Source organism: Mauremys reevesii, linkage group 7 (assembly GCF_016161935.1).
Source record: "Mauremys reevesii isolate NIE-2019 linkage group 7, ASM1616193v1, whole genome shotgun sequence".
In the NCBI taxonomy this organism is placed as follows: Eukaryota; Metazoa; Chordata; order Testudines; family Geoemydidae; genus Mauremys; species Mauremys reevesii.
The window spans coordinates 86,947,516-87,235,873 of NC_052629.1; the positions used below are offsets into that span (position 1 = coordinate 86,947,516).

Here is a 288,358-nt window from a genome sequence, read left to right on the forward strand (position 1 = left end):
TGTTCTATAAGCCATGTGATTTGGCATTAATTATATCACTTTCTTTAATTCCTTTTTAACAGAGTCTGGTATCAGCCATTTCATTATTTTCCCTGGATCCAGTGGCATAGCCAGGTTTTTAGTGTAGGGGGAGCAAACAGATGGACAGCAAGTGAGGTGCTCTGAGTGAGGGGAACCACAGGTTTTCAAATGCTCTCTGGCCACACACCCCTTGGCTCCTCCTCTGGCCACACCCCCCGACCGGACACCCCCGCTCACTTTCCAGGGAGCGCTTGGCCCCTGAGCCGAGGAGCCAGCCCCCTCACTCCTCTGGCCGCATCTGCCGCCCCCGCATGGCTCCTCCGGCTGTGTGGCTTCCGCGCCTGCCACCCTGAGGGGAAGCAGCTGCTTCCTCTGAACCCCGCTAGCTACGCTACTGCCCGGATCAGCGCCAAACTGACAGGTCCATGATAACCCAGGTCATTTTATTTACCCTTTTTAAATATTGGCACAATATTGGCTTTCCTCCAGCCCTCTAGAAAATTCCAGTCTTCCAAGACTTATTGGGAATCAGCATTAATGGTCCAGAGAGTTCCTTAGCTGGCTCTTTTAAAACTTGTGGATGCTTATTTAAAAAAAATGTCTTAGAGTAGCTCTCATTTAACAACCTCCTGAGGGACTGTTGGAATTGAAACTTTTTCATCATCTGGCTTTTCCCTAAATACAAGACAGAAATATTTATTGAACACATCTGCCTTATCTGCATTTTATTGACATTTCTACCATTTCCATTTAGTAGTGGGCCAATACCCTTTATAGGAATCCTTTTGTTCCTAACAAGAGAAACCGAGCATGGGGAACCCAGCACTTGGGCTTTCCCCTTAGTTCAGACTGCTTAAGCAAATGCTGTGCCTGAGCACCATCATTGGTGTTGGTTTCCTGGAGCAGCCTCCAACCAAATGCAATGGAGTCCCACATACACAACCTGGCTTAGGGGGAGCAGCTAGTGGCAGCAGTGTTCCCCAGCGGCTGATGCCCTCCAGGAGTGAGGCCCTGGGACAGGGAGCCCTTTGGAGGAGAAGGCTGGAAAAGGCAGGGAAATGGACCCTTGGCTGGGGCATGGATAGGTTGACTTCCAAATGTGCCTTCCTTTTCCTGACCAGCTGGGGGGACAGTGCTGGCCCTGCTGCCTCTAGGCCTGTCCCTTCAACATCTGCTTTAGGAGTTCACACTTGTTACTGGGTTGGGGAAATCTAATTCTAGAACACACCACTAGTTTGGGGTCTCTGCCCTGCTTCTTGACAGTCTGCCCTGGGGCTGGCACTCACAGTCATGAACTACTCCAGACAGCATGTCATGAGGTGAATATATTGTATGACCTAGAGAACCCCACATAGGCAGAGGTATCAATTCTATGAGAATGATGATGCAAGGGTGCCTGCCCAGGGAAATGACCTGACACTAGCTGTGTGATGGGTGGAATCAAAAGCTGCAAGTCAGCATATTTCTTGGCTTGGGAATGGATCCCCTACTGCAAGGCTGTGGGGAGGAAATGTCATCAAGCAACATTCAGAGGCAAAATACAAAGTAAATACAAGGACTATTGAGCAGTGCTGGCAGCAGATGTTGGCTGAGCAGGATGCAAATTGTAATCATCCTCTCCCTGAAAATAACAGGGGACGTGAGCCATGCAGAGTTCATCTTCTCTGTGGTGCACTAGCCTTCTATGTTTGCCTCTTCTTTTCCTCCTGGGAAGTGGCATGTTTTATACCTTTCATGAAAGTGTTTGTATTTCAAAGCATTCCAAAGCCTAGGAGTCATATGCTGATCCAGAGGCTAATCTTTCATCTGTCCTAGGTATTCTTGCTCTCATTGTCTGTAAGTCTCAGAGGGATGAAACTAGTGGGGAAGTTAATGGGCCCGATGTAGATCTCACACTGGTTTTATACCAGTGTATCTCTATGAACTTCAATGGAGTGATTCCTCATTTATATCACTGTAAGGGAGATCACAATCAGGCCCATTCCCTCAAGCGAAGTACAAAGAAATTAGATAGAAAATAAATCAGAGTTCGAAACCAAAGAAACCCCAAACCCTTGTGCATAATTAAATCCCCATTTCTATAATTAGTTCCATGCAAGGGAACATGAAATGTGTTTTAAGCAATCAGAGAAAAAACTTAGGGGAGAATGTGAACCTTATTTATTATAATAAATGGGAAATTCCTGATTTTCTATATTTTGGGGCCATGTTTTTTTATACAATTAAAATACTGTCTTGCATCCTTCCCAATTGCTCATAGCAACTTAAAGGATCTTTTCTTTCCTGTCAAAGCATTAATTAGGGGATTATCAAGTAGTTTTGGCCAGAACAAGAGAAACTGATCTCCTATAAAAAGGTATCAGTCTCGTGTACAAATGTCTTCCAGGGTGACTTCTTATTGTTTTATATAGTCATTGATGATACACCTTTTAGCAGGCCTCAAGACTTTTTTTTACGTTTACAGAGGGATTATGCATACCTTAGGCACTATAAATAATGATATGAAAAGGGAATACTTTACTCACGACCGACCGGGATGGAACACAGCAGCTATTTAATAATGCCTGTCAATGTCATGCCACTGTTTTAAGAGCAGGAGGGAAAAACTTCTGATGCAGTTGAAAACACAGCAGAAGTTTGGGAACGCAGAATGCAATTCCCTAAAGCCATGGTATACAAAAGCCATCAGATTGTCTCTGAGGAAAATTGTACGCAGAGTTGTTGTAGCTGTGTTGGTGTCAGAGTTGGTGTCAGGGTATTAGCAAGACAAGGAGGGTGAGTTAAGAGCCATTGATAAGCTCGAAAGCTTGTCTCTCAACAGATGTTGGTCCAGTGAAAGATATTACTTCTCCCACCTGGTCTCTTCCATGAGGAAAATTGTGAGATATGGACTATTAGGACTGCAAGGGCAGGCCACCCCACAGCAGGAGGGGAACACTGCTGAGTTCACTAAATGACATAGTACACTGGAAAAGCTTGGTTAAATTTTGTGTCATAAGAAACGTAAGAAATGGACAAAATTAATAAAAATATATAGAGAGATATTTCACTTTAAAGAGACTCTGGCCCTGCTCCTGCAAACACTGATGCACGTGCATGGATGCAGTTAGTTCTGTTGAAGTCAAGGGCACAGCTCCTGTCTGTAAAGAGAAGCACAGGCACAAAGGGTTTGTAGGACCAGGGCCTAAGAGTTTTCCACAAGTAACACCATTGTTTAAATAAATGGGAGGAAAAAGGCACCAACAGCCAAAAAATTTAATAAGACTGACTAGCACTTGCCAATGACTCTGAAAGATTGTGGCTTGTGAGTGTTTCCATCATCACCTTAGGGACTATTGATGCAGACAATGCTTTAACTGACCTATTCTATTTGCCCTGGTATCTGAAGGCCACATGCATAGCATAAATAAGGGCCTATCATGCACCCAACATGGGTGAAACTCCCATCGACTCTAGTAACTGGGTCCTAAGTGGAATAATGTATGTTTTTTAAATGCTAGCAGCAGTCTCTGCAAAAGATCAAAACCATCATCCCCCTCCACCAACATTGCTCTGCTGGAGTACTGCATTCATGGGCCCAGTTCTCCATTCAGCTGCATTTCATGCAATTGTTTACACCAGTGCAAATGCTGCTCGCTCAGAATGCTAGCACTGTGCCCTCCCTGTGCAGCGCTGTGAATGCAGGCTAAAGGGAATTAGGCTTCAGTTATCTGTACATGGTATGCAGTGCAATGTAATACTCCTCCTCTGGGATTCACAAATAACATTCCTGGAGCCTTGTACTTAGTATTTTTGAAAGGAATTTGAATACCCAGTGGAATTCATCCTGTAGGGGAGCATTTCCAAACTCCATCTGCTGCATGTAGTTATCTGAATTTCATGGAGAGCAGATGTACGATACTCCCAACATAAGCATGATATGGTGGATTACCAGGCAAATGTATCTTTCATATTAAGGTGCTCATTACCATGTCCCACATCCTGCACTGCAGGTATATCTGAGGCAATCACTAAATGGTGGATTGTCCTAACAACTTGGTTTCTTGAGTCCTTGTCTGTAAATTACAGTAGTATGTATCTATCTCATCCCCAGGAGAAGGATATGACAGGAAGGATTCCAGCTGCTGATCAGGGAGTGCTGTAAGCTTCTCTCTAGGATGGTTTCACAGCAGCCAAGTTTCATGTATCCTGCCTGACTCTCATTCATCTGGCAACACATCTTGCCTCCCCACAGCCTAGCTGAATCCTCCTGCATCAGACTGGGCTGCAAGGATGGCCCTGTGGCTGCTTCTCCCCACTGCAGTGCCTGCTCTACAGGCAGCCAGAGGAGGAGGAGACAGCAGCAGAGCAGAGGAAGCAGACGCAGCTAATGGAAGCGGAGCAGAGCAGGGCACAGTACTGGCCTCAAGCTCCTCTACCTGTCCCATGCCCAGCTGATTGCCATCTTCTTTCTCACCCTCCTAGGCTCCACCCAACAGTACCCTCAGATATCCTGGCACCCACCCACCTGCCCATCCATCCCAACCACCTAGCACCCACCCATGTAACCCAGTATCCCCAGACATCCCAGCACACACCTACATCAGCCATAGGTGCCCAGTTTTGTGAAGCCCGATGGCCTTCGCTCAGCTGCTGTCAGTGCCACTCTTTCATCCGTGAGAAACATTGCACACAAAACATTGCCACTTAGATGGCTTTCAAACCAGCAATTGCTCATTGGCAATTACCTTTAAGGAAAAGCTCATTTTCTTTTCTGTTAAATTAAAAACACTGTTTAATTACATGGGAATTTATGAGAAACCTGCTTTTTGGTGTCACGGGAACTGAGCACTAGTACATAAGAAAGGCCGTACCGGGTCAGACCAAAGGTCCATCTAGCCCAGTATCTGTCTACCGACAGTGGCCAATGCCAGGTGCCCCTGAGGGAGTGAACCTAACAGGCAATGATCAAGTGATCTCTCTCCTGCCATCCATCTCCATCCTCTAACGAACAGAGGCTAGGGACACCATTCTTACCCATCCTGGATAATAGCCATTTATGGACTTAGCCACCATGAATTTATCCAGTCCCCTTTTAAACATTGTTATAGTCCTAGCCTTCACAACCTCCTCAGGTAAGGAGTTCCACAAGTTGACTGTGCGCTGCGTGAAGAAGAACTTCCTTTTATTTGTTTTAAACCTGCTGCCTATTAATTTCATTTGGTGACCCCTAGTTCTTATATTATGGGAATAAGTAAATAACTTTTCCTTATCCACTTTCTCAACATCACTCATGATTTTATATACCTCTATCATGTCCCCCCTTAGTCTTCTCTTTTCCAAACTGAAGAGTCCTAGCCTCTTTAATCTTTCCTCATATGGGACCCTCTCTAAACCCCTAATCATTTTAGTTGCTCTTTTCTGAACCTTTTCTAGTGCTAGAATATCTTTTTTGAGGTGAGGAGACCACATCTGTACACAGTATTCGAGATGTGGGCGTACCATGGATTTATATAAGGGCAATAATATATTCTCAGTCTTATTCTCTATCCCCTTTTTAATGATTCCTAACATCCTGTTTGCTTTTTTGACCGCCCCTGCACACTGCGTGGACATCTTCAGAGAACTATCCACGATAACTCCAAGATCTTTTTCCTGACTCGTTGTAGCTAAATTAGCCCCCATCATGTTGTATGTATAGTTGGGGTTATTTTTTCCAATGTGCATTACTTTACATTTATCCACATTAAATATCATTTGCCATTTTGTTGCCCAATCACTTAGTTTTGTGAGATCTTTTTGAAGTTCTTCACAATCTGCTTTGGTCTTAACTATCTTGAGTAGTTTAGTATCATCTGCAAACTTTGCCACCTCACTGTTTACCCCTTTCTCCAGATCATTTATGAATAAATTGAATAGGATTGGTCCTAGGACTGACCCTTGGGGAACACCACTAGTTGCCCCTCTCCATTCTGAGAATTTACCATTAATTCCTACCCTTTGTTCCCTGTCCTTTAACCAGTTCTCAATCCATGAAAGGACCTTCCCTTTTATCCCATGACAGCTTAATCATTTAAAAAGCGGCATTTGTTGTGAGACAGTAATAGGAATAGTAGCATCTTGTAGGGTTCTAGTCACTAGGGCACTGATTCAGCAAAGCACTTAGGCACATGCTTCAATCCATCCCCATTCAGGAACGAACTTAAGCACCTCCATGGGATTTAAGCATGTACTTCAAGACAAACACATGGTTACGTGCTTTTCTGGATAGGGATGGTTTGCTGAATTGGGACTTAGCAGCTAGGGCCATCACCCACTCTGGTAAAGGCTTCCCAGGCCTAGGATAGTAGGCATCTTCACAATACCAAATAATAACATGGGACTGTAAAAAGGTTCTTCAATGGGAATCCAGCATTGGGGATGTACAGCGATCAATGTTTATATAAAAGAATAGGATTTCCAATGATAAAATCATTCTGTAAATCAAGGCACTCATTGGAGAAAAGAGGTGCCTAATCTGACATTTTAAAATTAAAAAGCATCACTGGGAGCTTTAAAAGACATCCCGGTGAAATGAAATAGTGGCTATTCAGTAGAAATGCTAGCTTGCTCATTCCCCGTTCGCACCCTGCTACCCTCCCTTTTGTTAGCCACACCTGTTTGATTAATTTGTATTGTATAGCAAAGAGACAGGGTCAGTTTTTCAAAACCCATCAGACCTATTTTCAAAAATTACTTATGTACTTGACGTTCAATGAGATTTAGGCTCCTAAATCACTTAGGCACTTTTGACAGTTTGACTTCAACTTAAAAAAGGAGACACAAATTACAGAGCTGGCCTTATTAGCTAGCTATTAATTTCACAGAAACTACCAACATGTGTCTGAGTTTCCTCCAGGAGTGTGGAGCAAAAGCACATTTAATAATCAGATGTTTTGTTCCTCAAACATCAGTTCTGTTCACAGGAACACAAGTTTAAACTGGTGTATGCTGCCAATTACTGGACAATCTATAGAAAAATGTAATTGACAATTATGTAATCGAAGCAAAAAAGGAATGAGTTAAAAGTAACCATTCATTTTCTTATATGGTTACTGCTGTACAACAGAGGTTCTCAGTGTAAAATGGAATGTACACAATATATTTTTCTATCAAACAAGCTCTTTGAATGCACAACCTGTCAGACACACATTCGTAATGAGGTAATAAAGGAATCCTCTTGCATTTATATTGCATGTATATGACACCTGTCTTGTTGGAAGATGATGCATTTTTCCAGATTAATCTGTATGTAAATTAGCATTGACAAATAGTAGGTTAGTCTTGAGGGAAAGTGGGGCATTAGCATGAAAAGCAACCAAAGGAGACTAGAAGATAAAGCAGCCCTCTTCCCTGTTCCCCATTTCATTTTATGTCTGGCAACTTCTTATTCCCTCCTCCTGGTTACTTTTCCTATAATAGATCTTATTTTTGCCCTCTTGATATGTAACTAATACCCGCTTACATTGAATTACACTGCTGTGAGCTGCCTTTCTGATGTTTACTGCCATTTATAGGGAAACTTTCAAAAGTGTCTAAGGAGTTTAGAGCAAAAGTCCCATTTACACTTTCAAGGACACATGTGCTCCTAAATCCCTTAGGCACCTGCCACATTGCCTCTGAATTTGGCCCTATGACTTAAACAGGAATCATGCCAACTACCAATGAGATGTACAGTTACCTCTGACATGATAGCTTCTTAATGCATTGCATTATAATACCAATAATAGCTAATAACATACTGACATCTATATAAAATGTTCCATCTGATCTCACTGTGTTTCACACTGTCTCAGCCTCTCAACTAGAATTGAGTGAATTTTTTGGCTGAAGTTATTTTGGCAAAAGTGCAAATTCAGTAACATTGAAATATTTAATGAATTCATGTCAGTGTCACTGAATTGTTTGGTATAGAAAACAAACAAGCAAAAACCAATGCTTACAAAAATCAAAATGTTTTGATTTTTTTAGTTTGAAACAACTTTTCATTTCAAAATTTCTTTTTCATTTTATTTTTAAAAAACCCAAACATGTCTGAACATGGTCAGCAGGGATTTATTCAAAACTAAAGGCTTTAATTGCCCTGAAATGATATTTTTTTCTTTACTTTTCTACATTGTCAACAAACCAAAAAAGCCATTATTTTTCCAGCTCTACCCTTACCATCTCTGTTAGGTAGCTATGTAAAATATTATCCCCAGGTGATATAGGGGAGAAAGTGAAGCACAGAGAAGCTCAGAGACTCACCCAAGAAGTCTTTATCCCAGAATGCAGATCTCCTGACTCCTGGGCCAGATCCTGCAGCCTTTGTTTATGTGCGTAATCCTTGCTGGCTCGGGACCCTAATCCTGTGCCTTAAACTCAAAACCAGCCTTTCTCTGTACAAGAACAACAAACCATAGGACAGGAAGAGAAAGAAAATGCAAGTAGTGGCTAACAAATGCTCTTTACTCACAGCACTCCAAGTATGTCAGGATCTGCAGTTTTACGTCTTATCTGGACAGCACCTGCAGCAGCATGAGGCCCCTTGCCACCGTTCTGGGCCATTTGGTTCCATATTTACTCAGAGGAAGGAGTGTGTGTACCTTTTATTTCAGTGGGCTGAATAGAGCTGTCTGGCATTTTGTTTTGGCTGTATTCGGGCAGACTTCATTCACAAATGGAGTAAGGTTCACAGCATGAAATTAAAAGGCAGAATATTCGGCGTGTAGGACAGAATGGTAATTGCTGACAAGAAGAGGTCTGAAAACCCTGTAAGGCATATCAGACTGGAGAAATGGTTTCCATGACAACAAAGCCGCAAAAATTGTTGCCTTCATATTGATTCTGGTGATGGAGGAACCAGTTTGGGGGAGGGTGGGTGGGGAAGAAGTTTTCATATTGAAGGATTGGGTTTTTTTTATTTAAATAATTCCAGAAATAGCTAGACCCAATGCAAGCAATTGCCTTGTCTGAATCAGGTTGGGGTGCATTCTGTTAATTGTGCATACTGGGATAAATCCTGCACTGCAACCTGGAAGGTATGTGCAGCGGTCTTTCCCTTGCACAAGTTGTGAATGTGATTTGCCTAAACAGTGTTGAGGGTGCACACCCCAGTGCAGCACAGAGCTCGGTTCAGTAAGGGTTCACTGAGCAGTAAATTAATCATAAGGCATATTTGAAGAGGGGCAAGAATGAGTTAGGTCTGCACTAGTCAGTGGGATAGAGAAGCCTCAGCATAGTAGCTCCTCTGCATATGAGTAGTCCATTAAAAATAAGCATGTACTTAAGTCCCTTGCTAAACTGAGGCCTGAAGTCAGATCCTGGAGCCACGTAGCAGGCCCAAAAGCACAGCCTCCAAATAAACCCAACAATGGTGAAATTGAAAGAGGCGAGATGTTACCAACAGCTGTATGTGTTAATAAATACTGCACACATGTTCAATGATATAGTGACCCCATTGCAGCTGCCTTTGGGATCTTGTCTGTTGTTTGATCTGTAATCGGACTTCTTTATTACATTACATTTTTCCCTCCTTTCCCTGCACTTTTATTTAAAAATAGTAGTTCCATTCTGAAACAATTGGGGAAATGTTTTATGTGAGTGGTGCTGTATTACCAAACTCTACAAGCATTGTTCCTCTGTGGGACAAAAACACACATCCAGAGTAAGCAGTAAATTAAATACGTAACTACGTTTCTAAAAGAATCCTTTAATTATGTTCATCTACCATCCAGTCATGGGTTCTCTGCAAGTGGCAAAATCCATTTTTCTGAGTCCTCTTGATGATGATCTGTCTCTTTTATTCTTCTTTGTGTACAATATGCTGGATGGGCATCTGCTTACAAATAAGCAAGTTATATGAGTTCCATGGCACTTTTTCCCACTTATAAATTTATAACCAAGATAACAATGACACCCATAAATTCTAAGGCCAGAAGTCTGATCTGCTGCATTACGCAGGCTATAGAACTTCCCCAACATAATTCCTAGAGAATATCTTTTAGAAAAACATCCAATTTTGATTTAAACAGAGAGAACGATTGTCTCTCTCCTTAAAAAAAAAAAAAGAAAATTGTCCTGAAATTTTCAGCTAATCAAGTAAGGTATCAGGCTGCAAGTCATTGGGCAAAAGTGTTAGAATTCTATGAAAGTGTTAATATTCTGTTTTCACTTACATTTAGTAGGTCAGCTTGAATTCCACAGTCCTGTCACCTAAACAGCAAATGGAAGGCCATGTATATCTATTAAAAAATCAGTGCTCACAACAATTAAATCTCTGCTTATTGTCAATTGACATAGTTATTTTCCTTGTTGAACTTGTGTGGTAAAATAGGGATTTAAATGGAAATGTGGCTTGTTTCATTTTAATGGAACTTCTGAAAGCCACTGAAGGAGCAAACAGAAGGCACAAGCCCATAAACAGTTACAAAGTGGCAATTTGCTTTTTTCACCACAGTGAGGCACCAGCCAATCAACTCTTTGGTTCCCAATGGAGCATATGCTGCTAATTATAATACAAATAACCCCACTTTCATTTGGGGAATCTCACCATGCTCTATAAAGTATTAACTGATTAACCCTCTCGACCCCTCTGTGAAATAGTCACCATACTACTCCCATTTTAAAGGGGGTGGGTGGGAAGAAACGGACAAGCAAAGTGACTTGCTGGAGGACACATAGGTGAAAGCAGTGCCCTGCTACTGACTCACTTCTTTAGAGCAGTCAGAAATTAGATGGAGGACAATAGGCTTTTAATGCATAATGGGTGGAATTAAGCGCCTTAGTTGTGCATAGACCATTCACTGGCTTTCTGCACGGGAGGAATTTCTCCTGAAAGAAACAACATTTGAATAAAGTTTTGTGTTTTAGGCTCTGAGATCCAGGGCCAGCTCCTTGGCTGCTGTGAACTGGCCTAGGGCTCTTGGAGTCATTGGATCCATGCCAATTGACACCCAAAGTATTTAATAGTGATTAGACAGTTACACACAGCACAAATCACCAAATGTCCCCACTGAGAATAAACAGGAATCAATGGGGCTTATTTGATGCATTAGCAAAGCAGGCCATATTCACCACAGCAAGGAACTGTGTGTGACCCTTTCCTGAGACTCAGCAGCAGAAGCTGGTGCAGCAGCAGGTGTATATTGGAGTTAATTAGGATAGGACACTTGGCTGGATGTTTTGTGGGAGCTTATTAATCTTATGTTACACTAGCTAGTGGAGCTGACTGAGGAAATCAAGCAGCCCATTAATAACCATTCATCCCCATTTATAATAATAAGACTTAACACTTAGGAAGCACTTTTTGCTGCTTTGAAGCACTCTACAGACATTTAACTAATGAAGGCCCATACTCCTCAGTCACCCCACCCCTGGCAGGAGAGAGAAAAGTATTATAATCCTTATTTTACAGTTATAAAGCTGAATATCCAACACTTGTTTGTGTGGCTAGATGCAATTAGTTGAGCCTGGATAAGAACTGAATAGCTCCTGACTTCCAGTCTAGTGTTCAATACACTGGACACTGCCTCTCTACGGGTATGTGCATGGACTAGCCAACCCCAGCTAGCTTGAATCCAGCTGGCTCAGGAAACCGGAGCAGTGAAGATAGGGTGACCAGACAGCAAGTGTGAAAAATTGGGACAGGGGCTGGGGGGGAGGGAATAGGAGCCTATATAAGAAAAAGACCCAAAAGTTGGGACTGTCTCTATAAAATTGGGACATTGTGGTCACCCTAAGTGAAGACAGCACAGCACAGGCATCTGAGCACATTAGCAAGCTGTGCTGGGCTTGTACACCACACAGCGAAGCCTGTGCTGAGATCTCTTCCCTGCTATTGTTACCTGTGCCAGCTGGATTCAGGGTGGCTAGGTAGGCCAGCCCATGCACAGCTTTTGCTGTGCAGACATTACCTAACGGTGCAGAACTGTATTTGTCAATAATTTGAACTCCATGATGTGAAGGATTCTGCTGTGTTCACTCAACAGAGCAGCTTTATTATCCTAAAATTATTTGTAAAATATATTTATTTGAGGAAAAGAAACGTTAGATTTCACTTTACTACTGCTGACAAAGTAGGTATCTCCAAGCAAATAGAGGGCCAAGTTCTGCCCCCAGGAGTCAGCACAGAATGCCATTGGCACAAGGGAATTCTCAGCCAACAAAGACGGTAGAGCTGTCTCCTGGACCAGTGGCCTCTACATCCTGGCCGAGTGTATTGTCGGGTGGGGGAGTGTTCAGGGGAAAAGAGTGTGAGTAGAAGGCATGGGGTGTGTTAGATCAGCTTCTAGGCTGTTTGCTCTTATGCTGAGGCTACTGCAAACTAGCCACCCAAATCAGGGAGCTGGCAGTTTGGCACCCCCTCCCTGCATATGCACTGAGCAGAGGAGAACCTATGAATTATTGACCTTAGGAAACATCTGACAGGGTGTGCTCTTACAAGTGGTTTTTAATCAGGCTGGTAGATCCAATGACTGGGAGTATTCACCTGAGTAAGAACTAATCACAAGGAATAATTTGCAGAACCAGGCCTTTGGATGCTCTTTCTGCTGGTAGTGACACTTCTGGGCATGCTGTGGCAAATACAGATATTCCAGTGTGATTGTACTTGGAGGACATGTGTTCTGGTTTTGAGGGTTACCTGAGATACAAGCAGGTAATGAAGTGAATGGCCATTAGCCCTTCAGTGGAATCCTCTGCTGGGTGATCACACAATAGCCGGCTTAAGTGTGCTGTAGAGTTTCATTTTCATGATCACAGTATTGTGTATAAAATTACTGTGTAAGAGGAGGTGCCGGGTTATCTTGTCGGAGCTGCTCAACACTTGTCAGCCCCTCAATATTATTAACAACAATTGAGATAATTCTACATCTTGTCAAGAGTTTCTAGATAAGGTGCATGTGTCTATGCTAATGTATCTAACTGTATACAAGGCCACATTGGAAACACATGGTTCAGTGGTGCAAGACAGGAGATCCTATTTAAGATAATGCACTCATCTGTAATGACTGATCATGTAACATTTTGGATATGAAATATGAGCTAATATTAAGCCAATTATATTTAGAAAATAAATTATTTCTAAAGCATTTTCTTGACTTATAATAGGATCCTACAATACCTTTCCTAACAGTTGTATTTGAGCTGATGTTTAACAAAAATGTTGATTCTTCTGAACCAATTATGTCAATATAAAAAGCAACCATTTCTGAGCACTATGTAAATTTACACCCTGGAAAATAAACACAATTTATGGTGTGATGGAAGTAATATAATTCAGTTATTAAAACACACTTTTCTTCATTGGATTTCAGTCTATAGTATGTATTGTTTGCTTTTTCAACCTTTTAGTTGCAAGGACAGCTGGCTAAGCTAAGCATTAGTAAGACACCAGGTGTGTTAAATAAAACATACCAAGATCATACTCTAAATGGTGTGGCCCTATAACAAGTAAAGTGCTTGTGGAAAAGCTGGTGTCATTGGTTAATGAAAATATTCGGGGATCTAAACACAATGGCTACATAACATTCCCATCAGAAGAGCCATACCAGTTTATAAGAATGTGAAGGAGCTGAGCAATCAAATGTTGACATAAACAATATTTAGAACTTTGAAATTCTCTAAAACAAATCATCCTTCCCCTCAACAGTAGCAACAGTAATTAGCAATTGCAGGGTAATACCGTAAATATAAGAATATTTTGTACTTGCTTTAAAAGCACAGGGAGTGTTTCTCTTCTTGCCTGCACACGCATACTTGTTTAACTCCACTGATTTCAATGGACTTACTCCTAATGCACACTGTGTGAGTTAGAGGCCTCATGAGCTCAGTCTTCACAAAGCCCTGCTGATGTATATTAGATTATGTTACCCTCGTGCAAATGAGGAAAGTGAGGCACAGATGGGGGACCATGTAAGTGCTGGATTTAGAAACTCAGGAGTTCCTGGCTCCTAGTCCTGTGCTCAAACTGTGTTCATCCCATAGACCCTCACCCTGCAAACACTTATGCACATGCTTAACTTTGCTACCATGAGTAGTCCCGTGGTTTCATTTGATTGATAGATCAGGGCCCTATTGTCTGATCTATAAAAGTCTATTGACTTTACTGGTCTTTGAGCCAGTCTATAAGCCTGATCCAGTTTTCCAGCACCAGCACTGTTGGCTGTTCCTTTCACGTTGAATGCAAAGAAACCAGACTGGGGCCCGAGCCATTGACTGGAGTATTGAGTGACCCCTCTGATCCTGGCTATTGGGTATATTCAGTCCATGTTGCTAACATGGGAATTTTGTAAGAAGATTTTCAGGTCACCTTAATCATGGCTGATTTGTGTATATCTTGTTCTATTATTACTATATTTACTAGATATGGCAGAGCAGCCTGAAAAATAAAACTAGCTTGAATCTCCGTTCATCCCTTGATACAAATCCTAACCGCTCCCAAGACTTGGGTACATTCAGCTATGTGCTCCAACTCCCGCCCTTCTCCTGCCAAACTTTTTGTGTGTCAGTAGCTCCTTCGACTCTCCACCAGGCTTCAACAGAAGTTTTGCCTGCAGCACTGGACCATAAGAAAAGGAGCACAGTCAACCACACAAACCTCTTTAAAGTGGTTCTGAATTAATGCCCCTACATGCTTTGTACTCTTTCCCACCACTGCACAGACTACAAAAATGAATGCTCCTAGAAGGCCTGGGCCAAAATAATGTTGCATCTTAAGTGGCAAGAATCTTTAACTGGTGGGTTGAAGCAGCACACATATTAGGATGTGGATATAGATGAAGAAGTCTATAGAGGCTTTCTAATATATGATGATACTGGCAAAGTCCAAACCCATTAATGAATAGCAATATGTTGCTTTAAGGTACAAACTTTTAAACCAGGATTCCAGTTTAGGAGCGCCCTACAATGTTTGACTTTTGCTATATCACTCCATTTACCTTGGCTGCCATTTCACTGCTTCCTGACAGACTCTGCTTTTTCTGACAGCTGAGTGCTTGCTGCATGGCTGCACAAGGAAGCTGGCCAATGTTGTTTGGTTTAGGAAACGACGTATGTTATTTGTTTTGGCCAGAATACGTGCAATGGTTATAGTCTTGCATATACATGATGCTTTACAAAACTGGGTTTTATAAATGCCATTTTAGAGGTGGGGAATGGAGGCACAGAGAGGTCAAGTGACATGTCTGCAGTCATAGAGTTACTCTGTGGCAGAGTCAGGAAAGGAATCTAACTAGGAATCCAGTTACCTGCCCTAACAATTAGAGCAGTGGTTCCCAAACTGGGGTTTGAGAACTCCTGGGGGTTCACAAAATGTTACAGGGGATTCTTGGGGGGGGAATTCCCTAATGGTGGACAGAGCTGTCCCTAGGGACCCCGGGCAGCACGGGGCTAGCGGCCTGGAGCCCCTGGACTTACAAGAGCTAAGCAGATCAAAGCAAGCAGATCTATTACAGTGAGGAGATTTAAACTTCAAGACTCTTTATAAGAAATGGAAAGGGAAGTGGATATTGTTTGCTGTTTTTAAAATTAAATAGGCAGCTAGTATTTTTAAAATTATTATGACGAACAAGTTTAAGCTTTGTTGCAATGTGCGTCGTTTGTCTGGACTGCTCAAGACCTGAATGCTTGTGTAGGAGGAACTCTTTGAGTTGGCCTCTTAAATACCATCATGCTGTTTCACATCTGATGCTCCTTGATGAAACATAGGAGCCTTGTCTTATAACAGGCTTATTCAAAGTGATACAAACTATGAAAGTGAGATCTTGGAAGAGTGTTGCCATTTTCATAATGTAATAGAAATATACTTTAATGATAAGTAAGAACATAAGAATGGCCCTACTGGGTCAGACCAAGGGGCCATCTAGCCCAGTATCCTGTCTTCCGACAGTGGCCAGTGCCAGGTTACCCAGAGGGAATGAACAGAACAGGTAATCATCAAGTGATCCATCCCCTGTCGCTCATTCCCAGCTTCTGGCAAACAGAGGCCAGGGACACTTAATAAATAGTATGTAATAAGCATGTCATAAAAACAAATTTTATATTTCTAAGATCACTGCTTTTATAATTTATACTCAGGCAAACGAGAAAATCCCTGGAAATATTCATTTTTAGGCGGGGGTTCGTGAGACTTGACATTTTAGTGAAAGGGGTTCACAGGTTAAGTCTGGGAACCACTGCACTAGAGAATGCTGCTTCTCCTTGAAATAAACAGCACTCGATGTTGACCTTCTTATAAGCTATAAAACACAGTGCATATGTCAATCTTTGTGTCTGTTAGGTTTATTAGCATTCATATGTTGTACTACAGATTTATGAGAAAACAAACTAGAACTTGTGCAGTTTTAAGATGGTCATAAAATAGATTTAAATCACCTACAGAAAATGAAAATGTAATCAAGATGTGAAACTCCATGAAATGCTGGAATCAGGGTGGAAGAATAATATTAGTATTGATATTCTTCAGGAGACATCTCTTAGGCAGCATGGCTGTTCAGCTTCCTGCAATAATAGTGCCTAAAACCCAACAGCAATGAGCACCCTGTGAGGATATGTAATTGCTACCTTATGTGGTCCCTGAGGTTCTAATATCAGGCGAGCAGTCATGTGTGTCTTAGTCCATTGCCAAGTGCTTGAAATCACATTACAGACTCCGAAATGTGCAGCACGTTGTGTAAAGTCAGACCCAACTCCCCGAAGACTAGCTAAGTGTAAAGGCATTCCAGATGGGAATTTAATCGCTAAATTTCATGTCATATTATTTAGCAGGTTAGTTTATCCCTCATTTACTTGCCATCTGTCACTATTTCAGTATTCTGGCAAAAATGCTTGTCATTCATAAGCCGATGAAACCAGAAAGGACTTGTTACCCCAAACCCAAGGCATTCATTATAAGATGCAATTTAAAAAACAGTTACGAATGATAAAGACCCAGTTTGGTGAAATTCTGTATGAAGACTTGCTTGATAAAGTTATGGCCACAGTTGCAGCCCTGGTTTGTGTTTCTGTAAACAAAACTGCTTGTGGACGCACATCTATTTTGCACAAATGTGTGACCATGTTTTGTGAACAGATTGATGCCAAAATGAGTGCACAAAAATGGTGACATAAACAAACCATGTTTGAAAATTTGCCCTTTTGGCCCTGGTGCATTTTCCATTTTTTTGTTTGTTTGTTTTGGAGGGAAAGGGGTTAATTTCTGTGTCTGCCATTTTTTGAGTAGCATGTATGTGAATCATTGACTAGACCTGATGCAATTGGAGCTGTTTAGCTATCATAATGCAATGGGGAACTTTTCACTCACCTGAATCTCATTTTGAAGGGTGGGGGAATGGAGAGATCATATTTCACTAGCGCTTTGCAAAACCAATAGTTTTTGCTTTGCAAACTTTTGTTAGCATTTATTAACTTCATCCAGGATGACAGCGAAACCATGGACAAAATAGTGAACTCCTCTGAATTTGCCTCAAGGTGGATTGTCATTATCAAAACACAGCAGCTTTTTCATGGCAACATGGCAGTTTTTCACTTTAAAAAAAAACTTTAATTTTTGAGGAATCCAGTATATAGTTTGTGATGAATATGCCAAATATTCCATGTTTTCACAAAGCTGTAGAAACGTGGTGGTGTTTTTTTTTCCCTACAATTCACTTTGCAAGCATTTCTGCCAGTAAATTGTGCTAGGCAAAATTTTACGACCAAACGTTTTATTTTTAATGAAAAATGCAGATTTGGATCCCTCAAAACATTTTGCAAATTTGTGTCATTTTTGGGAAATTGTTCCAGTTATGAGGAGGTCGGGGTTTGGGGGAAGTCAAAATATTTCATTTCAACATTTCAAAAAAAAATTCAGCTTTTTGATTCAAAATGGCCTTTGTTTTGAAATTACCTCTAACTTTATTTTTTTAGAAAACGTAAAAAGAAACAACATTTTGCTGAACAATTTTTTTTTTTATTTTTTGACTCACTAAAATTTTTGAAAATTTAGGTTGTGAGTTGACCTGAAATGAATTCTATTTATTTCTTATTTGCAATTGCTAGTGAAGTGAAAAATCCATTATTCGCACAGCTCTAATTCTATCACTGAGAATGACAGGTGACGAGTGGAATAGCTGATCCAGAATTATAGGTGAAATGTAAATGGGAGGGAAATGGAGTAAGAAGCAGCAGAGTCCTGTGGCCTAATCTCTTTGATGAACAGTTTGGGGTTTGGAAACATCTGTAGTGGATGGTGCCTTTAGGAGATCACACCTGTAAATGCAACTGATGGGATCTAGGTGTGGTGCTGCCTGATCTCTCAGTAAACTGGGAAATGTTCCATTGGTTGGAGCCGCCTGGATTAGCTGTCTCTGTGACCAGTACTAAACTGGGGACAGTAGTAGCTAAGCTCCACCTTTGTCTCATATTTAGAACTGATTCAATTTACTATGCACTGTAAATACTGCACATACACCCCAATCCCTCAAGCTGAAATTAATACCTGCTATTAAAATGAAGAAAAAGCAAAGTGCTGGATTTCCTTATTAAAACCCAGCTCTAACTGCTAAAGGCAGAAAGTTTGTCAGTGTGAAAGGTCTGATGAGTTCTTCTTTCCAGAGGAATTAATGAGCAGAACTAATACCTTCCCTTCATACTAAGGGCCAAATCCTTCTCTCCATTGCACCAGGTCAGCTACAAGGAGAATTTAGCCCAAAGGGCCTGTATTTTACATATTCTCAGTGAAATTAAAAATCATTATTGTGCTCTGTTTTGAATCAGCCCCAGTGCTTTGACACTCTTTGGGACTAGGTACAATAGGTGTCAGGAGAAGGATAAATTCACTTTCTGGTGGTTTTTGGCCTGGGTCTCAGGTCTGTTTTGTCTGCAATGGGCAGGTCTATTGGCACAAAGAATACTTGAGCCCAGAAGGTCTGGCCAGTGGAGGATGCTACCTGTTAAGGGGAGTCTCCAGTGGCACATGGTCACCAAAGAAGCTCCTACACCGCCTCCTCCTTACCCCCAGCATGGATGGGAGAAAGGGGGAATAGCCAGGGCAATCTCTGACTACCAGAACAGCCACTGTGGGCCTTATCAGCCAGCATAATTTACAGCGCCACTAAGGCCAGGTATCAGAAGGGTTTACAGATCCGTGTTAGTCTGGATCTGTAAAAGCAGCAAAGAGTCCTGTGGCACCTTATAGACTAATGTATTGGAGCATGAGCTTTCACTTCATCGGATGCATGACTAAGGCCGTGCTATACTTTGCCAAGACCAGTTTTGCATAAAAAGGGTTCTGGGAGTGGGGAGACAAAGAGGTTTCCTTGTTCTCCCTTCCCAGCTGTGCCCAGCACTTAGTGTTTGCAGCCAACTCTCTGGCTCTAAACAATGTAAATGTAATAAATAGTTTTCTGTCTTTTTAAATCTAATTCCATGATACTAAAAATGTTAATTACATTCTGAAAATACACATGCATCTCTCTATCCGACCGGAGGAGCTCATTATTTTAAAATGAATTATATGGGCAGTTTTGCTGTGTGAAGGTTTTGAGCCAGATAGATGAGAAAATAAAGAGGATGAGTACATAGCTAGGTGTTAGTGGGCTCATATTACTAAGTGATGATTCTGCCTTGAATGTCATAGTGGATCAAGTAAAAGAACTCATTGTGAGCTGATGCTAGTGGGGACAGATGGATGGTCTTGTGAGTAAGACACTGAACTGGGACTCGGGAAACTTATATTCAATTCCTACCTCTGCCACAGATTTTCTGACTGACCTTGGGCATGTCTCTTAATCACTCTTTTCCTCAGTTTCCCCCCATCTGTTCAATATGGATAATATTTTCATAGCTCACAGAGGTTACTGTACTGATGAGTACCTAGAAAAGGCCATCATATGTTTTGATATAGTGAATAGTACAGAATGGCTCAAGCTTGGTGAGTGCTATGTGGAATATAATGACTCAACATGGGCAAAGTGGATGTCTTCCTTCTGTGCTTTTGAACTCTCCGGTCATGTACTTTTGAAAACAAAACTGAAACAAAGCCTCTGAAGTAATAGAACCCTAGTAGAATAACTGCTCTCTATATCACACATATGGCAACATAAATTAAAGAAGCAGAGGACTGGCTAGGACATAAAGGAATCACAGTTTATGAGTGGAAGACACAGCATTTAGGGATGGAGAAGCTGGATCTTGTATTATTGTGCAAAAAGAAAGAGGAGCACTGATGGAAATATCACTCCTGGGACAAGGACTGCTGTGACTCCAGATGCCAGCAATTTGTTAAACATAAAACAAAACAACATGAAATGCAAGGTATGTCACCAGAACAAAAGGTTAGGACTTCTCCCTCCGTGCCGCACTGCAAAGAATCAGAACAACTACAAAACCTCTTGGCAGCTGGGATGTCTCAGCTGGTGCCAACTCTCAGCACGCGCCTGTTACCAAGAGTGTCACACCGCTACAAAGGCAGCATCCCGCTACTATAAAAACAGCACCCCCACCATCCTGCCATGGTATAAACAGCATCCTGCTACAGTGTAAACATCCCCTCACTTACCAGTACCATTTCAAACACAGCATCCACTACTGCAGGACAGCTCAGCATTACAACAACCCTCTTCTCTCTCTTTCTTTGAGTGGTAAGTTCAAATAAGTGTTACTGAACTAAACAAGAAACAAACAGGCCTGTTAGGCATCCTTTCCTTTCATCTACTTATGACTTCTTTTATCTTCCTGCTGTCTATCAATATCTTCAAAGCACAAAGAGGCCAGATGGATACTTGGTGGGTCTCCATTGACTTTCGTGGAGTTAAAGCAGAGATTAATCGGGTTCATCGTGTCAAAAATTGTTAACAGAGATGTTGGTAATGTCAGAATTCAAGGCTTAATGTTTCTTTTTCATCTGTAGAGTGTGTCTCTCCGAGGTCATTCTGATCTCCCTGCATGGGTCCTGCCATGCAGACTGGTGAGGATTATTGCTCCCAAAGTGCCACTTTGGTCACTGCCTCCTCCTCCCATTAGTAGAACCAGTGTTATTCACCTTCAGCTTGGCCCTGGCTTGTGTATTCCATCACAGTGTTCAGCAGAGGGGTATGTTTAAAGGCGTTTAAGTCTAAGGCTACATCTACATTACAGCCGGAATGGATGCTGTGAGATTGATCCACCGGCAGTCGATTTAGTGGGTCTAGTGAAGACCCGCCAAATCAACAGCAGATTTCTCTCCAGTTTACCTCTCTACTCTACCCCCAACGAAAAGAGTAAGGTAAGTCGACGGGAGAGTTTCTCCCATCGACCCCCCATGGTGTAGACCCCACAGTAACTCGACCTAAGGTACATCGACTCCAGCTACGTTAGTCACATAGTTGGAGTTGCATAGCGCAGGTCGACTTACCACAGGAGTGTACTTGCAGAATTTTTGCGCTGTCGTTTCAATGGTGATAGTGAACCAGTGAAAGAAAAGCTCTGGTGTGTGTACTCACTTACTTCCACAGGCATCAGAGTATGTTTACATTTGCAGCACTTCCATGTTACTGAGGGCACCTATCCTACAGTGCAGTTCTCTCCATTTTGACGGTAGGTCTTGTGGAAAGGGAGATGATTGTGGAGCATCCTGGGTTCCTGCACAGCCTCCTCTCCCCAAACACTGATCAGCTCCAGTAGCTCAGCATTGATCCAGGGGAGCAGGCATTGTCACCTGGCCAGATGATAAGTGAGCACTTGCCAAGAAAACAGGAAGGGGAGTTTCAAAGTTCCCGGGGCTTTACAGGGGAAGGGGTGGAGGTCTGTCTACCTGGCATCAGAGCTGCTGGCCAGAGTGGTCACCTAGGCACTGTGGGATATCCTGCGGATGCTAAAAGCTCTGTAAACAGAAAGAACGTGTGTTTGCTTGCACATTACTGCAAAAGCATCACTGGTAAGAGCTATACACCTCTCATGGAGGTGATTTTCTTTTTGCAGTGAAACTACTGAGTTTCACTGCAAAAAGTCATTGGCAAGTATAGACACTCACATCGTCTGCGCAAAAAAGGGACTTTTTCTGCTTTAAATTGCAAGTGCAGACATGCCCTAAGAGACAGTGACAGGAGACTCTCCCATTGAGAGAGAAGGGAATGATTAGAGCTGTGCAGAGGATGGAAGTTCTGTTCCACAAAGGCTCACGTGACTACTGATGTTTGGCTTTATTCTCAGTCTGAGCAAAAACCAAAAAATTCAAAATTCTCCACAAAGGAATATATATATATATATTGATGGATCAATCAAACTATATATATATAGTTTCAGGTTGATTGAAATGTTTTCTTTCAGTTCTGACTTCTTGTATTTTGCATTAGAAAACATAACAAAAATTTAAAAATTCAAAATGAAAAGTCATTTAAAAATGGAAATGTTTTGTTCTGAATGTGGCAAATGGGACACTTCAGCATTGACTGAATGTTTTCCCTCACTCTTCTTCCAAAACAAAATTTAAAAATTACATCTCAAAGCATTTTGATTTCAACTGAACTGCATATTCCAGCAGAAAATTGTTCTGTTGATGTGTCTCCAACCAACTCTAGTAATGATGGTGATTTTGGATTAATGGAAAGGCTTTGGATCAAGTTCTTAACACACATACCACAATAATCTCGTTAAAGGAGATGCATGAGGAAAATGGAACCTTCAGCAAATGCTTTCCTTTTGTCAGTCATTTTCCTGAACCAAATACTGGCTAATCTAACTTGTGCGCCAAAGGGTCATTCTTAAACAGGAGGAGCATGATGAATGCACACTAGGGTAAGGGCAGTCTGAATTTGCTGTCAACTCTGGAAAAAGTTGTTGTGGATAACTCAGTGAAGATGTTTACGAAACGTGCAGTAGTGGTCAAAGAAACACAGTAGATGGTAGGCAATATTAAGAAGGGGATGGAAAATATTTAATTTTGTTATATAAATCAACCCATGTATTTGGAGTACTGCATTGTATTTAGGCCACTTCATTAGCAAAAATTGGGGAGGTCCAGAATAAAAGTACCCAAATGATTAGAGAGACATGTTAGCTCCCATACAGGGAGAGATTAAACAGACTAGGACTTTTCTGTTTGGAAGGAAGAAAAAAAGTAGATATGGCAGAGGCCTTAGTGTGGGAAATCCTTACAGCCACTGGATATTATGGAGACAAATGCTTTCAAATAAGGATTTATAATTAGTGAACACAGAAAACAGGATACAAATTAAAAGGGCCATCAATGAAGTTTAAAAGTTAGACTAATCATCAGCTGGGGTCAGATACATTACTGCACTATTGGTTTCATTTATGGGGCTTTTGCCCTTTCCTCCAAAGTACCCAGCATTGGTTATTGTAAGGACACTAGACCATTTGGTTCTATTGTTGCACGTTGCTATGCATGAAAGAAATGCAACCCAAATTTCTTTAATAGATAAAACTTAGAATGGGAATGAGGCTTTGTGTCTCATCATCTCATCTGTCAGCTGCAGGCTTCCACTGGCAAAGTGGAGGCTGTTACAGGCCTTTTTTTCAGCTCAGTCCATTTGTATGTTTGATTATGATTTTGTGACTAAAGATTATAGAAAATTCATCGGTCGTTTTATTTTTTTCCTGGGGTCTGACAGCTCAAGCCTTCAAAGAGACCGAAATACCGACTTATTCAGCATCTAATTGTGCACTGGAAGGGACCCAAACTGATACCTTTGTTGGTTTTCACTTTGTTACTGTGCTGCTGCCCAAGGCCTGATGGCTCACCTCAACTAGGGTGACCAGATGCCCCGATTTTATAGGGATAGTCCTGATTTTGGGGTCTTTTTCTTATATAGGCTCCTATTACCCCTCACCCCATCCCGATTTTTCACCTTTGCTGTCTGGTCACCCTAACTTCAGCACATAACTTTTCTATACTCTGATTGGTCGGGTTTTTTTTTCCAATTCCATTGTGTTTACAGTTTTTTCCAATGTTACTAGACTGCCAAGAGGGTGGGCATTCAGTTTGTCTTCCTGGGTGCTAAAGCTGTGAGACTGTCACCTGACTTTCCCTTGTTGTTCACCCAACATTGCATAGGACCATATATATTACACTGCTGTTAGGAATTGCTCTTTTCTTGGAAGGTGTAAGGGGCCCTGGCATGCTTCATTATTCCGTGGCTGGTATGGCTCCTGCAACAGGGTTGTCATTTTGGGCACTGCTGCTGATTCCTGCTGTAGCTGCGATTACCTGCCATGCTAACAGCTCAGTCCTGAAAGGTGCTGGGCACCCTCAAATCCTGTTGATTTCAATGGGATTTGTGAGTACTCAGCGTCTCTCAGGATCAGGCGCTAAAGAGATAATAAAGGTGCTGCTCTGACTGTTGTGCTACTTCGCTTCTTTGTGTGATAACGATATGGCCAAGGCGCTCTGATTCTAGCTTGGCCGGAGGCTATGCTTTACCCTCTTATGTTGGTACTGACTTGAGTGCTGCCTCTCTTGTTGGCCTTCCTGGGCTTCTTTCCTTGTTTCTCCCAGCCATACTGCATGGTGCTCAGTTATACATGTTCTTTGTGCTCACATGTTCTCCCACCCTAAAGGGGGTGGTTTCTTTTGGATTAAGTGGGGGGTGGGTTTCAGAAACATCATCCAGTTGAACTGTGATGAAACGTTTCATTAGATTCAGTGAAAGTTAAATTTTGTCCCAGTCTAATTAAAGCTCAAAGTGCTACGTTAGTCACTAATACGATTAGGTACAGTCTGTTGTGAAGAATGGCGTAGAGCAACTTTTATCAAATGTGGCCACCATTGCTTCTGGGATGGGGGGAGCAAAGCAGCGGCCCCTCCCCTCCCTGTTGCTCCTGGATGCGCTGCCTTGGTGTTTTTTGCTGGGGCTGCCAGCAAGGGTTGGGCTCTGCCCCTCTCTGGAGACACCTGGGGCACAACTGGAGGAGCAGGCAGCCGGGGAGTACCCCACCTTCCCCAGGGCGGTGGGGCTCAGGCTTTGGGCTTCATCCCTGGGGTGGCAGGCTCTGGCCGTGGGGTTTTTGGCTCCAGCACCGGGCTCCTTCCGCGTGACTTCAGGGCCCATCCCCCGTCCATGGGGCTTCAGGCTCCAGCCCTCCACTCCCTCCCCTGACCACCCATCCAGGGCTTAATTTGTCCCCAGGCTTGCTGGAGCTGAGTAAGTCTGCTGTGAAAAGTGATACTTGTATGTTTGTTAATATTACTTTTCTCAACAGACTTACTAGTTAGCAATAAATTAATATGATTTGGATATGTCTATGTGCATATTTATTTGTTTTTCCTAAAGCTAATTAAGTATTTTAGGAAAAAATGTAAAAGCAGCTACCAGCAAGAGTTGGTGGCTGCACTCTGAGGCCACCAAATAATTTGTCCTGAAAACCCTTGAGGCAGACCACTCCAGAGGCAGCATCAGGAGCCGTGTGGGCTTTGCTGGATGGATGTCTCCATTGTGTTGAGGGGGAGAATAACTTACTACACCCATTTAAAAGGTAGAGTATACTCTCCTCTCTTCCTCCTGTGTGACTGGCCAGCTCTGGGAGCCTGCTCCTAGGGAATGGTTTGGAGATAGGGTCTGAGAAGTTACTTCTAAGGATGTGTGTGAGGAAGGGTGGGGAGGGCAGCCCTACTTACTAACAGCGGTAGTTTGTTTCCCAAATGCAGAGGCTGAGATTCTGGGCAATCCTTACATGGGCCATGCAGAGAGGCCTCAAATGGCCATGCAAAGGCAAGCATGCTCTACCCCTGCACTGTAAGTGAAGGTATATGTAAGAGCTGACATGTCCAATTATTCCCTTACATAGGCAATGAATTACAGCATTATAAACCCAAAAGAAGAGATAACAGACAGGGGCGGCTCCAGACCCCAGCACGCCAAGTGCGTGCTTGGGGCGGCATGCCGCGGAGGGCGCTCTGCCGGTCGCTGGGAGGGCGGCAGGCGGCTCCGGTGGACCTCCCGCAGACGTGCCTTCGGAGGGTCCGCTGGTCCCGCGGCTTCGGTGGAGCATCCGCAGGCACGCCTGCAGGAGGTCCACCAGAGCCGCGGGACCGGCGACCAGCAGAGCGCCCCCTGTGGCATGCCGCCGTGCTTGGGGCGTCGAAATGGCTAGAGCCGCCCCGATAACAGAGATGAAGCAATAGAACATAGTAGCTACAGTAAGCACTTCCTCCTGCTTCCTCCACCTTTCCTTAAATAGTTCAATTGTTAAGCTAATAAAGGCAGCAAGTCTTTCATTATCTCTGAATATTGACTGTATAAGGAAATTAAAAGATAATCAGATCTCTCTCTGAGGGAAAAAAAAAACCTGGTACGCTGTATGCACATTTTTCTGAAGAACTGCAGGGCAATGCTGACAACATCAGACCAGGTTTAGAAAAGGAAACGAACCAATAAAACTCTCTAGAGCACTATTGAAAGAACATCCTGATAACTGCTCCTAGTAGCACAGTAAAAATGAATATCAGCCCAAAATTAAGATTAGGTGTTTTCATGCGATACTACACATTAGATATGATTTGTATTACAAGACAGAAATTTCACAAGAAAATCATCTTCTAGCAACGTCCCAAGTTGGTCAGATGTAGGAAAACTGAAAGAAGTTCTGGTGTGGATGCGCTAAAGCCTCCCCATTATGTTATTAAGGAAAAACCCGGTACACAAACATGAAACACAGATACATACTGATTTCAAATCCTTCTGTCTGCAGATACATGAATTCCATCTCTAAGAGCCAAATTCTGCTGTCCTCTTAAGCAGAGCTCCCATTGCCAGACAAACTTGGCCCAATGATTGCAGACATAAATACTGATTATATGAAGTAGTTCACAAGAATAACATGAAAGTTCATTTTTTTAGTTTTACCTATAACCAGTGCGTATATGGTGCCCATCACTCCCGTCTCTGGGGGGAAGACTCTACATTCTCTTTCTTGTCAGAACTTTTTAAAATGCTTGTTAAAACTAAAAATGAGTTTTGCAGCTCCCACATATCCATTCTCCCTCCCCAAAGGGCAAATTTGTCCCTGGTGGTTTCAGTGGTCTGAGAGGAGCTACTGCTGTTCATGATTTGTTGGCTGCTTCCTGGGAGCTCTGCATGTCTAATGATAGGTCAGACATGGCATTCTGAGGAGCCAGTTCCCCTCTGTGTAGTATTCCATGTTCATTCCCAGTACTGCATAGGCAATCAGGTCTGGTCATGTAAATCTAATGCCAAGGGCTGACCCACTCTTAACTTGTAAGGAAGAAGCTACACTTTTTCATAAGAATAGCCCATAGGGAGAGAAACATCTTAAGGAAAATGTTTCCTAAGTTATCCCAAAAGACGGCTCAACACGAGCCATTGGAAAAGTGATGACTGTCAGGTCCCTGCTGGTCTAGCTTTCTGTAGTCCAGCTTGTTGTAGTTTAGTTACTAACTGAGCGGCTTATAATTATGCCTGATCCTGCCATAGAGTTGCTCTCAGCACTCTTCGCAACTTTAATGGAACTGCTTTGGAAACCTGTCAGCACTGGGTTAGGTACTGAATGGTAAACACCTTCAAGAGTTTTGGCCCCTTCCTGGTTTGTACTGCTTCGCTTTCTATTATCAGAAGTCCTAGGACCCTGAGAACTGAGAGTTTCATTCAGATCTACACCTCCATAGCACTGAGCCTGAGGAATGCTGTCCTTGAGACATGAGAAGGGCCCCAGACCTGCCCTGTTTGAAACAGAGCTTTAAACGCCTCCTATTTCAGAAATACTTCCGCCCTGCTCATTGAGGTGATTTTAGTATTTTAATAGCCTGGTTTTAAATATGATCTATTAATGGGGATCTGAATTCTTTTCAAACTCCTGGAATGCCAGTGGCATAGAGGCACCTAAACAAATATTAACAGGGACGAATCAAGGAGTAAACAAGAAAACAGAGAAAATTAAGAGATATTGCTAACTTCATTACTTTATTATGAGATCGACTTTGGCTGAGATTTTCAAAACTGTCAAGGAGATTTGGATAATAGTTTCCATTAATTTTAGTAGAAACTGGGCATCGGGACCTCTCAGGGGCTTTGAAAAATCCCAACTTTGTCTTCAGCAAATTAACTTATTAGCGCTTGCTCCATTAGGGATTATCACCCTTGTAAACTGTTTTCACCTAGCATGTAGGTATATATTCTTCAACTGTATTCTTGTAAATTTTCCAGGGGGTGCTAATAAAGAGGAGGTCCCTCAAAGGAAGCAATGCAATGCTGTTATATGAAGCATCTGGAACATGAATTATCGCTATATAATATTCATTACAATCAGAAGTAGTCTATTCTTAGGATCAGGTAAGTGCAGGCATTGGACAAGCTTGTGCGTTCATCCTTACTTTGATAATACTGCCAAAACACCATTGTTAGGAAGTTTTCCAAGACCCGTTGGCCAGTGTAGTACAGAATGTACCTCTAATGTAAGCATGACCTTTGCATTATTAAAACATCTCTGCAGCAATGCTTCTGATTGCTATTGTTTCCTATGACAGTGCCTGTCAGTTCTGTATAATCACTCTTTATTATGATGTCTTGTGATTCTGCCTCCACTCCTCCAAATGATATTTCCTTACTATGATAATTTTAAGTATTTTAATATTCCCCGGTTTTGTTTGCTGCTTTGCCTCATGGCATGTTAACACCACATCCCATAACCCTTTTCTTTCTGCTGCTGTCCTTGTGACTTGGTGTTCTGACATTTTGCTTTGCTTTAAACATTCCTTATCTGCCAACTAATTTACATCCTTGTTTCTAAGCTCTAAGTTACCTGGACATGTAATCACAGGCATCTCACAAGCAGAGCAGGCTCTATCAACCATGACCACATTTTTTCAAAAAGCATTTGCTGTTTTTTTTCCTCACGCACATTTCTGTCCAAATGAGGAAAAAACAACAATAATAAACAGCTCAAGACAAACCCCTCCAGCACCAGCTTCATTTCCCAAAGACAGTAATGCATATGGAGGCAAGTGGAAGGTAGCTAATGTGGATAATGATAAAATAGCAGGTGCATTGCTTTGGTGCTTTGTGGTTGTGGAATTAATATCTAGGCCATTCTTAGCAGGCTTTACTCGCTGAGCCTGCGGGGAAAAACTCTCCCACATGGGCTAGTCCACAGGAAATCTTGGGTGGCACTAGGGGTGATATACAGTGGTATGTGATCTTCAGCCCTATTCATGCAGTCGAGGAGTATTTCACAGCCTTTGGTGACACCAGATGCCTCATGGTCCCGCCTCCACAGTTTATCTCCAGCAGTAACAGCCACGTGACATGGGTCCATGCCCAACACAACTCTGAGAATGGCTGCATGTTTCATTATGATGGAAAATAGCTTTTCATGCTTCTTACTATTAAACCTAAAAATCCTATTTTAACACTTCACATTGCCATGACCCACAATCTAAACAGTACACGCTTAGGCACCTTCCTTATTCAAGTGTCTTAAGTGTTTCCAAAGATCATCCTCTACTTTTGGTGGTGTGGAAAATTAATGTGTTCCTCATCGAATAAAATTTGGTCAGGTGCTGGCTATAGCTCAGAATGGAGACGTACATAGTGAAGACATGGCTGGGTCTGAAATGAATTTCACATGTTGCAAACATTTTTGATATATTTTTTTTTCTCATCCTGAATTTGGATAAAAAGTTGAAATTTCAAAAATGTTGCTAATGGAAAATCAAAAATAATTTCAATTCAGTTCAAACAAAATTTTTCATTTTAATAATTTTGAAATGCTCTCTTTTGATTTTGACCTTCCTTCCCCCTTCTTAACATGATTTTAGCCTAAATTCCAGTTTGAAAATGTTGGAAGGGGATGTTTCAACCACTGTTTGAACCTATTTTCCAATTATTATTTTTTTGAGTTGGATGTTTCGTCGCTTGTTTCATTTTTGACGAATAGGCATTTTTGGTGAATAAATGGTTTGGAGAAAAATTCCCAACCAGCTCTACTGAGGACCATGAGTTCTGGATGTGCACAGGGAAGGAGTTCTCACACTGAGCTACTAGGGAGAAATACCAAACCCAAGGATAGTTTTCAAAAGCACTCTTTGGCCTAATGCTGCTCCCATTGAAGATAATCATAGACTCATAGAATCATAGAATCTCAGGGTTGGAAGGGACCTCAGGAGGTCATCTAGTCCAACCCCCTGCTCAAAGCAGGACCAAACCCAACTAATTCATCCCAGCCAGGGCTTTGTCAAGCCTGACCTTAAAAACCTCTAAGAAGGAGATTCCACCACCTCCCTAGGTAACCCATTCCAGTGCTTCACCACCCTACTAGTGAAAAAGTTTTTCCTAATGTCCAACCTAAACCTCCCCCTCTGCAACTTGAGACCATTACTCCTTGTTCTGTCATCTTCTACCACGGAGAACAGTCTAGATCCATCCTCTTTGGAACCCCCTTCCAGGTAGTTGAAAGCAGCTATCAAATCCCCCCTCATTCTTCTCTTCTGCAGGCTAAACAATCTCAGTTCCCTCAGCCTCTCCTCGTAAGTCATGTGCTCCAGCCCCTTAATCATTTTTGTTGCCCTCTGCTGGACTCTCTCCAATTTATCCACATCCTTCTTGTAGTGTGGGGCCCAAAACTGGACACAGTACTACAAATGAGGCCTCACCAGTGCTGAATAGAGGGGAATGATCACATCCCTCGATCTGCTGGAAATGCCCCTACTTATACAACCCAAAATGCCATTAGCCTTGTTGGCAACAAGGGCACACTGTTGACTCATATTCAGCTTTTCGTCCACTGTAACCCCTAGGTCCCTTTCTGCAGAACTGCTGCGTAGCCATTCGGTCCCTAGTCTATAGCAATGCATGGGATTCTTCCATCCTAAATGTAGGACTCTGCACTTGTCCTTGTTGAACCTCATTATATTTCTTTTGGCCCAAACCTCTAATTTGTCTAGGTCCCTCTGTATCCTATCCCTACCCTCCAGCGTATCAACCACTCCTTCCAGTTTAGTGTCATCTGCCAGATCGTTAATGAAGATATTGAATAAAATCAGGATACTGGCTGCCAACTAGACATGGAACCATTGATCACTACCTGTTGAGCCCGACCATCTAGCCAGTTTTCTATCCACCTTACCGTCCATTCATCCAGCCCAGACTTCTTTAACTTGCTGGCAAGAATACTGTGGGAGACTGTATCAAAAGCTTTGCTAAAGTCCAGAAATAGCACATCCACTGCTTTCCCCTCATCCACAGAGCAGGTTATCTCATCATAGAAGGCAATTAGGTTAGTCAGGCATGACTTGCCCTTTGTGAATCCATGCTGACTGTTCCTGATCACTTTCCCCTCCTTTAAGTGGTTCAGAATTGATTCCTTGAGGACCTGTTCCATGATTTTTCCAGGGACTGAGGTGAGACTGACTGGCCTGTAGTTTCCTGGATCTCCCTTCTTCCCTTTTTTAAAGATGGGCACTACATTAGCTTTTTTCCAGTCATCCGGGACCTCCCCCGATTGCCATGATTTTTCAAAGATAATGGCCAATGGCTCTGCAATCTCATTGGCCAACTCCTTTAGCACCCTCGGATGCAGCGCATCCGGCCCCATGGACTTGTGCTCATCCAGCTTTTCTAAATAGTCCCAAACTACTTCTTTCTCCACAGAGAGCTGGTCACCTCCTCCCCATACCGTGCTGCAGAGTGCAGCTGTCTGGGAGCTGACCTTGTCTGTGAAGACAGAGGCAAAAAAAGCATTGAGTACACTAGCTTTCTCCACATCCTCTGTCACTAGGTTCCCTCCCTCATTCAGCAAGGGGCCCACACTTTCCTTGACTTTCTTCTTGTTGCTAACATACCTGAAGAAACCCTTCTTGTTACTCCTAACATCTCCGGCTAGCTGCAACTCCAGGTGTGATTTGGCCTTCCTAATTTCACTCCTGCATGCCTGAGCAATACTTTTATACTCCTCCCTGGTTATTTGTCCATTCTTCCATTTCTTGTAAGCTGTTTTTTTGTGTTTAAGACGAGCAAGGATTTCACTGTTAAGCCAAGCTGGTTGCCTGCCATATTTACTTTTCTTCCTACACATCGGGATGGTTTGTTCCTGCAACCTCAATAAGGATTCTTTAAAATACAGCCAGCTTTCCTCGACTCCTTTCCCCGTCATGTTATTCTCCCAGGGGACCTTGTCCATCAGTTCCCTGAGGGAGTCGAAGTCTGCTTTTCTGAAGTCCAGGGTCTCTGTTCTACTGCTCTCCTTTCTTCCTTGTATCAGGATCCTGAACTCGACCATCTCATGGTCACTGCCTCCCAGGTTCCCATCCACTATTGCTTCCTCTACTATTTCTTCCCTGTTTGTGAGCAGCAGGTCAAGAAGAGCTTTTCCCCTAGTTGGTTCCTCCAGCACTTGCACCAGGAAATTGTCCCCTACACTTTCCAAAAACTTCCTGGATTGTCTGTGCACTGCTGTATTGCTCTCCCTGCAGATATCAGGGTGATTAAAGTCACCCATGAGAACCAGGGCCTGCGATCTAGCAACTTCTGTTAGTTGCTGGAAGAAAGCCTCGTCCACCTCATCCCCCTGGTCTGGTGGTCTGTAGCAGACTCCCACCACAACATCACCCTTGTTGTTCATACTTCTAAATTTAATCCAGAGACTCTCAGGTTTTTCTGCAGTTTCATACTGGAGCTCTGAGCAGTCATACTGCTTTCTTATATACAACCAGGGCCGGCTCTAGGTTTTTTGCCGCCCCAAGCAAAACATTTTTTGGCTGCCCCCCCTCGCCCCCAGACATGAGCCCCCCCGCCCACCAGTGCCCCCCACTCACACCCCCTGTTGCCCCAGCACTGGGCTCCCCCCCAAATGTGGGATCCGCTACCAGCACACTGCAGCCGAGCCCTGGCCCAGCTGCGACTCTGTCCCCATGCGGGTGGAGCTGCTGGGCGGCGCGGAGCGGGAGTACTTCCAGGTGGTGGCGTGGCTATGGGGTGGCGCAAAGAACACGGCCCCCTCCCTGGGCTTCGCAGCACTGCTGGTGGCCAAGGTGGATCAGTTCGCGCTCACCGCCCTCACCCCCGACATGCTGGCGGCCGAGGACCTGGAGAGCCCCCTGGACCTGCTGCTCTTCAGCCTCACGGTGCCCTGGCCCAGCCCCGGCAGGAGGGAAGGCAAGGATCTCCGGCTGTGGGGCTACCTGCTCAGCACCGACGAACCCAGCCGGCCGCTCACCTCCTCACACACTCCAGGAGCCCCTCGCCGCCATCGCAGCCCGGGCTCGGCTCCAGGAGACCCCGTTTCCCTCCCTCCCCGGCTCCTCACACACACTGGGTAGGGCCGCCCAGAGGACTCAGGGGGCCTGGGGCAAAGCAATTTTGGGGGCCCCTTCCATAAAAAAAAGTTGCAATACTATAGTAACATGTATTTGGAAATGTAAAAAATAACTAGTGAAAATTAATTTGTAATAATTTGAAAATACACCAAATACATTATTTAAAAACATTAAATGCTTTACTGGTCTGTATACATTTGCAATTACATAATGGGCTGTTGCTGGGTGATGGTGATGGTTGGTGCCAATGGGCTGTCACTGCCTGGAGGTGGTGCTGCTGTTGCCCAGGGCTGGGTGGGGAGCTGGGCTCTGGGGGGTGCCCGGCTCACAGGGGCTGGGCTCAGGACTGTGGGGAGATGGGGTTGGAGGTTGTCTGGCTCAGAGGGGCTCGCCTCAGAGCTGGGGGTCTGGGGTGGGAGGATGGGGTCAGGCGTGCCCAGCTCAAAGGGGCTGGGCTTGGAGATGTGGGTCAGGGTTGTGGGGGTTGGGGTCTGGGGGTGCCCGGCTCAACGGGGGCTGGGCTCGGAGCTGCGGGTCTGGGGTGAGGGAGATGGTGTCGGGGGGTGCCCGGCTCAGAGCTGGGGGTCAGGGCTGTGGGGGATAGGGTCGGGGGTGCCCAGCTCAGAGGGGCTGGGCTCAGAGCTGGGGTCAGGGCTGTGGGAATGGGGTCAGGGGTGTCCAGCTCAGAGGGGCTTGGCTCAGAGCTGGAGGTCAGGGCTGTGAGGGGAATGGGTACAGGGGTGTCCGGATCAGAGGGCTGGGCTGGAGCTGGGGTCAGGGCTGTGGGGAATGGGGTCAGGGGTATCCAGCTCAGAGGGGCTGGTCTCAGAGCTGGGGTCAGGGCTGTGAGGGGATGGGGCTGGGGTGCCCAGGTCCGAGGGGCTGGGCTTGGAGCTGGGGTCAGGGCTGTGGGGAATGGGGTCAGGGGTGTCTGGCTCAGAGGGGCTGGTCTCAGAGCTGGGGGTCGGGGCTGTGAGGGGGATGGGGCCGGGGGGGTGCCCAGGTCCGAGGGGATGGGCTTGGAGCTGGGGGTCAGGGCTGTGGGGGGAATGGGGTCAGGGGTGCCCGGCTCAGAGGGGCTGGGCTCAGAGCTGGGGGTCAGGGCTGTGGGGAATGGGGTCAGGGGTGTCCAGCTCAGAGGGCTCGGCTCAGAGCTGGAGGTCAGGGCTGTGGGGAATGGATACAGGGGGTGTCCGGATCAGAGGGGCTGGGCTCAGGCTGGGGTCAGGGCTGTGAGGGGATGGGGCCGGGGTGCCCTGGTCCGAGGGACTGGGCTTGGAGCTGGGGATCAGGGCTGGGTGGGGAGGATGGGTTTGGGGGGGTGCCCATCTCAGAGGGGCTGGGCTTGGAGCTGGGGGTCAGGGCTGGGTGGGGAGGATGGGTTTGTGGGGGTGCCCACCTAAGAGGGGCTGGGTTTGGAGCTGGGGGTCAGGGCTGGGCCTGGGGGGTAATGGGGTCAGGGGGTGCCTGACAACCACCTCCCTGAGACCCCCCCAATCCAACCCCCCTTCTCTGGCCCCTGACTGCCCCCCCCCCACAGAACCTGTGCCCCCTGCGTGTCCCCGGGACTCCCTGCCCCTTAGCCAACCCCCAGGCCCCGGCTGCTTACCCCCGGCTCACTGCGCGCCTCGAGAAGCGGCCCTGCCCAGCGAGGCAGCTGCATGGCTCCGAAGGGGGCTGAGCTCTTCCCCGCTCAGAGCCGCATGGTGAGGGGGCGGGGCGGGGAGCTCAGCTGCCTCCGCTTGGCCCGGAGCTCACAGCCCCGCCCCCTCACCACACGGCTCGGAGCGGGGCGGAGCTCAGCCCCGCCCCCCCCTCCAGCCAAGCTGCTGCTGCGCTGTTTAGGACCCGGGCGCGAACAAGCGGAGGAGGAGCGGCCCGTCTTCTGCAGCCAGGCGGGGCCGCGCTACCGGTAAGGGGCCATCCCTCTCCCCCAAGCGGAGCCGGTAGCGCGGCCCTGCCCCGGCTGCAGGGGACGGGCCGCTCCTCGGCTCGCAGCGGCAGGATGAGCTGGGGCCCCAGCCTTTTGCCGTCCTCTATATTTTGCCGCCCTAGGCACCAGCTTGTTTTGCTGGTGCCTAGAGCCGCCCCTGCATACAACGCAACTCCCCCACCTTTTCTGCCCTGCCTATCCTTCCTGAACAGTTTATATCCATCCATGACAGTACTCCAATCATGTGAGTTATTCCACCAAGTCTCTGTTATACCAATTACATCATAATTCCTTGACTGTGCCAGGACTTCTAGTTCTCCCTGCTTGTTCCCCAGGCTTCTTGCATTTGTGTATAGGCATGTAAGATAACTTACTGATCGTCCTGGTGTCCCAGTATGGGGCTGGAGCCCTCCCCTCTTGCACTCACCTACTTGTGCTTTCTCCCGATATCCCACTTCCCCACTTACCTCGGGGCTTTGGTCTCCTTCCCCCGGTGAACCTAGTTTAAAGCCCTCCTCACTATGTTAGCCAGCCTGCTTGCAAAGATGCTCTTTCCTCTCTTCGTGAGGTGGAGCCCGTCTCTGCCTAGGAATCCTTCTTCTTGGAAGACCATCCCATGGTCAAAGAATCCAAACCCTTCTCTCCAACACCATCTGCGTAGCCATTCGTTGATTTCCACGATTCGATGGTCTTTACCCTGGCCTTTTCCTGCCACGGGGAGGATAGACGAGAACACCACTTGCGCCTCAAACTCCTTTATCCTTCTTCCCAGAGCCACGTAGTCTGCAGTGATACGTTCAAGGTCATTCTTGGCAGTATCATTGCTGCCCACGTGGAGAAGCAGGAAGGGGTAGTGATCTGAGGGCTTGATGAGTCTCGGCAGTCTCTCCGTCACATCGTGAATCCTAGCCCCTGGCAAGCAGCACACCTCTCGGTTTTCCCGGTCAGGGCAGCAGATAGATGACTCAGTCCCCCTGAGGAGAGAGTCCCCGACCACCACCACCACCTAAATACTAAAACTCCCTTCGACATCGACATGAGAAGTGTGTGGTGAGTACTGAGTGCTTTTGAAAATCACCCCCCAAAAGAGAGAGGAAAAAATACCATTAATTCCTATAACCTGTGACATAAACTCACCCCTCTCTGAATTAGTTTCTGTTAATATGCAAAAATGAGACAAAGATGGCTGGTTTGGGTATTTTTTAAATAGGATATTAAATATGATCCTTCATTTTTATCTTATTGGACTAGGAATCTGAGCGGTGTGTGGTAGACATCATCCATTAATCATGCAATAGGGATCCTGAGTCTGCTCATGAAGTGGTAATAAACTCCTGCAGACAGTAAAGAAGAGGAGCAGGTGTTTAGCATTATTTAATCTTGTCAGAGAGCAGTAAAATTTGCCAACTGTAGCTTTTGAGACTGATGAAGAGCAGAGTAACTGAGGGGAAGCTACTGGAAAAATGAATATAGCAAGAGAAAGAAGAGATTTAGGAACCGCACCTAAAATTCTTCTACCTGCAAAACTCCCAAAAGCTAGAACATTACCTATAGATTGTAAAGTGCCTTGAGATCTATTGATGATATGCACTGTAGAAAAGCTAGATATCAATAAATTATTATATACTTTACAACCCACTTTGAGATCCCTTTGCATTCCTGGAGTAAAGGGCCCTTCGCATCAATGAAAATCAGGCCTCCAGTCCCACCCACTCATTTTTTCAAAGAAGCGAGTGTAGTTGCAAGGTCTGTGTGATAATGGATATGTACCATTGGCTTCTGTGCATTCCTGTTTCTCCTTTTTAAAAAAAATACAATTAATTATTGTTTGAGATACACATGTGCATATCTGAGGACAGGCTTAGTCCTCAAATATTTGGCTTCCAGGACGAGGATTATAGACTAGGATCACACTGTTCACTTTTAGTTTTGTTTTCATTGTTGTTCAAACAAAGTGTTACTGTTTGAGAAATGTAGTTCCAAATCCATAAAGGGTGAAAGCACTTTGGAATCCAAAGCAAATTTCTATGCTAATTTTTTGTTTTATTTTCATTCATGTAAACAGCTAGTTAATATTATCAGCCCTTTGTTTCAAGCTAGCTCATAACTGTAGGACATTAAGGGCATTAAAAAATATATTTCTCTTATGACCGCAAACGAGATATTATCTTCATATGTGCAGATGTCTTAATGAGCACTATTTTCAAATTATTGATAGATAGAATTTCTTTTGGATTTACCAAACACACACCATTTCTAACAAGCGGCTCTTTTGACTTCTCCAAATAATTTTCAAGACCAGTTTTGAATCTAAACTTTTATAAAGCCATCAGACCACTAATAGGGAATTTTAGAAACATTCTTTCAAAGCCATATGCTACATAGATCAACTATCTTTTTGCCGCCTTTTCTAAAATACCATGGCCAAGAATTTCACAAGTGAATAGTGACTTTGGGTGTCCAACCTGAGATGCTTTAAAGAAGCCTGAATTTCAGAAAGTTGGTGCTCAGCACTTTCTGAAAATTAGGCTCCTTTAAGTTTTCTAAAGTTGGGCACCAAAAATCTTAAGTCACTTACAAAAGTCTTGGCCTACTGTTATGCATCATACTAAGACAATTTGCATCATAACTAGTACACTATTAATACTGTTCAAATAAGAAGAATGGATGGAGATTAAGTTGCTGGGTCTGTTATTGGTTAATTAAGAATTATAATAGTGTTTAAAACTTGAATTTACTATATATTCAGTACAGCAAAATAATTGGCATATGTTAACATATCTGCCCACTGCCACATTTTTCTTAGTATTGTGTAGTACATGAGTAGTTTAGATGAGGGCAAAATACTCACTGGTGATGAAAGAATGATCCTTTTTATTCACCCAGGTAGAGAACACAACAATACAGGGAGACATGGCCAGCTGCAGGGACCAATCCAGTAAAAAGCACAGCCATGATCAAGACCAGTTTAGACAAACATGGGGATGTCTGTGAAAACAAATGTTTGTGGCTCCTAGATTCAGTTAGTGACCTCTCCTCTCCATCTGTCACAAACTCCTGTGCCATGTAAATTTCTGGGGACTGAGCCCTGCAGTGGATGAGGGAGAGACTACGCAATGCATTCTGAACTGGTGCATGTGTTTGTGGAGACAATTAAGGAAATAGTGTCTGGAGGACGGGGGAAGAGCTGACTCCTCTTAAACTGATCCTGATGGCAGGAGATAAATTAGGATGCAGCTTTTAAACCCAAGCTGATTAGCTGTATGGCTGGTATTATCCCTTAAGCCAATCAAAAAGTCAGACACTACAACGTACTGCATGTTTTCTTTAGACCTGACTGCTGCCATGTGTTGTTGCTCACATGAGACTTGGACACTACCTTGGAGGTGCTTGCATGGGACATGAACTTTAATAGTGGTGGTGCTGATAAAGTTGCTTAGATAGTACTTGCATATTCCATTGCATAGGACACAACCAAGGTGTTTAGTGATGTGTTTAGATATATTTTAGGTTCATACAGGGCAAAAAAGTTGGTAGACCTGGAAGGTGCATTTCTACAGATGGCTAAGCAGAGTGAAGTCATGAGAGCAAGGAAAAGGCAGGTGCTACCACCCCCTGGAGATGTCTACTGTGCACTTGTGCTGATTTCTTAGTGAATTCAATTGTGCTCCATGCACAGAAAAGGAAGTTAGACTGAGATATTGCAGCTGCTTTGTGTCTTGCTTTTCTGAGATTTCATACCAATTCTCTGTATACTTGACTTCTTGCTTTGTTTGTATACATTTTCTGTACCACCAACTTGCTCTTGAGTCAGGATGTCAAAGCAGGTGGTTCTTTCTTTTCCAAAATGCTGCAGTATTCTGGTGTGCAGCCATTAGTAAATTACAGGGTAAGGATCTCCCATTGTTTTCCCCCATTCCTTGTATTAGCAAGTGCATGGGAAATACCATTGGAAGCCAGTACAATTTAACATCTACTGTACTTATTTTTTTCTTTTAACATTTGAAATGTTTTTGAATAATTTTTTCTCTGCCTAACTGAATGATAAAGACAGGTCTTTTTTTAACACAGAGCAGCATACTGCAGCAATATCTAGTAGTCTACTGTTAACACTCCTCCTTCACCTAGTATCAGCTGAGCTTACAAAATACATACCCTAGGCTGAAGTCCATGTCCACATTAGGTCTTAAATGAAAATGGGCTTACTCTCATCCCAGTGCCCCTTTTGTACATAAGATGAAACCTCCCTATTCCTAAAATGGAATGAGAAGTGGAATAACAGGAGTGTGACATGTATGACAAAGCTATGGGGAGGAGGCTTACATGATATCTACCAACAGTACACCTGCCTAAGGCTCTGATCCTGCAGTGAGCTCCTCCTGGGCATGCCAACTGTCCATGAAAAATCTTACTGCTCTCAGGATCAAACATTAAGATTGTGCTATTTGTCCTTTCCTTTAGTGAGCACTAGGGACCTTGCACCTCAGTTAATTAGCTAGATCTGTGGAAAGTCAATGCGAAATGCTGCAAAATGTTTTCCATTCACTCATTCAAACCAATGGTCACGTTTTACTCCAACTCTTGCATTCACTTTGCACAAGTGTAAATAATTACACAATGGGCAGTACAATAGAGAATCAGGCCCTGTATCTTTAAAAAAGGCACAGTGCCTGATCTTCAATTATGCAAAGGCCTCTTTACATGGATCTGGCAGTGTGAAGAGGTCTGAGAAAAATGAAGAATTGAGGCCAAAGAAGACCTATTTACACAGGTGTAAATGAGAATGCAAGACAGTGGAGAATCAGGCCCAAAAATCAACTTAATATAGAAACATACCTTCAACATTAGAATTCAAGTAATAAATGAAATACATAATATTTGCTAGTTCTCAGAGTAAAATCAATGTTCTCTTAATTACGTCATTGTTTTTCCCCTGTCCCTCCTGCTCTGCCAGACAGAACTAGTTTCAGAACTGCATTTTCAAGTGGTCTTGTATTTATCGGATGCTCATGATGAATTAAAAAGCACATCAGTAGAACACCCAGGTTGCTCATAAAATGAATGCTGCTATGGTGGGATTGCACTACATCCATGACCCATTTGTGGTTAGCTTTAATTTGCAAAAGAAATTGAGATCGCAAATTCATTACCAGAAAACCTTTAGAACATTTAAAAAAATATATCTTTTTTTGAAAAATGATTTTTTTCCCTGGAAAATTAATCCGAGTGCAGTGAAAATATATTTCCAGATGACTTCATCCTTTGTGGAATATTTTCCTTTTTAATAAATTAAATCTCAAATTCAAAGTCATGTTAATAGGACAGATCACCAAATGCTGTAGGCATTAGCCATGCACTGCAGCGTTTGACAGTGTTTTCTCTTAACCCTACTCTTCTTTATACTGCTGTATCCACATCTCTGCCATTGAAGTCAGTGAGACTGCTTGTACAATGATCACACATGTGAATAGGAAGGACTGAAGAATTGGGTTGTAAGTACTTACTGAAAACCATATAGGAACTTTGTTGAAGATAGAGGAATATATCTCAGTCTTCTCACTCATTGCATGCTCATGTAATTTGTTGTGGAAACCCCCTTTACCCTTATTGGTTAATCGCACTCTAGAATCTCAGCTTTCATTAAAACATTATTTTGAAGATAACCTTGAAAATGTAACCAGAGTGTAAGCCAATGCAGTGTTGTTTTCTTGAATCTGCAGACAGCCTGAATTGCTAGCTCTGAGAGATGGGAACAACCATCTTCATCCCAATGTGATGTTATCTATTTCATTGATGGTAAATCATTTTAGCAAAAACATCCAGTTGATGCGCCCAAAGCCCAATACTTCCCTACACATCTTCCCCTCTGACAACTTTTATGATGCATTTACTAAATGCAATACAAAAATTCATGTGTGATGGGGCACCTGCCCCACACTGGGCTCTAAGGGGTTAATAGAGCCCTAGGGAGGCTGCGCAGAAGGTATCCAATCAGAGAAGGGCTGAGGGGAGCAGCCACTCAGGGCCTGGTAGGCCCCTATAAGAACAGCTGCATGGCAGAGCAGCTTCACTAACTCCCTGGAGCTCCAAGAGGAAGGAGAACTAGCTTGCCTTGCAGGCTGAAGGCAGCTAGCACCCTGGACAGAGCTAAAGGCACCAGGAATCTGCAAGCTGAGGCCCTGAGGCAAGGTCAAAGAGGGTGCTGGGTCCAAGGGGAAGTATCCCAGGGAAATCTACTGAGGAGTTAGAGGGGGTGCAGTAAGCAGCGGCCTTCTACAGGGTCCCTGGAGACCTGAAGTAGAGGGTGGGCCCAGGTCCCCTCAGCTTGCCACTGGCTAGACAGTAGATTGCAGTCGCCTTTGAGAGAAGTAGCTGGACAGGGATTGCAGAGGTGTTCCTTGGAAGTGGAGGAACACAGAGTGTGGCACGGTCAAAGGGTTGGGTCACTGAAGAAGACAAACGTGGTCCTTGGAGGGACATGTGTGCAGGAGCAGAAGAGGTGATGGGCAGAGCACCACCGGAGGGGGCATGCTGGCTAACAAGGCTAATTCACATATTGGCTACAAGAAGGTGCCAAAGTGGTGAGTGAACCCAGTTAGAACATTATGTTAAACAATGAAAATGTGGAGGCAGTCTGAAAACCATTAGCTTGCTTTTCAAAATAACACTGGGACTATTGTACTGATTGTATTATTAATTTTTCCTATCTAGTTAATTATAAAGCTTAATCCACAGTCTTTGCTTCAGGATTTTGGTCCAGCTTCATAGAGTCCACATGGAATTGCTAATGCTACTGTTTCTAACCACAAGATAATCCTTCCTCCTGCACTGGTTTATTATGTTTGTTTAGGGAGATGTTGACAAAAAAAGGTATTTAAAAATAAATATTGACTGAATTCACAGTAGCTCAGCAAAGCTTGGCTGTACAATTAAAGTAACAGTTAGTGTTGTGAATTAAGCTGTAGAGAAGGCATTTTCTTCTCAGTTCTAGCCTTCTTCCTTTGACTAGCTGGGAATGATAACTTGGTGAAATTATTGTTTTTGTATAATCCCTTGTGATCCGCAGTATCTTGCCACCAGCAAATGTCATGAAGATTGGTGGATGAGATAAGGATGACAGGCAGTGAGTCCTGCCCTTAACTGGAAGTGTTCAAAGAAAGTCCCATTTTAACAGGAAGGCCCACCCCCCTCAATGCCATCAGAAGTCCCACCTTAACTGGCAGTGATGATGTCACAGGAAACGGTGTTATGCTCTAAAATTTTGCCTTCTGGGGGGTGGCTTATCTCCTTTTGACCCCGATCGCCAATAGGAAGGCATGCCTTACCCAAGGAGGGAGTCAATAGGATTTAGTATATGGCCCAGATCTTCAGTATCTAATAGGTAGGGTCATTTCCAGTGACTTCATCATTTCCAGTTAAGGTGAGGTGGGGGGTAGAAGGGGGGAGATTTCCAATGGCACTGACAGGGCAAGACTTCCTCTCATGTCAACTTTATCTCATCGATCAATCTTTGTGATATTTTCTAGGGGCAAGATACTATTTTAGTCTCATTCACATTGTAACTTAATCACATTAATACAATAATCTTAATTGGTGGGCGTATTTGTTCAGATTTTTACTTTCTATTGCCTGTTTCCTAGGATCAGTTTATAATACAGATCAGCTTGGTGAGTCATTTCTAAAGACTTGCATTGAGGGATTTCTAAAGACTTGCATTGAGGGATTCTGTCTAATATGTCATTGATTTACTAAAACTACAGGCATAGTTTTTTCATAGTGTGCTGTATTCGAATGTAGTTTCTCATCGTATTGACAATCTTAGATTGAAATAGAGCTAAAAGGCTAAAGGCATGCGCTGCTCTGATAAATCTCAAAATTCATATGTGCAGGTGTGACTGATCTATTCATTTGTTTCATGTTCCTCTGATGAAAGTCCCGGGACATTTGAATATGAGCTCCTATATTGGATTAAGAATATTTACCAACTTAACTCACATATTAGTAACTAACTGTCCATTGTTTGGCACCCAGGCATATAAATTGTGTGCATGGAATATACAGATCTGAGATATTCCAGATTTACTCTCTTGCAGCCTTCTCTTGTGGGATTTTACTCAGAAGGGAGCAATCCAGCCCTGAGTAATGAATATCTTACTTATCGGCAGAACTTCTCATCTTGAAGGATCCCAAAGTGGTTTACAACCTACTTCCAATATATATAGGAATCACTTTATCCACTGCAGCAAGGCAGCCAAACCTGGGGGTGAAATGAAACAACTATTCAACATTATAAGACAACCCTACGCGGAGGCCACTCAAGGCAATCTGCTGCCCCTGGCAAAACTTCACTGTGCTACCTCCTCCTCACACTTCCATCAGTTCCACAGACTGTCTACAGGGCTCTGAACTGCAGAGCACTCTAATGTGTAGCATTCTCAATGCTCCATGTAGATCTTGCTGGTGCAAACTCAAGGGTTCCTACTGTGCATTAACACAGTCCTGTGGACAACATCATAGTGAACTAGGTACTTCTTTGTTCACGCCAGCAGGGACTACATGGAGCAATTAGCATGACCTGCAGTTCATACCCACATTGTCCCATCTGCAGAGCCATGTAGACAATAATACATTTTGTTGGTTGAGCATTTTTAAAAAATCGCTTCTCCCAGAAGTCTGCCACCTTAGGCAGCTGCTGCTCTGACAGCTGCCTCATGTGCCTATAGCTAGAGAAGCTCCTGACCACACAAGATTTTAGGGCAAGAACTGAAAAACTGTCACAGCTTCAGGGAATATATAGGTAGACAGCATGTAATTACTGAAACTGGAATTTGGCCAGAATGCTGGAGCTTAACGTTCTTCCTCTGGTGAAAAGAGCAATGGAAAGGAAAACACACTGACCATAATTGGTCAGGTTCTTAGTCTTTGCTGTATGTGAATGACACCTCCCACTGCAGAGTTCCCAAAACACAATGCTGGGTATTGGCTCAGTACTGGCTCAGAAGGAAGCATTCCACACCGCCTTTAGACATTTACCATGTTATGGTGCTAAGGTTGAGAAACAAGCAAGACCTGCTCAGCCATGAAATGTAAGGCTTCTGGGTGATTTAAAGAGGGACAATGTCAGAGAGTATGGATGAGATTTGCAAAGCTCAGCCCCCATTGAAATTAATGGGAATTGGGATTTCAAATCCCTCAGGAGGTTTTGAAAATAGCCTATCAGTCCAAAATGTATGTTACACAGGACATGGGTCTAGCTGGGACCCCCTAGATGGGATCTCTAGTCCATGGGACTACATGGGGTCACCCAACAAGTCCCCTGCTATCAGCATTTGTAAATTTAGCAAGTTACATCTTAAAACTAGTTAAGTTTGCCCTCGTTACTTCAACTGAGAAATTATTGCACAACCTCACTCCTCGGATAGTTAGAAACCTTCTTCTAATTTCCAACCTAAATTTATTCATGACCAGTTTACCAACTTATCCTTTAGCTTCCATAGCTCTTCTCCCTCCCTGGCATTTACCCTCTGATGTAATTTACAATTTTTTCAGATAAAAGATATCAGAAGAGCAAATATTAAAAGGGTGTCCGCGTATTTAAAAAAAAACAATGAAAACCATATTATTTGTCTGTGTGTGCTCCCTGGCAGCATTTGCAGCCTCAACTTTGCAGCACTGCAGTAGTGCAGGAGAACCTGACAAGGAAGCACAAAATGCTAACAAAGAGCAAAAATGGTGCTAACTACACCAAGAGGTTTTGTTTTAATAAGAGAAGGAGTTAAGGAAATTTGACAACACACTTGTTTTTTTACCCAACATTTGTCTTGAAACTAGAACATGGGAATTTCCAGTCTGGATCAGATCCACAGTTCATCTAGTCTAATATCTCATCTCTGAAAGTGGCCAGTACGAGATGCTTCAGAGAAAGGTGCAAGAACCTTGTAATAGGCAGATGCGAGTGTGACACTATTCATGCTGTGCGCACTATTGTAATAATCTTTGTACAAGTTATGCCTTGTAAAGTATCATTTGAAAACTCAGAATTTGCTGGTCAGTAATCAAGCATGTGTGGCAACATTGCATGTGAAGTCATAAGATTCCCCTGTATGGTGGTATTAACACATGTTCCAAATCCCACAGTGCTGCCCCAATAAAAATCGGCATATATAGAATATAAGAATGGCCATACTGCGTCAGACCAATAGTCTATCTAAGCCAGTATCTTGTCTTCTGACAGCGGCCAATGCCAGATGCTTCAGAGGTAGTGAACAGAACAGATAAGCATCAAGTAATCCATCCCCTGTCGTCCATTCCCAGCTTCTGGCAAACAGGTCTGTCCTAAACAAAGGAATGTGTGCTTGCCTTAATTTTCACTTAAGCAGTAATCAGAGACATTAAGCAGGAAGGGAAGACAAAGGAAGTTCAAACAGGTGAAAAAAAACCTCAGGGAATATCCTTCCACATAGAATCTTTGGCTTCTGGTTCTCATCTGGAAATGTTTTTCAAGAAAGGGACTGATAGTATAAAAATGAGGGACAAACACCCCAAAGCACCCCTCTCTATCTCTGCCCATCACATTCACTGAGCCCGAAGAGACAAAGGAAGCAGACAATGAACTCTGGGGGAGGGGCCCTGATCTAAAGAGTTTGCTCAGTAAGACTGCTGAAAGCATGTGGTGAGAGAACTTTGCTGTGAATCTAATATCATTTGTTACATTGGACACCAGTAAACATTTACTTTTTATTTTTCTTGTAACCATTTCTGACTTTTATGTCTCATTACTTGTAGTGACTTCAAATCTCTCTTTAGATAAAACAAGTTTATTAACTATAATCAATGTGTTCAAGTTGAAGTGTCTGGGTAACTCAATTTGGGGTAACAAGTTGTGTGCATATTATTCCATTCAAGGAATAACAGACTTAGTATATTTGTACTGTCTGTGAAAGGGCTGAGCAGTGCAGGACATATGTTTCTAGGGGAAAATCTAGGATTGGGAGTAAGTTGGGGTCACACTGCGGTAATTTTAAGGCTGGTAAGAGCCATGGTGTGGCTGGCTGCAGCACAGACACAGACATGCTGGAGGCTGTCTCTGAACAGAAAGGCATTGTAAAGGGCACCCCAGGTCACAGGGCAGGAGTGACACAGCTACTCATTAGTCTGGATTGTACCCTGGTGTCACAGTGGGATAATCTGCCTCCCAAAAAGGACTCATTTTATTGCCTAATATTAAAGGTTGGTGTAAACCCTGAATTCTGACGGGTTTTTTATATACCTTCCAAAACTTGTTTTCATATTAACTGTTACAGTTCTGTATATTCTTATCATACATAAAAATGTCCAATCCCTCTTTGAATCTTACTAAATTCCTGTGGCAATGAGCTCCATAGTCTAGTTATGCACTGAGTGAAAAAATCTTTCCTTTATCAGTTTTTAATACTCCTTTCAGTTTTGTTGAATGTCCCCTTCTTGTTGACCGAAGGGATTAACCAAAATTCAGGGTCCTGTGGATTGTTTCCATTTGAAGGAGAAAATGATGATGGAGTCAAGACCCTGATGCAGTATTGTTCATTTACAAAAAATGTACATGAAGTCGTGTTTTCCTGAACACAATGGGAATCAAACAATAGAAACTAGTTTCTTTGTTCACAATTCCAAGCCTTTTTTCAGCCAGAACTCTATCCAAAAAGTTCTTTTTTCCCCCAGGGCCACACCCCCTAGTACTTGTTCTGGCAGTCACCTAGACTTTCTTGTCCTTCCAAGTCTCTTTCTGAGAGGTTTTTTTCACTGCACAAACAGCTCCACCACTAAATGCCCTAGCTGCCGTGTCCAGGGAAACCGTCTGGACCACATGGGTCAGCTTCTACTCAAACCTTGCCATGTGCCTATTGTTTGGGTGGCGTTCCTATTGTTTCAACTATGTAGTTCCACTCAATTGCTTTTTACACCTACCCTGAGTCAAAGGCAACAGTTACACCTACAAGCTATAATGTGCTTCAAGCCAACCCAGAGCATTGTGTTTTTCTTGTGGAAAAAAGACAATGCATTGAAGGAAGATTCCCCTCCCTTCCCCCACAGCAGTGACGTTTGTGTTCTTGATGTCTGAAATCCAGAGGCAGAAGACCTGGCATGGAACATGGTCACACATCAGGCACATACTGATTATTTGTATGGAAAGCTACAAAATATTTAGGGCTCAATTGCATAGGGCAGATTGCACTCATATTCAGAGATGTACTTTTCTCAGACTGAGTGAAATTCATTCCTTCTCCGAAGGGCAGAACAAAGCTTATATGTCACTTACATCCCATTTAAACCCGTTTGAGAGCTTACATGAGATTTAAGTGCGCTAGCAATCTGCGCAAGGGTAAATGTCACACTGTGGGAATGTGGGACTCTTTCGGATGCTAATGCATGTTCACTACGTTCATATAGACTCAAATCTACTCATATAGATTCAAAATAACAAGACATAAATGGATTTTCTTCAATTAAACAGTATAAGAAACTTGGTCAATTGAGGAAGTGGGTTTTTCAGCAGATCTGCCATTAGCGTGATCCAATAACACCCAAGAGCACAATGATCAATGAACCAAAAACACCTTCTCCCAGGATTTTTTTCAAGCTATCAGAAACTGAAATAATCAGTTACAAAGCTGACGTTTTGAAAAAGGGAAATAGGAGAGTTTGCAATACAGTTGAATGAAGTACAGTACATGGGTTGAAAGTGTGCTACCCCTTTAATGGACTGACAGGTGCTTACAATCTAGACAGCCTGACATAATCAAGAGTAATCAACCCCTGCCCTGCGGCTATTTAAATAGGAACAAGCAGTTGCGCAAGAGAGGGGACTAGTAGTCATGCAGGCTGCAAGGGGGCGATGAGCTCTCAGGTGCTAGGAGACTAGTTTGAGAAAGACAGTGTTGCTAACTCTCATGATAATTACTGTTTTCCTTAAAGCCCCAGCTCCTGGGGTCAAGTGGATATGTGATGATTTCAGCCTTCATTCCTGATGAAAAGGTAAGTTTTAGCCCTTGTGGTTGTGGAGAAAGCTTCAAAATGTGACCCCATTGCACCCTACAGGCTCAAAATGGAGAAGGGAAATAAAAAGAACACCAAATCTGTTATTTGTAGATAATCTCATCACTTTGAAGCCAGTCTCATGATTTTTGAACACTTGGGGTTGGCAATGCTGAGGAAATCGGAATCTTTTGTTTCAGGTCTCTCTATGTTTGGAAGCTCTGAACCAGGATCCTGAGGTAAGGACCTTATGAACTGTGTGACAAATGAACCTTCTCTGAGACCTTGTTAAAGGGACCTGCTATTCAGTTTGTTTTGATTTCTCTTCACTGAGATCCTTCAAAGTGAACTTATTGATACCCCAGTTGGAGGGGGTGGAAGCCATGGTGGGACACACCTATAGTGCCACTACTGGGCTCAAGGAGTGGGGGTGGGAATGGAACATGCCTTTCACAATGGATCAAATGAAATCCCGGGGTAAGTTCACTTCAGTCAATAGAGGTACACTCTGTGAAGCAGATTGCAGCCCATCCTGTGTGTCTAGGAAGCGGAATAAAGCATAAGGTGCTCCCTCCCTCTCTTTTGCTCCTTTTGTACTGACTATCCATAATGTGAATAGCAGTATGGAGGAGGAATGGCTTTGGGGGAGCTGCCACACCCATCCCTGTACATGTAGACAGGGACTGCAGGTGAAGGAGTGAGGAATGGGTGGACCCTTGTCTCTGTGCCAGCCAGTACATCTATCTGGGGGCTTTATACTGCTGCCTGTCACTGTAGCATCTGAGGGCCTTCCCTGTGACATCTGTGTAGTTATGCTGGGGGATGTATGTCCCACTATGTATATGGCTGGCAGAGGGTACGTCCCCTTTGGAATGGGGGAACCTTTGAGTCACATTCTGTTACTGATCTTCTGGAAGAGTGCACTAAACTGTTCCACAAAGACACAGTTGACCCCCCGGATGAATTTGGAACTGGATTTACATAATGATTATAAAAGGTAATATTTGCTTTTGACTATAATCTCTTTATCCAATTCTTATGGACTGATTTTTCCCTATCCGCAAAGGTCTGTTTTTGTGGTAAGCACATCTGGATGGTTTGCATCAGAGTGCAGTTGGGAAAGGGAAAGGGATTGTCTGCTTTGAGAACTTATTTTGAAGACAAACAGGAAATAGACAGACTGCTAATTTTGGCTTTGCCATCACCTTTGTAGCTAGTGGGCTTGACAGAATGGTCTCTTGCTGCTTCCTCTTAATAGTCCCTGGATACTCTCTAGTCACCATTGTTTTAAATTCTGATCTCATGATGATGATATTCTTGGATCTCCTCTTGTCTCTGCTATAGTTAGAGTTGCTTGTATATTTTTGTATGCAGTAATTTCTCTTTCCCTTCCACATGTTATTAAAGTCAAATATGGGAGAGCCAAGACTGTTGTGAGTTATTTTTTAAAATGTGACTCTAGCCAACTCTCTTCTTCTGGGATGTGAAAATGTAATGAAACATTATGAATTCATTTTATGCTATAGAAATGCAAAAAGAGCTATTGTGGTGATCATTAGATTATTTGTTATAGTCTATTAAGGCCAAATGCTGGTTCCAGTAGCATCCATCATTGTTGGGCTCCAATGCAATTATCATTAGGGACCTGATGCAAAGCCCACTGAAGTTGGTGGGTGGCTTTCTATTGACTTCAATGGGATTTGATCAGGCCCCAAATTATTTGTTAATCTTTTAAAACCAAACCTGGGTTCCAGTAGTGTCCACCAAGGCTAGGTTTCACAGCCACAGGTGCCCCTAATGAGGATCTTGCCAGGGTAACTTAGGGCTGCAGTAATCCTCAAAACCTGGTTCAAAGGGAGGGGAGGTTCATGCAGCTGTCCTCAGAATTAGCTCTCTTCCTTCCCTGTTCCCATACTTGTATGCACTGTCTCTCTTAGGCCTGGTCTACACTAAGAGGGGTGGGGGGTCGAACTAGGGTACGCAAGTTCAGCGACAAGTACCCTAGTTCGACTGATTTACCCATCCAGACGCGGCGGGGTCGAACTCCGTGGCTCCAAGGTCAACTCCGCCAACGCCGTTCGCGGTGGTGGAGTTCCAGAGTCAACCGGAGCGCGCGGGGAGTTCGAACTATCGCGTCTTGATTAGACACGATAGTTCGAACTCCGAGAAGTCGAACTCACCGCGTTGACCCGGACGGTGAGTATAGACCTACCCTTAGAAATTCAGCCTATGGTGTAGAGTGGGGGAAAAGAGGTAAAATAATATGAAGTTCTGCTGAGATGAAGCTGGTCAGTCACCACATCATGATTTTTGCTTTAAGAATCCTCTGACCAAAGTCTAATTTCAGTTCAATCTCTATTCAGTTACTGAGCCAGTAATGTACTGCAATCACCTTTGGCACCAATTGAATGAGTAATGTGGATAGTGGCCACTGGGTATTTTTCCAGCTTTCCCATTTTGTGCTTGAATAAAATAAGGCCTAAGACACACCACATTAAATTATAACTTCTCAATATTTCCAAGTCAAAAACCAAGTTTATCTGATGTAAAGATTTCTTTACAATGTGACCCTGTGTTACTGTGCTTCAGAGGGGGAAAGACAATAGCTACAAGGGTGACCAATATTCTTGCTGTTTTTAATCACAAGATAATTAAAACAAATTACTTATAAAAGTGCCTTTCATCCCAAGGGTTCCAAAAGCTCTTTACAAAAAGTTGGCCAAATGTTACTCTTAATTATATCCAGGCAATCATGTTCAAATCTGTGTCCTTTCTTCAGTCACTGAAATGCAGCCACCTCTGGGGAGGAACACAGCAGCTGCTTATCAGAACAGAATACACTATGCAACAAAGTAGGGCAGCAGGTGATGAAAATTGCCAAATCCAGTAGAAATGACTGGGGATATTTAGAGAGGTAGAATACTATCACCCATATTGGGCAGAAGGACATGAGATAGCACCCCCATGCTTGGGGGAAAGAATTGCCATGGGATTTTGAATGAATGCAGGTGGTCAGGATCTTATGACTCAGCTAGTGCACCTCCCCTCAGCCTGGGGTGGGGTTCAGGACCATCTGTTGAATTATTAGCACCACATAGTGTAGCACCTGTGTTTTCATAGCTTCTGTCCTAGTAATGACCAGGTTTAACACTTCTGAGATCTGTTGAGGTATAGTTCTAATTGTTGTGGCTTCAAGCCTTCACACTCAACTATGTTATTGGAAACCATGGCTAGTTGCCAGAAATATGGTGACAGAGGCCTGATCCAAATATTCAGTTGTTTATGGAAGCATGATTCCCATCTGATTATCAAATGAGTTTAATATGAAATATGAAACTAGGAGATAGTTCTCAGTTTCCAGAAGGCTATTTTGTGTCAAAAACTGCATGCTGGCACTAATTGCACAGTTCACAATTAGAGTGATCAAAGCAATAATCTGTTTCCTCTATCATGTTGTCTAGAGCACTGTTGAAAATGTAATCCTGTATCTTGTAGTATAGTGCTTAACAGTATTAAAAGTAGTGTGAATACAATGACCTCAAGAGTTTTGATAGCTGCCAACACAAGTACCAGTTTGCTTTGTATTTAACAAAACAACTTTTTCCTTTAGGCCTACAGCTAACAGCTTCCAGTTTAAACCAATTTTCAGCTTCTTCAATGGAACTGTCACAGATCTTGAGAATATCAATAGTGTTGGTGCAAAGAGCATTCTAACACATTTCCCTCTTTGTATTGCTTAGTGCCCAGGAACATTTTACATTAAATGCACATTACTGCATACTCAGTTTAGATGAACAGAGAGTGAAAATAAATACCTGGGGAGTGATAACTGAGTCTCATCCATATCCAAATTGCCCTTGTCCCACAGGGAAAAGGAGGTTAGTCACCACCTCAGCATCATCCAGGGACAGGAGTGAGTGAGATCTGAGCTGCTTCTTCTCTGGGGACACTGCAGAAAATTTCATGCAACGTCCTGTCATATTAGCTTTTCCATGCCTCCAAACCCACCCTGGGCAATCCATCCTAACTCTCCTGCTTATATGGAGATTCCGGAAGCAGAAACCAGATGGAGAGTTTCTGGCAATGCAGTTCCAATAGAGTTGCTCTACTAAGGAGCTGGAGTAGGGAACCAGTGCAAAGGTCCTGTGAGAGCTATGGTTTCTGGGGCTGAACCATCAGTTCTTCTGCCTGAGGATGAACCCTGCTGCATTCCTGCATCATTCAGGAAAGCTCAGCAAGGAGATAAAAACTCAGTTTTCCTCCCCCATAACTCTTGGGTGTTTCAATGGATGAGGACTATCTTCTCCCTGGATGATTGTTGTGAGCTCTTTTTTGTGGTGTAAAGCAACACTATGCAACAAATATGTATTTCTTGTTTTGCTGCAATATGTCTTTCAAGATCTCTAAGTAAGAGTTTTCATTATCTGCCAGAGGAAGGGAGAGGATTTGAACAGGTGTCTCCCACATTCTTCAGGGCAGTGCTCTCACTACTGAACTATGGAATATTCTGATGTGGGGCTCCCTCAGTCTCTCTTGTTGAATCTGTTCCAGGCAGAGGGGAGACTTGAACCTGTCTCTCCTATATTCCAGGTGAGTGCTGCAATCTGTGGACTAAGTTTTATGAAGTGGTTGCCACTACCATCTCTTCTTCTGCCTCCTCCTCCAGCCATTTTGTGTAATGTGAGGCCAGCACCTGACTCATTCATACAAAGAAACTACCTAGGTGCCTAAGCTGGCTGACTCCATGTGATGGGTTCCTGTTGTGGCTTGCTAAGTAAAACCAGGTGCCTCCCTGCCTACCTCTGTGAGAGGGGAGGGAGTTAAGACACACACTTGTCTGCATCTCCCACTGGCTAGCTTAGATGGCTCCCTGCCTAGTGTGCTGGCTTTGTCGCTCACATTCTAAGGGACCTGTCTCTCTCTATTCATTGTAGAGTGAGCCTTGGTGCCTAACTCGGGCTTTGTGGATCGCAGTGTTGTTTCTGTGATGAGGGTTTTTTTAAGTGTCTAAAAGTTAGGCGCTATGACACTTTCTGTTTCAATGCCTAAGTCCTTTGTGGGTCCAGGCCATAGTCCCTAGGAGGACGTCTGTGAAACCCTGGTATAAAGCAGTGAATTTGTAAGACAAGGAAGTCCAGGACTGAAAGGAGGCAGTCACAGAAGGAGGACTGTGAAACTTTGGTCTAAAGGGGTGAACCTGCCATCAGGGAGGTCAGGACTGGAACTACGTAGTCCCAGGAAGAAGGGCTGTTTAACTTGAATCTACAGTTGAGTAAAAGGGGGCTCACTCTGGGAGCTTAACTGTGTTGGATAAATTCTCTCTCCACTGAGGGACAATATTCGATTAGACTTTTGCTGTGAGTAGATTCTTTCCAGGAACCTCAGAGGGAAATTTAGGGAGGGTGCCTGCAGCACCATCCTGGGCCATGAGAGGTGGTTGTGGAGATAGTTACACTGTTATAGCCACCTTTGTGCTTTGTATATTCTGAAGGTTGCTGGAGGAATCTGTTGAGAACAGCTAGAATTCAGCTATGGGCTGTTAAAACTTTTCAAGGAGTAAAGGACCACTCAGCTTGAGTGAGAATATGCCCCCAAATTAATAAACTAAGTCAAACAGAATAGCTTGAATTTAGCCTAGAACCACACAAGGCAATTGGGCTAGCCATGGACTAAGGTTCTGATCCATGGAAGAATCTGACCCTATATGCCCCTGAAGTAACAAATATATCAACAAACCAGTGTTATTAGTTCCCTGGTACAATTAAAAAGTAAGGGAAATAGACATCAACTAAAATATTAATATCATCTGAGACCACATAGAAAGGAAAAAATCAGCCTATTAGAGGATAACAGGACAATCCAATTATTACTCACAACATAAACACTCATAATTAATGGGCAACAATATTAGTCAGTTAACATAGTTACTAGATCAAAACTCATAAGCAAGTCACTGATGATTCTGAGCAATCTGTCAGCCCAGGCATAACTACTTGTGTATCATAATGATGATTAAGCAATTTTGTGAGTGAGCCCCTCTATCCATGTTCCCTAGTATTGAACATCAATGTTTACATTGCTGTTTGTTGAACATGTTTTAAACATTGATTCTCCAAAAGTCTGGAGTCTACAGAGAGATGAGGGGGAAAAAAAACATTTAGAAGATAGATTATGGCCAGATGGTTCACAAATGCTGGGTGGATTTGTTGCCCAGGGATAGGACAAACAATAGCCTATCAATCCACCCACCTATACCTTCTGCTTGAGGGAATCCATTATGGAACAAGAATATAGGAAAAAGACATCCAGTCTTCCTTTGACAAATTTATGACAAAGCGATGGATATTTGTTTATCTTGAGCTGTTACAGATTTTGTCAGTGATTCATTGATGTTAGAAGGCACTGTGACAGGGGCGGCTCTAGGCACCAGCTAAACAAGCAGGTGCCTACGGCGGCAAAATATATGGGGCGGCATAATGCTGGGGCCTCAGCTCATACCTCAAGCAGTGTCCTGGGCTGGATTCTGACTGCCCTGACTGCCCTGGATGTAACCAGCCTGTTCTGCTGCCAAGTGCGGCGGGGCAGGGAGCCGACTAAGTGGGGAACATGTCCCCGCTGCTCTCCTGCAGGCAGCAGCCACCCCCCACCCCTCAGGTGGGAGCCAGTAGTGTGGCCCTGCCCCAGCTGCAGAGGACGGGCCGCTCCTCCTCAGCTTGTCCCCACTGCTGCAAGCTGAGGAGCGGCCCGTCCTCTGCAGCCAGGGCAGGGCCGTGCTACTGGCTCCACCTGGGAGGGTGGGGGTGGCTGCAGACTGTGGGAGAGCAGCGTGAACAAGCTGAGGAGGAGCGGCCCATCCTCTGCAGCTGGGGCAGGGTTGCACTACCGGCTCCGCCTGCGGGATGGGGCGGGATGGCTGCTGACCATGGAAGAGCGGTGGGAGCCACTAGCGCGGCCCTTCCCCAGCTGCAGAGGATGGGCCGCTCCTCCTCGGCTTGTCCCTGCCGCTTTCCTGTGGTCAGCGGCCACCCCCGCAGGTGGGAGCTGGTAGCGTGGCCCGGCTCCAGCTGCAGAGGACAGGGGGAACATGGCACCCGGGCGGGCCGCTCCTCCTCGGCTTGTCCCCACCTCTGCCGCCTGCCGCCGCCTCCTCCTCCTCCCCTCTGCGCTGTCTCCTGCCAGAGGAGGGGAGCAGAGCAGCAGCCTGGGCTGAGCCCAGCTCATGCTGGGGCCAAGGCGAAGACCAAGGATGAACGGGGCTGGGATCCAGCAGCAGCCCCAACCCCTGGCCCTGGGAGTGGCGGTGATGGGACATGAATCCACCTCAGGCCAGATCCGCAGCAAGGTAAGAGTTGGGCCAGGTGGGAGGGTCCCAGGGACCCCTGGGGAGCTTCTGCCTGCTGGAGCCCCAGAGCCTGCTGCCTCCCTCCCCAGCCCCACACAGCACTCCAGTGCCTGGAGTCTCCTTCTGCCTCCCCTCCTGCAGGGGGCGAGCAACCTGGCAGAGAGGGGCAGCATCTGTCCAGCAAGCCCAGCACCTCTTCCTTGGCTCCTCCAGCCCCAGAGGTCTCTCCATTGCATGCCCCTCGGGCTCTCAGCTGGGCGGCCTCAGCGCTGGGAAAACACCAGCAGGGCTGGTCTAGTGTGTACCCGAGCTCGTAGGGAGCTCTCTCGCCCCAATGACTAGCGCCTTACCTATGGCAAGTACAGTAGTGCAATAGGAGTGTGATGTGAAAAATATCATGTCACGTTGTGACATGGTCACTCAAATCACGATGACGTGTGTGTACTGTGCTGCCCTATTGGCGCCATTTGTGCTAATTTCCGTTTTGCGTCGGTGCCAGTGGTTATGGGGCTAAAATGCCAGGACAAAAATGAAAACTACTTGTTAAAATTAAATGTTAATTACACTAGTAGGGAATTGTTTTATTTCACTAACTACAAATTCTGTTTTCATTTTTTAAAAATTTTAATCAGTCAAAACAAAACTGCAAAGTGCAAATGTGTAAAAGCCAAAAAAAAAAAAAAAGCAGGGGAGCAGACAAATTTTTTTTTTTTTTGCTTGGGGCAGCAAAAAACCTAGAGCCGGCCCTGCACTGTGAACATTGTTTGACCTTGAGGACATGGCAATGATGCCCTGAGCATCACCACATAACATATGACATTTACTCTTCCACTGCAATGGGAATTATTTTAATCCCTCAGTAGGAGAATAGGGCCCTACATGCCATCAAATTCCAGGCCCAAGCAATCCCCTCCTGTGTTGTGGAGAAAGATACACTGATGTAGAGCTCAAACACTAACCCTGTTAAGAGAGCTTCACATAGTCTAGTGGAAAGGAGGACCAGGGATGACTGCTAGAGACTAAGATCTCAATTTTGAATGTTAACAGTATAGACAGAGTAATGTTGAAGGTATTGCTCTTGACATACAAAAGGCTCCTCCAGACAGCAGCCAACCGCTGTTCCACTGGGGCTAGCTGGAGCATGCTATCTTCATATCTTTCTTTTGGATAGGTTGTAATAAAATCAAGGGATATTTCACTTTTAAGACTGAAGGGTGCAGAGTGGTGGTAAGAATTCATGTGGGATGATCTCCCAAGAACTCTTCTAAAAGGAGATATCTGCTCTGGTAAAACTGAATTAAATGTTCTGGACCAAAATCTCTTTTGATGTAAACAGGCATTTCTCCACTGGCTTCAATGCAGTTGCACCAATTTACACCAGCAGATAATTTGGCCTTTGTGTCTCCTTAAAGGGATAGTACCCATACGGGAAAGCAATTGCCTAGCTGATATGCCCAAAGGCATCTAAAGTCTTAATGGTTTAAGACCTGTCTACTTTGTAGGTGTAATCAGCCCTCTGAATTGCTATTGGAATCCAGTAGATATGGACACAAAACATTTTCGAAAGACACCATCTCCAGATCAAATTTCTCTTTCATTTCCCCAATAAATGTATGGAGAAGGCTGTGGAATGTAAACATATAAAAATGGGGACTAGTTCATATTGTTCTAGGGTAAGAAGCAGCCGAATCCACATCAATCAATGGCCAAGATTAGCCATAACAATAATAATCCAATCTTGCGGCCGCATGGTCTTGAAGAGCAGAGCTAATGTATGGATACATTTGCTGTCCGGTCCAGCAAATTTCAAGCAAGTTCATGACTAGAACTGACATGCATGAATGTCTTCCTCTTTAGAAGTCTTTCTAAAGCATATTACCATTATTTTCCCCCCAAGTAGCATCCATAACATGTTAGGCGTATGATGGTTGTGCCAAGAGGACACAATCAGGATCAGGGCTCCAGTGTGTAATCTCAGTAAAAAACGGTCCTGCCCTGGACAGGCTAAGTCAAATACGGTGCCTGCCATACAACCTATTTTTTTTTTAAAAAAAAAAGACTTGCTCAAGAAAACTAAAAATTCATTTTATGTCACCATAGAAATGTGTATGGGGAGGGGGAAGGGATTACTCAGTACTTATTCATGCAAAACTCCCATGGTCTTATCTGAGGACAGAATACTGAATGATAGTTGCAGGTGATCTCTCCTGAAATCAATAGGAATTACTCATACATGCTTCAAGGCAGATTTTGGCCTACTGTAAGAACCTTAGTGTATATGGCCCATGGTTGGTTATATCTCCATCACTTCATTTTGACTAGTTTCCCAAACCTTCATTTCTCTTGTAACAGGTTGCAACACAAGAAATATTCAGCACCAGTGATTAAAGATATTGAAAGAGGCTGCCATGTTAGTAACTTCTTCCAGAACAGCAGCATTAATCTGGTATGCTATTTACCCTATGTTTTGTTAGTGCTGAATTCAGAGAATCAGAAAATATCACCATATAGTAAATGGTGCTGAGTAAACACCTTTATGATGATTAGAAACACATTTCAATTGCTTGCTTCTTTTTGATGGATAAGCAGAATAGAGAAATCATGGTTGAGGTATTCCTAAAATGTGCCTATTTTGGCAGCTTGGTCAAAAGCAAAGCTGACACAGCCGCAGAAAGAAAGCAGCTTTCCCAAAGATTAGCAAAAGTAGGACCTTATCTGAAATAAAACAAACTGACTTATCTTGGAAAAAACCCTGTAAGATGTCCTCAATTTCTCTTGCTGAAATCCTGTTACTAGTTGTCACATCTTCCACTCATTTCAAATGGACCCTTGGGAAGTCGACACCAACATTTTTTTTCCCTAGATGTTGTCACTTCTCTCACATAGCTATAGTCTAACTGTAGTTTATGAAATTCAGTTACATAGGAGAACATTTGGCTTTTAAGTCGGACATTTTTGACAAGGAAGAATGTGTTTTGATACTATCGGGTACTACATTTATAAATGCCTTATAAATAGAGCTAGTTGGGAATTTTCAATAAAATATTTTGTCATTGGGAAATGCTGACTTGTTGTAACTGAAACTTTTCATGAAAACAGTCAGTTTCAATTAATTTTTCAACTCAAAAAAGGTTGGAAAAAAGTTTTTAAATTGCAGAGAGGTATTGTTTTGACATTCTTAAATGAAAAATTTTGGTTGTGGGGTTTGGACCAACTTTTTGTTTAGAAAGTTAAGGTAACTAGAAAAAAAATCTGAACATTGTTTCAATTTCAAAATGTTTCAATTGATCAAAACTACTTAAAAATGTGATTCATTAAATTTTTCAAGATTTCATCTTTGTCCTAATGTGAGATGGGAATTTTCTTAATTAAAAAAAAATGTTCATGGGCTGGAAAAAACATTTCCTGAACATCTGTATGTGTGGAAGCCTTCTGTAGGGGAACTAACTTGAATAGAGGAATGTAGCAGAGCATGAATAACATGAGGGTGCTTTTTATTATTTATTATTACTATTATTTATTAAAGTTTCAGTACAGTAACTCCTCACTTAAAGTTGTCCTGGTTAATGTTTGTTGCTGATCAATTAACGGAACATGGACATTTAAAGTTGTGTAATGTTCCCTTCTAATGTTGTTTGGCAGCCACCTGTTTTGTCTACTGCTTGCAGGAAGAGTAGCCTGTTGCAGCTAGCTGGTGGGGGCTTGGAACCAGGGTGGACTGGCAGCCCCCTAAGTTCCCTATGCAGGAGCTACCTGCAGTTCAGCTGTGTCCCTCCCCCCACTGCCATGTGCTGCTCCTGCCCTCTGCTTTGGAGCTGCTCCCCAAGAATACTGCTTGCTGTGGTGGGGGAGGGAAGAAAGGGGAGGGGCTTATGTCAGGGTGTCTCTTTCCCCTGCTCCTGCACCCCACTTACCCCATCTTCCATAAAGCAGGGCTCAGGATGGAGGGTGCTTGAAGCAGCTGCCATCTCAGCAAGCTGATTTAATTAACAAGGCAATGTAGTTAAGGGAAATACACATATCTCCCGTCATTCCTGCTGCTTTGCAGAGTAAGAGAGTTAACCTTTGAGGGCTCAGCTACTTGCTAGTTCATCACTTATCAGCAAGGGAAATATCCCACCCTCTGACTCCTCCACCTCAACCAAGCTTCACAATCATCATCACTGTGTACCAGTATTAAATTATTTGTTTAAAAACTTATACTGTGCATGGGTGTGTATATAATATAGTCTTTTGTCTGGTGAAAAAAATTTCCCTGAAACCTAACCCCCCTAATTTACATTCATTCTTATGGGGAAATTGGATTCACTTAACATTGTTTCTCTTAAAGTCGCATTTTTTCAGGAACATAACTACAATGTTAAATAAGGAGTTACTGTACAAAGCAAACACTGTTGATTTGGGCTAGTCTGCTGGAGGAATGTTCCCCACCTCCACAGACCTTCCAGCCGGGAAAGCCCTTTTACTGTACTGTCAGGGAAGTTGAATAAGGAAGCATTGAAGATTAATGACCCCGTCATCTGCTCTTTGGGTTGAGGTGCCATGAAAAAGAGGGTTGCTCTGGGCTTGTTGGCACCTAGACAAATGCACTAGGGGGTCAGAGGTAGCTGTGCTCAAGATCCACCCAGGGAGCTAGACCAGGATCCCTCCACCAGCTAGAACCACCCAGTCTACGAGACACCCCTCCAGGGCGGTTCCTGCCTGGGAAAAGTCTGCTGTGTAGACAGCAAATCCCACTACTGCCTGTAGTCTCTCCTGGTGGAAAAGGGGACATCTCTCAAACCACAGCAGACCCCTTTCCCGTGGGCCCAGCCTAGCCTATCGCTATAGCCAGCCGCTTGCTCCTGCCCCATCCCCCTCCGGCCCCTCCATCCTTCCCCACTTGGCCCCTCACCTCCTCTGCCCGTTCCAGTGGGGGGCCACTAAGCCCCCCACTTGCTGCCCTCTGAGCTGCTCCTTTGCCCCATCCCACAGTCACCCCAGCGCCTCCGCCGCCCCCTCCCCCTTTGCAGCTGTCTCTGATCGGCACCTGCTGAGCCGCCTCCTCACCTCGCCAGCAGCACCCCGCCCCCGCTGCCCCATCCCCCCCAGCGCTGCCCCCCATCCTGCCCCGGGGCCGGGGGCACGGGCAGGCGGCCGACACGTGCCCGGCGCAGGGTCTCTGCCAGGCCGGGCTGGGGCTGCCCGAGACCCGCCCCGTTCTCGGACGGGGTCCAAGCTCCGGCCCGGCCGGCGGCGCGGGACGCCCGGGCGAGGTGACGGGGGCCGGCCCCAGGTGCAGGACCCAGGCGGTGGGGGCGGGGCCGCTCGGCCCGGCTCCCCTCCTCCGGGTGGGCTCGCGCGCGCTGCGCGGGGAGGGCGAGCCAGAGCCCGGAGTGTGCAGCCGGCGCCGAGCTTCCCAGGAACAGTCCTGTCGGGCAGGGCGAGCGGCGCGCGCGGGCGGGCTCCGGCACATCTGCCAGCGGCGGCGGCAGCAGCCTCCTCGGGAGCCCGGCAGGTAGGTGCGAGCGGTTCCCCCTCCCGCAGCAGCTGCCCCAGCCAGAGCTGCTGCTGGGCGGTTTCTCCGCGCCCCGCGGTCCCGGGGTGCTTGGCTGGAGCCGGGGGCGGATGGACGGAGAAGTGTCGGGGTTGGCGGTGACGGTTGGGTCCGTTACACTCAGGGGTTCTCTCTGGGAACGACGCCCCCCAGCGAGCCCGTCCCTGGCACTGGGTCCTGCCCTGAGAAGAGCCTCTACCTGTGGCATCACCTGTCCTGCTCGTGCCTCTCGCCTGAGTCTGCTCTGAGGCCAGCTCTGTGCCCGCGAGCTCACTGTGTCTGCGACACTTGCCTGAAGTTCATTTACACCCTCCAGTACGTTGCGGGGAGTATGATGTGTGGGGCATGATTTGTGTTGCTTGTGCAGTTCTGAAATGCAGAATTTTTGAAAACAGTCTAGTGTGTAATGGGTGAGATGTTCCTGAAAGTTTGGTTTACAAGCTATCTTAATGCTTTGTGTGATGTGCATAAAAATTTGCTTTAATCAAAATTTAGGATTTTCTACAGGGCGAACTAAATATCAAGCTCAGTTTCTATTCCCATCTTAAAAATAACACACAATTTTACTGCAGGTAACTACATGGGGGGGGGGCTTATATGCAACAATATCAAATTGTGGACAGTTGCAAAAAGGAAATCTAAGACTCTTGGCAACTATAAAAAGGCAACTAAGGTGGAATTGAAACTGTGATATCCTGGTAGTAGCTATAATCATAGATTTCATTATATCAAATCTTAGAGGACTATTCCTTCATTTAAAAGACCAGGTTATAGATTTAGAGTTAGCTTTGCTGCACATGCGTATATTATTTATTATATGTATGTAAAGCAACCACCAGACACCTGTTAGGAATACTGCATATCAGCCTATCACATAGATTTGTCTTCTTGCTGAGCTATGTGCTGAACATTTCCTATTTTCTCCCTATTTGCACCCTGTCATGTTGCTTTCCTCCACAATGTTATCAACAGTGACACAGAATGCTTGGGATGCTCCTAGATGCCAAGAGCTTTGGTAATGAAGGTCAATGAACAGGAATTTGCCTAATGCCAGTGCAAAGTCATTCCTGTTCCCAGTTTTCTCCTCAGAGGGTAACTGCTTGAAGGTGTTTAACCCCAGCCTAACCTGATTTTTACCTGTACATTTTGGATTGCAGAAGTAGTTAGGTCTCACAGGCACTCTTAAGCCCCTAGCAAGAACTGAATCAGTTCTCTCTGTTCCTCATTTTGTTATTCACTAAGCTAAACACTGACTTCTTGTTAATGTTAAATCTTTGTTCTATTGAAGTAGACAGGGTGAAGAGATCAAAAAGTTGTCAACATGAAACAAAATGGTGTTGTTAACTTGAATGACTAAAATAATATCAGACTCTTACATGAAAGAGCTACTGTTTATGTCACTTTTATTTCATGAACATGATAGTTAACCTGTTTACAAAATAATAGGCGTTGATGGTTCTGATGCTCTTCACCATCTTTTTTATTTTTGTTTGAGTTGTTTTTTTTATTGTTTGAGGAAGGGTGGTGAGGCGTTATTGGAGATCTAGATTGTAGTGGTTGGAATATTTTTCTCTAAACAATGCATTGGAATGTGACAAATGTTCTATGAAGACACAAATTTCAAATGAGATGCTAAGGGAATGGTTGACAGAGCAGTCTGCATCTGGATTTTAAAGAGAAATTGTTCATTCAGCTAAATATGTTCATGAACTTCAGTTGATGGTGTTAATGTTTGAAAAGAGTGAAGTGTGTCTGTTTAACAATATGTACAGTGAAAGTGCTGGAAATTAGATTTTTTTAAAAAAAATTATATCTATATGGATGTTTTCTTGTATGTTAAATGTAACTTGCATATTGTCAGTCCTTTTGTTATGTATGAAACAGTTCTTGAAAAAAAATAGGTGAACTATAATTAATTTTTTTAAATGAACAGAGTCATTGTTTAGATCTGTTTAACAAGCTATAATATTGCCCTGTTTTATAAAGAACAATTCATTGAACAAAAACGAGCAGAGGTTTTTTCAAGAGTAAGTTGAGCATTCTTTGGATACTATCTGAATCATATGTATCGGGAAAACACGCAATGAAACGCTAGATATGATGACATAAAATTTTCCCAGTGTCTTAATAAACATATTTTTTTTTACAGAAGATGAGATAACATTTTAAATCAACATGATTGCGCTTCAGTTTTGGTCTAAAATTAAAAAACATACTGATTTGAAAACATAGAGATAGCTTAGTAACATATTTATAGGTTGTTAATGTGTTTCCAAGAGTTGTAATTTCAATTCACTTATTTCTTTGCTTAGCTGCATTTGAACTTAGATTTAAATCTATGTTCTCAATAGAGCCGAGTGAACTTTAAAGAAAAACAGGTCAGGCATAGATTCCGGGCATCTAACCCTTTTTGGATGCCCAGAAATAGGCGCCAGAAATAGCATGACAAATTTCTTTTTCATGAACAAAGCTTTTTTTCTTTTAAGGGAGAAAGAAGCTTCATAGAATCTTTACAGATATCAGAGCCTTGTGGAATGGATGTTTCTAGCTTATTTTATTAGAATTAATATAGCTAGTGTAATTTCTACTTTTCTGCTGTTAGACTTAGGGCCGCTTGACTTTAGAAGTATGAGATTATTGGGGTTTATTTTAAAATAAAGATTTTTCTTTAAAAAAAATAAGATTAGCTTTGTTTGCAGCACGTGAGCTTTTTCCTTAGAGGCAGACACTGCTCATCTGTAGAAAAAAGGTTTTGGGGCATTACATGTTCGGATATTGCCAAAAAAACCCAAAAGAAAATACCAGGAATGGAACAAATTTGTTACTTGTTTTTTTCTCAAATGGCTACTAAAAAAGCAGTTGGATTGACATAAGGTATAGGAAAAATAGAACTATCTTATTATTTGAAACAACAGGTAGAATTAAACTACAACATGCCTTGTTTTTCAGGACGAAATGATTAGTTTATCCTACAGTAAATGGAACAGATCATAACCTCTTCCAGTGCTTTCTTTGTTCTCTATTAGACTGTTTCAATTGCCAAGAAGCGATGATTTTTAATCCCTAAATAGATGACGTCATAATGACATCATCACATCCTTCATTTGATTGATTCTCATAAAAGAACAGTAATGAGATTTGATATGCATGTCTTAAAATTCTCCCTTCCCTTCAGGGGACTGCCTGACCTGCATGGCAAATTTCAGTGAATAACACTGAGTTCCAGCAAAAAAAGACATTCCTTTTTGGAAGGCGCAGGGGGACATGTAGGAGCAATGGACTGATCCTGATCTCCTTAGAATTTAAGGACTTAGATGATGAAACTTCAACTGTGGAGAACGTATCTAGAAGTGTAGACATTGACCAATATTTTCAAACCTGGTGCTGCTAAATCCATGTGTAGACACCTAAGTAAAGGTGACTTGATTTTCAAAGGTGCTGGGCATATTCAGTTTACACTCACTTCAGTTGGATTTGTGGAAGTTCAGCGCTTCTGAAAATCAGGCCATTTTTATTTATGTACCCAAATATGGGTTTGGATACCTGAGTTTAGGCACCCAGGTTGGCAAATGTTGATCATTAAGCACAAATATATCTGAAAGCTTCCCCCCCAAAAAACCTACCAATCAAACCAAAATATTAGCTATAACTGTAACTGGGTATGATCTGATGATAATTGCAATGTTCGTTTTCTATATTGATAACTATAAACTCTAATTAAAATAGTTGAACCTCTGATATAGTTGTATTAATACAGCAGAATACTCCTATCATGAGCTTAGACTTAATGAAACTCGGTTTATTGAGAAGCAGAGCAACAATCCTAAAATTTTTCAGTGCATTATTGTGTGAACATTGTAATTCTGATTATAGTAAACCCCGTTTATAATGGAATTGTTCCTTCATTTAAATTTCTGTAAGAAAATTTCATTATTTTTCATAAGGTAATCTGGTACATTTTTTAATTTTTAGTACAAATTTTTGGTATCATGTTTATCCCACTAAAGCAAGGGTTTTAAAAGGAAAGACATGTCATTTAAATGATGGCCAGGGTAGGCTGCTGGTTTATAGAGCAGCGTGGGTATTTTTGCACAGATCTATAAATACTTATAGAATTCTATAAGTATATGATAAATCATATGCAGCTGATTTTATACACCCTCTTATCTTACTCAATAATTGAATATAATAAATATGAAATAATTCTGAGATTCAGCTATCAGCTTAAGTGAACTGTTCTTAGTAAACTTGGAAGGTTTTTATTTCATTTGTGTGTGTGCGTGTGTAAATTCTGCTTTATCTCTCTTTATACAAGTATTACGCATGATGAAAGACAGGGGAAAGCGTTGTTTTCATGTTGCTGTTGGTTCTTTATTGGGTGTTAAAGAATGAAGTCCACCTCTTATAAGCACCATCCTGGTGACTGCAGTTACTGCTCTCATCTTTGATTCTCAAAGACAACCACCAAGTTTGGTAAATATCATGGCTTCATAGAACTACATTTCAAAAGAAGCCAATGATTTAATAACCGTGGACAGGCTAATCTCAATGCAAGATCTGGCGTTGAGTTGAATTAATGAGATCAACCTATTTACTTAAGACAGAGAAATGTTACATCAGCAAGCCTGTCAACTTCTGTAGTTCACCAGTGTTGTATTAGGAATGGTTGAGTAGTGATTGGACATAGGCATTGTTAACAAGCAAGGGGGGTGGTTGTTTTATAATTGAATCCATAAATGGTAGGCACCCACAAGTTATTGGTGCCAGATACATTTCTAAATAAATCCCATAAGCCTGTCTGCACCCATCTTGCCTGAAATGACAAATTTTCATGAGCTGTAAACCTGTTCTAAAATGACTCAAGTATGAACGAACAATAGAACCCTGGTGTTAGAGAGAATCCTGATTTGATAATATTCCATGGAAACTTCTTTTCACTCTCCTCTCAGGATTTGCCACATGCTGTGAATCTTCTAGCTTGTGCCTGCATTGCACATTCAAAACAAAAGATGGGTTTGGACTTTGTGAAACATCTATGCCTTCTGACTGAATTTTAGATGATCTCCAATGACATTTACATGGTTGTGCTGTAATGCAGTGACACATTTGGTTATATAAAATATGGAAAGCCAAGCATCTCAGAACCTTTTCTGAATGCTTTCTACTAGAGACTATCAAAGCATGATGACTGTTACTGCAATGATGACCTTCTTGAACATGAGATGACTGCACCAATTTGGCCAAACAGAGAAGGACAATGAACATTTTCATTACTGTGACAGAATTCATTTTGGAAAAACAAGGTCAGTTGTGGCAATTGTTAACGAAAATGAAAATGAGGCAATAATATCTTGTCATTGTACTGATATAATACAAAAACTGCACATCTTGTCTGCTATCATTACATTATGTAAAAATTCAAAAGGATGTAAAGCAGAACTTCATGCAAATCAGCAGTTACTGTATCTATGTTATGTCTAATAGTTAACACAAATTAATACATTTCAAAAGTAAAAACAGTATAGTGACTGAAATATTCTGTTCCATTTGCTCTCTAAAGAATTATCTTAATCTGAAAAGGATATGAGTAGGCAGAAAATGTTATGCTTGTTTCCCATTTTGTTTTGGGCTCTAAATCAGAATAAATGTAGACATTGAATAGGTTATTACTGCTCATAAATCAACTTTTAGTATTTTTCCATGTTTACTCTATAAAGGAATTCATCACGGAACATGAGACTTCTTCACACTGTTTTTACTGGTTCACTTAATAGGAACAAAATGTATAGCCACTCTTTAGAAGTGTGTTTCTTTCAGATAAATCAAAAGTTATGATGTCTCCTTAGGTTAGGGAGCAAATCAACTTGACTAATTGATGCAAAACTTCTGTTAACTTCAGGGGAAGTTTTCTTTCAGGATTTGGTCCTAAACTTACTAGTGCTGAAAATGATTAAAAAGTCATTTTAGGTTTTTTCCTCCACAAATTCAAAAGTATCAAGAAGTTCAAACATTGATTTGTAAATAGTAGTGTTAGCAATGAAATGTGTGAGATTGCAAAGAACCACTAGCATTTTGTAGGGATATTTTGTGGTGATGCAAAACTAATTTGTAATGATTGTAACAATTATTTAAAATGAGGCAAATACACAAGCTTGTGAAAATGAGGATGCTGACAGCATCGGCAATGGTAATTGTGTAATCTGTAAGCCAGGGACTAAATACTGCTCAGTAACACTAGTATAGCTGGAGTAACTTCATTAGCTTTCATGGTAATACTTTGGATTCTGCCCAGGGTAACTGGCCCAACATAGAAATCAGAATTTAAATTGTCTGACTATGTTTCTGTTCCAATTTCTCACACTGCCAGTGTGATCAGCTTTTAACATGAAGAGACTCTGCAGGGTTTAGCTATAATTCTGCTTTCATATTGGTTCACTCATAGTTCTGCAATACAAAACCCATCATATGTATTTTCATTTGGAAACCTGGAATGCACAAAAGATGTAGATTCTGTGGTAAAAGGCAAATGTTGCACACCAGCTGCTAAACCACTTCCAGTATTCACTTCAGCATTTTGTAAATGGAATATTTGTCTTGCTCTTAAGAAACCCAGATGTGCAACTGTTGTTCATGAAAATAGAGTAAATAATCAAAACCATATTTCTATCTGACTTTAAGTAGGCATTATCCACTACATAGATTCAGATGTAGGTCTTGACAATTTAACTTTAAGATTTAAATCTCAATAAGCAGGAGACTCATTTCCATGTTTATTGTTCTGAAATCATTTTGAGGCACTGAATCACTTCTCAAAAAGAATATCTGTTGCTGGACAATGAATTAAAAACACTACAGTATATTTTTAGTCATTTCAAATTGTGAATAAATGTTTAACTTTTACTCTCACAATTTTATTCGCAAGAAATCCAGTTATTTTTTATAACCTTCACACTTTGTTACTTAAGCCTGAGTGTAACCTAAACTATAGAATGATCCTTGTTTAAAAATAGGTCGATAAATATAAATTTGAATGATTCATCAGATGTAAAGAATACCATAAATAAAATCAAGCCCCACCTCTGTACTTTTAAGCTATATTATTTTGATTATCATATTTTATGAAAAATATGTAATTTAAAATATGGAGAAATCTGGTCAAGTTTTTACTTTTTTTTTTTTACACCACTTGTTAAAAACACAGCAGATGTTGTAATAAGGGTACATAAGGAAGGGAGTAAAGATTTTTTTTAAATAGAAAAAGTATTAATTCCATTTGATATTGGCAGACACTGCAAAGGCAAATTATTCCCAGTATGTATATAATAGTTAATTATATAGCTCCGTAAACTAATGTGACAAGAGAAAAACTGTGCACAGTAAAAAGGTAGAAGAGCCTCTTTTGGAATGGTTGAATATTCAATCAGAAGCAAGAGTACATGTCAGAAACCTATTTTCTTGGGAAGTTTCATTTTAAAAAGTAAACATACCTTTTCAGACAGACTGTATGTCTGTTACATTCCATCTCTTTGTGGCTTTTAAGGGAGAAAACAGAAATATAAGATTTTCTATCACAAGGGCTGATCCTGCATTCCTTCCATTGACTTGTACATCTCTCTTGTTTAAATAAAATAACACAACTGACCCCAAGATGTGAACCTTTTTTCAAATATGTGTATTCTGCATTTATGCCATGTAAAAGTGTACTGTTTTTATGTGGTGTGTGTGGAATTGTGACATTTCTATTGCAATTTAAGTGTCTTTAGAACTCAGAATTGATACTTTGTGGATCAGAGAGTGTATTAAGATTTCCTTACAAACCAGAATCTTGGGACTGTTATTAGATTACTAGATTTTTCTGTCTACAATGGGGGTATAGCATCAATCTCATAACTGATATGCTTGCCTACAGGTGGATGGTATCTGTCTGGTATGTCTTTTAAATTTCTCACTACTATAATCCCATTTTTTCCACCAAGTGACTTCATTTTCTTTCTAATGTTTATAGTGAACTGGAAACTCTAATCCTGGATGGTGAAAACATTTTAGGGTTAAAAACATGGCCTCCATCTTTGGTCAACAGCAAGGGGGCACTGTTTAGTATGTTTCTCTTTTCCTGAATTTCTTTTCAGGCCATTGAAAGCCTAAGGAGACATTCAGCAAGGCAAAGATGCACAGATTCCTACTACTGCACTGATGATCAGCACAGACATTACTGAAAACATGCGGAGGCTTTGCAGCCTCATGTACGAGTAAATGTTATAAACGCCAGCGAGGGGTAGATACAATCAGATGAATACTTTTAATTATAATTTAAATAATTCCGAATGACCAGAGGGGGTTACTTTGATGAATATGCAGCTGGGGAAAATATTTATAATCCTGAAACCTCGGGAAACTAAAATAAACATTTTATTATCTAAATTATGTGTTTATATAACTAGAAGGATAGTGGGGGGGATGGACCCTCAAGTAGTAGGTGTGTGTTATTCATTTGATATGTTCCTCCTTTTCAGCAGAGTGCAAAAGGTTAAGATAGTCTGAATCCTAATTTTGTTTAGTATTTATGCTAATAATAATGCTAATTTTATGTATATATCAAGCCACTATTAATTCAACAAAATAAACAACATAATAAATAAGTTACAACTATTAATGTTTTTAAACATTTTAATGTTTTAAATGAATGATAGCAGTATTTACTCGGGCCAGATTCTTTATGAGCTTGACTGTTCAGAGTGCACACATCCCACAGTAAAGGATGACTAATGAGCCATTCTTCTTTGGGGCACTTTCGGATGCACAAAGCCTGTGCAACCATTATTGTCTCTTTGTGGAGTACAGTTTACTAGTTTACTCCCCTTTGGGCAGCCAACAATCTGGCTTAACTGAGGTGCATATGAGGGAGGGAAGGACCAAGGTCTCTCTCACCTCCTCTCCATCCCCTTAGCAATACCTTGCTCCCCCTGCAGCACAGAGAGGGAGCATTCAAAGTATGCCCAGTGGCACAGAGGCTGGAATTTTGCTCAGCTCTTACCTGGCCTGCGTAGGGGTGATTGGGGAGCTCTTTGTGCCCTCTACCCCTCATTGTTCACTTATATAATGGTCAGGCACAATATGGCCCTAAGTTTTTTCTCCAGGCCAAATTTTGCTCTGGACTATATAACTTAAGAGCAAGCTTTGACCTGTTGATTTCACTAGGAGTTTTGTACGAGTAAGGAGTTTTGACCCTAAAATTGAAGGACAGAGTGAGCTTTCAGTTAAAACTTTAAAGATGTTTTAAGTTTATATAGCTCACATGATGGCCTCACTTCTGTTGCAATGCAGAAATTGTGCCTGCAGGTAATTGTTGCCACATATCTAGCACTTGGAAAGCTATGTACGATATTTGTGTCTGAAACTGGGTGCTTAGCAGACTAAGCGGTGGATTGTCTCCTGTTAACTGCAGGCACAAAACATATGGGCAGCAAGGGAGACCAAGCTTAAGTCTGACTGATAATTCGGACAGAAGTGTATGATGTTAATGTTATTGGTGAACATATGAAGTGATTTTTCTGTTGGCTTTCCTGAGTGCTTAACAAACTCGCTGACCAAGGGGGCGTAGGAAAGTTTCACATCAACCTCTGGAGTGTTTGGACTTTCATCTAGGCAATGGAAAGAAATCTTTCCAAATGTGACCCCAGTGTAGTGCTGTCTTCATGTATCCACAGCCAACCAGCCTGAAACAGTAGGCGGTTGTGAACTGCTTAAAGTCCAAATTGTAACTCCAACCTGAGCACACGATAGGCCATATTCCATGAGTGGAGCCACTACCCAGTTGCTACTCAAGGAGTGCACAGGAGCCGGACTCCACAGGGCAAAACGCTTGTACATCTGATGTGTGAGCTTTCAAAGTTCTGTCCCCACCCTCTCTATGCCCTGGAACCATGCTAGCTCTTCTATGGCCCTATAGGAGGGAATGGATCTTAAGAGAGGTGCAGAGTGGTTCTATTCATCTCTATGAGGTGTTAACTCTGCAGACTGACTCTCCGGCTCACAGTAGGCATTTTGCCTCTTGCTGACAATTGGTGCAAGATGTAGCTAGAATAGTCAAGGACAAATTATGTTCAGAACTAGTTCAGTATAACCATGGTTTCTGAAACAGTGCTGAGCACAGTTTAAGGGTAAGTAGGAATCATTCATATTCTGCACAAGCTCAGAAACCCTTTTGTCTGCAATTGGTACACTTTCTAGTGTAGAGCATGTCTGAGTTTTTCATAGCGCCCATGAAACCACTGCTTTCAAAGCATCATCCCTCCTACCCTGCCCAGCATGTAGTTCACATTTTCTAGCTAGCAACTTATCGGATGACTTGGCAAGGATTGTTTTAATAAATTAGGTTACTTATTATCTGCCTGAAATTCCCTGGTTGGTGGCTCAGGGAGACTTTGAATTAAGCTGTACAGAGCATAATGAGGTTGTAGGAATGCTTTGATGTGGAAATGCTTATATACAAAAATGGCCTGGACAATTATTGATATAGAATGTTTTCCCAAAGTGTTCTGGGACAATTTATATTAATCAAATTCAGATTATACTGTAAAGATAATAAATTTGATAGTAGCACATCAAAACGCTCTAAATTCAATAGACAACATGAAAAGGTAAAATCGAAATAATTTTCTTCCTTCATTTTGTTGATACATTTATAGCTTACTTCAATCCTTTTTCATAGGCATGTTTGATATCTGCAGTAATGAGAAATTAATATTGCAATGCTACAGATTTGCAGAAAGATTTTATCTTTCATATAATTCGTACCATAGCCATTCTCCACCATCAGATTTACTGAGACAATGATTCATCTTCAGAATTGAATGTCTGCAATGAACTGTCACTACATTTGTCTGACTTAATAAAGATTGTTATATAAGAGTTGCTTCCCCTTAGCTGATTGAATTTAATTTCCCAGGCCACCTCTGCCTTCTAATACTGTTTATCAGCAAAGCAGAGTTTGCTGTATTTTTTGCTTTTCTGTTTGCATCTATACTTGAGGGTTATTAACACAAAGTAGCCCTGAGTGATGTCTTGGACACCAGAGATTCTAAAAGCCTGTAATAGCCATAATAATAGAGTTGGTTGAAGGATACTGGTTGCCTTGGTAACCAGGCATGTGCCATACAAGATAATGTACCTGCTATAGTGGAGAGATCTGTGCTGCATATTGATTGCAAGAGTTTTGAGTATTCACGTAAATGTATTTTACAATGCACGTTCCATCTACAACGTAATTGTGGCTTACTAAGCAGACTAACTGCATCCAAAACATCTCTGAACTTAGAGTACCTTGAAAACTAACTGTATTTTGTTTAGGTTTGATTTGGGGGGGGGGCATTATTATAAGGGTAGTTTATACCAGATATGATCCTACAATTATTGTGGGCTTTTTCTAATTGAGTTAAATGATATTTCATCATCAATAGTCACACTGTGACTCTTTTTAGTCCTCTAATTTACACTGGAAAAATAGTGTGGGAAAACACTCCTGTGTGCAGAGGGACAGCACAAGGCACTTCTGTCCCATTTAAATCCTCAAAATGGGGGTCAAGTGGGATGTAAGTGGTGCATAGACCTTGTGAGCTAATATAAATTTCACCCACTATTAGCAGGACTGTGCCTGCTTCCCCACATGGCTCTTGATCTGGATTAACCCTACACTTAGAGTCCTGAGCTTCTTTTGAGCAGATCCCTAGAGATACCAAACTCCAGTTCATCTGTGAGCTCCAACAGACCAGAATTTGACCCAGGTGTTCAGTGGTGAAATAAACTAAAATCATTAACCTGTACACCTAGACCAGATCCTCAAAGGTATTTAAATCAGATGGGAGTTAGGTGCCTAAGTACTGTTGTGGAATACGAGCCTGAACCCCCAAGAAACCACTTCAGGTGGCACGGCTAGGCTGATCCTGCACAACTGAAGCCAATGGGAATTCTGCCATTGGCTTCTGTGGGTGTGTGATCAGACCCATGATATTTAGCAAAGCATCTTGTCATCCAGATGTCTTCTACATTGTCCTCATTCCTCAGTGTTCCTCCTCTTTGTATCATTATTGGTGTACACTCGTCTAGGCTTGGCCAGATTAGAATTTGTTTGATATGTTACTATATTCATTCAATATATTTGGTGAACATTTACACACACAATGAAAACATTCACAGCTAACAGGACATGTTCACAAATGATTCAAAAGCTAAAGAGGGAGCCAAAATCAATGGAACTTCTAGTTTAACATGTCCTGCTTGGCCAAATCTAGTTTTGTTTTAGTCAGTTTTTTTATTTTGTTTGTTTAATGCTTCACATTCACATTTATCACAATATCAAAAGGCCTGGCCCAGATGGATCATTCACTCAGGAAAGAATTCATCAGTGGCTCTTTTTCACAATATTGGTTATTTTATCAAAAAGTGTCTGAATTTTATTTTAAAAAATGACTTATTTCACTAAAAGTTCTATGTTCAACGATTTCTGGGTCCTAAATTAAGAAAAGGTAATAATTTGGCAAAAAAAAAAAAAAGACACGTAGGACCAGCTCCTCTGTAGGTGTAAATCAGCAAGGCTCCATTGGAGTCAGTGAAGCTACACTTAGTTACATCAGATGAGAATTGGGCCCATGAGCTCAAAGACATTGTGTTCAATCTGAGGCATTATCTGTTCCCTGCCTAGGTGCACTTTGTTGGTCAGATTAATTCCATGACAGTAACTCAGACTCACGACCCTGGAGGAAGAAAATTTTTTCCATGAGAGTCACAGCACCACAATGTGCCTTTAAGCCTCATTCTACCAGGGGGTTCTCTGCTGCCCAAGATTGGGTGGTGCTTGCCAGGAACTGGTCTTCTTCAGGACATTGACTGATTCAGGCCATCCTAGGGAATCTGAATGCAAATTAATCTGCCCTCCCAGTGTTGAACCCCTGGGAGAGTGTGGTAAACTATACACTTACTTGCCTACACCAGTCATAGGTTTGAATTAAACATTACCTTGTTCTTTATAGCTTGACTTTTTAAGGCAGTATTTGACACTGTTCATCTTATAAATCTTTTGGGTCAGTTGCATGCAGTTTAGGGACTCTTGCATTGTTTGAATGTAATTTTTCATTCTCAGAAGTATAGCTATAATGTTGAAACTGAATTTATGTTGTTTTATGGCATCAACCCTGCACAGATACAAATATCAGGGGCTATTAGTTTTGTTTTTATTACTTATGGAATATTATCAGTTTGAGGTGACTGCTAGAGAGGATAGATTTGAAATGTTAGTTATCTCCAATAATTACTTGCCGGGTTGTGTAACTTAGTTCATTAGTACAAGAAATTTTAGAATGCAGTGCTCAGACACTGTGAATTCAATTCTTCCTTTTGCTATTAACCCTGTTCTTAAATCATTCCATTGCCAACTAGCAAAGTGCCTAGTTAATTTCATTGCTGACTTACGAAACTCCTAATAAAATAGGTTAAACTTGAAGAAAAATAAACAAACAAAAAAAAACCCCCACAACTCTTGGCATGTTTTATAAGTCTATTTGAAGTCGTTGGATTTTGTGCAGCAATACTTTCACACACATAGAATCTGTTTTTGCTTGATATTAACTGTCTGATCAAATTCTTTCTAGTGTTTAATTCAGAACGAAGAGACCATTGTTTGAGGCACTGTTACATTGTTTTTGATCCTGTGAACCATCATAAGATATTCTCATGAAGGATAACCTTTTGTGTTTGTACTCTATTTCAAAGACTTACAAGGATCGGATGCTTTCAGAACCTACTGTGCTTAAGTAGAACCATTAAGATTACTATTCCTTTTGCAGAGTTTACAACCATTGGAACTGATGGTTGTCATGACTATATAGCCCACAAATTCTTATAGTCTCTTCTTATGCAGACCATAATTCTTATAGTATCTTCTTATGCAGAATTTATATTGAAATTAGAACCATTGAAGTCCATGGAAGTTCTGCTTGAGTAAAAACTGAGTTTCTAATGCATTCTCAATTATACACATATTTGGCCAAGTCCTGCATCTCTACTCATTTTGAGGAGTACTTACTTATATGAGCAGTCTCATTAAAGTTAATGAGACCACTTGTGTCAGTGAGTGGAAAATCAGGCCCATGTAAGAAGTCCAGCTCTTAACCACATATCTGTATAATTTTAGTGAACACACAGCACAGTTTGTATCTTTTCTTACCTTTAGATATTTTCCCAATGTTCCGTTTGACCCTGCTTAAACTGGTTGCTTTGATTAGAAAGTTTAGTCATCCATAAAATAAAAGTTGCTAAAAGAGTTGTTGGCTTTCCATTTAGCAGTGGATCCAGATTCTTTGGTTCAAGGCCCAGAAGACAAATGATTCCTTTGCCACGAGGAAAACAAATTAACAGTCCTAAATAAGATGCCACTTGTGACATATAGCTTAACAAAGGCTGTGCGCCCAAATGAAAATAGGGGTCAGTCATAGGAACAACACAGTGCCATGTCTTCTTAGCTTGGCATTGACATGTGGTAATGGCACAGTTAACTGTTGTCACTTCCTTATCACCTCTAGACCATGAGCTGCTATTGTACTGCTTCCTTTCTAACATTTAGCATCTGTATATGAATTAGTGACAGCTCTAAGTTAGCAGTGCGGTTTTCTATTTCCTGATGTTGCTTTCTTGCTTGATCCACCCTTTATAGGCCATTTCTTTCCAAGATTATCAGCTAACATTGCAAATGAAAGCCATATATTCATCTAGGGCAGAGTCATTCCAACTGTATTCTAGCAGCTCACCTAGTACCCAGTCTAATGATGTCAAATGAGAAAAACCTGGATAATTTGAAGACTGAGCTGAAGATTTGAGACTTCAACTGGTATGAAATACGACAACATGCCCTAGGAAGGCCTTTGCTTGTGGTGTGTATGTGTGTGCACATGCACACACTATCTCTCTCTCTTTCTCTCTCTCTCACACACACACACACACACACACACACACACACACACACACACACACAAAACTACAGAAAATCAGCATAGCCAACTAGGGTCAAAAGAGTGAATTCCCCCCAATGCATTTATGGAATACACAGAGGATCTTGATATTGCATACACCAGTATTTTGGCACAGTTGGCAGCCTGCTCCCTGATGTGCTGACACCCAGCTCCATAGCATGATGAGAAGAGATGTGAGGCCATAAGCCTGCTTCCTCCCTGCTACCTTACTGTTAGGGGGGAGTAGTCTCTGCACTACCATGAGAATGGGGACTGCTGTTGTCTTTGATCTTTGTGTCCTCCTCATCCTCCCATGCTCACCAGCACTAGGGCCAGACACAAACTGGTCATTAATCTATTTATTCTGTCATAGGGGATGACATCAATAATATTGAAATATATGAAGCAATAAGTGGTCCTGGTGACTGATTAAATGTTGAAGAAAGGCAGATGCATTTTATAACCACAGAAGCTGTATATTGTGAGTATACTGCAGTGCCCTGCAATTGTAAACTATTGAGGGGGCTTGAATCTAGAAACTTGTGGAAAGTAGGGACGACATCTGATCTTATAGGTCTTTGTAAAGCTATCTGGCCATCTTGTTTTTCAGTCTTCACAGTGATGAATCCACAGTGGCTATTTGTCAGTCTAATGGTAGTGAACATAAAAGTTGCTAATAAACAATGCAAAAAGGGAGATCAGAGTTTAGGGATTCCCATACACCTGTGTATACATTTGCATAACCTACCTAAAGTTGTAAGAATCAAGTGATAGAACTGAACCATTACAAACATGCACTTTCTGAAGTAAAATGTAAACACTGTCAAGAGTTACATAACAAGATAGAAAGGACAGGTGATCCTCTCAAAAGATGCAGAAAATCAGTGTCTTCACATTCTTCAAGATCAAATGTGTCACTGAATGAAATTTTTCTAGTGATGTTCAAGAGAAGAACTTTGAGTTTGATGATCCTGAAAGACATTTTAAGCCATTGTTGTTATTGAAATGTAGCCCCAGTGGTCCTTTAAATGCCTCTTCCAGGTCTGCCAGCCATACTTCAACATCAGCTTCGTTCAGGAGCACACTCCATTTGTCGTCAACACCCCGAAAAAAAAAAAGACAAGGATGGGCAGGTGATTATGCCATGAAAACAAGTGAAAGGCAAAGATTTAAAAAGTTCCAACCTTGTTTTATACTAACACTGCTGTCAATGTAGCACAAAATAATCAATTTAAAGAAATGATTGACACTGTTCCCAGGCAGATTTAAATTTCCAGTTCCACTGCTGGATGCTCCAAATAATAGAGGTGAAGGAAAATTAAAGAAAATTAAGAGAATCAGAAGCAAAGTGGTTGGTTGAACACAAAAAAATGACCTGATAATAGGTACAAGCAACCAAACATGGAAAAATGCATTCACCCATCTGAAGAGAAAACCACAGAACAGTAGGCCAGATTCTTAGCTGCTATAAGGTAGCATTGTTCCACCCAAATCAATGGAGCAACACTGATTTTCACCAGCTGAGAATCTGGGCCACTGTGTCCAAGTTACTGAAGAAGCCATCTAAGAATACAGGGAAAAAGTATGTGGGTTTTTTTGTTGTTGTTGTGGGGGGGAGGGGCTTTTTTTAGGTCAATCATCTAAGGCCCCTGGTGTCTGAGTGTGTTAGGTGTTATTGCTTTCTCCTTGGGATTTAAAAAGTGTGCAGAGCACATAGTGGAACTTCATCTTCATGGTTGGTTGACTGAAAAAGAGAATTATTGCTTCAGCTTTACAGTGACACTCTGTGGAACTCTGAAGGAAGACTTGTCTTTGCATTTGATTACTACAAGTATATTAAAATTTGCACTTACCATGAAGACTGTTTCTATTATTTTACACAACAAGAAATTCTAGAGTGGCATTAAGTTTACAAAACAATCGAAGAGGGATTCAGTGTGGCGTGACAGATGATAGATTATCACAGTCTCAGTGAACATCTGGTTTGACATAAATAAAAAAGATTTGGAGATACACAAGGACAAAATTGAAACACAATTTCAAGAAACCTTCAGACCTTTCAATTATCTGATTTGTTCCCAGAACAGGAAGAGGAGACTGAGACATGGCTAATGGAACATATTATAGAGCTCCTTCTTTCTCTATCTTAGCATTTAAAATTGAGGCTCAGATTTCCATCTTACATCTGTGAAGGAGGTTGTTTATGACAGCAGATATTAATATTGGCAACAATAACTGAACTCCAGTACACAGATGCTTGTGCTGTAGTTGCACACTCAAAGGAGGTTTCAGAGTAGCAGCCGTGTTAGTCTGTATCCGCAAAAAAAACAGGAGTACTTGTGGCACCTTAAAGACTAACAAATTTATTTTAGCATGAGCTTTCGTGAGCTGCAGCTCACGAAAGCTCATGCTAAAATAAATTTGTTAGTCTTTAAGGTGCCACAAGTACTCAAAGGAGGATCTACAAAGAGCCTGTAATTGCTTCTCTGAAGCTTACAAAAGCCTAGGGCTAACTCTGAAAATTGGTAAAACAAAGGTTCTCCACCAGCCAGTCCCCAGTCAATCATCAGACCCAGCAAGGAAGATCTACATCAACAAAGAAGAACTGGAAAATGTAGAATACTTTGCCTGTCTTGGCAGCCATCTTTCACAGAGGGGAGACATAGAGGTTGAAATCCAGCACAGAGTTCGCTGTGCCAGCCTTGCCTTTGGCAGACTGTCTTGCCGGGTGTTCAACAACCACAACATCAGAACACACACTAGACTTTTAGTTTATAAATTGGTGGTAATCCAACTCTTCTCTATGTTTGTGAGACTTGGGTGACCTATAGAAAATACTTGAAAAACTTGGAATGCCAGCACCAGCACTTTCTTCAGAAAATCCTCAACATAAAGTGGGAGGATCATTGCACTAATGTCAGTGTCCTCACAGAGGCCAAAATCTTCAGCGTTGAGGCCCTGATTATCCAGCACCAGCTGAGGTGGAGTGGCACTGTGTGCACATGCCTGACGTACACTTACCAAAACAACTGCTTTATGCCCAACTCACCAAAAGAGAAAGGAATTGGGGAGGCCAAAAGAAATGCTTTAAAGACATCAAGAGATGTGGCAGGATAGGGATAACTGGTGAAGACATGTCAGAGAGGAAACGTCCACTTTTGAGTAAAATCACCTTGCCCTGCTCGCAGAAAAACACCAGAAAAGAAAGTAAAGAAAACTGTCACGCAGCAATTGCGGCCCAACCCTGTCTTCCAACACCACCTGTGATGTCTGCCAATGAGCCTGTGGTTCAAGGATTGAACTGCTCAGTCACCAAAGGACCCATGAAAAATAAAACCTGTGAAAGAGATCATCCTCAACCTTGAGGGGTCACTGCTGCTGCCGATCACAGCAGGTTGCATCAGCTGACTTCAGAATTTGGCCAATTTTTAAAAGACCTGCCCTCTTGTTCAGGCAGGTATCAGTCATGTGTAGCATCGTTGGCATATTCTGGTTATCATGCACAAAACTTTGTATTAGGTGCTGAAAAAAGCAAATACTTTGTAAAAATTCATGGATGTCTGTGGGCCATATGCAAAGAGTATAAGTTCTAACTACTATTGTTAGCAGACTGGGGACCCAGTTACTTTGTCCTTGTGTTCTGCATACAGAACTAGAAGTTTTTCCTTTTGAAAAATCTGAGTGCCATTTTATGTTTGAGGAATAAATATGCTCACAAGTGAATCACACAATATGTGTTTTCGTTTTCTTACAATCCATTGTATTTTTCCAAGTTGCAGAAAATTGCATCAAATCTGTAACACAAAGCCAGGGTTGTTTTCAGAGTAAGTTGTCATAGTGGTAACAGAAAAGAACATCACCAATTACCAGTGTCTGAGATGTCTGAATGGCAGCAGTTAAATGAACACATATATATCTGCCTGCTAGGAAGCTGTGTATTGTTGTGTGCTGGCAGGTTGCAAATGAATTCTTTCCATCAATAGATGCTCTGATGTTCCCATTTATTTTAGATGAGATGAGAGGTCATCTCTTTTCTTTACAGAGTTTTCTACTGCTCTGCAGATGTCTTGAAATGCATTCTATACAGACTCCATAAAAAGCTACCACAGCTTATTTTTGCTACAGCATAGTTTGAGGATTATTGACGTTCCTAAATGATAATCAGGATTGGCTGCTTGCTCGCTCCATGTGTGTAGTGTAAAACTTTCAGTTGTTGAAATCCTGGTGATTATTAACACAAATAAATATGCATAAACGAAAACAGTAGACGATTCAGATTACTGTGCTGATGGTTGTATTATTGTCTTCTACAACAGTGCACAGATCAAGAAAGACTGGGCTATTGACACACTAAATGTATTTAATATGGAAGAAAAAATCAGTTATGTGCAAACAATTTCTGATTTAGAACAGTTTGGAGAAAATATAATAATTTGGAGAAACTATTTAAAACTGAAAAAATCTTTTTGGCCAAGGAGGTTACATTAGTATGGCTATAGTTGCGCTGCTGATCCTACTGAAATCAATGGCTAACCTCCCATTGATTTCAGAGGGAGCAATACTGAGCCATATGTGTGATTAAACTTTTATTTAATTCAGGACATAGGGAAACAGGGAATTTGTTGCCTTGATTTCTCAAGTTTTAACCTGCATCTTTGGTGAAATACTTCCCATATATATATATATATATATATATATATATATATATACACCCAGTTTATTAGTAGCGAGGCCACAGGAATAATTAGTACTGTGAAGTACTGGTCACAGTCAAAAGAATTCAGCCATTGTTTCCATTGTTATCTGTGAGAAGTAGATGAGGACCATAACACGTCATTGAGGCCCAGGCCCCTGGGTCCAGTGTGAGAAGCTAGGATGTATGTTATTGCCAGTGCTGGAAGTAGTGAAAGAAGCAATTCCCTAGGGTGGAGAGCAGCACAGGAACTGCTCTGTGGCCACTACTACAGATGAGGGCTAAAGTAGATGCAACTGCCAATGTGATCCCTTGTGATGGAGAATGGCTAACAGGTACTCATTTTGACAGTCACAGATCCTCTGACCCTCTCCCTACTTTATGCTGTAGAACCATCCTGATTCCACTGGGTTGGGCACCTGTTTGGCTTCAGAGACAGGGAGACAATTTAGTTGTAGTTATTTTAACCTTTCCTTTTCCTAATGCACTTTCTAGTGTAGCACTGTTCCAGTTCAGTAGAATAGATCTGAGAGAAGAATTTGAAGCTGTAGTATTTTGGATTACAGAAGGATGACTTACAAACTGCAAATAAGCTTCAAGTTTCACTTTTCATTTGATTCTGAGTTTGCCCTTGGGGATGATAAATGGGCCAAATATATATATTTATTTGACCTATTTATATGTACATGGGTTGAGAAATCATAGAAATATATGGCTAAAAGGGACCTTGAGAAGTAATCAAGTCCATCCCCCTGCGCTGAGGCAGGACCAAGTAACCTAGACCATCCTTGACAGGTGTTTGTCCAACCTTTTTTTAAAAACCACCAATGACTGGAGATTCCACAACCTCCCTGGGAAGCCTACCCTCATAGTTAGAAAGTTTTTCATAATATCTAACCAAAATGTCTCTTGCTGCAGATCAAGCCCATTGTTTCTTGTCTTCAGTACCCGTAGAGAACTGTTGATCACAGTCCTCTTTATAACAGCCTTTAACTTATCTGAAGACTGCTAACAAGTCTCCCTTCACTCTTCATTTCTCAAGACTAAACATGCCCAGTTTTTTTTAACTGTTTTGTAAGTGTTCTAGACCAGACAGAAAATTAAGAACAATCATTCCTGAAGCTGTCTCAGGTAAGATTAAAGAATGCACAATTATTTATTACATCTCTTTACACTTAAACAAATATCCATATCAGATGCTATCTTGTCTCTGAACGCAAACTGAATTAATATCTGCTGCTCGCACTGTGCATCAGCGTTGGAATTGTTCATTTCAGCACAGAAGAGGATGAGTGGAGAAAGAGGATTTATGTGGACAACATGCACTCTGTGTATAACTTGTTTTGTGAGTGTCTCTGTAGATTCATCTGATTTATTACTGCTGTTTGGGAAAGAATACATGATCAGACAGAATTATTAAAAATATATATTTGTTTGATCTGTTTTCACATACTTTTATTGAGGTAATATTTCTGTTTGTTTATCTTAGTGCAGGTCTTGCAATGAAATTATCTTAAAGCTGTAGTTACAAATCTCTCTTCTTCCAATGGCAGAAATACCACTGGACAACTCTACCCAGAGGGGGGAAAAATTAATCTTCCTTCCAGTTCCAGACACCTTCCTCAGCTGTCAATTTCATATCTGAACAGTTCAGTAACTATAAGGGAAGGGTGCTGGTGGTGTAAACAGGGTAAATGCTCTGGTGGTGTAAATGGGCTAAACTGAATCAAATGGTGCTGCAACCAGGGATTCTAGCAGACAAATTAGCCCAACAAGTTTATGTGCAGATAAGAAGGACCACAGCAGCAGGCCTTAGATGCAGGGCCGGCTCCAGACCCCAGTGTGCCAAATGCGCGCTTGGGGCGGCATTTTGCCGGCAGGGCGGCAGCCGGCTCCGGCGGACCTTCCGCAGTCATGCCTGCGGGAGGTCCACCGGAGCCACGGGACCAGTGGACCTCCCACAGGCATGACTGCGGAGGGTTCGCTGGTACCACGGCTTCGGTGGACCTCCTGCAGGCATGACTGCAGAGGGTTCGCTGGTCCTGCGGCTCGGGTGGACCTCCCGCGGGACCAGCAGAACCTCCGCAGGCATGTCTGCAAGAGGTTCCCCGGAGCTGCGGGACTGGCGACCGCCAGAGCGTGCCCCGCGGCGCGCCACCGTGCTTGGGGCGGCGGGATTCCTAGAGCCGCCCCTGCTTAGATGCTATTATTTTAAAAGTGCCATCAGGGCTGCTGCAATGAAGTTTCTGCTTGTGATTCCATCTGTTACAATACTGGTGCAATACAATAACACTGTGGGGCTTTATGACCCTGGCGCAAAGGGAGTTGATTTTTTATCTGTCTCCAGTGTGCCTATTGCTTAAGAAGCTGTGTCTGCCTATTCTTAATGGTGTGAATGTAGGCCCATCAACTAACAACTTCAAAACAAATTTTATTAGTGACAGCCAAAGGAAAACTGTCTTCAAAATAGAACAAAGCTTTCTATTTCAAATAAATATTTACAACAATTTTCCTAACCAAAAAGAAGCTGTAGCTTATATAATCACAGATTGGAAATCCAGTAGCATAGAATGCACCTGCACAGTAACATTTTGATAAGTGACTATGTTCTGAAACACCTAAGCCTCTTTCAGATAAATGTATCTGTAACAGTATGGTTCATTCCTAAAGAGCTTTGCTCAGTGACAGCATATGTAAGGACAAAACAGCATACATATTGATGTAACAGGCAGGATTCATATTGCATCCTTGAAAGACCAATTACTAAACATTTTTTTCTTTTCCTCCAGCAAACAGAACTACAAAACACTGTCATTTATAGCTGTCTTCATGTGATTAGAGTAAATGCCTTTGAACATATCTTTGTTTACTGAGTCTTAAAACTGGCACATTTATGTTTACATTTTTTTAAGGCTGCAGTTTTGTCATATTGTTTTGGTGATTTGACTTTTTAAAAATAAACAGCCTTAACTGTTTTATGCATTGGAATATCTTTTTTACACTTTGAACGAGCTTGCATACAGTGGGCCAAATCCTACAAGGTGCTGAACATTTCCTGTGATATGCTGTGTGGCCTCACTGAAGTTAATGGGAATTTTGCCTGATACAGGACTATAGGATTTGGTCCAATGGGTCTTAAAATTAGAACATCATTTGTAAGTATGATTGGCAGGTGTAATCCTTATTTTGGCCCTGGGCTCTCCCTTTCCTAGTCTGTGCCAGCCTTACCCCCAAGGCACAATTAAATCTAGTCTTTCAGAGCTGACACCTTAAAGTAATGCAGGCTGGGATTTTTTAAAAGGAGACTGAGAGAGAGAGAGAAGTACCCAATGCACATTGACATGGGCATCTGAGTCCCTTTGGTTCCTTTGAGTGATGCATTGCACCATAGATTTCCGTGGTGGCCTTTCACTGATTTTCTATTCATGACGTACACTAGGGCATCTTTGACATGCTTTTGAAAAGATAGAGATGAATAGGAGATGTCCTAGTACTGTTGTATTTTTAACTATACCACACTAGCATCGCCAATTTTTCCACCATATTTTGTGTTTCGTATGCAACCACATAATTAGTTATTCTGTATATTTTTGATAAATGCCTCTTAAAACTACAGCCTGCATGCATAACACTAAAGAAATGGGCTTTCCTCTGATTTGAGTTTCCCTCCATTTTTCAGAGAAGTGGGTGATGAATTAGTCATGGACTTTACACGTTTTTTTTTAACTGAATATAAGCAGACCTGAAAGCAATTTAAGGAATCTTGCTTAGTAATGAATGCCCTTTTCCAACAACATGATAAAACCGAGATCAAGTTAGAATGGGTGTCCATATCAGCATGTAGGTAAGGCTTTATAGGTTTGTGGTGCAATGAGTGAGGTTTTCTCAACACTTAAGTACTGATGTAAAATGTATTGGGAATTCATCAGAAATTTTGATGGGTGACCTTCCCAAACAAAGAGTTAATCATGAGCAAAAAGAAACATTGTTTGGCATTACATTTATATTTTTCAGCACTGTGACACTTTCAGTAAAATGTATGTTTTTCACTTTTAGGATTTTTTTGAGGGGGCAACTACCTGTTTTCCCCAGCATCTCTATGGAGGAATAGTCAAGTAGTTATACCAAAAGGCTTCACTTAAGCATTCATAAAATTGCAGACACAAATCTGTGTCTGTCGTTATTTGCATCTGTAAAATGGAAGGTGCAAAACTGGAGTTCAAGTTGAGGCCCTGTTCAAACTCAGGATCTGAAAAGTTATCATGTGTCTAAATGAGAGATGTCGCTCTTGAAAATTTCCTCAGACCAAGCAGACAAGAGGGGTGGATTTGTTTTTAAAATCTGAGAAAAGAGAGACTGGGGACTAACTGGTTTACATGATTGGTAATAGAAGGTAGAATCTTTTCATGTGTAGTTACTGATTCCAGTCTGATCCTGATTTGTTACCACATGATGGAAGCTCATTGGCCTTTTTGATATGAGTTACTGCTTGCAGTTATTTTCTTAATGGACCAGTGTCCCCATCATAGCTGAAAATTATTTGTTTGTGTGTGCAAAGAATGCAGCATTGGGCTCTCTATATGTAGTACAATCCTACAGAAGGTCATATTTTTACTTGTTTTGTTTGGTTGCACCAGGGAGGGGTTGGGGGCACCTGTGCAGAAAACAGCCAGAGCCCCTGAGTGAGCTCCCTGAGGCTACGTCTACACTACCCGCGTACGGGCGGTAGCGAGCGATTTTCAGGAGGATATATATATCGCGCTCATCTACGATATATCGATCCTCGACGCCGCGCTTTCTCTATCGATTCTCCACACACCGCCTGGGGGCGCGCGGCGGCGGCGACATGGAGAGAGCCCGGATCGATCCGATCGAGGGGATGAGAATGATATATATTATAGAATACTTATTCATTTCAGCTCCGTCATTCTGATTATCGATCGATCTTATATCGATTTTTTTTTTTTTACCAGCCCTGAGAGAAAGTTGTGGGATTATCAGCACTACTAGGAATGCTGGAGGGAGTATGGCTGGATGACCCCCTCATCCCATCATCTTCTATAGCAGGGGTTCTCAAACTGAGGGTTGGGACCCCTCAGGGGGTCACAAGCCTATTACATGGGAGGTCTTAAGCTGTCAGCCTCCACCCCAAACTCTGTTGGCCTCCAGCATTTATAATGGTGTTAAATATATAAAAAAGTGTTTTTAATTTATTAGGGGGTCACACTCAGAGGTTTGCTATGTGAAAGGGGTCACCAGTACAAAAGTTTGAGAACCATTGTTCTATACTAACCAGTAGTCTCATGCTGATACTGTGGGGAGTCAAGCTAGACCTTGTTAAAGTGTGTAGCAGATTCTGCTCCTGCACATACTCCTGTAACAGGGCATTTGATGGGGGGGGGGGCTGGGGGCTGGGTGTGAAATACACATATGCCAGTGCACCTGTTTAATGGCCCTTGGGTCCTTTAAACTGGGAGATGTCGTTGTAGGTCGGTCACATGTGCCTAATCATGTACACTCCAGGAAACCAGATACAAGGCTTCCTGCTTCTGAGGCAGTGGTAGCAGAGCTCTCTAGTCGGCAATGTCTAATGTGGCTCTCTCCCCTTCCAGCTAGCGGAAGCTGGGAAAACCATGGGTAATTATTTTCTATTTATTTGCTCTTATTTTGGACCTCCCATTGGAAAATAAAGCCAGTGTGGAGGAAAGGGTCTTGAACTAGGGAGCTGGGAGCTTTGTTCTACTTTTCTGGCTGGTGAGTTTGCTCACTGGCTTACAACCCTTTCGGGGACCAGGAAGCATTTGGCCAGAATATCTCCAACCACTTGCACCAGTGGGGTGTTCCACACCTTTCCCCAAGATGGCACTGAAGAAATTCCCAGAGAGAATGTCCAGTTAAAACACGCAGATTTGAACAACAGATTCACTTAGCCATGGCCAGATTATTCCCATGGGGGAGGATTTGGGGGGCTCAAACTCCAAAACACACATCATAGTTTCCTTAAAATCCCCTCAGGTGTGAGGGACTATTGGGACTGCAAAAGAGACAGGGTATATAGCTTCCCCACACATTTATCATTGGAATCCACTGGGAGGAGAAGCCTCATCCCCACTTGCCCTCCTCCGCCACTGCTCTCTCATGACACCTTATACCTGAGCAAAGTCCCCTTCAGAATGGGGACAATGTAAGATAAATACTGAATTACTACTTGTTCAGCCAGTAGTGAGGTAGGCATAGATACAGGAGCGGCGCCAGAGTTTCTGGCGCCCTAGGCAGAATTCAGGGGGTGGCATTTGTGCACTCCCCATGGGGCGCGCGGGAGCTTCTGGTTCCACTCCCATCGCGCCGCTGAAGAAGGACCTTCCGCCGAAATGCCACAGGCGACAGTGACAGTCATTGAGCTGCTCAATTGCCTGCCGCTGTTTTCCGCGGCACGTCGGCAGAAGGTCCTTCTTCGGCGGCGCGACGGGAGCAGAACTGGAAGCTCCTGTGGGGAGCGCACAAAATTCCGCCCCCTGAAACCTGGTGCCCTAGGCGACTGCCTAGGGTCGCCTAATGGAAGCGCCGGCCCTGCATAGATAACTACTGTGCTAGCCATTGCCTGGAGGCACCAGGAGGGAAGGGCACAGAACTGCTGACAATGGCTCCTCCTCTTGTCATTCTAGGACTGTTAAAACTACTTAAGTAAGGATGTAAAGGCTACTGTGAGGTAGAGAGAAGGCGAGAGCATTCAGTGAGCTTGGCCCTTGGCCCTTCTTCTCCGGATAGATCAGCATTGTTTTGCTACACTTCATTCAGAGAAGTAGAGGGCAGTATGAGCCCTTCTCTTACAAGTAATGCCTGAGCTGATTTTATTATTTGCCTGCATTTCAATGGCAGACATGAAAGTTAAGGTGAAGCAAAGCATTTCTTTACATTTTGTGTTTGTCTCGCCTTAGCCATTGAATATACACTAGTGAGTTTCTGACCAATTTCCCATTCAGCTACTCATGCTCTAGCTGTAATATTTGGGCCACATATGCTGCAGTTAGATGCTTATTAAATTAAGTCCAAAGCAGACTACAAAGAGTTACAAAAGGATCTCATGAAATTGGGTGACTGGGCAGCAAAATGGCAGATGATATTCAGTATTGATAAATGCAAAGTAATCCACGTCAGAAAACATAATCCCAAATATACCAAATAATGCGATCTAAATTAGCTGTTACCACTCAAGAAAGAGATATTGGAGTCGTTGTGGATAGTTCTCTGAAAATATCCACTCAGTGTGTAATGCTAGTCAAAAAGGCTAGCAATGTTTAGGAAGCATTAGGTGAGGGATAGATAATAAGACTGAAAAGATCATAGTGCCACTACAAATATTCGTGGTATGACCTCACCTTGAATACTGCATACAGTTCTGATCATCCATAAAAAGATATATTAAAATTGGAAAAACTATAGAGAAGGACAACAAAAATGATTAGGGATATGGAACAGCTTCTGTGTGAGGAGAGATTAAAAAGACTGGGACTTTTCAGCTTGGAAAAGACACTAAGGGGGGATATGATTGAGGTCTATAAAATCATGGCTGGTGTGGAGAAAGTGAGTAAGGAAGTGTTATTTACTCCTCATAACACAAGAACCAGGGGTCACCCAATGAAATTAATAGGCAGCAAGTTTAAAACAAAAGGAAGTATTTCTTCACACAATGCACAATCAACCTGTGGAACTCTCTACCAGGGGATGTTGTGAAGGCCAAAACTATAAAAGGGTTCAAAAAAGAATTAGTTAAGTTCATGGAAGATAGGTCTATCAATAGTTATTAGCCAAAGTGGTCAGGATGCAACCCCATGCTCTGGGTGTCCCTAGTCTCTGGTTGCCAGAAGCTGGGAGTGGATGACAGGGGATGGATCACTTGATGATTGTCTGTTTTGTTCATTCCCTCTGAATCACCTGACATTGGCCACTGTCAGAAGACAGGATACTGGGCTAGATGGACCATTGGTCTGACCCAGTATGGCTGTTTGTATTATTATTCCTTGGGAAATTCTATACCTCTGTGCACATGCAAAATTCATGTCCCCCACCAATTTCTTTGCTTCCTTCAAGAAAAATGACTTCTGACGGAGAAGCAAAGGGAAGCCACAAAAGTGATCAGGTGTCCCTCCCCAGCAATGCAGGCACATCATTTTGGGTGCCCAGAGTAGATGGTGGAGAGAGAAATCACTGTAGGGCTGGGGACACTCCAGTTAGTGTCTCGTAACCTGCATCAAGCTCAGATGCTAGTCCTGGCTGAAATGGGGGCAGGGTCAGATCGGACTTCCTCTTCTCTTGTAAGGAGCATCTGTAGCCAGGTCAGACACCCCCCAGAAACCTTCCTCTTTCTGCAGAAAACTCTGCACCGCATCCCCCAACACCAATTTCTGCACCCGTCATTCCTCAGCTGCGGGGGGGCAGGGGGGAGAGATCAGTGTATGGGGAGCTACTCCCACATCTGCCCAATCCCCAGTGCATCCAGACCTCCCATACCCATACCCCTTGCTGAGCCTCACCTCCTGCCAGCACCCAGAACCACCTCTCCACTGAGCCTACATCTGAACTCTCACCCTGCCAAACCTCACCCCCTGCATCTGGAGTGCCCCTGCACTCAGAACCCCCTCAGAGTGCCTCTCTCATGCATTCAGACCCCCACAAGCCCCTTTCTCTGCATTCGGATCCCCACCCCTGCATCCAGACCACCCTCATGCTTGAATCCCCACCTCTTTGCACCTGGACCACCCCAATGAGCCCTCTGCACTTAGACCCCACCCCACTGAGCCCCAACCAGCTGCACTGAACTTCCACCACCCCACTCCCAGCACCTAGACCCCCGCAGTAAGTCCCTCACACCAAGACGTGCCTCAAAGCTCCAGCCACCTTCACCTAGACCCCCCCTGCAGAGTTCCATTCTACCTGCACCCAGAACCCCACAACGAGCCCCTGTGCATCAAGATCCCCCTGCACCTGGACCCCCCACACTGAGCTGCCCACATCCAGGTAGCCTCACACAGAACCCTTTCATCCCACTGCTGGATCCCCCCACTCTAAGCCCCTCCACACTTGGATCCTGCTGGGCTGAGCCTGCCTGCCCATACCTGGATTGTGGGCCAGGGCTGGGTGGGTGTATGAGACTCTATACCTCTCATTTGCTATCTTGGTGAGTCTGGTGTGGAGGGGCAGGGCCCTGGGGTGTTTCTGGGGCAGGCCTCACCATCGAGTCTATGTCCTGGGAAGGGGGACTGGGGGCTGCAGGGTGATCTCCTACCTCTGTTCAGCCAGTGCTTACCACTGCCGTGTTGGGGCCTCCATGTTTATTTATTGACAAATAAAATATGCAGAATTTTGTAGAATTTTTAAATATCGTATGCAGAATTTTTATTTTTGTGTGTGCAGAACTCCTTCAGGAGTATATTATTTGTTTACATTTTTAATGGATTTAAATAAATAGATCTATCATGGAAGCATTTCTTTTGGTCTTAGGTTTTGTAAAAACTTGTTCTGATCAGTCAATGTCCCTTCCAAGTCAATCTTGCAATGTGCTGAGTGCCCTCAATGGAATTTGTGGATACACCGCCCTTAATAGGATCAGGCCTTTAATTTGCACAATTAATTTTAATGGATGGTAGTGAATCTTGTCTGGCTCTGTTATACTGATTGATAGCTTTAGTCAGATGATAAATTGGGGAAGGAAAGAGCAATCATATAAGATGTGTAACATGCACTGCACACAAAGTAGCTGATTAACCAAGCAAATTTGCTTGTTTTCTTCATTTATATTTTTTACCATGTACAGCCATTTGGGACCACTTTTATATAATGCTTTCTATGCATTAATTCAAGAGTATCTTTATCTCAGCCTTAATGCTTGCTGTCTTGGGAAGGCACTGCCTCGTAAAAGCTAATGTATCTTTCCTACTTGCAATATTTTACAGTGTGATAAGAGCTTCCCTCTGAAGAGAAGACACAGGAAATCAGTCACAACCAAATAGATGTTCAGAAGTAGAATTTTTACTGGGTGTGGGGATGTGGGGAAGCGTATATTTCAGAAAGGAAATCACTGGTGAAAAAGTAAACACAGATAAATGGGTATCAATGTAACATTCTTAATTCTAGAGTACTTGTGGCACCTTAAAGACTAACAAATTTATTTAAGCATGAGCTTTCGTGAGCTACAGCTCACTTCTTCGGATGCATAGAATGGAACACACAGACAGGGGATATTTATACATACAGAGAACATGAAAAGGTGGAAGTATGCATACCAACAGGCAGAGTCTAATCAATTGAGATGAGCTATCGTTAGCAGGAGGAAAAAAACTTTTTGAAGTGATAATTAAGATGGCCCATAGAAGGTGTGAGGAGAACTTAACATAGGGAAATAGATTCAATTGGTGTAATGACCCAACCATTCCCAGTCTTTGTTTAACCCACAGTTAATAGTATCTAGTTTGCATATTAATTCAAGTTCAGCAGTTTCTCTTTGGAGTCTGTTTTTGAAGGTTTTTTGTTGCAAAATTGCCACCTTCAAGTCTGTCACTGAGTGGTTAGAGAGGTTGAAGTGTTCTCCCACTGGTTTTTGAATGTTATGATTCCTGATGTCAGATTTGTGTCCATTTATTCTTTTGCGTAGAGACTGTCCGGTTTGGCCAATGTACATGGCAGAGGGGCATTGCTGGCACATGATGGCATATATCACGTTGGTAGATGTGCAGGTGTATGAGCCCCTGATGGCGTGTCTGATGTGATTAGGTCCTATGATGGTGTCACTTGAATGGATATGTGGACAGAGCTGGCATCGGGCTTTGTTGCAAGGATAGGTTCCTGGGTTAGTGTTTATGTTGTATGGTGTGCGGTTGCTGGTGAGTATTTGCTTCAGGTTGGGAGGCTTTCTATAAGCAAGGACTGGCCTATCTCCCAAGATCTGTGAGAGTGAGGGATCATCTTTAAGGATAGGTTGTAAATCTTTGATGATGCACTGGAGAGGTTTTAGTTGGGGGCTGTAGGTGATGGCTAGTGGTGTTCTGTTATTTTCTTTTTTAGGCCTGTCCTGTAGTAGGTGGCTTCTGGGTACTCTTCTGGCTCTGTCAATCTGTTTTTTTACTTCAGCGGGTGGGTATTGTAGGTTTAAGAATGCTTGATAGAGATCTTGTAGGTGTTTATCTCTGTCTGAGGGATTGGAGCAAATACAGTTGTATCTTAGAGCTTGGCTGTAGACAATGGATCGTGTGGTGTGTCCGGTATGGAAGCTGGAGGCATGTAAGTAAGTATAGCGGTCAGTGGGTTTCCGGTATAGGGTGGTATTTATGTGACCATCGTTTATTAGCACAGTAGTGTCTAGGAAATGGACCGCTTGTGTGGATTGGTCTAGGCTGAGGTTGATGGTGGGATGGAAATTGTTAAAATCTCGGTGGAATTCCTCGAGGGCTTCTTTTCCATGAGTCCAGATGATGAAGATGTCATCAATGTCATCAAGTACTTGCGCTACATTGATGACATCTTCATCATCTGGACACAAATCTGACATCAGGAATCATAACATTCAAAAACCAGTGGGAGAACACTTCAACCTCTCTAACCACTCAGTGACAGACTTGAAGGTGGCAATTTTGCAACAAAAAAACTTCAAAAACAGACTCCAAAGAGAAACTGCTGAACTTGAATTAATATGCAAACTAGATACTATTAACTGTGGGTTAAACAAAGACTGGGAATGGTTGGGTCATTACACCAATTGAATCTATTTCCCTATGTTAAGTTCTCCTCACACCTTCTATGGGCCATCTTAATTATCACTTCAAAAAGTTTTTTTCCTCCTGCTAACGATAGCTCATCTCAATTGATTAGACTCTGCCTGTTGGTATGCATACTTCCACCTTTTCATGTTCTCTGTATGTATAAATATCCCCTGTCTGTGTGTTCCATTCTATGCATCCGAAGAAGTGAGCTGTAGCTCACGAAAGCTCATGCTTAAATAAATTTGTTAGTCTTTAAGGTGCCACAAGTACTCCTGTTTTTTTTGCGGATACAGACTAACACGGCTGCTACTCTGAAACCATTCTTAATTCTGTAGCTTGGCTCAACCTTGAGATTGGAATAAGGAAAAGACCAAAGAAAATGAAAGGAAGAAATGGATTCCTTTTTATGTTTTATGTCCTATATTCACAGGGATGCACAGGTGCAGCAATTGCTTTTAAAATGTTACTTGTTTGGCAGAATTAAGGCCCTGAGTTTGGCAAAGAGCCAAGCTTCCCAGTGGCATAAACAGGTGTAATTCCATTGGTATCTGTGGAGTTGAGTCTGTTCACTGAAATCAAAAGAGTTGCATCTGCTCATGCCACCAATGAACGTGGACCCAGCACTTTAGCGTGGGACATTGTCAGCTTGGGACAAGTATTAGGCTTAACAATCCTTTCCCTTCCAGAATTAATTCCATTTCCAAAGAAGAGATCATATTTCCTTCAGACAGCTTGGGCTGGAGGATTTGCAGGAGCAATGTGATTCAGAATACATCACTTTATAAATTACAGACTCAGTGGACTAATTTTTTCCCTTGGTTAGGCCATGCAAGGCCTCCAGAATCATTGGTTAGGCCATCAGCATTGACTGAGGATGTGGATATATAACTCAGAACAGAATCCGAGCTTCTTGAGTCTAGGTTATTACTCACTCTATTAAGTGGAACATTTCTAGTTTTGCTGTAGGGCAGGAATTCAACCCTTCACTGGAATAATGGATGCAAAATGGCCCTAAAGAGGAATACTCCTGCCTGCTGTCTGGTTCTCTGCCCACATCTCATGCAGGGGGCATGCCAAGTATAGGAGGGAATAGAAGCTGGCATTTATAGGGCATTCCTATATCCTAGCTATTATCCAGCAACTCCAGGATCAGAGTTGCTAGCCACCTCCCCTCTGTTTCTGTGCTGGAGTTGTGCACCAGCACATGAATCTAGGCTCGGTGTATGTAATATGTATGTGGAAAGGGTAAAATCTTGCTGAAAGCCTTATATCATGCTGTCTGTAGTGGCTCATGACCATGAGTGCCAACCTCAGGGTGGATGGTCAAGAAACAGGGCACGAACCCCAAACTGGTTGTGTGTTTAATGCTTAGATTTCACCAATCAAGTAACAAATGTGAACTCCTACAGCACCATAACAGCCTTAATAGGGAACCACAGACATTCCCTTGGGGTACTCTGATCTATCGTGCCACCCAGGCAAGCCTGCATCTCTGATAGATGATCCCTCACACCAAAAATCACAATAATATTCAGGTTACTCCCAGTCCCAACGGACCAGTTACTCACCCCTGGTCAACTGTACTCTAATATGAGACCAAAGACAGCACTTGTAACTAGTCCTGTGACAAACTAACTAAAGGTTTATTAACTAGGAAAAAGAAACGGGAAGTTATTTACATGGTTAAAGCAAGTAAACATACACACAAATGAGTTACAATCTTAAGTTCAAAAGGTAATAGAAGCTTCTATAATAAGCACATTTTATGTCCTTTATGGCTAACCCAAGCCAAGCAGCTTGGGGATCTCTTGCTTATGTTTAGGAAGCTTTGCTCCTCAGAGTGCAGACAGCATAAAGATAACAATTTCCCTTTAACGGACATTTTTTGTTCCCTTCCCTCAGCATTGAAGCTGTGATGGGACATGGACTTGTGCAGATACTCTCTTCAGGAGTGGGGGAAGTAATCACAAAAGTCTTTTGTCCACAATGACTTGTCTGATGTCTGTAGACCTTCTTTTTGTTGGGGAGGAGACAATACCTCTTGTAAACTAGCATTTCACACTTGGTAATGCTTTTCCCCTGACTATCCGGAATTTACAGTCTTAGCAAATATTTTTATAGTTACAGAGCAAACATTTAAACATTACTTTATAACCCAGGATACAGACATTATAAGTAGGATTAATACATGCATCATCCTACAAGCATTCCGTAAAGTCTAAACATTAAATATGTTCTTATAACTCTAATATCTATTTCAGCCATACTAACACATGTGAACTAGAGTGGTTTCCAGCTATGCATTGGTCAGTGTTCAGTAAGGCCCAGGGCCTTGGCATGAGCTGGCACCTGGACTGCCAGCATCACAGCTTAATATTGAATTTCATGGCTTTTGTTGATTTAAAAACCTATTGAATTAAGATTCTTAAGTAGGTCTGGTGGGTTTACCTTAATTGTGGAAACCAGGTAACTTAAGCACTATGATGGTTCTGCCATTGCCTTGCTGTGTGGCTTTGGTCAGAGCACTTAAATCTGTCTCTCATTATTCCAATTGTATAGCATTATTCTGTCTATCTTGCTTTCGTCACTGTGATGTTACAGGGCTTAATTAAATACCCACAATATGTGAGTCAATTATGTTCACTGTATTACAGTTTTGTTCTCATAATTTTTATAAAACAAACAAAATTTACTGACCGATGAAGATATGCATGTGCATATACCGAGTTTCTATGTCATCGTATTTCTGTAATCTTTATCCTTCCTCATCTCATCGCTACACCCCTCTTCTCCTCACTAACATCCTGTCTAATGCTCAGAGTGTAAGTTCTTTGGGGCTGGAACATAAGCTATCCTGTTTCTGTCCTCACCACTCACAAAAATCCAGTCGAGGCATGCCAAGTATGGCCACCTGTCCTAGGTGTATCTTGGGTGCTGGAATTGTGTCAGGAAATGTTATCACTGATCTGCTCATTGTTACCATAATGTGATGGGTGTGGCAATTTCCTGCAGTATCCTTGAAAGATCATATTATGATAAATTTATGTATTATTGTGGGCTGGGATTGTAGGAAACCTTTTGGTGGGGGTGGAGGGCATGTGACCAATGTTAGAACTGGGAGTTCAAAAGACTGTATTGAAAATGTGCCAGACAAGATTAATTTGGGGGACAATAAATGTTAAATGGATTTCCAGGAGATTCCCTAGGGAGTTGTTAATGAAAATTCCTCACCTCTGGTTATGTGAAAACCCAGCCTTTTGAAGCTATGCCTTGGGGAGATGGTCATTGTCTGCTGGTTACCTGCAGAAGGCCAAGATCAAAGGCCCAAGCTGATTAAAGAAACGACTGATCTGCTCAGCCTGTATTCTCATTCTGGATCTAAGACAGATGGACTTGTACCTATCGGGATAAAACAAGTTTTGAAGGACTAAAACCTACCAGAGCCCTAGGTTGGAGTTAGGGTGACCTTTAGTGAGTTTTATAGCATGTGTGTAGGAACTTTTGTTGTTTTAATATGTTTCTCTATAATGCTTAAGAATAAATGTGCTTTCTTTGAAGAAGCTTGTGGTAATATGTAATTGCAGGCAGTGCACTGGTCATAGCCTTCAAAGAGCTAGTAGAGTGCAGGTACTGGCCTGTTTAGGCAGTCTGGCTTATTGGGGATATCAGAGTGTAAATCCAGGGAGCTGAGCAGCCTTAAGACCCCTGGTCAGGAAGGAGTGACATTGATCTCTGTTCAAGAGAGGTGACATCTGGGAGCTGGAATCCTTTAAGTGAGTGCCGTTGGTGGACCACAAAAGGTGAAAATAGGTGCAATTAACATGAAACTGTGACATAAATGTTGTCACTGACCTACTCGTTACTGTAACACCTCAGAACTTTGTGCAACTTACTATGAAGGTAACCAGAACACTGCTTCTTCTGGTCTCTGTCTCTTCCTTTAAATTGATTTCTGGTTTCTGAATATGTATGATTCTGCTAGAGATCTTTTATAATATCACCCTTTAACCCACCCACCCACTCCCCGCATAGAAATTAAGCTATTTCTTGATCTTACCAGGCTCATATCCTAATATAGTTCTCTCCATTAGAGAGAAGGGAGGAATCTGAAGGTTGAGGGTTCTGATTCAGTCTAGGTTGGTTTATTGTACAATATGTGTGCTTTTCCTGTTTTTTGTAGTGCAGCTATGGTTAGAATATGAGCAGAGAAACAATTGATTTAAAAAGGACCCATTCTTATTGACCAGATCAGCTTCCCATGGGAATTCTGAACCATGCCTGCTTGCTTTACCTGAAGAATTGTTCTGTGTAGCTCAAAAGCTTGTCTCTTTCACCAACCAAAGTTGGTCCAATAAAAGATATTACCTCAGTCATCTTGTCCCTCTAATATCCTGGACCAACACAGCTACAACACTACTTGCTTTATTGACTATTTTACTCCTGTTTTCGCTACAGAGCTAATATAAATTTGGGAGAGTGAGCTGGATTATGTTTTGATTGGAACATCATTTGCAGAATCATTAACTAACCCAGCTTCAAACCCATGACTTTCATGGTTTCAGTACCATTATTACACATAAGGCGGTTTGTCATGTCAAAGTATTGGAAGATGCACTGCTGTGTCATAGCAGAAAGTTGGGAAGAATCAGAATCATAGGTGAACAAAACAAATCATAGTACATTAGAAATATATATTATTACAGTATTTGTATCTTATAAATAAGACCAACAAAGGGTGGTGGGAAGCCGTGATTGCCTTTGTGTTTATACAGTGCCTAGCACAGTGAGGTCCTCATCTATGGTTGAGGATTCCAGGGGTAACAGTAACAGAAATAATAAAGATGAATTATTATCCCCATTTTACAAATGGCAACTCAGATACAGAGATGGTGACCTGCCCAGAAAGCAAGTGTCTGCTTGGAGGCCTGTGACAAAGAGAGATCTGTTGAACCAAGATGTTTTGAGAAACAGTCCAGTGCCTTAATCACCAGAGCAGCCATCACTTGTCCGGCCCCATTCTGCAAAGTAAAAGATGAAGCATTTACTTAACTTTAAGAATGTGCTTAAGTCCCATTGGCTTAAATCAAAGCTGACTTTAAGTCAAAGACTAATTGATTTTAATTAACTTAAAGAAGTGCTTAGCCACTTTCCTGGATCAGGGCTAAAGTGTTTTGCTGCATCCAAAACTAAATTGTTTCAGATTTAATAAAAATTAGCAAAACCTTCATTCAAATAGGGAAAATCCATACTTCACATAAACTATAGAATGCTCCACTGAAGCTCTGCAGGCTGGTAGGACTTGGGACACATTGTATCAGTTACACTTGATTCATTTTTGGATGATTGTCTAAATAGCCATATAGGCTGGAAACTTTATTTTTTTTTAAAAGTAAGCTAATGCAGCTCCACACAGGTCTATGGAACATCCATCAATCTGTTTTAAATTGCAAAAATCACAACGTCCATGACAAATGCAGACAGCATAACAGATTCCCAGTCTTGATGAGGATTGTGAGCCAGAACGAACACAGCTTTGTTTTCAGATCACAGGGTGCATTTTTAAGGCTGCTGGTATGAAAACCATTATTTTTTACTGGTAAACTGACCAAAGGCAAATCAGGCACAATAAATATGGAATCCCAGATGCCATTTTTACAGTCACTTTTCAAAGCATAAATGCATCCCTCATTTCCAAGCTGCTTTGAGTTAGTGGGTGTTGAGATTAATGCAGAATAATTTTGTCATCTGCTAAACATTTTCTAGTTGTTTTGTAGTCATTGATCCTTATTTCTCTTGTTTGTTTCTTTGCAAAATAAGCTGCTTTGTAATGAAGCAGAACTAAGCAGCGTGATCTCTGGTGTGGTTCAATATTTTGCTTTTCCTTTGCCCCCAAATGTGGTGACCCACTTCCCAAAAGAACCAGAAAACAAAAGAAAAATTAAATTCTTACCTGGTTTGGAACAATTACCTCTCTTTGGAATTATTTCTTGTAATAAAATACCATGTTTATTTTTGTGGACTTCTGTAGTAACAAAATATTCTACACCCTTGTGAGAGAGGGGGATAAGGATGACTTTATGCAGCACTGAAAGCCAATTGTAATGTACTATTGACATGCTCTGGAGGTTCCTGATCAAGGTTTTGGGGGAAAGGGGTGTCTGTAGAGAATTTATCCCATGATTTCTACTAGATCCAGCCAGCTGATGCCAGAAAAGTGTTTAGTGAGAGCTTTGTGACTACCTATGTAGTGTAGACATGAGTAGGGTGACCAGATAGCAACTGTGAAAAAGCGGGACGGGGTGGGGGGTAATAGGCGCCTATATAAGAAAAAGTCCCCCAAAACTGGATTGTCCCTTTAAAAATGGGACATCTGGTCACCCCCTAGACATGAGCAATAAAGCTCATAATTATGTTACTCAATATTAAGTCTCAGTGCTTTGATTTAGGAGCTTCCAATAACCTGGATACAACTGCAGTCATATCTTGAGATTACAACAGCTGCTTAACAGCACAGGGGAAATTCAAGTAGACAGAACGTAATTACCTTAGTTGGAATTGGCCAGGGGTCTGGGGTTGACTCTAGAAAAATGCCATGGGATCTTTTGTGCCACAGATTATCATGATGTTACTTTTGTATGTCATCCAAAACATGGACTTATTGTTAGGAATATTGTCATAGAAAGAATCCACCCAGCGTATAAAGCAGTATCTGTGTGTAATAATGCACGTGCTGGAATTCCTAGGGAGAAAGTGTATTAGACAGTTTGGCTTTGAAGCAGTTTGGATAAATTATGTCTAAAAATCAAAAGGGGTGATCAACAATGAGGCTAGGTAATTGGTATTTTATGTTGTCCCAGAGGTTCTAATATCAAGCAAGCAGTCTTGTGTGCCACTGCCAAGTAACCGAAATTATACTAAAATCATAAATGAGGCATTGCACATTTTCTACACAAACATACACGTGCCTAACCTCCGGCTCTTGTGAGATTTCTTAGGCCTGCCTCCAAAAAATATCAAGACTTCAGGGCTGCAAATAGAAACAGTGACATTGAACAGAATGGGAGCAATAGAGAGATGAGTCCTGTCCATGCAGGCTACGAAGAAGAGACTCTGCCCGCCCCCGTTGTTCAGAGTGATATAGTAAGGGAGCACATTGTTCTTGATTTTTTTTAATATATATATATATATATATATATATATATATATATATATATATATATATATATATATATATATATAAAATAAAGTGGAACACAAGTGAGAGTTTTGAATGAGGCTCAGAGATCTCAGGGGAGGAGGAACAGTGAGAGAAATGGGGTGAGAGACAGTGATGGGGGATCTAAGAGGAAGAGAGGGAGTGGGTAAGGAAGCAGAGCTAGCTGTGAAGTTGCTGCAGGGGAAACAGGCCATCTCCCCCTGAAGATGTGGAGAAAAAAAGTACTTTGGTTCCCAACAGGCAGTGAATATTCAAATTTATGTAAATAAGTAATTGCCCTTATGTAAATTTGACCTGCAGGCTTTTGAGGGCCAAATGTGAGCAGGTCTGGCCAAATCCCAGAAGACATTTTGACTATAAAATCCATCCAGATGGGATTTTAAATGCTAAATTTCATAATTACCCCCAGGGCCAGCGCTTTCATTTAGGTGACCTAGGCCGTTGCCTAGGGCGCCAGGATTTGGGGGGGCAGCATTTTTCCGCCCTCGGCGGCAATTCGGCAGTGGGGGGTCCTTCTGTGCTCCGGGTCTTCGGCGTCAATTCTGTGGCGGGTCCTTCACTCGCTCCGGGACCTGCCACCGAAGTGCCCCGAAGACTGGGAGCGCGGAAGGACACCCCCCGCCCCCCACTGCAGAATTGACGCCAACGACTGGGAGAGCGGAAGGACCCCCACCTAGGGCGCCAAAAACCCTGGCGCCGCTCCTGAGTACCCCTCCTTTACATCCCATCTGACACTGTTCTAGCATTCTGGCTAGTATTCTAGTCTATTGTCAAATTAAGAAGTATTCATCCTTGGCACACAGCTATTTCACTTCTCCCAGGATAATATTTCAGCACGATGAAAAAATATTGCCATAGCATAATTCTCCTTTGCTGTTTTGTGTTAGCAATAAGCCTGCAAACTCAAAGATGCTCTGCACTTACTAGGGTGGCAGCCAGAATCCAGTTTTATGGCAAATCTACACACACACCCACCCCCCCCACACACCCACCGGCCTTGTAATTCAAAACCAAATATTCCTCATGGTTCCAGGATTTGAAAACGGAATGATTTTCTCTTGGGTGGGTGGGCAGGCGGGCAAGCTGAGGAGTCAGCTATGTGGTCCTGACACTTGAGGACTTCCACTGACCCCTAAAGGCTGATTCCCCTTTGACACCTTCTTGTGGGCATTTGGCTCCTCCCCTAAATCCTCTTATTTTCTGCCGTCTCCTCTATATTCTCTGTCGCTGCTGTCCACAATGCTTCCACTGCCTCCCACGTCAGTCCATCCTGCTGCACAGATGCCAAGGTTTGCAGAGCTCCATGTGTTATACACCTTGTCCTTGAGAGTCCAGTGGGGATGAGGGCAGGCACAATGGGCTGGGAGAGGAAAGCAAATGTGTGAATGTTGAGATATGCACTTGATTCTGCTCTGCTGCCTTCTCCTGCTCCCTCCTTGACACACCCAGATGCCTCATCTCCTTCTCTCTGGAACCTCCCTTCCCAAATAGGGAGTAAGGGCTGACCAGCAGAATTGATCTCAGGAAGGAGTAGGGGCTGCAGGGAGGAGTGGAATGCAAGTAGTGTAAACTGAAAGAGTTGTACTGCAGCTGGACTTCTGGCATAGCCTAGGGGTTCCCTCTTCCTCATAGACCAGGCTGCAGCCCTAAGGACAGCCTGGTTCCTATGCAGGGGGGATCCTGCTGCAGTCTCTAATCCTCTCTGGTGCTCAACACTCCCCTCCAGAAAGACATAGGAAGCCTGGGTGCATTGAAGAAGGCAGGAAAGCCCTCTCCTGGAGTCCTTACTGAGCCTCTGTTGCTTGGCTGTCACCTGGAGCCTGGACAGGATGCTTATTGAATGTGTGGCCAGGGGCTCGGAAGGCAGCCCAGAGCTAAGTTGATGGAGTGCTTAAAAGTTTAAATGCATAAGAACTTCAATGTCCAGAGCTGGCATTCTAGTCCCTAGCTAGCTACAGAAGGATCCTTTCTGCTTGGCTGTCCAAAAATCCTTTAACTCCCCCTACAAAACTATCCTTCACGAGTCCCTCTGCTTCATTCTGCCCCCCAAAGCTCCCACTGCTCCTATAATACCTCTTCCTCTATCAAGTATCAGAGGGGTAGCCGTGTTAGTCTGGATCTGTAAAAGCAGCAAAGAATCCTGTGGCACCTTATAGACTAACAGACGTTTTGGAGCATGAGCTTTCGTGGGTCAATACCCACTTCGTCGGATGCAAGCATTCACCCATGAAAGCTCATGCTCCAAAACGTCTGTTAGTCTATAAGGTGCCACAGGATTCTTTGCTGCTCTTCCTCTGTCATATATCCTGGCACACTCATGTTTGGCCCCAGTATGCTGTGTAATAGACCTCCTGCACTGTGTCCTTATAGTTTCTCCTGTAACTCCCAGAATGTTCCTTCTTCCCCATAACATGCTCATTCCTCTTCCTGCCCCCAACCCCTTGGCTCCCCTGAACCTCCAACATGTCCTCAGAAATAAACATCTCCTTCAACCCCCCCCGCCCCAAAAACTCCACTCCTCCTGTGCCCCCAACACCTCCCCAACAACCCCTCCCAGCAGGATTCACCACAATGTTTCTTATGTATGTGATGTCTTATTATTGCTGGGGGATTCCATGTGAATGCACAATACTAGTCCCACTCTCTTTGTTCCTCCTTCCTCCTCTTCTGAGCAAGATTTACTCTCACCTACTATTGGGGAGAGGAGATTGGGAAACTTGCTCTCTGGTGTCTGAGTTTTAATAGTTCATGTTTCTGAGCTTTTATTTGCAGCCATGATGGGTAGAAACTTACCTTCCTTCCCCGCGCCCCCCCCTCCCCCGGCTGAATGTAATCACAGGAGCTGAAGCTTTCAGAAAAAAATTAAATATCATGAGAGTTGTCAACACTATTCTTGGGGATTCCTTCTGTCATCATTGTTCTGTTTGCACTACCTGGGATTCTGAAAGTCCCAGTCAGATCTGTGGACTCCAAACAAGCTATGTGAATGGAATTATCATGCTTAGCAGCCTTTCTGTAGAGTGATTGAAATCAGGAGGGCTGCTGCCCACATTGCAGCTCTGGCAAAAGGTTTGCTGGCATGTACGTATTATATTCATATAAAATGATGGGGTCTAAATGAGCTGTTACCACTCAAGAAAGAGATCATGGAGTCATTGTGGATAGTTCTCTGAAAACATCCACTCAATGTGCAGCGGCAGTCAAAAAAGCGAACAGAATGTTGGGAATCATTAAGAAAGGGATAGATGATAAGATAGAAATATCATATTGCCGCTATATAAATCCCTGGTATGCCCACATCTTGAATTCTGTGTGCAGATGTGGTTGCCACATCTCAAAAAAGATATATTGGAATTGGAAAAGATTCAGAAAAGGGCAACAAAAATTATTAGGAGTATGGAATGGCTTTTATATGAGGAGAGACTAATAAGACTGGGACTTTTTAGCTTGGAAAAGGATTGAGGTCTGTAAAATCATGACTGATGTGGAGAAAATAAATAAGGAAGTGTTATTTACTCCTTCTGATAACACAAGAACTAGAGGTCACCAAATGAAATTAATAGGCAGCAGGTTTAAAACAAACAAAAGGAAGTATTTCTTCACATAATGCACAGTCAACTTGTGGAACTCTTTGCCAGAGGATGTTATGAAGGCCAAGACTATAACAGGGTTCAAAAAAGAACTAGATACATTCATGGACGATAGGTCCATCAATGGCTATTAGCTAACAGCCAATCTCTGTTTGCCAGAAGCTGGGAATGGGCAACAGAGAATTGATCACTTGATGATTACCTGTTCTGTTCATTCCCTGTGGGGCACCTAGCATTGGACACTGTCAGAAGACAGGATACTGGGCTAGATGGACCTTTGTCTGACCCAGAATGGCTGTTCTTATGCAGGGGCAGCTCTAGCCATTTCGCCGCCCCAAGCACGGCGGGACGCGGATGCTCCACTGAAGCCGCGGGACCAGCAGACCCTCCACAGGCACGTCTGCGGGAGGTCCACCGGAGCCGCCTGCCGCCCTCCCAGCGACCGGCAGAGCGCCCCCCGCGGCATGCCGCCCCAAGCACACGCTTGGAGTGCTGGGGCCTGGAGCCGCTCCTGTTCTCATGTCCAGTGATGAGCTGCCAAAATCTTAGGAACCAGTTCCCTACTGGGTCTTCGGCGGCACGGCTCCGGCGGCTGAAGGACCCACCACCGAAGTCCCGGTAGGGATCCGCCCAGTGAGTACACCCCCCACCCACGTCCTGCCCTGCCTCAGAAACCACAACCCATAACCCCCCCTGTCCTGCTCCCTGTCCCCTGACTGCCCCGACTCCATCCACCACCATCCCAACAGACCCCAGGAACTCCCACGCGGCACATACCCAACCCCCCCTTCCCCATCCCCTGTCTGCCCCCCCAGAACCTCTGCCCGATCCAACCCCTCCTCCCCCGCCCCAGTCCCGGCCCTGGCCCTGGCCTCTTACCCCTGCCGGGGTCGGGGCCAGGGTCAGAGCCGCGCCGTGCGGCCGGAGTTGGGGCTGGGGCCGGGCAGTGGCTGGAGCAGGGCCGGGCGGCGCCTGGAGTCCTCATCGCGCCCCACCCTGCCCCAGCTCACCTACAGGAACCGCGCCGCCTGGCCAGGACCTGCGTTGCCCGGACCCGGCCAGAAACCGTGCCGCCCGGACCCGGCCAGGACCTGGCCAGAAACCGTGCTGCTCCGGCCAGGAACCGGCCAGGACCCGCACCGACCCGGCTGGACCAGGGGGCCGGACCCGGGCAGGAGCCGTGCTGCCCGGCCGAGGTCGCAGCTGGACCCTGGGGGCAGGAGCTGCGCTGCCCGACCCCAGAGTCTCGCTACGACCTCCCCAGCGGCGCGCCGCCTGGAGCCCTCCTCCCGCTGGCACCCCCGCTCACCTGGTGGAAGCGCTGCTTGCTTCTCGCGCGAACAGCTGATTCGCGGGAAGCTGGGGAGGGGGAGGAGAAGCCGGAGGAGCTTCAGCAGAGGAGGCGGAGTGAGGTGAGTTGGGGCTGGGGAAGGGTAGAGAGCTGCTAGAGCTTTAGTTAAATTTAAAAGCCCTTTTGGAACTAGTTGTTCCTCCAGGAACAACCAGTTCTAAAGGGGGCTTCTAAATTTAACAACCGGTTTGCGCGATCCGGTGCGAACCGGCTGCAGCTCACCACTGCTTATGTCACCAGCTGGAATTTGGCATCATGGAACTGAATAGGTTGTGATTTCCTATCCATTGCTTTACTGTTAGTGATTTTTGGTTGAAATTTTGTTCACATTTACAATTTTCACTCATGTGATCATAGATTAATCCGCCTATATTTTTATTTTAAATTAAAATTTGCATCTTAATGCTAAATTAGAAAATAAGAACAGTTAAACTGTATGAAGAAGTATTATCTAGAAAAATGCTGTCACCATATCCATGAGGGTTAGCTATTGGAATGATCTAGTTAATACTAAATTAGGATTAATTTGTATCCCCTTTAAAAGTCATAAAGGCACAAACAAAAACCTTGAAGTGGTGAGTTTGGGTCAGATTTTAAAGGTATTTAAGTGCTAAAAGACGCAGATAGATGCCTAGTGGGATTTTCAAAAGCACCAACTCATTATGAGTTAAATATTCCAGAGAGGTCCCACTGGTGGGAGGTAGGTGCTTACATGCTTTTGGAAAATCACACAAGGCACCTGTTTGCATCTTTAAGTGCCTAAACATTTTAAAAATTTGGTCTTACTCCTTAAGGTTACTGCTACTTTTGCTTAACTTCATCCTTTTAATTCAGAGTTCCTGAGGGCTGCCATAATCCCAGTTGTCCCAATAAAGAGAGAATCTTCTTCTGTCATGATTATTTTAGCAGTACTAAGCAAGCATAGGAAAGAGTGGGAGTATGTTGGGTTTCAGGACTATAGATACTTTGGGGTTCAGTTACTAATTTTTCTATATAGTCACCATTTGAAATTGTGCTGTCTGTGGGAGACCTTTTCAAGTACTGAAGTTCCCTATTAAGGTATAACAGTGATGTTTGTGATCTGTAGTGTATACTGTCTCGCAGAGAGTCAGAGAGACAAAGCTCAGGAATGGAAGTTCTGCGCAAATTTTAAATGAGGCTGGGAGCTGTTCTTCTAACTTCATCATTGTGAATGGTCTTCATTTATCGTGGAAAGAAGAGTATTCAAGGGAAACTGCACTCCATAGTTGAAAGAAGTAATGGTTATGAACTGCCATTTAATCAGGAAGGCTAATTAAGTCTTAGCTCTAAATGTTTCCATGGGAGAGATGCTACATATGGTTTACTGTAGTTGGAACTGCAGTTGCAGGCAATTATGTAGCCCTTCATTGGGCAAAAACTGAAAGCTCATAAAAAGAGGATGTTCAAGTTGTTTGGTTTTCACAGAGATCTTGAATTCTTCAGAATTATCCCTAGTCTAAAGATCAGATCTCTGATCTAGTTCCCTAAAAATGAAATGATCCATTGACAAAACAGATTCATTTGGTGGGAAATGCTGAATAATCTCAAAGATTGTAGCGTGTACATCATAAATGACATTTTTATACCTTTTTAATAACATCAGTCTTAATAGCACATAATAAATACACACGCAACTTGTACACAGATAGAAAACCAGTCCTTTAACAGAATTATTGTTTAACCTTTCAGCAATACAACACATGTGTAGCTTTATAAAGCAATAGGAAGAGGTAAGGTACTTGAACACAATTATACACTAGCTAATCAGATGCAAGCAAAGGGCCCAGTCCTGTAGTCCTTAGGCAAAACTCCCAATAAAATCAATCAAGAAGTTTTACTTGAAGGTAGGCAGACCCACATTGCCTATACTAGACACAATATGAAGTAAGAGGATAAATTCTGCACTAGCAATAGAGTAATCCAGAAAAAAATGTGCTTTCTTAGCTGTGGGAAGTGTGGCCTAGTGAACAGAGTGCTGGCCTGGGACTCAAAAGAACTGGGTACCATTCTTGGCTCTGCCACTAGCCTGCTGGGCAAACTAGGGAAAGTCACTTCAACTCTCATGCTTCAATTTCCCCATCTGTAAAATGGGGATAATGATACTGATGACCTGTGTAAAGTGTTTTGAGATCTACTGATAAAAAGTGCAATAGAAGAACTAAATATTATTATTGTAATTGGGAAACCCTGAGATCACATGTGAGAGCTCTTACTGTCATAGTTTTTTTCTGCTACCCTAGTGTGTGCCTTTCTGACATCAGTTCTCACATCTGGTCCTGTTTTGAGGTTTCATCATTGTGTCGGCTAGTGCTGAGATAGTAGCTGAGCTATTACTAGTAGCATTTTGTCATGAGTCGCCCTTGCAGAAGGATTCAATTAACAATGTCTTTGTCTTCAAATCAAGCTGTGGTTGGACAGGAGGAGGGCAGGAGAAATAGCTGCAACCACAGGTTAAATAACTTTGAGATGCTGGAGGGAGGCTGAGGAATAATATTTCTCATCTAATATCCACGGGCAGCTAAGAATACAAATGTGGTTTCCAGGCTGTGATCTCATTTTCTCAAGTAAATTAAAATGGAATATTGTTGTTTTCATGGTTACCCGAGGATGTTTATTTCTCTGCATTCCATTTGTTCTGTTATGGATTATTGTCCCAGTGTTTCTCACTTGTATTCTCCTCTTTCCAGTGTGTCCATTGCCCATTTAGTATAATATAAATGACAGTGCCACCAGTCAGAGTGTGAGTCAGAACCAAGATTGTCATAACTTATTTCAAATGTAAGCGAAAATTCTAATACCTGAGCAACATTATGGATAATGGCCATCTGCTTTGAAGCCTCAATCTTATCCTACTCAATCAGCACTAGCCCAATCTCCCATTAAGTGCTGCCTGCTGTTGTTGCTGGTTACTAAGTGATTGTGGTCCCAAACTTGTCCTTGGTCCCATTTCAAGGCACTAATTTAGGATGGAAAGCATCTACAGTTGGACCATTCATATACCTCTTCACCAGCTCCTGGGGTGGGCATGGGCTTGTTTGATTAAGATCCACTTGATACTACTGCAGTGCTAAGGATAATGAGAATAGTATTTCCACCATGAGCAATATACCCTGAAAGGCAGATGGGCTGGTGGTTAAGGGTGGGATTTTCAAAAGTGCCTATGTGATTTGGGTGCACAAGTCCCACTGAAAGCCACCTAAGCTCTTCTGAAAATTCCACCCACATGTGTAGTCTCATTTGTTGTGGATTTCATGATACTTAAGAGTAATTTTAGAGGTAATCACTGACACTTATTGATCCTTCTGGAAAAGGGCTAAATAGGTTCTGCTGATTCAGAGGCAGTGTTTTATAGCCCCACCTAGATGTAAGGGAAGTTGGAGTGGCTATCTAAAGAAAGAGCATCTAAGGTGTGGGCTGAGTGGTCCTGAAATAGAAACCCTCAGAGCTGCTGAGCTTGGGGAGATGGTAGGAGATGTATTTTGTTACTGTTGTTGTTGTTTTCATTGTTAATAATGCGACACTCTCGGAAGGGGATCAGCTTTTGACTCTATGCATGTGCAGACTTCATTCAGGGGCGCCCAGAGGCGGGGGCAAATGGGGCAATTTGCCCCAGACCCCGCAGGGGCCCCCACAAGAGTTTTTTTTCTCAGCCCCTGGAGTGGGGTCCTTCACTTGCTCTGGGGGCCTCAGGAAAACTCTCGTGGGGCCCGGGCCCCCGGAGCTTCTTCCGCTCCGGATATTCGACGGCAATTCGGTGGTAAGGGGTCCTTCTGCTCCGGAACCTGCCGCCGAAGTGGCCCGAAGACCCATGGCAGGGGGTCCTTCCACCCCAGGACCCGCCGCCAAAGTGCCGGGTCTTTGGTGGAAGACCCCAGCCCCCTGAATCCTCTGGGCAGCCCTGACTTCATTTGATTCAGGATGATGGATATATTTATTTATTTTTAATCCAGAAAACCCAGCCGGGTGCCCTGTGTTCCAGATATTTTTCAAATATTTTTGAGTAGTTTTCATACACCTGCATTTAAAATAATTAGCTTGCCAATCAAGGACAAATTAGCAAATTAAACTTCCTGACCATTGGCAAATGCAGCTAACCTTGCAATTACAAGGTTGTTAAAAAGTAGCAGAGAAGAGACCATCGCTCTCCCAAAATGAAATCAAACTGTGTTATGCAGCAAGTGAGGATTTGTCTACACAGGAAAGTTTTACCAGTTATACCACTATAGTCATACTGGCATAACTGTTTGCAAGTTAAAGGCTAAAGTCAGTAGGGATGCATGGACATGAGAGGTTATTTTGTGGGTTAGCTTAAAGCAACCAACATTAGCTAAACTAAGGCACTCTTAGGCAAGGTCTGTGCTTGAAAAGGTTTGCTGGCATGGCTATACTGACACACCATCTTTGTGTCAATGAAGCTTGTACTGCCAAAAAAGTGATTTTGCCAGCATAGTTTATACAATAAACTATACCATCAAAAGTGCTTTATGCTATGCGTCTACACTAGAGCTTTTGCCAGTACAGAAGTGGCAAAAATTACACCCCTAATGAATGTTGCTATAGCAGCAAAAGTTTTTCATGTAGGCTTGGCCTTATATTAGAATCAAAGTGCACCAAAAGGGATTATACCAATATAACTATGTTGGTTCAACTTAATACCCTGGATTATACAAAAAAACTTCTCCATGTACACAAGGCCGAACAAAGCCTTCTCCCTCTTGTTTCAAACCATCTGACTTTGGCCTGTAAATTGCAAACATTATTCTGCCTCTTAAAAATCAAAATCAAAATTTTTCCTGCACCATCTGCTTGCCTTACTGGACAGACAGACAGACAGACCCGAGATCAGAGCACAGATGGACAGCGCATTGAAACCAAAGCTCTGTAGTGCGCTTCTCTGTCCCACCATCTTCTCCAAGCCATTATTTATGTAGCTGACCTCAGTCAGAACCAGCCCCTTCCGCTTGTCCTGCCTCTTCCCATCTGAATAGCTTCTCTGTTCCAGTGCCGTGCTCAGGCCTTCCCCTCTTACCACCACTGAGACCGCTCAGGCTGTTATGATAGTCATTCAGTCCACCCTGTTGGCCTGGTCTGGTGAGCAGGAAACCTGACACTTCTCTTGCCCATATAGTATATCTAGTTGTCCTAGGGTTATGAGCCTTTGACTTTGACCCCCACAGACTGCTTATGGGCCTAAATTAACTTCCCCCAAAGTGGGCATTGAGTGTATATGGTACTGAACAGCATCACCAGCTGGGTTTGGGGACTCTGCTCAGCAAGTGTGGGATTAGTTTTGGGGATGCAGGCTCTAGCTGCACTTGTATGGCTGCTGCAGGGGTTGCCAGCACGCGAGCAAGTGTTGCTTATTCAAGTTAAGTTGACAAATTGTGGCTGATTGAGTTGCCGCATTCAAGCCATCAGCTCAGAACTGTTGTGTTCTCATGGATGTGTCAGTGCTCACTGGATGAAGTTCTTATCTTTCTTTCTTTGTTGCTACCAGTTTCATTGATGGTTTAGAAAGAAAAGTGGGAGTTGGAGTTATCTGACTTTATGACCATATCTATTTGCCATGTGTGATATTATTAACTCTTGTATTTGCACCTAGGTATTTTATAAAGGAATGTATAAAATAAATAAAATAAAATAAATATATAAAAGAACTTTTCATTCATACCCTCAGGAGATGAGAAATTTTAACCCCTAGCTACAGCATAGTAAATATTTTTGCAAATATTTTGCAAATATTGTAGATTACTGCTTTTTATTCTAACTAGTATCTTAGCAATTCTTTGTTCCTTTTACTAGAGTCACCTCAATCTCTGCTTAATGAAAATGATGAATTACTGAGGATGAGGGGGTATTTGATGTCTCAACTAATAAAAACTTTGCTGAATCTACTGTACAGCTATGAAACTGATATCGATGGCAGTTTTGCCCAAATAATAACCGAACACCACCTTGAGGAACTGACCTGAGATAGATAATATCCTTTAAAAGATATAATACAGACTGTACTGCCACCCAACAAAATACTCAGTAATGTAATGTCACTTTGGAGTGACAGTGGTGTAACTGAGAGCAGAATTTGGTCCATAATTTGTTTCATAATAAGTATACTGCAGGCTTATAATAACTGAGACAGAAGAAAAACACATACCTTGCTTTGTCAATAGAGTAATGAAATTCAGTCATCACTCAAAGAAAAAGATGACCAGTTTTCACCTATTGACCACTTGCAAAATTTGAAAACTTATCTTGAGCTTCTACTTTTTGAAGCACGGAGAAAGCAAATTGTTCGGTTTATCTCTTACTTTCAGAACAAGCTTACTGATTGTTTGTCCTTATCACTTCAAGCCAGAAAGTTTTATAGATTGCTAGACACTTCAGTAGCATACAGTTTTAAATTCCTGATTTGACAGGGGATGGGGAATTTCTTGCCCCCAGTTAAACTGCTTTCATTTCAAAGTGAAATCCCATTTAAACCTGGAGGTCTGGATTGAAGCCTGAGGATCAAAGAAACTAAAATAGAAAGAAAATTGACTTTAACTTGAAGCTGTAGCTGAAAAGGTAACCATCAAATTTAATTTTGTTTGAGGGCATATCCCTTCTGGTTTCTCCAAAAGAAGCCATATGTGGTAATGTGTGCCTACAACCTGTTTTTTGTATGTAATATAAAACACAGCAACGTGGATGAAGCATGAGTGCATAATGCAAAGGCTTGGTTCAGTGCTATTTAAAATGATGAGCTGGGGACTAAAATTTATACATGCCAGATAACACATTAGAAGCATTTGGAACAAACTACTTTAACAGCAGCTGGTGTCAGCTGATAGACTTGTACATTAGGAAATAGAGATTAGCATCAACCAAGCCTACCCCCACCCCTCCTTTCTAAATGATGTCAGCTTCAGGGAAGTTCAGATCTGTATCCATATGAAATTTAAAATTAGAAAAGGAGTCTCTTTAATCAATGGCATTTCTCCAACTCAAGGCCCAACCTTACTTCAACTCCCACTAAAGCCAATGGAAACCTAGCTTGAGAAAAGGATTGTAGGACCAAGCCCCAAAGCTGTTGGGAACTACCACTTCCTGTCCATGAAAATGCATTCCTCCAGTAGGGGCTGAGCCAGTGCACACTGAATACAGTGGGAGTTGAGGGAACACAGCTTTTTGCAGAACTGGGCCTGTAAACCTCCATTCTAGTGCATCCCCATTTATGCATCACTGCAATTGATTTTTACGTGTAAGTAGAGAGAAAGACATGGCCTTTGTGCCCAAGAGCTCAGAGCCTAAAAAGGTCCAAGGGAGAAGTTTTGAGTAAGAAGTGGAAGGGGCAGAACACCGTGTAGGATGAAAGAGCTGTATGAGATGCATTTGCATTTTGATCTCTCCATTGATTTCATGGTGGAATGTGGGCAGTCTTTAAAAAGAGCTGTACCCATTTGCTTGGTACATAATCGCCATTTCATCTCTTAATATTAAGGAACAAAATTATGTTTCTGGATATTGAATGCACAATTTGCACCCCACTGAATCAGGAAAGCCCTCTTTTAATAAAAACATGCAAAGAACAAAATTAAACCAAAATGCAAGTACAAAACCATTATACCAAACGCACAGTCTGGTTGCTGTAAACCTTGAACTTTCTGCTCCTGTCCAGTCCCTTTGATTTTTGTTTCACTCTTCACGTGCTGTCTCTTTTTATACTATAAAATCCCTCATGGCCCAAATCTGCAGCTGGTGTAATTTGATGTAGCTTAGTTGAAATTCACAGAGCTACTCCAGTTTTACCTGCTGAGCATACGACCCTCTAGTCTTTACAGCAACGCTCCAGCAAAACACTCAAGCACATGCTTAACCTTTGACTTAGTGGGAATACTCCTATACTTACATGCTTTGCTGGATCAGGGCCTTTATCAAATAACCTAATATACACGTGCATAGCTGGTTGCTTTCTGACTGAGTGATGCCATTCATTTTCATGTTCCTTTGCATGTGTATTGTGGGGTAAAAGTTAGATAAGTTTGTGTTAATTTCTTCCACAAACCAGTCATGTTGAATATGGGGCCTCCAGTGTGAGGAAACTACGGTCATCTATGCTTGGGAGTTCAAATGTTAGCCAAGAAAATGTGCCTGAGTATGTTTATCAGAGTAAGTAAATATGTGAATTCCAATGTTAGATTCTGAGAGATACCAGGTGACCTGAAGAAGAGCTCTGTGAAGCTCGAAAGCTTGCCTCTTTGACCGACAGACATTGGTCCAAGAAAAGATATTACCTCACCCCACTTTGTCTCTCTAATATCCTGGGACCAGCATGACTATAACCACACTGCAAACAGTTTTAGATCTTGTCAACTAAGAGACAGTGAATTTACTTGAAGGCAGTTTTATTTTGAATTAGTGCATGTTCAGTAACAGGTAGCAGTGTGTTACTAAGAAAAATGACCTTATTCCATATGCTGCTAAGTATGGACTTCCTGCAATCTATCTTTTGTATTGTATAGACTCCATTACCAGGGTATCTATGCTCAACACAGGAGACTTTAATATATTTATCATAACACCTCCATGAGGTAGCGCAGTGCTGTTATTCCCATTTAACACATGGGAACTGAGGCACAGAGGCCTGGTCTACACTAGGACTTTAATTCGAATTTAGCAGCGTTAATTCGAATTAACCGTGCACCCGTCCACACCAGGAAGCCATTTAATTCGACCTAGAGGGCTCTTTAGTTCGAATTTGGTACTCCACCCCGACGAGGGGAGTAGCGCTAAATTCGACATGGCTATGTCGAATTAGGCTAGGTGTGGATGCAAATCGAACTTACTAGCTCCGGGAGCTATCCCACACTGCACCACTCTGTTGACGCTCTGGACAGCAGTCCAAGCTTGGATTCTCTGACCAGCCACACAGGAAACGACCCGGGAAAATTTGAATTCCTTTTCCTGTCTGGCCAGTTTGAATCTCAATTCCTGGTTGGACATCGGGGCGAGCTCAGCAGCACCTGCAACGATGCAGAGCTCTCCAGCAGAGGAGTCCATGCAATCCCAGAGTAGAAAGAGGTCCCCAGCATGGACAGACCGGGAAGTCCTGGATCTGATCGCTGTGTGGGGCGATGAGTCTGTGCTTTCGGAGCTGCGCTCCAACAAATGGAATGCAAAGACCTACGAGAAGGTCTCCAAAGCCATGGCACTCAGAGGATACAGCCGGGATACAACGCAGTGCCGCGTGAAAATCAAGGACCTGAGACAAGGCTACCAAAAAGTCAGAGCGGCAAACGGACGCTCCGGAGCCCAGCCCCAGACATGCCGCTTCTACGAGGCACTGCATGCCATTCTAGGTGGGTCTGCCACCACTGCCCCACCAGTGACAGTGGACTCTGAGGATGGCATAGTGTCAACGGGCAGTTCCTCGGCGTTGTTCGCCGATGGGGAAGATGAGGAAGGGTTTGTGGAGGACGGCGCAGGCGACAGCGCTTACAATACCGCTTTCCCCGACAGCCAGGATCTCTTCATCACCCTCACAGAGATCCCCTACCAACCCTCCCCGGCCGGTAACACGGACTCAGAATCAGGGGAAGGATCAGTCGGTAAGTGTTATAAACATGGAAACATTTCTTTATTAAACAACAGGAATATATACTATATAAAAACTAGCTAAAAAGTTGTCCATATAAAACTATATAAAAAGAAGGTCCACACATATAGGGATTGAACAGAAATCCTCTTGGGACAGTTCCATGAAGCTATCGTACAGGTACTCGAAAAGCCTCCGCAGGAGGTTCCTGGGGAGAGGTGCCTTATGTGGTGCTCCGTTGAAGCACACTCTTCCGCGCCAGGCCATCCTCAAGTAGAAAGGAATCATTGCCTCGACCAGCATGGCTGCATATGGTCCTGGTCTGTGCAGGGAGTCTCTCAGCATCCTCTCTCTCTCTGCCCGAGTGACCCGCCTCAGGGTAATGTCGTTCGGCGACTGCTGCATCTAAGTAGGGCAATTAGTGTACTGCTACTACTGTGAATGCTTGAGTTTTACTTTGCATAGCAAAGACCTTCGTTTAACAGCCACGTGCTGGAGGCCGCAGAGGAAAAGCATACAGTGATCTTTCCCGGGCACAGCCGTGAGGGGCTGGAACAGGGTCGGACTTTATGCTTTCCAGATTGCCTTCTGCGGGAGGGCATAGCTACCCATTAACTGTTAAGCAGCCTATAGTCTAGGGCTTACCAGGCCTGGCTGATAAACGGATTCAGCTGTACCGCCCCGCTTGTCCGATCTCCGGTGCAAGACCGCAGCCACTGAAAGCGTATTCCGAAATCTCGAACTTGTCCTGAGAGCTCGTGAGACTAGGTTCCCTGTGTGGTCTTGTTCACAGAAACTGAGTAGACTGTGTTCACTGTTCGCAAACATGTATCTTTTCAAGGAAATCACTTCCTTTTTCCCATCACACAGCTGCGGCTCTTTCACGAACTGCCCCGCCATCCCCCTCACAGAGGCTGGCGCAGATTAGGCAGCGAAAGAAAAAGACTAGGGACGACATGTTCTCGGAACTGATGGCCTGCTCCAGAGCCGAGGCGGCCGAGCAGAGACAGTGGAGGGAGACCCTATGTCAGCACCAGCAGTCACACATCGAACGGGAGGACAGGTGGCGGAAGGAAGACCAGCAGGCGACTCAAACGCTGCTTGGGCTAATGAGGGAGCAAACGGACACGCTCCGGCACCTTGCAGATGTTCTGCAGGACCGCAGGCAGGAGGAGAGAGCCCCCCTGCACTGTATCTGCAACCGCAATCCCCCGCCACAAAGTCCTGTCCCCCCCTCACCCAAAATAACAAGAAGGAGGGGTGCTAGAGGCCGTGAAAACTGGCACAGCACCCCAGCATAGCGCTCATGTACCACACCGCTCTGATGCCATAAACTTTGAGAAGTGCTTCCCTTCCTGCATCACCCAGTCCCAAATCCAAGTTTCATCCCCCCACTGTGTAGTTGAGTATTAAAAGTAGTTTGTTGTTATTCACTGTTTCTGTCCCGTTTTTCTTGTCAGAAGACTTTGTGTGAAGCGGGGGGAGGGGTTTTTTAATCGCATAGGACAGCCTCCATTACCAGGGTACAGACTTGGGGGCAGGATCAACAGCAGGACACACACAGACTGCAGTCACTAGGCACCAGGGTCAGTCTGGGAGGTGTATGCTGCCCCGGGTCAGTCTGTGAGGTGTATGCTGCCCCAGGGTCCTAGCGCCTGCCATCCACAAATGGCAAGGCAGGCTGCCCTTACCATGCCCTTCCACCCTAGCCACAAGCCTCTCCGATGCCCTGAGCCCCAGCAAGAGCCCTCATCCACGGACACATACTCACCCTTCCCACACACCCCTCACCCCTTCCTACGCCCCAACCCCCAGCCCAGAGCCTGCATCCAAACTCCGTCACAAAGACGGCACCCCTGACCCCTTCCTGCAAACCCACCCCTTCCTGCACAGCCACCCGCAACCGTCCTCCCCCCAGAGACCGCTGTAGGAGCAGGAGCCTGTCATTCCTCTAGTGTAGAAGCGGTCTGTACATCAGTGCACACCATACCCACCACAGTCTGCGTCCATGTTTCAACCCTAGAACAGGAATTCATAATTAAAGAAAACTTTGTTAATAATCAGTGTTCAATTAACTTTATTTTAAAACGTGTGTTAGAAGGGGGGAAACCTGGAGAACGGGGTATGTAACCGCAGATCGAAGTCAACAGTCACTAAAACAGGCTCAGGTTCAGCTTCTCTGTAAGTCAAGTGGACAGTCATAGGTTACCCTGCTCTCCGAGGAACCTAGCTTTCAAAGCCTCCCGCATGCACAGCGCTTTCCACTGGGATCTTCTATCGGCACGGCTGTCTGGCTGAGCGTAATCAGCAGCCAGGCGATTTGCCTCAACCTCCCATCCCGCCATAAAGGTCTCCCCCTTGCTCTCACAGAGATTGTGGAGCACACAGCAAGCTGCAATAACAACGGGGATATTTTTTTCGCTGAGGTCCGAGCGAGTGAGTAAGCTCCGCCATCTCCCCTTGAGACGTCCGAAAGCACACTCCACCACCATTCTGCACTTGCTCAGCCGGTAGTTGAAGAGTTCCTTCTCACTGTCCAAGGCGCCTGTATAGGGCTTCATGAGCCAGGGCATTAGCGGGTAGGCTGGGTCCCCGAGGATCACTGTAGGCATCTGCACATCCCCAACCGTTATTTTGTGGTCCGGGAAGAAACTACCTGCCTGGAGGCGTCTAAACAGACCAGAGTTCCTGAACACACGCGCGTCATGAACCTTGCCCGGCCACCCGACGTAGATGTTGGTAAAACGTCCCCTATGGTCCACCAGTGCTTGCAGCACCATAGAAAAGTAGCCCTTTCGGTTAATGTAGTGGCTGGCCTGGTGGGCTGGTCCCAGGATAGGAATGTGAGTCCCATCTATAGCCCCACCGCAGTTTGGGAATCCCATCGCGGCGAAGCCATCTCTGACGACCTCGACGTTTCCTAGAGTCACTACCTTTGAGAGCAGTTGCTCAACGATTGCATGGGCTACTTGAATCACAGCAAGCCCTACAGTAGATTTGCCGACGCCAAAGTGGTTCGCTACTGACCGGTAGCTGTCTGGCGTTGCAAGTTTCCAGAGGGCTATGGCCACTCGCTTCTGCACAGTCAGGGCTGCTCGCATCCGGGTGTCCTGGCGCTTCAGGGCAGGGGCCAGCAAGTCACAGAGTTCAAGGAAAGTGCCCTTACGCATCCTGAAGTTTCGCAGCCACTGTGATTCATCCCAGACCTGCAGCACTATGCGGTCCCACCCAGTCCGTGCTTGTTTCCCGGGCCCAGAATCGCCGTTCCACACCATGAACTTGACCCATTGCCACCATGATCTCCACTGCGCGGCGTACCCTGCTTTGTGAGAGGTCTGCGCCACTCTCCTCACCGCGCTGCCGGAGCCTCCTCGCCCGATTTCTCAGCAGCTGACTGTGGAAGAGGTGGACGATAAGGTGCGAGGAGTTGACAACGGCCATAAGTGTAGCGATGATCGCAGCGGGCTCCATGCTCGCAGTGCTGTGGCGTCCGCGCTATAACCGACCAGAGAAGGGCGCGAACAGATTTCCCGCCGGCGCTTTCAGGGAGGGAGGACGTCATTGACGGTTCAATGACGACAGTTACCCAAAACCACCCTCGACACATTTTTTTCCCCAGCAGGCATTGGGGGCTCTACCCAGCATTCCAATGGGCAGCGGGGACTGCGGGAACTGTGGGATAGCTTCCCACAGTGCAACGCTTCCATAGTCGACGCTGGCCCCGTTAGTGTGGACTCACAAAGTCGAATTAGTGTCCTTAGTGTGGATACACAAATTCGACTTCATAAGGTCGATTCCACAAATTCAAATTAAGTTAATTCGAAATAGTCTTGTAGTGTAGACGTACCCAGAGAGACTAAATGGCTTGCTCAAAGTCACATGGGAAGTCTGTGGCAGAGCAGGGAATTAAAAGCTGCTCTCCCAGGCTAGGTCCCTAACCACTAGCCCAGGGGTTATTAAACTGGGGGTCAGGACACCTCAGGGGGTTATGAGTTTATTCTGGGGGGGTCGCAAGCTGTCAGCCTCCAACTGAAACCCCGCTTTGCCTCCAGCATTTATAATGGTGTTAAATATATAAAAAGTGTTTTTAATTTATAAAGGGGGGGGTCACACTCAGAGGCTTGCTATGTGAAAGGGGTTACCAGTACAAAAGTTAGAGAACCACTGCACTAGCCCATCCTTCCCCTCTCAGTGGAACTGCTCATGGGGGAGTAAAAGTTACTCAACTGCATGGTAGCAAGGTTTGGCCCACAGTGTTTCCAGAGCTTTTGAGCAGACACTAGCAATAGGTTGTTAGGTTCTATTTGATACCACCCATGTTATTACGAGGCTGAAAACCTGCATATTTATGAATAATGAATTGATGATGAAGGCAACGTTCTTCCTTAAATGATCTGAGGCTACTCTCTTAGATTAAAATTATAAAACCAAATATCCCCACATTTAAAAGTTGGAGATGGCCAGGGAGGCATGAATGTGTGGCCAGAATCTCAACTTCTAAATAATAATGCCATTCAGCAAGATGGCTGCTCCAGTCAGTTGGCTCAGAAGTGTTTTATTGCCAGTTCTCATGATGTTTGGTATTTTCCTTGAAGCCTGAACTCTTGTGCTGTGATTAGGTGAGAACAAGCTCAGCTTTAGGTTTCTTAGAAAAAGTACGTTTCTAGCCCGCCTGGTTACAGAGAAGCTTGAAAATATAGCCCACGTCGGCCCTAAAGGCTCAACAATGAGGAGGCAAATAAGAACCCAAAATACTATTTTTAAAAATCTCATAATTTTTAAGCCAGTCTCATGATATTTTTGAGTCCTTACTCATTTTTAAACTCTGGACTGGCAATACTGAAAATATAGCACCAAATTTGCATTATATCCACTTGTACCTATCTGAATTTGGCCCATGTAATTTCAATATAATTCATAGATTTTACAGGATGACACACAGGGAGAACCTTGTGAATTTTCCATTGGGTACAATAGTTTGAATCAGATCCTATGGGCTAGATAGGGTTAACAACTTTCTAATCACACAAAACCAAACACCCCTGCCCTCCCCTTCCATAAGAAACCCCCCTTTCTCTGATGTCCCACCCCCCCACTAACCCCATCTCCCCTCCCTCCTTTGCTTGCTCTCTCCCACCCTCACTCACTTTCATTGGGCTGCTGTTGGGGTGCGGAAGGGGGGTGAGGGCTCTGACTGGGGGTGTGGTCTCTGGGATGAGGCTGGGGATGAGGGGTTTGGGGTCTGTGAAAGGGCTCCCGGCTGGGGCAGGGAATTGGGGTGAAGGGGGTATAGGCTCTGGGCTGGGGGTGCAGGCTCTGTGTGGGCCTAGAAATGAGGGGTTCAGGGTGCAGGAGAGGGCTCTGGGCAGGGGGTTGGTGTGTGGGGGGGTGAGAGCTCCAGCTGGGGCTGTAGACTCTGGGGTGGGGCCAGGAATGAAGGGTTTGGGGTGGAGGAGGGGCTCCGGGCTGAAGCAGGGGGTTGGGATGCGGGAGGGTGTTGTGGGGTCCTGGCAGCACTTACCACGGTTCCCAGGAAGTGATTGCCAGGTCCCTGTGAATCCTAGGAGCATCACCGAGACTCTGCATGCTGTGGCTGGCCTTGCACCTAGAGGCGCTGCCCCCACTGGTCATGGTTCCTGACCAATGGGAGCTGCGGAGCTGGCACTTGGGGCACGGGCAGCGCGCGGAGCTGCTCTGGCCACCCATGCGCCTAGGGGCCACAGGGACCTGGTGGTCACTTCCGGGAGCCGCACGGAGCCAGGAAAAGCAGGGAGCATGCCTTAGCCCTGGGCCTCTGCTGTGCCACCAACCACACTTTTAACAGCCCAGTCAGCATTGCCAACCGGAGCCGCCAGGGTCCTTTTTTGACCAGGTGTTCCAGTTGAAAACCGGACGCCTGGCAACCCTAGGGCAAGATTATGGGTTTGAGAGCTAGGGGAGTATGTATAGCAGCTACACCATTAGCAGGATGTGCTGCTCCTTGCAATGATGCACAACATCAAGTTTCAGCACAAAATACATTTTATTCATGAAGCTGTAAGTCACTGAAAAGTGGCAGTTTCTGCAAAGTGCTGCTGACACAACAGAATTGCTTTTAGAAGGATGGAGGTTATTGGATTGGTATGGCACTATATATTTTCATTTTGGCACTACTCTGTGAAAACTTGTCAGCTTTATAGCTCTGCTCATGCTTAAAGACCTGCTAATCATATCCCAAACGCTGCTCTGCAAAGTAGTCTGATAGCTACATTAAAAATAAATAAATTGACTAGATACAAATGAAGGGTTGGGTCAGCAATTAGTATTGTTGTGCTGCTCAGGAAGTCAGAATCTCCCAGTCTCTCAGCTGCTCTGAGGAGGGAGCAAAGTGTGACCTGGTCTATATCCATCTCTGCATATGGTCCCTGATGTGATGGCATAACTTTGCTAGTAGGTGCATTGGGTGCGGTGGGATGGAGGCAGGGCTCCACCCCTTCCTGCCTTCTCCCACTCACCTCTATGATGCAGCAACATAGTGGCTCTGCAGAGCCTAACCCTAACCCTGTTTCTCTGTACATTCCCCATATACCACCTTCACTCCCTTATGCCAAAATGCAGGCCAGGCCATGAGCTGGAAATACCAGAATTAAGGTTGCATGTGCAACCTTAAAATGTCCCCATGCCCCTGCATATGTATTAGTCTTTAATTATGTGATCACATACTATTTTTTCACACACACCCTGTGTCAAGGTTCCTTCCCCACTCTGAATTTTAGGGTACAGATGTGGGGGACCTGCATGAGAAGCTCTAAGCTCAATTACCAGCTTAGATCTGGTATCGTTCCACCATTCACAAGCACTCCCTTCTTTGGGTAGCCTTGAGAAACTTCACCAATTTCCTGGTGAACACAGATCCAACCCCCTTGGATATAAAAACAAGGAAAAAATCAATCAGGTATTAAGAAAAAAGGCTTTTAATTAAAGAAAAGAAAGGTAAAAGGAAACCCTCTGGGAGAGATTAGCATACCAGCTACTCTCATAGACAACAGATTCAAAACACAGAGGATGTTCCCCTGGGCAAAAACTTAGTACACCAATGAAAATACCCCAATACCCAATTTGATTCTACCTCTAATTGCACAAGACAGGTTACAAAGAAATAAACATAAACCTATTTATTCCTTTCTAAAACTTACTACTCTGATAAGAGGCTGGTTCCTTGATCTTTTTCACTCCAGCTGAAACTGAGACTCTAAACAAAGGAAAACTTCCCTCCTTCCTTTTGAAACATCTTGTTCCCCCATTGGTTCCTCTGGTCAGGTGTCAGCTAGGCTAGGTGAACTTCTTAACCCTTTACAGGTAAAAGAGGCATTAACCCTTAACTATCTGTTTATGACACCCTGCTTCATTCAGTACACAGGGTGCATGGTGCTCACTAAATGAGCAGCTATTCAATATTTTGCACTATCCTCATTGTTTGATGTGTGGCCCCAGGCCTTATTTACTGCACAGCATTCACACACTACTATGAAGACAGAATTATTCATTACCTCATGGGCTTTCCTATGGTGCTCATCAGTATAGTCTCCAAGTGCTTCACAAATGTTAATTAATTACCTTATCTTCACAACACCCCTGTGAGTGGAGAGGGTGGTATTATTCCCATTTTACAGGTGCAGAACTCACGTCAGTCAAAAGTTCACGCTAATTTTGGGTGCTCAACTTGAGATGCTTATGACTTATTTTTCAGATAATTTACCATTATAAAGCACTTCACATGTTCAGAGCCCAGCTCCCACTTTCTTCAGGTGCAGTCGAGAATACTGAGCTCATCTGCAAATCACACTTTAGGATAGCAGATTGATCACCCAGGCAATGAGGAGCGTGCAGTTAGTGACCAGCTGTGAAAATGCTGGCTTAAGTAAAGGGGTGCTGAGAGCCATTGAACCAAATTGTAAACCCTGTATGCGATGGAAACCTCTTCAAGCCCAGGGGTGCAGCAGCCCCCCCAGCACTCCTAGTTCCAGCACCTATGCTTAAGTGACTTGCCTAGCATCACATAAGAACTCTGTGGTAGAGGCAGGGGTAGAATCCAGTTCTCCAAGGCAGCATTCAATTGCCTTAACCATCAGAATGTCTTTTTGCTTCTTGCAGTCCCCTGCCTCATTCACCCTACACCTTCCAACTTTTGCACCAAATGAGCCAGGGATCCTATAGACAACAATTTCCTTTATTACACAGCCTGGATTGATTCCCCATAGCAGGTCCATTCCATGCATTGAATGTGTTAGGGGCCCAGTGGAAAAAATAGCATGTGATAATGCAATTAAAGACACTATCACAGTGCATAGGTGCAAGAGGGCTGAATTAAGGTTGCACAGGCAATTTTTTGTGCTTGACTTTGCAACCTTAACAGTGTTCTTTTAACATAGGTTTTGTGTGTGTGATTTCATTGGTTTCTAAACAGCAAACAGAAAAAAAACAAATTTCATCATAATGACACTCATCAGCAGGGTTGGACCTAGAGCTGGGAGGAGAATGGTAATTTGGTTTTGTGGAGAATTTCAATATTTTGGGATGTGGTTTCATTCTGATTTGGAATAAACACTACAAATTTCAAAATTCTTTGTGAAAGGGTATGGAGCCCTGTCTCCGGGACAGTCCACCTGGCGGGCTGCCACAGACCATTTAAGTCCTACAGTCCCTGACTCAGAGGCAGACTGGCAGACGTATTGCCGAGGATCCAGGTGGGTGAGCCAGTAGGTAAACAGGCAGTCTGCTATCTGATAGGCATGTTTTGAAAAATGCCTGGTTTCTGTGAGAACTTTGTCAAAATCCAACCATCTCCATGAAACGCTTTTGATTTTTAACAAATCACCAAAGTTTGATGTAAAAATCTTTAGTTGGAATTTTTCCAACCAACTCTAGCTGGATTCTTTAGATCCACTGCACTGAATTCTGCCACTTGAGCTAACCGAGTAACTGACAGCAGTAGTAGGCTGTCATCTTCCATGTAGACCAGCATCAGAGGGGGATGAGACACACACTTTGCCAGTGAGTGTCACAACTTTGTTGGCACAGAGAAATGCTTCCATTCCAGGTTCTAGAGCGGAGTGTGCTCTAGTGGGCACACATTCTTCTGCCTCTTCCTCACAAGCTTGACATCCCCTCCAACCTGTTCCTGACTCAGTCCTGTCTCTTCCCCACCCCAGACTCCCTGTCCCAGTCCCATGCTCCTTGCCTATCTAGTGCTCAGTCTCCACTTCTTCATGCTTCTCACCCCAGTTCCAGTCTCCTTGCCCAGCCAGTCCTAGTTTCCCACTCTGGGCTTGCTTCCAGAGTCCCAATCTCTCCATCCCCATACCCAGTGCCAGTATCCTCACCTAATTAGCCCCAGTTACCCCCTCTGGGATCATCATGCAAAATATGTCTCTATTCCCCTACACTGGCCTCCAGTCTTAGTCTCCCTCCCTGGGCTCCTTATCTAATCTCAGTCTCCTTCCCCCTTCGCTCCCTTCTCTGCTCCATGTCCCAGTCTCCCCCATCACTGTCTCCTTGTCTCATTCTCTTTGCCCAGTTGTCCCCCTGCACCCAAATTCCTTGTCAAATCCATCTCCTGTTCCGCCCCACACACTGGTTCCTAGTCCCAGTCTCCCTGTCCAGCCAGTCCCAGTCTCCCCCTCCACCTCCTCATCTGATTTCAGTGTTTCCCTCTCCTCAGCCAACTGACTCCTAGTCTCCCCTTGCCCTCCCAGTCCCAGTTCCAGTCTCACCAGACTTCTTGTCCCAATCTACTCCTTTCCCTCCTCCCCATGTCTGGCTTTTGTTCCTTTTATATTCAAATCAGGTAGCTTCCTCCTCCTCCTCCCTGAGTGCCAGCAAGGGAGTCAGTGAGAGCGCAGGGGAGATTTGTTTGTAAAATTTCAGTCAAAATGTTTCTAAGTAGGAGGCTAATAAAAACTATATCCTTTTGCCTATGTTAAATTCTGGTGACCTTTTTATTTATTTATTTATTTATTTGTTTTGAATAGTTTTGTCACGCCCATGCTCAGGAGAAGGGAGCTGAAATTTGGCAGGAGGATGGCCTTTGTATCAGGGATGTGCCTTTTGCTATGCCCATGAAAATCTGACCACATCTGGCTAAGTCAGAAGCCTTTTAAAAATTGCAATTCACATATGCTCAGTAGAGATGTGTTGGAGCTTAGCAGCTAAAATCTCAGAAGATTCTGTTTTTTGCTGAGCATGCTCGAGGCTCTCACGGCCCCTAGTGATGCCTTGACCATCCTCTCACAGCTACTACATGTGGCAAGATTACACATAAACCATCCCCATAGAGCAACTGATCATGCTCCATCCCCTCACAACTCCTTTGTGAGTCCAGACAACACGTGTACCATCCTCACAGAGCAACTGCTTAGGGCTACAGAGACTCAGAAGGACTTCCTTCCCTCTCAGCTGCTCTAAGCCAGGCACTGTCACTGAGAACAGGAGTCAAGCAGGCACCTAGTATGGAGAAAATTTCATCTTAAGGGGTTAAAGTCAACAAAATTATAAGCAAATGAAAACAGTGTCTTATAATGGGAATTGTCAGGAAACCTTAATAGGTGGTACTACGAGCCTGCCTATAAATAATATGTAAGTTCAGAATTTCAACCCTATTGTAATGAAAAATAGTAGTTAATGGTAAAGGAATTCTTGTTTATACAGGTAATTTATGTTCTTCACTAAAATAACTTACATTCCATAAAATATTCATAATAGCTAGCAGTTAATGACTAATAATTTTCCAATGTTAAGCATATCCATCAGTGATATACTGTACATGGTGCATTATATCAAAGAAAGAAGTGATACACAATAGTCAGTCTTTTCTATTTCTTTTTTAATCATTCTGGATATTGTCCAAAGCAATAAACTGATGCAAAAAGAACAATTTTATACTTTGGGAAATGAGGAATGTTCCTAGATCTCAAACAAACCAAAAGCCTGGAGGTCTGATCAGTATGTTGTGAGAAAAGGAGGCAGAGTGTTTTATATCCCATTTTAATTTAAGGCAGTATTTTATGTCATCAGGGATTTAGGAGATTCACACAGAGCAGTAGATGGTGCACAGTTTTTATTAGCATTGTGACTCTATGCTCATTCATTGCTCTAATGTGATTGCTCTATTACAGTACCAGACTGAGCTATAGAGCAAAGACCTGGTGGGCTGGTTTCCCACAGAGGAGGCAGGATGGGTCAGTTCTTTCCCATCTTGCATCTGCCTGTGAAGACTGCAGGCTCCCTGCAGACTCAGCCCTGGTCTACACTACGAGTTTAGGTCGAATTTAGCAGTGTTAGATTGATTTAACTCTGCACCCATCCACACAACGAAGCCATTATTTTTTACTTAAAGTGCTGTTAAAATCAATTTCGGTACTCCTCCCCTGACAAGAGGATTAGTGCTGAAATCGACCTTGCCGGGTCGAATTCAATGGTATTAGCCTCCAGGAGCTATCCCAGAGTGCGCCATTGTGACCGCTCTGGACAGCGCTCTCAACTGCAATGCACTGGCCAAGTAGACAGGAAAAGGCCCACGAACTTTTGAATCTCATTTCCTGTTTGGCCAGCATGGCGATCTGCAAGTGAGTGCAGATCTCATCAGCAGAGGTGACCATGATGAAGTCACAGAATTGCAAAAGAGCTCCAGCATGGACCAAACGGGAGGTACGGGATCTGATCGCTGTATGGGGAGATAAATCCGTGCTATCAGAACTCCATTCCAAAAGACAAAATGCCCAAACATTTGAAAAAATCTCAAAGGGCATGAAGGACAGAGGCTATGACAGGGACCCACAGCAATGCCACTTCAATGATGAGCTGCATGCCATTCTAGGTGGTGCAGCCACCACTACCCACCCCTGTGCTTTGACTCAGTCAATGGAGTAGCACGCAACAGGGATGCAGGTTTTGGGGACGAGGAAGATGAGGAGGAGGAGGTTGAAGATAGCACACGGCAAGGAAGCGGAGAAACTGTTTTCCCCGACAGCCAGGAACTGTTTCTCACCCTGGACTTGGAGTCAGTACCCCCCGAACCCACCCAAGGCTGTCTCCCAGACCCGCCAGGCGGAGAAGGGACCTCTGGTGAGTGTACCTTTGTAAATATTATACATGGTTTAAAAGCAAATGTGTTTAATGATTAATTTGCCCTAGCATTCACAGCCAGTACAGCTACTGGAAAAGTCTGTTAACGTGTCTGGGGATGGAGCCAAAATCTTCCAGGGACATCTCCATAAAGCTCTCCTGGATGTACTCCCAAAGCCTTTGCAAAAGGTTTCTGGGTAGGGCAGCGTTATTCTCTCCTCCATGGTAGGACACTACCACGCCAGGCCAGTAGCACGTAGTCTGGAATCATTGCGTAACAAAGCATGGCAGCATATGGTCTCGGTGTTTTCTGGCATTCAAACAGCATCTGTTCTTTATCTCTCTGTGTTATCCTCAGGAGAGAGATAGCATTCCTGATCACCTGGTTGAAATAGGGTGATTTTATTAAGGGGACATTCAGAGGTGCCTGTTCCTGCTGGGCTGTTTGCCTGTGGCTGAACAGAAATGTTCCCTGCTGTTAGCCATGCGGTGGCAGGAGGGGTGAAGTGATCATCCCAGAGAATTGGATGTGTGTGTGTGAGGGGGTGGGTTGGGTTTGTGCTGCACGTTAACCCAAAAACTGCAGCCCCTCCTCCTTTTAAATGGCCAACCCATCTTAAAAGGCCAATCCAAAGGCTGCTTGGTATGGGAAACGAGGGTGCTGATGTTTGAAACCATTCCCACATGTTATGAAGGTTAAGGAAGCCAAAAGACTGTATCTTACCATGGCTGCCTGCAAGCCAAATTCTGTTGCCCAGCCCTGCGTGAAAGATCTCTCACACCAAACTGGCATACCCTCAATAAGAGGCAAAATGCGACCTTGTACTGAAAGCACATATGCTATGTAATGTTAACAGCAAGGTTTATTGTGAAAGAGTCTACCCATTGTTCTCTAAAATGAATCTTTTTTAACTACCACTCACTCTTTTTTTTCCTCCACCAACTGCAAATGTTTCAACGCTCACACTACCTTCTCCTTCCCAGAGGCTAGCGAAGATTAGAAGGCAAAAAAACCGCACTCGCAATGAAATGTTCTCTGAGCTCATGCAGTCCTCCCACACTGAAAGAGCCCAGCAGAATGCATGGAGGCAGACAATGTCAGAGTCCAGGAAAGCACTATATGAACACAAGGACAGGTGGCGGGCTGAAGATAATAAATGGCGGGCTGAGGATGATAGGTCGCGTCAGCTTGGTGAGAGAAGGCAAGATGCAGTGCTGAGGCTACTGGAGGAACAAACTGATATGCTCCGGCATATGGTTGAGGTTCAGGAAAAGCAGCTTGAGCACAGACCACTGCTACAGCCCGTGTAACCAACCGCCCTCCTCCCCAAGTTCCATAGCCCCCTCACCCCAGATGCCCAAGAACGCGGTGTGGGGGCCTCCGGGCACCCAACCTCTCCACCCCAGAGGACTGCCCAAGCAACAGAAAGCTGGTATTCAATAAGTTTTAAAGTGCAGTGTGGCCTTGTCCTTCCCTCCTCCCCCACCCCTCCTGGGCTACCTTGGCAGTCATCCCCCTATTTGTGTGATGAATTAATAAAGAATGCATGATTGTGAAGCAACAATGACTTTATTGCCTCTGCAAGTGGTGATCGAAGGGGGTTGGGGAGGGTGGTTAGCTTACAGGGAAGTAGAGTGAACCAAGGGAGTGGGGGTCATCAAGGAGAAACAAACAGAACTTTTACACCGTAGCCTGGCCAGTCATGAAACTGGTTTTCAAAGCTTTTCTGATGTTCACCGTGTTCTCCTGTACTCTGCTAACTGCCCTGGTGTCTGGCTGCATGTAATCAGTGGCTAGGTGATTTGCCTCAACCTCCCACCCTGCCATAAATGTCTCCTCCTTACTCTCACAGATATTGTGGAGCGTACAGCAGGCAGTAATAACAGTGGGAATATTGGTTTCGCTGAGGTCTAGCCGAGTCAGTAAACTGTGCCAACACGCTTTTAAATGTCCAAATGCATATTCTACCACCATTCTGCACTTGCTCCCCCTATAGTTGAACAGCTCCTGACTACTGTCCAGGCTGCCTGTGTATGGCTTCATGAGCCATGGCATTAAGGGGTAGGCTGGGTCCCCAAGGATAATTATTGGCATTTCAACATCCCCAATGGTTATTTTCTGGTCTGGGAAGAAAGTCCCTTGCTGCAGCTTTTGAAACAGACCAGAGTTCCTGAAGATGCGAGCATCATGTACCTTTCCCGGCCATCCCACATTGATGTTGGTGAAATGTCCCTTGTGATCCACCAGTGCTTGCAGCACCATTGAAAAGTACCCCTTGCGGTTTATGTACTCCCTGGCTTGGTGCTCCAGTGCCAAGATAGGGATATGGGTTCCATCTAGTGCCCCACCACAGTTAGGGAATCCCATTGTAGCAAAGCCATCCACTCTGACCTGCACATTTCCCAGAGTCACTACCCTTGATATCAGCAGCTCTTTGATTGTGTTGGCTATTTGGATCACAGCAGCCCCCACTTAGATTTGCCCACTCCAAATCTGACCGGTAGCTGTCTGGCATTGCAAGCTTCCACAGGGCTATTGCCACTTGCTTGTGAACTGTCAGGGCTGCTCTCATCTTGGTATTCTTGCGCTTCAGGGCAGGGAAAATCAAGTCACAAAGTTCCATGAAAGTGCCCTTACGCATGCGAAAGTTTCACAGCCACTGGGAATCATCCCAGACACTGCAACGCCAGTCTGTGCTTGTTTCCCAGGCCCAGAATCAGCATTCCATGGCATGAACCTGCCCCATTAACACTATGATGTGCACATTGCCGGGGCCTGTACTTTGAGACAAGTCTGTGTCCATGTCCTCATCACTATCCTCACCGCACTGCCGTCGCCTCCTCGCCTGGTTTTGCTTTTGCAGGTTCAGGTTTTGCATATACTGCAGGAAAATGTGTGTGGTGTTTACAATGCTCATAATTGCAGCAGTGATCTGAGCGAGCTCCATGCTTGCTGTGCTATGGCATCTATGCTGAAAAAAGGCATGAAACGATTGTCTGCTGTTGCTCTGATGGAGGGAGAGGCAACCGATGACATGGCTTACAGGCAGGGCCAGCTCCAGGGGTTTTGCTGCCCCAAGCAGCCAAAAAAAAAAAGGCTGTGACTGTGATAGTTCAGCAGGAGGTCCTTTGCTCCAAGTGGGAGTGAGGGACCCTCTGCTGAATTGCTGCTGAATACTTGAAAGTGCTGCCCTAGAGTGGCTGCCCAAAGCACCTGCTTGATAAGCTGGTACCTGGAGCTGGCTCTGCTTACAGGGTTGTCACACACAATGGCCCCCTCAAGGATTGAACTCACAACCCTCTGTTTAGCAGTCCAATGCTCAAACCACTGAGCTATCCCCCACTCCCACTTTTTATGGAGGGAGGGGGAGCAAATGAATACAAAACAAATCTAGTCTCTATTGTTTTGAGCCACTCCATCTCTCTCATGCATCTTAGTCTGGCAGCAGACAGTGCAGTATGACTGCTAGCCATCGTCGTCTCCTGGCTGCTCACCAGAAGATGCATGGAAGAAGTGAGGTTTTTTACCCACGAAAGCTTATGCCCAAATAAATCTGTTAGTCTTTAAGGTGCCACCGGACTCCTTGTTGTTTCTGCTTAGACTGTAACCCGTCTGGAGCAGGAAATCCTCTCTGTCTATATGGTGCCTGACACAGTGGGTCCCTGATCTTGGTTGAGGCCTCTAGGTGCTAGTGTAATACACACAACTAATACTATACTGATAATATGGATTCAACCATTTGCAATACAATGGTAACTTGTCCAAATAATCAGATGTATTAAACATCAGATCATTTTGGATGTAATTAATAAATGATAGTCCAGATGAGTGCTCTCCATAGCTAGTCCTTTTCTCCAAAGCAAAATCTTCGTGAATTATGGCAATTACTTTATCTCAATCTGAGCATTAAGCACCAAACAGGGAAACAGGGAAGAAAGGGCAGCGGGCCAGATTTACAAAGATATTTAGGTGCCAGGTAGGATTTACAAAAGTATATAAGGGTGTTATGTGCCCAACTCCCAATGAAAGAGTTAAGCACCCAACTCACTTAACATACTTTTATAAATCCCACCTAGCATCTACCTGCATCGTTGGAATTCCAAATCCTTTTATAAATCCAACATAAAGTGTTTTCCAATAATGTTACTAAAGAATTTAGGAGCTGATTCTGATATTGTTTCATGTTGAGTAGCACCTTACTCTGCAAATAGTCCTTTCAGAATTGATAGGGCTGTTTATGAAGTAAGCCACCGCTCAGCGTGAGTAAGAGGAACAGAATCTGGTTCTTAAGAGATTTACTCAGCAAACATCTCAATTTTGGGACAATTCCCCCCCCCCCCCCCACACACACACAGAGAAAAAAGGGTTCCAGGTAGATTAGATCTCCTCTAATGGTCAACCATGCCTATATGTTCATTTTATAGATGCTAAGCAGGGTAGGTTTTAGGCAACATCTGTTACGGGGTAATAAGAGGGGGAAGTACAAATAGGAATCTTGTAAGTATATGCTCAAAGCATGAGATGGTAACCTGCTGTTCCCTTCTACTGGGAGCACTAGAGAGGTGGACTAGTCTGAGATAACTCTCCTGCAGCTTGGGGAGATAGAGGGCAAGGTTTGGGGGGATTGTGAAGCTCCAAACTGCACATATCTTTCTTTTAACATTTTCTTTTATACATTTTAAATTAATTTGATCTAAGCCACCGCTTCACTACCCAAGTCAACTTTGTGTTTTACTCGCTGGCCAAAACAAATATCAGGAAGTCTTGCATAGTCCCAGCTTAGATTTTTCTAATGGAAAGGGAGGTTTTCTATATGTGTAATTATTGTACCTCTGCTTGAGAGAAGATGGTTGAAAAATCTGAACCAAAAACAGGAAAAAGAAATATTCCTTCCTTTGTTTTAGTTCATTTTGTTGCTCAAAGCAGAATGCAGCCCTGTGTGACAGGGTTCTAAGCAGAAAACTGCTTAGCCACCCCTCTGTCACTCCAGCTCCAATTAAAGGAGGAGAATTGGAGCTGGGTAGATCACCTGGCCCTGATTGGGGAAGCTGGAAGAGCTGCTGCCTCATCAGGCTGGGGCTGGATAAAAGCGCCAGGGGAGGAGCTGGAAAGAGGGAAGGTGCACTAGAGGAAAGGCAGTGAGAGGAAGCAAAGAGCGATAGCTTTCCCCCTCTCTCCTGCTGGTGGACTGTAAGAAGAGGACTATATGTATGGTGGAAAGGTGGTGGGAATACAACTTGTAAATAAAAGCATCACGTGAGCACTTGCAGCAAGGTTTCTGTGTGACTTTCTGAGCCCAGTGGGGGCAGGAGCCCAGAGGGCCCTGTTACACCCTGATTTTCTTTCTGGTGTCAGCACACAGAAATCATAATTTTCAGTCCTGCTGCTTACTGTTTTTTCCCCCTATTTTGTTTATTTCATAAAATGGCTTTGTGGAACCCAGCATTACTGTGACATAACCAATCCTTAATGCCATCATCAGATCCTCAGCTGAGAGCTCACAAGAGCTGTGGCAAACCCAATCAAGTAACTGCAAGGAAATTGAAGCTAACTTGTTTTGAACCTCATAATAGAGGTAGCTTGAAAGGTCAGAGAGAGGACAATTGTGGGCAAGAAAAGTGTGGCTGTCCCACAGAATAACCTGCAGGGAGTTTTACATTAAACACAAAACCTGCAAAACTTCATCACCAACATCCATCTTCGGTTTTGGCCCAAAGGATTTCCACGTGGCTGAACCCCCATTGAATTCAGTGGGACTCTGCATAGCTGCAGAGGTCCATGTGTAGGGGAGCTCCTTACAGTGTTGGAGCCTTAGATTTGAAATAGCCCTTAGGTTTTAAATAAGTGAATGGCCTGTCCATACTTTATTATTATTTACCTCTTGAAGAGTGCACATCTGCATTTGCCTAAAATAGGTGATTACATAGGTGGTTAGTGACAGATATGATACACAGAATGCACATTTATGCCTCTCCTCTAAACTGGATGGCAGGTTGCTACCTTAGTACACAATAGGCTTACTTTAGTACACAATAGGCTAATTTAAAAAAAATGTCCATTTAGCAAGACCAGTCTAAGGTTTGAATTTTGTGCCTGTTCAAAAGAATGGCCATTCAGGGACAGAGCATTACAAATCTGAGTACCTGCCTACTGAGACTTGCACATCCAACTGCATTTCCTTCATTACTTGTGGCTGTGACAAGTTCCAAGATCTGTAATAGGAAATATAAATCATGTAGTCCATCAAACAATACAGGAGGCCAAATCTTCTGTTCGTGTAAATAGGCACTATCCAAAGAAGTGACACCTATTTATAATATATATCAAAAACATATGGTACACAACAGTGGATTTTATTTTATTTTGGGTGATTAAATATTGCTCATACACAGACAACATTGACATTTAGTTCAATATGCAGTTACCCAGTTACCTAAGAAGATGTAGTTACAGTGTACTTACATGTGCATTTTTGTTGTTAAAGTGTATACATTACAAAATGTTTAAAATGAATATTATCACACCTGTTACCAGGAGTTCCACAAAGGGCCAGATGTTCAAAGGTATCTAAGTGCTTAACATGCAGATAGGAACCTAGGACGATTTTCAGAAGTGCTATTGATAGGAGTTGAGGACTTCTGAAAATCCCACTATGTCCCTATCTTCATCTTTAAGTATCTTTCAAAATTTGTCCCAAATGAACGTGTGTGGTAAAATAGTACATGCAGTATAGCATCATATTTTGCATATGTGTATTGCATAGTAAAGAGGTCACTTATGCAGGCAGTAAATGACCACTATGATATTTTGGCCCTAAGAGGAGCTTGCTCAAGGATATCATGGTATGGGAGGTGACCATTTCAAATAGATTCAGCAATCCCAGTTTCATGCACCCAGTCTACTTTGGTATGTTGCTTACACATAGTTTGTTTTACAACTAAAAACTTGTGGTGTATGTAGAGTCAATATCCTTTGAACATAGTTCACCAATACAAATAGAATTCTAATAACAGCTTTCACAGTAGGCTTAATTCAGCTACCACTGAAGTCAATGGAAAGAGGCAATGAAAGTTAGATCAGGCCAACAGTGTGTGTGCATGTGTAAGGCAATGGTTTTTAGAATTTCATAGAGCTAAGCTGCTAGAACATAGCCTTGAGCCAGGACCTGGGAGCTGTTACACTCCAGCGAGGGACACAGTGGACAGTATGGGCTGAAGCTAATGGAATCCTTGACATAGGGGGCTCATTCATTAAAAGGAAGCTTTGTTTTTTCATATGCTTGTGTGTGTGTTTCAGTTTCATAGATTCCAAGGTCAAAAGGAATCATTGTGATAATCTAATGTGATTCTTGTATAACACAGGCTACAGATCTTCCCCAAAATAATTCTTAGAGCATATTGGTTCCATATCCTACCTTCTCGATTTTTGGTACCATTTGTAACAGATGTTGCTGATATCACTGTGTGCTTGAGTTGCATGAGGCCAGTTCTTGCACCCTTGAAATACATCTCTTAGCAGCTTCGGAGAAGGGGATTTTATGCCTTTGTTAATTAAGTGGCAATATAGTGCACTCCCTCTTTCCTGTCCCTCCCCTCCCCTGATTTATTTACATTACCTGGGCTGCAGTTTGTGCTAATAGCCGTGCTTCAGGAATGCAGGTCATTCAAATGGCATCCAAAGAACTGTTTGAGGGGGCACGAAGGGGCAAACCATGCCCATCTCAGCCATTGTGAGGACTCTCTGGCATCCGAACCAGTGAGGTTCTGCTATGCAATGAGGATAGTGAGGCAGGAATCCAGGAGTGGGGCACCGAGGAGTGTCCACCCTCAGTGTGGCATGGAACTGTAGCAGTTCAGAGTGGGCCATAGGAAGACTGGAAGAACAGAGGCTTGCTGTTAGATGGTTCTTTCCATTTTCTTCCCCACCCCCCCCCCTTTTTTTTTTTTATAGATCAGGACTGAAGTGCATCAGTCAAACTGGGTTCCCAAGCTTGCTTGGTTTAAGGTTGCTTAGCATCTTCCCACCCTGTGGTTGACTGTAGCTGGAGCTTTGATTCCTTATTAACATAAGCACCACACCCATATTCAGAAAACCATTGTATTGTCCTGAGACAGGCTTTCCAACTCACTTGAGTTCCTTTGAAAATTTAAACCTAAGGGAGATGGGCACAGATTTGGACACCTGTCTCCATAAAGGCTCCTGGGAAAATCTCAACCTTAAACCCAAAATAAAGGAGGAGGGTGAATATTTTACCATTTGTGTGTATTTAACTAGCACCCAACAATTCTTTTTTGCCAGAATCAGGGAATACTGGGCCAAATTAATCACTCCCCTGACTTCAGTTGAGCTCTTGAAGGGGGAATTTGGACCATTGTATCACAGCATTGATATTGCTATTTTAAAGTGAAAGTTTTAAAATAAATGTCCAGGTTGATAAGCCCAAAATGTCTCTTCTGATTTTTTTCTATTGACTGACACAGTCAATTTTATTCTTTCTGTAAGTGGATAATAAAACCCAAAAAAGCAATGTGCATGGAAAACTTTAAGAATGAATCTGAGAAGCCAAGCACTCACAAGCAGTCATCCGGCAATGATAAAGTTCTGTGAATTTGCGATGGAAGAAATGACAGCACCGCACTTAAAGTCGGGGGAACGTTGTCTGGGCTTGCTGAGGGAAGGCAGCAGTGCTTTATGGTGGGGGGGGAGGGAGAGGGAAATGTGATCAGAAACTGCTGCAAAAGGTGAACAGGAATGTAAAAGGTGAGGTCAGAAGGCTCTAAAAGTGCAAGTCCTGGGTATTGGAAGCCCCTTTTTCCACACCGCAGGCAAGGCAGTCCCCCCCACCCCCCCACAGAGGTGGCGAATATCAGATTGGGTTAGGACCTGCTGTGGGCATTGTGCTAGTCACTACTTTTTAGGGGGGCTGGGAAGGAATTTTTCCTGCACCACCAGATTGGCTTTGGTGGAGTGAGTTTTTTTCACCTTCCCCAGAGCTGGTGTCAGGGAGGACCTTTTCTGGTAAGAAGAAAAGGTGGTAGACTATATATCGCAATTTATTTTGTAAGTGTGGGGCGGATGTCCAGTGCAGGTACTCCATAGGGAAGGCATCCAGTGACCAGATAAATAGCCTGGTAAAGGTCTTAAAAGGAGGTGCTGAATAAAGGAACAGAACAGGGGAGGTGGGTTTGGGACACCTATGATTGGTACGGCAGGGAGCCAATCGCACCCCATTCTTATAATTTACCTTAACCATTCTACGAGGAGGGTGGGTGGTAAGGTCCAAGCTATGGGTTGGCTGAGGGGAACCTGGATGGAAAATGAAGGGGGGCTGGTGCGGGTAATGATTTGAATAAACATGTATTTGCCTGCACTGTACACTTATCTGCCGGGTGGACCCAGGCAACTATATAATAAAGTTGTGGCCTGATTAAAATCCATATCAAGTGTCTCCTGTCCTTTTGGCATAGCCAGACAATTATTATGTATACATAGTGCTTTAAAGAGCTTAGTGCTTGTCCCAAGAAAGCTTAGAAAGGCACAAATGGGTACAGTACAATACACAAAGATAGTGCAATGTATTGTAATTCTGACCTGTATGGCCCACCACCGGTAGGGGTGAGAAAATAGTTTAGTCTCTCTCTGCTCTTTGCTCAGACAATCCTTGGCTACCATGATGACATTTCGAACAGGGATGCAAGGTATGGTGGTGAGTCAGTGACATAGATCTCAGCAGGAGTATCTACTCTACTTTGCCTTTTCCTCACCTTTCATTCGATTCAGCTCCCTCTTTCTTGAGCACTTGTCATGTGTTAATGACAAGAAAGCATAGCCTCAGTTAAAGTTCCAATGTAAAATGCCACATATTTCAACATGAAAAAGATCTAAATAGGCAGTAGAGCACTAGATACCAGTTAATTTCCCTGTAATATCCTTTGTTGTTCTGCAAATCAGCAAAGAAACATTTGCAGTTCTGTATTTTCATCAGTAGGTTGGGTTAGCAAATTGTACAGTTGTTACTACATAATAGCAGGAGTTGCCTGTGGTGAGACACCATGAGTTTCATAGTGTGTCCCTGATGGGGAAGGCCAGATTTTCAAAATGACCTCACCCTCATGTATGAATCTGACACTGACACACACACACACACGCGCGCGTACATGTGTCTTTGCATGCACAGAAACCCCACATTTTCCCATGTTTATAGATACAAATCAGCGAGCTAGTTGTTTAGCTATCCAAACTTTGCATATACATTTAGGGAATGGGGGAAATCAAAGTAAATGCATTTATCTTTTAATTTTAATCTAATGGATGATGAACTGGAAACGATGGAAGAAATATCTGATATATGTAAAAAGCTGGAAATACATGTCATCAGTGATCTCTGCAGTCAAAACAACTGTACGTAAGCATGGAATATGATGGAGAGGAGAATCAAACATCTTGAGCAAGACACACATGTCTTGAGGACATGCTTTATGAACCTGGCTGACTTGTATTTAACAAATCCTTATCCATCAAGTATTAAATATGAAATGGGACCTAGTATATTTTAGTGCTTGAAACTAATCCTGCAGAAATATCCAACAGACTTGCACCACAATACAGAATATGGTAATTTAAAATATGACCAGAGATGTGTGATCAGAGGAGATGTGCTCTGAATTGCAGCTCAAAAGGAGGAGGACTTAATAAGAGAGTGATATAAATTGTTGGTATTTCTCAATTTGAGTCCAGCAGCAAAATGGAAGAGAAAAGAACATAATGTTATAAACATGTATTTGAAATTAATGGATTTCATCTTTCCAGCACAACTCCAAGTGATTTATCCAAATGAAATCTTTCTATTCAGGGTTGTGACCTGTGGATCAAAGAGGAATAGAAAGTACAGTGTGATTTGAAAAGCTGCAGAGAAGGACTGTTTCAAATCAGACTGTCAGAATCTTTTAAACTCTCATTTACAATTTCTGTTGATTATAAATACAACCTACAGAGTAAAGCCAATAAACTCTGTCTTGTTTGTTTTTATGTCAGGAAAGTGTGAGTAACTTGTTCTTCCTGGGCTTTGTATCACCCATACTGCTAACACAGTAACAACATGTATGATTTCTATAGGCAGCAGCCAAATAACTTTACAGTGAATCTTGTTGCTTTCATTTCAGAGTTCAGTTTTAATGATTGTTAACTAACTGAATGAATGCTCAGCCCCCTCGTTATTAAAACCGTTTGCCCCTTGCAAATGACGTATGGATGTTCAGTATTCAAGAGCTCATATCCTTAAAGGTGTTGGTTGAATTGAAATTAATCCATTGAAGTCAATAGGAATTGCAGATGGGTAGCACTTTGCAGGAGATGTCACAAGTTATTTATAGTACAGTCATGCCTATTTTCTGCTGCTTCTCCTGTGTGTACTCAGGCCACAAAAGAGTAGCATGGACATGGTAAAGCTGTGCAGAATGATTGATTCAGTATTAGCAAATTATGTTTAAATGTCCCAAGGGTGTAACCCATACCAGAAAATACAGGGCAAGGATGTTGTGATCATTGTAGCCTGTTACCTTAAATTACAAGGTGGAGTGAATCATCTGTGCTCTGTATGCTAGCCGTTAATTGTAAGAATATATAAGTGTGTGACTTACTTTACTTCAGCCTTTAAGGGTTGAGCCTTGTGGTTCAATATAGCCTACTATTTGCAAATTCCTTTGGGAGTGTCCTGGATGAAAGGTGCTGTTATACATGCACTGTCTTAATAATAAGAAGACAGCAATTATCTGCAGAAAATAACACTGTGATAGTCATGATGGCTCCCTGAAAATAAAGAGAACCTGCAATTATCATGGGAATAAATCTTTAACATGTAAATGTAGAATGTCATTGATTTGTTAAAATTTGAACAATGAAAACATTCCTCTTTTAAACTCTTAAAGTAGCAATTTCATTATTGATACATCATGCCTTGGAGCAAAATTATGCACTGGAATGTGGAAACGCTGGGTCCCTGACCAACCTGTAAATTGATTTTAAACTCCTATTTTCTGCAGGCAAAACTGCTCCAAATTCTAGTCAAAAAATATTCCTAATCTTTATTAATGCGTAGGCATTAATTGGGATGTGTGAAGAGCCTTTGTTTAATTTTCATGACTGTTGCCACCACTCTGCTGCTTTTCTTGGAGCATAAAATAAAGTCAATGTAGATCATCACTTTCTGACAAATGTTATGCTGTGCTCTTGGAATTGTTTAATGCATATTTATACCAGCATGAGATCTGAAGCTATGTAGTTTCATGTTTGCTCTCTCACTATTTTATCTCTGATCCTGCTACCACTGAGACAACACCAAACCTCCCATAAGGCTCCTTAGATAAAACATACAGCAAAAGTAGCTTTCCTAAGGAAAGGCCTCAATTCAAAGGCTATTAAATCAATGGACATTGTCTCATTGATATCAACAGGCTTTGGATCAGGCCTCAACAAGAGGTTACAGTAGAAGCACTTCTGAATTCTGTTTTGATCTTATGTCTTACAGATTAATAGAGAAGCTGAATCTGGGATTTTTGATTGGAACACAAACCATTCCAGTCCAGCATTGTTTTATTTTACCAAACTCTTAGCTCCCTAGTTGGGTAATTAAGAGCCGCAAAGCTGCTGTCCACGTGGACTGGTGCTGACATTTCTCGTCCACCTGCCAGAGCCTCTCCAGCTAAACCCAGAGACATGGCAACGAATGGAACAAAAGTTGCAGATGGACAAATCTCCACTGAACTTAGTGATGCTTCAATCACCAATGACAAGCCTAAAACCTTGGTAGTGAAAGTACAGAAGAAGAAAACAGATATTCCAGACCGAGACAACTGGAAAGGAAGATTTGACTTTCTTATGTCCTGTGTGGGTTATGCCATTGGCTTGGGGAATGTGTGGCGATTTCCATATCTTTGTGGCAAAAATGGCGGAGGTACACATTTTATTTTATGTTTGTAGCCTGCAGTATATATTTAGACTAGACCTCCCCACAACATGTTTATTTTAACATTAAAGTGTAAGTTGCTGCTAATCTTTTTCCACCTATAAAAATAAGAAAATTGTTTGTTTGGTGTGGCAGGGAGGGTGCCATCAAGGAATTGGTTATAGCTCCTTGATTCTCAGGGTGGATTTCACTGCTGTGGGGCCTGTGGAGGTCAGAGCAGCCTGGGGGCTGGCAACTTTAATTAGCCATAGCTGGGGCACATTACAGTACCTCCTCCTCACCCACTACACCTAGGATGAATTTGTGGGGAGATGGTGCGAGGGCTGGCTACACCAGCTGTGAGCTTCCCATTGCAGGGTAATTCTCATCTGGCCAGATCCAGCTACTTTCCTTCCCCTTTGTGCCACCTGAACTATTTTAAAAGCAAGCATTCCAAACGATAGTGGGTAAAGTCCCTTTCTCTGTGACTTTCTAAAGGCATTCATGAATGTTAGCTATTTTGAATAATCAAAATAAAAATGATACCATGAAAAAAATCTGCTGTATAATAAGTATGGAAGTATCGGACTCTTCATAAAAATGTAGATTTAAGATAACTTTTCCCTGTAACAGACCACTTGCTGTATTCCTTTTAGGAGCATTCCTGATTCCATATTTCCTTACTTTAATTTTTGCTGGAGTTCCACTGTTTCTTTTGGAATGTTCCCTTGGTCAGTTCACATCTATAGGAGGCCTCGGAGTCTGGAAGCTTGCTCCAATGTTTAAAGGTACAATATGAGATTTGTATTAACATCTACTGTTCTGATACTTCTAGGTCACAGAAGCTGTTCAATGCACTTACAGAGCACATACAATGTTCCTTCATTTTTACTTTGCTCATTTTTTTAAAGAAACATCTGATTTTTTGAAGTGGGGCTGAAACTTTCAAAGTCATCTAAAGGATTTAGACACTCAGATTCCATTAAAATTAATAGAAGTTGGGCATCCGAATTTCTTGAGTAGTTCTGAAAATCTCAGAATAAATGTTTTACTTAGTCTTATAAATTTATATTTCTGATAGAATATAGAATAGTAAAGATTGTTTTGAATAGTTCTATGTGGAGCAGGTATAAAACATAATGGTTTCAGTTCAAAGCAGTGTCAGACAATCTCCTTTTATCCTGGTTCATATGGGTTTTCAGCCCCTATTATTTATTAATATTATTATTTGTATTACAATAATGCCTAGAGGACCCAATAGAATAACTTTAAGTTTGAACTTCAGAGCAAAACTTAGTCCAAACTTCTTAGTTTTTCCTGGTTTGAGATGCCAACAGTGAGAAACCATGAGTTTTGTCTTGGTTGTAAATGAAACCACAGCACCCAGAGCTAGGGCTTTGGGTTAGTAGTGAAACCTGAAATGAAACAAGTTTCAAATATGTATTCAAAAGTTAGTTCTGCTCCGCACTACAGTACACATTTTAGCTTTCCTGCATTGCTATCTGTGTGTGTGACTTTCCCCGTCGAATGCAGACCATGCCATACTTATTCTCACCTTGTCCCACTCTTGTCTGGATTACTGCAATAGGACTACACCTGGAGAGCATTTTGGAAAATTCAGGCGATGCAGGTTACAGCTTACATAATGGTGTTTCCCACAGATAACACATTACATCTGTGCTCTATAGTGTACACCAGATCTTCTCCAGGCACAATTCAAAATACTGACTTTGATCGGCAAAGTCTTTTATGGTTTGGGTCCCATGTACCTCTGAGATCAGCATGAATACCATACAGTCCCTCGAGGGGTTCCCGTGGGAAGCTGAGGGTGGGGTATTCTCAGTGGATAGCCCACAGTTCTGCTCCCTGTCTTTGGTCCAACACAGCCTGAGTTTTCTGGCTGCTGGAGGATAATTATTCTCTATCCACAGGCAGTTTCTGAGGGACCAGGGTTGAGGTGTGGTGACTGACTTGAGGAAGCAGCATGGTAGAGTGTGGGTTTGTGGGTTGGGAGCTTTTCATATGTATTGAAACAAAGTACTGCACATAAAACTAGGCCTCAGTTTTCAAAAGTACCCGCTCATTTTGGGGTGCCAACTAGAGACATCTAGGAGATGTTTGTTTTTGTTATTTTCAGAAGTGCTAAGCACCACAACTCCAGTGGAAGTCAATAGAAGTTGCAAGGGTTTATCATGTCACAAAATCAAGGATCAGGTATCTCAATTTGGGTACCCAAAAACATGAATCACCTAAAATTAGTGTCCACTTGTTATAATGCTACTTCTAGAGTTTCAACCGGGTACATGATCAATAAATCAATACGATGTAATTGTTCTGTATATGTTGTTTCCCCTTCCAACTGCCACCATTTGTATTAGTGCTGATGTTAAAAACATTGCTAAGAATAGTAGAAAAATCTCTAATATTCACTTTGTTTTGTTTTCCTGCAGGTGTGGGGTTAGCAGCTGCCGTCCTGTCCTTTTGGCTAAATATTTACTACATTGTGATTATTTCTTGGGCCATATATTACCTATATAATTCATTTACTACTGTAAGTGTGTGTGTACTTTTGTTTTAATAGAAGAAACAAAAACTTGTTGCTGAAAGCTGCTTAATCCAATCCACCTCCTTGTAAACATCACTGTAGATTGAAAAAATAATTTTTTTGAGAACTAAATTGAACAGAACCTCTTATTTAAGTAGAGAAAGTTTAAAAAATATAAACAAAGCACACAAAATCTCCCTTTTCCCCAACAAAAATTTAAACTGAAAAAAATGTATTCACGTTTTTTCGTTCAGAAAAATTACAAAATGAAACTCAGTGAAAATTTCATTTGGATTCAGTTTTTCTAAAAGCCAAAAATTACCAAAATGTGAGAATTTCAGATTTTTTCTCCCTATTTTCAATCATGATTGCATGGAATGAATGAGGTTTTGGTCCCTTAGACACCCACCACTTTTTTTCTCTTCCTTTTTCTCCTTTTATATTCTGTAACTTCTCAAAACTTCTCTAATTTTGGAAAAGTTAGAGTGGCAATGTTGCAATGTTCTGTTTTTCCTTTTGCCACTCTGTAACTTTTCCAGTGCTAACAAAGTTTTGAAAAGATACAGTGGAAAAAGTGATGGAGGAAAAAAAATGTTGGACATTATTCACTTTGTTGCACTTAGTGGGAAAAAGAAGGAAGACAGAAAAATGGGGGGGAGAAGGAAATTCAAAATGTTTTTGGTTTTCAAAAACTGAAACAAAACAAATTTCAGTTTCAAAGAAGTTTTTATTTCATTTCAGAATTTCCCCTTAAAAGATCAAAAGTGTTGTCAAAAGACCAAAAATGTTGTCTCAAGACATTTTCATGAAAAATAGTGTGTTCAAAGAAACCCTGTTTTTCATCAGAAAAATATTTCAGTTGAAAAATTTAAATGAGCTCTAAAGTTGAGTATTGTTTTTTTCAACAAGCAATATCACTAAAATAAAGGTCTATTATAACTGGAACTACAGTGAGCACATTGAAATTTTGGACTTATTAATTTCATATTTATTATTCATAATGTATTAAGCACCATTGCTGTACAACTGGACCCACTCATGCAGTTTTTATGAAGTTCTTACCCAGTCAAAACTCCTATTAAAATGAATGAGAGTTTTGCCTGAGGACAACACACTTCTTGTAGAGGGCAGTCTAAATCAATCTTCATTCTCTTCCACTATATGCTGAATTGAATTTCATGGAAACTTAAGTGGTATTCCACCCATATGTGTGATCTATACATTGTATGAGATGCCTTCCATTTAGTTCTCATCAGAGCAAGCACAGGTAAAACAGATCTGATCTTGTGTTCCTTATTTACCAAGATGCTCCACCCTTCTCCCCCAAAGAGAAAGAAAGAAACAAACAACAATGTAGCACTTGGTGAGCATAGAACAACAACTCCTCTTTCGAAACATTTTTCTCTATGCTGCCATGTTGTTATAAGATAGAGGCCCAGATTCTCTGGGCTGGCCAAACTCTGTTCGTCAGAAGACCATGGATGGGGGAGGACAAAGATAGCTTTTCTGCATCTTTGGGGTTCCCTAATCCTGAGATTGGTTCAGTTCCCCTCAGTGCATTTTAGAGCAGCCTCAAGCCAATTTGTAACAGCCTCAAGGCAGTTTGTAAATTAAAGAGGTCAGTTAAGGCAGCTGTATGACTAATTTGTGCCAATGAAGTGTCTGAAAGGGGCCATGGTAGAGCCAAGAATCTGGCTCAGTTTGTTGATGATGTTTTGTTGTTCAGTATTGTGCATGCCACAATGGAAATTCAGCTTCCATTAGTCTCTTTCGACTTGGCTTTTCTAAGGAAGCTTCATTTTGCTTCTCATTATTTTCTATAGTTCGTATTTAAGAAACTTTTGTTTTCTATAAATTTAAAAAAATGGGTAGAAAAAACAGTTTGGTAAAGCCACTTTCAAAACACATTAAATTGAAATGAATACATACTCCATCATAACTTGCATCTTGTTTCTGGACAAGCTCTTTAGTTAGGGACTTAAGGTGTTTTTATGATTCATAGATTTAAGGCCAGAAGGGACAATTATCGCCATCTAGTCTGAGCTCCTGTACAATACAGGCCATAGAACTTCACTCAGTAATTTCTGCATCAAACTCATAATGTCTGTTTCAGCTTTAACATATCTTTTAGTCTTGATTGAAAGTGACAGAGAATCCACCATGTTTCTAAGTGAGTTGTTCCAATGGTCAGTTACCGTCACAGCTAAAAAGAATTGGGCCTTATTATTAGTCTGAATTTGTATAGCTTCAGCTTCCAACCACTGGATCTTGTTATGCTTTTCTCTGCTACATCTAATATCAGAAATGTCTTCCCCATGTAGGCACTTGTAGACCATGATCAAGTTACCTCTTAACCTTCTCTTGGATAAACTAAATAAAATGAGGTTCTTGAGTGTCTCACTATGAGGCATATTTTCCAGACCTTGAATAATTCTTGCAGCTCTTTGTTGAACCCTTTCCAGATTTTTCAGTATTATTTTTTAAATGGGAACTTCAGAACTGGACACAATATTTCAGTAATGGCCTCACTAATGTTGTATACATAGGTAATACCATCTCTCTACTCCTACTTGAAATTCCTCCTCTTATCTATCCAGAGATTGTGTCTGCTCTCTTACCTACAGCATTGCACTGGAAGCTATTGTCCAATTGGCTATCTACCATTACTCCCAAATACTTTTCAGTGTCACTCCATTTCAAAATATTGTCTCCCATCTTGTAAGTATGACACAAGTTCTTTGTTGCAAGATATATGACTGCATTTAGCTGTATTAAAGTGCACATTGTTCAAACCAAAGTGTACTTGACCAAACAGTCCAGGTCAGTATGTGTAACTGACCTGCCCTTATCATTTCCTCTCCACCATTTTTTGTGTTATCTGCAAATGTTAAGAAATGATTTTATATTTTTTCCAGATTATTGATAAAGATATTGAATAGCACTGAGTCAAGAGCAGATTCCTGTAGAATCCCACTAGAAACACCCCTTAGGATAATTCCCCATTTATTTATACAGTAATTACTTTGAGATATATCAGCTAACCCAGGGGTTCTCAAACTGGAGGTCGGGACCCCTCAGGGGGTCATGAGATTATTACATGGGGGGTCACAATCTGTCAGCCTCCACCCCAAACCCTGCTTTGCCTCCAGCATTTATAATGATAAATATATAAAAAGTGTTTTTAATGTATGAGGGGGGTCACACTCAGAGGCTTGCTATGTGAAAGGGGTCACTAGTACAAAAGTTTGAGAACCACTGAGCTAACCAGTTACTGAGCCATTTAATTTGCACTATACTGGTTTTGCATAGCACTGATATTTTTTATGGGACTAAGTCAAATGCTTCACAAAAGTCTAAGTCTATTAAGTCAATACAGCAGCCTTGATCAAGCAAAACTGTAATCTCAAAAAGGCATCAAATCTGTTTGTTGACCGTCCTTTATTTCTTTACTGCTTGCATCCCATATCAGTCTTTTCATGATCTTTCCCGGCATTTATATCAGCCAACCAGCCTATAATATCCTAGGTCATCCCATTCACTCTTTTAAAATATTGGTGAAACATGTAGTTTTTTCCAGTCCTCTGGAACTTTCCCAATGTTCCAAGATATATTAACAATCAATTTTAGTGATTCAGAGAGCCCCTCAGCCAATTCTTTTAATACTCATGTGTGTCCTGTTGATTTTAAAAGGTTTGACTTTAATAGTTTCTGTTTAACATCCTTGTGAGTTACTAATGGAATAGAAAGTATTTCCTTATTACTGTAAGACAGTGGTTCTCAAACTTCTGTGCTGGTGACCCCTTTCACATAGCAAGCCTCTGAGTGTGACCCCCTAATAAATTAAAAACACTTTTTTATATATTTAACACCATTATAAATGCTGGAGGCAAAGCGGGGTTTGGGGTGGAGGCTGACAGCTTGCGACCTCTCATGTATTAACCTCGCGACCCCCTAAGGGGTCCCGACCCTCAGTTTGAGAATCCCTGCTGTAAGATGTGAATACATCATCCTGCTTCTTTACAAATACAGAACATAAATATTTATTGAAAACTTCTGCTTTTTTCACTCATGATTGACAATTTTACCATCCTTATCTAATATTGAACAAATATAATATTGACCTCAATACCTGGGAAGCTATTAGGGAAATGTATAAAACATTCCATTTGCAAATACTTGAAGGATGAAGGAGTGATCACTAGCAGCCAGCATGGATTTAATAAGAACAAATCATGCCAAACCAGCTGGATTTCCTTCTTTGACAAGGTAACTGGTTTGGTGATAGGGGGAATGCAGTGGACATAATATACCTGGACTTTAGCAAGGCTTTTGACACAGTCCCAAATGACATTCTCATAAGTAAGCTGAAGAAATGAGGACTCAGCAGAACTACCATTAAGTGGATATATAATTGGTTATACAGCCACAAACAAAGAGTAACTATTAATGGAATGATGTCAGATTGGAGGGAGGTTTCAAGTGGGGTTCCACAGAGATCTGTTCTGGGTCCAGTGTTATTTAACAGCTTTATTAATGACCTGGATGTAGGAATAGAGAGCATACTGATCAAATTTGCAAATGGCACAAAGCTAGAGGAGGTTGAAAACATTTTGGAGTATAGCACTAAAGTTGAAAGGTATCTTGATAAATTGGAGAACTGGGCTCTAAACAACAAAATGAAATTCAACAAAGGCAAATCTAAGGTGCTACACTCAGGGAAGATTAACCAAATGCACAAATACAGAATGTGGGATAACTGGCTTGGCAGCAGCACTGCTGAGAAAGATCTGGAAGTTGTGGTGGATCACAACCTCAACATGAATCAACAATGCAATGCTGTTGTAAAAAAAATCAAATGCAATTTTGGGTTGCAGTAACAGAGGCATAGCATGCAAGTCACAGGTGGTGATAGTACCACTCTACTTGGCGCTGGTTAGGCCTCAGCTGGAGTACTGTGTCCAATTTTGGTCACCGCTGTATAAAAAGGACATAGAGAAACTGGAAAGGATCTAGAGGTGAGCGACAAGTATGATCAAAAGGATGGAATGGAAGCCATATGAGCAAAGGCTGGAGGAACAGGGTATCATTAGTTTGGAAAAGAGGAGATTAAGCGGGGACACAATAGCAATCTTAAAATACTTGAAAGACTGCCATTAGAAAGATGGAGAACATTTGTTCTCTTTTGCCACAGAGGGCAGGACAAGAGGCAATGGGTTCAAATTATAACATAGCGGATTTAGATTAAATCTCAGGAAAAACTTCCTAACTGTAAAACCAATAGGACAATGGAACAGACTGCCTAGGAAAGTCGTGGAAGTTCCTTCACTAGAGATTTTCAAAAAGAGGCTGGATAGCCATCTGTCTTGGATGGTTTAGACACAACAAATCCTTCATCTTGGCCACTACAGGACCCTTAAATTCCCTTCTAACCCTATGGTTCTTTGAGACTATGATTCAATACCAATATTAGGATGTTGTTAGTTGATGATGCATTTAAAGAATTTCTTCCTATTTTCCTTAACCTTACTGGCCATAGATTTGTCATTGATACCTTTCAGCTTTCTTAAACATTTTCTTAAAGCATTCATAAACAATTCCCAAGTATCAGTCACACTTTTATTTTTTCCTCCCACTCAATTCTGCTCAAGATCACTTTCAGCTCTGGGAAATTGGCCCTCTTAAAGAACCAAGTTTGTTTGTTTGTGACTCTATTCTATTTGCACATAACATTTTCTGGATTTTGCATAACATGTTCTTCATGAAACAAAGTTGTTGGTAGTCTGGTATATGCTAGTAGCGTAGGATTGGAATCTAAATTGGAGTATTTTGACTTTCAATTCCCATGAAGTCTCTGATAAACTTACTCTGTGTGCTGTAATATGTGCAGTAGTCTGCAATAATACATAAAATCATTGGCTTCCAAAAGTATGACTATCAACAGGGTATATATTTTATTGACATCAGTGTTGTCCAAAATTACTTGTACAGATATTCAGTCATTGGATTCTGTTTTTTATCAAAACATCAATTCTTAAAGTAAGGAACACTGTTGTATAAAATGCCACTGGAAAATAGCAATTGTAGTTCAAGTTCCTGTAAACATCTCTCCTCCTCAGTCTGAGAGGGAACCTGAAACCTTTGGATGTGGTGTGCTCAACAATAGTCACATTTCATTACCTTTAATTTAACAAGGACTCCTGAGCTCCTCTCCAGAGCAGCCATAGCTTAAAGAACTGTCAATACGCTCTCACATTTTGAGAGGCATAGCTGATTCTGAAACATTTTTGTCTGATATGGTGAAGAAAGGAGGAAACGTTTTCACATTTGATTCATATGATAGAGAAGAAGTTAAATAACTTTTATGGCAGACATTCCCCCCCAGGACATACGTGCAGTGCAGAACTCAACCTACATTAGTTTTCGAGTCAGCTGTCATTCCTAGTTAGAGGATATACCTGAGGTAATGTTTACTTGTAAAACATTGTTAGTAGCTTGTCTCATATTTTTTCTTTTTAAATAGACTCTTCCTTGGAGACACTGTGGAAATGCATGGAACACAGAGCGCTGTTTCTCCAACTACAGTATAGCAAATACCACCAACATGACAAGTGCTGTGCTTGAATTTTGGGAGTAAGCTGAGCAGAATCTTTCTATACATCATTTGTGTGCATATGCATAGTTCAGCTTGTTATAATACATATACATACTCACTTCAGGATAAGCAGTTGTCAAATGTGCCATTCTTTTTGCTGATTCTAGACGCAACATGCACCAAATGACAGATGGACTGGAAAAGCCAGGGCAAATCCGATGGCCATTAGCGATTACACTGGCAATTGCCTGGATTCTAGTGTATTTTTGCATCTGGAAGGGGGTAGGCTGGACAGGAAAGGTAAGATTTAGAACTGTTGTAAGTGCTCTTAAACTAAAACTGTACCTATTTTGCTCAACCAAGTATTCTGAAAATTCATAAGGCAAGATGTACTAGTGACAGCCATCTTTCTGGAAAATGCCTCTGAGATATTGAATGCTGCCTTACTACAAAGTTTAAAATCTTCCATTTTTTTCACCCTGGATTTCTTTGTAAAGCATTTTGTAACAGTGTATGAAGGGTTTTGATAATTACTCCAAAATTACTTGATAATTATTAAAAATGAGAGAGAGCAAGAGAGAGACCAGATGGGTGAGGGAATTTCTTTTGTAGCATCAACCTCTATTGGTGGAAGGGGCAAGCTTTCAAGCTTCAAAGAGCATTTCCTCAGGTCTGGAGAAAGCTATTATAGTCTCCAAGCTAAATACAAGATGGGACAGATAGTTCTGCATAAGGGGTTCACACATATTGTAGAACTCCACTTAAAATGAAGTGGGCAATTGCCTATTCATCTCCTGGAACCAACACAGCTACAACAGCACTGCAATCAATGACTAAAAATGTCCATACAGAAATAATGAAAAGCTTCACGAAAAATGGGTCAATTTAAAACCATGTAAAATGGATGTAGATGTGATGTACACCTCCCTGCACCACAGTTGGTGAATCTGGCCCAATATGTTTAGTAATGTACCTGTACCTGTCACATGTACTTTGCACAAAATCCTGCGTGTAAGAAGAAATTCACAACTTCATACTTTGGATCAACAAGTAAGTCCCTGCTTAATAAAGCAGCTCTATGTATGTGGAGGCGCGGGGGAGAGGTTATAGTTTAAGGACTTAATTCTTAGCTACCCTAAGACTTCTTTGCACCACAATGGCAGTGTAGAGGGGAGCAGGTTGGTTACATCCAGTTTGAGGCCCCTTTACCTTGCATGGGCAGGTTAAAACAGCCTTAGAATAAATGAGAATCAGGCCACAGAAACTGAAACGTGCAACAGTTTGGATATTATCATTCAGGGTCTTCTGTGACCATCAATACTTATAAATCCCATACTAGACAATTAAGTGTTTATGTTAAACCATAAATCTACCACTAGGACATATGCTTTCCAATACTCCTGTATTCTCATTACTATATTACCTATATTGTGAATAGCCGCTGGTGATAGTAATATAATTGCAGTGTATTTACCAAAAACTACATTCACTGTACATTAACTACATGCATTTGAAATGTAGCTACAGTATAATTCTAAGCTCTGACCTTTATGCAACTGCACATTAGGCTGGAAAGGGTACAAAGAGCCTTTCCCCCTTGCACAGCCCTTGCTGGGGCCAGACAAAATTGCTGTCGTGCTGCAGGGAAGATAAGGACTACTCCCTTCCTACTTCCCTGGGGATGGCCTGGGACTGGGAACAGCATTTATCATAGACACTTGGGCTTCACTGTGTTTTTATGTTGTGCCCACTACCCCTTCTGTGATTAAAAAACCACCTCCCCAAATTAGCAAATCCTGGGAAAAAGTGCCATGGAGGTATGTGCTGCTGCGGCTCATTGTCTGTAGCAGCAGCTGCAGTTTACTGCTGGGTTGGGGTGCAGGATTCTACACCATCAGTCCCCACATAGGACATTGGCCTTTGTGCAGGGGACCAGAATTTGGCACTCCAACAAGATATAAAACACTATCATTCAGCAGCAAAATACAGATAATTGAAAGGAGGTAATTTAGTGACTGTTGAGTGCACATCTGCTCCCTTGGATCTTGGAGTCATCATAGATAGTTCTCTGAAGACATCAACACAGTGTGCAGAGGCAGTCAAAAAAGCAAACAGGATGTTAGGAATCTTTAAAGAGGGGATAGAGAATAAGACAGAGAATATATTATTTCCCTTATATAAATCGATGTTACTCCCACATCTTGAATACTGTGTACAGATGTGGTTTCCTCATCTCAAAAAAGATATACTGGCACTAGAAAAGGTTCAGAGAAGGGCAACTAAAATAATTAGGGGTTTGGAACGGATCCCATATGAGGAGACATTAAAGAGGCTAGGACTTTTCAGCTTGGAAAGGAGGAGACTAAGGGGGGATATGATAGAAGTATATAAAATCATGAGTGATGTCGAGAAAGTAGATAAGGAAAAGTTATTTACTTATTCCCATAATACAAGAACTAGGGGCCACCAAATGAAATTAATGGGCAGCAGATTTAAAACAAATCAAAGGAAGTTGTTCTTCACACAGCCCACAGTCAACTTGTGGAACTCCTTGCCTGAGGAGGTTGTGAAGGCTAGGACTATAACAACATTTAAAAGAGAACTGGATACATTCACGGAGGTTAAGTCCATTAATGGCTATTAGCCATGATGGGAGAGGAATGGTGTCCCTCGCCTCTGTTTGTCAGAGGGTGGAGATGGATGGCAGGAGAGAGATCACTTATGTTCCCTTCATATAGATTGAAGATGACATTCAGATGATTTGGCACTTATCTGAAGAGAGAACTAAGGCTATGTCTACACTACTGCAGTAAGTCAACCTAAGTTATGCAACTCCAGCTACGTTTTTCACATAGCTTAGGTCGACTTACTCCAGTGTCTATACAGCGCTGGGTCAACGGGAGACACTCTCCCATTGACTTACCTTACTCTTCTTGTTCAGGGTGGAATACCGGGTTGACCAGAGAGCGCTCTGCCAATTTAGAGGGTCTTCACTAGACCCGCTAAATCAACCCCTGGTGCATCAATCATCAGAGCATCGATCTGGTGGTAGTGTAGACATAGCCATAGTGTAGCTGTCAGATTCAGACTCCACTCTAGTGATGTTACCCTATGGCACTTAAGTGAACTTTGCACATAAATTTTGATGTGGCCAATTGAAGGCCTTCTTCTCACTGGTCAGTAAGAGCCATGCACCACTTTCAGGTTAAGCTGATAGTTGGACTTAGCCTGTTCAAAAGAAATGGCTGCCATCCAGAATTTCCCTTCTCCTCCTCCTTTCATACTTTCCAAGGAGGCAGCCAATCTGTTTTTGTGTCCTGACTTCACAACGGCCTATCCCAGGGCTTTTGGAAGCCAGATGATGTCAAGAACCAATGCAGGACAATTCTGTCACCAACAAATGTCTTCCACCTCTCCCCTCTCCCTGATGTAGGAACAGATCCCTGCTAGCAGGGATAAAGCTCATGGGATGGGAAGAACAGAGCCATATGGTGCTCTCCTCTAGGCTGAGCTCTGCATGGCAGCGCTGGTGCTCACACTGCCAGCAATGAGGACAAGAGAAGTGTGAACCAGGGCCTCGGGGCAGCCCTGACCTCTCCCCAGCCTCTTGTCCTAAGCGCAGGTGGAAGAGCAGTTGGAGGGGGGTGTTATTTACATTTGGTGAGTAGAGGATTCTGGACCTGGTATGTGGGAATAAAGAGCAATATACCATCACTTCCTCATCAAATTTGACCCTTGCCCAGTATTCCAGATTGAAAAACAAATCTGGGTTCCTTTCACTGTACTCTTGTGAAGCAAGTAGCTAAAGCTACTGAAAGTTAATGTAAAGAGCCCATTCTAACTCCATGCTCACAATTCCTTGTTTCTTTCTGTTAGGTGGTATATTTCTCTGCTACTTATCCATACGTCATGCTGGTTATCCTGTTCTTCCGTGGAGTGACACTGCCTGGGGCAAAGGAAGGCATTTTATTCTATATCACTCCTAACTTCAGTAAGCTTTCTGATTCTGAGGTAAACATTTAATTCTTGTAAACCAAAGTTCCATGCTAATTGCTCACCATTAACAGAGTATCTAAGCAGCCATCAAAGTGTACATCTATGCATAGTAAAAAAAAAATTGCTTTCTGCAATTAGGTCTGGCTGGATGCTGCCACACAGATTTTTTTCTCCTATGGTTTGGGTCTTGGTTCACTGATTGCTCTTGGAAGTTACAACCCTTTCCACAACAATGTTTACAGGTAAACATATTGTTATTTGTATTATAGTAGGACTTAGACATCCCTACTGAGATCAGGGCCGCACTGTGCTGGTGGCTGTACAAGTATGTAGCAAGAAACATTTCCGGATCCTAAGATTAAATAATCTAAATAGAAAAGACCAAAGTAGTAGTATCCCCATTTTACTAAAAGGGAATTGAGGCCCAGAGAAATTGTGACTTGTCCAAGGTCACAGAGGAAGTATGTCAAAGAATTGAATCCAGAAGTGCTGAGTCCCCAGTCAAGTGCCTTAAACATAAGACTATCATCCTTCCTCTCAATGAGGATAATAGAAAGTACTGGAAGGTAATCAGTATTACTTTATTTATTAGTCTAATGCACCTCTTTCTTTGTTTCAGGGATTCCATCATAGTGTGCTGCATAAATTCATGCACAAGTATGTTTGCTGGCTTTGTCATCTTCTCCATTGTTGGATTCATGGCTAATGTCACAAAGAGGTCTCTTGCAGATGTTGCAGCATCAGGTAGGCAACCTATTTCTTTAAGCAATTCAGTCGTATCCATTAGTCTGTTTACAGCAATATATATTTTATCCAATAATTCCATTTAATTATTTGTTCACACTTAAGATAGTCCAAGAAAGGTTTTAGGGCTTGCTGGAGCACAAGACTCTCATGCTGCTTTGCAGTTAAGATAAAGATGTGTAATGAAGAATGGAATTTCATTCTGTAGTAACCCTTAACCTATTTTGAAATGTATTTTTACAACGCACTAACTCCAAGATGTGTAAAGGTTTACATTATCCAGTAAAGGGCATATGAAAGGATTAACTAGCAGGTGTTGAGACAGGTGGAAAGTTGCAATGAAACAGGGAACTTTGGAAACACCTGTTGAGTTTTTGCTTAGTTTGATTTCAGTGAACTAAAACTAAAAGTGATGGTCAGTTGAAATGTCCATGTTTCCACCTGGTTTGGAGCTAAACCATGAATCATCCCAGGTTCACTCAGAAAACTTCTGATATTGAGAAAGTTTCCACAAACCTACTCTGAGTTCTGAGCTTCCAACAAAATCAGGCTGGTTTCACCATTTTTGTTCCAAACGGTTGCACAACCTGTGTCTACCAAAAGAGGCAATAGCCAGGGGCCAGAATCAGGGCTGTCCTTAGGATTTATGGGGCCCTATGCAGTATTATTAAACTGGTGCCCCTATCCCCGATGGCAGCCCGGGCTTGCATGTGTATTTTAGATCAGGGTGGTCTTTTGAAGGATTTATTTAAAAAACTATATGTCTGAAGATCCAAGCATTTATGACTAAAGATTAATACTCAGATTGTGCATCTAAAAATCTATGCAAGGATTTTTTAGATATGTGATTTTATAATCTTCAGCAACACACTAATTAAATATTTTTAAAGCAAATTTTAAACTAAGGTCCTGTAGACTAACATTTTCTGAGTAAAGTAAATATTACAGTGATGCACAACAGTTTTTGTCAGTAAATTCAGAAACTGACAGTATATACCTGGGGATTGGCAAATGCTTGTTAAATGGCTTCATTACCACTTGAATGGCTCTTTAACAGTTTCAATGTTGTGCTAATAGGTCTGGCAGGCTGGAAGGCTATTTCACTTTTAAGTACTAGATCCCCTCTGGAGGAAAACTCACCAGGCTGCAGCAGGCAGCTGTGTTGGGAACTTGCAGGAAGGGTCAGAACAGAGATAGGAACTGGTGTGAGGGTGGACACGAAGACTGATTATTGACAAATTATTGATCACAATTGATTATCAACATATTTAATATTTCCCCTATTAGGCCCTTCAGCTCCTTGTTAACTCAGTTGCACCTTATACACACATACACATACAAAGAGAGAGATTAATATGAATTGTCTCTCAAGGCAGTCCAGAATAGGAAGGGCCAGCTCGACCATTTTTGCCGCCCCAAGCAAAAAAAAAAGCCACTACCAAAGCAAAAAAAAAAAGGCCGCCCAGACTGTGCCACCCCAAGAATGGACGGAATGCCACCCCTTAGCATGTGTTGCTTCCTCCGCTGGTTCCTGAAGCCGGCCCTGAGTATAGGGCCCTACAGCAGTGAACACTGAACAGGATGACTGCCTAACTGAGTTACTTACTAGCAAACCCAGCTCTTAGGGCACCTACTAGGGATCCAGCTTGTGCTAAGGAAAATGGATGACAGGGACTGCTACTTACAGGAGACAATATTAACAAATGGGGACACGTTCTGCCAGTCTGGTGCTTAACTGGGTGTTAAACAGGTGTGAAAATCTGAGCACCAGACCTTTGCTGTGGTGGGTCCCAAAGTAGAATAAATACAGATGAAATGCAGTGACCATCAGTTCTGTTTGTCTGTTTTTACTCATTCATCCATTATTTGATTGTCTGACTTTCCAATATGGTCATTACTTTTTCCTTACTGACTTATTTTCTAGGTACATAACCCTGTGACCCTCCAAGTCAATGGCAAAACTTCTGTTAGCAATGGGAGCAGGATTTGGCCCCTTATCAGGACAATAAGCTGGGTCTCCTGGTTAGCAGGAATCTGCTGTATTTTGCTTGAAATTCACTGACTTGACCTCAAGTGAAAAAGCTTAGCTTACTAGAGCTGATGCTTGCCACGACTCAGTTGCCATGCCAGGTATCCATACAGATACACAGCAACTGTAACCTCATGTTTCCGAGTAGCAGCCGTGTTAGTCTGTATCCGCAAAAAAAACAGGAGTACTTGTGGCACCTTAAAGACTAACAAATTTATTTAAGCATGAGCTTTCGTGAGCTACAGCTACAGCTCACTTCTTCGGATGTAACCTCATGGAGGAACATGCTGATAACTGTAAGTCACTGGCTGAGGGACACCAGAGTAGTGTGTCTTACCATGTTATTATGAATAACCCAATTATAAAATACCGTCTGGTCTTCTAATGAATAGAACTTGAATCCCAAGAACATTAACAGTCTTAAGTAGAACATAGGTGCAGAGGAGTTAGCCAGAAACCTAAGGACATGTAAAGTTCCCATTCGATGGCTGTGAAAGTCAATGGTGTGAGAAATAACTTTCTTGAGTTGTGCACTTGATTTCTATGTGACAGCATAAAGATTTCCAGTGGCACCTGTGAACAGTTGCCAACAATTCCAAACCTGGGTGCCAAACATTAGGCTCCTAAATGCATTCTAAGGCACCTGAGGCTCAGATCCACAAAGGTCCTTAAGTCCCCATTTTAGGCTCTACTGTGGTCCACAAAAGTCCTGTTAGGCTGCCACTGAACACTGTAGGTACCTAAACTCACTTGGTGCCTGTGTGTTTGCAGTAAAACTTCCCTCCTGCCTTTAGGAAACTGCACTGCTGCCTCACTCTAGACATCCAGTCACCTGTCTCATGTCTAAGTGCCAGAGCAATCCACAGAGCAGGGGAAGACAGGCATTTGTCTGCCTAGCTCATGTGCAGGGCCTGATCCGATACTCACACTCAGTCACCGCCTACTGGATCGGGTTCCATTCAAATTCAGGCCAGAGGTGGTGGTGGCCATACCCTGCTTATAACTGTTGCCCAGTGGTTAGAGCACTGTCTTAGGATGTGGGAGACTCAGGTTTAATTCCCCCCGCTGTCTGAGGACGTGAGAGGATTTGAACAGGAGTGTTTTTCTCAGGTGAGTGCTCTGCCCATTGTGCTAAGAGGGGCTCCCTCAGTCTCTCCTGTTGAAGCTGTTCCACTGTGGATAAATACTTAAATTGTCCTTGGGCCAGAGAGAGAGTGAGCATCCCTCTTAAGCCTGGTGGTTGGGGCACCCACCTTGGAAGACCCAGGATCCAGTCCCCGCCACTCCAATGTCTTTTTCCATCAGAAGATCCCTCGGCTCAGTGGTTAAAGCATTCTGTTAGGGGTGTGGGAGACCTCTGTTCAAATCTTTTCTCCCCGTCAGGCAGAGGAGGGAACTGAACCTTGGTCTCCCACATCTCAAGTGAGTCCTATTAATACTATGCTAAAGGTTCTAAGGTTGGCAGCAGCACCACTATCACCTCCAACTCTTGGCAAGATCTCGTGGGCTCTTCCTTACAATGTGAGATGAGCAGAAAGGAAACAGAAACAACGAGAATGTTTTCAGTGTGGGTCATTCTCTCTTTACAGTTTGGTTCTTACATTTTTTAAATAACAGACAAATATCAGAATGACCCAGAAGTACAGAATAGTTATGAGAGCAGTACAGTTATGGGGAAATTATTAAATGACCTTTCTGAATTTAAAAAAAAAAACACTTTCAACCCAGTTTACAAAAAAGCACTCTGTGTTAAGTAAAACACAGTTAATATGCTAAGAGATCATGAGTGGGCTAGTAATGTTTATTTTGTGTCATAATTATGTTTGGGTTTTTTTCCCAAAATACTACTCTACCTAGTGATGTTTGGACAGTGGAGAGAGAGTTAAGACAGAAGTGGACTAGTTCAGAGAGCTGTGTTGGTTTCTAATCTTGAATCAAACTCTTCTAATGTTGATATAGGACTTAATGTACATGGTACTTATTTTGGATTTTATTTGTCAATATTTTTTTCTTCCACATATTCAGAGCTTCACATCTCTTTGATTCTGAAAAAGTAATATGCAGTATCATGAATCTATGATATGGCTGTCTTTGGACTTAGGTTTTAATCAATATTATCAGCAGCTGCTCTTGTAAAGAGCCTTTCTGTAGAATCAGAGAGCACATGACTCTCTGCTCTGTATAGTGCTGTAATGCTACTTCTCTCAGCAATGTTGGTATAATAGAATATGCAAATAGTAATGAAAAATAACAGCCAGATGGCATTCCCTAGATTTCACAAACAGGAGATAGGCTACATAAATTGGGAAAGGCATCTTATGACATTTGCTATGGCTCTGGCTTTTGAAATATTATGTATATTTCATTTGACAATTACACTACAGATGCTGTGCAACAGCCAGATCTGGTTTGGCAGTTCCATATTCCTGCTGGGATTTGATTTTGGAAGCAGACTCTGTTTTGCTTATCAACTCATGAAGCAACACTGGAAAAAATGTGGTTCATATCCTGCGATTTGGATTAAGCTGTGAATAATGTTTGCTCCCTTTTGTTAGGTGTAGAGCATCATTATTATTAGAAAGGAGCTTGGGTCCACATGTGGATTTCATACATTATATATTATGTGCACATTAGTTCAAGGGTGTTTGGAGCTGGGATTTTTGGTCTGGTCCAGAGATAGGAACCAATTCCCAAATTTGGATGCAGATCCTAGTTCAGAATCCACAACCCAAAATTATGGAGCAATGCAGATCTGCTATATTGGATTGGGCCCACCTCTAATATTCTTTTTAAGCATGTAGGCTTGATAATACATGACATCTTTTCTGATGGGGTTGCAAGATGCAATCTGAAATATTTGGTCTTTGAGTCCTGATATAGTTATTCCTGACATCATTTTCTTTAAATGCTCCAATTTAATTTTGTAAAAAGTTGTACGAAGCAAGAGAGTTTTAAAGACACTACCATCACAACCTCTGCTCTGTTTCATTGGTGCATATGAACACAGCAAAAGCAAGGGCATATTTCTCTTTCTGGGATTTTTGCCATGTGGGAGGCATTCCAATCATATTTAATAATGGTGATCAGCAAAGGTCAAAGTATATGCAATGAGGATATTGGAAGGTAAGCATCTTGGAAGATGATAACATTCAGATATCTAATGTTGTTTGCTGCTTTGCTGTTCCAAAAGCTACAATATGTCCCCGCCAGTTATCACAGATGTACTTATTTTCTGTGAAAACTGAATAAAGATTATATTAAATTTACAGTTAATAACTAGGATATCCACTTTAGGAAGAGGCACTCCAATTTTATTTCTATGATTACTTTAGACTACTATGAGTTTCGCCATCAGCGTACCAACAGCTAGTTCCCAGTGTGCTGAGACAACAAAAACACACTCTTTCCTATTTTAATAAGGGTCATTTTCCCCCTTCACCTTCCACCCTTGTGCTTCATAGTAAAAAGACCATGAATACTGGGACCATTGCTGTTCTATGTATTCATAAATGATCTGGACAAAGGAGTGAACAGTGACATGGCAAAATTTGTGGTTGACACAAAATGACTCAAGATATTTAAGTCCAAAGTTGAAAGCAAAATATTACAGAAGGATCCCCCTAAACTAGGTGACTGGGCAACAAAATGGCAGCTGAAATTCAATGCTGAAAAGTGCAAAGTAATGCACATTGGAAAGAATAATCACAACTACACATACAAAATGGTGAGATCTAAATTAGCTGTTACCACTTGTAACCGGGTCCTTTCCTCGGCCCCCCCTGCTGCTGAGCTCTTTGCTGTTCCAATAAAGCACTGTGAGCCATGTCTTGATGCAGCACCCGTGGCTTTTACTCACACACAGTTCCCACCACCAGTGATACTATTTACAGAGCCTTACAGGTCTTACTATCTCCTCTTTTACAGGGAGTCTCTCCCAGCCTGGAGACTACCCTTTCCCTGGCCATTCCCCCCCGCTCTGGCTGCCAGCCAGCCTTTGTGGCTCTTCAATCTGCAGGCCCACAGGTGCAGCCAGTTCCAGAGGCCAGGCACCAGACTTCTCCCCAGCCCCAATCTATTTCCCCTGATTGGGGCTGGCTGAGCAGGGGCTAATTAGGTGTCCTTGCAGCAGCACCCTGCTACATACCTCCCCCCTTAAGCTGGCGCCAGGCCTGGTCTCCCTCAACCTCGCTTCCTTCGGCCTGGGACAATACTATGCGGTGGGGCCCCCTGCCCAGCTGAGGGACCCCCAGGAACAACCCGCTGGGGCTTTGGCACACGCCACCCACAAAAGGTGCATTCAGTAGGGGGTGGGGCACCCCACAGGTCCACCCTCACCCAGAGGTCCTCACACCATTCACACAGCTGGGCCGGCCGGTCCCGAGGCTCCCGAGGCTCCTCCTCCTGCTTCACTGGGGGTGTTGACTCAGAGCCCGCTGCTCCGAGTTGGCCCCCCGGTTCCGGTCCAGGCCCTCCGCCCCTGTGCTGCGGGGCCTCCCCCTGCTGATCGTCTTCTACCTCCCCAAGGGCTCCCTCCCCCAGGTGGTCCTGTCCCAGGAGCTCCCTGGGCTTCTCAGTCATTCCCCCCTGTTTGCTATTTTGGCTCAGTTGTCTAGGCTGTTCTAATTTTCCCCCTGGAGGTTGTAGGGCCTTCCCTTGCTCCGGATCCGCCTCTCCCAGGGCCTTGCCCTCCCTTTCCAGGGTTCTCTTTCCCAGTCGCTTCCCCACATCCGCCTTTCCCCTCAGGGGAAAGCACCAGTCCTGCCCTAGGACCACGGGGTAAGCTAACCCTTCAATTACCCCCACCCGCTTCCAGGTAAACCGCCCGTCCACTTCAAGAGGTACCTGGGCCACGGGACAACATTCCCTATCCCCATGGATGCATTCCACCCACATCCGTCCCCCAGGGATAAGCCAGTGCGGCTTCGTGTCCACCAGACCCCTCTGGGGTCTTTTCCCTACCCGCACCGGGATGGTGGCCAACCCACGCCTCCTTTCCCCTACCCCACTCCTAGTCCATCCACAAAAGTCCGCCGCCCCGTACTCCATCACCGGGCAGTCCCGACTTTTGTGTCCCAGCTGACCACACCGCTAACACACGAGCTGCCCCGGGCGGCTAGGGGTCCCCTTGGGCTCCTCCCATCGTTTATCCGGCAGCTTCACCCCGCCGTGCTCACGGGGTTCCTGCCCCCCTCTGGGTCCCACGGGACTCAGTGATCCCTCACTGGGAAGTCAACCTCCACATACTCCTCGGTCCTTTGCACGGCCGCTTCCAGAGTGGCCGGCTGATGTCGCCTCACCCAAACCCGCACACTGTCAGGGAGGCCCTGTAGAAACTGTTCAAGGACCACCTGGTCCATTATCTAGCCCACCATGTGGGCATCGGGCCTCAGCCACCGGGTTGCCCAGTCCGTTAACTTTTGCGCAAAGGCCCGGGGTCACACGCGCCCTGTCCACCAGGCTGCCCAAAGCTTCTGGCGGTATTTCTCGGCCGACAGCCTGAGGCGGTCCAAGATTGCCGCCTTCACCGCATCGTAATCCCTGGCTTGGGTCTCCGTCAGGGCCATATACACGGCCTGTGCCTCCCCGGTGAGATAAGGGCCCAGCCGCAGGGCCCAGACGGTCCGGTCCCAACCAGCGCCCAGGGCCACCCGCTCAAAGGTACCCAAAAAGGCATCGGGGTCATCGGCGGTCATTTTACAAAGGCTGAGGCCTGGAGTCTGGGTACCATCTCCCACAGCAGGACTCACCAATCTCTGCAGGAGCTGTTTCTGTACAGTCGACTGCTCTTTGATGAAGTCCTGGAGGGCTTTCTGCTGCTCTGTCTGCCAAACAAGGAGAGCCTGCCGCTCCACCTGGTGGGACTCCTGGAAGGACTGTAGCGTCTTTTGCATTTCAGTCTGTTGCTCAGCAAGCCATTGCAGGGTGCTCTCCATGCCCAGGCCGCCACACTGCGTCTATGGCAAGGATCCCGGACAAGCCCCCACATGTAACTGGGTCCTTTCCTCGGCCTCCCCTGCTGCTGAGCTCTTTGCTGTTCCAATAAAGCACTGCGAGCCTTTTCTTGATGCAGCACCCGTGGCTTTTACTCACACACAGTTCCCACCACCAGTGGTACTATTTACAGAGCCGTACAGGTCTTACTATCTCCTCTTTTACAGGGAGTCTCTCCCAGCCTGGAGACTACCCTTTCCCTGGCCATTCCACACACCACCCCTCCCCCCCTCTGGCTGCCAGCCAGCCAGCCAGCCAGCCTTTATGGCTCTTCAATCAGCAGGCCCACAGGTGCAGCCAGTTCCAGAGGCCAGGCACCAGACTTCTCCCCAGCCCCAATCTATTTCCCCTGATTGGGGCTGGCTGAGCAGGGGCTAATTAGGTGCCCTTGCAGCAGCACCCTGCTACACCACTCAAGAAGGAGATCTTTGAGTCATTGTGGATAGTTCCCTGAATACATCTGCTCAATGTGCAGCATCAGTCAAAAACTCAAACAGAATTTTAGGAACTATTAGGAAAGGAATAGATAATAAAACAGAAAATATCATAAATCCACGGTACACCCACACCTTGAATACAGTGTGCAGTTCTGGTTGCCTCATCTTAAAAAATATATATTAGAATTGGAAAAGGTACAGAGAAGGGCCAAGAAAATAAGAAGGGCCATGGAACACCTTCCATACGAAGAGAGATTAAAAAGACGGAGACCGTTCATCTTAGAAAAGCGACGTTTAAGGGGGGACATGGTAGAGGTCAATAAAATCATGAATGGTTTGGAGAAAGTGAATAGCGAAATGCTACGTACCACTTCATATAACACAAGAACTAGTCATCACCAGATGAAATTAATAGGCAGAAGATTTAAAACTAACAAAAGGAAGTACTTCTTCACATATTGCGAAGTCATCATGTGAAACTCATTGCCAGGGGATGTTGTGAACTGAGTTCAAACAATAATTAGATAAATTCATGGAGGATAGGTCCATCAGTGGCTATTATCCAGATGGCCAGGAATGCAACCTCATGCTCCGGATATCCTTAAACCTCCACCTGCCAGAAGCTGGTGCTGGATGACAGGATGGATCATTCAAAATTGCCCTGTTCTGTTCATTCTCTCTGAAGCATCTGGCCCTGACCACTGTCAGAAGACACTTCTTATGTTAGAGTAATGTATATTGCAATAGAAATCATCCCATGGAATAGCAAATGGTCCTATTCTAAATATTGGAAAGTGAATCTGCATCTCTATCAGAGCGATCTTTGATATTCATTTTATCTATTCTGCATATATCAGAGGGGAATTGTCTCCACATTTCCTAAGAACTGTTCTGGCTGTAGTTACAGCTATCACCAACTGTTTGAGTGTAGGTTAAAGGCAGAGATAATTCACCAAGGAGCCTGAAGATGCAAATTCTGTCCCAGGGAGGCAAGCATATTTGCAGTATTGAAACTCACAAAGGCAGCCTTTTAGGAGCAGCATTTTGAAATACTTCTAATTTACAACATTTGAATCGGAGATACCACTCACTTCTTTCCCTATAGCAGAGTCTATTTTCTCTCTATTATTTCCGTGATATAGCTATCCCACCCCAACTTGCACCTCATTAGTCTTCAGACTGTCAAACAAACCAAAAACACAAGTACCATAGAGTGCAAATACTTTCACCATCCTGTTGCATTGTATCAAAGCTAAAATAAAGATATACAATTAATAACCCATCTCTTGTTTCTGTTACCAGGTCCTGGACTGGCATTTTTAGCTTATCCAGAAGCCGTGACACAGTTACCTATCTCTCCATTGTGGGCAATTCTGTTCTTCTCCATGTTGCTTATGCTTGGAATTGACAGCCAGGTAATGTTGCTTACTGTTGATTCTTTTAAAAATACTTTATTTTCTGTAATATGTATGGTATGACATGACGAACAGTATGCAGTGTTGTTGTAGCCATGTTGGTGCCAGGATATTAGAGAGGCAAGGTGAGTGAGGTAAATATCTTTTAATGGTGATTCACCTTGTCTTTCTAATGACAGACAGTATCTCTTTCTGTGCATTTCACACTGTAAGCTATCATTGAGTACAGGACCACTTCTAGTCCAATGGGTGGAAAGCTGAGGGAGGGGACCTAAGGGTTTGGGATATTCTGAAGGCCAGCAACTGGTACTGAGCCACTTTCCTTTCCACAGGAACTGCTAGTTCCAAACCTCAGAGTCAACGGCTACAACAAAAGTAGGTACAGTATGCAGGATATGTACTCTGCAAACAAAAGGGCCTCCCCCTTAATTATTAACAATTTTATATTGTTGATTATATACATTTCTGAGGTGTCCGTCACTGAGGCAATATTTGGACATAATTTAAAGGTTTAGATGCAACAAGTATTTCCTGACAAAGGAATTATATACACTATGGCTCCCTGCAGTGCCTGACTTAACAGCTACACTGATAGCTGGAAACGTCTAGCTAGTAAACCAAGTGGAGGGGGCCTCAAGAACCTACAGCTAGCAGAGGGTGTGGACCAAAAGGCCATGTTGCATCTCATTCTAAATGTAGTAAATTGCAGAATTAGAAGTATAACCCATAGGTGCAAATTCAAGAGGCAAATGGCTACTACTGAGAAACCTTGTCTCTGGCACCTGAGGGACAAACAGAAGAGAGACAGCCTAGCACAGTTGTCATTGTAGTGTGTGGAAAGGAATCAGGTCTCTGAGATACTGGGGCCTAAACCAGAAAGGACTTTATACATGTTAACCTTAATCTTGAATTTCACCTGGGAATGAATAGTCAGTACAGAGCTCGGCTGTTCTGCCAGTTTGCCATACTGAAAAACAAGAAGTGAAAGAATCACACTTTGGAGAAAATCTTTTCAGGACTTAGAGTGCTTATAACAACTGGAAAACTTCATACAGCTGCAAGAACATATTTCCAGCACAGAAAGGGACTAGGTGGCTTATATTTTAATTGCCAAAGGAGTGATAGTATTAGCATTTTCTCTAAATTCCATTAATTTACAAAATACCTTTGTAGACCATGATTCTTCCACTGGTCACGAGCATGAAATCCCTGTATAAAGCCGTTCTGAAGTTGATCATAGATGCAGGGATCCATGAACACAGTTGCAGTGTAAGGGGCCTTAGCAAATAACAATTCTCCATTTGATTAGTAAATCATATGGCATTGATAGTACATATGCGAACCTGCAGGACTGCTTAAATATGACTAGTACTGCAATAGTCTTTAATTAATTAGAACCAACTTCTGTGTTTTTCTGATTGATTGCTGCCATTGCCAAGAAGTGTTTAAAAAAAAAGAAAAGAAAAGAAAACCAAGGCATTTTGACAAGAGATATGAAAAGAAACCAAAGATTCTTATTTTTGATATTTCCTTCGTCAAGCCTGGAGTTCATTGAAAAACAATAAACCACAACATTCACTCTGAGGAACTACTGTGAAATTAATTGGGTCAAAAATATTCTTGAGAGATCTTGTCTCTAGGCTACTGTAACAGCTGAGGAAGATAGTCTAATATTATTACAAACAAGATATGTCCACAGGCTGTCAGGCTTTCTTCTTTTTTCTGTCTAACTGCTCCATCAGTTATAGTGCATGAAATGTTTCATTAATAAGAAGAACTGCAAATATTGGCTAAGTCATTATTTCACTTCTAAAAATGACTGTAACTTCACATACAGCAGGCTTACATGATTTCAGTTGTCATCACAGAAATAACTTTCTATTGGTCATTTTTCTTAGGTTTCCCCATGGGGTTTCAGATCCTCAGCTGGTGTAGACTGGCATTATTCCATTGACTGAATGGAGCTATGGTGATATACACCAAATGAGGATCCAACCCTGAGTTTTTCACCTTCCAATGGAGGTGCCCAGTCTGGCAAGCTTTTATGCATTATTTAATGTTCTGCATGTAAGAAATCCCAAACAAGCACATGCACAATTGTTTGCTTAGGCTATATGCACTTCTTCCATCACAAAAGAAACAACACTTGATCGTACGAAGCATATGTTAATTTGTAAGAGTTGTGCCTGAAGGATAATTTTTTTTGTAGATTTTAATAACCAGTAAAAGGGATTTTCAAAAGTGTTCAGCATTGGCCTGTGGTTGCATCTACTGAATTTTCCATTGACTTCAATGGGAGCAGCTGGAGGGCAGAGCTGAATGCTTTTGAAAATGTTGCTCTAAATCTAACACCGCAGTTTTATTGTGTTGTGTATAACCTGTAACTCTACTTGCAGTTCTGTACTGTGGAAGGATTCATAACAGCTTTGGTGGATGAATTTCCAAAGTTATTACGCACTCGAAGAGAAATCTTCATTGCTGTAGTATGCGTTATTTCCTATCTGATAGGACTGTCCAACATTACTCAGGTAAGTTTTATATAAAGGGATTTTTATTTTGCAAGCTTACCTACAATGTTTATAGTTTCAATCAACTTCACTAAGAAGGTGAAGAATGGAAAAAACCCTCCACTGTGGCTATAAGGTTAATATATTTATAAGGAAATCTACTAAAGAGGGCAGAAAGTGGAGATTGACAAAAACTATCATTACCCTCTAAAGATTTGCTCAAGATGCAAAGATTAGCATATTGAAGTCAATAGAGCTATGCTGATTTACCACAGTTGGGAATCTCATCCAAGGTTCCTAAGGATCTTTGAAATCCTTAAATGACAACACTATGAAACAAAAAAAGTATTATTATTAACATTTTTATTATGAATTGATTGGTTGCAAATTAGTTCAGAAAAATTACTGAGTGTAGAGCCAATCAGGGGTTTGTAATTTATATATGCAAGCTAATTAGTTAACATTATTCTAGTTCTTGGTAACTACTGATTTCCTAAAAGGAAATCAATACAATCTTAAGCATTATATAGCTTTTCAGAAAATTACTATATAAATTACAATTTTTAAATAATAATTATAAAATAGTAATAGATAACTACAAAAATATTAATGAGAAATGTTAACCTGTCTTCAAAACAAATACTAGATGAAATGTACTAACTTCAGTCATTTGTTTCTTGTATCTCGTAGGGTGGAATTTATGTGTTCAAGCTGTTTGACTACTACTCTGCAAGTGGAATGAGCCTATTGTTTCTTGTATTCTTTGAGTGTATCTCTATATCCTGGTGCTATGGTATGTGATATGTTTGTCTCTATGCTGCATGGGGTACTGAGACTATAAGTTTTTTGGAAAAGATGAGCCAATTTCACTTAAGACCCATTTTGTTCAGTATTCTGTTTACCTAAATGTGGGGCCAGACTTTGCTTTCATTTACATTGAGTACAACCTCCCAAGGGCTTGGAAGGTTATGCACATCTTAGTGTAGAATTTGGTTTATGGTGTATGCCTCTCTAAAACGCCCCAGAGAAGAATATCAATAGTTGTGAGAAGGAAAGTGACACACGTGTGTCTTCATATTTATTTGTAATCCTATGTTAGAATGAGGATGTTTTCTTCCAATCCAGCTCTATTTGCGTCTTCGCTGCTGGATGATACACAGATTGGCCCAATTTTTTTTTCTTTTGAAGATTAAAAGCCTTGCTGAAAAAAAGTTGCTGCCTGTGCACGAGCAAGGCAACAAAATGTATACAATATTCTGCCCTGGGTGTTTGCAAGTTTGATATTTGGTTAGGGCCCCAGTTCCATGCTTATGCCAAACATGGTCATGTCCATATGTGAATCTTTACGTAAAGGCTTTACTGACTACCGTTTGCCTCATTATGTTTGTCCAAGCCAGAATGGTAACAATCATCATTTCTGTGTCAGACAGGAACAATTTAACAACTTTTATTTTCATTGTGGGCTTGATCAAAAGCCCACGGAAGTCAGTAGGAGACTTTCCATTGCTTATAATGGGCTTTGAATGAGGTCTTTAATAGGAATAAACCATATTTGGATGGAAAGGAACAATACACCATATGAATCCAACATATGAATAAGAAAGAAATGTAACAGTAGGTATCCCAGATGAGGACAATATGCAGATCTTCAGGTTTGCACTTTTTGGAGGATGACAGAATAGTGGTACATTGTACACGTAAACAAAAACTGTTGTTTGCAATTAATGCATCTGTATAAGGTATTAAAGAACACTCTCATTCCCTTTCCTATTATGAAGGCTTCTTTAGAAAATCCCAGACTAAGTCTCTTGTATTCTAACAAAACTTGAGGAATTTTTGCTAACCTGAGTGTGTCGTCATTGCAATCTAATGATGTTAAGGAACTTTTCAGCATACTCCTGGTGCTAAACTGACTGCTGGCAGGAATGGGTACAACGTCACTGATTTGATGCATAGCCTCCTTTCTCAGTGTAGTGGAATGAGAACAATGTATAAAAGTCCTGTTTTTCATGCCATTTGCATGCATTTTTTCTCCTGTTCAGTTAACTGCAAAGTTTTTCATAGTCTGTATAGACTTCAAGAGAAATGCTCCTTGACCACATTACTAAATGTGCACTAAAAGGGTCTTTATTATCTCAGACCCATTATGCTTTCATCGTCTGGCAGACAAAAATTTCTTCTTTTTATTTCTATGTTTTAGGTGTTAACAGATTTTATGACAACATCCAGGAAATGGTGGGATACAGACCCTGCATCTGGTGGAAACTTTGCTGGTCTTTCTTTACTCCTATCATTGTGGCAGTAAGGAACAAAATTATTATTTATACTGTGATATGAAGGATACAAATGACTTCAATATGTGCTAGAATATAGTCATGCTATCTTAGCACATTAATACAAATCTTGACCGTTAAGACCAATATAAGAGAGAGAAGAATCAGGCCCCTGGAATGCCAATCTTTTGGAGTTGGTCTAAGAAACAAATGACATGCAGAATTCTAGGGTTTATACTTTCAGAAGTGGTGAGTAGCTTGATGGTGGAGATAGCAAATTGTGTATGGTATATCCTGTACCTTCAGGGTCGGCTCCAGCGTTTTTGCCACCCCAAGCGGCGGGGAAAAAAAAGCTGCAGAGGGACTTGCTGCAGAATTGCCGCTGAAGAGCCCCTTACCATTGGCCACCCCAAGCACCTGCTTGCTGCGCGGGTGCCTGGAGCCGGCCCTGTGTACCGTTAAACATAAGGCTGTCCTGTTTCAAGGTCTAGAATGCCACAAAAGTGCCCACTTCCTGTAAACTATATTCCTTCACTGGCATTACAAATACAGACAACAGAATGTGTAAGTGCTGCAAGCTGGAGTCACTTCCTTCATGGAATTCCGTTGACTGTGCCACCAGATTGAGTCATCAGCTGCTGGTATCTGCTTTGCTGACAAATCCAGATGAGTTTCTGTGCAACATAAACTATAGCTATATCTTTAACTGCATGAACCATATTTATTTCTCTCAGGATTAATAAGCAGAGAGAGGAGAACTGCAGCTTTTCTTTAACTAGAGTTTTGGTTAACCGAATTGGAGGAAATAGAGAGCTAAATTTAGGAGAAAATATTTAATGAACATTGCTGTGTCTCCTTACATCAGAAGGGTCTCAGCCAGAGGTGAAAGTAAGCTGGTACGGTCCAGTACGGCGTACCGCCAAGAGCCAGTACACTGTGCCGGACCACACTGGCTTCCGCGGCGGGAATTTAAAGGGCTCTGGGCTGCCCACTGCTGCAGGCAACCCAGAGCCCTTTAAATCGCACCCGCGGCTCCAGTGGCCAGGCTGGGGCCGAGATTTAAAGGGCTCAGAGCTCCCCACGGCTGCAGGAGCTCCAGGCCCTTTAAATCCCGGCCCCAGCCCGGCAAAGCTCAGGGTTCCCCATGGCGGCCGGAGCCTCAGGCCCTTTAATTTGCCCTTGAGCCCCCGGGGGCTCCCAGCCACCTCTGCAGCTTGGGAGCTTCTGGTTGATTTAAAGGCCCTGGGACTCCCAGCCTCAGCGGGTGCCCCAGGGCCTTTAAATCTTGAGGGGCCCCGCCTCTTCTGCTTGAGGCCATGCCTCTTCCAGGTGAGGCCACCCCCCGCCCCCTCTACTGGTAAGTCCTGTAAATTACTTTCACCCCTGGTCTCAGCCCTCCATTTTTCTGTTCCTCTCTCAACCTTCTCATCTTCAAGCTCATTGTCTCTGTGGGCACTCAACACAAAGATAATATTGAGAGATTTAACCCCACAAAAATAAGGCAGAAAAATCTTGAAACATTGCCCACTTGTGTGTATATGAGTTATGATTTCACCTTTCCAGGGATAATCAATAGGGCTGGTCAATGGAAAATTGGGGTTTTGACTAAAATGAAAATTTCCACAAAAAGTAACCACTTTCCTAAGAATTTTTCATTAGAAATCCAAAAAGCTAAAAAAACAGAAGCTTTCAGCGTTAGGGGTTTTCTTTTTTTATGAAAAGTTTAAAATTTCTGCTGACAGTTTTGACTTAAATGATTTTGTTTCTATCAATGTTTCTCATAGGTAAGGGAAGGAAACATTTTCTGATCATCTCTAATAACTGCATAGACCCCATTTGTATGTAAGCATGTATCTGACATTAAGCTTGTGATTTTACTGAAATTACTCTCATGCTTAAAATCAGACACATGCTTAAGTATCTTACTGAACATTTAAAAATTTGAGTTGAATATGTAGAGATGCAAAAATAGTTAATCAAGTGTCACATCATTTTCACATGAATCATGCAGGAAGTCTCATTTGAAGTTAATGGTCCAAATTCTGCTAGATGTTATACTGATGTGAATCTGCAGTAACTCTGTTGAAGCCAGTGATAAAAGCAGACTTGATGGAACATTCTCATTTGGTTCAGCAAATCCTTTCTACTGGTCAAATTAACGAATTTTTTTTATGGTTATGGCCAATATGTTAACAATATTATCTAATATTTTATTAATAAAAGCTAAAAATTTAATTGTATTGCATCATATATTATATTTAGTAGGGAGAAACACTAAACTAATTTTAAATATATTTACATTTAATTTCAATTATGTTATAAAAACTACAATTAATCTGAAAGTTTTACAAGTTACAAAAGGACTTTTCATTAACTTGCTCATAACAAGTCACTATATTCATTACAAAAACATATAATTCGGACTTTTAAGCCCTCTAGCTCACATTGTTCAATGTTATGTAATGTTCAATGTTATGAAAACTGCATAATGCATAAATAAAAAAGGTGAAGTTAGTTACTTTTCAAATAAATGGGATTTCCTGACTGCTGAGGAGTTTAAGCTTCAGCATAGCATCATGTTAATGTCATTCTTTAATATAAAGTGTATGGTTTCACAAAATGTTACAGGGAGTTCTTGGGAAAAAAAATCCCTAATGGCAGACAGAGCTGTCCCTAGGGACCTCCGGGCAGCACAGGGCCAGCAGCCAGGAGCCCCTGGACTTCCAAGAGCTAAGCAGATCAAAGCAAGCAGATCTATTACAGTGAGGAGATTTAAACGTCAAGACTCCTTAAAAGAAATAGAAAGGGAGGTGGATATTGTTTGCTGTTTTTTAAATTAAATAGGCAGCTAGTGTTGTTTTTAAAATTATTATGAAGAACAAATTTAAGCTTTGTCGTAACGTGCATTGTTTGCCTGGACTGCTCAGGGCCTGAATGCTTGTTTAGGAGGAACTCTTTGAGTTGGCTCCTTAATTACCTTCATGCTGTTTCACATCTGATACTCCTTGATGAAACATAGGAGCCTTGTTTTATAACAGGCGTATTCAAAGTGATACAAGCTAAGAAAGTTAGATCTTGGAAGAGTGTTGCCGTTTTCATAATGTAATAAAATACTGTAATGATAAACAATAATAATAATAAATAGTGTGTAATAAGCATGTTATAAACACACATTTTATATTTACAAAATCACTGCTTTTATAATTTATACTCAGGTAAAGGAGAAAATCCCTGGAAATATTCATTTTTAGGAGGGAGTTCGTGAGACTTGACATTTTAGTGAAAGGGGTTCACAGGTTGTTAAAGTCTGGGAACCACTGGCCTACGTGGAGAAATAACTCTACAAATTGGGAGGCTAACGGTTTGCTACTGGAGTCCATGCCTGTTTTACAAACATGTTACTATCTGGTTTTCTTGTATAAATTAGAGATTATGGGATGCAAGCTATTCAGAAAGAAGTTCTTTATTTCATATTCAGAGGCAGATTCTACTATCCTTACACTGAAATAAAAACACCTTACTTCACCAGTGGTCCTATTTGAAACCAGAAGGATTACTTAGATACCACTCACCGTGAGTGAAGGAATCAGAAACTGGCTCTTGGTTGTGTTCAAGACACAGCGCACATACAGATGCATGCATTCAGATTCTGGAATCATATATAAGGCATGTGTACAGTTAAAGTTTGTGCCTTACTCATTAAAAGATTAATGAGCAATCATTTGTAATAGCTGAAGGCCACTGCCAAACAAATCAACAATACTAAAGAGAACTGACACACAGTATTCTGAGTGTTCCTTGCATTCACCCATTCCCCAAATGCAGTGTCCCACCTCTCAATTCTCTGAAAACAATTATTAAAGAAAGATTGTTTGGAAAACTGTATAAATTGCAATGGAAGGAGTGAGGGGAGCAAAATTGCTTTTTATTGTAAAAATCTTTATTTCTGGGAATCCACTGTTCACATTGAGTTCACAGGTGATGATAATGTGATCTAAAAGCTGCCATCTTATATTTCCCTCTTTGGCAAAACTTTCTATGTGCGGCCTTTGAAAATAAAGGTTGAACTTGTGAGCAAAGTGAGCTTTGCTTTTTCTTGATTCAGTTAACAAGGTTGCCCCTGAGGTATGCTGCGTTAGCCATTTGCAGCAGACTAAGAAAGAAAGGACTTTGTGTTTGGTGAATTTATAGAAAAATGACTGCATTAAATATCAAAAGGTAATTTTTTTTAACATGATGAATGGAGGATTAGATGGACATCGCTTGATAGTGCAAGTCCAATTAGTACAAGATGGCATCAGGGTGGTACAAAGCAAATGGTATTCCACACACAGTATATTGAAAACTTTTCTCTGTCTTACCAACAAAAGTCAGTCCTATTGTACCTGGTGAGTGGAGGTGCTGGCCTTCCATTCCATGTTTTGCTCTGTGATATAGACAAAAATCTGCAACAACTCCACTTTAGCCTCAAGTGTCAGTAGATTGCGCTCCCACTAGAACTGGACAGAAAACTGTTTCCCCGGCCAGTGAGAAGTGGAGATTTCAAAAATTCTCTCATCCCAAATCAGGATGGAGAGTCAAAATTTCACTGTTGTGAACCACTAAACCAAAAAGGCATTCAGTTCAGGTCAATTGACATGTTTTGCTTTGATTTTGATCTGTTTAAACAAACAGGATTAAAAGAAAGTTAGACTAAGTTATTGCTACTCGAAAAACCCCAAACTTTCCATTGCAAAAATGTTGAAATGGCATCTTTCAAAACATTTTTAAGTTGGGAGATTCACCCAAACTGACACACACACACACTCATGATCTCTTCTCTCTGGTCTTGTAATTTAACAGGAGTAAGAACTTGACAAGAATCACATGCAGTATATCTATACCCTAAATCCAATGCATACAACAGTCAGCAACTGAAATAAGAAAGAACTAGGGACACAGTTTCAAAAGAGGGAATGAGCAGTTGCCTGCAGCCACAAACACTAAAATTTGGCCATACTTGTGAAAATCTAACCTGTTTTCTTTGTATGTGCAATTATAGCTTCAATAAGTGGCCAGATCCTCAGCGGGTATAAATCAGCATAGCTCTATCAACTGAAATCGAGCAATAAAATTTTATACTAGCGAGTAGCTGACCCAAAGCTATGGTTCTTTTTCAGTTAGTTTTTGTCCACATAGTATACCTTCATTTTGGGGCTAAGATGCTACCTGCCATGCTTTAGACCTGAGTGAATGGTTATGGCTGACCTGGCCAAAAGCTGTAATATGTGCCAAAGCTGTTTAATTGTAGGATGCTGTGTTCTTTTAACGAGGGTGTTTACTTAAAACCCTATAGGCCAAAATTCTGGCAGGTGCTTTGAAAAAGGCCTGAGAGAAAGAACACCTTTCTCTTAAATTATGTCATCATATATACTGCAAAAACATTGTTCTGTCTTCTGGCTAAGTTCCACACACGCATACCTTCCAAGAACTATTCCTGAGTAGAGATAACCTGCCTAGGGAATATGCATTGAGGATGCTAAAAGGTCAAGGAGTTTATACACAAAAACATGCAGACCAAAGCCAACCTCCTAGTCCAGAACATGGTCTCTTGTCATGGAGCATCTTTGGATCCTGCCTGGGAGGTTTTTGAAGGGATACTAAACAATGACCAATAACTTCCGCATCAGCCTGCAACAGGGGGCATTTCGGTTTTTGGCATGAGCTAGTAGTCATCACAAGTCAAACTTTGGCCCAATCCAGCTAGTATATACATCACAGATTCACATCTCTTTTAGTAACTGTTACGCTGTTTAACATTTTACAGGGTATTACAGTAAAAAGCCTAAAGCAGTTAAATGCCTCCCATTCCTCAAACTAATGCTTCTTGGCATCTCACAGGGGTGGACTGAAGCAGGGCAGAGCCAAAAATGGGACTCAGCCAAAATTCAGTTCCTACTTCCCCCTAGTTCTGTGAGAGAAGTGACCCATGCCCTCTGTTTCCCTGTCTCAGTTCACGTCCCCTTCTGCAGTGGCACAGCTGTGCTGGCTGGCACAGAGTGTGGGGTGGAGAGGGTTGAACCAAGGTGCTTCCACCTTGCAGCAGTGACTGCTATCCCCCATCCCCAAGTAGGGTCTTGTGATGTGGGCAGCTTATACAGGGAAGTAAGGGGACACTTTTTGCCTAACTTCCTTTCCTCACCTCTCCGTGGGGGTGGAGGCAGGCTGAGGATTGAGCCCAGTAAGTCCAGCAGAGTTGTTTGAAAGACACAGAGATGAATGTAGGTCAAAGCGAAGTCTCACTATTTTTTCCCATGTTTTTCAGGGAGTGTTTATCTTCAGCGCTGTGCAAATGACTCCTCTCAAGATGGGCAATTATGTTTTCCCAAAATGGGGCCAAGGGGTTGGCTGGTTCATGGCTCTCTCGTCTATGGTGCTGATTCCAGGCTACATGGCATACATGTTTCTTACCTTAAAAGGCTCCTTAAAACAGGTAAGTTTTTTTTTCTTTTATGTGAGCATGATTATACTTTGTAAGCTATACATACAGTGATACTTGACATGTGATTGGTGACCTTAGTTGCCTTAGCATCAGTTGTCTTAGCTCAGTCATTTTGCAGCGAACGGAAGAATGTGGAAGCCATGATTACTCTTCCTGACCTCAGTTTAGCATATAGTCTTTCTGAAGACATCAGATCTTAACATAGCTTGCTACCGTAACAATGTCAGCTCTGGAAGCCTGCCAGCTACAAAGTACGAGGATAGCAAACAAAATGGCTGATCTTTAGCCCAATAAGTGCAATTTACTCCTAACACAGTAGGCAGCTGTAGCACAGTAGTACACACAATAAATCAATGATAAGGCTGACGTAGTTCTAGGGATCTGTGGGGCAGATCCGCAGCAGCAAGTCAATATAGCTCCTTTGACTCAAGTGGCTTTAGACAAATTAACACCATCTGAGGCTCTGGGCTGTGATTATAGAATCTCAGGGTTAGAAGGGACCTCAGGAGGTCATCTAGTCTAACTCCCTGCTCAAAGTAGGACCAATCCCCAGACTGATTTTTGCCCCAGATCCCTAAATGGCCCCCTCAAGGATTGAACTCACAAACCTAGGTTTAGCAGGCCAATGCTCAAACCACTGAACTATCCCTCCCTGTTATCGAAGACCTGGGCCCAAATTCTCCACTGTGTCCAACCTGCTCTGGGCTACAGAGAGATGGTTGTGGTTGCCTGCCCTCAGCACCATGTAGAGCAGGATCCTGCGCTAACTTGGGGTGCTGACATAAAGGCCCTTACAGCTGTGGAGCTCAGCTTCACCAAGCCCCCAGCCCGCCACCTTCACCCCTCCTGCCCCAGTGATGTAACAGCACCAAGTGGCCTTAGCAGAGTGGAAAATCTGAGCTCTGCTGCCTTATCTTGCAGTCCTTCCTCAGGCAAAATTCCCAGTGAGGTTGAATAAGAATTCTCCCTGTGTAATGCGTGAATGATTTGGCTGCTGCTGAAGAACATAAAACCCCCAGAAATCCATACAGATAATGATTCCCACAAGGAAATAAAAATTGGTCACTCCTGCCTAGATCCCTGCTCTTGATGAGACTGGACATCCTGCATGGTGTAACTGGAGTCCACATGCTGTAGCCCTATTATTTTTGTGTGACTACTCTCATGAGCAAAGGCTGCAGGATAGGCCAGTGCACGCTGCACTGGACCTCTCACTGGGAGATCTGGGATCTGTTCCTGGCTTCTCACAAACTTCCTGCTGTCTTGGAGCAAGTCACTGAAAGGTGACATATAAGCCAACACCAAGTGTTTGGTTTTTGCCCTTCCTGGCTCCTTTAGCATGTATGAAGGCGACATCATAAATGTGTATTTAGAAAGGCCTAGATCCTCAAAGGTATATGGGCTCCTAACTTCCCTGGGATAGTGATGTCACACGAGGCCATGGCATGAGTGACAGCTCTGCCTCTTGAAGTGGGCCCCTCCCTAGGGGAGGGAGATAAGCTTTGTGCAATATCATTATTTGCACCCTAAAAGATCTTCCCAAAGTCCTCCAGAAATGAGGGAAGTGAAGACCTAGGGATGTGGTGGATTCTCAGTCACTTGAAGATTTTTAACTTGAGAGGAGACTTCCAAATGATATGCTATAGCTCAATCCGAAGTTATGGGCTTGATGCAAAAATCACTGGGTGAGGTTTCATCATTTGTTCCATGAAGGAAATCAGACTAGATGATCATAATGGTCCCTTTTGGCCTGAATCTCCGAACCTGAGAGAGAGAAATCTGTCTTGACCACCCAAAAATATCCCCATACATATTGTTCCAGATCCAGTGGTGTGGTTAAGCTGTGGTGTAGGATAGGGGGTGCGGGGACAGGGGTGGCAGCAAAGGAAGCCTTAGCCCACTTTTGTGTTCTCCCATCTTGGAGCTGTTCTGGCCCCTCACATAGTTGAGCAGCCTGGAGGCTGCTTTAATTTATGTCTGTCTGCCCAGTGCCCCAAAGTGCTGTTCTGGCAGCAGGGAAATTGCCTCAGAAATCAGGTCCATTGAATACAATTATGCTTTACCATTGTTTAGTCTTTCCATTAAACAACGTGAATAAAGGTCTTTTTTTCATTCTGCAAGTGTATTCTTAATCTCTCTCTGCCTCGTTTTCCCATCTATAAAATGGGGATTTCAGCACTTCCAGTTTAACAGGGATGTTGAGAGGCTTATACCATTAATATTTCTAAAGCTGTTTGAGACCATCAGACAGATGCTGCCATAGAACAGCAAAATGTTACATATTTCATTATATAACTAACATTATCACCAAATAGATTTTATCTGAGCACATACTTTATACATTGTGATTCTTGTTTCAGAGAAATATTCCTTCAGCAAAATTGCAGGAATATCTATTTCCTCCCTTCATGACTGTAGGAGCCAAAGCTTGTCAGATTAATGTCAGATTTTCTAGAATATTCCTTAAGTCAGTTTATAAACAGCAATCCTTGCAAGAAGACAGATGACCCTAAGCACAGTTGACTAGTGATGTCTCCTGAATTGCTCAAATCTGCTGCCCAAACACTTGTCTTTACTCAGCCTTAAAGCCTCACTGATGTTTCATGGAAGACTATGAAAAACTTTCTGTTTTTTGAGACACTGATGGTGTGTCATATTTTTCCTTAATTGTTATTAGTACTGGGATATTTACATGGAAATAGAACCTTAGGAGCAGATCAGCTTTTCGGAGGTGATATATGATAACATGACAGAAGTTCACCAACTTGGTTACCCTTTATCTTAAGATTCTATTTAGAAAGTATTGATAAATGATTACAGACACAAGTAACATTATAGACATTTAAAAGAATAGCAGCAGACTGTGTGTAGTTATAAATTGGACTCAAACAATCTATAACATTTGATTAGCTATTTTTAAAACATCATTTATCAACCCTTCATAAACTATAAATAGTAACTGAATATAGAGTGTGACTGCTAACTATAGATAGGCAAACCATGCAGATAAAGTTATAACAATGTTAACCTTCATCCAAAATTCAAAGTGATCTTCTGTAGAGGGTCAGAAATTTCTAGTTAAGATTATTTTTCACCTTTTTGCAGGATGAAAACAAATGTCTAAATGTTGGAATTCCCCACAGAATGGAAATTCCATTTTCTGACCAGCTCTAAAACTTACTTGCTGATCACAGATTCAATCCTGCAAGTCTTTTCCTAAAGAACTTTCACTCAGGACCGTTGACATTACCAATGCAGGATTATGATTTCAAGCAGGGCCGTCTCCAGACCCTAGTGCGCCAAGCGCGTGCTTGGGGCGGCATTTTGCCGGGAGGGCGGCAGGCGGCTTCGGCGGACCTCCCACAGGCATGACTGCGGAGGGGCCGCTGGTCCCGCGGCTTTGGTGGAGCATCCTCAGGCATGCCTGCGGGAGGTCCACCGGAGCCGCGGGACCAGCGGACCCTCCGCAGGCACGTCTGCAAGAGGTCCCCCGGAGCCGCGGGACCGGCAACCGCCAGAGCGCACTGCACGATGCGCCGCCCTGCTTGGGGCGGCAGAATTCCTAGAGCCGCCCCTGATTTCAAGTGAGCTACAGAAAGTGACTGAGGCTCAGACACCTTCTTTTTTTAATATTTCCTGAATAATAAAAACATGAAGGGAGGAAAAAAGTATAGCAATCATGTACAATGTAAGCCAAACTGTTTAAAGTTAGACAGTTAGCAGCACTGTTCGGTCTAAAGCCACGCATTGTGACAGGGGGAATAAGCTCTTCAATGTCATTAAACATTGTTTTCTTTAACACAATGTCAAAAGCTAACCAAAACTATCAAAGTGTGTTGATGTCTGGGTGCATCTTATGCAATAATTGGAACACGGTTTGTTTCCAAAAATGTATGATTTGCCTAGCAGAAACCCTTTCCTCTTGATTAAGCCAAATTCCATTTATAAATAATTTCCATTCCTGTCCTGATTAAGAAGACCAAATACTCACTTTTCATGGTGTTCGTTACTAAGATGTTTAGCAAATGTGACAGCATAGATATTTAAACATTTGCATCAGCAGGTGGAATGGACAGGGTTTTGTCTCTCAACAGCAATGGCCAGAGAAAGATGTTTAGACTGGACGTGAAGTTTAGAAATATTCATTGACTTCTTCTTACTCTTTTTTTATTTATTTTTTATTATTTAAAATAGCGCATCCAAGTAATGATTCAGCCAAGTGAAGACATTACTCATCCTGAAAATGGTCCGGACCAGGCCCAGCAGAGCAACTCTGCAAACAAAGAGGCATATATCTAAATGTCTGTATTGGAAAGGTACAAATGCTACCCTGGAAAAACAAAAACAAAATATATGGTTGAATATGACCACAAATTTATGTCTGAGAATATAATTACCTACCTCTAGTGGCAAAAAAGAAAAAAAGACCATCACCACTATAAGGGAATTGATGGGGGTACGATCAAACCATTTGGGGGGCCCAGATGTTGGAAGTGTTATGTTTTCTGGCAATCCACAGACTGTTAATGTTTTTATCCTTTCACAATAAGAGTTAACTATCTTGGAATTTGTAAACTAAGGTGCAGGACATTTTTAATCTATCTTTTAGCATAACAATTTGATGTTTTGTGCTGATGATTTTTAGTAGTTTAATGATAATATTTCTTACAGCAGAATCCCAAGACTGTTATTTCTGACTTGGCAGGAAGTACAATTAAATTTGAAAGCTGTTTTTTACAGACAAAGAATTTTGTACACAGATGATTTCCAATGAAAATTTCACTCTTGAAATTCGTATTAACAAATACTATTCTTTTTTTGGTTCTCTTTAATTATTTTTCAGGCAACTTAAGTTTAGCTGTGTTATAAACCATTCCAATACATGTTCAATTTGATTGATATTTGTATAAATACAGTATAAACAATTTCTTACATACTAGTTAAATGCATTATCTACACTTAGGCATTCTGCATTTACTTCCACAAACTCATAATATAGACATATAGTGAAATATACTGTATCTTTTAAAAACATTTTATTTCTATTTTTATATTTATAAATTTCAGATACACATTGTAGAAGCAAAATGTTTCATTCTAATGTTTTAGCAAAATACACAATAATATGAAATGATTATGAGCTTTTACTAAGATTCCCAGGTTAAAGCAATACAAAATTATGTGTAGTTGAAGCCAGGTAGTGTTTCTGTTTATATTGCACCATTAACAAGAATATTGTATTGCCACCAAAATAGAAACCGAAACAATAGTTTAAATATTGAACCATCTCCCTATAATTCTAATTTAGAGCTTTAGATCATGGACTGTGGTATTCAGTCTTTCAACACAGTTTGCAACTAACAAATAAATTATACATTGTGGACCGCTCTAGCACTTTGAAGACAAATTTTTTATTCTTTTGATTTTTTTCACTGATATACATATTGTTCGTGGTGATGATGAAAGCACAAGGTTATTGCTATAATACAAAAAGCTCCATTATGGGTTCTACTCTGAATTTCCCACACAGCTAAAACTCCCACTGAAGCTAATGAAAGTTCTTCCTGTGTAGAGAATGCAAGATCAAGCCCTATTCAGCGTTTCTTATTTGGCAGCTATAAGTAGGATGGCAAGAGTTATGCGAAATGCAGTATTTGATGTTTGATTGTAAATGACTCTGACAGAACTGTGCAATGAAACATGCTTTTTCAGCAAACTTTTGTGCAACGTACGATATTAGATAGCACACATTTTATGTAGAACTACTATGTGAAAAACATATTAACTAACTGTGAACGTCGTTTTTTTGTTGTTTTTTGTCTGAAGGTGACAAACATATGTTCTTGCAATAAGGTATTATTCTCAGAATGTCAAGCACATTATTGTAGAAAATATATATATACACACATTTCAACCTATGTCATAAAATCACAAAGTATTGTTTAGTAGCTTCCAAACTGTTTCATACAATAGGTCAACTGTAAAAAATATTCTGAAATCTAAGATACATTCTAAATGTCTATAGCTGAATTCATACCTAAATGCAAAAGTCTTGTAAGTTTTCAGGGTTTAGGGAAAAAAAACATATATCATATGTACACATGATAATTGTGATTTTCATTAGACTAAGAAGAAAAATTCCAACTTTTGCTTTATTGTTAAATGTAATCAAGTCCCATGTTGTTCTAAGAAAAATGCAGTATTTAATGTTTGATTGTAAACAATTATGACAGATGTTTGGCAGACCTGCTCTTTAGCAGAGCGCTGTACAAACTATTATCATATATAGCACAAAAATAGTGTTGTAGAACTACTGTGTGTAAACTGTGAATAGCTGTATCTTTTTGTAGTATTTGCCCTAAAGAAGAAAAATTATTGTATGATCATATATGTTTTTTGCAATAAGGAATTATTCTCTGAACACCAAGCAAATCTATCTCTATATAAAAATATATATGTAATATATACATATTCTAAAATATATACAGAGCCTGTTTAAAAGAGTACAGTATTATTTAGTAAATTGCAACCTGTTCTATGGACCAAATGTAAAATATTTATAAATTAAGATGCATTTTAAATGTCTATACATGGTGTCATAATTAAAGCACGGTTGTTATGTAACTTTCCAAGAGTTTAGAAAAAAAATAAAGGTTATATTATACATTAAATGATGTGATTATTTTATATCCTGTACTAGGTGAACACAAGGTTTGTTCAGATTGCTTCATGGGATAGAAAATAAAGCTAATTCTAAACTTTTAAGAAATTAGTGTTATCACACTCTGTATAGGTGTATTTATCTATCACTATGGTGCAATTATAAATTAGTCAATAATTTGTCTGTAATTACACAATAACCAAGGATCGCAGGAAAGGTGTTGTATAACCCCTCCCAAACCAATCGGTTCTTTATTTCAGGTCTCTTGCAGTAGCAGTAGCACACAACTGTCACCATTATTGGTTATGTAGAAACCAGAGAGTAAAGGATCCAATTGTGGAATCCTCACTACGGTAAATAACCCTTCCCCAAGTGTTCCCAGGGAATGTAGTTGGCCTGATTCCCACTGCCTTGCAAGTTGTATAGGAAGCATTTTGTATCCACATTGGACAGGCATAAGACATTGATTCAGCAAAGCCCTGAAGGCAATGGGATTTAGCTCCTGCTGAAGTGCTTTGCTGAATAAGGAAGGACTTTAGCACATGCTTAGCTGTATTAAGGCCTAAACAACTATAGACAATACAAGGCCATGGAGAATCTGGCCCACGGTATATACCTGTATGAGTTACTCACCAAAGTAGGATCGGGTAATGCAAGCCTGATACTTCTTTGTAAATAAAACACTATTCCATTGCCAAGCAATAAAAACAAACAAACCATGTTTTATGGTGCTGACAAAAAGCAATGTATTGCTCCCAGCTGTGATGCAGCAGTGAATTTCAACAACACTTCAGGAGTTTACCATAACAGAAAGAACAGGAGTACTTGTGGCACCTTAGAGACTAACAAATTTATTTGAGCATAAGCTTTCGTGGGCTACAGCCCACTTCTTCGGATGCATAGAATGGAACATATAGTGAGGAGATATATATACACATACAGAGAGCATGAAAAGGTGGGAGTTGTTTTACCAACTCTGAGAGGCCCATTAAGTAAGAGAAAACACTTTTGAAGTGATAATCAAGATAGCCCAGTACAGACAGTTTGATAAGAAGTGTGAGAATACTTTCATGGGGAGATAGATTCAATGTTTGTAATGGATCAGCAATTCCAAGTATCTATTCAAGCCTAAATTGATTGTATCTAATTTGCATATCAATTCGCATTCAGCAGTTTCTCCTTGGAGTCTGTTTTTGAAGCTTTTCTGTTGCAAAATTGCCACCCTCAGGTCTGTTATTGAGTGACTCTGAAACCTACCATAACAGAGATGACAATGAACCAACAACAAAGTACTCATGGTGGGTGCTGATCCATTAGGAAGATGAAACACAGGAGATAAAAAAATTGGCAGTGAAAGAAACAGTTTGAGTCCATCAGTGTTTAGGCATTTTAAAAAAAGCCACACAAGTAAAAACTGTAGAAAAGCCTAAAATATCTACTTATTGGCTGAAATTTTCAAAGCTGCTTTAGCCAACCAAATTCCATTAAAATTAGGCAGCTTTGAAAAGCTAAACCCTTGTAATTACTAGGCACTCCTGGTTGTGTATATTTTCAAAGGGAAAGCCATTTGTAATGGAATGAAGCATTCTAGCATGAGCTTTATGTTAAAATGCTGCCTGGGATGCACAGAGGCATGGCAGTTACCTCTTTCCCCAAACTGGAAGCAGGAGAACATTAACCCCAGGCCTGGCTTTTCTCCATTGCCTGGGTCTCTGAAAAACAGTTACTTCAAAGTTAGTGCAAATACTCCCTTACCTGACAAAGGTGCACTTCCCCAATTAGTCCTAGTCCAGCAATGCCTACACTCAACAGCGAGGCTGCTGCTGGCTTCATGATGAGTGTACCATAACCCTGCTTTGGAGTCTTAATGTGCTCCTAGTTTGTTTGTTTTTAAATTAATTTCCCCCTCCCCACCCCCCCGCTGGTCTTCTTCCCCCACCTTGTTTTTAAAAAAAAACAAAAACCACTGGGAGGAAAATGACTATTTTACAATTTTATCAGAACATGGAACTTATTTGAGAGGGTGGAGGCAACTTCCAAACACATGTTTCTTTTGAAAATTTTGGACCAAGTCTAAATCTCATTCATGGTATTTTGTGGGCTAGTGTCTTTAAATTAAACATCACATGCAAACACCACATTTCGGGCAGGTAGTAGCATTGGCCCTGAACCAGGCATGAGCAAGGAAAGCAGTTCTAGTTTAACGATAGCTAGTTAACACGGTGATATTTCCATGTTCCCCCAGAGGAACTTTCTCTCCCTGTCCTGAAGGAATCCTGACAGGAACTGGATGAGAAAATGCCAATAAGGTCACTTCTTCCCTCCAGCACACCTCCTATGAACTTCTTATATTTGGTTATCAGGAGTATTCATTGAACTACTTGTGCTTTAACTCTAAAATAATGCTGGTGTTTTAGTGTTCACCCCCAAAAAATCTAAGCTGTGTGGGGAACACAAGACCCCTCTATGCAATGCCTACAATTATTTAATTGGGCTAAACACTGCGAGAAGACAGTTTAGCATGATCAAGTCCCATGTGACTACACTGCATTTAGCCAGGTTTCCTTTCAGTTACATTGCTATAACTAATACAGCATGCAAAAGAAAAGCTTGTTCTGCTATATTCAATTTTCAGAGGCACCAAAGGGTTGTCAGATGCTGGAGGCTGCTGTTGTGTGCTATGTACTTGTTTGTACTGTTCACTCCTGCCCTTTTGTACCATGACACAACGTTGGATGCAGCTGGGATTTGACACTATTGCAGGTTGCAAAGCTTTTTGTTTATGGTTCTGTCATGGGCCTGCAGGCCCCTGAATGGGCATCCTTGGCTAGGTGGCTGGCTCCTATGGAGCCCTGGCATAGGGCCTTCAACAGCATCTCAAAGTGCATGGGAGCATGCCACAAAGCCAGCTCAGCTTCAACCTACCTCATGCCAACCACATTCCATTTGGTTCAGTTCTGCTTTGCTTACCAAAGTGAAAAGGAGAATCTAGTGCCCCCCCCACCCCTTTAACAAGCAGCTAAGTACCCTTTCAGCTGTAAACTATTAGTTAAGTGGTTAATTTTTACACACATTTAATCATTAGTTTGGGCTGGGGGTAGTTCACTGAGTAAATATTTAAAACTATTCTTGCTCTTGCACTGTGGCACAGAAGGTGAAATTCACCAAGCCAGGATAAGTCTCTGAAAAAGGGAACAAAAGCATCACCAAGATTGAGGCTAAGACAGAAAACAACGAGATCTACTCAAAGTTTCTTCAGAATGTCCCATTTTTTCATTGTTTTCCCCCTTATCTCCTCCCCCCTACTTTTCTGTGGCAAAATAAAAAGGAAAAAGATGGAGGCAAAACAGGAGGGAAATTGAGAAATAGCAACAGTGCAAAGAAAAACTTTGTAATGCTCATGAAAAAATTACAAGTGTACAAAAAAAAACCCAACATTCATCTTCCAAACCACTGTAAATAACATATCTTCAGATTGCTAAATAAGGTTCTTCTTCGAGTGATTGCTCATATCCATTCCAGTTAGGTGTGCGTGCGCCACGTGCACGTTCGTCGGAAGATTTTTACCCTAGCAACCCCAGTGGGTCGGCTGAGCGCCCCCTGGAGTGGTGCCATAACGGCACCGCATATATATACCTCAGCCGACCCACCCGACCCGCAGTTCCTTCTTACCGCCCGTGTCGGTCGTTGGAACGGTGGAGTGCAGCTTGCCTGACCTCCGCTTCCCTCATAGTTCTTCTCTGTAAAAATTGTACATAGTTGATATCTTAGTCTTAGGTTTTCTTGTTTTTAGTAGTTTTTTCATCAGTTTAGTGTTTGATAGCGGGTTCGGGGATTAGCCCCCACCCGCACCCGGGACCGGAGCGCATGCCCGGCTCCCCGGGTTTCAAGCCGTGTTCGGCCTGCCGCAGGCCTATGCCTACAGGGGATCCACATAGCTCCTGTTTAAAGTGCCTGGGAGAGTCGCACTTGTCTTTTAAGTGCCCAATTTGCAAGGCTTTCAAGCCTCGCACGAAGAGGGAGAGAGACATTAGGCTCAAACAACTCCTCATGGAGACAGCCTTAACCCCTCCGGCTGTGGCACCACCTGCTGTCCCTCCAGACTCTCACAGTGCCGCCACGGCGCCAGGCCACTCTTCCGTGCAGCAACCAAGAGCGCCATCGGCACCGAAATCCACCCAGGGACGCTCTCTCTTTCCAAAGGCGAAGAAAGGGAAGGCCGCTGCCTCTTTGGCACCGCCTGCTCCGAGGCACCAGAGTGTGCCCCGACCAGACCACCCGGCACCGAAACCTGCCGCAGCACCAGCTGCTCCGGCACAGACGCTTCTGCCAGCACCGCCGACTCCGGCCCCTCAGAGGCCGTCGAGTCCGGCACCTGTGGCCTCCCCGGCTCCAGCCGCGGTAGAGATCCCACTGCCGTCGACTCCGGAGACCTTCGCAGCAGCATGGGACCTTATTGCTTTGACGGACCTGGCTGTGCCTCCGCCCCCGGCTCCGCCGGTGCGGGCGCCCCGTTCCATGGGCAAGCCGTCAATGCTCAAACCACCTGCCGGTACCGAGTCCGACTGGCACCGCTCCCGCTCCCGGTCTCACGAGCGCTCACGGTCCCAACGCCGATCTCACTCCAGGCGCCGCTCGCAACGCCACTCGCAGTCCCGGCACCGCTCGACTATGTGGCACCGGTCAGACTCGCGGCACCGGTCATTCTCCCGCTCTCCGACTCGTCGCTCCCGGCACCGTTCCGGATCGCGGTACCGCTACGGCCGCCACTACTCACGAAGCTGCTCTCGGCACCGAGCGTGGAGGTCTCGGTCGACCTCCCGGCACCGTGCCGGTCGGAGGTCCTGTTCTCGCTCCCGCTCTCGCTGTTGGGATGCCTTCCGGCACTGCTCGCCACAGAGGCGGGAAACGCGATCAGTTGGCACTTCGGCACAGGGGTTATCCGCTCCTCCCTGGCCCTCCAGGCACGCGTTGGCCTCTTCACATGCCGTCAGCTATTACGTCGACGACCATGACCCTCAGGTCCCTTCGGGAGTCTTCCAGCTGTCCCATTATGCGGACCAGGACCCTCATCACTGGGGTTATTGGACCCCTTGGGCCTACCATCAAGCCCAAGGCGCTCCTGTGCCTACCACGCGCACCATACCACACGAGCCACGCATCCCAGAGGCTACGATAAGCCGCCCCCCAGTTGACACTGAGGTACCATCATTCGTAGAGGAAGGTAATCAGCCTGCTCAGGAACCTCTGGAACAAGAACCTTCCCAGGTCCCAGACGCTGAGCGGGATGCCATCATTCCCGGGGTCTCTTCTTCTTTCTCCTCCCCGGATGAGGCGGTGGCGGGGTCGTCATCTGCAGGTCCCCCTCCAATTGACTTACGGGCACACCAGGAGCTTCTTCGCAGGGTGGCCTTGCGAATGGACCTACAGGCTGAGGAGGTATTGGAAGTGGACGATCCGATAGTGACCATTTTGTCAGCGGACGCCCCAACCCGCATAGCCCTCCCTTTCATTAAGACTATCCAGGCGACTGCTGATAGTTTATGGCAGACTCCGTCCTCTATTGCGCCCACAGCCAGGGGGGTGGAACGCAAGTATATGGTCCCTTCCAAGGGATATGAGTATTTGTATGTCCACCCTAGCCCCTCGTCATTGGTGGGCCAATCTGTCAACGATAAAGAGCGCCACGGCCAGCAAGGCCCGGCTCCTAAATCAAAGGAAGCCAGGCGTATGGACTTGCTTGGTCGCAAGGTCTACTCTGCTGGTGCCCTGCAGATCCGAGTGGCAAACCAGCAGGCCTTGTTGAGCCGTTACGGACATGACACATGGGCTGAGGTAGAAAAGTACAAAGAACTCCTACCTCAGGACTCACGACAGGAGTTCGCAGCCTTCGTAGAGGAAGGTAAAAAGGTAGCGCGCACTTCGTTACAAGCCTCCTTGGACGCAGCTGACTCGGGCGCGCGTACTATAGCCTCGGGCGTTACCATGCGCCGGATCTCTTGGCTCCAGAGTTCAACGCTTCCCCCTGAAGTACAGTACACCATTCAGGACCTTCCTTTTGACTCCAAGGCTCTGTTCTCCGAAAAGACGGACTCCAAACTCCAGAACTTAAAGGACAATAGGGTCATTATCCGTACTTTGTGTATGCATACCCCTGCGACCCAGAGGCGTCTGTTACAGGCAGGACTTGGGTCGGCGACGGGGTCGAGGGGGACGTAGACGGCAACCTGGCCACCAACGGTCCCAAGGGCGGGCCCCTTCCAAACCAGCGGGGCCTAAACCGTCCTTTTGAAGATGCGCCCGGGGACGACATACCAGATCTTTCTACAGATCCCTCCCTGCCTTTTTCCAACCGTCTTTCCCATTTCCTCCCGGCGTGGGCCCGGCTGACCACCGATGCCTGGGTCCTATGCACTGTGGAACGTGGTTACCAACTCCAATTCATTTCACCCCCACCTACCCACCCTCCTTCCCGGTCCCTCCTCAGGGACCCCTCTCATGAGCAACTCTTCTTGCAAGAGGTGCACTCGCTCCTCGCTATCGGAGCGATAGAGAAGGTTCCGGAGAGGGAAAGGGGCAAAGGGTTTTATTCCCGTTATGTTTTGATCCCCAAGTCCAAAAGGGGCCTCCAGCCCATCCTCGACCTGCGAGACCTCAACAAATACATGCTGAAGTTGAAGTTCCGCATGGTATCCCTGGGGACCATTATTCCTACATTGGATCCGGGAGACTGGTATGCTGCCCTCGATATGAAGGACGCTTATTTTCATATCGCCATCTTTCCACCACACAGACGTTTCCTCCGATTTACAATCACTCACCTTCACTTCCAGTTTGCGGTCCTCCCCTTCGGCCTCTCCTTGGCCCAAAGAGTGTTTACGAAGTGCATGGCCATTGTCGCCGCCCACCTCCGTCAGCGCGGCATCTGCGTTTTTCCCTACCTAGACGACTGGCTTATCAGGGGGGACTCGCAGGCCACGGTCCAGCAACATGTGGCAGTGATCAAAGATTTATTCATGTGTCTGGGCCTGGTTCTCAACGTAGAGAAGTCCACCTTAGTACCCACTCAGAGGTTGGACTTCATTGGCGCAACCCTGGACTCTTCCCTAGCCAGAGCCTACCTTCCTCAGCTACGATTCCAGGCCCTTACACAGCTAATTCGTGCCCTTCAGACCTCTCGTATGACCTTGGCCCGCACTTGTCTCCACCTCCTCGGTCACATGGCGGCTTGCACGCACGTAACTCCGTATGCCAGGCTCCGCCTCCGCCCCCTCCAGTTGTGGCTCAACTCGCTATACCGTCCACACAGGGATCCTCTGGATACCCTGCTCACCATTCCAACGAGCATCCTTCAATCCCTGGACTGGTGGCTGACCCCATCACACGTATGTGCAGGGGTCCCATTCCATCCTCCTCAACCTTCCCTTTCCCTGACGACGGACGCCTCGTCCCTCGGATGGGGAGCTCATCTTGGCGATCTTCGTACTCAGGGCCTTTGGTCGGTGCAGGAGTTGAACCTGCACATCAACGTCAGGGAGCTACGTGCAGTGCGCCTGGCATGCCAGACGTTCCAAACTCGCCTCCGCGGCCGTTGTGTCTCAGTCTTTACGGACAACACAACGGCCATGTACTACATCAACAAGCAGGGCGGGACCCGCTCTTCCCCCCTCTGCCACGAGGCGATGCTACTGTGGGAATTCTGCATAGCCCACTCGATACATCTGGTGGCGTTGTTCCTTCCCGGCGTCAAGAACACCGTCGCGGATCACCTGAGCAGGTCCTTTCTCTGCCACGAGTGGTTGCTGAGAGCGGACATCGCTCATGCCATTTTCCAACAGTGGGGATTTCCCCAGATAGACCTGTTTGCATCCCGATCAAACCGCAAATGCCAAGAGTGTTGCTCCTTTCAAGGCCTGTCACCGGGCTCTCTGACAGACGCGTTTCTCCTTCCATGGACTCGTCATCTGTTCTATGCCTTTCTCCCATTCCCTCTCATCCACAGAGTCCTGCTGAAGCTCCGACGGGACAAAGCACGTCTCATTTTAATCGCGCCAGCGTGGCCCAGGCAACACTGGTTCACCACGCTGCTCTGTCTGTCGGTAGCCAGCCCAATTCCTCTGCTGCTTCACCTGGATCTTATAACCCAAGATCACGGCACTCTCCGTCATCCAGACCTGATGGCCCTCCACCTCACGGCGTGGCTCCTGCGTGGCTAGACCAGTCGGAATTGTGCTGCTTTGCTCCCGTGCAGCATGTTTTATTGAGCAGCAGAAAGCCTTCCACTCGCTCTACCTGGCCAAGTGGAAGCGCTTCGCTTGCTGGGCTCAAGCGCGCAACGCTATTCCTTCGGAGCTTCCGCTCCCGATGGTCCTTGACTATTTCTGGTCGCTGAAACAGCAAGGCCTTGCACTATCCTCTCTAAAGGTGCACTTAGCGGCCATCTCCGCTTTCCACCCTGGTGAGGGAGGATATACGCTTTTCTTTCATCCGTTGACTACCTGATTCAGAAAGGGCCTTGACCATCTCTACCCCCAGGTGCGTCATCCGACTCCTACTTGGGACCTCAATCTGGTCCTCAGCAGGCTCATGTCCCCACCCTTTGAGCCGTTGGCCACCTGCTCCTTGCTGTACCTGTCCTGGAAGACGGTCTTTCTGGTAGCTATCACGTCAGCCAGATGGGTCTCTGAGCTCCGAGCGCTCACGGTGGACCCACCGTACACCGTTTTTCATAAGGACAAGGTGCAGCTACGTCCACATCCAGCGTTCCTCCCGAAGGTAGTGTCCGCGTTCCACAATAACCAAGACATCTTCCTTCCGGTCTTCTTTCCAAAACCTCACGCATCCTCGCGGGAGCAAGGACTTCACTCCCTTGATGTTCGTAGGGCGTTGGCTTTCTATGTTGATCGGACAAGACCATTCCGTAAATCCTCTCAACTGTTTGTGGCAATTGCTGACCGGATGCGAGGTCTTCCTGTCTCGTCGCAGCGGATCTCCTCATGGCTCACAGAGTGCATACGCACCTGTTATAACTTGGCTAATGTCCCTTTGGGCCATCTCACCGCCCACTCTACCACGGCCCAGGCGTCCTCCGCTGCCTTTCTGGCACACGTCCCGATATAAGAAATATGCCGAGCGGCGACCTGGTCGTCGGTTCATACTTTCGCCTCTCACTATGCTCTGGTCCAACAGTCGAGAGATGACGCAGCCTTTGGCTCTGCGGTCCTGCATTCCGCCACGTCTCACTCCGACCCCTCCGCCTAGGTAAGGCTTGGGAATCACCTAACTGGAATGGATATGAGCAATCACTCGAAGAAAAAACGGTTACTTACCTTTGTAACTGTTGTTCTTCGAGATGTGTTGCTCATATCCATTCCACACCCACCCTCCTTCCCCACTGTCGGAGTAGCCGGCAAGAAGGAACTGAGTCGGGTGGGTCGGCTGAGGTATATATGCGGTGCCGTTATGGCACCACTCCAGGGGGCGCTCAGCCGACCCACTGGGGTTGCTAGGGTAAAAGTCTTCCGACGAACATGCACACGGCGTGCGCACACCTAACTGGAATGGATATGAGCAACACATCTCGAAGAACAACAGTTACAAAGGTAAGTAACCGTTTTTTCCCCACTCCCAGTTTTTCAACTAGTACTAAAGACAACAAGTAGGCTAGCTCTCTTCCCTGCCAAAATTTACCAGAAAGAAGTTTGCATATCACATTAGGTAAAAACAGGTCACCTGGGGATCCAATTACCCAAAATTGTCCTTGATCCTTCTCCATTTTTCAGTCTTTAGGCATGCCAACGATCTCCTTTCCACAATGCTCAGCTGCACCAGCTCTTAACACAACTAAGATCAGCATGAACATGAATGCTTGTGGCAGGCCAGAGAGAAAATTCCATGACCGAATTTTCCTCAACGCAATGCAAAGGCTAATCCAATATTTTAAGTAGTATCCCTCACTGTAGGCCTGTTAACACAAAAAGCCCCAACTAGATTTTTTTTCTGGTAGTTTTCCATGCTTAAATAATAGAATTCTGATATGTATGTATTTGCACGTTAGTGATTAAGTGTGAAAAATTAGAGGCTATTTTTGAAACAATGATTCTTTGTTTCCCTACAACTAATCTGAAGAAAACATAAAACAGACAGAAGACGATGCCTTTTGAGTAAGCCTGTAGGTCAGTCGTTCTCAACCCGGGGGGGTACGCGTACCCTTGGAGGTACTAAGAATTCTTCCAAGGGCTACATCAACTGATCTAGATATTTCCATAGTTTTACAACAAGCTACATAAAAAGCACTAGCAAAGCCGGTACAAACTAACATTTCATACAGACAATGACTTGTTTATACTGCTCTGTGCACTACATTGGTGTACAGGTACCATTGGCACAAGAAAGTCACCTGCTATGTTTGTTTAGCACATCTTTGGAATGTTACTCTTTTAAAAAAGATCCTCTTTTGGATTGTGTTCAGCTCCAGAGATATTTCATAGAGAAAGACAAAAGATTTTTGTAAATATAGATGTCACACATGTGTACATGGATGATATAATAATGAGGAAGAACTCTAGAAGAGCATGATAAAAGATTAACTAACTAAAGCATTATCTAGAGCAAAAGAAGCAGAATTTGAAATAAATGTTACTAGAGTGCAAGAATTAAAGTTTCTAGGAGAAATACTGACCAGCCAAGGAGTACAGATTGCTCCACAATGAATACAAGCCATTGATAATATTGTTTACCCAAAAGAAAAGGAAACTTTACAGAAAATTTTGGGTATAGTTAATTTTATAGAAAAGTACATACCTAGCCTATCAGAAAAAAACAACAGATTTAATGGCTTTACTTTGTAAAAATAATCAGAGGATCTGGGACTGTCAACATCAACAAGGATTTAAGCAGTAACTAATAAAAATAGCGGCAGTATGAAATTATTTGATAGTAAGAGACATTCAAAATTGTTTTCCAAACAAGGCCTTGGAGCAGTTCCACTACAAAAGTATGGTGATCCATGGAAACCAGTTGCTTATGAATCTAGAGATATGTCAAAAACAGGATATCTGCTCGCTCAGACAGAAAAAGATGCTTTGGCATTAGCTTTTGCAGGCAAGAAAAAAATCACATTTATATTTAGTAGAGCTGTACTGGCAGAAACAGAGTATAAATCATTAGTTAATATTTTGAAAAGGAACATGACATCTGGAGCCATGATAGAGGATTGCACAAACTACCTTATTTGAAACTGAATGATAGAATGTGAAGCTATAATGGTAGAAATTGGGCTCAGAAATCTACTGTAACAAAAGAGGTAGCATCTCAATCTTATGATGTCATGACTAATAATGGTCAAATGTATAGACGAAAGTGGAGACATTTGCAATGGTTACCTGGAAGACCAGACTCAGCTGAAAGAAGAAATGATACAGTACAGCAATAACAGTGCCAAGAAAAGCAATAGGAACAAATTCAATATGTGGAAGAAAACAAGTCCTCACTCTGCATTTGCTAGCAACAAGTCAGAGAGAGTGTATTACGAGCAATTGCAAGGGAAGACTGTGGTCAGACAGGGGGTCCCCCTGACCTTAGGCAGATCTTCCCCCTACAAGCAGTATAAGACAAGTATTTATAGATTTCCGGTACATACATCAATGGCTAACGGTTATTCTTTGATTATACAAACTTTTTCTAGACACTACCTTATTTCAAGGTTTTTGCTTAAGTCAGCATTCCATTTTTATTAACTAAAGCGAGGCGAAAATTGTATTTCTTACAACTCTTGTGTTGGTAGGGTCAAAGTTACCTTTTGCTCAAAACTTTAAAATGGCCTAAAGACATTTACCCCTAGATCCTCCTTTTTCTCTTATTTTCTGCTTCCACAAATAATACAGCAAATATAGAAATTAGACAGTTATTGCCTCAGAGGAGACCTGTTAAAAGACTTACAGAAAGTTTTAAAGATAATTAAAAGAAGAAAAGAATAAATTTGTGTTAAAAAATGGAAAGAAGAGGTGGTCTTATTGCAGCTTTAAGAGAATGAATGGGATCTCCAGGAAGTTGGTTTTAGGTTAGACTGATTGAGTTAAGATTGTTATCACTACATATCTAATAAAGACTGTTGTTAAGTTACTAGCCATGAATTAATATTAAGACTAGTGAATTACTTAAATATAAAACAACATACTTTGCACTTTTCTTTACTGAATTTGAGCATGCTGATTTCAGACCACTTCTCTAATTTGTCAGGGTCATTTTGAATTCTAATTCTGTCCTCCAAAGTGCCTGAAGCCCCTTCCTCCCTCCAAGCTTTGTGTCATCTGGAAATTTTATAAACATACACTCCACTCCACTGCAAGTAAATTATGAAAATATTGAATGGTACCAGACCTGTACTGACCCCATGAGTCCTCATTAGATACACCCAATATGACAGCAAACCACTGATAACTACTCTGAGTATGGCATTTCAACCAGTTGTACACTCACCTTATAGTAATTTCATCTGGACCACATTTCCCTAGGTTGCTCATGTGAATGTCACATGGGACTGTGCAAAAGCCTTACTAAAATCAAGATGTATCATGTTTCCTGCTTTCCCCCCATTCACTAGGCCAGTAACCCTGCCAAAGACAATTAGATTTGTTTGGCATGATCTATTCTTGACAAATCCATCTGGCTATTCCTTATAACCCTCTTAGCCGCAAGGTGTCTATGATATTTTTGTTTAATAATTTGTTCCAGTATCTTTCCAGGTATTGAAGTTAAGCTGAACAGTCTATAAATCCCTGGGTCCTTTTTGTTCCCCTCTTTAAAGATAGATACTACGTTTGCCCTTCTCCAGTCCTCTGGGACCTCACCCGTCCTTCCTGAGTTCTCAAAGATAATTGCTAATGATTCTGAAATTGTTTCAGTTGCTACCATAGGTTAGTAAGTTAGTAAGTACCATAGGTTTATTTCTTAAGGCCTTGTTGACCTGAATACATCTGACTTATTTAAATATTCTTTCCCTATTTTTTTGCTTGCATCTTTCCCCCTTTCTAATTGTCTTGAGTATCTATATTAACCTTTTTAGTGAAGACAGAAACAAAATAATCATTAAACACCTCAGCTGTCTTGATATTATCCATTATTAGCTCTCCTTCCCTGCGAAGTACCAGATCTACACTTTCCTTCATCTTTCTCTTGCTCCTAATATATTTAAAGAACCTCTTCTTGTTGCCTTTTATGTCCCTTGCTAGTGTAATTCATTCTCTTCCTTAGCCTTTCTGATTTTTGTCCTTATATGGTTGTACTATTCTTTTGTACTCCTCCTTAGCAATTCATCCTTGTTTCCACTTTCTGTAGGATGCCTTTTTTATTTTCAGGTCATTAAAGAGCTCCTGATGGAAACATATTGACCTTGTACTATTCTTCCTATCTTTCATTCACACTAGGTCACTTTGAAGCTTTTCCTTTAATATTATTTCCTTGAGAAACTGCCATCTCTCCTAAACTCCTTTATCCTTTTCTTCATATGGGACCCTTACCTACCAGTTCTCTGAGTTTCTTAAAGTCTGCTTTCCTGAAGTCCACTGTCCTCATTCTACTGCTCTCACTCCTTCCATTCCTTAGAATGAAATGAATCATGAATGTGAGTGACTAATCCTCTAAGCATTTGCATTGTATGTTTGTCAGTTCTGTCCTGTCTGGCTTACTTTTGCTCTTGTAAGCTATGCAGGAGTCAACCCAGCAAACTAATCCTAGAATTCAATAAGATGTGACATTTCTTCCTGCTTCAGACATAAAGGCAGAAGACTTGTGACTAACTAAAAATACTTACTGATTTTTATAAAATAATAACTGTTTTCCCCCTTTGTTGGAATTTCTATTCTCGATTTGATTTGAAAAGGCCTTTGTTAGCCTAAAGGGGATGAGTTTGAGCCTTTCAGTAGCTGACATCTTTTTCATGATGATTTAATTCATGTATGTATTGCTGGTCTTCTGTGCAAAAATTAGTTTAAAACATGATACTGCTGATACTGATATTTTCATGTTTTACATGTACTTTGCAGGGACTAATTCTTTATTCTGCAGGAAAGAAAAAAAATACATTGAGCAAAATCCCAGCATTCCCTTTAGAGTTGTATGTCATTGGAGCATTTTGTTAGAAGGTATGGTCTTTCACTGATAATCGAGGATACGTCTACACTACACACCACTTGTGGTGGCATACAGCGTATGTGTATCCACATGCCACAGTGAAAAACAGGCTGTGTCCACCCTGTGGCATGTACATGTGTCAGTGAAAGGCTCGGGCAGGGAGGAAGCATCTGGGAGATGATGGAGCCTTTTTCTGCTGCCTTTCCCCTGCCAGAGTCTTTCCCTTCAGTGAGGAAAGGCTTCGGCAGGTTCCTGCAGCAGGGGAAGTCTCCTGCTGCAGGGAGGTAGCTGTGGGACACTACACAGCTAAAAACAGTAGTATAGATGGAGGAGTCACTGCTTGGGCAAGTAGAGAGCTGTGTAGGGTACGTACCCACAAGGTTCAAGTGTGTCTTTACTCACCTAGGCAGTGCCTCCCCATCTACTATACTGCTATTTATACCCATGCTTGGGGGAGGTGTAGTGTATGTATTCTATACATCACTGAAAGGAGTGTGCACGTAGACACACCTTTTGGTAGATATAGATACTTTGAGTGGAAGGATGGTCCAGTGGTTAGGACATTAGTATATCACTTGGGAGACTGGGGCTCATGTCCCTGTTCCACCACAGAATGCCTCTGTGATTTTGGTCAAATCACTTAGGGTCTTAAATACCTTCAAGGATCCAGGGTTTAGTTTCTCTGTACCTCAGTTCCACATCTGTAAAATGGGGATAACAGTAAATCTCTAGTTCTTCTTCAAGAGGTGTCCCTGTGGGTGCTCCATTGCAGGTGTTGGTGTGTCCCTGCACCTTCGCTCTGAGATTTTTACAGCAGTACTCGGACTGGTCACACATGCGCAGAGCCTGCCCCCCCGCTCTGAGTGTACCTTAATAGTACACGTGTGCGACTGGTCTCCTCAGTTCCTTCTCTACCGTCCCTGGTGTGAGACAGAGCTCAGCAGACTCGTTACAGACTTTTCTCTTCCTTCCTTCATATACCTTCCCTGTTAGTTAGTTTGTTACCAGTAGTAATTAGATAATGTTAGATAATCTTTTCTCTCAAACTACAATTTTTTTTTCTTTATTCTTGTCAGAGGCAGCCACTTCCGACATGCTGGCTCCCCAAGCTTTAAGCACTGCTTTAATTGCAATGATGCCATCCCTCTTTCAGATGGCCATTCCAAATGTATAAAATGTTTGGGGGAGTCCCACATCCCCCAAAAACGTGCTCATTGCAGCAAACTTAAATCCAGGGCATGTAAGGACAGGAAACTGAGATTAAAACTGCTCCTCCTTCAGAAATCTCTAGGGACAGCTTCAGTCCCAGGTCCCAACTTAACTACATGCCACAGCCCCCCGTGATAGATTTTTGTTACCAATTTGCATGAGGATCTTTTTGGGGAGAAGATGACAAGGCACACCAACTGTCTAAATTTTAGAGTTTTATTGATAAAATAATAAAACAGCAGAGTGCTGGGAACACTCTCACATCACTCAGGGGAAGAAAGAAAGTGTTAACACCCCAAGCCCTAACCCACTTTCATACTCACACACTCACAACCCAGACTGGCCAAATCTGGTTGTAGCATCAGAAGAAGAGGGGAGGGGGGAAGGTGGAAGGGAGTGCTGTCCTGGGCCCAGGCCATCCAAGGATCTGCTGTGCTCTCCAAGTTGCTTCAGCTCTCAGGGGGGTTTTAGGTCCTGGGCTCCTTGGGCGGGGGGATTTGTTCAGGGAACTCTGCTTCTGGTCCTCAGAAGTCCAAACAGTCTTTCTGTGGTCTCCAACTTTTCCCAAAACACACCAGTTTCAGGGCCATGAGACAGTTCTGTTTGTTCCTGGCTGGCCTTCGCAGTCTCGCTCCTTTTCCTGGCCCCTGCATTTTGTTCAACAACTTTCCTTTCTCTTGGCTGGCCGCGGGGATTGAACTTCTCCCCTTCTGTCTTGGCAGGTAGCAGCTGGCCTTGGGCTGGAGTCAGCTTCTTATCTTTGGACTGAGCTTGCTAGCTGCAGTGTTAACTGTTCTCTGCTTTCTTCTTTCTTCCTCCCCTACCCGGCCACTCGTACTCCTGCAAAAGAATCTTCCACTCTCCAATCACACACCTATAACCCTCCGCAAAATGCTTTGTGATTCTTGCAACAGTGTTAGCTGATCTACTTTCCAAGGGGACTCCCTAAGGGGAGGGGGGCATTGGGTTGTGACACCTCTGCCTCAAAAAAGACAAAGAGACTTCAAAAAAATGGCAGCCTCTCTCACCCGCAAAGAGTTCTTTGCGGGACAAGACTTTTCCGGGCAGGTCTACAACCTCCCTTCTGGCACTTCCCCGACTGAGCACTTTTGAAATGCCGGGCTCCTTCGGTGCCGCGTGAAACCCGCCTACGGCTGTGACCGTAGCATGAAGCTCTGGTGCCAAGGCTTCGGGCTTCCAGTTGCCTGCCTCTCTCATGGCACCATTCAGCACCGTGAGGGAAGTGGTGCCGACACATCTCGACATGTCTGACCCCCCGCAGGCTATTCTTGCTCTCCTGGCACCGTCTCCCACTGAGCTGACTGGCAATGAAACAATGCTCAGGACACCAGTGCAGAGGAACCTTTCTTCATAGCAGATTCCTCTTCCTCAGCACTCAACTCACAGAGGAGCTCCAGCACCTCAATTTACACAGTCAAGGGACCTGCTGGTGTCACCTATCCTGCAATCAATCCTACTTAATGCCTATTTCTCTCCAAATGCTCAGTCAGGGTCCAGACAGCCTTCCTCCAGTGATGAGGAAGCTGGTCTGCAGGGGGAGTTTTCACCATATCAAATCTCCCACCCTCAGACCCCAGTCAATAGAGTTCATAGAAAAATCACCTTGTCATACTCTCAGGAACCTGCCCCGTGGTGTGTGAACCCCTGGCTGGCACCACCCATGCCTTTCCCACCAGAGTGGCAATATTGGGCTCCATGGGCATCTTATCCTCAAGACCACACTCACTATACCACCACAGCCAGGCATGACACCTGCCCACCACTGCCAGCTGACAAACCTGCCACTGATGTAAGGGTCCAGGCAGCACCATCACAACTTCAGGATCAGTCACGACCTGCCTCCAACCCAGTAGACCCACTTCATAGAATCATAGAATATCAGGGTTGGAAGGGACCTCAGGAGGGCATCTATTCCAACCCCCTGCTCAAAGCAGGACCAGTCCCCAGACAGATTTTTGCCCCAGATCCCTACATGGCCCCCTCAAAGATTGAGCTCACAACCCTTGGTTTAGCAGGCCAATGCTCAAATCACTGAGCTATCCCTCTCTCCCACTTGTTATGCGTGATGAAGCCCTACTGCTTCCTCCCCACTCATCTTCAGACAACTTCTCAAAATTTCAAGATCTTTTCAAAAGAGTTGCAAGTGAATTAAGAATTAGCTTGGAGGAGGTTCCTGAACAGCAGCATGAGTTAACAGACATCCTGCAACCCTCTTCTTCCGCTAGGATTGAATTACTGATCAACGCAGCCCTTTTGGAACCTGCTAAGGCCATCTGGTAGACTCCTGCTGCAAGCCTACCAACTTGTAAGTGAGCGGACCGCAAGTACTTCATCCCTTCCAAGGGTTGTGAATTCCTTTTTACTCATCCAGCACCGAACTCATTGGTAGTAGATGCAGTCAACCAAAAGACCAAGCACCAGTTTCCCCCCTCCACCCCATCTGATAAGGATAGTAAGCGATTAGATCTGCTCAGACACAAAGTATACGCATCTTCTATGTTACAATTTCGCATTGCTAATTATACTGCCATTCTGGCAAAATATGACCACAAAAATTACAACAAATTCATGGACTTTATTGATGATATTCTGGAAGAAAAGCAGCAACAATTTACAGCTCTAGTTTCCGAGGGACAAATCATCTCACATACCACTCTTCAAGCAGCCCTCGATGTAGCCAATACTGCAGAAAGATCTACTGCTACAGCAGTTGTCATGCACCAAGGTTCATGGCTCTCCTCCTCCTCCTTTCCTTCAGAGGTCCACAGTACCATTGAAGATCTTCCCTTCAGTGGCGACAAACTCTTTGCCTCCACGATGAACGATGTACTTCACTCAATGAAGAACGCAAGGGCAACTCCCAGTCCCTGGGAATTCAAACCCCTACAACCAGAAGGTGACAATGTAGATATCAACCTTACCAGCGCCCACGTTACCCTGCATACACCCAGCAATTCCATAGGTCACCTGAGCAACAATAACAGCAGCAACGCCAGTGACCATACCATACCGCACCACACCCCCAATTCTTCGCAGCGTCTCAACGCCCCGACGACTAATAGATTAGCCTTGGTTCGGTAGGTAAAATGAATGATGATCACTCAGCTTTACACCCATGTCCCTATTTTTAGACACCGCCTACGGCCATTCTCCCACCAATGGCAAAACATTACCACCGACAAGTGGGTTAGAGAGGTCATCACAATTGGCTATTCCATCCCTTTCATAACCTTGCCTCCCACACACCCACCCTCCCCGTCCCTCTTCAGGGACCATTCTCACGAGCAACTGCTCCTCCAAGAATTACAACACCTCCTTCTATTAGGAGCAGTGGAACTTGTGCCTATACAACACAGAGGAAAAGGGTTTTATTCCCATTATTTCTTAACAGAAAAGAAAACTGGTGGATGATGACCTATCCGCGACCTCAGGAGGCTCAACAAATTTATCAAAAAGCAAAAGTTCAAAATGGTTGCCCTCACCACCATAATCCCAGTGCTGGAGCAGAGCAATTGGTTTTCAGCCCTCGACCTCCAGGATGCCTATTTTCATGTGACTATACATCCGGCCCACAGACGTTTCCTTTGTTTTACCCTCGGCTTGACACATTTTCAATACAGGGTGCTACCCTTCAGCTATTCACCGCCCCCCGAGTTTTTTCCAAGCTCCTAGCCGTAGTCACTGCCTACCTCAGAAGACTATGGCTAGAAGCTTGGAAAAATCTCGGGGGGCGGTGAATAGCTGAAGGGTAGCACCCTGTATTGAAAATGTGTCAAGCTGAGGGTAAAACGAAGGAAACGTCTGTGGCCTGGATGTATAGTCACATGAAAATAGGCGTCCTGGAGGTCGAGGGCTGAAAACCAATCGCTCTGCTCCAGCCTACAAATAAACAAAAACAAATCCACGTTATCTCCTACCCAGCACCTAGAGTTCATAGGAGCACACCTTGATTCCTGGACGGGATTAGCATCTCTCTCTCCCGACCACTTCAACACCATAAAACTACTGGCCACGAAACTTTGCAATAGTCCTCACATCACTGCTTGAGACGGTCTACATGGGTCACATGGCCTCATGCACTTTCGTGGTCAAAAATGCACAACTATACAGGAGGTGCTTCCAAGCTTGGTTGGCCACAGCTCACAGACCGAATGTACACGCTCTAAACAAGCATCTATCCATACCCCTCAGAGTCAAAGACTCTCTCCTATGGTGGACAGTTCTCTCCAACCTCTGCTCTGGAGTCCCCTTGCTACAGGATGCTCCATCCCTCATAATGACTACTGATGCATCCCCCACAGAGTCGGGTGCATGCATATTCCACCACACAGCTCAGGAGCTATGGTCTTCAATGGAAACTTCCCTACACATAAACGTCCTAGAACTTTGAGCCATATGCAATGCCTGCCGTCACTTCCTCTCATTGATCTGGAACCAACATGTACGGATAATGAGAGACAACATCGCCCTTATGTTCTATCTGAACAGGCAGGGAGGAGCTCGCTCTCATTCACTTTGCACAGAGGCTATAAAGCTCTGGAATTGGAGCCTTGCGAACAACATCCGGATATCAGCCGCCTAGCTTCCCAGACCTGTGAATACCACAGCAGACAAATTAAGCTGACACTTTTCCTGGGATCATGAATGGGAAATAAACAACACAATCATCCACAACATATTTTGCATTTGGGGATACATAACCATAGACTTTTTCACAACTGCGAAAAACACGAAATGTCCCAAATTTTGCTCCAGAGCAGGACTGGGCAAACATTTCCTGGGAGATGCATTCATGATCTCATGGGACCGGGACCTACTATATGCATTTCCCCCAATACCTGTCCTCCACAGAGTTCTGACAAAGATACGAACACATCATGCCACGGTAATTTTGATTGCCCCGTCGTGGCTCAGACAGCCATGGTTTCCGTTCCTCACCAGAATGTCACTTTGCCCACCAATTTCATTGCCCCTCACTCCGAACCTCCTATCACAGCAACACAGCTGATTTCTTCATCCCAACCTGTCCATGCTTCATCTCAAAGCTTGGTTCCTACATGGTTCTCCCAAAACAAACTAGCATGCTCTGAGCAGGTTCAAAGAGTGCTCCTACATAGCAGAACACAATCTACTCGAATCACTTATCTCTGCAAGTGGAAGCGATTCACATAATGGTGCTCAACTAAACAGCATCCTCCTACTTCTGCACCTCTTCGGCTCATACTCAACTACCTATTAGACCTCAAGAAATCGGGCCTTTCTTTCAGCTCCATCAAAGTCCACTTAGCTGCTATTACAATTTTTCATGACAAGATTGATGATACCTCTGTTTTTGCTCATCCAATCACCAAGTGTTTTCTTAAAGGGCTACAATCCCTATACCCGGACATTAAACCTCCTACCCCTCCATGGGACCTTCACTTAGTATTATCATGCTTAACTCAACAACCATTCGAGCCCCTAGCCACTTGCTCCTTCTTATACATTTCTGTGAAAGCAGCATTCATAGTGGCAATCACCTCCGCCAGACGGGCAGGAGAAATAGCAGCTCTCATGGCAGACCCACCTTCTACACTATTTTTCAAGGGCAAGGTTACCCTCCGACTACATCCCAAGTTTCTTCCAAAGGTGCATTCGTCATTCCACATCAATGAGCCAATACACCTACCAACATTCTTTCCTAAACCACATGCAAACTCTTTTGAATCCACAGTGCATAGATTAGATGTACGCAGGGCTTTGTCATTCAATCTGGATAAAACCAAACCCTTTGGGAACTCTTCCAGACTCTTCGTCTCCATTGCGGAGTGCTCCAGAGGGACACCTATTTCTACACAGAGACTTTCAAACTGGATTTCTGAGTGTATCTGACTGTGCTACCAGATAAAGAAAGTTACGCCTCCTGCCAGCATCAGAACTCACTCCACTAGATCTGTGGCTACCTCCGTGGCTTTTCTATGCAAAGTTCCTCTAGTGGATGTCTACAAAGCGGTCACTTGGTCTTCTGAACACACATTTGTTAAGCATTATACCTTTACTCAAGGCCCTCTCTCTGATACACGATTAGGCAGAGCTGTATTATCTACCCCATTCTCATCAAATCCAAAGTCCCTACCTCCTTGAGATACACTGCTTTTAAGTCACCTGTAGTGGAGCACTCACAGGGACACTCATCTCAAAGAACGTCAGTTACTGCACAGGATGAGTAACGTCCTCTTCACAGGGGTAATACATTAAAGATTGTTAGGCGTTCAGACTCCTAAATACTTTTTAAAATTTGCCACTAATGTCCAATGAAATCAACTGGACTTAGGTGCCTAAATACCTTTAAAATCTGAATTCTCAGATATTATGATAATGGGTGCCATAGAAGTACCTAAATAAGATACTTTTTAGATGGGGCAGAGAGAATGCAAAGTTCATATGTGGTGTGTTCCCCCCACCACCCACCCACACACCCACACACAGAGTTTGGGCAGTTAAACAGTTCATATTTTAAAATGCAATTTTTAAAATAAAATGTCGTGCATTTTAAATTAATTTAATGGAGAGGATTTAATCGAGATTTGACTGCATAGCATTAAAATAATTTATTTTTCAAAGTGCCAATTGATATCCAGAATGATGTTCAAAGACACCACACTGCCATTGCAGCCGGGCTTGGTTTGAAGACGACACACTAGGGGTTTTATCTGCATGATCCCAGGGCCATCAGTGCTTTGAAATTCAATCTAAATGAATTGCACTGAATAATGAAAACTAAAAATCACAGCAACTCTAAACAGCATACTTTTTATTGCTTATAATGATGCACACATAGCACTTCCTATATGTTACCAACATTGGGCTAGAAATTTGTAAAAATCAAAAGAAAACGTATTTGCTCTGAATCCAGCACACCACTTCCCAACAATTTTATAGAAGTGTTCTCTCTCAGCCATAGACTAGATGGCAATAGACAAAAACCCAAACAAAACCAGAGTTTTATTAATCCCATGTAGTAAATGTCTCATTTTCTACGTCACTCTCTGTGCTAGACAGAAGTACTAAATGAATACAGGATTCTTCTTCATTTCCTGTCCTGGTCAGCTGTGTAGCGCTGCTGTAGACTGGTTGGTTTGTTGAACACAAACATATTTTGCACGGTGAAATTAGTTTTGAAAGTTTGGTCGATGGGGTCACATCTGCACTTGTTACTCAAGCAAGATGTCACATTCACATCAGTAGGAGTTTTGTTTGTGAAAAAGCTACAGGACTGGTTTGAAGATTGTTTTGGGGCTCCTTGTGGATGCAGGACATTACACTGTAAAAAACTGAGATAGTATCACTATTAAATACAAAGGTTTCTTGCTCTGGAGACACTGGAAGATAAAACTGATCAAGGACTAAACCCTGAATACTGTCTCCAGTCCATATAAACTGGAGTCCTGTGAAACTCATTAGGGAAGGAACCTTTTCATCTTTCCACCACAAGAATAGCAGCGCAACAGCAATGGACCTAGTGGCCCCTGCCACCTTCACCTTCCAAATTCCGCCTATGCACAGGGACAAAAAGAAACCCTGTGGACTACAGCAATGTGTATGCAGGGATCATAGGATCGTCCCATCCTTCCTCCTCCTATTTTAGAGCCATTGTTATACCAATAAAGACCAACAGGATCTTGTAAAGGGGATAAGGCAAAAAGCCACATTTTTTGTGAATACAAGGTTGAAATTCAGATATGAAAAAAACAAAATACAGTCTCCTATAACTACAATCCTTTACACACACACACACTCTGGCAGCTTACGTTATAGTTATCAGCCTAGAGGTTGCTCGTGCCAAGTTACTGGCCAGGTGGCCTGGACACGAGGGTGGAGCCGAGTCATTGTCAGATGCGCATCTGATGCTCCTGGAGGGTGGTTGCAGAACCAGACTCAAAGTTCTCAGTTTTTAGAGTCTGTCTTTATAGGGATTCATCCTCATTCAAATCTATAGGGTTTGCTTCATCCTGCTGTTTTCATGTTTGAAGTGATAATCAATCACGGTTCTCACGTTTAAAATGATAGTCCATCATGCAGATGGCACAGCAGTGACAAGCATTTTGTTCTTTGGTCCCTCCGTCTTTGGGGGTGGATTCCGGTTTGCCCTATGGGGTCATCTGGTTATTTCCATTCTGTGCATTCTTCGGCCGAATGTTCCTGGGTAGTTATTATTTATTAGGCTGGCACTTCAACCTTTTATCACTCATTCAAACATACATTTACAATCACACCCTATTTCACTTAACATAACTATTCTCAAATCATTGGGACATGACAGACTCCAATGAATCAATCCATGCCACTTGTCACACATGAAAAGAAAACAAGCAAGATAGGAATGTAAAAGTGGAAGAATAACAAATCTTGTTCCCGAATTCAGAAAAAAACATTTGTAACATGTTGTCTTATCACTTTTAGGACAAACTCTTTGTCTCTGAATGTTTTTCTACAATTAGCACAGACCTTGCAAACTAACAGGCCTGCTTCACATAGCACAAACTCAGCAGGCTGAGAGACATATTTATTTCTAATAATACAAGCCAAATCTGGGGTCTGCACTGGACCATATTTTCCCCAAAATAATTAATGTATTAATTATTACTTTTAATCCAACACCGTTCTTGGTTGTGGATGTGGAGAGATTTTCCCCTAAGTCTCTGGTCACAAATGGAGTCAGACTTGTCACTGTGTCTCTAGCCATGAACAGCATGAATATATGAGCAGGCAGCACTCAAAATTCTTTACGTCAATCAATTAAGAACACAAGTTGAATCTTTAAGCGCACTCTCTCGTAAGGTGCAAAATGGTCAATCACTCAGAATGCTCCTTGCAGGGAAGGGGAGCATGTGCAGTGTATTGTAACTCCTGCTCACATTATGGCTGAAAAACTGATTTGTTTCCTCATTTTCCTAGCTTCCCTTTGAAAATCCGCTGTCCTGGACCTAATTAGGGCATTGCCTGGATGATGCACATTCAGTGGCATATTACCTCAGAACAGCTTGAAGGTTGCCAAGCATGTCCTGGCCCTTTGTTTCCTAATTAAACATATAACAAAATGAGACTAAAAGAGTATGGTTGAATTTGGCCCTAAGAGTTAGAGTTTCACAAGGGTGCTCCGCTGGTCAGTGATAATGGCAAGGTAAGATCTAGAGTTTGAGCCAAGTCTACTCAAAGCATGAAGAGCTCCAGAGGGCCTGCGGTAAACTTCTTATTGCTATGGGCTAGATCCGGAGTCTGTGGAAATCAGTGGAGCAGCATTGAGTTAAGTTTGGAACCATTTACACTAGATAAAGGTCTTACAGTACCAAAGAAAACATTTTCCATACCATGAGATTTTAGAAGATAATTGTCCCTCCTTTCTCAAGGAATAACTAAAAAATTCAAGATGGAAAATGACCAGTAAGGTAAGTGTGTCCGAAGGCACTAGAAATAACCTAGCCTCATTCCTCAGATACTCTTAGCTTATTGGGCTTTTATCCCCCACCTTCAATTTCTTAATTCTTTCTTTTCCCAGATCTAAAATCACCTGGGTAGTTAGCAGGGGCGGCTCTAGAAAATAGGCTGCCCCAGGCAGCGCGGTGTGCTGCGCCGCCCTTCCTCGGTCCCGCGGCGGGTCCCCTCTTCCCGCGGCTCCGGTTGAGCTCCCGCGGCAGGTCCACCGGAGCCCCGGGACGAGCGGACCTGCCGCAGGCATGACTGCGGGAGCTCCACCGGAGCCGCGGGAACAGCGGACCTCCCGCGGGCACGGCTGCGGACGGTTCGCGGGTCCGGCGGCTCCGCTTGAGCTGCCGCAGTCATGCCTGCGGGAGGTCCAGCCGAGCCGCGGGACGAGCGCCCCCTCCGCAGTCATGCCTGCGGCAGGTCCGGTCGTCCGCGGCTCCGGTGGACCTCCCGCAGGCATGACTGCGGCAGGTCCACCGGCCCAGCCTGCCGCCCCCTAGATTTGGCCACCCTAGGCAACAGCTTGGTTTGCTGGTGCCTAGAGCCGCCCCTGGTAGTTAGTGACATCATGAGGCAAAACTATATTTTAAAGATTTATGTTACAGCTCATCTGGGACCACAAACACTACAATGTCCTTATGATAATGATATGGGTATGGAAGGGAGTCACTATAGGGCAGTGTTAAGGTTGTTCGGGTACCTTAAGAAGTTTGGATTTCTTTTAAGAGTAACATTAATTCTAAATTTCCTGGGTTTGGAATGCCTGGAGTTTGGGTTAACTATAATATCCCTGTAATGCTTTTTCACGCTTAAGTTCGTGATATGTACTCCCAACCTTAACTCCATTTTAACATACTTTTTGTCTTGGAATGTAACTGTGAATTCTGATTTCAGTGTTTGGAGGCTTGAGAGTTCCAGATTTATTCTGGTGTCAACCATAACAGATACCTGAGTAAATTAAAAGGGGTTTCCCTAAAAACCAGGAAGAGTATGCAATTTAGATAACAGGACAGATCCTCAGTTGGTACAAGTCGGAGTAGCTTCAAGACCTGGACAATGTTTTTAATATTGCTTTTAAAAATGATATTTTGGGAATATACCTGTTAGACTATAACTGAGAGTGTATCTATGTAACCCCAGAATGGCTTCAAGGAAAGGGTCATTGCTCTGTGTAGAGGCATAAGGCCAATGTAGTAACCTGCATGGGACTTGCAGGGAGGAGCGCAGGTTATAGGAGGGAAGAGATTTGAGGAGGCATCAACATGACAGAGCAGGTGAAATGAGGGTGGCAATTTGGTCCAAATAGTTTAAAGTATCACTCTACAGATGTCTGTTAGTCTTATTCCTCAGAAAACAATTTCAATCAATTTACATGTTACATCTCACTGGTGAAAATATATCTGGATGAAGCTTTTTTTGCTAGCCTGATTTTTCTTTTCTTTTCTTTTCTTATTTTTTCAAGTGATGTAAAACTCACTTTTTGGGTCCACTATGCAAGTTTATTTTTTTATGATATTTTCAGGAAGGTGAGGTCATTTCCAGACTTACACTTTTATGCTGGAGATCATTGTTTGTATTGTTCCCAACCGAGCACCCCATTTGCTGACATAAACAACTCAGTTTTTACAAGAGAAATATGTGTATTGGTATCTAAATAGCATCCTTGATTATCAGTCTTCTCTATAGAAAATAAAAAACTATTGCTGAGCGTACTGGTAAAACACTCTGAAAAATATACTTATACAAACAGCATCTCTTAATTTCCAGGAGCAGGGTTTGAAAATTCATGATAGTATAATAATAAAACAGATTTTATACTATTTTTCAATCTAGCAGGTGTCATTTTTTCAAGCTCTTAAGTGGTCGATATTAGGGTTAACAGAAGATCTTTATGCTTATTTTGATCGTTAAGGCTGAAGTAATCTGGTGAATTATTTGTGAGTCATAAGTACTTGATGGTGCTAAATGTGGCCAAAACTGCCTTAGAGAAGACAGGACAGATGAGGAAGTGTCACAAGAACTAGAAATTAATTTGTTTTGCCAGCAATGGTGCTTTAGTCATAATGCAATATCTTAATCATCTGTCTTTGGATACAATAAAAACTGGAGTACTCAATTTTTAACATTTTAAAGCAACACTGCATAGAAAAGGGCCAAATTTTACAAAAACAATCTTTATATTTGGGCTTGGAATTTTCTCTATACAAACAACACTTGAGCAAATCAGGTAATACCCAACCTGTACATATAAAAACTCAATCAACTGATTGGCATGTTTATTAAATTGCAGAAGCACAATTTCTGTACAACACAAGGACTGTAATGCAAAGCAATGAAGTCTAAAAAAGCTAAATAGAGGTGAATTCGAGAGGTCTGGGGGGTTGGTTTTATTTTCCAAAAAGGATTTTCAAAAGCCTTTGCAATAAGCACAATTCTTATACCATCACAACTTACCTAAACTTCTATGCCAATTACAGCAGTCCATGGAGAACAAAGAAGGGACCATGTACATGTGAACAAGACAGTGTTTCCACTCCTCTCCCTATATTATGGTGTCTGATATTGCGATATACTGAGTGCCTCAGATATAGGATCCCACCCTTATTAACCCCAGTTTCTTGATTATATGAGGTTTTACCATCACAGCTCTTTAGAGACAATATACACATAACAGCAATGAGCTGCTTCCATCTGTGCTCAGCACTGGTTTTATATTACAGGGAAGGGGAAAATACTTAGCCCAACCAATTTGTGCGGAGGAGTCGGATGCTGCCACAGCTGATTCCTGAAAAGATGCTGCATTTTTCGTTGGTGCCACTGTATGTTTCCAAGCATCAAGACAACAAGCAGCCTCTGAATCTTTACAGCACTTCTGATGCAGAAAGTCATTAAATGTCTTGGCATGTTTAATGCCATCTGGTATTGCAGGTGATGGTATGCAGCTGCCCTGAGAGCAACTCAGTAGTATTTTGCCAAAAATCTTCTCTGAGCAAGACAATAAATATCTATCTAGAGATAAACAGAAGTGTCAGGTTCTGTTAGGAAATTATTTCCAGGTCATTTCAGTTCACTGCGCTGTGTCAAAAATGTTTCCTTGAATGAGTGACCAACATAATTAATCAAAACATTGTGGAAGAAACACCAATTTACACTGAAGGAAACAGTAACTTTGCTCTGAAAATGACACAGCACAGCATTTTAAATTCGCTCTTTACAGATTGTTGTATATTAGCAATGAATGATATATTTGCACAAACTCTTATCTTTAGCACACAAAGGCCAATCACTGCCACTTTCCAACAAACTGAACTGTGCTGGTACCTAAAGGATCACGAAGCTCTAGTTGTCAATGTCTGCTTCAGGGGCCTTAAATTAAAATCTGGATTTCTTTTAAATGAATTTGGGTAGAAACCCAGCTAAAGATAAACCCTCCCAAACCAATTAGATTAAATTAATCCAAGGCTTAATTCCATCAAAGACAGAAGATTGGCACAGTAATTAATTAGGTCCATTGCCTTGCATCACTATAATCAGATGTGAGCTGCGACCTTTAGGAGTCAGGCTTAGCCTGACTGAATAAAATCATTGTCTAATGACACCTTTCCCCGTTGCTTTAAGAATTTGGCATCCTTGGGCTGCAATTTAGCAGAGCATTAAAGCACATGGTTATGTTCCATCAAAGTCAATATGACTTAAGCATATGCCTAAAGTTAAAGATGTGCTTATGGGCTTTGAATAGGGATGGATCGCTGAACTGGGGCCTCTTGGGCATGTGATTACTATTCACTAAACCCGGTTCTATGGGACTTGGGACTTGTAGACTCAATGTTTCCAAACCAGTTCTTGAGCGTCCACACTGCACTGTAAACCTGGGTTTACAATTGCTGGGCCTGGGTCTCTCAGCCATGTGAATACATCCATATTTCTGACTCAGGTCTGTAGCTTGAGCTGTGTCCACACTGCAAAATGACAGGCTCTGATCCACCTCCTCAAGCAGGGTTCTGGGATCTAGGTCCTGAGTGCTTTCTTACCCAAGCCAGACTGATCTGCATGTAGACAGAAGCAGGCTTAGGCTCAGACCAGAGTCAGAGTTCAGCCTTAGTATGCAATGTAGACATACCCTATATGTCTACATTGCAAAAGCTCTGCAGGATCTAACTACTTGAGCTAGCTTGAATCCAGCTACTTTGGGCAACAATAGAAGTAAAGACAATTCAGAGCAGGCTAGCAAGCTGAGTGTACCCAGCATCTGTGCCAGGCTTGTACTACCTGCCCAGAAGCCCACACTGTGCTGTCTTCATTGCTACTGTTAGCCGCGCTGGCTGGACTCAAGCTAGATCGGCAGGCCAGCCTGTGCAGAGCTTTACTGTGTGGACAAACCTAAGAGGCCCACTTCCCCGTGCTGGTACATCCATGTGCTCCCTGACACCAGGGGCTGTAGCAAAGCTATCATGTAGCTGACTGAAATTATAGGTTTCAGAGTAGTAGTCGTGTTAGTCTGTATCTGCAAAAAGAACAAGAGTACTTGTGGCACCTTAGAGACTAACATATTTATTGTAGCATAAGCTTGCGTGGGCTACAGCTCACTTCATCGGATGCATGCCTAAGTTATAGTAAGTCCATTAAACTGTTAGTGAAGTGGTGACAAGGCAGGCTGTGCTGATGGCTGTTTTACTAGCACTTCCATCAAGCATAATGTAGTTTTGTGATCAGGGGCGGCTCTAGAATTGGCTGCCCCCCAGCGCGCGCGCGCGCCGCCGCCCCTTCCCCCCCCCGGGCGGGGTCCCTCTCCCTCGGCTCGGCTCGGCTCCTGCCGGCGCGCCCGCGGCGGCCCGACGGAGGAGCGGACCGGCCGCCCCGGACCTGCGGCGGGGCTCAGCTCTGCGGGGGGAAGGGGGACGGCCGCAGTCATGCCCGCGCGGCGCCCGCGTCGGCCGCCCGCTGCTGGTGGACCTGCCGCCGCCGCAGCCGGAGCTCAGCCAAGCCAAACCCCGCCCGCCGGCCGCCGCCCCGCCTGCTTGGCCCCGCCTGCTCCGCGCCGCCCGCCCTGTTTGTGATAAAGGGGCTTGTGGAAACTGGATGATTTGTATAAAGGATAAACTGTTTCTTTTTAAAGGTAATTTATATAGAGATGATGCTTGTAACTGAAGGCTAGAGTTCAGATAATGAAAACATTGTGTGTTCAGCTAAATCCCTTGGGAAAAGATGGTATTTCTGATGTAAAGGAATGAGGATCTAGAGTAAATATCTCATGGTTAGCTCATTTTTATAGCACTGAAAAAAGGCAAAACAATATCATTAAATAAAACAAAATAGGTATGAAAATATTTCATCTGTCCAACAAGATCAAAGTCCATGGTAGCCCATGAATACATGTATCTGCTCAGATAAAATCTCCTGTACACACCAAGTAAACAGCTGAGAGCAAAAAATGCACATATATTTACATACTCAAAACAATGGAAAACCTGAAACACATGAATATTTTTTTGATAGTTAATGGCATGGAAAAAAACAAAATTAAATTAGTACTTTATCTAAACACACTGGCTGTATTCCAGCCAGAGGTGATTTTGTATTACCAGAGTTGCATGTAAAAACAAAACAAAACAAAAAAACCACTTTACTATTTCTAATTCTGATCAAATGAATGGCTATGTGAAAACAAAGTATTGGCACTGACTGCTACTAACTGGAAATGGTAAATACACACATAGTCCTTATTGAAAATGAGGAATAAAGGAGAAAGAGGAGAAAGCTCACAATAAATAGCTCCATCAATATAAATTACTACACAGAACTTTCAATTAGCACAATACTTTTCATTGCTATATTATACTTCAGTAGGACAACTGAAGTACTTAAGTTTATGTACCTTGCTGATTCAGAGCCATCTCAATCTTTGGTCACATGTACAAATAGGACAGCCTACTTCAGTAATATGAATACAGGTAATATCAGGACTAGAACTTGCAACTTTTAGCTACCCAAATAAGCTGGGGGAAGAAAAAAAAACACTCTACCAGAGATAGCTGGTATAACAAATTTAACATACCTTGGAAGAGAGGGGACTGGTAAATCAATACACAACTAGTAGATTTCTAAGACCAGTTAAGAGAGATCTCATCCATAACCTGTATGCAAAATATCTGTAGTTTGTAGTAGAGTTGATTAATTTTTAACAAAAAATATTTAATCAAAAATGCTCTTTATTGACATTTTTCACAAAAAAAATTGTTCTGAAATTCTGTAAACTTCACAAATTTCTAATCAAGATTTTTCAATTTTTCAAATGAGACATTTGACTTTTGGAAATCTTGATTTTTTTTAAATCCCACCATACAGCTAAGCTGATAAGATGCTTTAAAAAAACTGAAACTTTTATTCAAAAACAACTAGATAACTTGTTTTTCATATTTTGGGGAAAAAATCAAAATGTTCATGATTTTTTTTTTCATTTTTCTATGAACTGCAGTTTGGAGCTTAGTACAACAGTTGGGCCTCAACTGGCAAATTTATGTTCACAGATAACACAACAGTTATCCAATCACAGACATATAATATTGGGGATATAACTCATGGCAAATATCAAAAAAACAGGAAGTGAACTAAAAGTGTGTCTGCACTACTTCAGGTAATGAGGGCTGCTATGTGCATATGAACAAGCCTGACATGTTTCATCATTTAGAAAATAAAAATATATGTAGTCATAAGCCATTACATTATATTATTATAAACTGAAAAGGCTTGCTAAATACCAGCCGGAGATTACTGACCAGGAAAATGGTATGACTGAAATGACAACCTCATTTGCTTGCTTTTCCACACCGGGTTACTTAAACCCATTGTGATGTAGGCTAATTACCTTGATTTAATTAATCCCTTCTAGGGCCGGGCAAACTAATAGTAGAGAATACTAGAACTGATTAAAATTTTTCATCTGGAAAGTTTTCTTGTCAAAAAGTATAGCTTCATTTAATCTGTTTGGTTTGGTTTTTGATGAGAAAGTGTCAATTCCAGTGAAAATTTTCAAATTTACATCAAGAAATGTTGAACTAAAAGTTTTTATTTCAAATAGGCTTTTTGAAATGAAACAAAAAAGGTCATTTTGTTTTGACATAAAGTAAAAAAATTAAATGAAAGGACTTTTTTAAGAAAGTGAAAACAAAACGACACAAGTTGAATCGTAGAATGTGTGCTGTGCTGTGTCAGACAATGATAGATTACATGAGTTTTATGAACCGAATGGCTCAGTATCAACTTAAGACGTTTTAAAATTTCTATCTCTCTTGTATCCTAGACAGGTCAAGCTCACGGCATCAGTCCTGAAAGTGGCCAAGTGTCATGGCTTTCACCTAGAAAAGCAAAATTAAGCATCTGTATAACTAAGCACATGCAAAGTCCCATGAACGTTATGACCAGACCCATTCTACAAGTGCCGATGTGGAGGGGAGAGTACCAGTAAAGAAAAACACTCATTCTCATCAATTATGTGCTTAATTTTGATGCTCAGCATGTTGCAGGTTCCTGCCATAAAGATGCATTTTTGACATATACAAAAAAATTAAAATGTATTTTCCTGAATGGTCTGAAATAAGTCTTCATTTTCAGAAATGATATTATGACTACATTGATGTTGTGCTTTCAAGCCTCCCTTTTTTATAGGCTCCATTTCCCAGAATTTAGAAGTATTTCTTATAAAATGGTAATAAAACAAACCAAAAACAAAAGAACAACAGAGTCCTAAGAATATAGTAACACTCAAGCAATAACCTCTCATTTTAGATCTTTACATTTTCCACATTACTTGCATTTTGATGCCTGAATTCCACACACTTTTGTGCTTGTATGGCAACATTTGCTTCCTCAGAAGCTTTTATTAAGCTTAAAAAATACATTATCAATGCATGTTACTACTCTGCTCAGCTTTATATAACCTGTTTATCATACACAATGAAGCTGTACAATCCTGTGCAATGGAACATAATGGGCTTGGCATTACTTTGTGCCAAAAAAAATCAGGTTTATTGCTGCCCAATTTGAATACATTTAATTGAAAAGTTTCCCTGTTAAATTAGTTCTACAGAGGTTTAATGGATACCCTAATTAGAAGGTGCCATTAACATAAGCACACAAATTAAAACAAAACCGACTGCAGCCTTGTATTGATGTCAAATTGTTATACATTCAAGTGGTGCTGCTTAATTGGGATATTTTTATTGCCTTCTCCCTGGCATTTCTTTCTAAAATCTTTTTAGCAGAATCTCCACCATTTTTACATTAAATGTAATAATGTGCTGCTGTACCCAGATTTCTCCTGGTGAGGAGTATTGTGAAATAAACATAAGGGAAGATACTTCCCCTGTTTGCAGCTGAAAGCATTTCAGACAGGGGTGCTGGGATGCTTCCAGCTGAAAGCCGTGTTTCTTTGGCATGTTCCATGACAAATCATGCTTCAAAGAACAGTGTCATCAGCACAAGAGGGGAGGGAGGGGTCAGGAGGGGTAGGGGTGGAACATGCTCCATGGTACATTAACCAGGAAAAGTTTGGAGATATACAACTCAATGGGCTGTCAGAACAATGTTCCTCCAGTGCTCTGCATAGACTAGCATTTTGTCACTGTAAGTACAAATGCCAAAACTGGCTACGTTTTCAAACACACCACGTACATTTTTTTAGTGACTGATGCAAACAATGGAAGGCAAAGAAGGAGGAGAATTCAGTTTTCTTAAAAATCACTAATAAATGCATATGCTTGAGAGCTCGGTGGCTTTCAACCTCTAGTTTTATGACTCAGGATCAGCTCATGTCTTCAATGACATGAGATTAATGATGTCAGCTTAGTCTTAGTGGAGAGAGTTCAGAACAATTTGGCAGATATTCCTTTAATGAGGCGTGACAACATTCCGGTGAACCTTAATAAAAGACCATGTATGATTTTGCTGAAGCTCAATTAATGATCCATATACTAACATCCCCATCACTTCGCATTCCACAAATGTTTGTGTCCATCCCTGCAGTGTTTATTACTACTTCCTGTTGTTTGTATCACAACAACACCTAGAGGCAAAAGATAGTCCTTTGTGTAGCATCACAGATCACAGACAGGGAGAAAGAATTAAGTTCAACAATTCCAATTGTTCCCTGTGAACTGTTCATCCAACTCTACCTTCAGCAACAGTAAAGAGTTCAGCTAGACTGTCCTTACAAGACATGCTAACCTCTGGTTTCCACTTTTGTGCAGGTGTCATGCAGTCATAACTTTACTGAAAGCTGTAAAGGAAGAGCAGGTGGATTACCTTCCCCCTCCACAGCTGTTTTACAATAAAAGGAGACTAATTTGAATTCAATCATTCTCTCTCAAAATAGAAGCTCATCAGTGTTAGATGCTACTTAAGTTTGAACTTATTGTCCTTGTTAGTTTGCACAGCCAGATAACGAGTGAGGCAGTTTTGTCCCGTCTTTCCCATGGAATCTCATCTCGAACATAAAGTTGTTAATTCCAAATCTTTGCCACTTGTTTACACCTCCAAGAATGTAAACAATTTATCCAGTACCACTTAGCTCACTAGATTTGACCCTAGCACAAAGTACTATTAGCTTCAAGTATATGAAGAAAAATTGATGATAAAATCCTTAAACACAAACCACTGCATTGGACTGTTGCCTGATTTAGGAGGTTAATATTATTAATTTGGATAGTATGGGTTATAGGCTCACCAATCAACCTGATCAGAAGATACTAAGGTCTTGTCCCAGAATCAGGTTACACAGAATATGCACATGACCCTTGGGGGTATGACAGGACACTCAAACTGAGACCAATATAGTCTTAAAAACTTTTATTGCGATAAAAAGGAATTATAATTAAATAGTAATCAATTGCTAAAATAATCAGAGTTACAAATGCAATACTATTATTTGAAAGATACATATGATATTATATACTATAAATATTTTAATTAATATACTCACACCCTTCCTTGATGGCCTGGTTATAAGAGACCAAGGACCAGCCTCGCCTCAGGTTCCTCAATTCTTGAGTGGCAGGAGCAGAGCTTAGAAGAAGCTAGAGCTAAGAGCTATGGAAACTGGCTTAGAATGTCACTTAACTGACAAAATTTAAAATTAAACTAAAAGACGAATAAACTAAGAAAGACGCTTGAATCTTAGATTCTTAGATGCACAGACACTTGATTAGATTAGATTAGAGAAAATAAAATAAAAGGTGAGTTGTGGCACAGTGTGTCACCCCTCTTATAGGGCATGAGTGCTTGAGCCCTCCTTCTATATCCAAATTTAGTTTCCTCAGCCACCAAAATGTTGGGATACACTTACTCCATAGGCTGGTATGTTTGTACATACTGATGACATATACATACATATTAATGACATTAGATCATTCACACATTTGTTATTTTTGTTCTCCTGGTTCTTTCGGTTCTTTCCTTGTGGTGTACCTGTTTACAGAGGGCAGGAACTTTGGAAAGCCTCTATGCCACTCTGCTTCAATGCATCCTTTATCTATCCAAGTTAAAGGTTGCTGCCATATATGGACCTTATGCTTTAACTTATCACTATCTATCTAGGTGAAAGGTCCCAGACATACGTATGCTAACTTTGCCTTAGCTCAGGGGTAGGCAACCTAAGGCACGCGTGCCGAAGGCGGCACACAAGCTGATTTTCAGTGGCACTCACACTGCCCGGGTCCTGGCCAGTGTTCCGGGCAGTTCTTCATTTTAATTTTTAAATGAAGCTTCTTAAACATTTTTAAAACCTTATTTACTTTACATACAGCAGTAGTTTAGTTATATATTATAGACTTATAGAAAGAGACCTTCTAAAAACATTAAAAAGTATTACTGGCACGCGAAACCTTAAATTAGAGTGAATAAATGAAGACTCGGCACACCACTTCTGAAAGGTTGCCGACCCCTGCCTTCGCTTAACAAAAAGGATATGGCCTGTAGGTCTCTTGCACTACAGCCAAACTACTTTAATATAAATCTATAAACCTATTATCATAAAACAAACAGTCAAAGCCATAAGAGATAAAGGCAAGCAAGCAAAATAACCTTCTAGGCTACAGGACCTTACTCAAGGAGCTCCCATTGACCTACACACACCTGTCATCTGAAAAGAGTCCCAATGGGCTTCTACGTTTGGCCTGCAATGGGAAGGGAGAGGGAAGCACTCAGCATGTCTCAGGTGCTCAGCATCTATATGGATTGGTCTCTCATGGATCCAGCAGTCATTTAATTTTTCTGTAGGAGTTGCTCTGGGGGTTATTTTCTTCACCTATCCAACATCACATGGCAGACAATCTCCCAGAGCACTCTGCTGAGAAGTAATGATTTTTTTGTACCTCAAGACTAACAAACTCAGAGTGTAAATTGTGGAATAAACTCAATAATCCACTGTGTAAATTTAATCGGGATGCTTAATGTTTCAATTTAAGAGATACAAATTAACTGTGAAACCAACTTTCCATTCAAACCTAATATATAAAACCCTACACCGATGCCTTTAAAATAAAACAACATCCCATTACTCCCATGTATATCACACATTCACTGCCATTGTAACTGTGTTTGTTAAGAGGCACCAACTGAGTTAAGGTTGATCTGAGTTTTGCATTTAAAGCAGGAATTCAACTACTCTGTTATGAATGAATATACTAAAATCAAGGTTTTCAAAGCAGATTAGGAGATTTTAACCACACAGCTCCCATTTGTGTCAATGACGGATGTGTGGATAAATCTCTTGATAATCTTTGAAAGTCTCATCCAAGGGGGCGCTAATCCCCAGTTTTGGTGAAATTCCAACTGAGGTAATTCCATTCTGCCTATGTATGTTTTTCCTATGACTTCAACTAGATCAGTGGTTCCCAGAGTTTAGCAACCTGTGAACCCCTTTCACTAAAATGTCAAGTCTCGCAAACCCCCTCCTAAAAATGAATATTTCCAGGGATTTTCTCCTTTACCTGAGTATAAATTATAAAAAGCAGTGATCTTGGAAATATAAAATGTGTTTTATAACATGCTTATTACACACTATCTATTATTATTGTTTATCATTACAGTATTTTTATTACATTATGAAAATGGCAACACTCTTCCAAGATCTCACTTTCTTAGCTTGTATGACTTTGAATAAGCCTATGTTTCACCAAGGAGTATCAGATGTGAAACAGCATGAAGGTATTTAAGAAGCCAACTCAAAGAGTTCCTCCTACACATGCATTCAGGCCCTGAGCAGTCCAGGCAAATAACGCACGTTGCAACAAAGCTTAAATTTGTTCATAATAATTTTAAAAACACTAGCTGCCTATTTAATTTAAAAAACAGCAAAAAATATCCACTCCCCTTTCCATTTCTTACAAGGAGTCTTGAAGTTTAAATCTCCTCAGTGTGACAGATCGGCTTGCTTTGATGCTTAGCTCTTGGAAGTCCAGGGACTCCGAGCTGCTGGCCCCTTGCTGCCTGTGGTCTCTAGGGACAGCTCTGTCTGCCATTAGGGATTTTTTTCCCCGACAACCCCCTGTAACATTTCACGAACCCCCAGGGGTTCACGAACCCTAGTTTGGGAACCACTGAACTAGATCCTTCCCTTTCTTAATTTGATGTGTAGCATCACTGTGCTGTGCCACCTTTTACCAAAAGAGATAAATGCACTTCTTATCTAGGGGCAATGCCTGATACCAATGGGACTTCTTGCACAGTAATGTGACACTCACTGTAAGCACAATTGTTGAAGCATATTGGAATCTATTGATGCAAGTTGTTGTACAAGGCCCCAGTTCAGCACAATACTTAGCAATGTGTTTAGCTTTAAGCAGACGGGCAACCCCATCCCCAATCAGTAAATCAATTAAGTACAAGCTTAAATCCCAATGAAGTCAAAGTATTGCCAAGGTAAATTAACATGCTTCAGTGCTGAATAGGGGCCTTCATGTTTGTAATGAAAGCAGGAGCAGCAATTGGGCACTGAACTCTCTTCAGACCCTTTAAAAATGCCAGCCTGGGCTAAAAGCAACCCTGGCCTCATCCTTGAATCCATATTCATGCTGAGTAGTTGTTACTCACAAAAGTAGTCACACACTCCGCTAAGTGCCACTCAATGTGAATAAAGGTCACACATGCAGGCCTTTAATTAGTGCTATTGTGATGGCTGCCCTCTTGCATGACACACTGGTAACTGAGTTGGGGATCTACAGACCTAAAAGCATGAGCTGTACAGCTAAGTTAAAAAGCCAAGGCTAGGGTGCTGGGCGTTGTAAAAACTCATCCTTCATGTATCAAGTACATAGGGGGACCTATAACACACATTCTGCTGTAGGTTACACTGTTATAAATACAAGAGAAATGGCCTATATTTCAAAAAAATCACTCATTATTTTGGGTGTCTCAGTTTATGGGTGCTCAACTAGAGACATCTGAAAGGGGCTTGATTTTCAGCAAGTGATGTGCATCTACAGTCAAAAAAAAAATCAGGCCCCTTTTTGGGTGTCTCGGGTTGGGCACTCAAAATCAGAGGCACCCAAAATCATTGGTGACTTCTGAAAATATAGACATTACTATTCTTACTGAACTGGAATTCATTCCCTTTCTTCCTGTGCATTATCACTTGGAAGAAAATATCTGTTTACTAGTTGAGAGCAACAACGGCATACAATAGGACTTCCTATGGGGCTTTCTGTTGGAAAGCTACTAGAAAACTGGCTCCTAACTTCATGTATTAGAAGTGGTTATACATACTCCACTGTATTCATAATGTGCAAAATACTGGCTCTAAAAAGAGCAATTGTAATTCTGCCAAAGAAAACAGCAGGAGAAGCTTGTGTTTGTTAAACACTGTCAGTCATCTTCTAGGAATGTTGCTCTGTGGGAGGTCCCATTGATTAGATAACATAGCTAAATATGTCTCCTTGCACCAAAGGCTGGTCTAAGTACTCTATCCATTCATGCTCTGAAAAATACCACGACAGCATCTTCTGGTGCAATTATAACGCTGTCATTTTGTCAGCTAAAGAACATTTGATTATTACTTTTTGTTTGTGTTTCTTACAGTATAAATTCAAGTACAGAAATCATGAACAAAGTTACTATGAGAAGATTACACTACATGAGTCTCCAATCAGGCAAACATTTTAAGAAACTGATGTTTGATCATGATAAAAAAAATACATGATGCTGCTTTTATTTCATTCTCTATTAGTTCACAATTTTAACCCCCACCTATGTCTGGATTGATAACAACTTCCCAGTCCTGCAAGTTACAACACATAGGCAGACCCCTCTGCATAGCCCTATTGAAGTCTTGTGTTTATTATGAAACTAGACTGCATAGTCTTAAAACTTGATCCTGTTTCCTTTACACATCAAAACTAGCACTGGACTTTATGGAAATCTCTTAGCAGAATGGGAAAGCAAGTTCAGGCTCACAGAGTGGGTGCCATTAACATTTCAACATTTATCAGCAGTGCTATCTGAGACAGCATAGTTATTTCTTCTAAGTATAACTAAATATTGTGGCATCCCTGAGATACACAACTGCTGTGTAGTAACTGTTAGTAAGTGATGACTTTTCAGTTTACAGTATTGTATCTTGTACTCTACAAGTACCAGTTAGCTTTTGGCATCAGTGTAAAATGTGCTAAAACTTCTTATTAATGACCTATTGATTTTGCTGACAATATGCCATGGACAATGTGAAATCAAAGGGAGTTTCCTTCACAGAAGAATTATAGGATTGGGAATGCAGAAGAAACTCAAAACCATTTCAAATTGTTTTGATGATTTTAAAATGAAATTTTCAAATCAACACATTATTCTGGAACATGCCAATTTTGACAAATTACCCAAACTGCACTAACTTCCTTTATTCCACAACAGGATATCAAAGAATGAAATATACCTCCAGCCGTAAAGTACTCTTCTGCCTCTCCCAGTAAAGCCTCTCTGTTATGTGTGTTCATTTCCACTGGTGAATGAGAAATATTTTTACCCAGCACTTTATCAAGGAACTGAACTATAGCTGAAACAGCTCTCTCCCAAAGCCATCTTTTAGCCTTATATTCTGGCAACTGATAAAGAGGAATTAATTTTTGAACAATCCCTTTTCAATTGCCCTTAAATGCAAGCGTCTCAGAAAATTGTGCAGCCTCTGAAGTGTGGAGTTCTTCATGAGAACTTTACAGCACATAAAATAAGTTCTTGAATGTTCTCAAAAGGAATTATTGATTGCAGAGGAGTCTCCTGGCAGCTATCAAGCAGTCAGGATTAAAAATCACTCTAAATTAGCTGATGGAACAGATACAGCACAAAGAATGCAGATGTCTTTCCTAATTCCATTCTCCCCCAAATGCCACTAATGCAGAGGCTTGTCCATCCTATTAAAGTCTCTTGTTAGCCTTGACAAGTATTAAGGGCCATGCATTATAAACATGCTTTTCAGGTGAACCCTATGAACATGATTAAGGATATGCAAAAACTTGCATATAAAGAAAGTCTGAGACTTTTTATCTAAAAAAGGAAAGAAATAACATGGAGCATAAAAGTATATAAAATAATGAATGGTACAAATAAGATAGGTCAGGAACTTTTCTGCACTCTCTTTTATAGCACAAGAACGAGGGGACATTCATTGAAAATCGAGATATGGCAAATTTTAAAATAATAAAAGGAAATACTTTTTCACCCAATGCACAATTAGCCTGTGAAACCCATTTGTCACATAAGATGATTGAGGCCAAGAGGCTAGCAGGATTCAAAACAGGGTTAGACATTCATAAAGGTAACAACAATATCCCGGATTTTTATAATCAACATAATACGTCCTCATACTTCATGGGATAACCAGTGGTGAGATTGAGCCGGTTCGCAGGAACCGGTTGTTACATTTAGAAGGCCGTTTAGAACCGGTTGTTCCAGGACAACTGGTTCTATAAGGGCTTTATTTAACAAAAGCTCTGGCCCAAGCTCACTTCCCCTTCCTCTCCTGAATGCTCTGCCTCCTTCTCCCCTCCCTCCCCTGCTTCCCGTGAATCAGATGTTCGTGGGAAGCCTGAACAAGCAGCAGGCAGGCGGGTAAGCTGGGGCGCGGGGAGGTGCGGCTGGCTCAGCGGCTCCCTCCAGCACAGGTCCTGGTCCTGGATCGTGGCTCCCTCCAGCCTGGCACCCCCCGGCCGAGCGCCCCCAGCCCCAGCCCCTGCTGAGCACCCCCAGCTTCGGCCCCGTGGCTCCAGCCCAGCCCCCGCGGTGCCGGTGCTGTTCCTGGCCCCCGCGGTTGCGGCTCTGGCCCGGCTCGGGCCCCATGGCACCGGTGCTGGTCCCGGCCCCGCGGTTGTGGCTCTGGCCCCACGGCGCCGGTGCTGGTCCCGGCGGAGTGGCTCCAGGCAGCGCGGTAAGGGGGCAGGGGGCAGGGAGGGGGTGTTGGAAGAGGGCAGGGGAATTTGGAGGGTCGTGGGGGGGGGTGGATAGGGGTGGGGCGGTCAGAGGGCAGGGAACAGGGGGATTGAATGGGGGCAAGGGTCCGGGGGGGCAGTCAGGAAGGAGCAGGGGTTGGATGGGGTGGCGGGGGGCAGTCAGGGACAGGGATTCCAGGGGCAGTCAGGGGACAGGGAGAAGGGGTGGTTGGATGGGGCAGGGGTCTCGGGGGCAATCAGGAATGAGAGGAGGGGTTGGATGGGGCAGCAGGGGGTAGTCAGAGGTCAGGGAAGGGGGGTGGATGGGGCAGGGGTCCCGGAGGGGCATCAAAGAACGTGTGGGGTTGGATGGAGCAGGAGGCCCGGTGGGGGTGGGCAGCCACGACCCCCTCGTGCAGTGAGGAGGGAACCTGTTAATATTTTGGCAGCTCATCACTGGGGATAACTCAATCTCTGATTATTCAGGGTCAGGAGGAAACTCACCAGGTGGGGTGGAGGGAGAGATTATCTTTCTACTGGCTACTGCTGGTTTCTTTTGCACCTTCTTATGAAGCAGCTAAAGGTGTTTTTTAAAGATGCTGCCATGTTGGAAAACACATGCAGGCAGAATAGCTCCTTTATATTCACAGATTGCAAGCAGAGAGATTCCAGCCACTCCACGTGCCCACTTCACACTCCTAGCTCTTTCCTCAGTGCATATCTGCACAGAAGGAACTAGTGCCTGGCTCTTTGATGCCATTTGCCTGATCCTATTAAAAAGTGGAAGTCAAATCCTAGTGAGGTAAATAGAAAGGAGCATAAACACTGCCAAGTGTAAAAATGTAATAAGAAAAGCCAAAAGGGAGTTTGAAGAACAGCTAGCCAAAAACTCCAAAGGTAATAACAAAATGTTTTTTAAGTATCAGAGGGGTAGCCGTGTTAGTCTGGATCTTTAGTTCAATCAGGAGGATGAGGCCCTGTTCTAGCAGTTGAGGTGTGAAAACCAAGGGAGGAGAAACTGGTTCTGTAATTGGCAAGCCATTCACAGTCTTTGTTTAATCCTGAGCTGATGGTGTCAAATTTGCAGATGAACTGGAGCTCAGCAGTTTCTCTTTGAAGTCTGGTCCTGAAGTTTTTTTGCAGGATGGCCACCGAGGTTGAAGTGTTCTCCTACAGGTTTTGTATATTGCCATTCCTAATATCTGATTTGTGTGTCCATTTATTTTTTTAGAGACTGTCCAGTTTTTGATGTACATAGCAGCAGAGGGCAGCAGGTGAATGAACCGGTGATGGTGTGGCTGATCTGGACCTAACCAGATGGTGTGATTGCTTATGTTTTTAAGTACATCAGAAGCAGGAGGCCTGCTAAGCAACCAGTGGGGCCCCTGGATGATCGAAATATAAAAGGAGCGCTTAAAGACGATAAAGTCATTGCGGAGAAACTAAATGAATTCTTTGCTTCAGTCTTCACAGCTGAGGATGTTAGGGAGATTCCCAAACCTGAGCTGTCCTTTGTAGGTGACAAATATGAGGAATTGTCACAGATTTAAATGTCATTAGAGGCGGTTTTGGAATTAATTGATAAACTTAACAGTAACAAGTCACCGGGACCAGATGGCATTCACCCAAGAGTTCTGAAAGAACTCAAATGTGAAATTGCGGAACTATTAACTATGGTTTGTAACCTGTCCTTTAAATCGGCTTCTGTACCCAATGACTGGAAGATAGCTAATGTAACACCAATATTTAAAAAGGGCTCTAGAGGTGATCCCGGCAATTACAGACCGGTAAGTCTAACGTCAGTACCGGGCAAATTAGTTGAAACAATAGTTAAGAATAAAATTGTCAGACACATAGCAGAACATAAATTATTGAGCAAAAGTCAAGATGGTTTCTGTAAAGGGAAATCATGTTTTACTAATCTATTAGAGTTCTTTGAAGGGGTCAACAAACATGTGGACAAGAAGGATCCAGTGGACACAGTGTACTTAGATTTGCAGAAAGCCTTTGACAAGGTCCCTCACCAAAGGCTCTTACATAATTTAAGTTGTCATGGGATAAAAGGGAAGGTCCTTTCATGGATTGAGAACTGGTTAAAAGACAGGAAACAAAGGGTAGGAATAAATGGTACATTTTCAGAATGGAGAGGGGTAACTAGTGGTGTTCCCCAAGGGTCAGTCCTAGGACCAATCCTGTTCAATTTATTCATAAATGATCTGAAGAAAAGGGTAAACAGTGAGGTAGCAAAGTTTGCAGATGATACTAAACTGCTCAAGATAGTTAAGACCAAAGCAGACTGAAGAACTTCAAAAAGATCTCACAAAACTAAGTGATTGGGCAACAAAATAGCAAATGAAATTTAATGTGAATAAATGTAAAGTAATGCACATTGGAAAAAATAACCCCAACTATACATACAATATGATGGGGGCTAGTTTAGCTACAACTAACCAGGAAAGAGATCTTGGCGTCATCATAGATAGTTCTCTGAAGACATCCACAGAGTGTGCAGCGGCAGTCAAAAACGCATACAGGATGTTAGGAATAATTAAAAAAGGGATAGAGAATAAGATGGAGAATATCTTATTGCCCTTATATAAATCCATGGTATGCCCACATCTTGAATACTGTATACAGATGTGATGTCATCATTTAAAAAAAGATATACTGGCATTAGAAAAGGTTCAGAGAAGGGCAACTAAAATGATTAGTGGTTTGGAACGGGTCCCATATGAGGAGAGATTAAAGAGGTTAGGACTCTTCAGCTTGGAAAAGAGGAGACTAAGGGGGGATATGATAGAGGTATATAAAATCATGAGTGATGTGGAGAAAGTGAATAAGGAAAAGTTATTTACTTGTTCCCATAATATAAGAACTAGGGGCCACCAAATGAAATTAATGGGCAGCAGGTTTAAAACAAATAAAAGGAAGTTCTTCTTCACACAGCGCACAGTCAACCTGTGGAACTCCTTGCCTGAGGAGGTTGTGAAGGCTAGGACTATAACAGGGTTTAAAAGAGAGCTAGATAGATTCATGGATGTTAAGTCCATTAATGGTTATTAGCCAGGATGGGTGAGGAATGGTGTCCCTAGCCTCTGTTTGGTCAGAGGGTGGAGATGGATGGCAGAGGAGAGATCGCTTGATAATTACCTGTTAGGTTCACTCCCTCTGGAACACCTGGCATTGGCCACTGTTGGTAGACAGGATACTGGGCTGGATGACCCTTTGGTCTGACCCAGTATGGCCATTCTTATGTTATCCTTTCATCTGATAGAGTCAGTCTTGCAAACACCAATCTTCCCCCACCATTTTCATTATATAATACTGATCAGCAAACCATACCCATGCACATTCCACCCCAGAGGTGGCTACATTTAGTTGATTAAATGATCCTGGGACATCATTTACATGCAAGCTTTCTGACTTTGCAAAGTGCTTTGGAATCCATTTTTTAAAAAAGCACTATGTGTACTACAAACAGAAGGTCATCATTACATTCACTAGCACATGACTGCACACATTCTTTAAACGTACAATAATATTTCTTGTTGTAGGACAATGGAAGGCAGACTCACACTACAGGAAAGAACAGTGTATAACACACAGGTCTGGAAACAATCCTCAGCTCAGAGGTGAATTTCACCCTTGGTAAATCTATCACTTCATTTCATTACTACATCCTTTGCAACACTAGAGTGAGGACAGCTGTAGAAAGGTTAAGATGTGATTTTAATGTGTTCAAATTTGACATATTCTAGTTTCTCGTGAACCCTGAGCCACGTGACTGCCTTAGGACAAAGGAGAGATGATGAAGCATAAAGGAATATTACGGGGTCATTTAAAAAAGTTAAAGGACCAAAGAAAGGTTATTCATAGTTAGAAGGCACTTAATTCATATTTGTGTTCCCTTCTTCAACAAAATCAGGCAGTAATTTTGCTTCACCGTGAAAGCATTTTACCATAATTTATTCACTTGACATTTGATGTTTTCCAGAACTGAAGAAGACAAAACGTATTTGATAACACAAACTATCACAACTAAGTAAGCTCGCTTGGATATTATTACTACTATTATTGTTGTTTATATTGCAGTAGAGCCTAGGAACGCCAGCCATGGAACAGAACCCCAGTGTATTCAGCGCTGTATCAACACAGAACAAAAAGATGATCCTTTCCCACAAAGACTTCCATATGCAATAGTAGATTGTAAGTCCTCATTATGGCCCATAATAAACCCCCCTTTACACCACAACAGGTACTTATATGGTGCCCATCACCATAATATCTGAGCAACCCAAATGTTAATATAATTTATCCTCACCACACCCCTAATGAGGTAGAGAAGCTTGATTTATCCCCATTATACGGGGTGGGGGAGAGCTGATGCACATTTGGGGGCCCAAATTCAACCAGCATAAACCTCCACAGAAAGCAAATTTCAAAGCCACATGCATAGATATATGCAGAAACCAAATATTAGATTATTTGCACAAGTAAGGATTTGTGCAGGAAATGCTTGCATGCTTATGCAGTCAGACAGGAGAGACACTATGTGACTTATCTGACCAATAACAACTAAGCAGCACAGCTACATTTTCAAACATTTTTATAATCCATAAATGTAAAGTACTTGAAAAGATATTCACTCAGTCACAATAAGGAAGTGATGTATTTGCAGAATATCCACGGGAAGAGAGGGGCTACATTTAAATAAATTATTCCTTATATTAATGCAGTTCTCAATGCAATAATAAACATATTCTATTATTTTATCCTGCCTAGCCTTAACAGCCTCAGACAATGGGCTCAGACTTCTCTTTTCAAAGCATAATACATCTTACTGTCTCTGTCCAGTACCACCATGGATCATCACACCAGCTAAATAAAACCATACCAGCAGCTTCAAGACAGCACATTTTATGAAACAGCCCTAGAAAACCATGCTGCTGCGAGAACTCCCATAGAAATCGTTCTGAACAGATGGAACTGGAAACGGTAATTACAAAGAAAAATAGCCACTATCCCTACAAAGTTTGGCAGGATATACAAGTTAGCTGTTCCAGAAATACCGTGATTTAGGTCAGGACAATGCTTGACAAAATGACCTAGCTGAAGGTTTCAAGCTGTAGGGTAAAATTTTCAAAGTGCCTAAAGTGACATGGCTGGCCCAGGTCAGCTGACTCAGGCTTGCCAGGGCTAAGGCTGCAGGGCTAAAAACTGTGGTGTAGATGTTTGGATTTGGGCTGGAGCCCAAGTTCTGGGACCCTCCGCCCCTCACAGAGTTCCAGAGCTTGGGCTCCCGCCCAAGCCCAAACATCTACATAACAATTTTACAGCCCCACACTCCAAGTCCTGCAAGTCAGCAGACACAAGCCAGCTGCAGGTATTTAATTGTTGTGTAGACATTCCATGAGACTTACGTCCTGAGGTAAGATAATGGCTCCTGAGTAGAGCTGTGTGAATAACCAGTTTTTCAGTTCAGTGAAATGAAATCCAAACAATTTTTTTTTAGCAAAACAAAAAGCATCAAATGAAACATTGAGGGCTTGTCTACACAGAAAAGCTAGTGAACACTAACTCCTTACGTGAACACTCTTATGTGTGCACTAAAAGTGTCCTCAGGTGGGTTAGTGTCATACACTTCAAAGCTAATGGGCACAAAGAAACGTTTAGTGTGCTGTAAGAATATCCATATACGGAGTTAGTACACAATAGCTTGCGCACTGTAAATTCATACCCTCACTTGCTGCACACTAACTTCCCATGTAGACAAATTCATAGTTTGACCCAAAACAAAGTATTCCATTTTCAAGGGGTTTTAAAGCCTTTTTAAAATATGGAAATAAAAATTTAAACAGTCATTTTGAATTAAAAAAAATCAAAATGTTTCAGTTTGATAAGATGGACTCTTTTGGAATTTTGTTTTCCACATGAAACAATTCAGTGAGTTCTACATGAATTCATGAAATGTTTCTGTCAAAAATATGTCGCTGTTATTTCTTCAAGGTTTCTTACAATGATCATCAGCAAATTCTATTACCACAAAAGACTGCCAAGACTTTACTAAATTTAAGTTCTTGCTAGGGATCATTTTCCTGAGTGCCCAGGGTAAAGTTAATACTAACGCATTAGGCAACTGTGCAGACCACTCTGAATAAAGCTTGTGCAAGATAAAAATAACTAGAGCAAATGCACTGAATTTTAGGTATTTGTACTGTCTCTTCCTTTGCTCTTCAATCTCAAACCAATCCCCTCTTTCCTTCCTGCCTTAATCCAATAAACGTATGACTGGGGAATGCTGCTTGGGTCTTGATCTTGCAGACCCAAGTGTGACATACAGCAGGGTATACATGGCTGTTGCACTCTACTACAAATGTAAGTGGAGGCTATGTAAGGACACCAGGCATAAATAAGATTAATGGCAAGGTATCATCTGCACTGAGTCCCCTCAGCACTTGCTCCCATTAAATGGGGAGAGGCCTGGGTAAGTCTGAGGAAACATGATCTTTGTTGTGCTAGAAAGGTACTGAGCTACACTTTCCTTTCTTAATTCCTGTTAGGGTGAAATATTGAAACACTCCAGAAGCAAGATGATCAAAAGACAAGGCACAACATTTATCATCAATTGCCCAAGAACATGTAGGTTTCTAGAAGCATTTAGATCCCTGGCATGTTCAGTGGTTTAATATGGCCGTTAGTATTGTCAGTTCCAGAGAGACATTACATCAATTCATTAGTATCGCCATTTCCTTACTAGTGACACAATACCTGTTTCCCAACACCAGCTAGAAGTCAACTGTGCGGCCATGCAGCAGCATTTCTTACTGCAGGGTCAGACTCCCCCCGTGCTCTCTGGCCTCATCACTTTTTATTTTGCACTTACATGTGCTTTGTCCTCCTCCTGTATTGAGCAGGATCAAGCCCTTGGTACATAACTTCCCCTGTCCCATAGTAAACTGTATTTCTTTAATGGTTTCTTGGTGGTTATTGCTCCTCCATTCCCCAGTGCAGCAGGAATATTTACAGATGGAGACACTAGGCTACAGTTTAGCTTAGATTAAACTCAGCTCATTTGTACCAAAGTGACAACAGTCATTAACTTTCTACCTATTTGGTTACTTGTAAGTAGGGCCCCATCAAATTGACGGTGCATTTTGGTCAATTTCATGGTCATAGGATTTTAAAAATAGTAAATTTCATGATTGCAGCTATTTAACTCTGAAATTTAATGGTGTTGTAATTGTAAGGGTCCTGACCCAAAAAGAAGTTGTGGGAGGGTCGCAAGGTTATTGTAGGGGGCTGCAATATTGTTACCCTTACCTCTGCGCTGCTGCTGGCAGTAGCTGCCCTCAGAGCTGGGCAGCTGGAGAGTGGCGGCTGCTGGCCAGGAGCCCAGCTCTGTAGGCAGAGCTGCCGCCCGCAGCAGAGCAGAAGTAAGGATGGCATGGTATGGTATTGTGACTCTTAATTCTGTGCTGCTGCCTTCAGAGCTGGACCCTCAGTCAGCAGCCGCCACTATCCAGCCACCCAGCTCTGAAGGCAGCAGCGCAGCAGAAAGGGTGGCATGGTATGGTATTGCCACCATTACTTCTGCGTTGTTGCTGGCAGGGCGCTGCCTTCAGAGCTGGGTGCCCAGCCAACAGCTGCCACCTTCCAAACACCCAGCTCTGACAGCGACGCAGAAGTAAGGGTGGCAATACCACGACCCCCCCTAAAATAACCTTATGACTCCCCTGTAACTCCCTTTTGGGTCAGGACCCCAATTTGAAAAATGTTGGTCTCCCCCCATTAAATCCATATAGTATAGGGTAAAAGCACACAAGAGACCAGATTTCAAGGTCCGTGACACATTTTTCATGGCCATTAATTTGCTAGGGCCCTTGTTGCTGTAACATTTGAGTGCATCAGGTTTTCCCACAATTCCTTGTTTTTCATGGTTGCTACATATACTCTTTTGTGTATGTGTGTGAGTGCGTGTGTATGAGAGAGGGGCTATAAGTACCATTGTTAAGGAATTATTAGTAATCCAAGCAACTGTTACAGTGGGAGTCACCAGATGCCGTCATGACTCATAGTTTTATCAGTTCTTTATCTGTGAAACATCACAGCTTTGACAAAGCCACATATGTTGCCAAAATATTTTGAGCAACTCGAATTACCACAAGGGTGGAAGACAATCAAAACATCACTCACTACTACTATGGTTCCATATGCTGTTTTTGGTCACTGCCATCCTGAGTTTGATTCAGCTCCAGGTTATGCCAGGACAAAGAGACCTCAGTGGCAGAGAGTCAACCTAGAGAAGGACTGCAGTGATACACAAAAACCTCAATCCCTGCTCTATCATGAGGACTCCAGTCAGCAAACAGCATCCCGAAAGTGAGGAATCCCAACAGGGAAGTGGCCATTGCCAGGGAAGCCAAAGGACAGGCTGGTTCACGGCATTCCCAGGTACCCCAGGTACCTCCACTACCAAAGTACCCCACGCTGCACTCTGAGGCTGCTTCTCCTCTGGCACAGCTTCTGCAGAAGTGAAGCGGTCAGCAGTGTAAACACCATCTCTCCCCACATGGACATTGGCCTCCACTGGCACTGATGGAGAGCTGGAGCCTGGTTTATCTGTGGCTGCTGGGTGTGACCAATGGGGAGGTGAATTGAGAGAGGATAAACACCTGAGTAGCTAGGGGCTGAGGTGGTCTCGAGATGAGCTCCTGATGCTGACCCAGTCGACAGGTGCAGGGAAGAAGAAATGCTCCAGCTCTGAGGGAGGAGTAACAGAAGGCAAGTCCTCACAAGTGAATGCAGTCCTGGAAGATATACCAGCACTACAGTGACCAGATGTCCCGATTTTATAGGGACAGTCCCAATTTTTGGGTCTTTTTCTTATAAAGGCTCCTATTACCCCCTACTCCCTGTCCTGATTTATCACATTTACTGTCTGGTCACTCTAACCAGCACCAAGTTTTCCTTGCCTTCCAAGCCAATTGTGTGCCCCCTGTCCCTCAGCAACACAGGGCACAAAAACCTTTTTTTGCTTCAGTGATGGCTGCTGCCTCCTCCCAGACTCCTGAGAACCTTGCAATAGCCTGCATGGTCCTGGAATGGTTACAACTTGACTATTGGAGCAAAACATGCCATTTTCTGTTCAGCTCCAAAGACATTTTGGATGGCTGATTAACTGGTATAGTCCCTAAGGCTAAACAAAATAAACCTGCTCTAACTGAGATCTGTACGATTTTTTAATTTAACCACCAAGTACAAAAGGTAAGTTGGTGTGCTTTTATTGTTTGTTTGTTTTAAGCAGGTAAGAATTATTATGATGCTTTTACTTTATGATGCTGGAGAGCTGGTGTCAGCCTAGCCTAAAAACCTCATTCATATTCTTATAAGCATCAGCTAACTGGATAAAGAGGATTAATTACAAAGTGTCAAGTATCAGAGGGGTAGCCGCGTTAGTCTGGATCTGTAAAAGCAGCAAAGAGTCCTGTGGCACCTTATAGACTAACAGATGTTGTGGAGCATGAGCTTTCGTGGGTGAATACCCACTTCGTCGGATGCATGTAGTGGAAATCTCCAGGGGCAGGTATATATATGCAAGCAAGAAGCAGGCTAGAGATAACGAGGTTAGTTCAATCAGGGAGGATGAGGCCCTCTTCTAGCAGCTGAGGTGTGAAAACCAAAGGAGGAGAAACTAGTTTTGTAGATGGCAAGCCATTCACAGTCTTTGTTTAATCCTGAGCTGATGGTGTCAAATTTGAAGATGAACTGAAGCTCAGCAGTTTCTCTTTGAAGTCTGGTCCTGAAGTTTTTTTTTGCTGCAGGATGGCCACCTTAAGATCTGCTATGGTGTGCCCAGAAATGTTGAAGTGTTCTCCTTCAGGTTTTTGTATATTGCCATTCCTAATATCTGATTTGTGTCCATTTATCCTTTTCCATAGAGACTGTCCAGTTTGGCCGATGTACGTAGCAGAGGGGCATTGCTGGCATATGATGGCATATATTACATTGGTGGACGTGCAGGTGAATGAACCGGTGATGGTGTGGCTGATCTGGTTAGGTCCTGTGATGGTGTCGCTGGTGTAGATATGTGGGCAGAGTTGGCATCAAGGTTTGTTGCATGGATTGGTTCCTGAGTTAGAGTTACTATGGTGCAGTGTGCAGTTACTGGTGAGAATATGCTTCAGGTTGGCAGGTTGTCTGTGGGCGAGGACTGGCCTGCCACCCAAGGCCTGTGAAAGTGTGGGCTCATTGTCCAGGATGGGTTGTAGATCCCTGATGATGCGTTGGAGGGGTTTCAGCTGGGGACTGTATGTGATGGCCAGTGGAGTCCTGTTGGTTTCTTTCTTGGGGTTGTCTCTCAGTAGGAGGCTTCTGGGTACACATCTGGCTCTGTTGATCTGTTTCCTTATTTCCTAGTGCGGGTATTGTAGTTTTGAGAATGCTTAGTGGAGATTTTGTAGGTGTTGGTCTCTGTCTGAGGGGTTAGAGCAGATGCAGTTGTACCTCAGTGCTTGGCTGTAGACAATGGATCGTGTGATGTGTCCGGGATGGAAGCTGGAGGCATGAAGGTAGGCATCGCGGTCAGTAGGTTTTCGGTATAGGGTGGTGTTGATGTGACCATCGCTTATTTGCACCGTGGTGTCTAGGAAGTGGACCTCCCGTGCATAGGCGGCAGGTTTGTATAATTTTTGATCGGGCCCAAAATGGTGGTGCCCCCCGCTCCCGCCCTGGGCTCTCCCCCCACTGACCCACACCCCCTGCAGCCCCAGCGCTGGGCTTCTCCCTTTCCTCTCCACCAGTGCCCCAGCCCTGGGCTCCCCCACACACCTCCTGCCTCCCCAGCCCTGGGTCACTGGTAACGCTCCCAGGGCAGGTCATTCAGCAGAAATTTTGTATGTGCAAAAAACACAGACAGGATTGGTTCCCATATGGTTACAGAGGTGCAGTAAAGTGGAACAATTTTCAGCTTGTGTGATTGGAAGATATCTGGATGCATATTATAAGTCTGTTCTCCATAAATGAGGAAAAGTTGAGGTGCCTTTATTATTCTTTGTTCCACTCTTTCTTTCTATGGGGAATTTGCCAATGCAATATCACTGTTTTCCTTAAACAAACAAAAAGGCAATGGCTGTTGAAAATAGCAATTCCAGTGCTAATAAGCATTTCTTGCTCAATTTTATCCTACTTTTTCTACAGCAAGTTACAGTGCAGCAGTATATTTGATTTGGGAGAAATGAAGTAACAGCTGCCCAAACTGAGCTTGAGCACTCCTGAATTTTGAGGTGTTCAAATCTGGAAGGCAGGTGCTGGGGGGAGGGGCGCTGTGGGCTCCACGGGGGAGCATGGCAGCAATGTGTCTGGAGCTGCATGGAGCCAGACACGCTGGTCTGAGTGGCACAGTAAGGGGGCTGGGGGTTGGAGAAGGGGTAGGGAGTTCCAGGGGGCAGTCAAGGGACAGGGAGCAGGGGTGGTTGGATGGGGCAGAGGTTCAGAGGGGCAGTCAGGGGACAGTCAGCTGTTGGATAGGCATGGGAGGCCCAGGGGTTTATCAGGGGACAGGTAGGGGATGGGGTCCTGGGGAAAGCTGGGGGTCTCAGGAGGGGCAGTTGGGGACAAGGAGAAGGGAGGCTTAGATAGGGGATGGGGTCCAAAGGGGCAGTTGGAGCAGGGCTCTTAGGAGGGAACAATCGGGGGACAAGGAGCAGCAGCATTTAGATAGGGGGTGAGGTCCTGGGGGGCAGTTAGGGGCAGGAGTCCCAGGAGAGGGGTATCAGGGAATAAGGACCACCAGCGGTGTTAGATAGGGGGTGGGGGTCCTGGGGGGCTGTTGGGGCAGAGGTCTGAGGAGGGGGCAAACAGCGGCTGCATGCTGGGATTGAAATAGCCCTGGGCTGCTGGCAGCTGCGGGGAGCCGTGAGCCCTTTAAATCCCAGCCAGGGCTCGGAATCTCTGCAGACAGCCCAGAGCCCTCTGACTCCCAGCTGCGGCTGAGATTTAAAGGGCTCTGGGCTCCCCGCGGCTGCGGGCAACCCAGAACCTTTTAATTCCCGGCAGTGGCTGGGATTTAAAGGGGAGAAACCTAGCTCCAAATATTGGTGTAGCAGAGCCCCGACTTTGAATATTCCTGGGGCTTTAGCCCCAGGAGCCCATATAAGTTGGTGCCCATGTTCACCTGTAGCTCCCCCTCCCTGTGCTGTAGAGGCACAGCCAGGCAGGTCTGCATCTGCAAGCAGGCACCCTGCCTCAGGTGCAGCTCCCATGGGCCCTGCTAGCCAATAGACTGGGAGCCTCCCGGCCAATGGAATGGGCTGGGCTGGGGGGCAGAAGGCAAAGGGGGAGATTGTAGGGAGCTTTGGAGGAGGGGAGGCAGTGGGGGAGGGGAGTGGTCTGGCACAAAGGGGAGGGCTTTCTGGAGAGGAGTGACAGGGGCACAGGGGTCATTGGGAGTCTCTTGAGGGGGCAGAGGGTTGTGTGGGTCTCTGTGGGGCAGGAGGCTGTGACGGGCGGAGCCAGCTGCAACCAGGGTCTGCTCTGCGGGGGGTGTTGCTATAGTCCCCTCAGGAAGCCCCCCCTGTCCTGTGTATTTTATGCCAGCCCCGGGGTGCCCATTGCTGCTCCTTTCTCCCGCCCCGGCTCCATCTGTCTGTCCCCACAACCCCCCCGGCTGTGTCCGTGTGTCTGTCTGTCCCACAACCCCCTGGCTGTGTCTCTGTGTCTGGCTGCCCCCACAGCTCACCGGCTGAGTCTGTCTGACAGGGACAGACCCTGCTGCTGCTCTGCCCAGGGCTGAGAGCTGCTGCCTGTGGCTCCCTCCCCCTCCCTGATGTGGAGGCGTGGCTAGGCAGCTCTGGCGCTGCCCTCTACAGCTCCCATTGGCTGGGGTTCCCGGCCAATGGGCTGTGAGCCAAGTCAGCGCTGGGGCCTCTCCAGGGCTGGGAGGAGCTGTTTGTGGGGAGCGGGAGAGCTGCCCCTGAGGTAAGAGCGCCCACATTGCTGGCACGGGGACCCCAGAAAGCACAGGACCTGGGGCCCAAACATTGGTGGAGCTGGGCCCACCTTTGGGAATATTGGTGGAGCATGGGCCCCACGGGCCAATAGAACTTGCCGCCTATGCTCCCGTGTAGATTGGTCCAAGCTGAGGTTGATGGTGGGGTGGAAGCTGTTGAAATCGTGGTGGAATTTTTCCAGAGTCTCCTTCCCATGGGTCCAGATGATGAAGATGTCATCAATGTAGCGTAGGTAGAGAAGGGTCGTGAGTGGACGAGAGCTGAGGAAGCATTGTTCCAGGTCAGCCATAAAAATGCTGGCATATTGTGGGGCTATGCGGGTGCCCATAGCGGTGCCACTGATCTGGAGGTATATATTGTCATCAAATTTGAAATTGTTGTGTGTGAGGATAAAGGCACAGAGCTCAGCAACCAGTTGTGCTGTGGCATCATCAGGGATACTGTTCCTGACAGCTTGTATTGCACCTGTATGTGGGATGTTTGTGTAGAGAGCCTCTACATCCATGGTGGCTAGGATGGTGTTTTCTGGAAGGTCACCAATGCATTGAAGTTTCCTCAGGAAATCAGTGGTGTCACGGAGATAGCTGGGAGTGCTGGTGGCATAGGGTCTGAGTAGAGAGTCCACATATCCAGACAGTCCTTCAGTGAGAGTGCCAATGCCCGAGATGATGGGGCGTCCAGGATTTCCGGGTTTGTGGATCTTGGGTAGTAGATAGAATAACCCTGGTCGGGGCTCTAAGGGTATGTTGATTTGTTCTGGTGTTAGTGTAGGGCGTGTCTTGAGTAGATGGTGCAGTTTCTTAGTGTATTCCTCAGTGGGATCTGAGGGAAGTGGCCTGTAGAATTTGGTATTGGAGAGTTGTCTGGCGGCCTTCTTTTGGTAGTCAGACCTGTTCATGATGACAACAGCACCTCCTTTATCAGCCTCTTTGATTATAATGTCAGGGTGGTTTCTGAGGCTGTGGATGGCATTGCGTTCTGCACGACTTAGGTTATGAGGCAAGCGATGTTTTTCCACAATTTCTGCCTGTGCACGTCGGCGGAAGCATTCTGTGTATAGGTCCAGATAGGTCCAGACAGGACTCCACTGGCCATCACATACAGTCCCCAGCTAAAACACCTCCAACGCATCATCAGGGATCTACAACCCATCCTGGACAATGAGCCCACACTTTCACAGGCCTTGGGTGGCAGGCCAGTCCTCGCCCACAGACAACCTGCCAACCTGAAGCATATTCTCACCAGTAACTGCACACCGCACCATAGTAACTCTAACTCAGGAACCATTCCATGCAACAAACCTTGATGCCAACTCTGCCCACATATCTACACCAGCGACACCATCACAGGACCTAACCAGATCAGCCACACCATCACCGGTTCATTCACCTGCACGTCCACCAATGTAATATACGCCATCATATGCCAGCCATGCCCCTCTGCTATGTACGTTGGCCAAACTGGACAGTCTCTATGGAAAAGGAGAAATGGACACAAATCAGATATTAGGAATGGCAATATACAAAAACCTGAAGGAGAACACTTCAACCTCCCTGGCCACACCATAGCAGATCTTAAGGTGGCCATCTTGCAGAGAAAAAACTGCAGGACCAGACTTCAAAGAGAAACTGCTGAACTTCAGTTCATCTTCAAATTTGACACCATCAGCTCAGGATTACACAAAGACTGTGAATGGCTTGCCAACTACAAAACCAGTTTCTCCTCCTTTGGTTTTCACACCTCAGCTGCTAGAAGAGGGCCTCATCCTCCCTGATTGAACTAACCTCCTTATCTCTAGCCTGCTTCTTGCTTGCACATATATACCTGCCCCTGGAGATTTCCACTACATGCATCCGACGAAGTGGGCATTCACCCACAAAAGCTCATGCTCCACAACATCTGTTAGTCTATAAGGTGCCACAGGACTCTCTGCTGTAATTACAAAGTGGCTTCAAATGAGAAATTCCCCACACCTCCCACAAAGATATTTAAAAGATTTTTGATTCCACTGTCTCTGACTAGCCTGCATTGTCTTCTTAAATAGTGATTAGAATGTAATTATATACTTAAGAACTTATTTTTAAAAACTTGTGTCATTTTCAGGCCTAGGGGTTATTCAATACTCAAAGAAAAACAACAGTCCTGATTTCTTCTGCCATCTCATACAAACACTGGTTTCTGGAGCAAGCAAAGTAAAGAAACAGAGTGTATAATTTGAAGAGCTAAATCAAGCAAGAGATTTCAGAGAGGGTACAATTTCCATGACAACCAGCATTGAGACTACATTAGCAGAGTGAATGAATGCTCTTATAAGATATGCAAATACAGCAAAAACTTTTAAAATAATTTCCATTAGAAAATAATGTCTATGCTGCCATCTGATTCTCTGATTTCTGAGTACACACAACTAGTCACAGAATAGAAATAATTTGTAAAACACATTCCCTCATCATATAAAAAACCAAAACACCTTAGCTCTGAATAGCTGAGGCTACACTTCCCAAGTAACAAGGTGCTTTACGGGCATAACATTACAAAGAAGAAATGCTGTATGGGGTGTATGTGTAGGTATATATTTACTCAAAGTTGGGTTAGGAAACACAGCGGTAAAAATGTCTTAATCCTGTCTGCACCACCACCTCCACCTTTGCTGCAATTGAAGGGGTTGCATTGATGAAAAGCGACAAGCCTGAATTTTGCCCATAGAAAGCCTCAGCGAAACACAGGAAGCTTATGTGTGCCAATTCCCTTTAATATCAGAACCCAACCATACTTGTGTGAAAGCACTGGACTGGGACTCAGGGAGCTGAGTTCAATCCCTGCCTCTGCCGCTGGTCTGCTAGGTGACCTTGGGTGAGTCACTTTCCCTCTCTGGGCCCAACTTTCCTCATCTGTAAAACAGGGGTCATGATACTATCCTCCTTTTAAAGCACTTTGAGATAGGGTGACCAGACAGTAAAAGTGAAAAATCAGGACAGGGGGTGGTGGGTAATAGGAGCTTATATAAGAAAAAGACCCCAAAATTGAGACTGTCCCTATGAAATCGGGACATCTGGTCACCCTACTTTGAGATCTATGGATGGAAACAGCTACATAAGAGCTAGGTATTAATATTTATTATTATTTTAACCCATTTTTAAAAAAACCCTCTATTTTTAAACACAGACTTAATAATGTTTTCTGCTTCCAAGGTTTAAACACTGTTTCCCTGCTGGGTTTAGACTCAGAGAAAGCCATTTAAGAAATAAACTATTATAAAACTGCTCAAATCTCATGCCCAAATTTAGCTCTGGTGCACCTGAGAACATTTTCAATTAATTTTCATAAAAACTGGGCTTGCTCATGCCTGGAATAAATTTATTCCTAGATCCTTACCTAGTCCGTGCTGTCCAAGCAAAATACCTCTTGCCTATTACCACAGAAAGTCTTTCCTAATGAGAGTTTAAAACAATATCTGGGGATAATCTTTCTGTGAGCTACTGTACCCGTTGTGGTTATATTCCCCGTGCAGTGCACTCATATGAAAATCCATCTCTAATTCCATTAGGAAACTGGTGAATAGGAACTTTGCTCTTCTTCACTATGAATTTTGAAAAATGACTTATGATTTAATATTCAAATTGCAGTAGCTCCAAGAGGTTCCAATCAGAATCTTAGTGCTAGGTACTGCACATCACATATTCAGAGACATCCCTTGCCTGAGGTTTACATTTCCCTCTGTATATTACAATTCCATCACTATACGGCACATCTGACTACCATTTTATAATGATATGAATGCACATATCAATGCATGCAGTCTAAGAGTTATGGTCTTAATTCCCTTCTCATTTACACTGTTGTAGAACAGCTGTAACTCCAGGTAAGTGTAAAAATGGTGTGGGTGGAGTATCAAGCCCCTTTACACTTCTGTACAAAATTTGTATTTTTGGATAAAATATTCAAAAGCTCTGAAGTCCAATCTGCAAAATTGACTGAGGCCCAGATTTTTAAAGTTATTTAGGCATTGCAGTGCTCAGTGTCACCATGCCTAACTGATTTAAGAAATTCAGTCTCATTTTCAAAAGGGATTTAGGCACGCCTAAGTGATTAAATCCCTTTTGAAAATGAGATTTAGACTCTTAAATCAGTTAGGTGTTGTAATGTTAAGAGCAGCACTGCCTAAACACCTTTAAAAATGGGCCTTATGCACTAACAGCCAGATTTTCAAAGGTATTTAAGTGCCTAAAGCAGCAGATAGGCACTTTTGAGAATCCCATTAGATGCCTAACTCACATTGATTCCATGCTTAATTTGCACAGGAACTTTTGAAAATCCCACTAGGCTCCTATTAGGCATCTTTATGCACCAAAATGCCTTTAAAAATCTGGCTTTAGAAGCCTCAGTCTCATTGAAAGTCAGTGGAGCATAGGCTCCCAAGGCCTAAATCTATAAAGGGACTTGCGCATTGCAATGCTGAGTTGAAGTGGCAATTAGCTGCCTAAGTCTCTGTGAGGATTTAGACCTAACTGAGAAAGTTACCTTTGAAAGTGGTACGTATGTTCCTAAATCACTCAGGTGCTTATGAAAATCTTATCTTGTATGTTTATTTTGCGTGAGAATTTCAAAAATCATTGTCATTGCTATAACTGAGCTCCCCTTAAGCCAGCAGTAAAACTCCAGTGAGTTCAATGACAGCAGAGTTAGATCAATACAGAGTGATTTTGAAAATCTACAGAAAGTCTCTCCTAATGAGAGTTTTAAACAATATCTGGGGATATTTTGAAAATCCCTCTGTTACTTGGGAGTGTTCTATCCTGAGAAGCACTGGGGAATAGTGAAAAAATAAAGAAAACAATCCACTGAAACTGGGCTTTGCAAAGCAGTCATGACCAAATGCAAAAACCTTGAAACTGGAGGTTTTCATATTTTATTAATGAAGATCAAATGAAATGTGACCATTTTATACTATTTTTTATTTCATTCTGAAAAAGATCTATATTTTGCAAAAAACTCAATTTTTTCAAAGATTAATTTTCGTATTGAAATCAACAAAAACTCAAATTTTGCATTTAAAGTTAAAAGCCCAATTTTGTGATTCTACCAAAAATCAAGATTTTGTTTGCACAAAAGTGCCTGAAAGTTATCTAAAATGATGTGAAAATAATTGTTAATTTCAGACAACTCTACGTTATTTTTATTTGAGGATACATTATTATTTTGTCACATCTGATGAACAAATATAATGTGCTGCATATCTGGAATGCTAACTCTTACATCGGTTCTGAGCAGATCTAGTCAGTATATTCATTTTGTTCTATTTTCAAAAACAAAAACAAAAAACAAAAAAAAACCAGCACCACACATTTGGCAAAACCTTTTGTGTATGTAAAGTTCTTCCACTAATATGTTTTCCCATCACAGCTTTTCTTCTATCCTTTTTACCTTCCTTTTCATAGTTCACAGTTGAGCTATTCTAAATAAGAAAAAATGTCAAAGGGAAGATGCTTGGTTTGCTGCTCATAGGAGTCAAAGATCACAATGCTGTTTTCTCCTCATTTAATAGAAATATATTAGACTTATATTTAAAAACCCAAATGAAAATCATATCTGGGCTTAGCACTTCCTGAACAGACTTCTTCCACTTGCAAAGAATGTCAGATAGATCCCAAGCTAATAGTCTGATACCAGCTCTATGGAAAAATGTATAATCTATTTTGGCCTGAAGAAATCTGAAAACTCAAACTTAACAGATAACAGCCACTACCCTACCCCGGGTTAAAACAATACAATCCTATGATCCTCCATGACCAATACTTTTGGAAGTTCAATGAAAACAGCACTATTGCTGCAAGTTGACAGTTTTGGAGATAAGAGGATTTACAGTATTTTGAACTTGCTCATACAGAATAGCATCAACTGAGTTTCACCAGAAAAGCACAGAATTTAAGGCAAAATAGACATAATTAAAGAAATCAAAACAAACATTAAGAAAAAACTTGTCTTTCTAAACATTTACAAATTCTCACAGGGCCATATAATTCCACACATATTTGGTGAAAAATAGCAGAAAGATGTCCTCTTTCTTTGGTCAAACATCTCAGATTGGGTGGGTAAAGACTGAGCCAAAATGGAATTATCCACATCTGTCTCCACAGCTCCACCCATTCCATGAGAAGTCTGCCTTCTTTGTCTGAGGTGCTAGGCTGGCAAATTAGCTGTGGCCCAAGGGCTCAAGGTGCCCTCCGGATCATAATCGCCTTGCAAACCACAGGAATATCTAGAGTGTCTTTTCAGACCCACTGAAGAAGAACAGACCTCTAGGTTCCATGTGGCCCTAGGGGCTGTAGCTGCACTCTGGGGAAGTAGGAAGGTAGGATCCTGCAAGTGGACCAAGCCCTGCAGGATTGCCCTGTGGATCCTGGTATATCTATGGAGCTGGAGGCCCATGCCTCCTACTCATTATAGGGGAATCATTCAGCAAAACAAATAAACAAACAAAAAAATGTGTACAGTCTTTTACAACTAACTTTGGCCTTCCCATAACTTTTTTGACATGGAAAAGCATGTGTTAGTGCAATGTACTGAAAGTTATGGATGCCGCAGAAAAGTATAACTGGGTTAAAAAAAGAATTGGAAAAGTTCATGGAAGATAGGTGCCACAACAGCTATTAGTGAAGATGGCTAGAGACGTAACCCCATGCTCCAAGTGTCCCTAAATTCTCTGACAGAGGATGGACCATTTGATAAATTGCCCTTATATGCTCATTCCCTCTGAAGCATCTGGCATGTTTCTATATAAAATGGCTCCCTCCATGTGGCGTGACCTCACACATACAATCATTAGGAATAGAGGTGTCCAAGTCTCTAAATAACCCAACACAATGTCCAAGGTTTGATATGACACTCACAGAAGCCCTGGTCCCTTCCAGATTGGTCATGGCTCTGGCATGGATTCCTGATTCCGCCACCTGGAGCCTTTTGCCTTAGGTCACTGCTTTGAATCTCGCCTAGGTTAGTAGTGATCAGCTGCCTACTGTGGATTTATTTATTTTTAATATATTAAATCCACTGTGATCTCTGGATATACATACAACAATGTAAAGCCCCACGTAACAAAACAGAGAATAGGCAACAAGTCAATCAAAGAAACCTCTCTTCAATTCACAAAGTTATAGCCACTCAAGCCACAAACAGAAGTGAATAGAGAAGTGTTAGTTTTTAATCTCCAATGCACAATAAGAGCTTTAAAAGACTCAAGGAGGAAGCAAATACCCCAACTCTAAATGGCCAGGGGATCATTAGCAAGAGCATCTCAGCAGATCTCAACTGCTGAAATGATAAACAGAGAGTAGGACTTGTTGAAAAATTTCCATCTAAACATTTGTGTTCCTGACTAAGAAAATGTCTTCTTTCTTCAAAAAAGTTAGAAAACCAACATATTCTTGGTTTTGGACTCAAACATTTTCATTTTGAGGCCCAAAGTGTTTCAGTTTTTAGCAACCAATAACTGAAAAGGTTTTAGGTTTTCTGTCTTTTGAAAGAAAGTCAAAAACAAACATCAGGGGGAAAAGACGACAGTCATCAAAATATTTAGCAACTCTCCCACTGCATACCCCATTATCTGACTGGCTTTAGGAGAGAGGCAGCCTATAAAAAGAACAGGGACATAAATGAGGGAACTGTGAGTTGGTGTTATCACCCCAGTCTCTTGCTGACAACTGTCCACACAGCACAAAATCCACTTTCATAACTAATATTAATTGACACTTTTGTTGGCAGCTACAGCCACAAGTCAGATGTTCAAATGGACTGGGGAACTGTGGAGAACTTTACCTTGTGACTGGATTTGCTCTATAGATTAGCAGAGGATTTCAGTCAGTGACCAAGGTTCTCAAATGACTTAACAAAATCTTTAAAAGACACAGGGGAGGGAGCATTCATCACTTGTTTTAATTACCGAGTGTAGCATGCACCATAACATTGTGGCATAAGGGACCAGCATGTGATTCATTTTAACTGGATCTGCAACAAACTATTAGAATCCCAAATGACCCCTAAAGTTGTTTGAAGTTTGCGTTACACAATTGTTCTTGGTCAGGAGCCTGAATGAGCCCTTAAACTCATGAGGAAGATCAAATATAAATAAGGGCTCCCCCAAAACCGAATGACCTAAATACAACCTGTTCAGTGGAGATTCTGAAATAAAAAGTAATGCTCTGAATGAAAATGCGGTATCATTACATCATTCTTCATGGGAATGTTCTTCTGGTAAGAAAGAAGTGTGGTCATGTGACAGAAAGCAAGGGATAGAGGTGTACTCAGCTCCAAACTACTATAAATACACTTCTCCTCTTTCCTTTTATCAAGCTTACATTTGCTTTCCAACTGCGGTCAATGGATTAGCCTGATTTACAGCAGCTGAGGATCTTACCTATGTAAATGCAAAATATTGCAGCTCAGCCCATCTTCTCATAAGTGGATATAGCAGTGCCTTAATAAATACATTCCCCTATTTGCTTCTTTGAAGTACAGCTGGTTGAAGGTTATAAGAGTTCCATGGATATTTTTGTGAATAAAAGCTCAGAGTCTGATTCATTAGTGTTGCTGTGGTCAAGTTATTCATCACTTGCGCCAGTAACGTGATTTGCTACTCTTCCTATGCTATTCCCCTAGCTAAAACATTTCCAAAACAATACCATGTGACTTAAGCAACCAGCCACAAGTAACAAATAGTGAATATAGGCTAAAATGGCTACATAATCTATTCAGTGAATTATGAATAATGACTATATGTATACATGTATGAATCAAGACCAGGACACAAGCAAACTTTCAGACAAAGAGCTAAATTTTGAAACCAAATGACTGGCAAGTAACCAGCTCTACTTTAAAGCGAGGGGAACTCAGTGAGAACAGTATGAGCATCTTTCAATATCCATTTTTCAAATATCTCCCTTGAATAGGTTTCTCCACATACACCTTGAAAAGCTGTCTATCAGAACAGCAGCAGGAAGTAGCATCTTGCAAACTGCTAAAACAGTAACTTTTTCAGAGAAAAACATTGCTGAGAAACATCTGTAAAGCTGCATGAAAGGTTTTGACAGACAGACCATCTATAAACCTTCACCAAGAGCTGTATAATCAACAAATGGTTCAACAAAACTGTGTTGGTGTATAAACTTATACTACCATTGTGCACAACATTTTGCATCGGTACTAGGACACAGACAATAGCCCATTCTCACAGAACACCAAGCTGCACTGTCTGGAGATAACACATGTGAAATCCCCTGAGTGCATGCAGTATAATTAGAGATGGATAGATAGGGAAGTAGTGGCCTGTCCCAAGACTGTAGGGGTTATAATGAGTTTTCCGCTGCTTGATAATATTTCCTTCAGCTCAGAGCTGATTGTTCACTCTGGTAGCACCTATCAGCTTTTTAAATAACATTTCTAACATTACAGGGTATGTCAGGAGCTTACTAGAAAATCCATCATTCTTCTGCCCCATTACCCATCCATGCTTCTGCTCTACCAATATGCCATTATTCAAAACTAGGGCTGTTGATTAATCAAAGTTAACTCACGTGATTAATCGCAGTTAACTCAAGAAATTAATCGTGATTAATTACACTGTTAACAATAGAATACCAATTGAAATTTATTAAATATTTTTGGATGTTTTTCTATATTTTCAATTGATTTCTATTACAACACAGAATAGAAAGTATACAGTGCTCACTTTATATTATTATTACAAATATTTGCACTGTAAAAATGATAAACAAAAGAAATAGTATTTCTCAATTCACCTCATAAGCACTGTAGTGCAATCTCTTTATTATCAAAGCACAATTTACAAATGTAGATTTTTTGGGTTATATAACTGCACTCAAAAACAAAACAGTGTAAAACTTTAGAGCCTACAAGTCCACACTGTCCTACTTCTTGTTCAGCCAATCACTAATAAGTTTGTTTACATTTACGGGAGATAATGCTGCCTGCTTCTTATTTACAATGTCACCTGAAGGTGAGAACAGATGTTCGCATGGCACTTTTGTAACTGGCATTGCAAGGTATTTACGTACCAGATATGCTAAACATTCGTATGTCCCTTCATGTTTTGGCCACCATTCCAGAGGATATTCTTCTATGCTGATGATGCTCGTTAATAAAACAATGCATTAATAAATTTGTGTCTGAACTCCTTGAGGGAGAACTGTATGTCTCCTGTTTTGTTTTACTTGCATACTGCCATATATTTCATTTATAGCAGTCTCGGATGATGACCCAGCATGTTGTTTGTTTTAAGAACACTTTCACTGCAGACTTGACAAAACGCAAAGAAGGTACCAATGTGAGATTTCTAAAGATAGCTACAGCACTCAACCCAAGATTTAAGAATCTGAAATGTCTTCCAAAATCTAAGAGGGACTGGGTGTGGAGCATGATTTCAGAAGTCTTAAAAGAGCAACACTCAGATGCGGAAACTACAGAACCTGAACCACCAAAAAAGAAAATCAACCTTCTGCTGGTGGCATCTGACTCAGATGATGAAAATGAACATGTGTCAGTCCGCACTGCTTTGGATCATTATCGAGCAGAACCCATCATCAGCATGGACACATGTCCTCTGGAATGGTGGTTGAAGCATGAAGGGACATATGAATCTTTAGCACATCTGGCATGTAAATATCTTGTGATGCCAGCTACAACAGTGATATGCAAATGACTGTTCTCACTTTCAGGTGACATTATAAACAAGAAGCGGGCAGCATTATCTCCTGCAAATTGTAACCAAACTTGTTTGTCTGAGCGATTGGCTGAAGTAGGACTGAGTGAACTTGTAGGCTCTAAGTTTTACATTGTTTTATTTTTGAATGCAGTTTTTTTTTGTTTTTGCTTTTTTTAACATAATGCTACATTTGTAAGTTCAACTTTCATGATGAGGAGATTGCACTACAGTACTTCTATGAGGTGAATTGAAAAAATATTAATTTTGTTTTTTACAGTGCAAATATTTGTAATAAAAATATAAAGTGAGCATTGTTCATGTTGTATTCTGTGTTGTAATTGAAATCAATATATTTGAAAATGGTATTCTATTATTGTTTAACAGCGCAATTAATTGCAATTAATTTTTTTAACTGCTTGACAGCCCTATTCTAAACCATTCCCACTAGGGAGCCAGTTATGTTATTCCTCTGGCTGGTTGCTTTGCGCAGATTTCACACTATGTGGCGGATGTGTTATTGTATAATACATATTAGGGGACTCTAATGAGCATATTCAGAGTGTTCTCCTCCCATCTTTCCTGCCCAAACCTGTAAACTGCTAATCTCTCCACCCTCTTACACACATACCCCACAATGCCAAGTTCTTCTCTCCTATACACTGGTCCTATCCCACTGCTTGCACTGATGTAAATGAGAAAGGAATTTGGCTCCAGGATACAAGTCAGAAACAGCCCTAAGGAAATTAAAACGCTTGAGGCTATAACACAATGAAAACAAAAGGAACATCACTGACCTTCAGATGAAGACACTACATATTCACTTCCAGATCCTGCTACTGCTTCCATCCGAATCAATGGTGAAACGACCATAGGCCTGAATGTTGCAGGATGAGAGCCAACAGCAATCATGGCATGTCATTGCGGCTCGGGAGGACATACCCAACCTAGCTTTACTCTAGCTAGCTCAGATCCAAGAGCAGTGAAGCTGCAGCAATATGAGCTTCAGCATGGGCTGTATGAACTTGCCCAGAACCCAGATTAAAGCGATCTTGGGTCTGTCAGCTCAAGCTGCAAGCTCAGCCTGTGACTGCAGTCTAGACACACCCAGACACTGAACGGCACAGTCAGCACAGCATATAGAGTCGATGAAGATGAGCTTCCCTTCATTACCACCACCAGGTAATATGTCACACACAGCATGTTCGCCCCCTATAACTACCTTGTTGGGGCTGGTTAGTGTGCAAGAGGAAGCAGCATGGCTACATAGCCACCAACACCTGGATACACCCACAGGAGTGCTCAGGTCAAGGAGTCACACATATTATGGCTTTTTCCTACACATGTGGACTGGTAGAGAGGGAAGTCTCCATCCACACTCTCCACATCTAGTGCACACAGGCAGGGCAGCCATGATACACAGAACCCACCAAATGCAAAATATGAATTAAAATTCTAAGCACCTGGCCAGGGAGAATGAATATTTGATGGTGTTTCTGTCACAGAAGCCAGAGCTGGAATGGACCTCATAGGCCACGCTGGTCAGAATTTTTCAACGATTTTTTCATTGAAAAACAACAATTCAAAACTGAAATTGTTCATGAAACAGGGTTGGGTTTGATGAATTTCCCAACTTGAAAATTTGTAGAAAAAAATTCAGAATTGTCAAAACCATTTTGACATTTTTATAAGAAAAATTCTGGTTTTCAGATTTAAAATGATTTGTTTTGAAATTTAAGATGATTAGACTGAAAAAAGGTCAAAATCAAAATGAAATGTTTCAAATTTATCAAAACATTTCAATTGACCTGAAATTAATAGTCATTCATTTTTTCTGCTCAAGAATATTTTTGAGATTTTGATTTTTTTTGTTCCAATTCAAGACGGGGGAAAAAAATGTCAATTTCTCAAAAATATTCACAGGCTGGGAAAACCATTTTGTGTCCAACTCTACTCATTGGTGATAAAGTCCTCCAGCCATCTCTACTGCTTGCAAGTTATCCTCAAATAGAGCAATTTTATGAATCCAGTTGGTATTTTGAATGGTTATTTGTAATTGGCTTAACCTCTAAGGCATCACACTATATATAACCTTGGAATAGCACCTTGATCAACATATAAACAATCACTAGCTTGTTGCTGTTCACAAAAGAGTGTCAAGCATGTTTTTTAAACAAACCTGACATTGCCTTGCAAATGTATGGTAATGTGATCACTGTAATGTGCAGCAAAATGAGCTGGTGATTATTCAGGAATAATCATCTTATGGAAATTCTTGCTACATGTGCAGCTAGATACAAGGATTTTTAATGGTTATTCTTGTTTTCTTTCCTAAGGGCTAAGATTCAACTCAAGAACTGAGATAACAGTTGATAATTTAAAGTGACTGTGCTGTATACGGTGTTGTGTATGCAATGAAGGGAGGGAGGGGGGAGGAGAGCAAGGGAACTCACCTGCATTTCATTCTATCGTGTATGAGCCATATATATCACCTAGGTCCTAATCCTTGTGCCAGTGACGTCAAATGCAAGTTTGGCCATCCGTTCATATGGGGTCAAGATTAGGCTGCCACCTAACTTTGGCACTAAATCCTACTCCACTAAAGTCAGCAGCAGTATTCGACCTTTGGATTAATTAACATGCATTTAAACATGGTAGCAACTGTAGTGTGGACATATTGAAATTAATTGTATCCTCCCTACGTACCCCTAGTTCAAAGGGTATGGTCAGATCCATGTTTGGCTCATTTATTTGCCTTCAAGCCAGAGATCTGCAAGGAGTTTGGGGAAGGCTATCCTTCTGCTGTGTTAATCAAGTCCCATAGTATATAACTATGCCTTTACTTGTCATCAGCACAAAAGGAAAAGTAGCAGTTATGGAGAGGAAAGAAATGTGGTTCTGCTGTGGACATACTGGGCATAAAGTTCCTATTTTTCTTACTGAAGTACCAGAACTCTGATACTCTGGTCTAGCCCTTTTCAACAGAAGACAGAAATAATCTAGTCTCCTTCATTCAGAGCACAGTACATTTATTAGGCAGTTTGATATAAATCATAATTATTCAAAAGCTATGAATGGCAGCATTTATGATTAAAAATGAAAGCCAGTTTGCTACGAAGAATGGGTATTAGATCACATTGTATTTCTTAGTAATTCTTAGATCATGGATGGCTAGTTTTATTTTCATTATTTTAAACAAACCAGAACAACAAGGACTTTGTAACACAAATATATCTTGCAAATCTAACATTTGAAAGAAGTTAATTACAATTAAAAAAATTGAGAATAAATTATAGTGGATGACATTTCTTCAGCTGTATTAATGGCTTAAGCAATGCATGTTTCTCTTGAAGACCTAGACTAAAATGTGTTCTTAAGCCACATGAACTCACTTGGAAAGTTAGAAATGACTTCACACACAAATGAACCCTACTGACCGTTGACACTGCTTTGCCATCTTTTTATTTCCTTTGTTGGTAGCATGGATGCTAATAGTTAGCCATTTTTCTTATAATTACATGAAAATGCTAGAATTGCCTTTCTTATAGAACACAAATGTCTTGCTTTGCTTAGCAACAATCCCTGCTAAACTCACTTTGAAGCAATCATATCCAGTTGCACATGTTCACACTTAAGAAGCAGTGGCAGCTAGAGATTGTCCATCAGTTTGGGGCTTGCAATGCTCTTAGAGTGAGATGTCAAGACTAGCAATGTGTGAGCCTCGAAAGGGTCAGAGGTTGGTAGAAGCAGTATTAGCTAGAGAAGTAAGCAAAAGATTGCAGCTTGGGCACACACAAGTTCTTATCCTGTTTGTACCAAGCAGCAGATATGGTGTGTGCCCTGAGGGGCATTACCTAAGGCTACCTTTAAAAAGAAGCCTGTTAATTTCGTATCTCCCTATTTTTGGGTGTCCAAATTGAGACACGTCAGGCAGCCACCCCTGCCACTGAAGCTGATTGGAGTGTGGGCACTTTGTAGATCGAAAACAACCAAGCCCTAAGCGTTGACAGCCCAATGTCAGGGACAGCTCCACGCTCCAGCACACCAAGCGCGTGCTTGGGGCGGCAAGCCGCGGGGTGTGCTCTGCCGGTCGCCGCGAGAGCGGCAGGCAGGCTGCCTTTGGCAGCTTGCCTGTGGAGGGTCCACTGGTCCTGTGGCTTTGGCGGACCTCTTGCAGGGGTGCCTGCGGAGGGTCCGCTAGTCCCGTGGCTTCGGAGGACCTCCCACAGGCGTGCCTGCGGCGGGTCCGCCAAAGCCGCGGGACCAGCGGACCCTCCACAGGCAAGCCGCCAAAGGCAGCCTGCCTGCCGTGCTTGGGGCGGCAAAATGCCTAGAGCCGCCCCTGCCCAATGTGAGAGAGCAGTTGACATTTTTGAAAATATAGGCCTTTCCCTGTGTCTGCTTAATGACTGTAAAACATGGGTAATACTGGGCCTGGCTGGCCCTTCACACATGACAGCAACCTGCCATGGAATATGAGAGATTAATGAGGAGGCACTAGCCATGAAGGCAGCTGATCACCCCTTCCATGAGCCACTCAGAGATCCATGTGCAGAGGGCTTCTGCCACACTTGGATCTAAGGGGCACAAATTCCCCTAACTGGGGTTCTTCTTCGAGAGATGTCCCTGTGGGTGCTCCACTCTAGGTGTCGATGCGCCCCTGCGCTTTTGATCGGAGATTTCTGCAGCAGTACTCCTACCGGCCACGCATGCTCAGAGCCTGCCCCCCCGCTCTGAGTATACCTCTAGCGAGCATGCGCGGCTGGTTCCCTCAGTTCCTTCTCTACCGTCCCCGGCTTGAGACGGAGCTCAGCAGACTCCTTAAAGAATTTCTTCCTTATCTTAAAATAACTTAGAGTTAGATAGTTTTCTTGTTAGTTAGTTGTTAGTTAGTGTTACTTACCTTTTTCTCTACCGTTTAAAAAAAAATTTTTTTTCTCTCAGCACTTCAGACATGCCTGGCTCCACAGGCTTTAAGCGCTGCTCCTCCTGTAAGGACGCTATCCCTCTCTCCGATGGTCATTCACAAGGCATAAAATGTCTGGGGGAAACTCATATTCCCCAAAAATGTTCTCACTGTACTAAACTAAGCTCCAGAGCAAGAAAAGACAGGGAGCTAAAACTTAAATTCATTCTACTGCAAAAGTCCTTAGGGTCCGCCTCAGACCCTGGCGCGGACTCTGCCTCCGCTCACCGACACAGCTCTCCTGCTGCTAAAAAGCAGAAGAAATCAACTAAACGAGGGCACCCACTGTCAGGAACAAAAGAAGCTCTAAGATACAAACCTTCTCCAGTGAGATCCACAGTTTCCTTACCAGTGCTCCCCCGCCTGAGCACTTTCGACGAGCCGGGCTCCTCAGGAATCGCTTTAAACCCGCCTGTGCTTTCGGCGGCAGCGCAAAGCTCTGGTGCCGAGGCGACAGGCTTTCAGTTGCCTGCCTCGATTATGGCACCCATCGGCACCGCGTTCGTAGTGGTGCCGACATTCTAGGACCCCCCTGAGGCACCGCAGCCCGCTGTTAATAGCGCGGCATCGGCTCCGACGCCGGCACCGAAATTGACAATGCTACTTGGCACTGAGCCAAGAATTAGAACTCCGGTGCAAGCCTGAGTTCCCGCGCAGCAATTCTATCAGCCTTCACCTTCAGTTGCCTCAGTGCTGCCGTTTACTCAAGTGACCAATAGTCAAGTGACCTATTAGTGTCACCTGCAATGCAATCACCCTTCCTTAAAGATTGCTTCTCCCTTACCAATGATTCAGGATCTGAACAGAATTCCTCCAGTGAGAAGGAGTCTGAATTACAGGGTGATGCCTCAATGCAATCAGAATTCCATCCTCGGATTCCTGTCAACCGCGGGCACAGGAAAATTGTGTCAGACTCTCCTCGAGATCCTGCCTCCTGGTGCGTTAACCCCTGGATGGCTCCACCTATGCCTTTTCCATCACCATGGCAGTATTGGGCCCCATGGGCACCTTTCCCTTGGCAGCACACCCGCTATTCCACTTCCACGAGAGGCCAACATCCAGATGATATCACTCAGTTGGCGGCACCTTCTCATTCTCAGGATCAATTAAATCCTGCCCCGGACCCAGTACCAACTGAAATACCAACTGAAGTAATGCCCGAAGAAGCTTTACTTCCCCCTCCTCTTACTTCTTCAGACAATTTTACGAAATTCCAGGATCTCTTTAAAAGGATTGCCAGCGACCTCAGAATTAATCTAGAGGAAGTACCAGACCAACAACATGAGTTAACGGATATCCTGCAACCCTCTTCTTCATCCAGACTGGCATTACCAATCAATCCAGCCCTTCTGCAACCTGCTAAGTCCATCTGGCAGGCTCCAGCCACAAGCCAGCCTACCTGCAAACAAGCGGACCGTAAATACTTCATCCCCTTTAAGGGCTCTGAATTTCTTTTCTCCCATCCTGCGCCAAACTCACTGGTAGTGGACGCAGCCAATCAAAGGAACAAACAACAGTATTCCCGCTATACCCCAGCCAACAAGAAAGGCAAACGTTTAGACCTGCTGGGTCGCAAAGTGTATGCCTCTTCAACCTTACAATTTCGAATTGCCAATTATACTGCAGTTTTGGCAAAGTACGGCCACAGAAACTATAATAAGTTCATGGACTTTATTGAACACATTCTGGACCAGAAGAAACAACAGTTTTCAGCTTTAGTTTCCGAGGGCCAAATCATATCACACACGGCTCTTCAAGTAGCTCTGGATGCAGCCAATACCGCAGCAAGGTCCACCGCTATGGCAGTGGTCATGCGCCGAGGTTCATGGCTCTCTTCTTCCCTCTTTCCTCGCGAGGTTCAGAGCACCATAGAGGATCTCCCTTTTGATGGTGATAAACCACAAATGAGGTGCTTCACTCAATGAAGGAATCAAGGGCCACTCTTCAATCCTTAGGCATCTAAACCCCTACAACCAGAAGGCGACAGTACAGATATCAATCTTACCAACGTCCACGCTACCCCCCATATACTCAGCAGTTCACAAGATCTCAGGATCCACATCGGCAACACCAACACCAGAGATCCAGATACCAGAGGCGTCGCCCCAATTCTTCCGGGATGTCCCAGCTTCTTCCAACTAATAAGCAGATTTGAATCTTTGGTCGAGGGTCTCGTAAACATCGCCCCAACTTCAGCGTATGCACTGCTTACAACTATCTTTGGACACCGCCTACAGCCATTTTTGCACCACTGGCAGAATATTACCACCGACAAGTGGGTTTTGGAGCTCATCACAACTGGGTATTCCATCCCTTTCCTCTCCTTTCCTCCCACCCACCCACCCTCCCCATCCCTCTTCAGGGACCCCTCTCACGAGCTACACCTCCAGCAAGAAGTACAACATCTCCTCCATGTGGGGGCTATCGAACTCGTGCCAGACTGCCACAAGGGAAAAGGGTTCTACTCCCATTATTTCTTAACAGAAAAGAAAACTGGAGGATGGCGACCGATCCTCGACCTCAGGCGGCTCAACAAGTTTATCAAAAAGCAAAAGTTCAAGATGGTTACGCTCACCACCATAATTCCAGCCCTGGAGCAGGGTGATTGGCTTTCAGCCCTCGACCTACAAGATGCCTATTTTCACGTCACTATCCACCCGGCCCACAGACGTTTCCTTCGTTTTACCCTCGGCTCAATGCATTACCAATACAGAGTTCTACCCTTCGGCCTTTCCACTGCCCCCAAGTTTTCTTCAAGCTCCTAGCAGTAGTCATTGCCTACCTCAGGAAAAAAGGGGTCATAATATTCCCTTACCTCGACGATTGCCTCCTGAAGGCCTCCACGTTCGATGAGGCCCTCCACTTCACACAACTCACCATCAATTGCTTCCAATCCCTGGGACTGCAAATAAACAGAAGCAAATCCACATTAAGTCCTACCCAGCACCTGGAGTTTATAGGAGCGAGTCTCGACTCCACAACCGGGCTGACATCTCTCCCACCCGACCGATTCAATACCATAAAACTGCTGGCTACAAGACTTCGCAACAGTCCCCGGGTCAACGCCAGAGACTGCCTCCAACTACTAGGGCACATGGCCTCGTGCACCTTCGTGGTCCAGAATGCACATCTCTACACGAGGTGCTTCCAAGCTTGGCTGGTCACGGTTTACAAACCAAATGTGGGCTCACTAAACAAACACCTGGCCATACCCTACCGAGTCAAGGACTCTCTCCTTTGGAGGATGATCCCCTACAACCTCTGCTCTGGAGTCCCCTTCCTCCAGACTTCCCCAACTCTGATAATGGCGACCGATGCGTCTCTCACTGGCTGGGGGGACCACATCTCTCAAACAGTCCACGGGTTATGGTCTCTGTCCGAGACCTCCCTGCACATAAATGTTCTAGAGCTTTGAGCTATACGAAATGCCTGCCGCTACTTCCTACCACTGATCAAGAATCAACATGTCCGCATAATGACAGACAATATTGCCTGCATGTTCTATGTAAACAGACAAGGAGGGGCTCACTCCCACTCTCTTTGCTCCGAGGCCATAAAACTCTGGAATTGGTGCCTTGCAAACCACATCCGCATATCAGTCGCTTATCTCCCAGGGGTGATGAACACCACTGCCGACGAGTTAAGCAGACGTTTCCCTTCGGACCACGAATGGGAGATAGACGAGGGAATCATTTACAACATATTTCGCACTTGTGGTCTCCCAACCATAGAGCTCTTTGCAACCGCAAAAAACACGAAATGCCTCAATTTTTGCTCCAGGGAGGGACTTCCCTCAGAGACGCATTCATGATCCCGTGGAACCGGGACTTGCTCTATGCATTTCCCCCAATACCTTTGCTCAACAGGGTCCTCATAAAGATACGGACGGACCTCGCCAGGGTGATCTTGATCGCACCTTCATGGCCGAGACAACCGTGGTTCCCTTTCCTAACCAGAATGTCAATTCGACCACCGATCTCACTGCCTCTCATCCCGAACCTTTTATCACAACAACACGGCCGGCTTCTTCACCCGAACCTGCCCATGCTTCATCTCAAAGCCTGGTACCTGCATGGTTCTCCCAACGAGAACTAGACTGTTCTGACCAAGTTCAGAGGGTGCTTCTACACAGCAGAACACAATCCACCCATACCACCTATCTCCGAAAGTGGAAACGATTCTGTCATAAACAGATAGTTAAGGGTTAAAGTCTCTTTTACCTGTAAAGGGTTAACAAGCTCAGTAACGTGATGAACACCTGACCAAAGGACCAATCAAGGGACAAGATAATTTCAAATCTCTGAGGAGGGAGGTCTTTGTCTGTGTCCTTTGTTTGGATTGCCGTTCTCTCTTTGGATTTAAGAGAGGCCAGACATATTCTTCAAGTTCTCCAAAGTTTCCTGAAGTATTTTCTTCTATTCAGTATAGTATTAGAAAGGCGAATTAGTCTTATAATTAATTTTTGCATTTGCAATTGTGTGTTTGCTGAAGAAATATCTTTATTTCTGTTTGCTGTTACTTTGATTATTCTGAGGAGGAGGGAGGGGCAGTCTCTCCAGTTTTTATAAGTTAGACCCTGTAAATTTTTCCATCCTGGTATTACAGAGATAGTGTACTTTTTTCTTTCTTTAATAAAATCTTTTATTTTAGAACCTGAGTGATTTCTTCCCTTGTTTGGATTTTCAGGGGAAGGAGAGGGGGAAAAGTGAATCCCTCTTTGTTTGATTCAAGGAGTTTGAATCAAGGTATCTCTCCCAAGGACAAGGGGAGGGGGAAGGAGGTGGGGGGGGAATGGATTATTTCCCTTTGTGTTAAGATCCAAGGAAGTTGGGATCTGTGTTCCCCGGGGAAAGTTTGGGGGAACAGGGAGTGTACTAGACACTGGAATTTCTAATTGGTGGCAGCTTTTACCGGATCTAAACTAGGATTTAGTTTAGAGGAGTCCATGGAGGTCCCCATCTTGTGAACGCTAAAGTTCAAAGTGGGGAATAAACCTATGACAGATTCACAGAATGGTGTTCAACTAAACAACTGTCTCCTACCTCGGCACCCCTTCCCTGCATACTCAACTACCTATTGAGCATTAAGCAATCCGGCCTTTCCTTCAGCACCATCAGAGTCCATTCAGCTTCCATCACAACCTTTCATGGTACAGTTGACAATGCCTCAGTCTTTGCTCATTCCACAACCAAGCGTTTCCTCAAGGGACTCCAAGCCTTATATCCAGACATTAAGCCACCTGTCCCTCCATGGGATCTTCACTTAGTATTGTCCTGTTTAACTCATCAACCCTTTGAGCCATTAGCCACCTGCTCCCTCTTGCATCTCTCGATGAAAACAGCCTTTTTGGTGCCAATTACCTCCGCCAGACGGGCAGGAGAGATAGCAGCCCTTATGGTAGATCCACCATATACGCTCTTCTTCAGGGACAAAGTGACCCTACGCCTGCACCCGAAATTCCTTCCTAAAGTTCACACTTCATTTCACATCAATGAACCAATACATCTACCAACTTTCTTCCCAAAAACACATGCAAACTCTTTCGAAGCCACAATGCATACACTGGATGTGCGCAGGGCCTTATCATTCTATTTGGACAGAACCAAACCCTTCAGAAACTCTCCTAGGCTCTTTGTCTCCATCGCGGAGCGCTCCAAAGGCATGCCTATCACTCCCCAGAGACTGTCAAACTGGATCTCCGATTGCATACGACTCTGATATCAGATAAAAAATGTTACACCACCAGCATTCATCAGAACTCATTCCACTAGATCTGTATCTACCTCTGTAGCCTTCTCACGTAAAGTGCCATTGACTGATATCTGTAAAGCAGCCACTTGTCAAACACTATGCCCTTATTCAGGGTCCTCTCTCTGACACTCGATTAGGCAGGGCAGTATTAACCACGGAATTCCTGCCAGATCCGAAGTCCCTACCTCCTTGAGATACACTGCTTCAAAGTCACCTAGAGTGGAGCACCCACAGGGACATCTCTCTCTCGAAGAGGAGGTTACTCACCTTGTGCAGTAACTGACATTCTTCGAGATGAGTGTCCCTGTGGGTGCTCCACTACCCATCCTCCTCCCCTCTACTTCGGAGTTGGGGTAGCCTCCGTTGTAGAGAAGGAACTGAGGGAACCGGCCGCGCATGCTCACTAGAGGTATACTCAGAGCGGGGTGGGGGGAGGTTCTGAGCATGCGTGGCCGGTAGGAGTACTGCTGCAGAAATCTCCAATCAAAAGCGCAGGGGCGCATCAACACCTAGAGTGGAGCACCCACAGGGACACTCATCTCAAAGAACGTCAGTTAGTGCACAAGGTGAGTAACCTCCTCATCTCCTCACTGGACTGTTGCCAACCGTAATTAGTGTTTCTTAAGCACTACCAACTATAGGTCCTGAGTAGTAATAGCTTCAGTTGGGTTTAGATAAGCACCCAACCTGTTATGTGCTGACCTAACTGATTCCACAACTCTTCAAGTCACATGGGCTGGAACTAGCATGAGAACAAGTTCTCTCATGACATTTCCAGGACTTGCAGCTTCTAGCAGTCTTTGAACAGCATTACTCTTTTATTTCATTAATAATAATCATGTTTATTAAGGTAGTGCCTAAAAACTAACCCAAGAATGGGTGCTAGACACTGCACAAACAGTAGGAGACAATCTCTGCCTTGAAAGCTTAAATCTAAATAGACAAGACAAGACAGACTCAGGATGGGGGAAGGAGTAGAACACACAAGGAGAGTGAACAATGTGATGACAGCAAATATCAGGTTAATTGCACTTGTTTTGTGTGTGAATTTAGTTAGGAGAGGGATCAACTAAATGTACTTCTGGAGGAATTCTGTGCCAAAAATAAAAATATGAGCAAATATGTCTAACAATACAGACAACAAAAAAGATTCAGAAAATATTTTTTGACAAATAGATTCCTTATTAGATTCCTTAGTACAGAACTCTGAGAAATAATTCATTTAAACTACAATACAGAAACATATTTCACACACACCCCAGAAGCAGAGCAAAGGCTGGGGGGAGTCAGGGGTAAGAGAAGAGCTGAGGGAGACAGAAATAATTGCTGGGAAGGAGTCTAGGTGTGAACTTGGAGGGATGTTGGATATGGGTGGGAAAAGTATGGAATAGGGTTTTTTTGCAGGGGGGACACAGGGAGGGACTGTTAGGGACCTTCCCCATGCAGACCCTGGCTGATCCCAGCCTCTCCCATTCAGTCAGGCATATCTGCCCCTGCCCCCATGTGTCCCTGCACCCCCCTATGACTTGCACTCCATGTCCACGTATCCCTTCACCTCCACATGTGTCCCTCCACCTCCACTCAGACACCCACTCCCCATCCCTATGTTGCCTTGCACCCCCTCACCATGTGTCTCTGTGCCCCCACTCAGCCATTCCTCCATCCCTATGTGACTCTGCACCCACTCCCCCTCTGCCCATGTGGCCCTGCACCTCCACTCCCATTCAGCCCTTGCCCCAGTCTGTCCTCCCCCACTAACCCTTATGAGCCTGTGTCTGATCCCCTGCACCCCACGCTGTCTGTCTCCAGACCTGTCCCTACAGGTGCTGTGAAGAAGGCTCTGCATGCTCTCTCTCTTCCCTCACTGGCTGGGAGCAGCTGCTGTGTTCTGTCACCACAGTGCCCTCTGGTGGGCAAAAGGCAGAACTGCAGCAAATTTTCAGCGCAAAAAATTAAAAGTATGCATGGCTCATTAATTATGCATGCACCGTGGTGCAGAATTCCCCAAGGAGTATAAATGGAAAGAAAAGTGAAGGCAGAGGGACACTGAAGGGAAGTGTGTGCGGGGGGGAGAGTTATTGGGCCAGGGCAAGAGAAAAAGAGGATAAGAGGAGCGGGTGTGGAGTGAGACTGAGGTGAAGAAACTCAGGGGGTGAGAAGAGGGTTGGAGCAAACAGCCAGTCCACAATACTGCTGTTCCCAGCTGGTACATGGACGCATGCAGGCATGTGAAAGTGAATAATAATTAGAATTTCAAAGTAGCTCAGATTGCTTTTTACCCTAAATGTATGGCTACACTACAAAATTAGGTCAATTTTATAAAAGTCGATTTTTAGAAATTGATTTTATACAGTTGATTGTGTATGTCCACACTAAGCACATTAAGTCGGTGGAGTGCGTCCTCACTCCTGTGGCTAGCATTGACTTATGGAGCAGTGCACTGTGGGTAGCTATCCCACAGTTCCTAGATTCTCCACCACCCATTGGAATTCTGGGTTAATGCCTGATGGGGCAAAAACATTGTCGTGGGTGGTTTTGGGTACATGTCGTCAGTTGCTCCTCCCTCCGTGAAAGCAACTAAACTGTGCCCTATCAGTGCGGGAGGGCTACATGAGCTTGGAAAACATGTAATCGTGAGTGTGCTTTTTTTTTTTTTTTACTTCTAATCTGCAATAACCTCAGGGACGGAGGTGATAGGGGGAATGTAGAAACATTCTACGCTCTACGATTATGGGGAGACTTCATGGTCACCTGTGATGCTGAGTTCGCCATGCTGAACAAACAGGAAATGAAATTCAAAAGTTCCCAGGGCTTTTCCTGTGTACTTGGCTAGTGCATCGGAGTTCAAAGTGCTATCCAGAGCAGTCACAATGGAGCACTCTGGGATAGCTCCCAGAGGCCAATACCGTCGATTTGCGTCTGCACTACCCCAAATTCGACCCAAAGCTGATTTTAAGCATTACTCCACTCATAGGGGAGGAGTACAGAAGTAGATTTTAAGAGCGCTTTAGGTCGACAGAATGGTATTGGTTGTGTGGACGCATTCATTTTTAAATCGACCTAACGCGGCTAAATTTGACCTAGCCCTGTAGTGTGGACCAGGCCTAAGAAAGTTCAGGGTAAGGAAGGAGGTTTAAGGTAATCCTATTTTATCAGCCCTGTAGCAGGGTGACCCCCTGCTCCTGCCCTGAGGGGTTTAAAAGTGGCCTGGCAGGGCTTGAGAGCGGCGGTTCTCAAGACTGGGCTAATTGAGGAAGTGGCTGCAGGTGAGGCCACACCCCAAACTGAGTCACAGCTGGCCCCTATAAAAGGCCAGGGAAGCCAAGGGCAGACAGTCTCTCTCTGCCTTCAGAGAAGGATGGGCCTGGCTGCTTAGCTTGAGGCTGAATACCTGAGTGGAGCAGGGCCGGGGAAAGGCTGAGGAGCTCTAGCCAGGAAAGCCCCAGGCTGCGGCCTAGCACAAGGCCAACGGGTACTGGGGGTTGCAGAGGGCAGCTCAGGGGTAGGCCAAAGCAGCAGGTCCAAACCCAACCCTGCCAATGATGAATAGGCTGATACTGCAGACTGCCCCAGGGTGTGGGGCTAGACAATGACTGACAGTAGCCACATACTGAGGCAAGGTAGGGATAGAGGGTGGGGGTTCCCTGAGACAAAGGGGGAAGCCCAGAGCGAAAAAGGGGTTACTGCCAGGGGGCAGCACCCCGGAGAAAAGGGGTGGGGCACGGGGGCCTGAGAACAGGTGGATCACCAGCCTGCAGAGGGCGCTCCGGTGCTGAACAGAGCTAATTCCCAGAGTAACCAGCAGGAGGCGCCGCGGGGGTGAGTCCGACCCATTACAAGCCCCAATTTCCCATTCCCATTCAATATCTATAATCCAAATGATATCATAATAATTTCCTTAAGCGTTAACTTTAAGGATCCTTCATAATAAAGTGTGACCTGTAGAGATATTTACTCTAAATGGAGGTGAGACAGCAGAAATAAACCAGCCATTTATTTTGACTTTGTTTCCTCTCACTGTGGAATGGGAGATAGGTAGATACATGAAGGACTGTACAAGCCCAGAGATCATTCCCCAATTAGTGCATCAGGGAATAATATTTAAATAAGTGATTAAAACACATGGGCTTTTAGGATGTTCAACTAAGGCCAAAACATCCCTTTGCTCTTTTTCAATTACATATTACTAGCTGCAGGAGAGAAAGACATTTTCCTGCCATTATAAAAAGGAAGAGACACCCTACCTCACCCCTCGTGCTGATGGAAACAAATCTGCCACAAGTGAAATGAAAAACTGCTGTCACATTCTCAGGGCCAATTACTTCTGAAGCCAAAATGAAGCTAAAAAAATATTGCATATATGGCTAGAAAAAAAATATGTCTCTCTCCCATCTCATCATATTGTACACTATGGGCAGGGTTATCAAAACTGCTCAGTGACCTAACACCACCTATTGCAGGAGAAAGTAAAACTCCCACTGGTGTCAATGAGAGCAGAGTCAGGCCAGTGGCAGGTGTTTTTGAGTATCCCGTCCTCACTGAAATTAATTCTGAAAGTCGAAGAGCTAAACCTCAACCCAGCAATAAATCTGTTTGAAACTTTAATATACATTTCAGTTGTAGGGACAAAAGCTGAGCATTTTCCATGTAGTATGGTGAAGCAATAGTGACTCTACCACAATTGAGACCGCATCAGGCTTCTGCCTTTGTTGGGACTTCAACCTTTTCTGAAGCTTATACGGAAAACAAAAAATAGAAAGTACCCTCAAAATTGTAATCATATTCACTGTAGTTACTATTGCAGTCATAGCAGACACACCCACTGAGGGCTTCCTTTTACAAGCTCTCTACATGCAGAACTTCCACTGACTTCAGTGGCAGTTTCACATCGAGAGGGCTTGCAGCATTGTGGCCTGAAGTGGACACACAACTTGCAAAACTGTTTTAACTGATTTTCTTTTAAAAATTCCAAAGACAGCCAGGGACTAGTTAGTGTGATCAGCGTCTCCATTATCCTATTTCCTCTATACGTAAGGCTCAGGGACACATGATGACATGCATGGCCTGGTCAAAAGACCACTGAAGTTAATGGAAAGATTCCATTTGGAACAAACTCATGATCTGTAGATTCAAGTGTGCTCATATTAGTCAACATCAGTCTCTCAGTAGAGGTGGGAGACAAAAAATGTCCCTAATGGATGTTTCTCCTACCCTATTGCTTGCTTATTTTTCAGACTTCTTGATGTTCCACTATGTACAGGCCCTTCATTTGACTAACACCACCAGAAAAGTGTATATTTACAATGGCACATATGAGGTCAAGGTACCTTTACCTCCACCATGTCTTACCACGAATATAAATTTATATCCTAACAGAAGGTTGAAAACGCCACTCACTACTATTGGCAATCTCACTGTACAAATGCCCAGTGTTCCCTCTAAATGTCATTTGCAACTAATTGCCAAGTTCTTGGGCCATATTCTACTCATGTGTCCCTTATAACTCCAGCATAACTGACCAGAAGTTACATTGGTGTAATCGACAACATATTTCACTGCTTCATATTAAACGAGGTTTCTAAAAGGTGCAATTTTATACATATTGAATTTGCATGCACACAACCCTGATCACCAACCAGTGTATGTGTATTTGCACACACACATTTTGAGTTGCACATGCTCAGATGAGACACATGCACACACTGCACTTCTGCAGGTCTGCTTGCAGAGCAAATACTTCGACATGAAGCCACATAATTCATTTTAGTCATCCCCAAAGGCATCACTATTTTCCTTTCCCTTGCTCAGAGAATAGAGATGCTGGGCTGTACAGCACGTTGTACTTTGCAGCACTATGTTCTACATTTACAAATAGAAAAATATTGTTGACAAGATGAATGTATGTCAACTTTGCCCTTTCAGGACTCAATCCTGCATGAGTTATGCATGCAGAATGCCAAACGCCTTCAACCAGCCTTCCAGGCATCACAGGCTTGCAGGACCTTACTTGGTATATTCGACATGTGTAAATCTTGACTGGGAGAGGGAGTGTCATCCAGTGGAGGGAGCATGATACTGGTAATCCAAAAACCTGTGTTCTATTCATATCTCTGCCACTTTGGGTAAGCCATAACAATGGTCAGACCAAGCCATAATACTTGGTCAGACCAAGGGTCCATCTAGCCCAGTATCCTGTTTTCTGACAGTAGCCAATGCCAGGTGCCCCAGAGGGAATGAACAGAACAGGTAATCAAATGATCCATCCCCTGTCACCCATTCCCAACTTCTGGCAAACAGAGGCGAGGGACACCATTCCTGTTCATCCTGGCTAAAAGCCATGGATGGACCTTTCTTTTTTTAACCCTGTTATAGTCTTGGCCTTCACAACATTCTCTGGCAAAGAGTTCCACAGGTTGTCTGTGTGTTGTGTGAAAAAATAATTGCTTTTGTTTGTTTTAAACCTGCTGCCTATTAATTTTGTTTGGTGAACCCTAGTTCTTGTGTTATGAGTAAATAACACTTCCTTATTTACTTTCTCCATATCAGTCATGATTGTATAGATCTCAATCATATCCCCCCTTAGTTGCTCTTTTCCAAACTAAAAAGTCCCAGTCTTATTATAGGGGAGCTGTTCCATACCCTTAATCATTTTGTTGCCCTTTTCTGAACCTTTTCCAATTCCATTTTTTTTTTAGATGGAGCGATCAAATCTGCACGGAGTATTCAAGATGTGGGTGTACCATGGATTTATATAGAGGCAATATGATATTTTCTGTCTTATTATCTATACCTTTCTTAATGATTCCCAGCATTCTGTTCGCTTTTTTAACTGCTGCTGCACATTGAGTGGATGTTTTCAGAGAACTATCCACAATGACTCCAAGATCTCTTTCTTGAGTGGTAAAAGCTAATTTAGACCCCCTCCTTTTATATGTATAGTTGAGATTATGTTTTCCAATATGCATTACTTTGCAGTTATCAACATTGAATTTTATTTGTCATTTTGTTTCCCAGTCACCCAGTTTTGAGAGATCCTTTTGTAGCTCTTCGCAGTCTGCCTGGGACTTAAGTATCTTGAGTAATTTTGTATCATCTGAAAATGTTGCCACCTCACTGTTTACCCCTTTTTCCAGCTCATTCACGAATATGTTGAATAGGACAGGGCCAGTACAGACCCCTGGAGGACACCACTATTTACCTCTCTCCATTCTGAAAATTGACCATTTATTCCTACCCTTTGTTTCCTATCTTTTAACCAGTTACCAATCCATGAGAGGACCTTTCCTCTTATCCCATAACAACTTACTTTGCTTAAGAGCCTTTGGTGAGGGACCTTGCCAAAGGCTTTCTGAAAATCTAAGTACACTAGTCACCTCTCTGCCTGCTTCCCCTCCATCCTTTGTCTCTCTCTCTATTTAGACTTTAAGGACCTCAGGACAGGAGCTGTCTCTCACTCTGTTTTTGTACAGCACCTAATACAATGGGGACGTACTCTCAGTTGGGCCTCTGGGTTATACTGTAATACTAACAACAATAACACCACATATGTGAACAGGAAAAATAATTCACCTGAATTCCCACAAACTACTTCACATCATTCCAGAGCTGTCCACCAGGGATCATGCTCTATACAGACTCTTCTTGGCCACCCCTCAATCACAGCATATGTTCACTGCCTCTTTTAACATCCTCAGCTTTCGATGCAGGATGGTCATCATAACTTGAGATATCCTGAAGATAAATGAAAAAGTCCCCTCTGCCCAACTAACAGCAGGCAGAAAAAGGCCAAGAAGAGTTTCCCATGATGTTCATCCCTCCTTCTAAAGTTTCAATGAACCATGAGGTTCTACAAGCTTTTTTAATTGGGTCCTTTGGGGTTTCATTGCTTTGGATATGTACAGTCTGTCCACTCGTATATGGTCAAGACTAAGGACCACTCTGAAAATGAATCCTAGGGAAGAATAGATTGTTCTTTCCAATGTTCTAAGAGAATTTGTTGCACACAAAGTATTTTAAAACTAGGCCTAGCAACACAATAATTTACCTCATTAAACTGTCTTTAAAACATCTTGCTTTGCCTATCAATCAAGCTAATAACCACATCACATGAGCTTTGCAGCTGGAACAAATTTGAGGGCTTGGGAACCAGCTGAGTTTGAAAAACAAACTCTAGAGATGCTGCTTAGTTTACATGCCTAGACCAATTTTCTCCTAGGGTGTTAAAAATCAGAGTTACAAGCCTGAAGAATTGCCACTGTAAAGTGATTGTTTTCCAACTGTTTCCCTTCACCACCCCTCTGCATGTGTCTAACAAGACACAGGTTCATTCATCCCACATGTGCTGTCTGTGGAATCACGTAGAATGAACTTGCTTTTATCTGTTACATACATGACTATCCAGAGTCATGAAAAGTCAATTATTTCACTCAAAGGCTCTGCTATAGATCACATACAAGAATCTGCAATTAAAATACCTGTTGCCACAACAATGAGATATTAACAGTGGTTTGAACTGTACATGCAGGCTTTAGAACTTTCGAGATGTGAAATGCTTTTCCACTAGGGTTTCCAACCCTGCAGGATTGTTCTGGAGTCTCCAGGAATTAAAGATTAATCTTTAATTAAAGATTGTGACATGTGATGAAATCTCCAGGAATTCGTCCTACCAAAGTTGGCAACCCTATTTTCCAGGAGAAAAAGTTTCACTGTGCACTTGCTTTAGGGATAGAAGATTAAATTCTTAATCTAGTTAAGGAGGTGATTGTGAATGCACTTATACCCTACACAGCAGATACAGAGCACTTTTTCTATATTTCCATTCCTTCAATTTGTTGCAATATCAACAGACTCTAGCTCTAAGATACAACCGTATTTGCTCCAATCCCTCGGACAGAGATAAACACCTACAAGATCTCTATCAAGCATTCTTAAACCTACAATACCCACCTGCTGAAGTGAAAAAACAGATTGACAGAGCCAGAAGAGTACCCAGAAGCCACCTACTACAGGACAGGCCTAAAAAAGAAAATAACAGAACACCACTAGCCATCACCTACAGCCCCCAACTAAAATCTCTCCAGCGCATCATCAAAGATTTACAACCTATCCTTAAAGATGATCCCTCACTCTCACAGATCTTGGGAGACAGGCCAGTCCTCGCTTATAGACAGCCTCCCAACCTGAAGCAAATACTCACCAGCAACCGCACACCATACAACATAAACACTAACTCAGGAACCTATCCTTGCAACAAAGCCCGATGCCAGCTCTGTCCACATATCCATTCAAGTGACACCATCACAGGACCTAATCACATCAGACACACCATCAGGGGCTCGTACACCTGCACATCTACCAACGTGATATATGCCATCATGTGCCAGCAATGCCCCTCTGCCATGTACATTGGCCAAACCGGACAGTCTCTACGCAAAAGAATAAATGGACACAAATCTGACATCAGGAATCATAACATTCAAAAACCAGTGGGAGAACATTTCAACCTTTCTAACCACTCAGTGACAGACTTGAAGGTGGCAATTTTGCAACAAAAAAACTTCAAAAACAGACTCCAAAGAGAGACTGCTGAACTTGAATTAATATGCAAACTAGATACAATTAACTGTGGTTTAAACAAAGACTGGGAATGGTTGGGTCATTACACCAATTGAATCTATTTCCCTATGTTAAGTTCTCCTCACACCTTCTATGGGCCATCTTAATTATCACTTCAAAAAGTTTTTTTTCCTCCTGCTAACGATAGCTCATCTCAATTGATTAGACTCTGCCTGTTGGTATGCATACTTCCACCTTTTCATGTTCTCTGTATGTATAAATATCTCCTGTCTGTGTGTTCCATTCTATGCATCTGAAGAAGTGAGCTTTAGCTCACGAAAGCTCATGCTGAAATAAATTTGTTAGTCTCTAAGGTGCCACAAGTACTCCTGTTTTTTTTGCGGATACAGACTAACACGGCTGCTACTCTGAGACTCTAGTAAGTTTATGATATTGCTTTAAGGATTTCTACAGCAGAACTGGGTCCACTGATTGACTAAGATGCAGAAATTCTAATTCATAAGACACTCATTCTTCACACTGACTATCTTCCCGTTATGGGGTCCACAGGCCCTCTGCTGAACCAGTGCAGAGAGGAGAGCAATATTAGGCTAGGGACGCCCTGCCCCTCAACAGTTGGAAGGCATGCTCCCAGTAGAGGAACAGTTCAAAAGGTTGTTGGTAGCCCAGGAGAATGGGGGGAAACGAGATGCAGGTGGCACCAAAAAGCAAGGCTGATGCTGAGAGCTGAACCAGGAGTGGAAACAGTTTTGTGAAGGCTGCTCTAGTAGATGGGACTTGAATATCCCTCCATCCCCCTTCTTTGGGAGTTGAAAGCCCTAAGAGAAATTGACTGACTGAACAGGACACTAAGGCCTGGTCTACACTACTCAGTTAGGTCAACATAAGCTGCCTTGCGTTGACCCACCTGTGGAAGCATCTTCACTTACATTTGGCTCCCACCAACATAAGTGCCTCTCTACGCCGATTTAGTAGCACTACTTCCCCGAGCGGTGTAGAGTCGGTCAATGTAATTAGGTTGACGCAGTGTCCCTGTGGACACTGTGTTGCTTACATCAACTGTTATTGGCTTTCAAGAGCCATCCCACAATGCCCCAACTTGACAGTACAATCGATACAATGCTCCTAGTAAGGATATGCAAGGAGCCAAGTGTGCACACACACAAGTGATGTAATAACTGTGGTGGCTGTATGACAACATAAATTGGGCACTAAAGTACTAGATCACTAAAGTCCTCCCCTTCTGGGGAATTCACAGTCTATCCAGAGCTATTGGCTGGCTAGTGCCTCCAATGCCCTTGCCACTCCTCAGTGGCTGGTAGGGGAACCCAGACCCACCCTCTATACTGGGTTCCAGCCCAGAAACCCTATAAAAGCAGCCACAGTCCCTTTACAATCCAACCTCTTGCTACTATTTCCCGGGGCTTCTTCCTACATATCTGGTTTCCCCCCCTCTCTGGGTTTGCCAGCCTCTGCTCAGGGAGTGACTGCAGCCTACTTCCCTGAAGCTTTTCCCAGCATCAGCCCCCCCCTCTCTGCAGTCAGCTACCTGGCTTTATACAGGCTCTCTCTGTTCCTACACAGGTGAGTCTGTCCTTAATTATCTGCCTCCAGCCTAAATTGCTCTTGCTTGTAGCCTAATTAGCTCATTGGGCCCACCTGACCTAATTCACCTCTTGAAGGGCTAGTGATGGGGTGGACTCCCCACACACTGATGGTGTGACCCCACAATTCCAGACACATCAACTAAGAATCTTTCTCTGTTTAATATTTGCTCCAGGATCAACTGTGATTCCCTCATCCATGTATATCCTCCACAAAGCAAAGTATCCAGTTTGGCTTTAAAAAAATCAGATTGCTCTATTTTCTGCAATAATCTATGCAGGAACTTAAAAAATAAGGAAACATTTAACTCATATTTTGGACCCAATTAATTAAAATTTTGTAAGTCACTTTCTAGATAATCCCATCCTCCACGTTTATGACTGCTGCTAAACATTTTTGGCCTTGGAAGTAGCAGTAAAAGCTTCCCAACGCTACTCCACAGATATACAATAATTATAGTCAGGAGAGACCACCTATGAGTAGTCTCCACAACAGTCATTTGTCAGCCTCTCCACTGAAAGTGCCAAGAAGGAGGGGAGTTGCAATGTTGTCTTTTGTAGTGCTGGAATTGGATTAATCAACAAACACATTTCACACAAGTCTACCAGACTAGTAACAACTTTCAGGCCCTGATCCAGCAAGCTGATTGCAATGAGACTACTCATGTGCTTAACTATATATTCATATTCATAGAGTTTATGGCCTGAAGGAACCATCTAATCTGACCTCCTGTATATCACAGGCTATTAAATGTCACCCAGTTGCCCATATATTGAACCTGCTAAATTGTGTTTGACTAAAGCGTAATTTGTATTTTGCTAAAGCCTATCTTTGAGAAAGGTATCCCTTCTTGACTGGAAGACTTCCAGAGATGGCAAATCCTTGGTAGTTTGTTTCAAACATTAGACAATTAAAAAAAAATAAAAATAAAAATAAAAAAATTTTAAAAAGTGAGAGAGATTGATTTCTAATTTGAGTTTGTCTGGCTTCAGTCTTCCACCATTGGTTCTTGTTATGCCTTTCTCCACTAAATTCAAGAGCCCTTTAGTACCCACTATTTTCTCCCCATAAAGGCACTTATACACTGTAATCAAGTCACCTCTCAATTTTCTTTCTTATAAGCTAACCTGGTCAAGCTTTTAGAGTCACTCACTGTAAGGCACTCTCTCCAACCCTCAAATCATTTCTGTGGCTCTGTTAGGCACATTCTTTTATGCACAAATATTGGCACCTGCAGGATTCCAGGACAGGCATTATCAATACCCTTTATAGTGGTAAAATCACCTTCCTACTCCTTCTCACCCGTTTGTACATCCATGGCTCACATTACCCCTTTTTGTCACAGCATCTGGAGCTCATGTTGAGTTGTTTACCCAGTGTGACAGCTTAATCCTTTTCAGAGTCACTGCTTTCCAGGATGCAGTCCCCCATTCTCTAGGTACGTCCTGCACAGGGCCGGCTCCAGACCCCAGCGTGCCAAGCGCGCGCTTGGGGCGGCATTTTGCTGGCAGGGCGGCAGGCAGCTCCTGCGGACCTCCCGCAGGCATGACTGCGGAGGGTTCGCTGGTCCCGCGGCTCGGGTGGACCTCCCGCAGACGTTCCTGCGGAAGCTCCACCGGAGCTGCGGGACCAGCGGAACCTCCGCAGGCACGTCTGCCAGAGGTCCCCCGGAGCCGCGGGACCGGCACCGGCAGAGCGCGCCCTGTGGCGCGCCGCCCTGCTTGGGCCGGCGGGATTCTTAGAGCCACCCTTGGTCCTGCACTCCTCCTTCCTAGATGCATAACTTTGCATTTGGCTTTATTAAATAAGCATTTTGTTTGAATGGGCCCACTTACCAAGCAAATACTCTGCATAGCCTCATAATTCGTTACTCCTCTGTCAATCTTTGTGTCATCTGCAAATTTTATCAGCAGTGACTTTATATTTAATTCCAGAGAAGTGATGAAAATGCTGGCTAGCATCATGGTTGGTATCGATTCCTGCAGAACCCTAGAAACACTCCCAATTGGTGATGATTCCCCCATTGACAACTACTTTTTGAGATCTGTCAGATAGCTAGCAAGCAAGTCTTCCTCGATCAGGGCAAATCACTGTTACTAACTCTGACTGGATTTAAACTCGTGACCCAAAGATGGGCATGCAAACCTTTAATTATGCCAGTAGCCCCACAGGAATCAGCGAGAGTATTTGCATAAATAAGGGTATGCAGGATCATGGCACATAGAGCCTTTCATTTCTCGTAATGTTACCAGTTTGAATGAAGCCCAGGTTTCTTTAGAAACCTGGGACAAGTAAGGATTTGCAACAAGAGACCCTATATTCCATTACTCATTCCCTGGGACAGCCAGTCCTGCCAAAGTATAATCCTCTTGTTTGATATTTTTAAACCACCCTTTCCTCATGGGCAAGTACTTTACAATTACAGACTTACTAAATGGAAACAAGGCTGTAATAAAATGGGAAAAGGTTGTTTTGATTTCTTACAGTATATGAACAATTATTCTCATGTTTTTCATTGTGTCATTTGCAACCTTGCCCATGAAGAGAGAAGACATCCACTACTCTCATCTCGACAACTGTGAAGCAGCACTGACTGATCCCAGTTTTTCATCATAAATTCCTTTTCCGGTATTTTCAAAGGTTCTGTTTGATGCCAAATGCAAAATACTGCAGCTATTTATTGGATGTTTATTAGAAGTAGTTGCCACAGAATGAAATAATAAACATCTCTACTTTCACCTACAAAATACATATTTAACCCCCAATTTGCCTAGAATGTGTAGAGCAGGATGAAAACACTGCCCATATTAGTGACCTTGAAGGGCTGGTATATTCCATTTGCTCATAATGAAACACCACTCTTGCTGGGAATTTTAAAATCTACTGGATTACAGATCAACTCTTATTTTTAAACCAAAATGTTCCATTTTTTCCCACAACTCTTTTGTCTAAATAGAAGCCTCACAACAGCAATGTAATATATATTAAAATCAAATTACAGACACAATTAATCCAGTTGAGGCTTCTGAGCAGAACTGCCCACATTAACATAACTCTCTTCACTGGATCAGTCAGTATAATCTGAACCAGTAACATTCTTGGATTTTTGCAGTCTTCCCCTCTCTTATTGCAAGAATTGTGTGTGTTTGTTTTATTCCCTCTTCTGCTAAGTGGCTATATATTTGAAGAGTTAATATTCTATATTATGTCTGAGTATTTCCTTATCACATCCCTCTCCACCCCCAACTGTTTCCTTTCTCCCACTCTCTCTTCCCCCAACAAAAAAGGCTGAAGTAAAATTTGTTCTTGTCACAAAATAACATTTTTAGAGAAGATTTTGAAACAAAATGCAGAAAATATTATTTTTTCTTCTGCACTTGCTACCTTCCCAGCCTTGGGGTATGCAACTGACATCATATATACATGGGATTCTTCACGGAGATTAGCCTCAAAGCAATTCAGCGATGCTTTCAGTAATTCTGGAGGACACACCAAGGTCAAGAACACGACCAGCAAAGCTTTTCCTGTTAAAGGGTTTAACTCTAGATGAACGTTTCAAAGAACTACACAAAAACATCAAGATAGCATGTGATTCTATATGCCTTATTTACAAAAACTCATGCTTAAATTATCTTCAATTAAAAAGACAGTTTGGATGAAGAGCAGTGCAATGTTGCTCTGCTAAGTTGATTAATCATGTCAGCCTCAACATTAAAATGCTATCTTATTAAATGGAACATATTGGGGATCAACCTAATTTACCAAAATCATTTGTTAAATGATTTGTTTGTATGTAAATCTGAAAGATATCAGAACAACAGATATAAACACGAGCCCTTTTCTTGGCTATATTTTAATCACACCCCAGCTGTAAGGTGTTCCTATGTTAACCATACTGAGTGCTATGCACAGATTGCTTATTAAAATGAATTAATTATGTGCTAAGATAACAGGCTTTAAAAACACAGTTAAAAAATTAAAATGTTGATGAGAAAACTCACTGGAATTCTACTCAGGTACAAATAGCCTTCCCCCTCCAATACTTAAAAAGGAAAAAGAAAAGAAAGAAAGAAAGAACCCACAGGTTTTCAAGACATGAACATTTGTCTCAGTTCACAGTCAAAGCAAACTATGAATCAAATCTGAACAGGAACTGGGTGGGAAGGTAGCGGTTCCCCTACCCAACCGCCACCACATACACACAATTGTCTTTCTACGCAAAGGCCAAGTGAAGCCATAATCTGGCATTTGGACTATCTAGGGCAATACCTACATCCAAAGTCCCGGATAACTGAATACCACGGTGGCAGTTTACAATAGTAGAATGGGATCATCTTGAGACCCACCAGACACCAGAGAACTTAAGTGGTTGAGGAAGCAAAAATGGGCTCAAAGTTAGGGCACTGGGACTCAGTAGATCATGGATTCCAAGGCCAGAAGGGACCATTGTGATCATCTAGTCTGGCCTCCTGAATAACACAGGCCACAGAAGTGCCCCCAGAAGATTCTTTTTTAACTAGAGCATATCTTTAAAAATATCCAATCTTTATTTTAAAATTGCCAGCAATGGAGAATCCACTTCAATCTTTGGCAAATTGTTCAAATAATTACCCTTGCTGTTAAAAATGTACTCCTTATTTCTGGTCTGAAATTGTCTAGCTTCAATTTCCAGCCATTCCATCTTGTTATACCTTTGTCTGCTAGACTGAAAAGCCCTCCATTATCCAATTTCTGTTCCCCATATAGGTATATATAGACCAGGGATCGGCAACATTTGGCATGCAGCCCACCAGGACAAGCACGCTGGTGGGCCAGGCTGGTTTGTTTACCTGCCACGTCCGCAGGTTCAGCCAATCGCTGCTCCCACTGGCTGTGGTTCACCGCTCCAGCCCAATGGGGGCTGTGGGAAGCGGCGGCCACCACATCCCTTGGCCCGCGCTGCTTCCTGCTGTCCCCATTGGCCTAGGACGGCAAACCCCAGCCAGTGGGAGCCGCGATCGGCCGAACCTGTGGACGTGGCAGGTAAACAAACCGGGCCGCGTGCCAAAGATTGCCGATCCCTGATATAGACTGTGCTCAAGTCACCCAGAAACCTTCTTTCTGTTAAGCTAAATAGATTGAGCTATAGGATGCAGCAAATCTACAGGTAAGCCTTGCTTGTGAGGAAAAAATCCTATGAAGCAAAGTCTGAGTGACACACATCAATGTCACCTATTGCATGGGACTCTCAATCTGGCCCCAAATATTTTAGGTCCCATTAAAGTTTTCTGCATCAACTCTGGTCTTGACCCTACAGTGGACCTCTGTACAGAGGTCTGTAGTACTGAACTGACTTGCAGGATCAGGGCCTATGTTTGTGACAGGTCTAAATAAATGTTGGTCTCACTGAAGTAAATAGGACTGCTAGCATAAGTAAGTGAAGCAGGATTTAGTCACAGGGATATTTTGATTTATGAGTATGTTGTGAAGTAACTCCATGCTAGTGCATGGCTTTGATTTTGAATAGAAATATGTACTCTTAGTAACCTCCAATTAACCCCTCCACAACATACCACGCGGTGTGCTTGTTAATTTTCCAGGCTCACTACAATGACTCTCTGTTTACCCTGACATTTTCTAAGGAGGTGGGATAAGATGCCAGGGCTGTTTGGGGGGCTGGAAAGTATTTCAGTCTCAACATTAGGTCAGCTTGAATTATTCTATATATGTGCTTTCAAAGATAACTGGTTATTCACCTAGCACTCAGGCTATAAGCTAAAATTTAAAGTAAAAATACTTTGTCCCTACCCTGCCTTTACACACAGAAAGCCCAGCCATTTTTTAACACGCTTAAACACACACATGCATTCCACACACTTTACCACAGGGGCAAAATGACCTGCCCACACATTTTTATTAATGTAGTCTTTATTGTTTCACACAAGATTTGTCTTTGTCCTTGGAAGTTTACATACAGACAATGGTCTCTTTTGAGACCAAAGGCCAATTCAACCCTTACTGGAGCGACTCAGATGATTCTGGTCGTATATAGCAAAACTTGTAAGTGGAATGAGCTTGCTGTTCCAACCGTGCTCTCTTTACTACCTTCATTAAAACCATGTCAGACATGCTATTAGACTCAAATGATATCTAATGGTAAATAACATGGAACAGATTTCCTTACTCATTTTCCCCTGCATTAATCCCTAAAAGGTGAGCCAAACGTTTTCCTCTGGTCAGGCTAGAAGGAGCCATGCTAACTTTCTTTCAGCTGGAAACTGAATGAGGCATTTCTTACAGCTGACCTTAATAGGAATGTGCCTTTGCACATCTTTTTGTTTAATATCCAATAGTGGCAGAGGCTGGGGACATACAGAGAAGTAATACAATACTGCCAACCTGAAGCATTCAAACATCATAAGTCAGGCCCCAAAGATTTTTTTTAAACAATACATTTTGGAATCTTATTTCCTTTCTGATTTCTGAGCCTTTAAGGTACATTGGGTTCATGTTGTCAAGATCATTTTCTAACCTTTATGGCTGCAGAGCTTACTCCCCCTCCCCTCCAAAGCATGCCAAGATTCCTACATATTCACATGATTCCATGAGCTGGGGTTTGGAAAAAAAACCCATCAAATACCACAAAACCTGCAATAAAATTGTAAGAGTTGGCCAGACCGGGTATATCTGTGCGTTCTATAAAATCTATTTTTCATTTTTCTGAAAAGAAAATGGAAGATTAGTTTGGACCAGGGAACTCTTTCATTTAGTTTTACCTAGTGCAGCTACTATATATTTGGAGCAAGAGTCCAATTTGCAGCAACAATGTGTATAAGATACACCAAATGCCCAATGACCTCATGTGGGATTCTGCTGACTGTTTAAGTCTCCTCTAGCATCTGCAAACAGACAGGACCAGTTCGACACTGGGTGTTTTCTACCTTTCCCCTTTCATTATCCCACTTGTGTTCCAGGCTTTGCAGAACTCAGCTAGAAGAGCTGGGATGAGCTAGTGCTGGATATAGATTTCTACATTCAAACAATGAAACAGATTGAATCCAAGTTCCCCCTACTACATTTTGCATCTTATTCACTCTGGGGAGCCTTCTTTTCTGTGGTTTCCAGGCCAACAAATTTCTTCTCACATGACATTCACAATATTATGCATGCTGGATGCATGCTACTTAGCAAGACAGGCAGAAAGGATGTTTGCTGTGGGGAGAAAAATAATAGACTAATAGAAAGAGCCTCAGCAAACGATTCTCTGTCTTATTTCTAATACAGAAAAGTGAAAACAGGAAATTTCAGGCCAATGTATGTGAATGATCCCTCCCTGTCCCCTTAGCATTTATTTCTCCAAACAGATTTGTTCATCCCCAGGTTGCTAGGCAACATGGCTGCTTCACATGCTTTAGGTCCTTTTAGTGCACAGCAAAATAATAGATATTCCAAGGAAAAAACTACACTGACAAGAATGGAGCATAAACTTTCTCTCTCTCTCTGGTGCTCAGTGTCTTTCATACTACACTAAATCTCATCTCACCATTTCGCACTAAAGCGAGCAGTGCTGTCCTTGCTTAGCCACAGTGCACATCTGGTAAGGCTCTTAGAAAGAGTATAAAAAGGAAAATCAATTAATGAACCATAATACTTTTCAACTGAAGAGACAGTAAATATTGTTTATGGACAAAATAGGACTTTACAAACAGGAAGTTATTGCTGCAAATATTTAAATCACGCATATGCCATAAGTTATTAATACAGCATCATTTGTATGCTGCAATGGCGTAGAATTAGTTTTCTTTACAACCTCTATTATCAAAGGCTTATAACTTGACCATAAAGTATAGTTGTGCCAGGCTGCAATTTAAACCATAAAGTATAGTTGCTCCTTCCGTGTCCCCACCCCCGATACATCCTCTAATTTTTTTTATTTCCTCAGGATTTAAAAAAAATATTTCAGCCTTCTTTCAAATATAAAAAAATATCCTGCTTCAGGATTTTTTTTACAAGATGTACCACTTCCCCAGCTGCTTACATTTTGTCCAGTAATTGATACAATGCAACCCAACTAGTTTGGGGGATCTTAAGAGAGTAAATGTCCAACATGTTTAGAATTATAATTTGGCTTGTATATGTAGGTGGTATTCTTCGGTTCAGGAAGGGTGAAATTCTTACCCCTTTTGCTGTTCTGAGAGATCAACTCCAACATTGTTTTCCTTAACTTTAATCAGTTAGGGCACCATCTTCAGATACTATACATTGGCAGAGCACTCATTGTCTTCACTAGAGCTACCCCAGTTTGCTCCAGCTGATGACTTGGCCCTTACTGTTTCTGGGCCTCAATTCTCATCGGTAAAATGGAAATAATTCTCTTTCTCCACAATTTCATCTGTCTCAGCTTGTTAAATAGTATGGTGTTTTGGACAAGTGGCAGCACTTGCTATAGGTTCAATCAGTCAATGTTTGTCTCAATGCAGCCAAAATCTCAGTTAGTGTCTGTAGGGAATACTGTTATTCAAAGAAATAAGTATTCCCTTCATGTATAAAGCTCACAGATGTGTGTGTATGTAGAGAGGGATAATATCGGAGTACATCTCTGCTGTGCAAATCCGATAACTATTTAGATTGAGCAAAGAATCCTGTGGCACTTTATAGACTAACAGACGTTTTAGAGCATGAGCTTTCGTGGGTGAATACCCACTTTGTCGGATGCAAGTAGTGGAAATTTCCAGGGACAGGAATATATATGCAAGCAAGAAGCAAGCTAGAGATAACGAGGTTAGTTCAATCAGGGAGGATGAGGCCCTGTTCTAGCAGTTGAGGTGTGAAAACCAAGGGAGGAGAAACTGGTTTTGTAGTTGGCAAGCCATTCACAGTCTTGGTTTAATCCAGGATTCTTTGCTGCTTTTACAGATCCAGACTAACCCGGCTACCCCTCTGATACTATTTAGATTGAAATCCTGTTATTAGGATTTTAGTATCCCTTTATTCCAAAACTTACTCAGTATTTAACTGGTTCAAACATTCCCACTTGGTTCGCAGTTTTTGTATCATTAAACGTATCAGCACAAATGCACCAAAGCAGAGTAATGTGTTAATGCACATTATGATAAAAATTAAGCAACTCTGAAGGAACAATCTGATCAGATAACTCGCAACAGCAGCAATGGCTGGATCATAGTAGACACTTTGTTCACCCTCATATAACCATATAATGACAAAAAGCAGGGGCTGGAGAAAGATGCAAGACATTTTGCTTATAGTTATAAAAATGATTTATTTTCCTTTCAGTTATATACAGTACTTCCGGGTCTAGGCGCAAAGGGAAGATCCAAAAGTACAGTATCAGCTGATGTCATGCTCACTCTTTGAATCAAAGCTATTCTCTTTAGCCTCAACATTCAGGAACATTGTAACAAATTTTGTATGTGTTGGGAGGAGACTAGGTTCTTAATTTGACAGTGCTTGAAACTGATGTGCTTATAGAGAAAATGAGTTCTCTCAAAAACCAGTCATTCATAACAATGGTGGAATCCATTCTGTGTTCCTGTGAGAGTGCGGTTTTAAGTGTTAAAAAATCTCAGTGGGGAAATGAGTTTTAGAGCTAATTTATGATGATTAGAGGATTAGCGGGATTAGGCTGAGGGAACTGTAATTTACAAAAAAAATAAAAAAATAAAAAAGTGCAATGTGCCTCATAAATATATCCCTTACAACAAAAGAACATTTACATTTTTTTTTAAATCCTATAAATTTTAATATGAAAAACCCCACCCCCACCAAGTATAAAATCCTGTATAATGGGTCAAACAATCTAAGGGAAGAAGATGATTCTCTGTTAAATTCTATAGGGATTTAGTTCCTACAGAAGTCTATGGTTTCATCCTGTGAATTCTATAGACTTTTTCATAAGAATGTTTTTTCTACATGCATCATCACAGCCATTCTGTTGTTCAAAAGCAGACAGGCAAGGGTCTCCTGACAGGTCACGGAAGTCATCAGAGGGGTCAGCTCTCTACCACAAAAATTAATCTAAAAGGTGCCGCTTCCCTACACCTTGACACCAGAGGACAGGACTGAGACCAGCAATTGGCTATATGGTAGATCAGTTTCCCTTTACTTATAGAGACAGAATATTTAAGTAGTGCATTCCTGTTTTGCAAACCATCTTCTGCATGTGTTGAACATTTGCCAAAGTTTGGTCACTGCAAAATTTCATGCCAATTAACAGTATTTTTGATGAAGGCCCCAATCTTTACTAACAAATATTCTTTTGAGACCCATTCACTTGTCAATCCAATCAAAGGGGAGTTCAGGGAAAAAAGTCAGTACTAACTGAGCACCCCCAAACCATACAGCTGTATTTTCATCTACAGAAATGGTTGCAAAAAGCAGCAGAGATTAAAACATGAAGGAACTTGGAATGGCAGTAGGATTGTCACAGGCACAAGGTCAAGAGCAGACATGTTTGCAGCAGCACCTCTATCTGATTAGTGGGTGGGTATTTATAGTAGCATCTGCAGCAAAGACAGCAAGCTACATAAGGCCTTGGGAACAGGAACTGATGGCACATCTAAAATAGCTTTCTAAGGGGGAAAAGGGGCAGCTGGTGAAAGTAACCCTAAAATCAGTGCGTCGGTGTGAGAAATAATGTCAGAAGCCTTTTCTGCCAGCAGCAACAGAGCTGTTAGGGTGCTATGTCCTGGGTTAACTCTAGAGAGACACTGTTGCACTGATTCCAAGTCCAGATTTACGGTTCAATCCCACAAGGTGCTGAGCACCCTGACTCTGACTCAGCAAATCTCTTAAGTGCACGAATAGTATCAGAAGTTGGAACTATGCATGTGTTTTGTGGGATAGGGGCCAGAGTATTTGGGACTTTGCAGGATTAAGCCCTTACTGAGCAAAATTAATTCTTATTTGCTTCATTAGAGTGACAATAGGAATAAATTAGACTGTTTTCTTTCACTGAGAAACTGTTCATGGATCTCAAAATCCAACTGTCCCTAAATAGTTGTCTCCACCCTCCTTTCTTCTTTTTCCACCTCAAATTTATGTAAACCATAGACCAAATTCTGCCCTTGCTTATTACATGCAATTACCTCATTGACTGGTGGGACTGCATGAACATAAAGCGTGGAGAGAATTGGATCTTGTGTGTCCTGTGATGTTGAACAATTGCTTCTAACCCTTTGGTCATGTGTTATTCAGTTCCATAGCACCTGGATGTGTTGGCAGGTCAGGTGGAAAATGGAGTACCATTGTAATGCTTTGACTAATGCTTTCAGTACCCTTCTAGGAGAAAATGCATATGAAAGCTGTGGGATTCTTTTAGCTCTGGTGTATACAGTAAAGAGTTTGCTCCTTTTCATCACATTCAGGCCCAAATTTTGATTCCATTGGAGTTGGCCACTGCCTTCAATGGGATCAGGATTGGTCCCAAGGTCAACCCTAGCTATTTAGAAGTTCACCTCTGTACAGATCCACCACTTCCCATTTAGAGGCAGTGTGGGGAGGGAAGAAATAAGCCTAGGCCCTGCCAGAACACCCTTCATGGGGTCAGGGATTCATAGCTGGAAGGATGGGAGGATGAAAGCTGGCAAGACATGAATTATTTTCCCCATGCAGCTTGTATTAACCCTTCCACAGCTTCTTTTGTGCCGTGGATTCCTCTCTCAAACACACACACCCCTTACAGGCAGAAGGAAGCAGGTTGCACTGTTCAAAGGAGCCTTTGTTTACCCAACCCTACATGATAGAGGGATTGTACCTCCTAAAACAGGAGGAAACAGTAGCACCTGATTAACTGATTCCATATTATTCGTTATTCTCTCTACCTGCCATGTCACCTCTTGTTCATCAATCTAAACTGAACAAATCTTTTCTGTCTCTTCTAGGGAAGCCTCTCCAATTTGTTGGCCAGTTTTGCTGCCCATCTATTTTATAATATAGTATGTTTTTTGAGAGAGGAGACCAGAATGGGAAATGAGGAAGTGTTTTATAGAATATCATCATCATATTTTCTGTGCTATTTTCTATCATTTCTTTAAATACTGTAACATGTTATGCTTTTTTAACTGGCACATCACAGTGAGTGGAGGGTTTCACTGAGCTCTCCACAGAAATGCATCTGAATAGTTCAAATTCTTTCTGCCAAGTCTCCATTACTATGTATTTATTGACATTGAATTTTATCTGCCAGAGTATTGTCCAGCCAACTACCTTGGTTAGGGACTCTCATATTTCTCACAGACTTCTCTATTCTTTAAGTATTATCTGCAAATTTTGCCATGTCATTGTTTGACCCTTTTCTGGATCATTAGAGCCCAGTCTTAATATAGAACACTAGTCAGTCCCCAAAATAAACCATCTGCCATATTGAAAGTTAGCCATATATTACTATTATTTTTCTGTCTACTAATAGGTTTCTAATCCATGACAGTATTTTACATCTTACCCCATTGACAGTTTAATTTTAACAGCCTCTCATGAGGAACTTTTGAAAAAGCCTCTTGCAAGTTGAATCAGTCATATCAACTGGTTCTCCATTATGTTAATGACACTTGCTCTAAGAATCCTAGGAGATCAGAAAGGCACGATTGTCCCAGTCCAGTGCCACTGAATAAGACTGAAAGTTTTGTTAGCAGCTCAGCCAATTCATGGACAATTTTGTTCACATGCTCAAAGAATTCTAATAGCTTAGACTGGGCATGATTGTTCTTTATAGAAGCCACATTGATTTAACATCCCTTTCATCCCTTGTTCAGCTTGGAGTTTTACTTTTCTGTTTATTATATTTTTGGTTTGTTTATTTATTTTATTTACTATATTTTACTTATTAAAGGCACAATCTGAAATCAATGGAAGGTTTCCCTGAGTTTTGGATCAGGGCCTAAATGCAAAAGCTGCAATTCCTGATTTCTTAGTCCTGCAGGAATTGAAATACCATGCCTGGAAGATGCGGTGCTTAGGAAAAGGATAAACACATACATTGAAGGAAATCAGAAGAAGTTTGACCTCAAATGTTTTTCTAAAATATTTCAAATATTTTCTTAAAATTTCACTCTTCATTAGTTTAGAGATTCCAATTTGTAATGTTTCCCTCAAAACTAAGAAGTTCCTTAAAATACATATGAATGTTATAATCATTGGTGTAACCAGCTATGGAACACAGGATCCTATGAATATATAGTATCAGAGGAGTAGCCGTGTTAGTCTGGATCTGTATAAAGCCACAAAAAGACCTTTGGCACCTTATAGGCTAACAGACGTATTGGAGCATAAGCTTTCGTGGGTGAATACCCACTTCATCAGATGAATGTACAATGTATTCACCCACGAAAGCATCCAATACGTCTGTTAGTCTATAAGGTGCCACAGGACTCTGTCGCTTTTTATGAATATATTCAATCTCATAAAAAGTCAAGGAAGGCCAGTAAACTTTGTAACGAATATATGCAAAAGAAAAAAATACACACAAAAAATTTAGCTAACAGATGAATGCTTATGTATTGCAGAGGGAAAGGCCAGAAAAAAGCTGCTAAAAATAATTAAAATGCTTGGAAGTCTGGACAAGCAGTTTAGCAGCCAAATCATTTTCCTGGCCTTAGAGATACACAGGCTCGGATATGGATTCCAGATTCTCTCTCTCAGCTAGTAGACAGTGAGCACATGTCAACGACAGTGGACAGTGTTCCTGTCATGGAGCCGGGGGAGGGAAGACTGGTGTTTATGCTTCCACAGCACTCCATGATTCCCGAAAGAAGACTGGCTGCCGCTAGCACTGTCATGTCCTCAGCCACCCCTGGCATCCTGGTTTACCAGTAAGACAAAAGGTTAGAGGCTGCTGAGCATTCTTTCAAGAATTTCATGTCTCAAACACAGGCCTGCACTGGGACTGGGACAAGGGAACATTAACAGGGGAAACTGGGGGAGGAAGGGCTTGAAAAGACAATTAAGAAAAAAAATTTCCAGAAAACAAGCCATGAGAATTTGACTCCTCTTGGCAACATCTAGACAGTCTCCAGCCATAAACCTAGTTTCGTTTCTTTACCCCCAAATAAGGAATTTTTGCTTACAAGTGACCCATACCCTCCTAAACAGGGACTGTTACTGCTATCGTCACTGTCATTGCAGTACATTAGGCACCTCTCAGTCAAGGGAGGGTAATGAGGATGTGTTAGGGCTTCCCATCATTCCTTGATGTAATTTTTTTATCCAATAACAGCTATAAACACTTCAGTGCATATTGTAGCAAGGTTGTCATTCAAGGGTCACGGACTTGATCATTGAGCTGTACACACAAAGAACAGGCATGACCCTTAAGCACTGAAATCCGATCACTGTCTGTCTGTCTACTTGCTACTCTCAGGCTTTGATCTTGCCATTGACAGCATGCAGGCAGACTGCTGTACCCAAATGGAGCCCTGATGAAATGGCTTTTGGACAAACTTCACAATACCCAGAAGCAAGAGCCACTAACTGTGGTGGGTAATGGATTCTACTGGTTATTTAAAAATAGCCATTTTTTCGACAGAATAAAAATGTACATGCATTTGACATTCTATATATCCAACTTAGGCCCTGGTGGTTTATCTGTATTTAGAATAGGCAGAGTTAGGCATGCTATTTATTAGTATTTCAGATTTAGACCGAGCTTATTTTAGAAATTATTTATGAATGGATCCTGAATTTCTTCTGATATATTTGTGATTTGTAAACATTCACCAAATAGACTGGATGATTAATTTCCACCCTAAAGATTATTCATGAAATATTTACTTCCACTGCTCACTATTTGTGTTGTGTGATTGGTCTCTTAAAAATCATGATATTGTTTTCGCTCCTTTATTGGATGACAGGCTTTTTAAATGAGAAAATACCAAATACTAGATCCTTGAAGATAATGGAGAACACTCCTCGTACTGTCTGCATTTTTGGATTAATAATCATTCATGCTAAAGTTTATGAAGCATTTAGAACTCAACATGTTCATAAATATCAAGCTGATGTCTTAACATTATGAAGAGATAACAGGACCTCAAAGATTAACTCAGCACTTGTATTCACAAAAGTATCCATCAGATTTTAAATTATTTAACTGTTGCTAATCAGTATCTAGGACCTGATCCTCTTCTGCCATACACCTTGTGTAGTTGTCATTGACAACTGTGCAGACATGAGTTTAAAAAACACTGTCGCCGGTGTAAGTGAATGGAGAATCTGAGGCCAGGTCTACACTACACACTTACATTGATATAACTATGTTGCTCAGGGGTGTGAAAAATCCACACCTCTGGGTGATAGTTATATCAATTTAACCCCTGTGTAGACAGTGATCTGTCTATAAGAGAGCTTCTCCCATAGACATAGCTACTGCCTCTCACAGAGATGGATTAACTACGTTGGCGGGAGAAGCTCTCCTGTCAGCATAGTAGCGTCTTCAGTAAAGTGGCACTGTACGTGTAAACAAGCTCTGAGTTGGCAGCAATCTACACTCACTTTCCATTCACTTTACAGAGGGGTAAATGACAACACAAAGGGTGAGGCAGTGGAGCATCTCACCAAAAGCATGTCCTGCTTCTACACATGCAGGGATTTTAAGGAGCATGGTGTTAGCTATTTTTGTCTATTTATTTCCTTTCAGAGAGCTCCCTTCATTGATCCCCTTCATGAAATATTATAAGAACAAGAAGCTGGGTTCCATCCAGATAGATCATGTTGTGCAAACAGGCATTCACTCTTCAACCAATCATTGAAAAAGCTACTGTTTGGCAAAAATCCATATTGACTGAGAAAATGTTTGATAGCGACCCCGAGGAATATCGCTAGAAGCTATGGGATACCAGACAAGCTGAACAACATAATAAGGAGTTTATATGATGGACGTAGATGTGCAGTAAGATCGGACAAAGGCCTAGGTAAGTGATTTCATATTGTGACTGGAGTTAGACAAGGGTGTGTGTTATCACAAATCCTCTATGCATTAGCAATAGACTGGGTGATGAAGTGAGCAACGAAAGCCTTCCAAGGGGAGTAGTGGGGGAAAAAGACATATCTGGCTTTAAGACTAAGCTTGATAATTTTATGGAGGGGATGGTATGATGGGGTAGCCTAATTTTGGCAATTAATTTGGCAGTTGATCTTTGATTATCAGCAGGTAAGTATGCCCAGTGGTCTGTGATGGGATGTTAGATGGGATGGGATCTGAGTTACTACAGAAAATTCTTTCCTGGGTGCTGGCTGGTGAGTCTTGCCCACATGCTCAGGGTTTAACTGATCGCCATATTTGGGGTCGGGAAGGAATTTTCCTCCAGGGCAGATTGGCAGAGGCCCTGGAGGTTTTTTGCCTTCCTCTTCAGCATGGGCACGGGTCACTTGCTGGAGGATTCTCTGCAGCTTGAGGTCTTCAAACCACAATTTGAGGACTTCAATAACTCAGACATAGGTTAGGGGTTTGTTATAGAAGTGGATGGGTGAGATTGTGTGGCCTGCATTGTGCAGGAGGTCAGACTAGATGATCATAATGGTCCCTTCTGACCTTAAAGTCTGAGTCTATGAAAGGCATCCTGGATGGTATAAAATAGCTTAGTGGAAGTGAGTTACACAACTTGGACTCTGCCGACGGCATTGCTTTACTAAGTATGATGTGGAATGGAATGGTTGCCCTTATCACAGCTGGAACAGGAATCAGAACAAATTGGACTGAAAATAAATGTAGAGAAAAAACAAGATTATGAAGGTAGGAAACTTCACAACAGATACAAAGGAATATGTGGATGGAAAAGAAATTGAACATGAAGAAGAGCTCTGCTATCTGACATTTGAAGATAGCTGTGACAAATATAGTCATATGAGATTAGGAAAAGCAAAAATCCTTTTTGGAGGGATGAACAATCTCTGGTCAAATAGAGGTCTCCACCCCAAACTAAAGGTCAGATTATACCATGTGATCGTACTGAGCACACTACTGTCCGGAGAAGAGACCTGGCTGATGTCAGTGGCTAACAAACAGGTAGGAAGCTGCCCATCACAGATGGCTGAGGAAGATACTACACATTTAATGGAAAGACAATGACAAATGTGAAAGTCAGGGAGCTTAGAGAGAAGGACATGCTAGAAAATAGCAATGAAGAAAGAAGATTCAGGTGGAAAATGGGAGACATGCTAAGCAAGCACTAAATTGGATACCCTAGGGGATGAAAGAAAGCACAGAAGGCCAAGGAAGAAGACACTGACAGAAAATATTGACTTTATTGCCATTACCTGGGAAGACATATCACAACTAATGAACAATTGAAATGAAGTACCCGATGTGTCAGCATTACAGAAAGAAAAAACAGTTACCCACCTTTTTCATAACTCTTGTTCTTCGAGATGTGTTGCTCATGTCCATTCCATTTTAGGTGTGTGCATGGATGTTGGAGATTTTTGCCTTAGCAGTATCCATAGGGTTAGCTGTGGCACCCCCTTTAGAGTTGCACTCATGCATTGGTATAACAGGCACCGCCAGCCCTACACCCTCTCAGTTCCTTCCTGCCGACAACTCCGACAGAGGAACAGGAGAACAAGTAATGGAATGGACATGAGCAACACATCTCAAAGAACAAGAGTTATGAAAAAGGTGGGTAACTTTTTATTTCTTCAAGTGCTTGCTCATGTCGATTTCATTCTAGGTTCACAAGCAGTATCAATGGAGGTGAGCTCAGAGTTCACGGTCTTGCAGCACTGCTCTGCCAAAGCCAGCTTTGTCTCGTGCTTGCTGGTTAAGTACATAATGAGATGTAAATGTGTTGACAGATGACCAGGTAGTGACTCTACAGATCTCTTGGATTGGTACCTGTGCCAGGAAGGCCGCTGACGACTCTTGTTCCCTAGTCAAGTGTGCTGTCACAATAGCCGGCAGAGGCACTTTTGCCAGCTTATAGCAGTAGCAGATGTAGGCCGTGATCCAGGACGAAATCCTCTGAGCAGACACTAGGTGACCTTTCATTCTGTCTGCCACCACAATGAACAACTGTGTTGACTTACAGAATGGCTTTGTTCTGTCTATATAGAACAGGGATGGGCAAACTACGGCCTGTGGGCCACACCTGGCCCGTCAGAACTTTTAATCTGGCCCTGGAGCTCCCTCCAGGGAGCAGGGTCGGGGACTTGCCCCATTCTGCGCGGTTCCTGGGAAGCAGCTGGCATGTCCCCCCTCTGGCTCCCAACCCCATGCCCCAGCCCTGATCCCCCTCCCACCCTCTGAACCCCTCAGTCCCATCCCAGAGCACCCTCTTGCACCCCAACCCCTTATCCCACACCCTCAGTCGGAGCCCTCACTCCCTACCACACTCCTACCTCCAATTTTGTGAGCATTCATGGTCCCCATAGAATTTCCATATCCAGATGTGGCCCTCAAGCCAAAAAGTTTGCCCATCCCTGATGTAGAAGGCCAGTGCCCTCCTGACATCCAGGGTGTGTAGCCTACGCTCCTTTCCAAAGCCTCATGCATCAGACGAGAAGACAGAATAAGTGTACATCCTGGCCAGTATGAAACTGGGAAACGATCTTGGGCAGAAACACTGGGTGTGGTCGCAGCTGGACCTTATCCTTGTAGAAGACCAAATAGGGCTGCTCTGAAGTAAGCATCCTGATCTTGGACACCCTGCAGGCTGATGTTATCACGACCAAGAACAAGACTTTCCAGGAGTGAAGCAGGAGAGAGCAGGAAACCAGAGGCTCAAAGGGAGGACCCATAAGCCTTGAAAGCACAAGATTCAGGTCCCAGGAGGGGATGGGATCCCGGACATGCAGTAGAGACATTCCAGACTTTTCAAAAAATGTGTCATCATGTCACAAGTGAAGATCCACCTGCCTTGGAATGGAGGCTGGAAAGCCAAGATAGCGGCCAGGTGGACCTTGATTGATGACAGGGACAAACCTTGGAGTTTGAGGTGCATCAGATAATCCAGGATCTCCTGCAGCAGGGCCTGCTCAGCCCGAATACACCATTCCAAGATCCAGCAGGTGAATCTTTTCCATTTGGCTAGGTAAGTCACTCTGGTGAAGCGTTTCCTGCTACCCAGCAAGACTTGCTGGACACAGGCCAAGCATGCCTGTCCGTCCATGCTTAGCCATGCAGTAGCCAAGTTGTCAAGTGCAGCACCGCCATGTTCAGACGCAAAAGGCTGCTGTGGTTCTGTGACAGCAGATCTGGCCAGAAGGGCATCTGCAGCAGCGCAGCTACCGAAAGGATCAGCAACATGCTAAACCGGTTATAGAGCCACACACAAGTACACCAAATAATGAGGTCAGGAAGCTTTGTTTTATATTAAAATAATGACCAGAAAAATCAATCGTTTACCAACAGCAAGAGAAAAAAGCCAAGATCCATTCTGCACTCATCTGCAATATAGCTCTGCAGTGATCACACCACACCGTGGGGAGAGCGACGACAGAATAGTTGTGATGGAATGGACATAGGTGATAGCTACAGGGACGGGTTATGGTTTATGGGGAACTAACGGAGGAAAGCTAATTAAGAAGAGACAAAAATATTCATTATTTACATGGATCATTTATAAATCGGGGTTTTACATGCTGTCAGGTTCACCAAGTAACCAACCAAAGTGTTTCCATCAGAGGTTAAAGTATAAAATTCAGCACAATGGGTTGTTTGTTGTAACATATGTAGTTGGCAATGCAATGATGAAGCATTATGCCCAGGCTAGGCTTTCTCCAGAAAATTCAAAGGTTATAGGTAGAAGGCAATTTTGTCTAAATCCTCTAGTCAGCTAGAAAAGGCTCTTCCAGTTCCATCCCAGCTCTGACAGGCATCCAAGAAGCATGGCAGAAGGGCTAGAAATTCAGCAGTCAGAAGCAGCATGGCAGCTTAAGGAAAGGGAGGCCTAGTGACACTTCATTTCATCTGATTTGTTTGTTCTGCTCCCCCTCTGTCAGTTACATTTATATTTGCACTGAAATGGGAAACTATGAATTGAACAATACAGCAATATGTGCAGATACAGAATATGTGCAAACACACCACTATCTATAATATAGTCCGAGTTATAATGAATCAGCCAGGCTGTGCCTTTGCAATTCCAGCAAGACATTAAATTTATAAAATGACAGAAGCACCCATGGGTGGAAGTGAACTTTCTGTTGCATTTAAGCAGTAATTTAATCTGACAGAAAATTGCTTGCAGGTCACATGATGTGCGATCAAACAACTGGGTCAGGATCATTTCTGTCTGTCTTTGTGCACCTCCAGAACCTTCAGACGTGATTATTTTAATCTCAGCATTGTTGTGCCTGATGATGTTAATCTCCAGTATAGTAAGCATCAATTAATGTAGAGCACATCCCTCATCATTATAGGACACTGGCTTCCCTTTGAGTTTAGACTGGTTTGATTTTTCCCAGGTTCACAACTCCAATTCTGAGCCAGTTTTAAAAAAAAAAATCACCGATAGTGTATGTCAGCTTCAGACTCAGCTCTGAAGCTTCTCTGTGCTTTAGCTGAGCACCAC

The 288,358-nt window shown here is 43.0% G+C and overlaps 1 protein-coding gene and 1 long non-coding RNA gene across 15 annotated transcripts; one reads left to right on the plus strand and one right to left on the minus strand.

The window, feature by feature from the left end:
• Positions 1 to 9,813: 9,813 nt before the first annotated feature.
• LOC120368820 lies at positions 9,814 to 52,153 on the minus strand. The gene is made up of 3 exons (XR_005582802.1): positions 52,025 to 52,153; positions 10,197 to 10,233; positions 9,814 to 9,856 (listed from the first exon to the last, which is right to left on the minus strand). It is a non-coding gene; the product is annotated as an uncharacterized LOC120368820 (long non-coding RNA).
• Positions 48,433 to 213,332, plus strand: SLC6A1 (solute carrier family 6 member 1). Of its 14 annotated transcripts, none has more exons than XM_039481419.1 (18): positions 62,811 to 63,114; positions 65,403 to 65,560; positions 66,037 to 66,390; positions 138,920 to 139,345; positions 139,993 to 140,124; positions 141,787 to 141,887; positions 148,402 to 148,511; positions 148,641 to 148,773; positions 152,350 to 152,484; positions 152,608 to 152,711; positions 153,089 to 153,213; positions 162,973 to 163,085; positions 165,482 to 165,613; positions 166,283 to 166,385; positions 167,793 to 167,893; positions 174,170 to 174,337; positions 178,541 to 178,662; positions 213,136 to 213,332. In XM_039481419.1, the coding sequence occupies exons 4-17, from the start codon at positions 139,108 to 139,110 to the stop codon at positions 178,643 to 178,645; spliced, it is 1,800 nt and encodes a 599-aa protein (XP_039337353.1). In that variant the 5' UTR covers positions 62,811 to 63,114; positions 65,403 to 65,560; positions 66,037 to 66,390; positions 138,920 to 139,107; the 3' UTR covers positions 178,646 to 178,662; positions 213,136 to 213,332. The 14 variants fall into 14 exon arrangements, with proteins under 14 accessions (XP_039337354.1, XP_039337349.1, XP_039337351.1 ...); XM_039481421.1 differs by lacking the exon at positions 213,136 to 213,332 and adding an exon at positions 208,556 to 208,784; XM_039481412.1 differs by lacking the exon at positions 213,136 to 213,332 and having other exon boundaries at positions 62,778 to 62,833; positions 178,541 to 181,005.
• The last annotated feature ends 75,026 nt before the right edge of the window (positions 213,333 to 288,358 follow it).

Coding starts and splice junctions, on each gene's coding strand:
- SLC6A1 (XM_039481420.1), top strand. CDS start 139,108: ATGGCAACGAATGGAACAAAAGTTGCAGATGGACAAATCTCCACTGAA. Junction 148,774..152,349: donor GGGTAGGCTGGACAGGAAAG/GTAAGATTTAGA, acceptor TCTTTCTGTTAG/GTGGTATATTTCTCTGCTAC. Junction 165,614..166,282: donor GACTGTCCAACATTACTCAG/GTAAGTTTTATA, acceptor TGTATCTCGTAG/GGTGGAATTTATGTGTTCAA.